The sequence below is a fragment of the Vipera ursinii genome (assembly GCF_947247035.1).
Source record: "Vipera ursinii genome assembly, chromosome: 1".
Taxonomy (NCBI): domain Eukaryota; kingdom Metazoa; phylum Chordata; class Lepidosauria; order Squamata; family Viperidae; genus Vipera; species Vipera ursinii.
Genome location: NC_139512.1, coordinates 8,257,965 through 8,481,636, shown reverse-complemented (window position 1 = coordinate 8,481,636; position 223,672 = coordinate 8,257,965). Strand labels below are relative to the sequence as shown.

The window sequence follows — 223,672 nt, the reverse complement described above, 5'->3', positions numbered from 1 at the left end:
TTTTCTTTGAAGACGTTTCACTTCTCATTCAAGAAGCTTCTGAAGAAGCTGAAGAAGCTTCTTGGATGAGAAGGGAAATGTCTTCAAAGAAAAACAAAGTCCAGTTGCCTCGTGAAAAAGCAGCTTTGGGAGAACTATGTCCTGGATGACTGAGAATCTCCATAGACCAAGGGGTAAGCAACCTCGGCTCTTTTATGACTGGTGGATTTCAACTCCCAGAATTCCTGAGTCAGCGTAGCTGACTCAGGAATTCTGGGAGTTGAAGTCCACCAGTCATAAAAGAGCCAAGTTTGCCTACCCCTGCCATAGATGGTTGGTTGAGAGACTTTGCAGCAACTAGTAAATTCCAAACAATGTGCGGTTCTGCTTCTGCAAAAGTCAGGGCCTTCACAGAGATGACAGAACAAGAGACTCGGTTATTGTCTCACTGGACATCACAATCCTGTGAAAAGCATGTAAAAATTGGGATGTACGTGGGCAAAACACTAGGACATCAACCCTTCACCGGGGCTAATGGGATGGCCTTCTCACTTCATAAAAGGCGCCTTGTTACACATTTGGAAGTCAGTGTCTCATGCGGTCACAAATAGTCACAAATAGCCGCATCAGCCCCCACAAGGCAACGACACTAAGACTGCAGGGCATTCTGGACTTCCACCTTGTGAAACGCCAGTTCTGGCGGCTGCACATGAAAAGAGACATTGAGAGCTGTGTGACCAGCTGTGCTTCCTTTCTTTTTCTTTGCTAGATGACTGAGTGGGATGGTTGACACGGTGACCTCTCTTGAGAAACAGGTTGGTGTTCCTTTCACCTACCTACCCTAAGAAAGAAGTGGGTTAAAATCTTCTTCTTAAATTACAACTCTCTTTTAGAATTAATTTGCTTGCGTGAAAAGCATCTATTATTAACAGATCACCGATGCTCCAGTCTGGATGACGATTGCCTTCAGTGCAACAACGTGAACTGCCAGGAGACCTATTTTTGGTTTGAGCATTGCCTCGCTTTCTAACGATAAGCACTAATAACACAATATTTCCAAATGAAATGTTGCCGGGAATTCAAGGGCTAGGCTGTAGTTCAAGTCCGTTGTTTCACGTTGGGCTTAAACTTCAAACACGGACTTGAGACATTCAAACTCAAGAGGGTGGGAAAAACAATTTCTGTTCTCCCCCCCCCCCAAAAAAAAAACCAGATGTAAAGAGACTGTGATGCTGCCATCGATCTTGAAATATTTATCCACGTGCTGCTGGATGAACTGGAGAACCATGGAAAGCAATATACATTTTACGATACTCGGTTATACTGTAAGCAGATGTTTGAATGGGAAATTGAAAACAAGCGAACAATGGAAGGCAGGTGGGTGGGGACCCAATAAGTGTATTGATCAAACTTGGTTCATGTCCAGATGGTTAACTGGGATGCCACAAGAAATGTGATATGGTGAACAAGGTAAAATATTAGATTGGATCTAGGGAACTCTATACAGGTAGTCCTCAACTTATGACTACAGTTAGCAACCACAGTCTGTTGCTAAGGAGTATCATTGTTAAGAGAGCCATGCCTGATTTCTAACCTTTTTCACGGTCATTAAGCAAGGATTTGGCTTGTTGGAAGCCTGAGAGGGTTGCAAACGGCAGTGTAAACGCATGGCAGTTGTTAAGCAACTGAGTTTTGATCATGTGACCACAGGTATGCAGCAATGGCCATAAGGGTGAGGACTGGTCATAAGTAACTTTTTCCAATGCCATCATAATTTTGAATGGCTGTGAAACGAATAGCCATAAGTTGAGGCCTACTTGTGTTTACCTTTCAGCTCAAGGCTCACCTAGTGGAGATTAGGCCAGGCACTCTCACCCGTACCGCTGCAGAAGCTTTGTTTAAACCTGGGTAATGACTGGAAGAGAAGTGTGGTTATAAATGTCGTAAATGATTTCTGACATGCTGTTAACATGGGTTAATAAAAAGTTGGGGAAATGCATCTCTGAAAAAAAATGTATGCTTCCTATGAAGACCATAAACCTAAAGGGCTTGTGAATACAATTACGTTTTCAATTAACCAAGACGCTGTTTCATGTTACATGTTAAAAATAAATACATTAATCCAAGAAACCCTATGGGATTAAAATTGTGGACGTGATTTAAGGAAACCAAGTAGGTTTGTGTTGTGCTTTTTGTTAAATTGTTGTTGTTGTTGTCGTTGATTTGCTTCTTTTGGAGTAGACATAGCTGGGAGAATAGTGTCTGGTTAACCTGGACAAAAATATTTCTGATCCAGCATGGGCACTGTTCTGGAACTGTTAACTAAAATGCTTTATAGTCCCGATCCAGACACTATAAATCACCGAAAATGATTTTAAAACAAATATTTATTGCCCAAGAATTCTAAGCAAAGACTTACGTTTGCAGTAGATACGTCTGATCATAGCAACATATTCATGCCCATACTTGTACATTCTCGTAGTGTAAAAAAGGAGTAACTTCTCCATCTCAGCTAAGCATTGTTACGGATGCTAATTGATGCCTGCACGATGGTGGATTAAAACAAAGGGCTTTTACAACCTGGCACGTAGCCAGGATGTCCTGCAATAAACTTTGAAGCTCCTCCCACTGGCTAGATAAGATATAGGACTGACTAACAACTGGACTACATTTCCCAGAAACCATCTCCTTAAGGAAACAGCGTTTAACCCTTTAAATGCTAAATGTTCTTACATACAATTCTCTTAAGCAGGGCTTTTCAACCAGTGGTACGGGTACCACCTGTGGTACATTGGCACCTGGCAGGTGGTACGCGACCATCCTAGAAAAGTGGTAGCGGGGGAAGAGGATGAGCAGAACCAGTGGCAGCACTGCACAAGCCTGAGCGATAGATGGGTGGAGCTGCAGGGGTGTCAGGGCTCAGCGGAAGTGCCAGGATCAGCGCTTCTTCGGGGCTGCAGGGCTCAGCGGAAGCGCCAGGATCAGCGCCAGGCTCCAGCTGGAGCTCGGCGCTGATCCTGGTGCTTCTGAGCCCAGAAGAAGTGCCGATCAGCTGGAATGTTGCAGCATTTCCAGGTTCTTGTGATTTACATTCAGATGCTTGGCAACTGATTCATATTTATGATGGTCACAGTGTCCCAGGGTCATGTGAAGTGACCAAAACCTGCTGCAACCACTCAGCAGACAGGAATAAAAACCAAACACCCCCACCCTTCACCCCCACTGCCAATCCTCAACAGAAATACTCACAACAATGAAAACCTCAGACAGGAGGAAGAGCGCCACCGGGCGGGCAGGCAGGTGTCTTGCTTAGCTGTGGCTTGGGGGGGCACTTTTTTCAGTGTCATTGTAACTTTGAACAGTCACTAAGCGAACTGTTGTAAGTCGAGGACTACCTGTACTTCATCACTTTTTTTCCTTTGGAGGGGGTCATCAAGTTTTTGACACCTTGCAACTGGTGGTACTCGGAGGTTGCCAGATCCTAAAAGTGGTACAATGGGTGAAAAGCTTGAAAAGCCCTGCTCTTAAGGATACAGCATTAACCCTTTAAATGCTAAATGTTCTAACACAGTTCTTAATTCCTAAGCTAACTATGTACACCGGCCCAGCACAGGCACCCTTGACATGCAAGGAGCTTCAGATCCAACCATGTCACACGTGGGTGTCATTCCTTTTAATGGCAGGAGAGCACACCAGACTCTTTCCTTTTACATTTTCCTTAGTCCAGGGGTGGCGAACCTGGGCTCTTTTATGACTTGTGGACTTCAACTCCCAGAATTCCTGAGCCAGCGCTGCTGGGAGTTGGAGTCCACAAGTCATAAAAGAGCCCAGTTTCCCCACCCCTGCCTTCGTCTCTCTTTTGGAACCTTCCTCTTCATAGGGGAGAAATTGGATCTGACCACCAGTGACTGTCCTTCCAGAGCGATGGGAATCCGCCCTTACTTCCTTTTCACAGGCTAAATACGATCTGTCCAGCGTTTACAGTTAATGGCCACGATTCAGCCCAACATTTCTGTTGCTAAGCGAGACAGCTAAGTCGGCTTTGCCCCATTTTACAACCTTTCCTGCCGCAGATGTTAAGTGAATCACTGCAGTTCTTAAGTTAGCAACACAGTTGTAAAGCGACCCCGGGACACTGCGACCGTCATAAGTACGAACCCGTTGCCAAGCATCCAAATTCTGATTATGTGACCATGGGGATGCTGCAAATGTCATTAAGTGTGGAAAAACAGTCATATGTCACTTATTTCAGTGCTGTGTAACTTCAAGTAGCCACTCAATGAATGGTTATGTCTCATTCCATCCTGCCACTTATCAGAATAACAGGAAAACCTATGATTGTGTACCATCAAGTCAATGTGTAATGACCACATAGATGGATCCATGATCACCTGGTTTACCAGATCTTAAAATAGTGCCTCCATTGCCACTGTAACTGAATATATCCACCTTGATGCTGGTCATCATCTTCTCTTTCCTTCCAGTTTTCCCAGCATCATAGATTTCTCCAGAAAAGAGAGTCTTTGCACTGATTGACCGATTAACTGATTGTTTATTTGTGCCAGAACTATCACAATTAAAATAAGGCATATTATTCATTGATTGATTACATGCCATTTCTGAGGGAGAGGGGTAGTTAAGAAATATGATAGATAGATAGATAGATAGATAGATAGATAGATAGATAGATAGATAGATAGATAGATAGATAGATAGTCCTCGACTTACAACAATTTGTTTAGGGACCGAAGTTACAACAGCACAGAAAAAAGTGAGTTGTGACCATTTTTCATATGACCATTGCAGCATCTCTAGGGTCACATGATCAAAATTCAGACCCTTGGCAACTGATTCGTATTTATGACGATTGCAGTGTCCCAGGGTCACATTATCTCGTTTGCGACCTTCTGACATGCAAAGTCAATGGGGAAGCCAAATTCATTTAACAATCCTGTTACTAACCTAACTATGGCAAGAAAAGTTGTAAATTGGGGCACTTACCTAATTGTCTCACTTAGCAACAGAAATTTGGGCTTGGATGTTGTCATAAGCCCAGGGCTACAGATAGATAGATAGATAGATAGATAGATAGATAGATAGATAGATAGATAGATAGATAGACAGACAGACAGACAGACAGACAGACAGACAGACAGACAGACAGACAGACAGACAGACAGACATTTTTGATCCTAATGACCACGTAGTTAGATTTTCTGCAGGAGGGCTTGTCCCTCACCTGGTCCTTTAAAGGTGCCTCCATCACCACTGTGACCGAGTCCTTCCTCCTTACTGCTGGTCATCCTCTTCTTCTCTTTCCATCCACCTTTCCCAGCACAAGAGCCTTCTCCAGGGAGTGGGGTCTTCACATAACAATAATCTGCAACATTACCAGGTATTTAATTAAGCAATCAGCAACCTCCACTTTCTTAAATTGCAGGGTTCGTTCCTGTTTCCTAATTACTACTATTTCTTTTCCTACCATTTGCTTGTTCAATTTAGCCTGATAGAGGGTTCTGGAGAATTCAAAAATCTTGTTCTTTCTTGGGTTATATTTTGGTTGATCTTTAAAATAGCATGGCTTACCCTTTAATTTTAGATTCATTTTTTTCTTTACGAACCACCGTGGCTATCTTTATTATCTAGGCTAATCAAAAACAAAGTAGAAACATTAATTAGAATCCCAAATGATTGCCGTGCGTGTGTGTGTGTGTGTGTGTGTGTGTGTGTGAGAGAGAGAGAGAAAGAGAGAGAGAGAGAGAGAGTGTTACTGGAGGAGTTCACAGGGGAGAAAAAAAATAGGAAGGATTGTTTTGAACTACAGGTAGTCCTGGACTTACAACCATTCATTTGGTTTTTGACATTACAACAGACCTGAAAAAAGTGACTTAAGTGATTGTTTTTCATGCTTATGACTGTTGCAGCATCCCCAGGATCACATGATCAAAATTCAGACGCTTGGCAACTGGTTCATATTTATGACGGTGGCAGGGTCCTGGGATCATCTGATTACCCTTTTGTGACTTTCTGACGAGCAAAGACAATGGGGAAGCCAGATGCACTTAACAACTGTATTGCTAGTTTAACAACTGCAATGATTCACTTAACAACTGTGGTAAGAAAGGTGGTAAAGTGGGGCAAAACTCATTTAATAGCTGTCTGTCTTGGCAACAAAAAAATTGGGTTTAATTGTGATTGCAAGTCGAGGACTACCTGTATTTAGAACTAGGACTAAAGCTTCCTTCTAAGACTTGAGCTGTCAAGATTGAGTTGCTAAGATGCTTGCTAACCTCTGTCGCTACTTAATTTGCCATAGAAACATGGGGGAGGGGAAACTTGGGAAAGAAACGGCAGTTTCAAAAAGCTGTCCATGGACCCTGAAAACCAAGGTCACAAAAACAGGTGTCTGACGGAGAAGTGGACCGTTCTCATAGCAAACCAAAGAAGTGTGATTGGCCAACGTGAACACTTGGTGGGTGGGTTTTTTGGAAAACTACTGTTAACTAATCAGATTTTCACACAGGAAAACCAGAATTGATTTAGCTTCTTCAGTACCGAGATGTGTATTCAATAAAGTTTGCCTTTTATGGCAGGGGGTCCCCAACCCCAGATCCGGGGACCAGCACTGGGCCGTGGGATGCCAGCAGCTGATCCACACAAACAAGCAAAGCCCCATCCGTGGGATTCAGGCAGCACACAAAAACACACACCCTCCAGTCCATGGAAAAACCTCTCTCCATGGAACCGGTCCCTGGTGCCCAAAAGGTTGGGGACCTCTAAGCTGTAAAGTTTCCTCAATGTTGAATTCGCTAGTCGGACAGTTGACATAAGCCAACATTCTTAATAGGCAGTAAGCCCTATTCAATACACCTCTTTTACCTTCCTAAATACAGATAGCCCTTGATTTACGATTACAATTGAGCCCAAATTTTGTGTTGCTAAGGGAAACAGCTGTTAAGTCAGTCGTAACTGATTTTGTGACAGTTGTTACAGAAATCACTGCTGTTGTGAAATGAATCATATGTCAAGTTTCCGACTATGGGCTTTTCAAGTGACTCTGAGGCTTTGTTTACCTTAAAAGTCCTTTATTAGCCTAATACACGGGTAAATGCTTGCTCGTAGGAAGCTTGAATCTGAAACCTCCGCCCCTTGCACAATATATTAAAACACAATTCTCCACCTTTCTAATTTTGTCATTAATCTGTCGCAGAATAATTAACATTCCGACCAGAGGAGGATGGACCATGGCTCATTTGCATGGTGAATATCAAAGAAAGAAAATCCGAGGCATGTTATATTGTAAAACTTTTAATGAGAAAACAAAAGACCTAAACTGACTACATTCTCTCATCAGGCAGAAGAGAGAAGTAAGAAGAAACTGTGAGAAACTTCTTCTAGGCATGCGCACAAAACAGTCTAAAACCATAACATAGCTGGACATATGAGATTCACTATGGTTACATGATAAGATAATAACACAGGTGCAGAGAGCGGAGGAAAAAATGTACAGACAGAAACGAGCTGCTGACAAAATTAGAATAAAACGGCAGTGACATAATCATATTCTCCAATTACTTTAAAGAATCAGTTTCCCTTCCGTTAGAAGAACTGCCAAAGCCTTATCTTCTTTAGAGAGACAAATGGCCTTGAAAGTGCATTCCTACTCTTCCCTCCTCCCAACTTTAAACTAAAGCAATACACAAGTCTTAAAGCAATACACAAGTTTAACATATGAAATAGCTACTTCTTCATCTCTTGTCAAGCAATAACATTAGATGTTAGCAGCGTTGACATCAGAGTCATTAGGCAAATCTGGATTCCCTCATTGACTGCTTGCCGGAGATCCAGCTGGAAGATAGCAAATGGCGATCATATGACCTGGGATACTGCAACTGCTGTAAATGCATGCCAGTTGCCAAGCAACAAAGTTTTGATCCCGTGACTGTGGGGATGTTGCAACAGTCATAAGTCCCATGTTATTACTTTTTTTTGCTATGGCTGTTAGGTGAATCACTGCAATTAAGTTAGTAACATGGTTGTTAAGTGAATCTGGCTTCCCCTTTGCTTGTCAGGTGGCGGCAAAAGAGGATCACATGACCCCAGGACACTCCAACCATCATAAATATGAACCAGTTACCAACTGTCTGAAATTTGATCATGTGACCATAGGTGTGCTTGCAATGGTCATAAGTGTGAAAAACACTCACAAGTCAGCTTTTTCAGTGCCGTTGTAACTGAATGGTCAATAAATGAATGGTTATAACTCAGCTATCTGTATTGAGGCCAAAATGTGGGGTTGGCTTCCTACAAAGGAAAAAAAAAACATAAAGTACCAATAAAAGAGAATGTTTGAAGCTCAGGGTTGACATGAGGCGTCGTTGGTACTCTCTGAGCTTGCTTGTTTTCTTGCAGATGTTTCATTACCCAAGCTAGATAACATCATGAGTGCTAGTAAGGCAGGGGTCTTCAAACTAGGCCCTTTTATGACTTGTGGACTTCAACTCCCAGGCATGCTGGCTGAGGAATTCTGGGAGTTGAAGTCCACAAGTCATAAAAGGGCCAAGTTTGAAGACCCCTGTAGTAAGGACTGCGGTGGCTTGTCTGGTGGCTTGTCCTGTCAGTGTTGGTGGGGGTAGTCTTAAGACAGGGGTTTTCAAACTTTGCCCTTTTATGACTTGTGGACTTCAACTCCCAGAATTCCTCAGCCAAGCATACTGGCTGAGGAATTCTGGGAGTTGAAGTCCACAAGTCATAAAAGGGCCATGTTTGGAGACCCCTGTCTCTGGAGATTCTTTGGTTGGCTTGTTTACTGTTGGCTCTTTAGCAGTTTCTCGATTGTTCAGTGTATTGTTTACTTGATTGTTGATATGAAGTTAACGTTGGAGTTAATCTATGCTGACCTGGATTCCAATTACTGGTGGGGAGGTGCTTGGGTCTTTTTGTTCCTTTTGTGGTGGGGGGGACAACGGGGTGATTCTCTCATTTACATAGTCTATAGATGTTGTTCATGTCTATGTGTCTATTGATAGCCGGTTTGTCAGAGTGCCAGGCTTCTAGAAACTCCCTGACATTTTGGAGTTTCCATAAGTCCAAAAATGCCCGATCTGGGACATTACAATAACTTTACATAAAGTTATTGTAATGTGCACATAAAGTTATTGTAATGTGTATTGCTGCATTGCAGCAACTCTGCTTTTAATTGTCCTTTCATTGTGTTGCATGAACCTCAACACTGGCCTCAGGCCCCAAAGTTCACTTTTAAGGAAATAAACAGGATAAGGAAGGAGAAAAAAAGAAAGAAAAAAAAGTAGGGCGGGAATAAAGCGGGTGTGATGGATGGAGCGTCCATTCAGGAGGCAACGCATAACCAGAGGTCTTTTGTGATTGGCTGCTTGGTCTCGAGCCGCCTCCGCAAAGAGCGCGTAACAGCTGTGTCTCGCGCAAAGGGCCAGAGGGCCAGCCGTCCTTACAGAAGCGGAGGGAAGGAAAACTGAGCCCAAGATTGACGTTTCGCTTTTCATTCTGATTGGTGGTAAGGAAAAGGAAGGAAGGACAGTCTCCTTTTGGATTGATTTGTCTCTCTCTTGTCAAACGCGCAGGTACATTTTGTCCCCTCAAACGTGCCATGTGCTGTGTCTATCGCTAGCCCCGCCCCTTGCGTTGTATCTGACTTGTTACCAAGCGTTTGGGGGGAGGGAAAAGAGAAGGGAGGGATACCAATCCTTCGAGACGATTGGCCCAGCTCGGATAAGAGGGCGGAGACTCCAGCCACAAATGAGGAAAAAGCGGAAGAATCCGGAAGCGCCAGAGCTGGAAGGCAAAGGGCGGGATACCCGTACCCAATGCAGAGCCTGAGTGAGGTTCACAGAGGCGTGGCCCAACTGGAGAAGGCGGAGGGGCGTGCCCAGCCTCAGTTCTCGGCCTCAACAGTCTGGAGGAGGGGGCGGGGCAGAGAGGAAAGGGCGGAGCTATGTGTTACAGTTTTCAAATGCGACCGAGAAGAGAAGGACGAAGCTTTGGGTGTGGTAAGTTCGAGTCCCGCTCTCCCCATTTTGGTAGTCGGGGAAAAAAAGGAAGGAAAAAAAAGAAGGGCTGCGGTGACTGCCCTGGGGAGGGGGCTGCTTCCATGGGTAGAGAGGACGACTCCTGCTCCCTAATATGGCTAACCTGTGGCTATTTCCCTTTCCTGCTCCACTCATGGGGGTGGATTGCCTTACCTCAGGTTCTCCAGCCTTCCGCAGTAACTTGGGTAGTTTCTTTTTGGTCCTTAAGAGAGGGGAAAATCCAAAAATGGAGGGTTGCTCCTGTGGTTAAAGCAGGGATAGGGCTCTATGGCCCTTTTATGACTTGTGAACTTCAACTCCCAGAATTCCTCAGCCAGCACTGCTGGCTGAGGAATTCTGGGAGTTGAAGTCCACAAGTCATAAAGGGCCATAGTTTCCCACCTCTGGGTTAAGGGGTATCTTGGCCTCATCTTTGGGGTGGGGGGACAGTCCCTTTGAACTCACTTTACAGTGATTCTCAACCTGGGGAATTGTGGAAGTTGAAGTCCACACCTCTTTAAATGGCCAAGGTAGAGGAACACTGGTGGATCTTTCTCTCAGCTTCCTTTGATGTGGGAGTGCATAGCCCTTCTGGCTGGGAAGAACGATATTTAAACAAAAACTAAAGCATTTTTTAAATGCACAACAGCTTCCTTGTCTCAGTACAACATACTGTACCTCTTTCACCGGCTCATGGAAACTAGTGCAGATCGTCCTTGTTTAGTGACTGCCTCAGACACAGCCAGTTACGACAGGGATGTCAAAGTGCCACCAGTCCTCGCCTTTATGACTTTTGCAGGGATGTACAGCAAAGGAAAATCATGGGCACAGTTGTGGTTTCACTTAGTGGCTGCTCAGCTCCCCTACCAAATTGCCAGTTCCAATGCTGGTCGCTAAAACAAGGGCTATATTTATATGTTTATATTGCATAATAGGGGACGCGGTGGCTCAGTGGGTTAGGACACTGAGCTTGTCGATCAGAAGATCGGCAGTTTGGCGGGTCGAATCCCGAGTGCCGCGTAACAGAGTGAGCGCCTGTTACTCGTCCCAGCTTCTGCCAACCTAGCAGTTCAAAAGCACGTAAAAATGCAAGTAGAAAAATAGGGACCACTATGGTGGGAAGGTAACAGTGTTCTGTGCGCCTTTGGCATCTAGTCACGCCAGCCACATGACCACGGAGACGTCCTCGGACAAACACTGGCTCTTCGGCTTTGAAATGGAGATGAGCACCGGCCCCTAGAGTTGGAAACGACTAGCACGCATGTGTAGGCGAACCTTTACCTTTATTGCATAATACAGTTGAAAAGTGAATGAGATTATTTTAAAGTGCTCTGTTGCTTCTCTATTTTTTAACACACGAACTGGCCTTCCCAGTGTAAATTTTCTTTACCCCAGTGGCATATTCTCTTCTTATTTATTTGGTAAATTTATATAGCTGCCCATCTCATGTATTTGTTTCTGATATAATGCTCAGTGGGGACTCCGGAGTGGACGTGCTGCTTTCCAAAGGAAGAGCAATGTGTGCAATTGGTGGGTGCCCTTCCACTTACATCAATTAGTACATTTAGCCAGCATGAAACTGTGCAAATGTCTATCCGTTTGGCTTTGTGAAAGTTTTAGATTTTTATCTTGCTTTTTTCTTCATAACTCAAGGCAAACATATAGATTCTCCTTCCTCCTCTTAAGTTTCTAATTTTTTCTCGGAGGAAAAAATATTAGGTATCTTTGCTACCTTGTGTTATTTATAAAAATAATAAAGGTGAGACTAAAAAAAAAATCAAAGGTTATATCTCTGCATAGTACCTGGGGTTCCTGCTGGACATGTAAACTTTAATGAAATTGGCTCTTTCATGACTCGTGGACTTCAACTCCCAGAATTCCTGAGGCAGCATGGCTCAGCTTGGAAACCTCTCTCTTTTCCCTCAGTGTGGCTGGCTCAGGAATTCTGGGAGTTGGAAGTCTACACAGTCATAAAAGAGCCAAGGTTGCCTACCCCTGGTTTAGAACATCTTCTCTAATCAAAGATCCTGCAGGGCAACTTGGCCAAACATATTACAGTTAATAGGTTTGGGCCAATCACTTCTATTCCAGCCTAACCTTTGCTAGTCTGTGGTGCAAATCAAAGAGAAGGACTAGGGGGTAACATGATAGCTGTCATCCAGTACTTGAAGAGCTGTCACAGAGAAAAGAGGGTCAACCCATTCTCCAAACCACTAGAGCAGAGGTCCCCAACCTTTTGAGCACCAGAGACCGGTTACGTGGAGAGAGGTTTTTCCACGGACCGGAGAGTGCGTGGTTTTGTGTGCTGCCTGCATCTCACGGATGGGGCTTTGCTTGTTTCTGCAGCCCGGTTGTCGCCATGCTGCGGCCCAGTACTGGTCCACGGCCCGGGGCTTGGGGACCCCTGCACTAGAGGGTAGGACAAGAAGCAATGGGTAGAAACCCCTTAAAGAAAGATTGAACTTGAAACTAAGGAGAAATTTAAGAAATGAACAAATAACCCACTATAGCCATGAAAGCCCGCTGGCTGAGTGGGCCAGTCATTCTCTCTCTCTCAGCCTAATACACACAGGGTTGCTGTTAGGAAAATAGGAGGAAGGTGGTGTATTGGCTATGTGCATCGTTTTCAGTTATTTGTAAAAAATATTAAGGGCAGGATATAAATAAATAATGGAACAGCTTGCCTATTGGAGTGCTGGGTGCTTCATTACTGGAGATTTTCAAGAGTAGACTGGGCAACCATTTCATCAGAATGGTATAAAGTCTGCCTTGAGCGTGGGGTTGGACTAGAAAACCACGTTCCCTTCCAACCCTGCGATTCTAAATATTCTAAATATTTTCTGGGATATCATTCTGAGCAAATAAATATTTTTCTTAGTGGAATTCCTTGGACTGGATCTAGAAAAAAGGTGGAATAAAAATTATTGTGGATAGTATAAATGCTGAACGTTTTATGGAATGGAGCACAAGTAGTCCACGACATACAACACAGTTGAGCCCAAAATTTCTGTCGCTAAGCGAGACAGTTGTAAAGTGAGTTTTGCCCCATATTATGACCTTTCTTGCCACAGCTGTGAAGTGAATCATAGCAGTTAAGTTAATAACACGGTTGTGAAGTGAATCTGGCTTCCCCATTGACTTTGCTTGTCAGAAGGTCGCAAAAGGGGATCACCTGACCCTGGGACGTTGCAACCGTCATAAATATGAGTCAGTTGCCAAGCGTCTGAATTTTGGTCATGTGCCCACAGGGATGCTGCAGCGGTCGTAAATGTGAAAAATAGTCATAACTCACTTTTTTTAGTGCCATTGTAACTTTGAACAGTCACTAAAAGAACCACTGTAAGTCAAGGACTACCTGTACAATGATTTATCCTTTTGTTACTGAAACCTAGAACGTCCTTGCTAGCAAGCCTTTAATCTGGATCCCTGACTGACATCCAACAAGGATGATGATGAGTGAAGGAGAATATGTCTTTTGCAAGTGGAAAAAGCGGCTATGGCCAGCACAGGTATGTAATGGGCCAACCCTGATTATTTCTGATTTGGGGAAAAAACATATCCAGATGGGCTAAAAATACCATGTCGGTTTGAGCTGAGGTGGCAGTTCAACTGTATTTGGTTTTGGAGGGGTTTTTTGCTCTGTTTGCAAACTATATTTAACCCCAGTTTGGCAAAAGGTCACCCTGTTATTTATTTATTTATTTATTTATTTGATTTGTATACCGCCCTTCTCCCTAAGGGCGGTGAACAGTGACATAAATAATAGAATGTACAAATAAAGATATTGAAAATAAATTAAACCCTAATTTAGCCCAAATGTAGAAGATAGTTACCTTAAGATAATAATTACAAAAGAACCCATCAGACCAGACCGGATTGCTTAAACAGATGTGTTTTTAGGTCGCGTCGAAAGGAGCAAAGGTCGGGAGCCATCCGGAGCTCAACCGGTAAACGGTTCCATAGTTCAGGCGCGCCCACAGAGAACGTCCTCCCCCTGGGAGCCACCAGACGGCATTCTCTGAACGGCGGCACCCTGAGGAGGCCCTCTCTGTGGGAGCGCACTGGACGGAGGGACGTTGACGCTGGCAGCAGGTGATTCCTAAGGTACTCCGGACCCATGCCATGTAGGGCCTTGAAAACCATTACCAGCACCTTGAATCTTACCCGGAGGATAACTGGGAGCCAATGCAGCTCACGGAGTAGAGGTGTAACATGGGAGTATCAGGAGACTCCCAACACAACTCTTGCGGCTGCATTCTGTACCAGTTGGAGCCTCCGAGTGGTTTTCAAGGGTAGCCTCATGTAAAGAGCATTGCACCCATGCACTCGTGACGAGAGGTCACGAGTGCATGGGTGACCGTACGTAGGGCATCTCGGTCTAGATAGTGCCGTAATTGGCGCACCAGGCGAACCTGGGCAAAGGTTCACCTAGTCACAGATGTTATGTTATATTAAAAGCAGGGGTCTTCAAACTTGGCCCTTTTATGACTTGTGGACTTCAATTCCTCAGCCAGCATGCCTGGCTGAGGAATTCTGGGAGTTGAAGTCCATAAGTCATAAAAGGGCCAAGTCTGAAGACCCCTGGTTAAAAGGCTTTCTCCCATTAGAAGGGTTTCATTTCCAACCCAGTTGTCTATAATTTGGGAATAGTATATAACATTGGGATGTAGGAGACATGCAATGGATTCTTCTGCAAATATCCCACATAGTGTGCAATCATGGTTTGTGATAGCTTACTATAAAGAAAAAAAATTCCCTTGAGTCAGATGTGATTCTTGGTTGCAATCATACAGTTGGCTCTGCTTTCTAGGACACATTTTCATTGTATTTATGTACTTATATATTTGTATGGCTTCCAAGTCCAGACTGGTCTTAGGATTTCACAGTGGTCTCCCATCTCAAGTATGAACCAGGCCTCACCCTGCTTAGACTTCTGCAAAGGCCAACCAGCTGTGCCACTGACCAAGGTGTGGGGGTTGTAGCAAGCCACTGTGTTTATTTATTCGACTTTTATCCCGCTTTTATTACTTTGTAAGTAACCCAAGGCAGAGAATACATCCAATATTCCTTCCTCATCTTATTTTCTCCACAACAATGACAACCCACCTCACTCTGAGAGAGTGTGACTGGCCCAAAGTCACCCAGCCAGTTTTGTTGCGTAAGGCACAGTGGTGGGATTCAAATATGTGAACAACCTGTGTGGATGCCGCTTCCGGAAGTCCATTCTCAGCCTGGACAACAACAAATTTGCCACCGGTCCTGCTGAAGTGGTGCGAACTGGCTGAATCCCAGCACTGCTAAGGCAGCAATAGTACTTGGTGATTGGCTCAAGGTTACCCAGCTGGCTTTTCTACCTGAAACGGGACTAGAACTCATAGTCCCCTGTCTTCTCGCCTGGTAAATTAACCACTAGACCAGACTGACTCTTGTATTGCTCATGTTGCTGCCAAGAAAATTATGTGTATACACACAGAGTCCCCCCGGTGAATTTTCTTGTCTTCTACATTTTCACTCCTGTTGGAATGTCAGTGGTAATTCAGAATCTGATTAAAGTATCACATCCTCTTCCCCACTTTTTGTTTATTTTCTCATGATAGACCTGGGGTAGGCAACCTCGGCTCTTTTATGACTCATGGACGTCAACTCCCAGAATTCCTGAGTCAGCATAGCTGACTCAGGAATTCTGGGAGTTGACGTCCACGAGTCATAAAAGAGCCGAGGTTGCCTACCCCTGTGATAGACTGTCAATTTTCAGGGGTGGTTTTTGCATTGGAAGGGAGAATTTCTGGCTTTGAGAGTTCTGAAGAACTTAAAAAAAAAACACAACCCTCAACTTCAGGGCTCTATCTTGTGCAGAGGTAGGCAACCTTGGCTCCCTCATGACTCGTGGATTTTAACTCCCAGAATTCCTGAGCCAGCACAGCTCAGCTTGGAAACCTCTCCCTTTCCCCTCAGCATGGCTGGCTCAGGAATTCTGGGAGTTGAAGTCCACGAGTCAAAAAAGAGCCAAGGTTTGCCTACCCCTGAATTCTTGCGCATTTCTCACAATAGAAATACGTTTCTGTTTCTCTGTTGCAGTTTTGTGGGTTTTCTGTTTCTCAGAATTTGGATGTCCACCTTTTAAAAAAAAAATCCATATTTTTTCTTCTGCCTTCCAGATCTTGTGTAGAAGCCAGAGTTCCAGAGGGCGACTGCTTCCTGAGAAGCTCGGTTCCATTCGGCTCAAAATTATTGCTGAGAATAAACAGTTAGGTTTCTGTGGATTTGCAGCCTCTTAGCACTGCTTTTTTATATGTCTAGTTCACCAGTAGGTTTGATTTTGATTTGCAAAATAAATCCAGTAAAGCTCCCAGGTCCTAATCTCCCTTCTGGGTTGTTTTTTTTAAATAAATAAATTCCTTTTGGGATGTTATTTGGGATAAACAGGAATAGTCATAGCTGGCAAAATGTTGACAAGCAACCTTAGAGTTGTAATCCTATCAAAGAAAATGCTAGGTTAGGGAAGGTGCTGGTGTCGGCTTGCTCAAGAGGGTTAGGCTTAGAAGTCTAATTTATTTAAAAATATCACAGCTGTTGAACCAAAGCATTCTTGACCACACAAAGCCAAAAGTTTAATGCTGTTCTTTCTCTCTTTTTCAAGGGTTACCATGCGTGTTGCCCATATTGTGCCTCTGACAGTACAAAGCATTGAAGATATCGCAGATAAATTGGGTATGTTTTTCTTTTATTTGTTCAGCTGTGTCCATGAAATCCTGTATGTTGGCTATTTTCCTAAGTTATCTTCTAGATAACGAGGGGCACAAAAATCTCGAGCTAGACTTAAGGAGCTGAAGACAGGCAAACTCTGTTAAAAACAGTTTTCTTCATTCCGTTGTGTTTAGGTGTCGTCTTTGCCAAACCTCTCACTATAGTTTTTGTTTTATAACACTGATATGCATCCGTAAAAGATCTAATTCTAAAGAGAAGGAATAAGGGGTTGGGAACATACTCGGGGATGAAATTATATCATCGTTCCTAACGGACTGGGGTAGATTTTTTTTTTACTCTTTTGTTATAGCACTTTTTGTCTGTATGTCCCTCCCCCTTCTCTTTGAAAATGTAAGAATGGATTAAACTTAAGGACACCTCCTAGAAATGAATTTGTTGTTGTTAGTTGCGAAGTCGTGTCCGACCCATCGCGACCCTATGGACAATGTTCCTCCAGGCTTTCCTGTCCTCTACCATCTTCTGGAGTCCATTTAAGCTCACGCCTACTGCTTCAGTGACTCCATCCAGCCACCTCATTCTCTGTCGTCCCCTTCTTCTATTGCCCTCAAACTTTCCCAGCATTAGGCTCTTCTCCAGTGAGTCCTTCCTCCTCATTAGGTGGCCAAAGTATTTGAGTTTTAGCTTCAGGATCTGGCCTTCTAAAGAGCAGTCAGGGTTGATCTCCTCTAGGACTGACCGGTTTGATTGCCTTGCAGTCCAAGGGACTCGCAGGAGTCTTCTCCAGCACCAGAGTTCAAAGGCCTCAATTCTTTTGCGCTCAGCCTTTCTCATGGTCCAACTTTCACTGCCATACATTGCAACTGGGAAGACCATAGCCTTGACTATACACACTTTTGTTGACAGGGTGATGTCTCTGCTCTTTAGTGTGCTGTCTAGATTTGCCATGGCTTTCCTCCCGAGGAGCAAGCGTCTTTTAATTTCTTGACTACAGTCCCCATCTGCAGTGATCTTGGAGCCCAGGAAAATAAAATCTGTCACTACCTCCATTTCTTCCCCATCTATTTGCCAGGAATTGAGAGGGCCGGATGCCATGATCTTGGTTTTCTTAATGTTTAGTTTCAACCCAACTTTTGCACTCTCCTTCTTCACTCGCAACAAGAGACTCTTCGGTTCCTCTTCACTTTCTGCCATTAGAGTGGTATCATCTGCATATCTTAGGTTGTTGATATTTCTTCCGGCAATCTTAATTCCAACTTTTGACTCCTCTAGCCCTGCCTTTCTCATGATGTGCTCTGCATATAAGTTAAATAGGCAAGGCGACAGTATACAGCCTTGCCGGACACCTTTCCCAATTTGGAACCAATCAGTGGTTCCGTGTCCAGTTCTCACTGTTGCTTCTTGGCCCGCATATAGGTTTCTCAAGAGACAAATAAGATGTTCTGGTACTCCCATCTCTTTAAGAACTTGCCACAGTTTGGCTTCCGGTGGCTCCGCGGCAACGGAGACAGCCTTCCTGGGCTGCCCGCGGCTCAGCTGTTGTTTTTTCGCCCGAAACAGCGCCGATCAGCTGTTCGGGCGAATTTGAAGCCCCCTCCTCGGGAGAAGAGGAGGGGGCGAGCTCCCAGGTAGGGGTAGAGTTCTCCAGGGCCGCCTGAGCTTATGGCTTGGGCGGCTGAAGGATTGAACTCCCCCGTAGCCTGGGCTGCTCCCAGCTGGCCGGCGCCTCTGCTCCTGATTTCTTGGAGCAGAGCCAGGCGTCTGCGACCACCCCTGCCTGAAGGAATGACTATGGATTAAAGGAGCAGGCAGAGCGATACAAGAGGAAAAGGTGAAGAGGATTATTATATTTTACTCTCCAGCTTGATGGACTTTTTTGGATTATAAATCTGAAGTGAAAGTGCGTCACATTTGGTAAAAGATGGCGGCTAAACCACCCCCTAAAACTCTTCGGAGTGCTGGAACTTCTCCTGTGCAACAATCATTACTGCAGGCGCTGCATCCTCCTGATGTATTGACATCAAAGGACTTACAAGATGCTCTTGAAAAACACACCCAGGTAATTTTGGAATCAATTAATGATAGATTTGTACAGATGGAGGAGAAATTGGAGAAATTGGAGGAGAGAATGTAGGAGAGGATGGAACAGAAGTTTAGAGTGATGAAGGCAGACATCTTGTCTTCAGTGTGTAAAGTGGCTCGCTGTGTGGAAGAATTGGAGGAAAAGCTAGAAGATTTGACTCAAAAGAATGCTATATTAGAAGCAAAAGTATTGGAGAATGAAGATAAAGTGGAAAAGGAACTGAGTCTTGCTCAATATTACCAGATGCAGTTTGCCATTAGAGTTAGAGGCTTAAAGGAGAATACCAAGGAAGATCTAAAGCAGCTGGTTTCTGAGGCTTTTGAAGTAGTGTTGAAACAGCCAGCATCTGAAATAAAAGGAGGCATGGATAAAGTGTTTCGTGTGAATTCATGGATTGCTAGACAGAGAAAGTTGCCTAGAGATGTGGTGGTATATTTTGCAAAAAGGGAAACTAGAGATGAAGTTATACGAGCTGCTTATGATACTAAAGTTGTGATTGCTAATCAAGAAGTTTTGGTCTTAAAAGAAATTCCTCCAAAGATTTTAAGGAGAAGGAAGGATTTTACATTTCTTGTGCAAGAGCTCAAGCAACGAGATATAAGGTTTAGATGGGAGATCACAGCTGGGTTGATGGTGACGCACGAAGGTAAAAGGTACCGTCTGGTTACTGTGATGCAAGCACGTGATTTCTATAATAATGTTTTAAATGCAACGCCATTAACACTTCTGGAAGCTGAAAAGGGATCTGGAGAAGGAGTGCATCAAGAGGTCGAAGGTGGTCAGATAGAAGACAACGGTGTTGGAGGAGATCAAGATACAACTTCGTCGGATGATTCTATAGAACAGAGGGTGACGCGTGCTGCTGCAAAACGATCTAAGAAGAGAAAATAGCAGGATTTGCAGAAGTCTATGGAATTTCTACGACGTATTCATAGTCAAATATGGGAGGTGGGAAAAGATTTGGGTGTAGACGCAATATATTTTTTATATGTGGTGGTTTTGTGGAAAGGGTGAGTTTTTTTGGATTAAAGTTTGGTGGAATATATAGAAGATTTCCAAATGGAGGTTAAAGTTTTGTTCGCAATCTTTTTTATTGTTTGGAATAATTATAGATGTGCTGGAAGAGGAACGGCCGATTACAGAAGAGTGGACTTTAAAGTTTTCTGATTTGGTTGAGGTGGTGAAGATTTTGGTTAATTTGAAAGATTATTTGTAAGAACGTTATATTATGGAATGGACAAAATGGATGGAGTCTATTTAGGACAAGTATAGGTTGAGAAGTATTATATAGTATTTGAATAATTCTTTTTTCCTTTTTTTTCTGTTTTTTTTTCTCTTTCTATTTTGGGGTTTTTTTTCTTGTTTTTAATGTATATTTAATATTATTAAGGTTTGTTTTATTCTATATAAGCTAGAAAGTGTTTCTTTTTTATTTTAGTTTTTTATATATATTTAATATTGCCAAGGTTTGTTTTATCCTATATAAGCTAGAGAGTGATGGATTTTAGAATTTATAGTTGTTAGTACATGGTTGCTTATGTTTGCCTTTCTTTTTTTTCTTTTTATATATATACCTTGTATTCAGCTCTGGGAAGTCGGGGGGGGAGGGGGGGAGGGGGGGAGGCAGGGGGGGGAGGAGGGAGGGAGGGAGGGGGGGAGATAGGGGGGAGGAGGGAGGGGGAAGGGGTTTTTTTTAAAGGAAAATTGTATTTTAAAACTTTTCAATAAAAAAAAAAGAACTTGCCACAGTTTGTTATGATCCACACAATCAAAGGCTTTAGCATAGTCAATGAAGCAGAAGTAGATGTTTTTCTGGAACTCTCTAGCTTTCTCCATGATCCAGCGTATGTTGGCTATTTGATCTCTAGTTCCTCTGCCTCTTCGAAATCCTGCCTGTACTTCTGGTAGTTCTCGATCCACATACTGCTGGAGTCTAGCTTGTAGGATTTTAAGCATAACTTTACTAGCATGAGAAATGAGTGCAATGGTGTGATAGTTTGAACATTCTTTGGCACTGCCTTTCTTTGGAATTGGAATGTAAACTGATCTTTTCCAATCCTGTGGCCACTGTTGAGTTTTCCAAATTTGCTGGCAAATTGAGTGTAGCACTTTTACTGCATCGCCTTTTAAGATTTTGAATAGCTCAGCTGGAATACTGTCACCTCCACTAGCTTTGTTGTTGCTCAGCTTTTCTAAGGCCCACTTCACTTCACATTCTAGGATGTCTGGCTCGAGGTCAGTGACCACCTCATTCTGATTATCAGGGACGTTAAGCTCATTCTTGTATAGTTCTTCTGTGTAATTTTGCCATCTCTTCTTAATCTCTTCTGCCTCTGTTAGGTCCCTGCCGTTTTGGTCCTTTATCATGCCCATTTTTGCATTGAACGTTCCCTTCATTTCTCCAATTTTCTTGAAAAGATCTCTGGTCCTCCCTATTCTATTGTTTTCTTCTATTTCTTTGCACTGTTCATTTAAGAAGGCATTCTTATCTCTTCTAGCTATTCTCTGGAATTCTGCATTCAATTGGGCGTATCTTTCTATTTCTCCCTTGCCTTTTGCTTCCCTCCTTTCCTCAGCTATTTGCAAAGCTTCCTCAGACAGTTATTTTGCTTTCTTGCATTTCTTTTTCTTTGGGATGGTTTTGGTTGCTACCTCTTGTACAATGTTGCGAACCTCTGTCCATAGTTCTTCAGGCACCCTTTCTATCAGATCTAATTCCTTAAATCTACCGGTATTTGTCACCTCTACTGTATATTCAACGGGGATATGATTTAATTCATACCTGACTGGCCTGGTGCTTTTCCCTACTTTCTTCAATTTAAGCCTAAACTTTGCAACAAGAAGCTCATGGTCTGAGCCACAGTCAGCTCCTGGTCTTGTTTTTACTGACTGTATAGAGCTTTTCCATCTTTGGCTGCAGAGCATATAGTCAATCTGATTTCTGTGTTGACCGTCTGGTGATGTCCATGTGTAGAGCCGTCTCTTGGGTTGTTGGAAAAGAGTGTTTGCTATGACCATCGTATTCTCTTGACAAAATTCTATCAGCCTGTGCCCTGTTTCATTTTGTACTCCAAGGCCAAACTTGCCTGTTATTCCGGTTATCTTTTGGCTTCCTACTTTAGCATTCCAATCCCCCATGATGATAAGGACATCATTTTTTGGTGTTAGTTCTATAAGGTGCTGTAGGGCTTCATAGAACCGGTCAATTTCATCCTCTTCAGCACCGGTGGTTGGGGCATAGACTTGGACTACTGTGATATTGAATGGTTTGCCTTGGATTCGAACTGAGATCATTCTGTCATTTTGAGGATTGTATCCCAGTATTGCTTTTCCTACTCTTTTATTGACTATGAAGGCTACTCCATTTCTTCTGAGGGATTCTTGCCCGCAGTAGTATACCTGATGGTCATCTGAATTAAATTCACCCATTCCTGTCCATTTTAGTTCGCTGATACCTAAGATGTCGATGTTCAGTCTTGTCATCTCTTGTTTGACCACATCCAGCTTGCCTTGATTCATGGATCTTACATTCCAGGTTCCTATGGAGAAAAAATCTTTACAGCATCGGACTTTCCTTTCACCACCAGACATATCCACAGCTGAGCGTCCTTTCGGCTTTGGCCCAATCGCTTCATTCTTTCTGGCGCTACTAGTACTAGCCCTCTGCTCTTCCCCAGTAGCATATTGGACGCCTTCCGACCTGAGGGGCTCATCTTCCAGCGTCATATCGTTTTGCCTTTTGGTACTGTCCATAGGGTTTTCATGGCAAAGATACTGGAGTGGGTTGCCATTTCCTTCTCCAGTGGATCACGTTTTGTCAGAACTCTCTGCTATGACCTGTCCGTCTTGGGTGGCCCTGCACGGCATAGCTCATAGCTTCATTGAATTACGCAAGCCCCTTCGCCACGACAAGGCAGTAATCCATGAAGGGGAGAAATGAATAGGCTGTCTATTACGAAAAATGACAGACAATGTTCCCCTTCCAAGATAGATAGATAGATAGATAGATAGATAGATAGATAGATAGATAGATAGATAGACAGACAGACAGACAGACAGACAGACAGACAGACAGACAGACAGAAAGATAGAAAAGAGAGAGAGGGATGGAGACAGAAAGAGACACGGATGGATGGATATACAGAGAGAGAGATGGATGGAGACAGGCATGGATGGATCAAGGATGAATAGATGGATACTGTAGGTGGATGGATAGATGATTAGATAGATAGATGATGGATAGATGATGGATAGATAGATAGTAAGATACAAGATTCAAAATGGTGACAAAAGATTATTCAATAAGGTTAAGATGACACAGCAGGAAATATATTTCTTCAAATAAAAAAAAGGTAAAGGTTCCTCCGCACATGCATGCTAGTCGTTTCCGACTACGTCTCTGTAAAATGCTGGAGGTTTTTACACTTTCCTAAAGATGGAGGTTTAACCAGTGGTTGGGGGGGAAAAAAACCAAGTGAGTACTAACTTGCCCTTCAGAGGCAGGGAATTCCACAGATTAACTATAAAGCCTTTCCCCTTTTCCCCCAGTTGCTCTCTGCTTCCCATTTGGGAACTTAAGGGAAAGCCTTACAAGGATGGGGGTTAGGCTGGTGTATAAGGAAACTGTGAATTACCCTGCAGTTGACCCCAGGAAACATTTTATGACATTTTATATTTTGTCATAAAATGTGGTGTGATAGTTTTTATGCCATCGAATGTTTCATAAAATTGGCCCTATTTCAAGTCCATGGAAGTCATGGCTTCCAGATTTTGGACTCATTCTGTAAGTTAGCCCATTTGAGGTACGTACTTTGGTTCAAAAATTGTTGACCTATGGTGCAGCCTCCCCTTCCTGGATCAGGAGTTTGAGCGCTCAGTCACTCAAACCCGGATCATCTCTCTTCTGGACTATGGCAACATGCTCTGCGTGGGGCTACCCTTGAAGAGTATTCAGAAACTACAACTGGTGCAGAACGCAGCCACATGGACAGTCCCTGGGGCCTGTAAGGTGTCCCTGTTACACCGATGTTTCACAAACTGGCTCTTGCTGCCAGTTTGCTTCCGGGTGCAATTCAACATGTTTGTTGAGGGGTCCTTGGTGCTCTCTGAGCTTGCTTGTTTTCTTGCAGACGTTTCATTACCCTAACTAGGTAACATCATCAGTGCTAGTAAGGAGTGCTGTTTGCTGTCAGTTTATGTTCTGGTGTCTTGCCTGTCTGGGTGGGTGGGTGGGTGGGGGCGGTCTTAGGCAGTGCTTTTTTTGTAAAAGAAAAAGGTGCCGGAACTCACACATGTCATACAACCTGCCTTGCCTATCCTACAAGCTTCCATCCAAAAAAGGTGCCGGAACTCCGTTCTGAGCGTTCTATGACAAAAAAAGCCCTGGTCTTAGGAGATTCTTCGATAGGGCTGTTTAACTAATAGCTCTTTGGCAGTTTCTTGATTGGGGTATTGCTTACTTGATTGTTGGTCTGAAGGTGACCTGGGAGTTAATCTATGCTGATTTGGCTGCTGATTGCTGGTGGAGAGGTGCAGGGGTCTTCAGACTCGGCCCTTTTATGACTTGTGGACTTCAACTCCCAGAATGCCTGGCTGAGGAATTCTGGGAGTTGAAGTCCACAAGCCATAAAAGGGCCAAGTTTGAAGACCCCTGCTCTTCTGCATAATCTATAGATGTTGTTCATGCCTGTGTGTCTATTGATGGCTAATTGGTCAGAGTGCCAGGCTTCTAGAAATTCCCAGGCATTTTTTGGGACTTGGTCTGGTCTAGGACTGTCACATTTTCCCAATTGAAACTATGGTTAAATCTATGAAACTATTGAAACCATGGTTAATCAGATTTAACCACCAATAGACAATAGATAAATAATAGATTACACCCCCTCGGTGATCACCACTGACTCCCTTCCCAGGTCCAAGCAATGAAACCCAGAAGGTTGTAGAAGAGTTGACTTATCGCCGAGCCTTGCGAGAATCGCTGGAGATCATGAGGGAACAGGCAGCTCCTAAAGGCCCTGATTCTTTTTGGCAAAGGCGTGAAGAGGCGTCAAGCGGGAAAGGACAGCAAGAACCATCCTCAGCCTCCCAGGGACCACTTTCTCCCCGAAGAAGTCCCCGTGGGACAAAGAGGGTGGAGGCAAGCGGGACCCTTCCGGATTCTCCAGCCACATCATTGAGACCTTTCAAGTCGAGGACCAAGAACCCGTCTACCTGCAAACCTCCCTCATCTGCATCGGAGGACCTTCCAGGTGTCAGGACGCCAGCCTGGGAGGCTGACAGAGTTTTGGAAGCCCCAAAGCCAAACATCTCGCAAAGTCTTGCAGCGCCACTCCAACTCACCCAGAGGTCTTCCCTGGCCTCCAAGGCGCATCAACAAGTTGGTGGTCCATCTGGCAAGAAGGCGCCTTCAAACCGGCCGGCGAGAACCAGCACCCCGGACTCTGCTTCTCGTGAGCGCTGCCCCAGGTCCCCGCCAGCAGAGGGAAGAGACGAGGCCGCCATGAGACTGCGGAGGCGTTTGCTGGGGCCCGCCGTCGAAGGGTTTTCATCCCGGCCAGCAGATGCGCTCCTGGCCAGGCTAGAGGCGTTGAAACGGAAGAAATGGCAGCTGCCCTCCAGCGGCACCAGGCACTCCTTGCGCTTGGAAGCCGCCGGCTCAAAGCAAATCCTGGCGACTCAGGAACCCTCCTTGGAAAGGACACAGTGCATGGGTGAGAGAGCGCCCGGAGACTACAGAGAACCTTCTCCGGACTCTGCCCCGTGGGAATTGAAAAGAGAGCTTGACCCATACGGAGCTGGAGATGAAGGAGGCCGTCTTCCAGAAGTTGCGGATAAGGAAGGTAAGATGATGTCAATCTGCAAAAGACATGCTGGGGCGTGGGGGGGGGGAAGCTGTGAGTGTTGGGGAGAGCTAGTAATGAAGGGAAGGTTTCATGTGCTGTCTTTAAGTGCAGTGAACTGGTATTGCCAAGCGCCAGGGAAATCCTGAGGTCCAGGCAGTTCAAATAGATATATATTTATAGATATATTTAATGAGGTTGCCACCCACCTCACTGTCCAAGGTGACTTTGGAGCAGTTTATAGCTGAATCTGATGCATGAACATATCGTTGTGGTTCTAGTTTTCAATACATAATTGAAACCCAGCCCAGCATGGTGCAATGGCTAAATGCAGGCGGGCTTCATCCAGTTTTCTTTTTTTAAACTTTATATCCCACGGAAGGCTCACAGTGGCCTATAAGGGGAACTCACTGCATCCTCCCCCTGCAACAACAACCCTGTGAGGCAGGTTGACTGAAAGTGACTGACTTCATGTCTGAGGAGGAATTTGAGCCTGGATGTTTTGTACAGCTGGTCCTCAACATACAACCGTAATGGAGCCTGCCCATTACGGACATATACTGTAAGTCGTGATGGTCATAAAGCAGGTCACCTACATGACTGTCCTGATTGTATTACCTTATTTGAGTGGGTCTTTAAGGAAACTCATTGTTTGCTATGGTGCGGTTTTGCTGAAAAGCAGAAGTAAACGCTGGTTATTGGCAAAAACGTACATCGTAGTCTGGTGACTGTGGGATGCCATAAACAGTCATAAATGTGGGCCAGTTGCCGAGTGTTCAAAATGAGCAGCCATCAAAACTTTGGAACCAGGTCATAAGTACCTTTGGAAGGGTCTGTTATAACTTTGGACAGTCACTAAGCAACCGGTCGTAAGCTGAGTACGTACAGTTGCCAAATGCTCAGATCGCCATTACGTGACTGTAGCGGGTGCTGGGATGATCTGAACTTTGAGGACCAGGTATAACTACCACCTGTTCAGCGCTGTTGTGACTTTGTACAGTTGCTGAACTGGTGGCCGTTAACTCAAGGATTACCTGCGTACCAAATTTAGAAGCAGCGTTTGATTTGGAATAATCCTATATGCGATGGCCCATGGCACAGCACAGAGCCAATGCAGTCAGCTGGCAATTCAAACAGTTCTTTTATTGCTCCCAATTTTCCCCAAATGCTCCCACATTTGCTGGCAAGCCTCCAACAAAAGGATCACACACACACACACACACACACACACACACAGAGACAGACACACACATACACACACACACACACACACACACATCCCTTCAGCTGAAAGCAGGTTCAAACACAGGCTGACTAGCATAAGAAATGTGAGCAGCTCTCACGAGAGATCGATGGGTCATTAAGGTGCTTCCAAGTAAAAGAGGCAGGATGCAGAGATGCAATCATTATGAAGCTTTATTCATCGATAGATTATATAGAAAGAGCTATATGGCATGGAGGCATCCATGCTTGCATGATAGAGAGAGAGCAGCCCCTGAGCAGAGGTATTTATGGGGGGTCTCAGCCCCTCCCTAACCATAAAACACTCTCGCCAATGGGGCTGCAGGGGCCGGGGGACCCCTGACCCATCAGTGGAAGCAAAGAAGCCTCTTTGCTCCCATCTGATGACCTTTTTGGGGAACTGCCAATGGCTGGCACAAAACATCTAATGAGAAAGTACTCAAGGCCATAGAAATAACGAGGAAGAAAACGTAAAATAAACTTAAGGAGTCTGTTTGAATCCTAGCTTGCCTGAGCAGTTTTCAAAAGAGAGAATCCGAAATACAGTCCGAAGTCTTTAAACAGTCAAGCACCGTGGTCAGTCAGTCCAATAGTCAGGGTTTCCAGGTTTCCAAACAAGAGATTAGCAACAACACACAACACTCCCAAGCAGTGCTTTTTTTTTGTGAAAGAAAAAGGTGCCGGAACTCACACACGTCATACAACCCGCCTTGCCTACCCTACAAGGTTCCATCCAAAAAAGGTGCCGGAACTCCGTTCTGAGCGTTCTATGAGAAAAAAAGCCCTGGGTCTCCCAAGATTCAGAGTTTGTTCCCGACAAATGCCCCTCCCCATAGCGTCTCCTTAAATCTCAATCCCCAGGTGTGCCTTGTGGAGTGGGGCAGGACGCTCTCCTCCCGAGTAACTGAGAATTGCCCTCCTTCTCTCCACTCTCCATGCTCTAGGACAGACATGTCAAACACAAGGCCCGGGGCCCGGATCCGGCCCGCGAAGTGGTTTCATGCGGCCTGCGAAGCCATCTTGGAAACACTGAGGGAATGGCCCCCACTGCCTTGGCCCTGGCCCAGAGACCCTCCTTCTGCCAGAGACCCTCAGATCTGCCCCACTCCTGCCCAGGCCCCCATAGGCACCCTTGATGCGAATGATGTAGAGCTGGCCACGCCCACCCAGTAGGCCATACGTACTCTAGCCACGCCCACCCAGTAGGCCACGCCCACCCCGGCCACACCCACCCCGGCCCCCTGAGTGCAACCGCAATGCTGATGCGGCCCTCAATGAAATTGAGTTTGACACCCCTGCTCTAGGATCAGTTGGGGGTGGGCCTTGCTCATCACCTGAACTCTGTTCATCCTGTCCCAATCCTTAAGAGCCCTGGCCTGCCTCAGCCTGCTCTTCCCCACAGTTCTCTGCAACCTGCTGCAACCACCCAGCAGAGGGAGGGGGGAGGAGGAGGAGGAATTAAAAACCAAACAGGCAGGTGTCTTGTCCTGGCTCCAGAGGACTTTTCAAATTTTTCACCCATTGTACCACTTTTAGGATATGGCAACCTCCGAGTACCACCAGTCGCTTAGCTAGGTGTCAAAAACTTGATGACCAAAAAAAAAAAAGGAAAAAAAGTCATGAAGTAGAGGTAGTCCTCTACCTACAACAATTCGTTTAGTGACTGTTCAAAATTACAATGGCACTGAAAAAAGTGCCCCCCAAGCCACAGCCAAGCAAGACGCCTGCCTGCCTGCTTGGCGACGCTCTTCCTCCTGTCCGAGGTTTTCATTGTTGTGAGCATTTCTGTTGAGGATTGGCAGCGGGGGTGGGGTGGGGGTGTGTTTGGTTTTTATTCCCCCCGTTTGCTGGGTGGTTTCAGCAGGTTTTGGTCACTTCACATGACCCTGGGACACTGTGACCGTCATAAATGTGAATCGGTTGCCAAGCATCTGAACGTAAATCGTAAGACCCTGGAGATGCTGCAACATTCCAGCTGATCGGCGCTTCTTCTGGGCTCAGCAGAAGCACCAGGATCAGTGCCGAGCTCCAGCTGGAGCCTGGCGCTGATCCTGGCGCTTCCGCTGAGCCCTGACAGACCTGCAGCTCCAGCCGTTTCTCGCTCAGGCTTGTGCGGTGCTGCCACCGGTTCAGCCCATTCCCCTCCCCGGCTACCACTTCTCTAGGATGGTCGTGTACCACCTGCCAGGTGCCAATGTAGCACAGGTGGTACCCGTACCACTCGTTGGAAAGCCCTGCTCTGAAGCCACAGACACCTCTCCCTCATCCTCCACAGGGTCCTGTTCCAGTTCATGTTCCTCCTCAGATTCAGGCTCAGAGGGAGGCATGACACCGTGCAAAAATATTGTAAAAATTGGGGAGAATATCAGGGTTGTAAATGAAATCTACAGTCTAATGGCAGAAAGTGAAGAGGAACTAAAGAGCCTCTTGATGCGGGTGAAGAAGGAGAGTGCAAAAGTGGGCTTGAAACTCAACATTAAGAAAACCAAGATCATGGCATCCGGCCCTCTCAATTCCTGGCAAATAGATGGGGAAGAAGTGGAGGTAGTGACAGATTTTATTTTCCTGGGCTCCAAGATCACCGCAGACGGGGACTGCAGCCAAGAAATTAAAAGACGCTTGCTCCTCGGAAGGAAAGCCATGGCAAATCTAGACAGCACACTAAAAAGCAGAGACATCACCCTGCCAACAAAAGTGCGAATAGTCAAGGCCATGGTCTTCCCAGTTGCAATGTAAAATGTGAAAGTTGGACCATAAGAAAGGCTGAGCGCCAAAGAATTGAGGCCTTTGAACTATGGTGCTGGAGAAGACTCCTGCGAGTCCCTTGGACTGCAAGGCGATCAAACCGGTCAGTCCTAGAGGAGATCAACCCTGACTGCTCTTTAGAAGGCCAGATCCTGAAGCTAAAACTCAAATCCTTTGGCCACCTAATGAGAAGGAAGGACTCACTGGAGAAGAGCCTAACGCTGGGAAAGGTAGAGGGCAAGAGAAGAAGGGGATGACAGAGAATGAGGTGGCTGGATGGAGTCACTGAAGCAATAGGCGTGAGCTTCAATGGACTCCAGAAGATGGTAGAGGACAGGAAGGCCTGGAGGAACGTCGTCCATGGGGTCGCGATGGGTCGGACATGACTTCGCAGCTAACAACAACAACAAAATGAAATCCTCGTTGGATAGCAAAGCAACTACTGGAGCGTATAACACCGGACACGTCACAGGAAGGCGAAAATCGCAAAACTGCATCTCACTTATTTTGGCCATGTCACGTGGGGGGAATTCACTGGAAAAAGCAATTATGCATGGAAAAGTTAGCAGTAAAAGGAAACGCAAAAGAACCACGGTGGCCGAACGCCATCAAAGCTGACCCCAGCCAGAGCATAGAAAAACTTAAAGAAATAGTGCAAGATCGGAAGACGTGGGGAGAGAGCTGACCCATACAATCGCCAGTAGTCAGACACGACTGAATGGATAACATCCTCATCAAATAAAAACCATGAACTGATGTTGATTTACCAAATAAGTACCATATGTAAGTGTACCCATGAACTGGAAATGGATTCTATTGGGGGGAAAGCAAAAATATGGTATTTTTTTAACCATACGAGCTTCCAGGGACATGCGATCACCTTTTGTAACTTCTGACAAAGCAAAGCCAGATTCACTTAGCAAATGCAGTGATTCACTTAACAACTATGGCGAGAAAGGTCGTAAAATGGGGCAAACTTCGCTTTAACTGTCTTGCTTAGCAAGGTGAATTTTGGGCTCACTTTTGGCCATAAGTCAAGGACTAACTCTATTGGGAGAGGCGTGTGTGGTGGGGGAGCATGCCCTCCCCCCCAAATCCCTTTTGCCTGGGACATTTGTGCTGGCTTGTCTCGAACCAATGAAAGAGAATTTTCTCTGCCCAAGACTCTCCCTGTATATTGTGGGAGCAAGCGGAACAAAACCCAAACAGATACGAAATGTCTGGTTTAAAAGCTAAAACTTGATTACAGACCTATGACCGGTGGCTCTGCAACTGTTTGAAGTTGCAATGGATCTCCCCAGGGTTGCTCAGAACCTGGATTGACGTCCCAAGGTCCTCTTTCTTCTTTGGGTCTACAGTCACTTGATCCTATTTTGAGCACTTGGCAACCTGCCCGCATTTACAGCCATTTGCGGTGTCCCAGGGTTACGTGAATGTGAATTTACGATGTGTGTTTTTTTTGCAAGGTGTTTACTTTCAGTTTCTGGCCAAAAAAAAAAGACAATTGCAGACAATGGAATCGCTTAACGATCACCATGAAAAAGTTGGTATAATTTGGCACAGTCACGTGGTGGCCCAGTGGTTAGAATGCAATACTGCAGGCTACATCTGCTGACTGCCAGCTGCCAGCAGTTCGATCCTGACCACCTCAAGGTTGACTCAGCCTTCCATCCTTCCGAGGTCAGTAAAACAAGGACCCAGATTGTTGGCGGGGGGAGTTGTAATAGGCTGACTTTGTAAACCGCTTAGAGAGGGCTGTACAGCACTGTGAAGTGGTATATAAATCTAAGTGCTATTGCTATTAACAATCAGCATGATTTAGACCGCAACTCTGGGCTCCATCATAATCATAAGTCGAAGACTGCCTGCATGTCCTCATTGTGCTGTATCTCCCAGCCCATCTTTGAGATTTGTCAGTGCAAATTCCAATGCTGTATGTGTAAAACTGAAATCAGCACGGTATTCCTTCATTAGCAGATCAGGCATCTGATCTTTCACTGCAGCTGAGTCCTGTAAGAAAAGTGAATCCAAGCCCAGAGTCAAAGGATGAAGAGGAGGAGGAGGAATTGCCCAGCATCTTCTTGCATCAAGGTAGTTACTACTTTTGCCCTGCTGCTCTCTTCAACATATTGTATCTCCAAACCCAACATAGCTGATAAGCAGTGGCTGAACCAAATCTCATAATATCTGGTAGGGATCATACTATCTTGGATTGGTGGGCGAGGGCGAATCTCCACAAAGATGGTTCACCAAGGCTCGGGGCCACTTCAAGAAGGCCTTGTGTCTTCTGCTTGCTTGCTCAGCCGGAAGGGTGTTGCAGCATAAATAAAAAAGGGACGTCACTTCGATCACGGTTGCCCTTATGGCTCATTTAAGCCTCCTGTGGACACCCATCCTCAGTCACATAGAGCGACAGTAAGATAAGCAGGATTTCAGCCTTCTGAAATGGGCAGTTGCTTGGCTTCATAAGCCCTGGGCTCCTTTACATCAATGATTCTCAACCTGAGGGGCCGCAGCGTCGTCGTAGGGGTTGGCGAAGGCGTGAAAAACCATGTTGTGATTTCAACTTGAATTAAGTCCTGGGGGGGGGGGTTTCCATGGACATGGTCTGTGGCCACAAAAGGTTATTTAAAGGGGGTCTGTGGTGAAGGAAAGGTTGAGAAACCCCACTTTACATCCGTAGTCCTGGAATTGCAACTTTTGGGGGAACTGCTGGAAACATGACCTGTTTTGAAACCCAAGAGCCAGTTTGGCATAGTGGTGAAGGCACCAGGCTAGAAACTGGGAAACTCTGAGTTCTAGTCCTGCCTTAGCCACCAAGCCAGCTGGGGAAGAGTTTGGACCAGGGGTAGGCAACCTTGGCTCTTTTATGACTCGTGGACTTCAACTCCCAGAATTCCTGAGCCAGCCATGCTGAGGGGAAAGGGAAAGATTTCCAAGCTGAGCCATGCTGGCTCAGGAATTCTGGGAGTTGGAGTCCACGAGCCATAAAAGAGCCAAGGTTGCCTACCCCTGCTCTATACAATTCTCTGATGTAAGGCCGAACAACAGTACAGCAGAAGTTTCACTACGAATTCCTTGCGAGAGTGTTATTCCAGTTTTAATCCTTTCTCCAAACTCTATGCATTGTAGAGCCTTGTTGTTTTGAAGCGGGGATGATGGTTTGGTGCAAGCTACCAAGATATCCCTACTGGCCAGCTGTGGTAAGAGTATTAATTAATTATTTATTTACTTATAGAAGCAGTTTATATAGTTGTCCATCTTGCAGCTGTGACTCTAGGAAGTGCACAGAGTAACAACATGACCCCTTGCATTTACCAAATAATCATCCAAAATAATAATGGTACAACAATTACACCCAGAATCTAAAAACTGTTCCATTTTAATCAACAACAAAAAAATGGTCAAGACCAAGTCCTAAAGTGCTTTTTCAAAAGGCAAGACTTTATTTTTTGAAGAGAATTAGAATTAGAATTAGAATTGGGAATAGAATAGAATAGAATAGAATAGAATAGAATAGAATAGAATAGAATAGAATAGAATAGAATAGAATAGAATAGAATAGAATAGGATCTTGGAGGTCTTCAGGCAGGAAACCCTATACCATTTCAGACAAATGGCTGTCCAGTCTCTTCTTAAAAACTTCCAGTGTTGGAGCATTCATCGCTTCTGGAGTCACGTTGTTCCACTGATTAATTTTTCTAAGTGTTAGGTAGTTTCTCCTTAGTTCTAGGTTGCTTCTCTCCTTGACTAGTTTCCATCCATTGCTTCTTGTCCTGCCTTCGGGCGCTTTGGAGAATAGCTTGACTCCCTCTTCTTTGGGGCAGCCCCTGAGATACTGGAAGACTGCTATCCTGTCAATTATACATAGTCCTCAACGTATGACCACAATTGGATCAGGATTTCCATTCCTAAGCATGGCATGGAAGACAGCTGGGAAGGTTGCAAATGGTGATCTCATGATCCCGGGACACTGCAACTGTGGTAAATATATTTTTTTATTTTTTTTTATTTTAATTCCATTTATATCCCGCCCTTCTCCGAAGACTCAGGGCGGCTTACAAGCTTAGCAGTAAATATATGCCGGTTGCCCAGCACCTATATTTGGATCACGGGACCATGGGGATGCTGCCACAGTTGTAATCGCAAGGGTCACTCATAAATCACTTTTTGCAGTATCAGTAATGAAGAATATTTGCAGCTTGGTTGAAATGAGGAGTCCTTGGTGCACCCTGAGCTTGGTTGTTTTCTTGCAGATGTTTTTTTTTTTACCCAAACTAGGAACATCCTCATCAGTGCTAGTAAGACTGAAGGATAAATTGAGAGCAAGTCTTACTAAGCACTAATAATAATAATAATAAGTTGGAAGGGACCTTGGAGGTCATCTAGTCCAACCCCCTGCTCAGGCAGGAGACCCTATACCATTTCAGACAAGTGGCTGGCCGGTCTCTTCTTAAAAACCTCCAGTGTTGGAGCATTCACCACTTCTGGAGGCAGGTTGTTCCACTGGTTAATTGTTCTAACTGTCAGGAAGTTTCTCCTTGCTTCTCTCCTTGGTTAGTTTCCATCCATTGCTTCTTGTCCTGCTTTCAGGTGCTTTGGAGAATAGCTTGACTCCCTCTTCTTTGTGGCAGCCCCTGAGATATTGGAACACTGCTATCATGTCACCCCTCGTCCTTCTCTTCGTTAAACTACACATACCCAATTCCAGCAACCGTTCCCCATATGTTTTAGCCTCCAGTCCCCCAATCATCTTTGTTGCTCTTCTCTGTACTCTTTCTAGAGTCTCGACATCTTTTTTACATCGTGGTGACCAAAACTGGATGCAGTATTCCAGGTGTGGCCTTACCAAGGCATTGTAAAGTGGTATTAGTACTTCAGTGATGTTACCTAGTTGGGTAATGAAATGTCTGAAAGAAAACAAATAAGCTCAGAGAACACCCAGGACCCTTCCCTTTTTCCAATGCCATTGTATCCTGGAATGATCACTTGAGGGCTGCCTATACTTGCTGTTTAATTACTTTTTAATTTTTGTACCTTGTTTTTTATTATGTATTGCCCTGTTCACCGCCCTGAGTCCTTTGGGAGAAGGGCGGTATACAAATCAAATAAATAATAAATAAATAGATAGATAGATAGATAGATAGATAGATAGATAGATAGATAGATAGATAGATTGTTTCTGTGCCTTTGAGTCATTTTCAACTCCTAGCAACCACAAAACAGCCACAATTTTATTGCATCTTCCTTTTCCTCAAAGTAACATTGGGGACAAATGTCCACAGAGCCGGGAATTGTCCAGAATTCCCCGACCGGTCCTATAGTTCGTAGACATCAACTCCCAGAATTCATGCTAGATGAGAAATTCTGGGAGTTGACGTCTACACCTCTTAAAATTGTTTAAGTTGAAAAAAAACTGCCCTGGAGCACCTTTGGGGTAGAAAGTTGGGATTTAAAAAAAAATCAAAGTGACAACAGTAGAACTGTTGGTCTCCTTTTAATTATTTTTATTTTTAGCATATTTTATTGATTTTTTTAGAATAACAATCTTTAGTGCTTAGTAAACAACATGTTGTCTGGGTTCATATATTTAACAACAGTCAATAGTAGTTAATTTCTATACTTTCATAATCAACATATTAACTAGAAATACTTTTCCTTGGTCCTCTCTTCTTCCAATGGTGTTCTCCTTTTACCAACATTAAGCAAATATCGTTCTTAATACTACCAACACACACAAATTTAAATATAAACTTTTTCCCCTAATATTTCACAATAACATCAGTATGTAACGTCTTTTCTAGTCAGCTTATTTTACAGTTGCATTTGCAAAAAAAATCATCTTATGTAAATCACTGTCGGTCCTGTTTTCAGAACTCTTATTTAAGCTTAGTTTCCCCTCAGTAATCAAGACATTTCTTGTCAGTTATGGTTTTCTCAAAATTGATTACATTTAAATATCCAAAATATTTCATATGTTTAAATCATCCCAATATTTTTACATTTCCCATATCATAAAAAGGAAAGAAAAAAGAAAGAAAATTCTATACTACTTATAAATCACATTTTTCTTACTGCAAAACCTCTTCATTTCCAAAATTTAACCATTCTTTTAACCATATTTAGACAAATACTTGGTCATATGATACTCCACCTGGTATGCCAAGTCATCTCTCTTAACTCTGGTTCTCGCCTGTTCTTATTTAAACTTAGGTTCCCCCTCAGTATTCAAAACATTTCTTATCAGTTATAATTTTCTCCAGGTTGATTATATTTGAATATCCAATCTCATTTTTAATATTTCCCATATCATAAAGCAATACTATACTACTTATAAGTCACTTCTCTCTTACTATAGAACCAATTCGTATCCAAAATTTAACTATTCTTTTAACCATATTCAAACAAGTGTTTTTGTCATGTAGTACTCCATCTGATAAGTCAAATCATCTCTCTTGAATCTGGCTCTCACCTTCTTCTGTTGCCTAGCAGCTTTCCAAGTCAGTGTATTCAGCTTACCATATGATTCTTCCTGTATTTTTATATGTTTGTTAGGAATGGGAAAAACAAATTGAATAAGGTGCCGCTGAGGGGGAGTTTCACCCATCTATACTTGTTAAGAAGCCTCCACTTTCCTTCTCCCTCAATTTCTCCTTCCATTTTTTGTCTCCCAGACTCTAGTAGTTGCCGTGATAGGTCTGTTGTCCATTTTATCAAATCTTCTTTCTTGTCTTCAGGTTTATTTTGCTCTGAAAAATGAAATACGTCTTCCAATATTATAGCAAAATCTTGTACAATTTACTTTGTGTTAAGTTGTGGTTTTCTTTATTTGTAGCCTCCATTTTTGAATCACTTTCCTCTGATTTTTGTTCTGTTTTCTGATTTGTTTGTTCATTCTTTATCACTATTTTCTGAGAATTTTTTTAATTGTAAGCTTAGGTCAAAAATGTGTTCATTTATATCATCAAAGTTATTTTTATTCTCATTAATATTTAAAGCCATTGTCATTTGAATTAGTTGCAACATAGTGTACATTTCCTCCAGGAAAATCTTTGTCTTATCTTGAAGTATTTCTCCTGCAGATCTCTCATGTTCCAGTCTGGGGATTTTAGAAAATAATATTGCATGTGGTTTCTTACCAGTTTTAGTTGTATATGCAACCTCTATTTTCATCAAACCAACAAGTATAGTCTTTTATATTTCTTATCTTTATAAACAATCCAAAATGTTCAATCATTTAAAAACAATCCAGTAATTTCCCCCCTAGAAGAATAGCCAAAAGGTCAAAGTTTTTCTTTCTCTGCAGACTATTCTTAAATTTAAATATCCCAGCTCAGTAAGTATTTATAATCCAAGAAGGTCAGCAGTTTTTATAAACAATTGTATTTTTCATTCTGCAATAGATAGCCCAGTGTGTTTTCTTTCTTCTATTCCCAGCTGTTCTGTTTAGCTAGCAGTCCTTGAGGATCAAAGGGATAAAAGCACTGTTTCTGGGCGTCTTGCCAATTTCTGAGGCAAGACAGCTATAGTTCTATACTCTGTTCTACCACTAGATGTCAGTGTCTGTTTATTTTCCAGCTTTTAAAATGAAAAGATTATTTTCTTGTAATTCTGTCAATATTGTTTTAAATAGAAAATCTTAATAGTTTCCATAGTTTTCAGTTTTATCTAAATCAGGGGTGTCAAACTCAATTTCATTGAGGGCCGCATCAGCATTGCAGTTGCCCTCAGGGCTGGGTGGGTGTGGCCAGGGTGGGCGTGGCCTACTGGGTGGGCGTGGCTGGAGTGCATATGGCCTACTGGGCGGGCGTGGCCAGCTCTACATCGTTCGCATCAAGGGTGCCTATGGGGGCCTGGGCAGGAGTGGGACAGATCTGAGGGTCTCTGGCGGAAGGAGGGTCTCTGGGCCAGGGCCAAGGCAGTGGGGGCCATTCCCCTCACTGTTTCCAGGATGGCTTTGCGGGCCACATGAAACCACTTCGCGGGCCGGATCCGGCCCCTGGGCCTTGTGTTTGACATGTCTGATCTAAATTATAGCTTTACATTACAAGTAATCCGAGTTATGAGTGTTCACTTAATGCTTGTTCAAAGTTACATGATGAGCACCCCCTAGTACTTATGAGCAAGTCCCGAAATTATGAATATTGCAGCACCACAGTAGTCGTTCACCCTTACGAGTGACCGCAATGGCTCTGCAAAATTCACCCTGGTTATTCCCTCCTTCCCCACCCCCGCCCGGTTCTCCCTAGGCACCAGGCCTTCAGTAATCACCCTGCAAAGATCAGGATCCTTCGCTTTCTTGACTGCTCCAGGCCTTCAGTGCGTTCATAGAGAATGGAAGCCTAAAGTAACGCAAGATCACATGAGATCAGTGGGGCGAGATCTCATGCTACTGGTCTTACGTGATCTCATGGTACTTTAGGCCTATGTTCTCTGCAACGGAGAATGGAACTGAAGCTGGGGGATGCTTCCCTGTGTCTCTGGAGGCTGGATTAGGGCTCCGGAGGCCTTTTCCAGGATGCTGCAGTCCAGATTTGAGGCTGGTGAACGCTTCCGCAACCCCCCCACAGCTCGATCGGGCCTGGAAAAGGCCTCCGGAGCCAGGATCGGGCATTGGGGAGGTCGCGGAAGCGTTCCCCAGCCTCATATCTGGGCCACAGCAGCCTGGAAAAGGCCTCCAGAGCCTGGATCGGGCCGCAGGGTGTCGCAGAAGCATTCCCCAGCCTCAAATCCAGGCAGCAGCAGGAACCGCGGCAGACAGGAGACAGATCTTTTCCAGGTGAGTCTGGCGCGGCAGGAAGGGAGGGGGAAGCATGTGGTATTTTAGTGGGTCACAGATGCCTTGGGGGCCTGTTCCAGCACTAGGCCCTCCATGGCCTTCCCCATCCTGAGATACCTCATGTTTGCTTAACTAGCCATGTGTGTTTTAACGAGCAAGGGAGTGATCTCGTACTTCAAATGAGATTCACTCTACAAGTTTTCGAGTTATGAGTGGAATGGGCAGGCTCTGTTACACTCGTAACTCGAAGACTATCTGTAGTCCATTTCAATGTATTTCAGTTCCCCATAAAAATTAAATCACTGCTTCAGTCTATGGAAGGGTGGGTTTATAGTCCCTTCTCACTTTCAGAAGATTTTTTGCTTCTTGGGGATCTTTTCCAGGAAATCAGTTTCAAAGTAAAGAAAAGAAGATCTATATTCTCACCCAGCTCCAACATGCTGTTCACAGTTATTCTTAGTTGGTGCTTTTGGACTTCTGTTGCCAGTAGCTTGGGCTACTCACCGGAGTGCAGCTAGCCTTTTTCCTGTCAGGTTGGAGAGCTTCCCCCGGATCAAACGGATTGACCACCATTGTTCCGCGATCATCGGGGTGCCTCTCCTTCTTCATCCCCTCTCCAGGGCGACTTTTGACCCATTTAGGGTCTCCAGGCAGGACGAAACCAGCCGTGGAATACGGAGCTCCGCAATCCCTCGGCTACATCGCTACGATGCAAAACTGGAAGCCCTGGTCTCCTTTTAATTAATTTTGCTCACATGATCTAGCTCAAGGGTAGGTAACTACGACCCCTTTACCACCTGTGGACTTCAACTGCCAGAATTTCATGCTGGTTCAGGAATTCTGGGAGTTGAAGAGCATAGGTAGTAAAGGGGCCATAGTTGCTGGCCCTGATCTAGCTCAAAATGTGCTGCAAAGGTCCAGCTGCAGAGATGTAGCCAGGCCAACAAATCTGTGTACTTGTCCCTTTGAATAGATACATTGATTGCAAAGCTGTGGCCCTCCGAGCTGTTCAGCTGTTCTGCTTGTCTCCTGGCAGGTGAAAAAGGTAAATCGGAAAGCTAAGAAAGCCAATGTCGTCCTCATAGAGAAATGCATGGATGCCACGAAAACCAAGGGGTAAATAAAGCTATTTTAATTCCCTGGTGTTGAGCTCCTCTGCCGTTCCCTTTTGATTTTATTTCTTGATGTGAGCCCTTTTCTGCCGCCTCCTCCTGATGGCTGAGTCACAGGTAGTCCTTGACGGATGGCCACAGTTGAGTCCCAAATTTTCCACTGCTAATCGAGACAGCAGCTAGGTGAGTTTTCCCCCATTTTACAACCTCCTTGGCGCAGTTGTTCAGCGAATCACCACAGTGGTTAAGTTAGCAACCCGGGTTGTTAAGCAAATCTGGCTCCCCCATTGACTTTGCTTGTCAGCAGGTCACAAAAGGGTGGTCACGTGACCCCAAAACCATGCCGTAAAAACGCGCCAGTTGCCAAGCATCCGAATTTTGATCATGTGACATGGGGAAAACTGCAATGGTCATAAGTGTGGAAATCAGTCTTAAGTCACGTTTGTAACTTCAAATTGTCACTAAACGAATGTTTGTAAGTCGAGGACTACCTGTATTTCCTTGTTCTAAACGAGGCTCCCTGCTTCTTCTGCAGAAAATGGTCTCCCCCCCACCCCCCACCAATAGATGAGCCAAAAAAAGGCTCCGCCCATTTGGCCTGTGTAGAAATGGATTGGAAGGTCTAGTTTTGTAGTATCCGTGTGCAAACCAGACTCATCCATGTTCTGGAACATTCCCGTATTGTCTCCAAAAGTGAATGTTCCAGTCAGGTTGGTCTTCCTGGAAGTAAATCCAAGTTTGAGCAGGATGAGGCCTTTGAAACATTTCAGGATCCTGACTTGGAATGAATCTTCCTGGCCAACTCTAGGCTTCTGTGTACATTATGGTAATATCTTGAGTACCTAGGAAATTGTACTAAATTGTACAATTATTTTTTTAAAAAATAATTGTGTGTGATTTTATACCAGAAGGAAATAGGCAATCCTCCCTATATTCATAAACATGGGGTTAAAACTGTGGTTGCCTACAGCATCCTCTTGCCCACAGGTCCTGCATCCCCACGGACTAAACATCCCTACTTCAGGTTTGCAGTAGATTTGATTTTGAATGCAAGATCAGGATTTCTATCTATCTAGTCACTAGCGCTGATGATGTTTACCTAGTTTGGGTAATGAAATGTCTGCAAGAAAACAGCCAGGCTCAGAGAGCGCCAAGGACCCCTCATTTCAATCCTGAGCTACAAATATTCTCCCTTTTATCTATCTGTCCATCTCTTGTCTATCCATTCATATCTGTCTAGCCACTCAAATCTATCCATATAGACATATATCCATTCATATCTATCCATTATCTGCCATTTTGTCTGTCTGGCTGTCTCTGTCTTTCTATTATTCTCTATTCATATCTATCTATCCATATCTATCTATATCCATTCATGTCTATTATCTAGCTATCCATCCATTATCTATCCTTCCATATCCACCTGTCCATATCTAGCTATTTCAATCTCTCTCCCCTCCCTTCTTCCCTTTCCCCTCCCTCCCTCTCTCCATACCTCCCTCTCTCTCCATATGTATCTACCTATCTTCGTACCTACCTAGGTTAGGCATCTGGGAATATCTCTTTGAGGACTGGTTGGCATGTGTGCATTGCCACCTTCAGTTTTATCATAGTTGTCAGTTTTGCAAGGTAGTTGGGACATGAAGCACATGTCCTAGCTCTCGACTTCATTGTAAGGTTAGAGTAACACCGCCAAGATCACCGGGTCAAAAGGTCGGTGATGCAGAAAGGCTTGATATGACTTCGGCAACAGCTGCTATAAGGATGCTATCAGTCTCTAGGGCTGAAATGACCTTAAAAGATATCAAAACAGAACAAAACAGCAACATAAAGCATTAATTTCCATTGGGATCTCACACACACACACAGACATGCTCCAAATTCTAGCACCAAAGGAGAAGGAACTGAGCTGACAAATTCCAGAATTTCCCAACTGGAAGACTGCCTTATAAACCAGTGCCTCTCAACCTTGGCCATCTTAAGAAGCGTGGACTTCAACTCCCAGAATTCCCCAACTTCCAGCATTCTGGAAGTCCAGGCTTCTTAAGACGGTTAAAGTCGAAGAGGCACTGGTCTGGAATGATATCGGAGGGCCCCCCGAAAAAAACCATTTTTCTGGCAGGCTAAGATGTCGCTTTCTCTCCCTTCTCCATGCAGGTTCTCTACTTCCCTCAGAAACCTAAAGCACTTTGACTGCCAAGAGAAACAGGCGCTGATAGTGAGTAAAGCCTCCAGGAAGAAATTCCTCTGGGAAGCCCGCATGGCCCTTATCCTCTGAGCAGAGCCTGTTTGCCTAACTCAAGTGATGGCGAACCTTTTAGAAACCGAGTGCCCAAATTGCAACCCAAAACCCACTTATGTATCGTCGGGTGCCGGGTGGGCGTGGCCCATTGGGTGGGCGTGGCCCATTGGGTGGGCGTGGCCCATTGGGTGGGCGTGGCCCATTGGGTGGGCGTGGCTGCGGTGGTAATGGCAGACTGGGTGGGCCTAAAAAGTTCAATCAATTCCAACTTTGCGAGATCTTTTTTTTCCCCGCGAGGTTGAAATTGATTGATTGATTGAACCTTTTTTTTTTTGCCCATGGCGGCAGAGGCCTAAAGCGAAAAGGTTTTATAAAACCCAGCTGAAGGGCTAGAACTGGGGCGATGGTGCGCGTGCCCACAGAGAGGGCTCTACGTGCCACTTGTGGCACGCGTGCCATAGGTTCGCCACCACGGGCCTAACTTGTTCTTCTTCGCAGGAGAAAGCCAGGGCGAACTATAGCCACGAACTCAACTGGTGCATCAGCTTGATTGCGGATTACAGAATCAGAGTAGGTAAGACGCAAAGGCCCAAGGAGCTTTCTTATTTCCCATCCTAGATTTATGAGTGGGTGGTCTTTTTGCAGCTTGGTTGACTTCTTTCCTGCATTTTTCAGCTGGAGATTCTGCTGCAGTGCTCCAACTACCTTTAACGGGTAGCCCTCGACATACAGCCATTCGTTTAGCGACTGAAGTTACAACGCTTAACAACCGGTGCAGCATCCCCATGGTCAAGGGATCAGAATTCGGGCGCTTGGCAACTGACGTGTATTTATGACAGTTGCACTGTCCCGGGGTCATTTGATCCCTGTTTGTAACCAGCTGGCTTTCAACAACCAAAGTCAATGGGGGAAGCCAGATTCACTTAACGACCTAACATTTGCAGTGGTTTGCTTAATGACGGTGGCAAAAAAGGTTGTAAAATGGGGCATTTGACAACTGCCTTGCTTAGCAATGGAAATTTTGGGGCTCAATTGTAGCCGTACGTTTCTTCTGTTAGCCTCACATCGTCTCCTTTAACTCTTCTTGGTAGACCTGCAGATTGTCCTCGACGTATGACTGTAATACAGGCTGCCCATTGAGGTCCTAAAGCAGGTCGGTCACATGACTGACACAATTTCACAAGCGTTTTTGTAGTGGTCATTAAGCAAACCAATGGGTTGCTATAGGCATGGTTTTGCTGAAAAGTGGAATTAAAACACCAGTTGAGGGTAAATGTATCGTAAAATCCAGTCACATGGGTGCTGCAAACAGCCATAAACCTGGCCTGGTTGCCCAATGCCCAAAGTGTGGTTGCATGGCTGCAGTGGGAGATGCCATTGGAATTTTGTATCTGGGCCATAAATAAGCAGGTAGGTCCCTCCAGAACTTTGAACGGTCACTAAGCAACTGGTCATAAGTCAATGGTCCATGTTGCAGAGATGGAAAAAAATGATGAATGAAGTTAGGGAACTTCCAGGTCAGAAACTGCGGGATGACTTCCCTGCCTGTACTGAAAGCCAGAGGAATCGGTCTGCATTTTCCTACCTTCGGGACCACGTTGCAGCAGATGTGGGCAATTTTGCTATTTGTGGCCTGAATTTCAGTTTAACAAAAAAATTGATTCTCAGGTAATCTGGGGACATTTGCAGAAGACGCTGACCCAAGTTTCCAGATCACTTTTTCAGGCAGTTGCTTTGAAGGGGATCAAGTACAGGTAGTCTTCAACTTACAGCCCCAATTGGGATCAGAATGTTCGTTGCTAAGCATGGTGGTGGTGAAGTGAATCACACCTGATTTTATGAAAAAAAAAATTTTTTGCCTCGATTGTTAAGTGAATCACACAACCATTCAACGAATCTGGCTTCCCCCACTGACATTGCTTGTCACAAGCTGATTGTAAATACAGGCCGGTTGTCAAGCAACCACAGTTTGATCAGATGACTGTAGGGATGCTGCAATGCTGCAATGCTGCAAGTGCGAGGACTGGTCATAAGTTACGTTTTTCAGCACTGTTGTAACTTCAAGCTGTCACTGAACAAATAATTGTAAGTCAAGAACTACCTGTGTCAACACTGAGCAAATGTTCAGATATTTTGAGCTGATAAGATTAAGATAGGATATAAATCTAATAATAACATAGTAAGTCTTATTTGACCAGTAGGGGACGTGGTGGCTCAGTGGGTTAGGATGCTGAGCTTGTCGATCAGAAGGTCGGCAGTTTGGCGGGTCGAATCCCGAGTGCCACGTAGCAGAGTGAGCACCTGTTACTCGTCCCAGCTTCTGCCAACCTAGCAGTTCGAAAGCTCGTAAAAATGCAAGTAGAAAAATAGGGACCACTACAGTTGGAAGGTAACAGCGTTCCGTGCGCCTTTGGCATCTAGTCATGCCGGCCACATGACCACGGAGACGTCCTCGGACAAGCGCTGGCTCTTCGGCTTTGAAACGGAGATGAGCACCGGCCCCTAGAGTTGGAAACGACTAGCACACATGTGTGTGGGAACCTTTACCTTTACCTAAGTCTTATTTGATTTGCATTTTAATTGAACTTAAGTGATATTGTGTCAGAGTGTGCACAGTCTTATTGCGCTAAGATAACCCAGGAGTAAACACAGTAAACAGTGGTTTGTATTAAATGGTGGTTTATCTTACACTATCTACAATATCATACACCAGGAACAATATACATACATGAGATAATACATCAGGACCAACAAACCACAGTTACAGCAGGAAACGGAAGAGAGAGAACACATCAGCAGAGCCTTCCCTTTATATAAATGCTCTTAAACAGACACAGACCCTGCTGAGTCATTGCCACCATTACATTACATCTTACATTACATAAGCTGGTTAGCTGTTAAATCAATACCTTGACATATTGTCCAGCCCTGTAGTCAATCATTTTCTCTTTGGGTGATAGTAAATAAAATTATAGTTTGATCGTCAGTTTTAGAATGTCGGGCTGCCTCTGCACACAGTCATCCATCCCCAATTTGAGCATTTTTCATCCTCTTTGTCACTGGGGGTGGGGGGAATCACAAAACATTTCACCTATTTTGGCCATGTCATATGGGGGAGTTAATGGGGAGAAAGCAATTATGTTTGGAAGAGTTAGCAGCAAAAGGCAACCAGGCCGTCAAAGAACACTGTGCTTGGACAGCATCAAAGCTGACATCAGCCAGAGCATAGAAAAACTCAAACTGTGCAAGATCTGAAACTATGGGGAGACCTAAACCACAGAATCGGCAAGAGTCAGACGTGACGGAATGGATAACATCATCATCCTGTATTCTTAGGTTGCCATTCTTTTGTGGGATCCTTCCTGGAATACTGTGCTGATGATATGAGTGAGTAAGCTTCATTTTGTATCTTAAGAAGCTCCAATCTTTGGAAGAGGGCTGTCTACATTAGATAACAAAATTAAAGCAGCTTAATGAGAACAGGGCCAGCTTAGAATTCCTTCTCTTGTAAAACTGCTCTGATGTTGCTAATGGCGCTCAGCCCTTCTGCACTTCCATGTATTGGCAGTCTTTGAACTTCTGATGCTCACCATCCTGAGAATGTTATCTGTGTGCTATGTTACAGATGGTCCTTGACTTACGACCATCATTGACCCCGGAATTATGATCCTAAGTTGTTGCAGTCGTAAGTTGAGGTATCACATGATCGGACCCAATTTTTTTACACTTTTTATGGTGGCAAACATTAAGGTCTTCGAATGGATGCCACAGTCGTTGATGGAACCAGTTTTCCCCAGTGGGTGTGCTTTTGCTGAAAACTGGCAAAAAAGTATCAGAAATCCTTGTTACTTGACCATAGGACCCTGCGAATAGCCATAAAAGATGGGTGAGTTACCAAATGCACAAAATTACAGCCATTTGTCTGACATGGTATAGGGCAGGGGTAGGCAACCTTGGCTCTTTTATGACTCGTGGACTTCAGCTCCCAGAATTCCTGAGCCAGCATGGCTCAGCTTGGAAACCTCTCCCTTTCCCCTCAGCATGGCTGGCTCAGGAATTCTGGGAGTTGAAGTCCACGAGTCATAAAAGAGCCAAGGTTGCCTACCCCTGGACAGGGCTTCCTGCCCGAGCAGTGGGTTGGACTAAATGACCTCCAAGGTCCCTTCCAATTTTACTATTATTGTTATTATTCTTATTATTAAAATTCTGCAGGATGTATGTTTTGTGTGCAGCTGTCATAACTTGAAATGTCATGTGTAATTTGGGGAGGGGGGATGTGTCTGTCGTAACTTTGAACAGTCGTTAAGTGACAGGTTATAAGACGAGGATTGCCTGTGATTGTGTGACAGGAAGAGAAATAGGGATTAGCAACTTTTTAGACCAGGATCTCCAAACTTGGCAATTTTAAGACTTGCGGACTTCAACCCCCAGAACTCCCCGGCCAGTCATGAATTCTGGGAGCTGAAGTCCACAAGCCTGAAAGCTGCCAAGTTGGGAGACTCCTATTTTAGATGTTGATCCAACTCTGAGCAGAGACCCTGGCTTCTCTTTTCCAAGGCTCTCCGATCCGAAAAGAATCCTTCCATACTTTATCCCAGATGAGCTTCCCTGAGATGGAGGTGCTGGACAATGGGGAGCTTCTCGCTGAGATAACCCCCCCAAAGCAAATTAAGAAAATTCTTCCTGACCGGACGCGAGCCGCCCGAGACAGAGCCAACAATCGGATCGTGGAGTTCATCGTAAAAGCCAAAGGAGCTGACGAGCACCTTCGCTCCATCCTAAAGAGCCAAAAACAGTCGCGCTGGCTGAGGAAATCCCTTAAAACGCCCCAGTATTTGATCCTGGAGACCTACCTGGAGGATGATTATCAGCAAGACCTTGTGCTCAACTACTTAAAGAAAGTTTATCGGGAAGTTGGAGCCAAGAAGCTGCCGGTTAAAAATAGAGACAGTGCCAAATTTGTCCTTGAAGTCCTTTTTCCAGAAGTAAGTGAAGTGTGGAGGATGTGGAAGATAAGCAGAGACTATGTACTGATTCATTCCCCCGTGTGAAGGTCAATCCCTCTGGTTGTATTTGACTAGATTGGCATGTTGCAGCTCTCCAAGGATTCAGGTAGAAATTTTTCGTAGCCATCCTTGGAGACACCGAAATATGAATTGAGTGTTTTTTCTTCTGCAACTAAGTTGCAGCCTTCTCCTCCTCTTCCTCCTCCTCCTCCTCCTCCTCCTCCTCCTCCTTCTCCTTCCTCCCCCTCCTCCTTTTTCAGAACATGCTGACCAAATGGCCTCTAAACCAATGTTTTTCAGCCTTGGCCACTTTAAGAGGTGTGGAATTCTGGGAACTGAAGTCCATACATCTTAAAAAGGCCAAGGTTGAAAAACACTGCTTCTAAAACCAGGGGTCTCCAACCTTGGCAACGTTTAAGACTTGTGGACTTCAACTCTCAGAATTCCTCAGCCAGCAAAGCTGGCTGAGGAATTCTGGGAGTTGAAGTCCACAGGTCTTTAAGTTGCCAAGCATGAGGACCCCTGCTCTAAACTCTGCCCTTTTCTTTTCGTCTCCAGGCCATCATTTATGCAATTTCTGCTGTGGATCAGATTGACTACAAGACAGCAGAAGAAAAATACATCAACGGACCTCCAGTGAGCAAAAGGTATATCTGCTCAGACCTCCATCCCATATATAAGTCTGCCTACCTCATACAATCAGTCTGCTTACCTCACATAGTCTCTTGTGTGCCTGTCACGTTCTGCAGTGGTGACATTGTTTTCCCGTTATCCCACACCTGGTACTTCTAGACGTGTTGGGATTGCCATTCCCAGAATTTCCAAACAGTACGAAGATGGTTGCCAGGAATTCTGGAATTATGTCTTTGTGTGTTTGTGTTTGTGAATCTTCCTTCCTTCTTTCTTTCCTTCCTTCCTTCCTTCCTTCCTTCCTTCCTTCCTTCCTTCCTTTCATCTCAGGTTTGCCATTGCTTGCTCTTAGGTCTGACATTGGCCAAAATGTCCCCCAGCTGTCTTTGTACCTAAGGCAGAATTAGAACTCTTTGCTTCTGAGTTTCTAGACTGCTTCCTTAACCACTGCACCAAACTGCCTCTCCTAGATATATATTTTTATGCATCTCACCCACGTCAGTAGATTCTGGACATATATGAAGTGCAATGGCGCTATCTAACAATGAAATTCAGTGGTGAAAAAAGTAAGGTTCTACATTTAGGCAAGAAAAAACACATGCCCAGGTACAGTGTAGGTGGTACCTTGCTCAACAGCCGTAACTGTGAGAGGGATCTCGGAGTCCTAGTAGACAATCACTTAAATAGGAGCCAGCTGTATGCTGCAGCTGCCAAAAAAGCCAACACAGTGCTAGGCTGCATTAACAGAGGGATAGAATCAAGATCAAGTGAAGTACTAATACCACTTTACAACGCCTTGGGAATGCGACACTTAGAATACTGCATCCAGTTTTGGTTACCATGGTGTAAAAAAGATGTTGAGACTCTAGAAAGAGTCCAGAGAAGAGCAAAAAAGATGATTAGGGGGCTGGAGGCTAAACCATATAAGGAATGGTTGCTGGAATTGGGTCTGTCTAGTTTAATGAAGAGAAGGACGAGGGGGGACATGATAGCAGTCTTCTAGTATCTCAGGGGCTGACCCAAAGAAGAGGGAGTCAAGCTATTCTCCAAAGCACCTGAAGGCAGGACAAGAAGCAACGGATGGAAATTAACCAAAGAGAAGCAACCTAGAACTAAGGAGAAACTTCCTGACAGTTAGAACAATTAACCAGTGGAACAACCTGCCTCCAGAAGCTGTGAATGCTCCAACACTGGAAGTTTTTAAGAAGAGACTGGGCAGCCATTTATCTGAAAAGGTATAGGGTTTCCTGCCTGAGTAGGGGGTTGGACTAGATGACCTCCAAGGTCCCTTCCAACTATTATTATTATTATTATTATTATTATTATTATTATTATTATTATTACTACTACTAATACTACTATTATTTTTATTATCCACCCACAAATCTCAGACTCACAAAAAATGCCAATCAAACCCAGCCTTCCCGCTAAGATTTCAAAAACAAACTTGGTCCAACCATCTAGCGCAGGGGTCCTCAACCATGGCAGCTTCAAGACTTGTAGACTTCAGCTCCCAGAATTCCTCAGCCAGCAAAGCTGAGGAATTCTGGGAGTTGAAGTCCACAAGTCTTAAAGTTGCCACGGTTGAGGACTCCTGATCTAGCGAAGGGCCAACAGTAATTAGAGAGGCCGCCTCTTTGAGAGCAAAGGCTGCCACCAAAAAGGAGTGCCTCCAAGCCAGTACACTACAGGTAGTCCTCAACTTACAACAGTTCATTTAGTGACCTTCAAAAGTTACAACAGGACTGAAAAAAAGTGACCTATGGCCATTTTTCATACTTAATGACCACTGTGGCATCCCCGTGGTCACGTGATTAAAATTCTAGACCCTTGGCAAACTGGCTCATATTTATGACAGTAGCATGTCCCGGGATCGTGTGATCGCCTTTTGCGACCTTCTGACAAGCAAAGTCAATGGGGGAAGCCGGATTTATCGCACCGATTTAATAAACTGCCGTAAGAAGCTACCCTGCTGCATAAAAAAAAAATATTTGGCCATTTCAGAAACATATTTGGAACAAGAATAAAACTACAGGTTTTATTTGCTTGCAACTATTTGGTTCGTGACTGTTTGAAGTTACAGTGCCACTGAAAAAAACATCGGCTTACAACCAGTTCTCCCACTTATGACCAGCGCACCATCTACTGCTAAGCTTGTAAGCCGCCCTGAGTCTTCGGAGAAGGGCGGGATATAAATGGAATTAAAATAAAAAATAAAAAAAAAATCTCTATGGTAACTTGATCCAAATTCAAGCACTTGGCAACTGGCATGTATTCACGGTGGCTGCAACGTCCTGAGGCCACGTGGCTGCCATTTTTAACCTCCCAGATCGCTTCTGACAAGCAGTCGTTGGGGGGGGGGAAAGCCGGATTCGTTTAATGACCACATGATTCGCTTTAACAACTGCAGGCGGTTTCCTTCACAGCAGTGGCAAAAAGGTTGCGAAATTGGGCGTGACTCATTTAATAACCACTCTGAACAGCAACAGATATTCTGGTCCCAAATGCGGTCGTAAGTTGAGGACTTCTTGTATCATATTGTTGACAATGTACAGTGGGGGGGGGATGTATTTGATCCCCTGCTGATTTTGTACGTTTGCTCATTGACAAAGAAATGATCAGTCTAAAATTTTAAGTACTAAGGTTTACTTTAACAGTGAGAGACAGAATAACAACCACAAAAAAAAAAAGAATCCAGAAAAACCCATTTCAAAAAAGTTATAAATTGATTTGCATTTTAATGAGTGAAATAAGTATTCGATCCCCTATCAGTCGGTAAGATTTCTGGCTCCCAGGTGTCTTTTATTATTATTATTATTTTTTATTTATTATATTTTTTATACCGCCCTTCTCCCGAAGGACTCAGGGCGGTGTACAGGGCAATAAATATAAGAACGGAATACAAAAGTTAAAAAGCAATTAAATATTATGCCCAAGTTTAAAACAGTAATTAAAAGACATATTAAACCCCCAACCCTAACCCATCAAACCAGGTCAGATTGCTCGAATAAATAAGTTTTTAGATTGCGCCAGAAGGAGCGAAGGTCGGGGGCCATCCGGAGCTCAACCGGCAAGCGGTTCCATAGGTCTGGCGCGCCCACAGAGAAGGCCCTCCCCCTAGGGCCCACCAATCGACATTCGGCCCTCCCCATAGGGCCCACCAATCGGAGGCACCCTGAGGAGGCCCTCTCTGTGGGAGCGCACTGGATGGAGGGAAGTTGACGCCGGCCGCAGGTGTTGCCGTAGGTAATCTGGACCCATGCCATGTAGGGCTTTGTAAGTCATTACCAACACCTTGAATCTCACCCGGAGGACAACCGGCAGCCAATGCAGCTCGCGGAGCAAAGGTGTAACATGGGAGTATCGGGAGACTCCCAGCACAACTCGCGCGGCTGCATTCTGCACCAGTTGGAGCCTCCGAGTGGTCTTCAAGGGCAGCCCCATGTAGAGAGCATTACAGTAGTCTAGACGAGAGGTCACGAGCGCATGAGTGACTGTACGCAAGGCATCCCGGTCCAGATAGGGTCGCAACTGGCGCACCAGGTGACAAGCTGAGATTAGGAGCACTCTTTTAAAAGGAGTGCTCCTAATCTCAGTTTGTTACTTGTATAAGAGACACCGGTCCACAGAAGCAATCAATCAATCAGATTCCAAACTCTCCACCATGGCCAAGACCAAAGAGCTATCCAAGGATGTCAGGGACAAGATTGTAGACCTACACAAGGCTGGAAAGGGCTACAAGACTATCGCCAAGCAGCTGGGTGAGAAGATGACAGCAGTTGGTGCGATTATTCGCCAATAGAAGAAACACAAAATAACTGTCAATCTCCCTCGGCCTGGGGCTCCATGCAAGATCTCACCTCGTGGAGTTGCAGTGATCATGAGAACGGTGAGGAATCAGCCCAGAACTACATGGGAGGATCTTGTCAATGATTTCAGGGCAGCTGGGACCAAAGTCGCCAAGAAAACAATTGGTAACACACTCCGCCGTGAAGGACTGAAATCCTGCAGCGCCCACAAGGTCCCCCTGCTCAAGAAAGCACATGCACAGGCCCGTCTGAAGTTTGCTAATGAACATCTGAATGATTCAGAGGAGAACTGGGTGAAAGTGTTGTGGTCAGAGGAGGCCAAAATCTAGCTCTTTGGCATCAACTCGCCGTGTTAGGAGGAGGAGGAATGGTGCCTGTGACCCCAAGAATGCCATCTCCATCGTCAAACATGGAGGTGGAAACATTATGCTTTGGGGGTGTTTTTTCTGCTAAGGGGACAGGACAACTTCACCGCGTCAAAGGGACGGTGGATGGGGCCAGGTACCGTCAAATCTTGGGCGAGAACCTCCTTCCCTCAGCCAGGGCATTGAAAATGGATCGTGGATGGCAATAACCCAAAACACATGGCCAAGGCAACAAAGGAGTGGCTCAAGAAGAAGCACATTAAGGTCCTGGAGTGATCTAGCCAGTCTCCAGACCTTAATCCCATAGAACAGGGGTGTCAAACTCAATTTCATTGAGGGCCGCATCGGCATTGAGGTTGCCCTCAAGGGGCCGGGTGGGTATGGCCAGGGTGGGCGTGGCCTACTGGGTGGGCGTGGCTAGAGTGCGTATGGCTTACTGGGTGGGCGTGGCCAGCTCTACATCGTTCGCCTCAAGGGTGCATGGGGACCTGGGCAGGAGTGGGGACAGATCTGAGGGTCTCTGGCAGGAGGAGGGTCTCTGGGCCAGGGCCAAGGCAGTGGGGGCCGTTCCCTCACTGTTTCCAGGATGGCTTCGCGGGCCGCATGAAACCACTTCGCGGGCCGGATCCGGCCCCCGGGCCTTGTGTTTGACATGTCTGCCATAGAAAATCTGTGGAGGGAGCTGAAGGTTCGAGCTGCCAAACGTCAGCCTCGAAACCTTAATGACTTGGAGAGGATCTGCAAAGAGGAGTGGGACAAAATCCCTCCTGAGTTGTGTGCAAACCTGGTGGCCAACTACAAGAAACGGCTGACCTCTGTGATTGCCCGCAAGGGTTTTACCATCAAGTACTAAGTCATGTTTTGCGAAGGGCTCACATACTTAATTCACTCATTAAAATGCAAATCAATTTATAACTCTCTTGAAATGCGTTTTTCTGGATTATTATTATTTTTGTGGTTGTTATTCTGTCTCTCACTGTTAAAGTAAACCTACCATTAAAATTGGTAGACTGATCATTTCTCTGTCAGTGAGCAAACATACAAAATCAGCAGGGGATCAAATACTTTTTCCCCCCTCACTGTAACAAATAAAATGTGAAGTTCAGCATTTATGGCTGAAGGGAACACAGTTGGTCTTGAGTTCTATTCTTTAAAAAGAAAAAAGGAACAAAATCTCAGGGTTTCAGCCTCCCCATTGCTAGAGGTTTGTTTTGTTTGCTTGCAACTTTTTTTTAAATCCTTCAGGGAAAGAGAAGAATTTGAAAAAGAAATTCAAGAGGAGAAGCAAAATTGTGCCAAGAAAGCAAGAAGCCATCTGTAGAAAATAAACTCTGAAGCTCTTTTTCCATCCATTTATGTACCGGGTCCTGTAAGGGAGATTAAATTCCGTGGTTTTGTACAGAATATTAAATTTATTTTTTTATATAGATGTATATGAAAGAGATATCTATGAAATGGGAGGAATAGGTAGGTATGCCTGCTGTTTCCTCCGTCTCCATTCATTTAGAAGAAAATGAATTTTGTTTGGTCTCTCGAAACAAATCTCAGCTACATAAGAAGAAGCTGCCTCCGATTTAAAACACATCTTAAAATTATATTAATAAGTATCAGCTCCTTATAGACTCGATTGTGATTTGAGCCCACTGTTGACTCCGGACAATGTTTGAAATGGCTCTCATACCTATTTAGCCAGAAGCAACATGCATGTATGTATTGCAAACTCTTCTCTCTTCTGTTCTTAAGTAATTGGGGGGGATGGTTGAGATTCATTCAGTCTGTGCTGATGCTAAGTTGTAGGGCCGGACACACTTCCAGACTTATTCAGAAGTGCTTTGCAACATGGGCGAGGGCAGCCACTCTTTACTACTCATTAAAGCAGCTGCATCCTTTTTAAAGCCGCCTACAGAAGCCTGAAAAAGATAGGTTTCCTTTTATGAGTTGGTTCATTAAATCAGCCACACTGTAACGCAACTCTTAAAAGATGTCATGTGTTTCAGGCTTGGGTGGGGTGGGGAATGTGTTGCTTTAATGAGCAGCAGGAAGTTGCTGCATTCAACCACCTCTGAGGACCTTACGATTCATTTTTGAAGCATGGAGAAAACAACTTAGACAATGTTTTCAATTCAAATGTTTTCGAGCCTAGAACGCTCAGTTTTAAGTTATGAAAACCTTATTTTGAGCTCAGAATAGCTGTTTCGCCATAGAACACTTGTTCTGATAATTTTCTGACCTCAGAAAACCTCATTTCAAGCTTGGAGTATTGAGTAATGGTTGGAGTGGCCTTTTCTGATTTTATATGTTTTGCATAATTCCTAATTCTGAATTGCACATTTTAAAAATACAATATTGTTTACCAGATGTGGGGAACTATGCCTCTTTTATGACTTGTGGACTTCAACTCCCAGAGTTCCTGAGCCAGCATGGCTCAGCATGGAAACCTCTCCCTTTCTCCTCATCATGGCTGGCTCAGGAATCCTGGGAGTTTAAGTCCACAAGTCATAAACGGGCCATATTTCCCCAACCCTGTTTTAAACAATACTGTTGTCTAAAATCAATTGCTTTTCATTTTTATAAATCTGCTTACATCATCAGCCAAGACATTCTGCAATACTACACTTATCCTACCGTACAGTATTTTGTAATTCTGGATCGCTTTTGGAGCGGGCGGGAGAGGGGGAGAAGATAAATGCAGATGACATTCAATAGTCTCCATTTTTATTGACTGTACAGACATTCCTTATGACATCCCTACTCTGCAACTTTCATGTTTTATAATTTTGGAAAAAAAATGAAAATAAAAATAGCTTTCAGTGCTTCGCATTGTAGTGTCGTGTCTTCTCAGGCCTCAGAAGTACTGATAGGCCTCGACTTATAATTCATTTAACGACTGTTCAAAATTACAACCATGCTGGGGAAATTTAAAAAAGGGACTTAACAATTGGCCCTTGCACTTAGGACAGGGGACCCCAACCCCTGGTCCACGGCCCACTACTGGGCCGTGACCTATTTGGAATTGGGCTGTGTGAGTGGCTGGCTGGAGTGCGCACGTGCGGAGACACAGCTCAGCTTGCGCAAGCAGCAGGCTGGTGCGCACCAGCCCGCTGCTTGTACAGGTCCAGCTGTGTACATGTGCGTGCTGGCCCACTACATGTGTGGCCCAATTCCCCTCCACCCCACCCCGCTCATCAGGGCCACCAAGCCACAAAGGGTGGGGATTACTGACTTAGGACAGCTGCAGAATTCCCACGGTCACATGTTCAAAATTCAGGCGCTTGGCAACAGACATGTATTTATAACGGTTGTGGCAGCATCCTGAAGTCATAAGATCGCCATTTGTGACTTTCCCAACCGGTTTCTGACAAGCAAAATCACTATTGGAAGCCAGATTTGCTTAACAACCACACGGTTCAGTTAACAACCGCAGCTGCACTTAACCAGGGGAGAAAAGTAAAAAGATCAGTTATGACTCATTTTAACCACCTTGCTTAGCGCCCCCCCCCCCCAACATACTGGTCCCAACTGTGGTCATAAGTTGAACCAAAAAATTTTCTCTTAATAATTAGCTGGGAATTGGTTGACGGAGTCGGCTTCTGTTGTAAAGGTCTGTGGGAACGACCTTGGAAAGAGGAGGAAGAGCCGCAGAGGAGGCATCTGTCATAATAGCCTTAACCCTAACGGAAGGGTAGGCAACCTTGGCTCTTCTATGACTCGTGGACTTCAACTCCCAGAATTCCTGAGCCAGCATGGCTCAGCTTGGAAACCTCTCCCTTTCCCCTCAGCACGGCTGGCTCAGGAATTCTGGGAGTTGAAGTCCACGAGTCATAAAAGGGCTGAGGTTGCCTACCCCTCCTGGGGGAAGTCCAAACAGAGTTCAACAGTGACTCAAAGCTTCCCCCCCACACTAAACGGTTAGACCTCTCCGCCCCGAAAACCAATTGAAACTAACACTGGACAAAGGACGGGGGGTGGGGGGAGAGAACCAGTACAGGCCCATTCCTCCCACTGACCTGTGGCAGATGGTATCAAAGACCCACCAAGAGGCCCAGAAGGACCAGGATGGATGCATTTCACATCCCAGACCTGCCAAAGGTAATTTAACAAAGCTGTTCTTCATACTATCACCTGTTAGGAATTGCAATCCAGGTACAGGAGCTCTTCGACCTACAACACTTTGTTTAGTGACTGAAGTTACAACCGCACTGAAAGAAGTGACTTTTTTTTGACCATTTTCCACACTTAAAACCTTGCACCCTCCCCATGGTCGCCGGATCCAAATTCAGGCGCATGGCACCTGGTTCATATTTATGACAGTTGCAGTGTCCTGGGGTCGTGAGATCCCCTTCTGACGAGCAAAGTCAATGGGGGAAGCCAGATTCGCTTAACTAACTGAACGACTGGCAAAAAGGCTATAAAAGAGAGGCAAAAGTCACTTAACTGTCTCTCAGCAACAGAAATTTGGGCTCAATTGTGGTTGTAAGTCAAGGACTACTCCATTTTCTCCAGGACCTTTAAAGTTGCAAACCAACACCTTTTTCAACTTTCCCTAAAAAGGACAATTGTGCGATTCATTTGGACTCAGTGAAGGCTTCCTGAGGAGGGAATGGACCACTCTTAATTTCGGAGGTGGTAAAACCACTTTTTAAAGGATACACATAATACTTAATCGATCCACCTTTTCACTCAACTCCTTGTAGGCCAAAATGTGTGTGTTTTTCTGTGTGTTTGCTCCGACAGTTCCAAGAATCTCTCCACTTCCTCAAGACCAACAAGCTCCAAGTCCTCCCAAGATAACATCACAAGACCTGCTGTTTCTCAACCTCTCTATAACTTTTAAGATACATCGACTTCAACTCACAGAGTTCTCCAGCCAGCCTGCTAGGTTGACACCCATTCTGGGAATTGAAGTTCACACATGTTACAAGTTGCTGAGATTTGGAAAGGCTGTTTTAGTCTGCTCCAGGGGTCTTCAAACTTGGCCCTTTTAGGACTTGTGGACTTCAACTCCCAGAATTCCTCAGCCGCTGGCTGAGGAATTCTGGGAGTTGAAGTCCACAAGTCCTAAAAGGGTCAAGTTTGAAGACCCCTGGTTTACTCTGTAGGACCAGCCCGACTGGAGTCCAACTCGGACCCAATGGCTGTTCAAAGAAATGACTGGAAACTTCTTAAACCAGAGGCCACGTATCCATTTTGGGGGCAGCACAAAGCCTGATCACTGCACATTATTATAATTATTATTATTATTATTATTATTATTATTATTATTATTATTATTATTATTATTATTATTATTAGTAGTAGTAGTAGTAGTAGTAGTACTATTAACGGTTGAAATCCCAGAGATTCACCCTACCCTACCTCAAAGGATTGTTGTGGAGATCCCCTTGTAAGTTGCTTTAAAGATATGCCAGAGATATATTTAGCAAATAAATGACAAAGTTCTCAGCAACTATTTTAATGTTAGTTCTCTTGTTCTTAATTCTGGTTGTTTTTATGAGTTTTTATTCTAACTGTAAGCTGCCCAGAGTCATGTACATGAGATAGGAAGGGGGTGAGGAGGGAGGAAGGAAGGAAGATGTCCTAAAGGCACACTTTATTTTTCTATTCCTCTATCTTTGCATTCTTGTTCAGCGTCTAATATTGCATCTTCCTCCTTAAGAGACGTGGCAGAAGGCTTAAGAGAAGCTTGGTCTCTGTGGCGCAATCGGTTAGCGCGTTCGGCTGTTAACCGAAAGGTTGGTGGTTCGAGCCCACCCAGGGACGCAAGCGTTTCTCTTTTAGTTTTTCCCCTGTTCATTTTTAAAATGCCCCGCAAACTTGTAGATTTTTTCCTTTCCGGGGACTGCAACCACTTTTCTGGGCAAAAATGAAAGAGAAAAGAAACGAACGGGTTTAAGCAGGGATGCTGGGAGGGCAACAAGGTTTCTGCCCCTAGCCAAGATGGCCGCAATGGCGTCACATGAGGAGCAAGGATAGAAGAGAAAAATCCATTATCCTGACAGCTGGTCATTTGCATTTCTAAAAAAAAATTTTTTTTAGAAAATTGCTGGTCATTTAGTTTCTAAAAGAATGCAAATGACCAGCTGTCTGCCAGGAATACAAATCCTTCCATTCCCCGCCACCCAGTCAGAGCCGAAGACGCTTCTGGGAAGAGAAGCGAAACGTCTTCAAAGGAAAAACAAGAAAGTCCAGTTGTCTGGTGAAAAAGCGCCTTCGGGACAAGAGCATTAGAGCAGGAGTCTTCAAACTTGGCCCTTTTATGACTTGTGGACTTCAACTCCCAGAATTCCTCAGCCAGGCATGCCTGGCTGAGGAATTCTGGGAGTTGAAGTCCACAAGTCATAAAAGGGCCAAGTTTTGAAGACCCCCCTGCGATTAGAGGCACGCGGAGAATGTTCTCTTCGCAACCGCCAGGGGGCGCGGCGGAGTAAGCTCTCTGCTCTTGCAGGAACGCGAAGCAAGTCGGCTCCGGTTGCAACCCGGAGCGGCAGGGAGGGTGCACCGCCTGTCCTTGTCCGCAGCTAGCAAAGGTGGCTCGAAGGGCTGCGGGGGAGGGGAGGGAGACGCGGCGATGGCTGCGCTGCCCGGTGAGTGGGAGCTGGGGGGGGGAGGCTGCTTTTTGGTGGTGGGGGGGGAGGAGGCTTCCAGGACAACAGGAACTAGCCGCCGCCGGGAGAGGGGATGTTCAGCGTGGATAGTGGAGAACATTTGTGGTGGTGGGGGGGCGTTCCATCCACCCACTTTGGCGGGCACTTAAAGGTCCTCTAGTCCAACCCTGTTCAGAGCAGGGATCCTCTAAAGCAGGGGTCTTCAAACTTGGCCCTTTTATGACTCGTGGACTTCAACTCCCAGAATTCCTCAGCCAGCAAAGCTGGCTGAGGAATTCTGGGAGTTGAAGTCCACGAGTCATAAAAGGGCCAAGTTTGAAGACCCCTGCTCTAAAGTCTAAACCAGGGGTAGGCAACCTCGGCTCTTTTATGACTCATGGACTTCAACTCCCAGAATTCCTGAGTCAGCACAGCTGACTCAGGAATTCTGGGAGTTGAAGTCCATGAGTCATAAAAGAGCCGAGGTTGCCTACCCCTGGTCTAAACCCATGCTTTTTAATTTGGCCACTTGCAAAGCATGCGGGCTTCAACTCCCAGACTTCTGGGAGTTGAAGTCCGCAGGTCTTCAAGTGGCGAACATTGAGAGACATCCCTTCTTAGCCCCCCCGCCCCTGAAAACCACTCCCCAAAATTTTAGGAGCTCCCCACGTCTCAACTTCCCTTCTTGAATCATCCTCAATTCTCCTCTTTGGCTGGAGAATAAAGCCCAGCAGGTTAATGGGGTTTAGTTTAATCAATTAGAATAGAGCTGGGAGGGACTTTGGAGATCTTCTAGTCCAACCCCCTGCTCAAGCAGGCGACCCTATACCCTTTCAGAAAGGTGGCCGTTCATGCATTTCTTGAAAACCTCCAGTGACGAAGCACCCACAACTTCTGGAGGCAAGCTGTTCCACTGGTTAATTGTCCTGATTGTTAGGAAGCTGCTCCTTAGTTCCAGGTTGCTTCTCTCCTTGATTAGTTTCCATCCATTGTTTCTTGCCTTGCCTTCTGGTGCTTTGGCAAATAGGTTGACTCCGTCTTCTTTGTGGCAGCCCCTCAAATACTGGAATTCTGTTATCATGTCCCCACTAGTTCTTCTTTTCTCTAGACTAGGTAAAGGTAAAGGTTCCCCCGCACATGCGTGCTAGTCGTTTCCGACTCTAGGGGCTGGTGCTCAACTCCGTTTCAAAGCCGAAGAGCCAGCGCTTGTCCGAGGACGTCTCCGTGGTCATGTGGCCGGCATGACTAGACGCCAAAGGTGCACGGAACGCTGTTACCTTCTCACCGTAGTGGTCCCTATTTTTCTACTTGCATTTTTACGTGCTTTCGAACTGCTAGGTTGGCAGAAGCTGGGATGAGTAACAGGCGCTCACTCTGTTACGCGGCACTCGGGATTCGACCCGCCAAACTGCCAACCTTCTGATCAACAAGCTCAGCGTCCTAACCCACTGAGCCACCACGTCCCTTTTCTCTAGACTAGACATACCTAATTCCTGCAATCGTTCGTTCTTCATATGTTTTTATCTCCAGCCCTTAATAATCTTAGTTGCTCTTCTTTGCTCTTTTTACAAAGTCTCAACATCTTTTTTGTTGTTGTTGTTGTTGTTAGCTGCGAAGTCATGTCCGACCCATCGCGACCCTATGGACAACGTTCCTCCAGGCCTTCCTGTCCTCTACCATCTTCTGGAGTCCATTTAAGCTCACGCCTCCTGCTTCAGTGACTCCATCCAGCCACCTCATTCTCTGTCGTCCCCTTCTTCTCTTGCCCTCAACCTTTCCCAGCATTAGGCTCTTCTCCAGTGAGTCCTTCCTCCTCATTAGGTGGCCAAAGTATTTGAGTTTTAGCTTCAGGATCTGGCCTTCTAAAGAGCAGTCAGGGTTGATCTCCTCTAGGACTGACCGGTTTGATCGCCTTGCAGTCCAAGGGACTCGCAGGAGTCTTCTCCAGCACCATAGTTCAAAGGCCTCAATTCTTTTGCGCTCAGTCTTTCTTATGGTCCAACTTTCACTGCCGTACATTGCAACTGGGAAGACCATAGCCTTGACTATACGCGCTTTTGTTGACAGGGTGATGTCTCTGCTTTTTAGTGTGCTGTCTAGATTTGCCATGGCTTTCCTCCCGAGGAGCAAGCGTCTTTTAATTTCTTGACTACAGTCCCCATCTGCAGTGATCTTGGAGCCCAGGAAAATAAAATCTGTCACTACCTCCATTTCTTCCCCATCTATTTGCCAGGAATTGAGAGGGCCGGATGCCATGATCTTGGTTTTCTTAATGTTTAGTTTCAACCCAACTTTTGCACTCTCCTTCTTCACTCGCAACAAGAGACTCTTCAGTTCCTCTTCACTTTCTGCCATTAGAGTGGTATCATCTGCATATCTTAGGTTGTTGATATTTCTTCCAGCAATCTTAATTCCAACTTTTGATTCATCTAACCCTGCCTTTCTCATGATGTGCTCTGCATATAAGTTAAATAGGCAAGGCGACAGTATACAGCCTTGCCGGACTCCTTTCCCAATTTTGAACCAATCAGTGGTTCCGTGTCCAGTTCTCACTGTTGCTTCTTGGCCCGCATATAGGTTTCTCAAGAGACAAATAAGATGGTCTGGTATGCCCATCTCTTTAAGAACTTGCCACAGTTTGTTATGATCCACACAATCAAAGGCTTTAGCATAGTCAATGAAGCAGAAGTAGATGTTTTTCTGGAACTCCCTAGCTTTCTCCATGATCCAGCGTATGTTGGCAATTTGATCTCTAGTTCCTCTGCCTCTTCGAAATCCTGCCTGTACTTCTGGTAGTTCTCGATCCACATACTGCTGGAGTCTAGCTTGTAGGATTTTAAGCATAACTTTACTAGCATGAGAAATGAGTGCAATGGTGCGATAGTTTGAACATTCTTTGGCACTGCCTTTCTTTGGAATTGGAATGTAAACTGATCTTTTCCAATCCTGTGGCCACTGTTGAGTTTTCCAAATTTGCTGGCAAATTGAGTGTAGCACTTTTACTGCGTGTTTTAAGATTTTGAATAACTCAGCTGGTATACTGTCACCTCCACTAGCTTTGTTGTTGCTCAGCTTTTCTAAGGCCCACTTCACTTCACATTCTAGGATGTCTGGCTCGAGGTCAGTGACCACCTCATTGTGATTATCAGGGACGTTAAGCTCATTCTTGTATAGTTCTTCTGTGTAATTTTGCCACCTCTTCTTAATCTCTTCTGCCTCTGTTAGGTCCCTGCCATTTTGGTCCTTTATCATGCCCATTTTTGCATTGAACGTTCCCTTCATCTCTCCAATTTTCTTGAAAAGATCTCTGGTCCTCCCTATTCTATTGTTTTCTTCTATTTCTTTGCACTGTTCATTTAAGAAGGCATTCTTATCTCTTCTAGCTATTCTCTGGAATTCTGCATTCAATTGGGCGTATCTTTCTTTTTCTCCCTTGCCTTTTGCTTCCCTCCTTTCCTCAGCTATTTGCAAAGCTTCCTCAGACAGCCATTTTGCTTTCTTGCATTTCTTTTTCTTTGGGATGGTTTTGGTTGCTACCTCTTGTACAATGTTGCGAACCTCTGTCCATAGTTCTTCAGGCACCCTGTCTATCAGATCTAATTCCTTAAATCTATTTGTCACCTCTACTGTATATTCAACAGGGATATGATTTAATTCATACCTGACTGGCCTAGTGCTTTTCCCTACTTTCTTCAGTTTAAGCCTAAACTTTGCAACAAGAAGCTCATGGTCTGAGCCACAATCAGCTCCTGGTCTTGTTTTTACTGACTGTATAGAGCTTCTCCATCTTTGGCTGCAGAGCATATAGTCAATCTGATTTCTGTGTTGACCATCTGGTGATGTCCATGTGTAGAGCCGTCTCTTGGGTTGTTGGAAAAGAGTGTTTGCTATGACCATCGTATTCTCTTGACAAAATTCTATCAGCCTGTGCCCTGCTTCATTTTGTACTCCAAGGCCAAACTTGCCTGTTATTCCGGTTATCTTTTGGCTTCCTACTTTAGCATTCCAATCCCCCATGATGATAAGGACATCATTTTTTGGTGTTAGTTCTATAAGGTGCTGTAGGGCTTCATAGAACCGGTCAATTTCATCCTCTTCAGCACCGGTGGTTGGGGCATAGACTTGGACTACTGTGATATTGAATGGTTTGCCTTGGATTCGAACTGAGATCATTCTGTCATTTTGAGGATTGTATCCCAGTATTGCTTTTCCTACTCTTTTATTGACTATGAAGGCTACTCCATTTCTTCTGAGGGATTCTTGCCCACAGTAGTATACCTGATGGTCATCTGAATTAAATTCACCCATTCCTGTCCATTTTAGTTCGCTGATACCTAAGATGTCGATGTTCAGTCTTGTCATCTCTTGTTTGACCACGTCTAGCTTGCCTTGATTCATGGATCTTACATTCCAGGTTCCTATGGAGAAAAAATCTTTACAGCATCGGACTTTCCTTTCACCACCAGACATATCCACAGCTGAGCGTCCTTTCGGCTTTGGCCCAGTCGCTTCATTCCTTCTGGCGCTACTAGTACTAGCCCTCTGCTCTTCCCCAGTAGCATATTGGACGCCTTCCGACCTGAGGGGCTCATCTTCCAGCGTCATATCGTTTTGCCTTTTGGTACTGTCCATAGGGTTTTCATGGCAAAGATACTGGAGTGGGTTGCCATTTCCTTCCTTTTTTGTAATGTAACCAAAACTGGATGCAGTATTCCAGGTGTGGTCTTACTAAGGCTTTATAAAGTGGTACTAATATGCCATGCGATTTTAATTCTATGCCTGTGTTTATACAAGCAAGGATTGTATTAGCTCTTTTGCCTCACACTGCTGGCTGATGTTTAAGTGATCATCCACTAGGACTACAAGGTCCCTCTCACAGTTACTGTGTTTGAGCCATGTTTCACCTAATCTGTACTTGTACCTTTGGTTTTTCCTGCCTAGGTGTAAAAACTTGCTTTTCTCCACATTAAATTTCATGTTGTTGGATAGGGCCCATTGTTCAAGTCTGTCCAGATCTTTTTGGATCCTGAGCTTGTCTTCTGGGGTGTTGTCTATTCCTGCCAGCTTAGTGTCATCTGCAAATTTGATGAGTTCCCCTTCTATTCTCTCATATAAGTCATTTATGAAGATATTGAAGAGTACTGGGCCTAGGATGGAACCTTATGGTATCCCACTGCTTCCTTCCTTCCATGTAGATGTAGTATCATTAAGGACTGCTTGTTGAGTACAGTTTGTCAGCCAGTTACAAATGGTGGTGATGCTGTCTATCCCACATTTTTCTAGTTTACCAAGACGTAGGTTGTGATTTACTTTGTCAAAAGCCTTGCTGAAGTCTAAGTATGCTATGTCCACAGCATTTCATTGATCTACTAATTTAGACACTCTGTCAACAAATGAAATAAGATTGGTTTGGCATGATCTGTTTTTAACAAGCCTGTGCCAACTACTAGTTATAACTTTATTTGTTTCTAGATGTTCACAGATCTGTGTTTTGATTATTTTTCCCCAGTATCTTCCCAGGTATTGATGTTAGGCTGATTGGTGTGTAGTTTCCTGGGTCTGGTTTTTTCCCCTCCTTTTTTGAAGATGAGAATCACTCAGTTCTTTTCCAATTCTCTGGTAGCTCCCCAGCACTCCCAAATTTTTAAAAGATATGATACAATGGTTGTGAGATAACATCTGCCAGCTCCTTCAGAACTCTGGGATGTAATCCATCAGGTCTGATGATTTATATTCAGATGATTTATATTTATATTATATTTATGATCAGACACCAGTTCTCTTGCCATTTTCTTGCTTATTTTAATTTTTATTTCTGTCTTTTACTGTGAACGTTTTTGGTAGGTCGGGCTATAGTTTTTTTTTTGCGTGAAGACGGATGCAAAGAATGAGTTAAGCAGCGCTGCTTTCTCCCTACTGCCTGTTACTTCCTTGCCATCTTCTCTCTCTAGTGGGCAGACTGTTTCCTTGACTTTTATTTTGTGATTTATATGTTGAAAGAAACTTTTTTAAAAATTATCTTTGCCTTTTGTACCAAGTCTTTGTTTAATCCGAGTCTTTGCTTTCCTGACTTTGTCTTTTGCCGATTTGGGTTATCTGCTGATAATTCTGCCTTAGTTATGTGTCTTTGCATTTTTTGTACTTATTTTTTTTTTGGGTCTTTCAGTTTATTAGCGAGATCTTTGTGCAGCCATGCTGGTTTCTTCTTGGATTCCTTGTCCCTCTCTCCCCACCCCACCCCCTGCTCCAGTGTTATTGTGTTGGACTGGGCTTTTTTGATCAGTCCAACACAGGGGTAGGCAACCTCGGCTCTTTTATGACTCATGGACTTCAACTCCCAGAATTCCTGAGTCAGCATAGCTGACTCAGGAATTCTGGGAGTTGAAGTCCATGAGTCATAAAAGAGCCGAGGTTGCCTACCCCTGGTCCAACACAATACCACTGATAAAGAAAAGCAAGTTTCCAGCTTATTTCCTGTTTTATTCATGTTGGCTTCAATTGATATCCCCTCTTCTATTCAGGAGCTCAAGGCAGTGCACCTCATACTCCCGGTTCCCACTTTTTGCCCACAATGACAACTAAAAGCTGCTGTTGTTGTTGTTTAGTTGCTAAGTCATGTCCGACTCTTTGTGACCCCATGGGCCACAGCACACCAGGCCGCCTGTCCTCTACTGCAGGGGCCTCCAACCTTGGCAGCTTGAAGACCTGTGGACTTCAACTCCCAGAATTGCCTGGCTGAGGAACTCTGGGAGTTGAAGTCCACAAGTCATAAAAGGGCCAAGTTTGAAGATCCCCTGCATTGGAGAGGGGAAAAAAGGCTTCAAAAACATTTGTCTCCACAAATCTTCAGTGGTTGGAAAGAACCTGTCAGAAGGGGGTGGGGGGGACTATCTACCAGTCTGAGCTCCGAATTAGGAAAGTGGAGATGGCTGCTTCCTTGGACAGGGGAAACAAGGCCAGATACACAAGCACAGAACCAGTTTGGCAACAAACTACAACTCTTATACCAACCTCCTTTTTGCGATTGGCAGGACCTTGTTGGTAAACTAATTCCTCCTTGAACATAAGAAAATTAGTGTGTCCAGTATCCTTGGTTTGTTGCCTCTCTCCCTTCTACTAGAACAGGGGTCCCCAAGCCCCCAGTCCGTGGACCGGTACCAGGCCACGGCATGCCAGCAACTGGGCCACACAAACAAGCAAAGCCCCATCCACAGGATGCAGGCAGCACACAAAACCACGTGCCCTCCGGTCTGTGAAAAAACCTCTCTCCTCGTAACCGGCTCCTGGTGCCCAAAAGCTTGGGGATCTCTGGACTAGAAGACCCTTGAGGTTTCCACCAACAAAAAAAAATCCTCAAACAATATTAAAATCCCTATTAATACACTGAAGTTTTAAAAGAGGAAGGTGGGGGGGGAAAGAGCACACCCCGTAGCTAGGGAAAATTGCAAGAAAAGCTCCTCATCTAGCAAAGAGAAAGTGGGGGTAAATTTAAGAAGTGTCTCCTGTTGATGGTTGGGCCAGCATCTTACAAGAAAGAGAATTCCTCTTTTGAAAGTAGAGCTCTTTTTCAGCAAAAATGTTGTGCTCTTAAAGACTTGGCCAATGTCTTATTTTTTTAAAAAAAAATCAGAGATGGGTTTTCCACTCTGAATTGCTCTCTCTTCCAGGGCTTTTCAATCAGTGGTACGGGTACCACCTGTGGTACATTGGCACCTGGAAGGCGGTACGTGACCATCCTAGAAAAGTGGTAGCGGGGGAGGGGAATGAGCTGAACCGGTGGCAGCACTGCACAAGCCTGAGCGAGAGACGGCTGGAGCTGCAGGGCTGTCAGGGCTCAGCGGAAGCGCCAGGATCAGCGCTTCTTCGGGGCTGTCAGGGCTCAGCAGAAGTGCCAGGATCAGCGCCAGGCTCCAGCTGGAGCTCAGCGCTGATCCTGGCGCTTCTGAGCCCAGAAGAAGCACCGATCAGCTGGAATGTTGCAGCATCTCCAGGGTCTTGTGATTTACATTCAGATGCTTGGCAACCGATTCACATTTATGACGGTCACAGTGTCCCAGGGTCATGTGAAGTGACCAAAACCTGCTGCAACCACCCAGCAGAAGGGGGGGAAATAAAAACCAAACACCCCCCCCACCCCCGCTGCCAATCCTCAACAGAAATGCTCACAAGAATGAAAACCTCGGACAGGAGGAAGAGCGCCACTGGGTGGGCAGGTGTCTTGCTCGGCTGTGGCTTGAGGGGCACTTTTTTCAGTGCCATTGTAACTTTGAACAGTCACTAAGCGAACTGTTGTAAGTCGAGGACTACCTGTACTTCACTTTTTTCCTTTTTTTTTTTTTGGTCATCAAGTTTTTGACACCTTGCTAGGCGACTGGTGGTACTCGGATGTTGCCATATCCTAAAAGTGGTACAATGGGGGGAAAGATTGAAAAGCCCTGTTCTATTCTATAAAACTAGTCCAGGGGTAGGCAACCTCGGCTCTTTTATGCTGACTCAGGAATTCTGGGAGTTGAAGTCCATGAGTCATAAAAGAGCCGAGGTTGCCTACCCCTGAACTAGTCATAAGAAACCTGCAGGAGGGATCCTTCTTATGCAGGCAGTCCTTGACTCATGACAATAATTGGGACCAGAATTTCTGTTGCTAAGCAGTTGTTAAATGAACTGCGCCCAATTGTACGACCTTTTATGCTGTTATGCTCACTAAGTGAACTGTGTGGTTGCTAAGTGGATTCAGCTTCCCTCACTGATTTTGCTTGTCAGAAGCAGTCTGCAGAGGTTGCCAGTGGCGATCATGTGATCACACCGCAAACATCTTGCTGGATTCTTGCAACACACTACATTAAAACCTGGTTAGCTAGTTTGAAAGCCAGACTATCGTGCAAATGTGACTGCTGTTTGGATGCTGAATGCTTTGAGAAGTTATCAAAATTGCTGCATTAAGGATGGGTTCCTAAGTTTTCAAAAACAAGTCTATCCCTCCAGGAATGGTTCCTCAATTTATAGAACTGTAGAATTAACAGAATTGGAAAGGGGACCTTGGAGGTCTTCTAGTCCAACCCCCTGCTCAGGCAGGAAACCCTGTATCATTTTAGACAAATGGCTGTCCAATCTCTTCTTTAAAACCTCCCTGCTCTGGCCTGCAAAATCCTGGTGACCTCTGGGTGGCAGCAACAAGTCACAATTTGTATGCACCTTTCCAGTGCAGGAGTCTTCAAGCTTGGCCCTTTTATGACTTAGCTGAGGAATTCTGGGATTTGAAGTCCACAAGTCATAAAAGGGCCAAGTTTGAAGACCCCTGTTCTAGTGCAATGTTTCTCAACCTCGGCAGCTTTAAGTGGTGTGGACTCCAACTTCCAGAATTCCCCAACCAATCCTGCTTTTGATTTGCTAATTGCTTCATGGTGATTGAATTGCATCCTTGAGTCAAGGCAAAGGTTGGAAATGGCTCCATGGCCGCCTCTGGAGTTCTCCCAAAGCCTTTCTTGTCACTCAAATTGAGGAGGAGGGAGTAAAAATGCCATTGGCTGAGTCAGCAGTGGGAGGAGCTCATATCATTGGCCCTTTGGGCATCCTTTCTCTGGATAAAGCCTTGTTGCTAACCATGTGTTAATTCCTGACGCTTCTTTCTCCCGTAATATTTTGGCCCATATTTTCACGTCAGCCTTTTATTTCTTTTTCAGTTTCTTGCATGGTCCCACGTGGCTTGCTCCTTTTGAGGTAAGTCTGCCTAAAGTCAGCTCTGCAAAGAACTTTTTCCCAAAGCTGAATTGACAGAAGCAGGATACTGGAGTCCCATAGGAATGTTTTAAGTGTGTTTTCCAATTGCCTTAAATTACTGGTGGATCCAGTAATTACTGGTGGATCCATGGTCATCCCTACAGCTGTCTACATACTGTATGTTTTCAACATAGGCTCCCTATCCTGTAGGGCTGTTGTGCAATCCCTCTTTTAAGACTCTCTCTAACTCAGGGGTCTTCAAACTCGGCCCTTTTGTGACTTATGGACTTCAACTCCCAGAATTCCTCAGCCAGGCACGCTGGCTGAGGAATTCTGGGAGTTGAAGTCCATAAGTCACGAAAGGGCCGAGTTTGAAGACCCCTAATCTAACTGTTGGCTGTTCTTTCAACAGGCCCATTGTGGGTTCCACCAGTTCTGCCCGCTTGCTGCATCAGACATCTTCAACCGAGAGCGCAGACAGGTATTCTCTGCTCCTGGAATTACCTGATAATTAACTCTTTCATTGATTTATTTACTCCAATTCTTAGGCTGATCCATTCAGAAGACTTTGCTTATAGAAAGGGTCAATTCTTCTATGCAGGGGATGTTTGGGGGGGAGGGCATTATCAACAGGCTGGAGAATGGTGTCATTCGCTCAGCAGGGATATTTAGACAACCTTACAGTACACAGAAGTTTATGCACAAGCTTATTTAATTTTTACTTAATCTCTGTTGAGGTGGAAAAAAAGTCATTCAGACTGGGGTATAATTGGGGTTGAATTTCGAGCAACTTAAATATGCTACAGGTGGTCCTTGTTCAGTGACCACAATTGGGACTGGCAACACTCTCATTAAGTGAAACGGTTGCTAAGCGAAACCAGAACTTACTCCAGCTTTCCTTGACTGTATGGCCTCTGCGAAGGTCATAAATGGCGAGGACTGGCTGTAAAGTTTCCTTCCCATTGTCATCACGGTTGTGAAGGGTTGCTAAATGAGGCAGTGGCTAAATAAGGTCTACCTGTACTAGCATTTAAATCAATACAGCATGTTTTTAGAAGGGGAATAAATATAGCAGGTATCAAATACGGACCTTTTTATAAGCGTAATGTTCTCCTTATGTTTTACTCGTAGACATAAGAGTATTGTATAACAAAATTGTAACTAGTGTAAGAACCAAGGTTTTTGAAATAAGATGATAAGAATTGGCAGGCTGGGGAACTGGAGGGAGAGCCTGCATTTCAAACTAACTGGAGAATGTGATTTATGACTGTAAATTAGAGGAGGGAATTGTGCTTTGATACTATGTGCTCAGGGGAGGGGAATTCAGATTTTGGCTTCAACCATGTACGTGCCGATGCCATGCTACTCGAATAAAGATTCTTTAAGGTAAACAATGCTTCAAAGTTCTTGGAAGAGTTTCATCTGTCGGAACCATGACACCTAAACAATTCTACTTGCTAATTCCCCGTCTGCATTGTTAGGCATATGGTGTTAGCCTACAATGTTGGGTTGAAAATATATTAACCATAATGCTATGTCTTTAAGAAGTTAATTGGCCAATGGGTGTGTAAGTGTTCTCATGGCCATAAGAGGAAGCTAGGAACGTAGCTTCTCTCTCTCTCTCTGAATTCACTGATCTCTATTGTTACTGTTTTTGCTCTGCTGTTGGTTTACTACTGTTGTAAGCCTGAACTGTGTATTGACCTCTGGACTGGTAAAAAGACTTTGTAGTTTGGATTACTCTTTGGACTGTTGCTTATGACCTGGACTGTTTATTTTTGACTCTGCATTTTTGTTCTTACACCACCTCAAAGTAAAATACTTTTTGTTTTTATAACTCAGTGTACTCTTACTGTGTGACTCTTGCTGCTCTCAGTACCCTTCCTTGTCTGTGCAACTCTTTGGTAGCACAAGGAGACCTCTACTCAACTAAATTCCTTAACACTGGTTATGGGCCCAGGCCTGTACTGAGAGTTAGTACACACAGCTGAGTTTGTGTTAGCTAATTGGTGTAAAATGGCACAAGAACTGTTGTCAGGCATCTCCTGGATAACCCGGTTGGATGGGACAAACTATGTTTCCTGGTCCACAAAATGCTGCTTGCTTTTGCGCAAGGAAGGACTATGGACTGTTGTAAATAACCCACCAGATACTACTGCTTGGGATCCAGATGACGAAGAGGATGCAAAAAAAGTTAGACGACTTTAAACGAAGCAACGAGAAAGCTTTTTGCATTATTGGACTAACACTGAATGACCAGCAGCTTGTCCATATTCGTGGTGAGGAGTCTGCTGCTAGGTGTTGGGGCGTTTTGCGAAGGCTTTATGTTCGAGACAGTGTGGGTGCACATATACACCTTACACGTAAGCTGTTTAGGGCTCGTCTGCAGGAGAATGGAGATATGCTGACCCATTTAAACTACATGAAGGCAACTTTTCAAGAGCTTCATGAAAAGGAGCTGATTTTTTCAGAGTTGCATCAGGTCTACATCATTAGGTCATCTTTGGATGAGAGTTATGATGGGTATGTTTCTTCTTTGGAAGTCCTGACCAGAGAGGAACTGACATTGACTAACATTACTGGGAGACTGCTGGAAGAGTCCAGAAGGAGGCGTGACAGAGACCAGCTGAGAGAGACACAGCCACAAGAGGAGCAGCCATTTACCACTGCTTACAACGTCAAGAAATGTTATTCTTGTGGGGCTAAAGGACATGTAGCCAAATTCTGTAGGAAGGGTAGAAAACAGAATGTGAATAGCAGTGGGAAGGCTAAGAAGAGCATTGGTTTGGCTATTTCTGGTGAATCAACATCCAGAAATAATGAATTGTGGGTTGTTGATAGTGGGGCTTCACAATGCATTACTAAAGTGAAAGAGAGGTTTATTAATATGAAAAACAGCACCCAGTATGTTTCACTAGCCAACGGTTGGAGGATGAAGGCCTCTGGTGAAGGTAATTCCTATTGTCCATGCATTGATGAACAGTTACCTATGTTATATATACCTAAACTAAGATTCAACCTGTTATCTGTAAGGGAATTGGTTAAGGTTGGGTTTGTGGTAACATTCAGAGGGGAGCAATGCACTATTGAAAGGAACAGAACCTGTGTAACCGCTAATTTGAAAAATGGTTTATTTGTTCTCACAAGTAACCAGGTTAGTACAGTTAAAGCTAACTCAATATGTGAGAACAAGAAGCCACATGACGAGTGTATACATTTATTGCATAGGCGGTTAGGGCATGTAAACTTTAACTCACTACGTAAAACAGTTGAGTTAGTAGAAGGAATTAAACTGAAGCCATGTAGTAAGTATTTGAATTGCAATGCCTGTAATCAGGAAAAGAGTAAGGCAACTCCTGCAAACAGGTTAAACAGCTTCAAAACAACTGTACCTTTGGAAGTTGTGTTTGCTGATTTAATTGGACCCATGAAACCAAGTTTAGGAGGATCATGTTATATTTTAAGTATCCTTGACCACTACTCTAGATATGGTTTTTGTTATCTGCTTAAGTCAAAGGCAGACACTTTCCAACAATTTGCAAACTGGCTGAAGTTCGTGGAGAGAAAAACAAAGAGAAAGGTTCAGTGTATAATTACTGATAATGGCACTGAATTTACAAACAAGCGTTTTGTTGATATGTTAGAATCTGCTGGCATTGAGCATAAACGTTCAGCCCCTTATAGGCCTCAACATAATGCATATGTTGAGAGACGTGGGCAAATGTTACAAGCCATGATGAGAACCATGTTACAAGATTCTGGCTTAACAGATAGACTGTGGGGGGAGGCAGCAAAATGTGCAAACCATGTTCTGAATATAGTTGTTAATACTTCTACTGGTAAAATACCATATACTATATGGCATGGTAGAAGACCACACCTTAATTACCTGCACACGTTTGGCACCCCAGCTTGGGTCCACATTCCTGCACAACTCAGGAGTAAAGGCCAACATAGGGCTAGGCAATTATATTTTGTAGGTTACGAAGGTAACCACAGATCCTATCGTTTCTGGGAACGAGGCACAACTAATGTATATAACAGTGCGAGTGCAAAATTCCTTGAGCACGTTGGTTGGGATAGGTTAGAGCAAGAAACTGTTAATACTGATCCTCTAGTGTTTGAGGACTCCTCTGATAACGTAACTAGTAATGATAATACATCTCCTGTAAATATAAAAGATGAAAAGGAGATAGGGGAGATAGAAGAGGAATCAGAGGAAGGAAAGGAGTCAGAAACTCAAAGCCCTGTAATTCCTTGGCGTTCAACGCGCATCAGACATCCACCTGATCGCTATGAAGCTAGTTTAATATGTCAAGTTAGTTCAGTGCCATCTAACTCTGATGAGATCAGGATGTATCCTGAAAAGGAACAGGCATCATGTAAAGCTGCAATGAACAGGGAGTTGAAGTCTTTGCAGGATCTTAAGGTTTATGAGAAAGCAAAACTGCCACCTGGTGAGCAAGCTATAGGTTGCAAATGGATATATAAAATAAAGAAGGGTGTAGATGGAACTATAACCCATAAGGAACGTTTGGTTGCACAAGGTTTTGCCCAAACTACTGAGGATTATGACGAGGTGTTTGCACCCAGTCTGAGGGCAACTACTTTAAGAGCAGCTTTGGTGTGGGCAGCTAAAAAGCAATATATGATTAACCATGTAGATGTTGAAACTGCAAATTTACATGCTCCATTGCAACATACTATTTATTTAAGAATACCACCAGGATTGACCAGTGATAGAGACCATGATTGTTGGGAGTTAAAGAAAAGCCTCTATGGATTGAAACAATCAGGCTATGAGTGGAACAAATGTATAGTTAATGAGTTAAGTGCAATAGGTTTTGTAGCCAGTAATGCTGATCCTTGTTTGTTTAGAAGAGAACACAACTGAGCATTATCTTTTCTCTTATTATTCACAGATGATATTGCAATAATAACAAAAACTGAGTTAGAAGCACAAACTATCATTTCAAGATTGCAAAATAAATTCACAATTAGAAATCTTGGGAAAATAAGCCACTATTTGGGGTTAGATATTGTGAAAGAATGTGCATAAGATTGTAAGAGTTATATATTATTCTACCCAAAGGGGAGAATGTTAGGCATATGGTGTTAGCCTACAATGTTGGGTTGAAAATATATTAACCATAATGCTATGTCTTTAAGCAGTTAATTGGCCCATGGGTGTGTAAGTGTTCTCATGGCCATAAGAGGAAGCTAGGAACGTAGCTTCTCTCTCTCTCTCTGAATTCACTGATCTCTATTGTTACTGTTTTTGCTCTGCTGTTGGTTTACTACTGTTGTAAGCCTGAACTGTGTATTGACCTCTAGACTGGTAAGAAGACTTTGTAGTTTGGATTACTCTTTGGACTGTTGCTTATGACCTGGACTGTTTATTTTTGACTGTGCATTTTTGTTCTTACACCACCTCAAAGTAAAATACTTTTTGTTTTTATAACTCAGTGTACTCTTACTGTGTGACTCTTGCTGCTCTCAGTACCCTTCCTTGTCTGTGCAACTCTTTGGTAGCACAAGGAGACCTCTACTCAACTAAATTCCTTAACATGCATATTTATTCATCCAGCCTTACACCTTCTCACCTCACCTCAAAGTGGGTGAGAAGCAAGACAGAGAAGACAAATTTGCGTGCACGTTTACACATGATTGAAGGGGTGGGCGGTCTCCTCGTTTCTTCCATAGAGCAGATGTTTCCCAATCTTGGAAGCTCTTAAGGTGTGTGGACTTCAACTCCCAGAATTCAACAGTCAACCAGCATCTTCAGTGCTAGTATGGAGTGAGAGAGAGAGAGAGAGGAAAAAAAAAACCCCTCCCTTCTAGCACTGATGATGTTACCTAGTTCGGTAATGAAATGTCTGCAGGAAAACAACCCAGCTCAGAGAGCACCCAAGGACCCCACAGCTCATCCCTGAGCTACAGAATATTCTCTTCTGCCGCTAAGCGTGAAACCTGATCGTCCCGTTGTTGATGCTTCCATTCAGACAACGTCAGAGGCAGGATGTTGAACTTTGGGGGGGGTGTCCCTGGGCACGGAACTCAGAAGTTGCTTTTATCAATTCCAGGACTGGAAGTTGACCTCAGGGAAGGTGTTGTGCTTTGTTTCAGAACCATACATTTCTTTTCTTCTTGTAGTTCTGTCCAGGTTCAGGAGAAGAGCAGTGCCGTTGTTCAGAGGAAGCCGCCGCTTCCCAGCAGTCGAGGAGAATATGTGGTCACCAAGCTAGATGATTTGGTCAACTGGATCCGTCGAGTAAGTAGGAGCGCCTCCCAGCTGAATTTTATCCTGTTTGAAGTAGGTTCCCACCAGTGGTGGGATTCAAATATCTGAACAACCAGTTCTCTGCGTGGATGCAGGCCTGGGTTTCCGAGGCCTAGAACGGACTTCCAGAGGTGACATCCACACACTTCCTGTGGGCTGTTCAAGGCCTGGGAGGCCTCCTCCAGGCCTCTGAGGCCTAGAACGGACTTCCGGAAGTGACATCCACGCACTTCCTGTGGGCTGTTCAAGGCCTGGGAGGCCACCTCCAGGCCTCCGAGGCCTAGACCGGATTTCCGGAAGTGACATCAAGCACTTCCGGTGGGCTGTTCTAGGCCTGGGAGACCTCCTCCAGGCTTTCGAGGCCTAGAACAGACTTCCGGAAGCAGTGTGCGTTCAGCCGGTTCTCCGAACGCAACAAAATTTAGCTACCGGTTCTACCGAATCGGTGCGAACCGGCTGAATCCCCCCCCCGGTTCCCACTAAAAGCATCTCTTTGTTTGAAATTCATTAGATACCAGTTATGCCTCTATTCTAAATGACAGCCTTGCATCCTGCTTTTCAATGAATTAGAGAAGGGGTCCTCAACCCCTGGGCCGTAGACCAGCACTGGTCCGTGGCATGCCAGCAACCGGTCTGCACAAACAGGCAAAGCCCCATCCGTGGGATGCAGGCAGCATATGAAACCACACACCCCCTCTGGTCCACGGTAAACCTCTTTCCATGGAACTGGTCCCTGGTGCCCGAAAGGTTGGTGTGTGTGTGTGTGTGTGTGTGTGTGTGTGTGTGTGTGTGTGTGTGCTGAACTAGAGGAGGCATGACTATAAATCAACATTGGTCCCTTCCTCTCACTACAGTTAGTCCTCGACTTACAACAGTGACCATTTGAAGTTACAGTGGCACTGAAAAAAAGGGACTTATGACCCTTTTTCACATGTAATGACCGTTGCAGCATCTCCGTGATCGTCTGATCAAAATTCAGATACTTAGCAGCTGGTTCATATTTATGACGGTTGCCATGTCCTGGGCTGGTGGGCTCCCCTTTTACAACCTTCTGACAGGCAGTGGGGATGCCAGATTCGCTCAACAGCCATGTCACTGCAGTGATTCCCTTAACAACTGTGGCAAGAAAGGTCATAAAATGGGCCAAAGCTCACTTAACAACAGAAATTTTAGGCTCAATTGTCGTACGTCGAGGACTACCTGTAACTTATTACCAGTATCTTCTGCAGTCATGTGATCAAAATTTGGGCGCTTGGCAACCAGGATGTCATAACCGCGGCGCCCTGGCCTCGTGTGATCTCCCTTTGTGACCTTCCCAGACCAACGGAGTCAATGTTCGAAGCCGCATTCACTTACTGACTGCACGATTCATTTAACAACTGCAGTGATTTGCTTAACAACCACGGCAAAAAAAGTCATAAAAGTGGGCACAGCTCACTGAATAACCATCATAGTTAGCAACAGACATTCCAGTCTGATTATGGTTATAAACCGAGGACCTGTCTATATTTCCCCACCCTTGTGGCTCTTCATTCCTAGTCCGGAGCTTCTCAAACCTGGCAAGCGTGGTTGGCTGGGGAATTCTGGGAGCTGAAGTCCACCTATCTTCAAGTTGCCAAGATTGAGAAATACTGTCCACGCCAAAGAGGAATTCTGCTCTTCTCTGCAAACTTTGGATTATCGGTCGATGTGCTATCGCTGGCCATCCTCTTTCTGCTGCAGTTAGAATGTCTGTCGATGTTCCTCAGCATCCAGCACTCTGCCAGTGCATAAAGATGCTTCAGCAATGCCGCATTTTAATTTGGCTTACATCACAAGTGCCTAGTCCTCATGGGCGTGAAGAAGATACTGATTTATTTAGAACAAATCTTGGGCTGTCCTAAGCGGTAACTTAGGCAAGAGTGGAAGAGCGATTGCTGCGCCACACGGTCATGTTGTAGACTTAGAGGCAGCAAAGATCATCCTTTGTTTATAGCTCAGGATCACTAAGTGCATATTTGGGATTGCAGTAGCGTCTTTGATTGATTTGTAAAAAAGTTTAAAAGTATATCTGTGTTAAAACCTAAATAAATTAAAGCCAGAAATCAAGGACACGTGGGGAGGGTGGGGGCGCAGTGGGGAAGAGGTGGGATCTGTTATTACTCAAATCAACCACCTCCGTTGTGCTGTTCCCCCAGTGGGGTCTCAAGCTAAGATCTTTAGGCCTTTATGAAAGAATAGGTGGGTGGGGGCCAACCTCACAACGGGGGGGGTGTCAAACAAGATGTTCCAGAGGGCAGGACCCACAGCATGCCTCCTCTGCCTGTACGAGTGGTACGGGCCAATCCCAGTGGGGTGAGACGGTCCCTCAAGTAACATGGACCCACGATAGGGTACAACAGTGAGGGCCAAGCAATGCTAGCCTGCAATCGTGGTCAGGGCTGTTTGGCATAAGAGGGATGCAGGGTGACCACTGTGCCGTACATTCACCTCCTTCCCCTTTCCTTCCTTCAGAGCTCCTTGTGGCCAATGACCTTCGGCTTGGCGTGTTGTGCCGTCGAGATGATGCACATGGCCTCTCCCCGCTATGACATGGACCGTTTTGGGGTGGTTTTCCGGGCCAGTCCCCGGCAAGCCGACGTCATGATTGTGGCCGGCACTTTGACCAACAAGATGGCCCCAGCTCTCCGGAAGGTACAACTATGGCCTTTACTCAGCCCTTCAGGGAGGGAACCGCGTGGCCTTTTGTCCGCTCACACCAGAGGTAAAGGTTTGTAGAACTAGTAGGGAGCAGCAGTGCAAGGGGCTGGATCAGGTTTCATCTCTCTGAACCGATCCTCCATTGCATTTTTGTTCTTCCCAACCTCCTGGAATATCCGAAAGGAATTAGGCAGAGTGGCAGAAAAGCAAGCAGACAGACGGACAGGGCCCTGAGCCCTTTGGCTGCCCCGTTGCTGAACGCAGTGCGATCAAACTTGCTATAGAGCAGACATGTCAAACACAAGGCCCGAGGGCCGGATCCGGCCTGCGAAGTGGTTTCATGCGGCCCGTGAAGCCATGCTGGAAACAGTGAGGGAATGGCCCCCACTGCCTTGGCCCTGGCCCAGAGACCCTCCTTCTGCCAGAGACCCTCAGATCTGTCCCACTTCTGCCCAGGCCCCCATAGGCCCCCTTGATGCAAACGAGGTACAGCTGGCCACGCCCACCCAGTAGGCCACGCCCACCCTGGCCACACCCACCCGGCCCCCTGAGGGCAACCGCAATGCTGATGCGGCCCTCAAAGCTTGTAAGCCGCCCTGAGTCTTCGGAGAAGGGCGGGATATAAATGGAATTAAAATAAATAAAATAAAATAAATGAAATTGAGTTTGACACCTCTGCTATAGAGGGAAAAACCAGCCAAAAAAAAAAAGAGAGAGATGACGACTTCAGAACGGGACAGATCTGTCTTGGGGCTGCAGAGAAAAAAAAAAGTCTGGAATAAATCACCCCTATGATCCTTTGAGAGAGAAAAATCCAGTAGCAACTCATAATGTTGGCCCCTGCTGCATTCTAAGCCAGACATTGGAGAAATTGTAGCTTTTCAACCTTATTAGGGTCCTAGCACTCCATGGTCTAAAGTAGGCATGCATTGATTTGTGCTTAGAGTCTAAGCCGCCCTGAGTCTTCCGAGAAGGGCGGGATATAAATGGGATTAAAATAAATAAATAAATAAATCGAATGCAAATCTTCACACTTCTTTCTTCGCAGGTTTATGATCAGATGCCCGAGCCACGTTATGTGGTGTCCATGGGGAGGTAAGTTCTCACGCAGTATTTTATTATCCTCAGGACTGGCTCCCATCCCTTTTTCGTTTTCTCATTTTTTGTGTGTTTGTTTGTTTGTTCTCAGCACTGCAGCTGCATTTATACAACACAACTGCCCAGGTCATCGTTCTCCATAGGTGTCTCGACTTAGCCTTATTTCCTTACAGTGCAGAATTTCTGGTCATTTGGGAATAACAAGATTACAAGTCTTCCCAGCCATTGCAAAGGAGACTGTTTGGGGGCTTTTGTGTGTGTGGGGGGGAGCGGGTTAGAGTTAGAGGCCAAAAATAGCAGGTGAGGGGGGTATGTGCTACTGCAGAGAGATTTGGAGGGTTGACTGAAAAGGACACTTTTGAGTGTCTAGAATTTAGATCACATCAATTTTCTTAGAATTTATCCCACATCTGAGAAGGTTGGCTTATTCCAAATCCGTGTGTTTGTGTACATTAGTTTAAATCAGTTACTTGGAGCTAAAACTAGACCCTTCAATCTTGGTTCAGTTACATGCGTTGTGCGAACCGTGTTTCACTGTTCATTGCATCTTTGCACTTTTCTTTTTTATAATTTTTTTTAATTGATTTTTCCAACACGACCCCGTCCTCTTCACGACCTGTTTTCCTTGTTACCTTCTGGGCGGAGGGGGCTCTGTGGTATCTGAAGCAGAACCCCCGGATTCAGTCATGGTTTCATTCCACTCTCAAGTTTCTTCTTTCCGCTATGTATTCAAAATGGACAGTGATTAATATTTATACTTATATCCAAGTAATTTTTAGTATATTTAGTATATTTATCAACTTCCCTCCACCCTGTGCGTTCCCATCAACTTCCCTGCGCCCTGTGCGTTCCCACAGAGAGGGCCTCCTCAGGGTGCCACCGATCAGAGAATGTCGATTGGTGGCCCCCAGGGGGAGGTCCTTCTCTGTGGGCGCCCCGGATTTATGGAATCGATTGCCGGTTGAGCTCCGGATGGCGCCCGACCTCCGCTCCTTCCGACGCGATCTAAAGACATTCTTATTCGAACAAGCCGGCCTGGCCTGATAGGGGGTGGGTTGGGTTTTTTATTGCTCTTAATATTTGTATTTATCGTTTTTACTTGGGCATTATGTTTAATTCCTTTTAACTTTTGTATTTTTTGTATTTTATACATCTGCCCTGTTCACCGCCCTGAGTCCTTCGGGAGAAGGGCGGTATATAAATAAAATTAATAATAATAATAATGTATCCAAGTATATCCAAGAATTTCATTAAAAATGAAAATAAAAATGAAATTCTGTTGCCTGCTCTCAAAAGAATGTGTGTGTGTGTGTGTAGATGTGTATATGTATGATATGGAGATATAACACACACACACACACACACACACACACATACACACTTTTGAGAGCAGGCAACAGAATTTAATTTTTAATGTGGGCCAGTATGCTCATAGTAAAAAATAACAATAAATCTCATCTCATCTCATCTTATCTTTGCAATAGTGGTGAATATCTTTAGCTCAGATGTAGGATGAGGGTGAAGGTTCATTCTCCGAGCTTCTGGGTTGGTCTCCGAACCAGGCTAGGTAACATCTTTCAGTGTTGGTGTTCTTCTGTTTATAAGGGTTTCCGATGTGGGTGTGTCGAGTGAGGGTCTTGAGATGGGTCAAAAGAGCACTGGCACAAACATCCCCTAAACGCGGCTGAAGATGTTACCTAGCCTGGCCACAAAACATTCGGACGCCAACCCACGTGCTCGGAAACCGAGCCCCCACCCTTATCTTATCGTGGACTGTCGTCCAGAAGGAAACAGGCTTCCACGATTGCAAAGGGTTGCTTTTCCAATGATCCCAACACTGTTCCTCTTGTTTTCTTCAGCTGTGCCAATGGTGGAGGTTACTATCACTATTCGTATTCCGTGGTGCGGGGCTGTGACCGGATTGTGCCCGTGGACATCTATGTGCCAGGTAAAGGAAAGGCATCAAGAGCTCTTTTCCTAGTTTGTCTTCCCCAAACTGAACAAGGGATGGTCATTTGTGTGTCCAGATAAAACTCTTAGAATCCAGACAGTGGTGGGATTCAAATAACTGAACAACTGGTTCTCTTATTAGATGCATGGCCTGGGCCTCCGAGGCCTAGAACGGACTTCCGGAAGTGGCATCCATGCACTTCCGGTGGGCTGTTCTAGGCCTGGACGGCCTCCTCCCAGCCTCCGAGGCCTACAACGGACTTCCAGAAGTGGCATCCATACACTTCCGGCGGGCTGTTCTAGGCCTGGACAGCCTCCTCCCAGCCTCCGAGGCCTAGAACTCTGCATTCAGCCAGTTCTCTGAACTCAGCAGAATTTAACTACCACTTCTGCGGAACCGGTAGAATTCTACCACTGAATCCAGACCTCACTTCAATACTTGACAAGGAATTCCAGAAAGCATGTTGGAAGCAATAATACAGGTGGCCCTCGACTTGCAGCCACAATGGAGCCCAAAACCTCTGTTGTTAAGTGAGACATTGGTTAAGTGGGGTTTGTCCCATTTGACGACCTTTCTTGCCCCAGTTGTTAAGTGAATCGCTGCGGTTGGTAAGTGAATAACCTGGTTGTTGAGTGAATCTGGCTTCCCCCATTGACTTTGTTGGTCAGAAGGTTGCAAAAGGGGATCGCGTGACCCCTGCGACACAGCAACAGTCACAAGCATGAACCAGTCGCCAAGCGCCGGAATTTTGATCGCAGGGTTGTGGGGACGTTGCAAAGGTTGTAGCTCTGAAAAATGGTCATAGGTCACCTATTTCAGTGCCGTTGTAACTTTGAAGAGTCAGTAAATGAACTATTGTAAGATGAGGACTACCTGTATAGAGTATGTGACTCTTCTGCTTAGTATATATCAGGGTTTCTCAGCCGTGGCAACTTTAAGATGTCTGGGCTTCAGTTCCCAGAATTCCCCAGCCAGCATTGCTGGCTGGGGAATTCTGGGAGTTGAAGTCCAGACATCTTAAAGTTGCTAAGGCTGAGAACTACTGTTATAGGAAGCAAGTAAGTTGTCAGGAACCTTTGTTACAACCATTTTTTAAAAATGCAGACTGATAGGGGGTCTTTAACGCCCCACTTTTCCCTTGCCCAAGGAGTTTAGAAAATGTTAACCTTTGCTCTCCTGCCCCAAGATTCAGACAACCAGGAGGAGGAAGCAAAGAGCTGGGATTGGCTGTGTGCTGTGATTATGTACAAGTCACAGGGAATACAATTTACAACCGGTCAAAGTTACAATAGCGCTGAAAAAAGCGACCTTTGATCCGTCCTCACACAACCATTGCAGCATCCAAGCAACCAAAATTTAACGGGCTGAGAAACCGGCCTCTATTTTACCATTTGTGACCTTCCCAACCCGCTTTGACAAGCAAAGTCAGCGGGGGGGGGGGGGGGGAGAAGCCAGCTTCGCTTAATGACTGCACGATTCGCTTGACAGTGATCTGTTTAACAACCATGGTAAAAAACAAGATTGTAAAACCAGGTGCTGCCCACTTAACCACTGTCTTGCTCATTAGCAACGGAAGTTTTGGTCTCAATTTTGGTCATAAGTCGAGGACTACTGATATTGCAGACCTACAGGTAGCCCTTGACTTAACACCACTCAGATCAGAATTTCCCTTGTTAAGAAATATGCCCGATTTTATAGCCCTTTTTTTTGCCCTGGTCGTTAAGCGAGTCACTGCAGTTGATAAGTGAAACATACTGTTAGGCAAATCTGGCCTCCCCCACTGATGTCGTTTGCTGGAAGCCAGTTGGGAAGGTCGCAAATAACGATCATGTGAATAAATACCCCATAAATACATGGCCAGTTGTGCCAAGCACCCAAATTTTGATCGGGGAGATGCTATGATAGTCGTAAATGCCAGGACTAGTTGCACGTCCCTTTTTTCCAGGGCTGTTGTAGCTTTGGTCGCTAAACAAATGGTTGTGATGAGGGATTCTTGGTGCTCCCTGAGTTTGGTTGTTTCCTTGCAGACCTTTCATGACCCAAATTGGGCAACATCATCAGTGCTAGAAGGGAGCAGGGTTTGCTCTGAGCACTCCTTGCTAGCACTGATCATGTTGCCTACTTTGGTCATGAAATGTCTGCAAGAAAACGACCAAGCTCAGTGAGCACCAAGGACCCCTCATTTCAACACTGAACTACAAATAATTATATTCTTCTGTATTGGGAATGGTTGTAAGTCGAGAGCTACCTATATCAGTGGTGGCGAACCTATGGCACCCGTGCCAAAGTGTGCACTCGGGGCCCTCTCTGTGGGCACGCGCACCTCACTCTTTGGCTAAGTTTTCGCAGGAAAAAGCCATTTCTCAAGCCCCTTCCTAGCCAAAGCAAGCTTCCGGAGCGAGCACGCTGTTTTCAGCTTTGAATCATATCAAATCTGACACCAGAAACAGACTAATAGATGACCTGAGTGCTGCACGTGTTGCTCTCAAACTTACAAAGTATGAGCCAAGGTTAGACAAATTATCAGCATGCATACAGCAGCAAAAAAAATCACATTAATTGTTCAAAAGCATGCCAAAGGCAAACTTTTACCTTTCATTAAAAAAGTTGTTTGTATCATTAAAAGCTTTGTTATGGTGTTTGTCTTTTAAGACAAAAGATGTTAATGTATGAGGTTTTTTTTTCTAAACTAAAACCTCAGTATTCAGATTAAATTGCCGTGTTGGCACTTTGTGATAAATAAGTGGGTTTTGGGTTGCAGTTTGAGCACTTGGTCTCTAAAAGGTTCACCATCACTGACCGATATAGTTGCCAACTCTAGAGCAGGGCTTTTCAGACTTTTCACCCATTGTACCACTTTTAGAATATGGCAACATCCAAGTACCACCAGTCGCCTAGCAAGGTGTCAAAAACTTGACAAAAAAAAGTGATGAAGTACATGTAGTCCTCGACTTACAACAGTTCGCTTAGTGACTGTTCGAAGCTACAATGGCACTGAAAAAAGTGCCCCCCAAGCCACAGCCGAGCAAGACACCTGCCTGCCTGCCCGGTGGCGCTCTTCCTCCTGTCCAAGGTTTTCATTGTTGTGAGCATTTCTGTTGAGGATTGGCAGCGGGGGGGTGGGGGATGGGAGGGTGTTTGGTTTTTATTTTCCCCCCTCTGCTGGGTGGTTGCAGCAGGTTTTGGTCACTTCGCATGATCCTGGGACGCTGTGACCGTCATAAAAATGAATCAGTTGCCAAGCATCTGAATGTAAATCACAAGACCCTGGAGATGCTGCAACATTCCAGCTGATCGGCGCTTCTTCTGGGCTCAGAAGCGCCAGGATCAGTGCTGAGCTCCAGCTGGAGCCTGGTGCGGATCCTGGCGCTTCCGCTGATCACTGACAGCCCTGCAGCTCCAGCCGTCTCTCGCTCAGGCTTGTGCAGTGCTGCCACCGGTTCAGCTCATTCCCCTCCCCCGCTACCACTTTTCTAGGATAGTCGCGTACCACCTGCCAGGTGTCAATGTACCACAAGTGGTACCCGTACCACTGGTTGAAAAACCCTGCTCAAGAGGCTTTTCTACGTCTCTGAGCAATTTACAGTATGATGGAGAGCTGGATAAAGGGAGACCCCTTTCCTGTGGCCTGGGGATTTTAAGATCTTTCCCCCCCTCCCTCCACCTTTCTGAGATCCTCTAAAGTTTTGCCTCTTGCAGGCTGCCCTCCTACTGCTGAGGCCCTCCTGTACGGGATCCTGCAGCTCCAGAGGAAGATTAAACGAGCCAAAGCTCTCCAGATCTGGTATAGGAAGTAACGGGTTTTTTTTGCAAGCTGCCATGATAAAAAATGGCCGCCCTAACTGTAGCTGTAGCGCACATGTTAAAACTGCTGTGTATAAACTTTGTCAATAAACTTATAATGATTGTATGTGGAGAAACGAGTTTGGTGCTTTGAGTGGTCTCCCCTTTCCATTTCTTTCCTTGGGAAATATTGAGCACAGTATGGAAGTGGGTGGGAGGAGGAGGAAGAGGAGTATACGCTTTAAAAAACCGATGATGCACAAGTAGCACTTGTGACTTTCTGGGCTCAATTGCTAGGAGGGGTTTTTTTTTTTCAAATGCTAAACCTAAGACAGTTGGAAAGCTAAATGCAAACTGAATCTTAATCTGACTAGGTTCATTTCTCATGCCAAATCATGATTTATTTTTTGGGAGCAATTTACAAGGGACTAGCTTGCAGTAGATATAATCCAAAAGAATAAAACATGATTAGAAAGCCAGTTTGGTCTAGTGCAGGGGTAGGCAACCTCGGCTCTTTTATGACTCATGGACTTCAACTCCCAGAATTCCTGAGTCAGCATAGCTGACTCAGGAATTCTGGGAGTTGAAGTCCATGAGTCATAAAAGAGCCGAGGTTGCCTACCCCTGGTCTAGTGGTTAAGGCACCAGGCGAAAAAGCCAGGGACGGTAGCCATGAAAGCCAGTTGGAAAAACTTGGGCCAATCATCAGGGGACTTTGAGTTCTAATCCCACTTTAGGCATGAGAGCTGGCTGGGTGACTTTGGGCCAATCAGCAAGAGATCTGGAGTTCTAGTCCCGCCTTAGCCATGAAAGCCACCTGGGAGACTTTGAGCCAGTCATTCTCTCAGCCCAACCCACCTCACAGGGTAGTTGTTGAGGAACTAGGAGAAGCCAGATAAATTTGATATATTCGCTGCCTGGAGTTATTTGTAAAAATAATAAAGGCAGAATAGAAATGACGGACTGACTGATGAATGAATGAATGAAATGATTACTAACCCACCAGGCTGGGTTCACATGTAAGACAGTTTTCCTCAAGTCAAGGTTGAGTCCTGGGAACACATGGACATACTCAGACTACATTTTAGTTAACATAACACACAGTAGCAGGGGTTACCTATTGCCTTCTTCGGAGATGGATTTTTATTTACTTCCCAGCCTACCCTGCCCTTCTGGGATTTCCTAGTGGTCTCCCTTTTACAAACTTAAGAAAGCCTAGCCTTTGTTGAAAAGATCAGCTTGGTTCAGCCACTTTTCTCTATAATACTAATTCCAAAGCAAGAAGCCAAGCTTTGTATTATTGTACAGGTGCTCCTCGACTTACAACTGGTCACTTAGCAACCATTCAAAGTTACAATGAACCTCCCCAAAGGTGGGTACAATATGGTTCCAAGGGTTCTCCCATCCCACGGTCACGTGACTTCGTTTCGGGCGCTCAGCTAGTGAGATGCGTTTTATGGCCATTCGCAGCATCCTGCAACGTTTTTGTTGAACGCTGCCGTTTCGCTTCCCTTTTTCGACAAAAGCGCCCCGCAGCAAGCAACGGGCTGACTTAACGACGGCTGCAAAAAATAAAGATCATAAAAGTCGCATGGGTGAACCCACTGTGCGACCGTCGTGACTTACAGGCACAATGGGCAAGCTTCATTATTACCGTTGTAAGCTGAGGACTGCCTGTAATGTGATTTCTTTTTCCGAGAACTCATGATTGAAGACAGCATCTGCTTTTCCCCCAAATGATTAGGGTCATAAAACTAGGATTGGCGAATATACACTTCCCAGGATAATGCTTCAGGATCCAATCTGGGTCAATCATCAGGACCAGAGGTTTTGTCTTCCAAGCTTTCGGACTACTGCTGGAGCCCATCCTGTGGGAACATCTCTCTAGCAGTGTGTGTGCTGTTAAGCATCAACACCCTAATCAACATCTAAAAAGCCACATCCAAGAGGCATCATATAAATACCACACAGAGAACAGCCTAAAGCAGTGGTGGCGAACCTTTTAGAGTGCCCAAACTGCAACCCAAAACCCACTTATGTATCATCGGGTGCTGGGTGGGCGTGGCCCATTGGGTGGGTGTGGCCCATTGAGTGGGCGTGGCTCCAGTGTAATAGCAGACTGGGTGGGACTAAAAAGTTCAATCAATTCCAACTTTGCGAGTTCTTTTTTTTTTCCCCACAAGAAGTTAAAATTGATTGAACTTTTTTTTTTTTGCACACGGCGGTGGAGGCCTAAAGCGAAAAGGTTTTATAAAACCCAGCTGAAGGCCTAGGGCTGGCGCGATGGCATGCGTGCCCACAGAGAGGGTTCTGCGTGCCACCTGTGGCCACACGTGCCATAGGTTCGCCACTACGGGCCTAAAGTCTACTTTAATGAAGTCTAGTGTAATGAAGTCTCGTGTAATGACATCTAGTTTAATGACATCTCGTTTAATGAAAACAACAGTTTAATGAAAGGAAGTCTAGTTTAATGAAGAGAAGGACTAGGGGGGACATGACGGCAGCCTTCCAATATCTCAGGGGCTGCCCCAAAGAAGAGGGAGTCAAGCTATTCTCCAAAGCACCTGAAGGCAGGACAAGAAGCAATGAATGGAAATTCTAATCAAGGAGAAAAGCAACCTCGAACGAAGGAGAAATTTTCTGACAGTGGGAACAATTAATCAGTGGAACAACTTGCCTCCGGAAGTTGTAAATGCTCTAACACTGGAAATTTTTAAGAAGCGATTAGACAACCAGTTGTCTGAAATGGTATAGGGTTTCCTGCCTGAGCAGGGGGTTGGAACAGAAGACCTCCAAGGTCCCTTCCAAATTCAATTCAATTCAATTCTATTCCTATTCCTATTCTCACACTCTGCTAGAGAGAAGTTCCCTGAAGATAGGCTCCGGTACGAGTTCGCAAGCTTGGAAGATAAAATGTTGGGTCCCACTGACTGACCCAGATTGGATCCTGCAAATCAAGGATTGCCTATCATCCACCTGGTTTGTCTCATTCCCAGCCAGTTTCCATTATATTCAGAATCGCAAGGACTAAAATCTTTCTGGTTTTTCAGGAAAGGTTTGATTCTATGACACGCGTACAGATGGTTAGGCTCACCCCATCTCATCTCTAGATGAGGCACTTGTGAAAGCTCAGATGTTCAGATGTTGATTGCAGACCTATTTGGAGGGACAAGGCTGAGAGAGAAAGACACAAAGTGTCAAGGTAATAATTTAAAGGCTAACCAGCTGGTGTAATATAATGTGGATGATGCAATAGGAATGACTAAGCAAATGTGTGTATCCCTTTAAGAGTCCGAGTAAAAGGGAACTTTTTTGCTGGAGTCTTTCTGGTCTGTTTGATTGCTGTAATTGCTGTGTATTGGAGTTTGCTGTTTCACCACATGTATTTTATTTCCAGTGTATATTTGTCGATATAGTGTAATATAAACCACCATTTAATTACAAACCGCTGTTTACTGTATTTACTCCTGGGTTACCTCAGCGCAATAAGACTGTGCATGCTCTGACACAAAAGTTTTGAAAATGCTGGTTAAAATAAATTCTTAGCAAGGGAAAACTCTTATCTAAAGTGGTTCTTTCACACATTATTAGTTTTCACCTCTCCCATCTGGCACGAGAGAACAACATTTCCTGTGACTGGTGGCGTCTCTTGCCAACACAGCGATCTCTTGTTTGATCCTGAGAGATCTTTCTCCCTGGGAGATCTATTTGAGGATGGCAGGCACAATCATCTTGGGGAAGGCGTAGTATCTACAATCAGCTGGAGGAATCAGGTCCATAACGGTAGTGTGGATGTTCTTAGACTCAAAGCCAGCCTCAACCAAGTGGGTAACTTGTGTTTCCTAAGGAAAAAATATCAAAGGGAGATTTACTCTGTGTTCACGCAACACGCTAAGCCACAGTTTAAATAAACCATAACTGGCTGGGTCTGCATGACCTGTCAAGGCAAGGAGAGTCTACTTTTTCTCAAGCTAGTAGCATTCTCACAAGCGCAGTCCAAAAGAGAAGGGAGAAGGCCCCAGAAGTGGACAGAACGTCTCATGTTTCTCCTTCAAGCAAGCCACCGCACATTCGGCAGGTTTTCTTGCAAGCCACATGGCAGCACAGGGTAATTGTGCATTGTGGTAGTGAAGGTGCTGGACTAGGGATGGGTTGTCCATTCAGTGAAGTCTCCTGCACTGCAGCCTTTCCCGGCGCTCACCTGAAACATCCTTTCAATGTCCGAATACTTGCTCTTCAACAGGTCCCCCCAGGAAGTCAGGTTGCAGTAGGTGAAGACCCCACCTGGCTTCAGGAGGCGATGGGCGTGAGCCTACGGGGAGAAAAGGAGGAGTGGCATTTTGGGGGGGACAGCGTTAGGCGTGAAGAATAAGGACCACACATTAAACTCCAGTGAAGTAGATTTATTGTTCATGCTTGTACGCAAGAATCTGGTCAACTAACGGTCAGCGCTAAATTGGTGCTAGATCAGAGTCAACGGAATTCAAGAGGGGTTGGATTTAGACCGCTTGTGGGAATGTAATAACTCCAGGCTGATTCCTCTCTTGATTGCACCCCCAGGCTCTACCTGTCCTTTTCCTATAGATAGGGAATGCCCCAGAATCTGTTGCTTGGTGTGGTGGAATGTAGTCTGGATTCCCAGAGGGAGGGACTGCATTCCGGAGGAGCAAGAGACAGTTCAGATAGTTTATGTGGGAGAAAGAGGGTGAAGACGACACCTCCCTAACGGTTCCCCAGCATAAATTGGTGCTAGATAAGAGTCAATGGTACTATCCTTGGGATTGAAACTAAACATTAAGTTGAAACTTAACATTAAGAAAACCAAGATCATGGCATCCAGCCCTCTCAATTCCTGGCAAATAGATGGAGAAGAAATAGAGGTAGTGACAGATTGTATTTTCCTGGGCTCCAAGATCACCCCAGATGGGGACTTTAGCCAAGAAATTAAGACGCTTGCTCCTGGGGAGGAAAGCCGTGGCAAATCTAGACAGCACACTAAAAAGCAGAGATCACCCTGCCAACAAAAGTGTGAATAGTCAAGGCTATGGTCTTCCCAGTTGCAGTGTATGGCTGTGAAAGTTGGACCATAAGAAAGGCTAAGCATCAAAGAATTGAAGCCTTTGAACTATGGTGCTGGAGAAGACTCCTGCGAGTCCCTCCGACTGCAAGGCGATCAAACCGGTCAGTCCTAGAGGAGATCAACCCTGACTGCTCTTTAGAAGGCCAGATCCTGAAGTTGAAACTCAAATCCTTTGGCCACCTAATGAGAAGGAAGGACTCACTGGAGAAGAGCCTAATGCTGGGAAAGATCGAGGGCAAGAGAAGAAGGGGACGACAGAGAATGAGGTGGCTGGATGGAGTCACTGAAGCAGGAGGCGTGAGCTTAAATGGACTCCAGAAGATGGTAGAGGACAGGAAAGCCTGGAGGAACGTTGTCCATAGGGTCACGATGGGTCGGACACGACTTCGCAACTAACAACAACAAAGAGTCAATGGAATTCAAGGTGTTTGCTTTTGTTTGGCAAAATTTCTGTGCATAGACAGGAACCATAAAGGAAGCTGCTGAAAAGAATCTCAACATGTCTTTCTTGGTTTGGGGAGCTGCCTGACCCTTGGAAAGTGGGGTTCTGCTCCCGAACCAGATTGGCCTTTCAATCATATTCTCAGGATTGCCATTTTGACTTTGTTGACCCCATCTTTTTTTTTTTTGACCCAAAGGTCAAAAAAGTCAAGATTGCAACTACAATCATGTAATCATGACACACGTAAAAAAAAGGGTAAGGCACCAATGACACAGCCGCCGTTGCCATTGTGACTTATTTGATTGCACCTTTTTTCCTAGCCAAGCGTTCAAAGGCATCAAAAAAAGTCAAAATGGTGCCACAACTCTGCAATTACAGTGCACATTAAAAACTACGGTTGATCACATGTTTGTGATTGCCAGCTTGACTTTGCTCAGTGCAGGTAAAAAAAAGAACAGCTTTTATCCCACAGTTGTGGCCGCCATCCTGGCTTCTGTCATGCAGGTACCCCTGGCCACATCTGGAGATACAGAGCAGTTTGAAGGAGAAGTTGGGATATGGGTGACCCCAGAGGGCAAAATACAGGTACGGCAAGGAGGTACAATCAATGGCAAACTGACTGCCCTGAATGAGGAGGGGGCTGAAAAAAAAATTACATCGTGGCAAGCAGGAGAGAATCAGCCGGGTCTCCTATGGAGCTGATGGACTGCAGTGCCCATGGCACTTTGACTTTGGCCAGCCTAAGTGGGATTTATGGGAGGGCACAGTGCCAAGCGTCATGCCTCCGGATCAGTTGATCATACCCAGCCTTCCTCAATCTTTTGGAAGACCAGTGGGAGAACCCTTGAAATGATTTACAAATTTCAGGAAAATCCCCCAAATAAAACTCACAAAACACACAAGTTTCCCTGTGTGACTCACTTCTAACCTACGCCATCCTTTTTTTTTTTCCCCACCCAACCCCAGCCAAGTCGTGACACGTCAACAGGCCCACTGCTGCCCGCCTCATTATCGCAAACTCTGAAAATCCGTTTTATTTCCGAATGCAGTACTACAGGCTTACTTTGGCTGCCTGCCGGCTGCCGGCAATTTGACAATTCAGTCCTGACCGGCTCAAGGTTGACTCAGTCTTCCATCCTTCCAGGGTCGGTAAAATGAGGATCCAGATTGTTTGGGTGTGTGTTTGTGTGAATATGCTGACTCTGTAAACCGCTTCGAGAGGGCTGTAAAAAGCCCTGTGAAGCGGTAATAAGTCTTAAGTGCGATTGCTGTTGCAATAACAATAACAACCTCTTGCGAACCCATACAGAAAGGCTGTTCTAGCTCCTTTCTTGGCCCAAAAGAGACCCATATTCCTCGTCTTCCTCAAAGCAGGAGCAGGGACACTCCCAGTCAGCCTCGGCAAATGAGAGCCAGGACCGAGCAAGGACAGCCTTCAGGTAGGCCCGAGCGACAAGGTGCAGCTGGCTGAACTCAAGTGGTCAGGCGCACCGCATTCCTTCCTTTGGACAAAGGTTAGGCCACGTCCTCCAGGAGAGGCAAACAGGTTTGACCATTTGCTCCTTGGTACACAACTGCTGTCATAAACCTGAAACAGGCCCTGTTGCTGTTTCCTTAACTAGGAGTGGGGGGGGGGAAACCTCCCAAGCTGAAAAACAGATAAAAACTCAATCCAGGTGAGCTCACCTTTGGATCTTTGCTGCTCTCTAAGCTTAGTGGTTTTCTTGCAAATGTTTCATTAGCAAGCTAGGTGACCCCAGGTATCCCGGAAAAATAGCACTGCTTAACAGATGGGATCCAGAGCGTGTCCACTCTAGCTGGCCCAACTTTCTAAATTGTTCTTTTTCTACCTTGAATGGAGCTTTCAACCCTTAAAAGCAGCTTTCCCCATCAGACCTCACCCCAGGTATGTTGCACGGCGACAATCCCCAGCGTTCTCAGTCAGATGAACAGGGGTAAATTTTCAGTGGTGCCGATCTCACCTTGATGAAGTCAAACTGATGGGTGTGCCAGGTATCTTCTGACAAGGGGTACGTATCGTAGAGAATTCCTGCATGTGAGAAACAGATCTTTGGATCTCAAGAAAGAAATGCATTATGGTATCATGATCGTTTTTCACCGTCTGGGAATGGGGTGCTCCCCAAATGAACTTCTGGAGGTTTTCCTCCAACCCATGAGCCCCAGCCACCGTGGCCAAAACTCAGGAACATGGGAGGAGCCTTCTTTGTCTTCAGTCCAGTTTGCCTGTGTCAATGCGCTGTCATAGACTGCCTTCAGATGTTGTTGATGCTTCATCACTGGAGGCTTTCAAGAGACTGGACTGCCATCTGTCAGAAATGGTGTAGGGCGGGGATAGGCAAACTTGGCTCTTTTATGACTCGTGGTCTTCAACTCCCAGAATTCCTGAGCCGGCATGGCTCAGCATGGAAACCTCTCCCTTTCTCCTCAGCATGGCTGGCTGAGGAATTCTGGGAATTGAAGCCCACGAGTCATTAAAGAGCCAAGGTTGCCTACCCCTGGTGTAGGGACTCCTGCTTGGGCAGGGGGTTGGACTAGATGACCCACACAAGGTCCCTTCCAACTCTGCTATTCCATTCCATTCCATTCCATTCCATTCCATTCCATTCTATTCTATTCTATTCTATTCTATTCTATTCTATTCTATTCTATTCTATTCTATTCTATTCTATTCTATTCTTTTCTATTCTATTCTATTCTATTCTATCCTATCTTTTATCAGCTAGATGAGGCCTTTTCAACCAATAGTATGGGTACCACCTGTGGTACATTGGCACCTGGCAGGTGGTACACGGCCATCCTAGAAAAGTGGTAACGGGGGAGGGGAATGAGCTGAACCGGTGGTAGCACCGCACAAGCCTGAGCGAGAGATGACTGGAACTGCAGGGCTGTCAGGGCTCAGTGGAAGCGCCAGTCTCCAGCTGGAGCTCGGCGCTGATCCTGTCGCTTCTGCTGACCCCGGAAGAAGCGCTGATCAGCTGGAATGTTGCAGCATCTCCAGGGTCTTGTGATTTACATTCAGATGCTTGGCAACTGATTCATATTTATGACGGTCACAGTGTCCCAGGGTCATGTGAAGTGACCAAAACCTGCTGCCACCACCCAGCAGACGGGAGGAATAAAAACCAAATACCCCCCACCCCACCCCCGCTGCCAATCCTCAACAGAAATGTTCACAACAATGAAAACCTCGGACAGGAAGAAGAGTGCCGCTGGGTGGGCAGGCAGGTGTCTTGCTCGGCTGTGGCTTGAGGGGCACTTTTTTCAGTGCCATTGTAACTTTGAACAGTCACTAAGCAAACTGTTGTAAGTCGAGGACTACCTGTACTTCATCACTTTTTTCCTTTTTTGGAGGGTGGGGGTCATCAAGTTTTTGACCCCTTGCTTAGGCGAAGTGGTACTCTGATGTTGCCATATCCTAAAAGTGGCACAATGGGTGAAAAGGTTGAAAAGCCCTGGGTTAGATCAAGAGCTCAAAAGCACTTGTAATCCATGGGTGGGCAACTTTGGCAACTTTATGACCTGTGGACTTCAACTCCCAGAGTTCCTGGCTCAGGAATTCTGGGAGTTGAAGTCCACAGGTCATAAAGTTGCCACGTTTGCCCACCCCTGCTGTAAACCCAGGGATTCTGGGAGTTGAAGTCCACAGGTCGTAAAATCGCTAAAGTTGGGAAACAATTACCCAGAGTAATGGAGGCAACCCTGTTGCTTACCGTTAAAATGTTCATCCGGCAAGGTTGGTGCGACGTCTTCCCACAACCCTTTCAATGGGACAACCTGGGGGTGGGGGTGGGGGGAGAGTCAAGGAGGAGATGGAGTGCAATCAATGGAGAGGCAAGCTGTGATGCCGGAAAAACATGCTCGTATTGTAAGGGCAACAGTGTCTTCGTAAAAATAAAAATAAAAATATTTGCAATGCAAGTAAATGAGGGGAAAAAAAGAAAACACAAAATATAGCCTTCAGATCATGGCTCTCAGCAATCCAGACTCAGACCTGAGTCCTCCCTGGCAGAAACACCATTCCTTCAGGGCTTGAAGTCGCCCACTGTTAGCCCTGTGAGGTAGACCAGCCAAGAATCACCACCAGGAGTTCTAACTTTTTATTTATTGTAAGGTTGCATTAAAAGAATTTGGCAAGACTGAAAGTATTTTTATTTATTAGATTTTTATCCTATTACTTTCTAAGCAACTCGAGGCAGCGAACAGCATACCTAGTACTCCTTCCTCCAATTTCCTCACAACAACCCTGTGAGGTGGGTTGAGCTGAGAGAGAGAAAGATTGACCCAAAGTCACTCAACCATCCTTCATGCCTAAGGCAGGACTTGAACTCACAGTCTCCTGCTGATTGACCCAGTTATCCAGCTGTCTTTCATGCCTAAAGCGGGACTAGAACTCACAATCTCCTGCTGATTGACCCAGTTATCCAGCTGTCTTTCATGCCTAAGGCGGGACTAGAACTCACAATCTCCTGCTGATTGACCCAGTTATCCAGCTGTCTTTCATGCCTAAGGCGGGACTAGAACTCACAATCTCCTGCTGATTGACCCAGTTATCCAGCTGTCTTTCATGCCTAAGGCGGGACTAGAACTCACAGTCTCCTGGTTTCTAGGCTGACACTTTAACAAACTGTCTCTCCCCTCCTTTACTTTTACTCTCTGGAAAACTAAGGAGAATCCCTTCTAAAATGCTTCCCATGCCCTCCCCTCCGCCTGTTCACACTGCCCAGCTTGGGACCACCAACGTATGGACATGGTTACCTCACTTCCCTTCCCCATTCACTGCTCTTGGGCCCCTGCTTGGGTCCCATCATGCATTCGGATAGAACCCTGGAAATAACCTGCATGATGTCATCTACATGATTTGCACGATGACATCATAGCAGGTGGGCGGTGCTTCCTTTCCTGCTGGTCATTCGTGCCCTCTCTCTCGCCAGGCCCCTCTGCCCCAACCTTGTGAGGCTGTGTTTTCGCCCATTCCTGCAGCCTCTGGAAGACTCCTTCGTTGCATTCAATGATCCAATGCTCCTTGATGTCAAACTCTTCGATTTTGCTGGCAGCGATGGCCAGGCCAAAGCCGACCTCCAGCACCCGGCCTCCTGAAAGGAAGATATGATTGAATGATTGATTGATTGATTGAATGACTGATTGAATTTATATGCTGCCCATCTCGCTATCTAAAGAGGCCCTGAGCGGTTTACATCTGGTTAGCTAGACCACAGAGATGATCTTGGAGAAACTACGTCCCCGAAAATTTACAAATACGTGATTTCTCTCAAGAAAAGGTTAGAAAGAAACTCAAGATGGTCCAGCCTTGACTCTCTTGGGCATAAAAGAAAGAAAACAAGAAAATTCAGTCTCTTTCAGAATTGGATTACTGGAGCCCCTGTTCATAAAGCAGAATTTCTATCTTTCTTGAATCTGTTTCTTATCCTAAAAAAACCCAAAAACGTAAGAAAGGTCAGATCAGGTTAATTCTTGGAAAGGAACCAGAGAACTGCAGCCTAGTCTGGCAGAAAGAGACAAATGAAGTAACTTATCCGAGTTCAGCTTGGAGGAGACTTTACAAAGCTTAGTTAGCAGCACCTTGCCAGCCATGCTGGGTTATTTAAAAACAAAAGCAGGGCTTAATGTGCAAGGGCTGTGTGAAAAACGGTCATCAGTCACTTGCCGTTGTAACTTAGAACAGTCATTAAATGAGAAGTTGTAAGCCTGTAGTCCTAAAAATCTGGCATCCAAGACTGACGACCATTTTTCACACAACCCTTGCAGCGTCCCTAGAGTCACATGATCAAAATTCAGATGCTTGGCAACTGACTCATATTTATGATGGTTGCTGGGTCCCGGGGTGTGTGTCATGTGATCCCCTTTTGCGGCCTTCTGGCAAGCAAAGTCCATGGGGAAATCCAGATTCACTTCACAACTGTGGTGTTAGCAGCTGCAGTGATTTACGTCACAACTGTGGCAAGGAAGGTCATAAAATGTGGCGAAACCCACTGAACAACTTTCTACCTTAGCAACAGAAATGTTGGCCTCAGTTGTGCTCATAAGTCGAGGACCACCTGTACTGGGTGTCAGGCTCAGCTCCTGGTGACTTGGTGGATACAACTGTGTAGTTCTCTTGGTGCAAAAGTGGTTTGCGCATCCAGCCACTTCTGGACTTCCCACTCCGTGTGCAAGCCAGATTTAGCCCTGTTTTTGTTTTGAAATAACCCAGCATGGCTGGCGAGGTGCTGCTAACTAAGCTTTGTAAAGTATCTTCCAAGCTGAACGCAAAGTCAGATACGTTACTGTCATGGCCCTGTTCACGTCCACCTACATCAGGGGTGGGGAATAATAGCCTTTTTATGATTTGGGGATCGAACTGCTGGCAGATGGCAGTCAGCGGAAGTAGCCTGCAGTACTGCACTCTTAACCACTGTGCCACCACTTACGACCATGGTCATAAGTCAGTTTTTTCAGTGGCGTTGTAACTTTAAATGATCACTAAATGAATGGATGTTAAGTTGAGAATTACCTGTAGATGACTTAGATGAGGGAACAGAAGGGGAACTCATCAAATTTGCAGATGACGCTAAATGGATCTTGACAGACTTGAACAATAGGCCCTATCCAACAAAATGGTATTTAATGTGGAGAAAAGCAAGATTTTACGCCTGGGCAGGAAAAAAAACCAAAGGTTTAAGTACAGATTTGGTGAAACCTGGCTCAAAAACAGTAACTGTGAGAGGGACCTTGGAGTCCTAGTGGACGATCATTTAAACATGAGCCAGTGGTGTGCGGCAGCAGTCAAAAAAGCTAATACAATCCTTGGTTGTATACAGAGAGGCATAGAATCAAAATCACATGAAGTATTAGTACCTCTTTATAAAGCCTTAGTAAGGCCACACCTGGAATACTGCATCCCGTTTTGGTCACCACATTACAAAGAAGAATGGACTCTAAAAGTTTCCAACCTGGCAGAAATGGCAAAGATTTTGGCGTATTTGAAGGACCATTCGCAACAGAGATATATTGTGGAGTGGAAAAAATGGATTGATTACATCCAGAATAAATATGGGACTAAAAAGTTTCATTTAGCATTTGAATAAGTATTGATGTGATATTTATATTGCTTGTAGTCATTTTACAAGAGTTAAAGTGCGATAGACTTAATAACTCATTGTTGTTAGCATATGGTAGATTATGATTGTTTTTACTTTTATACCTTGTATTTAGCTCTGGGAAGTCGGGGAGGGGGGAAGGGGAGGGGGGGAGGGTTGGGCTGGGTTGGGAAGGGGATGGGTGGGTTGGGAGGGGTTGTTTTGTTAAAGATAAAATGTATTGAAAAACTTTTCAATAAAAAAAAGATGTCGAGACTTTGGAAAAAGTGCAAAGAAGAGCAACTATGATGATTAAAGGCCCGGAGACTAAAACATATGAAGAACGCTTGCAGTACTGGGCATGGCTAGTGTAGGGAAAAGAAAAACTAGGGGTGACATGATAGCAACATTTCGCTATTTGAGAGATTGCCACAAAGAGGAAGGACAAGAAACAATGGATGGAAACTAATCAAGGAGAGAAGCAACCTGGAATTAAGGGAGGACAATTAACCAGTGGAACGACTTGCAACCCAGGAGGAAAATTTTATTCTAACCGGAAGGTAATCCAATTGCCGATCCTGGTGCAATAAATCCGGTAAAAGGAAACTCTACCTACGTTCTTGCTTTCTGCAGCATAAGCTCCTATTCTGAACCAGGGGCTGAACCCTTTTCTCCATTACTCCATTACAGGTAAGTCCTTGACTTACGACCACAACTGAGCCCAAACGTTATGCTGCTAAGCGAGACCTTTGTTAACCGCGCTTTGCCCCATTTTACGACCTTTCTTGCCGCGGTAGGTGAGGGAATCGAGGCAGTTGTTAAGTTAGTTACACAGTTGTTAAGTGAATCGGGCTTCCCCACCGACTTCGCTGGACACAAAAGGGGATCACATGACCCCGGGACACTGCGACTGTCATAAATATGAGCCAGTTGCCAAGCGTCTGAAATTTTAATCACGTGACCCTGGGGGAATGCTGCAACAGTCCTAAGTGTGAAAACTGGCCATCAGTCACTTTTCTTCAGTGATGTAACTTTGAACGGTCACTAAACAAGCTGCTGTAAGTTGAGGACTACATATACCTCTCTCTATCTCTATCTCTCTCTCTCTCTCTCACACACACACACACACACACACACACACAACACACACACAACACACACACAGACATTTTCTGCAATTCCTATGGAACCGTCTCCTCCTCAGGCTGCTGTGTATGCTTAAGCCCGGTCGCCATTTTGCAGAAAGCCGGTGTCTTAAGAGGTTGGAAGAGACCTTTGCCTCAGCAAGGCAGCAGCCCTTATCTTGAGCCTCAGCCTGCAGCTGTCAGCAAAGGGCGAGACCCCTGAAACACCCACCCATTCCCCAGCCTTTCTGGAGAGACTTTTCACCACAGAGCTATTCTTATCTCGGTTGCAGGGCAGAGAACGGGAAGGCTGCTCAGGCCAGGAACTTGACTCCGATGGGTGTCAGCATCCATGGTTATGGGGGTGGGTGGTGGGGAACTTGTTTGACCAAATAGGGGTGACATAATAACAGTTTTCCAGTACCTGAGGGGCTGCCACAAGGAAGAGGAGGTCAAATTTCATTTCATTTCATTTTATTAAATTTGTATACCGCCCTTCTCCCGAAGGACTCAGGGCGGTGAACAGGGCATATATAAATAGCAAATACAAAAATTAAAAGGGAATTAAACAAGTGCCCAGATAAAAAACAATAACAATATAAGAAACCCATTAAAAAACCCTAACGTCCCCCATCAGGCCAGACCAGCTTGTTCAAAGAAATGGGTCTTCAGACCGCGCCGGAAGGAGCGAAGGTCCGGTGCCATCCGGAGCTCAACCGGCAGTTGGTTCCATAGAGCCGGGGCGCCCACAGAGAAGGCCCTCCTCCTGGGGGCCACCAGTCGACATTCTCTGACCGGAGGCACCCTGAGGAGGCCCTCTCTGTGGGCACGCACAGGGCGGAGGGAAGTTGACGCCGGCAGCAGGTGGTCCCCGAGGTACCCCGGACCCATGCCATGTAAGGACTTGAAGATCATAACCAAAACCTTGAATCTCACCCGGAAGACAACTGGTAACCAATGTAGCTCGCGGAGCAAAGGTGTAACATGGGAGTACCGGGAAACTCCCAAGACAACTCTCGCGGCCGCATTCTGTACCAGTTGGAGCCTCCGAGTGGTCTTCAAGGGAAGCCCCATGTAAAGAGCATTGCAGTAGTCCAGGCGAGAGGTCACGAGCGCATTATTATTCTCCAAAGCACCGGAGGGCAGGACAAGAAGCAACGGATGGAAACTGACCAAAGAGAGAAGCAACCTGGAATTAAGGAGAAAGTTCCTAACAGTGAGGACAATTAACCAGTGGAACAGCTTGCCTCCAGACACCGTGGGCGCTCCATCACTGGAGGTTTTTAAGAAGAGACTGGACTTGTCTGAGATGGTGTAGGTTCTCCTGCTTGAGCGGAGGGCTGGACTAGAAGACCTCCAAGGTCCCTTCCAGCTCTATTCTATTCTAAGAGCAAAAGACCCCAAGAATATCTCTATGTCCCTACCAATCACCCTATTCCCTATCAGGTTAAGGAATGTCATGCAAACTGCAGAAAAGGGGTAGGATGTAGCAAGCCCAGGAAATTAAGCGCCAGGAGCTAAGACAAAGATGAGGTGATCCAGGTAAATCCTCGACTTACAACAGTTCATTTAGTGATTACAAATTACAATGGCACTGGAAAAAAAGTGACATATGGCCGTTTTTCACACTTACGACCGCTGCAGCATCCCCCTGGTTACTTGATCAAAAATTCAGATGCTTAGCAACTGGCATGTATTTATGACGGTTGCAGGGCCCCGGGGTCATGTGATCACGTTTTGCGACCTTCTGGCCTGCAAAGTCAATGGGGAAGCCCGATTCACTTTAACAGCCCTGTGGGTAACTTAACAACTGCAGTGATTCACTTAACAACTGTGGCACGAAAGGTCGTAAAATGGGGCAAATCACTTTGCAAATGTTTCTCTTAGTCACAGAAATTCTGGGCTCCATTCTGGCCATAAGCTGAGGACCATCTGTAATAAATCTGCTTTCAGCAAACACATAGACAGACAAACTGAGCAAGGATGACAATGTGTGTCAAAGTGGAGTGTGTAAAAAAAATAATGGTGTGCTGGCTGCATTTGTTACATATTCAGCAGAAGTTTGTTTATTTATCTATCCAATTTCTACACCACCCATCTCACTTGAGTGACTAGTTGATTAATAATAATAATAATAATAATAATAATAATAATAATAATAATAATAATAATAATAATAATAATAATAATAAAAGTTGGGAAGGACCTTGGAGGTCATCTAGTCCAACCCCCTGCTCAGGCAGGAAACCCCATACCATTTCAGACAAATGGCCGTCCAGTCTCTCTTAAAAACTTCCACTGTTGGAGCATGCACAACTTCTGGAGGCAGGTTGTTCCACTGGTTAATTGTTCTGTCAGGAAGTTTCTCCTTAGTTCTAGGTTGCTTCTCTCCTTTATTAGTTTCCATCCGTTGCTTCTTGTTCTGCCTTCAGGCCCTTTGGAGAATAGCTTGACTGCTTCTTCTTTGGGGCAGCCCCTGAGATATTGGAACACTGCTATCATGTCACCCCTCGTCCTTCTCTTCATTAAACTAGGTAAAGGTAAAGGTTCCCCCGCACATGCGTGCTAGTCGTTTCCAACTCTAGGGGCCGGTGCTCATCTCCGTTTCAAAGCCGAAGAGCCAGCGCTTGTCCGAGGACGTCTCCGTGGTCATGTGGCCGGCATGACTAGACGCCAAAGGCGCACGGAACGCTGTTACCTTCCCACCGTAGTGGTCCCTATTTTTCTACTTGCATTTTTACGTGCTTTCGAACTGCTAGGTTGGCAGAAGCTGGGACGAGTAACAGGCGCTCACTGCTACGCGGCACTCAGGATTCGACCCGCCAAACTGCCGACCTTCTGATCGACAAGCTCAGCGTCCTAACCCACTGAGCCACCGTGTCCCTATCTTCATTAAACTAGACATACCCAATTCCAGCAATATATACAGACCTAGACCCAACCGCGGACATTTTTGTCAATGATGGGGAAAAGATCACCGTGCTTTCCAAAATTCCACGTTAATACTTTTTTAAAACTACAACATTAGAACTTTATTAGCCAGGCAAAGGTGCTGATACCTAATTCCTTCTGTGGCTACCTAACAACTGCGGCAAGGAAGGTCATAAAACGGCTGGAAACTCACTTGGCAAATGTTTTGCTTAGCCACAGAAATTTTGCTCTCAGTTGTTTTGGTCGTGAGCCGAGGCCTACCTGTATGGAGGCTGCAGAAGACCTTCCGGGGGTTGAGCTTACCTTGTGAAGCAGCCACGCTGGCCAAGGCATGCATGTAGGGGCTTTCCCAGCGCTCCATTACCGGCTTTCCCATGATTTCCAAGTGAGTGTCTGCTGGATTGTAGCCCGCAGCGGCTGCCTCCCAAGAAGCCTTACAGGTTTCCCCTTCCAAAAAGATGGGACAAGCCATGCCGGAAGGTCTAAGCCAGGGCTGGAAGGGGAGAGAAGGGTGGGAAGAGGCTGGAGCTGCTGGGCTTCTGTTTAGCTTGAAATAGCTCAGGGGGTGGAGCGGGAGAGGGGGGAGCTGAGAGAGCAAAGGGGAGTTAACAGGGGAAGGAGGGGAGTTTGCAATTCCCACTTGGAAGTGGGGCAGGAGAAGGGGACATCTTCTGGGGAAACAGAACAATTGCAGATCGTCAATAGCTTGAGTGGCTATTGCTATTGGCTGGGATAAAGCAGAAAAACAGAAGAACAAGAGTTGGAAGGGACCTTGGAGGTCTTCTAGTCCAACCCCCTGTTCAAGCAGGAGACCCTATTATACCATTTCAGACAAATGAAATCGGCTGCATTCACAGAGGGGTAGAATCAAGGTCACGTGAGGTGTTAATATAACTTTACAATGCCTTGGGAAGGCCACACTTGGAATACGGCATCCAGTTTTGGTCACCACAATGTAAAAAAGATGTCGAGACTCTAGAAAGGGTACAGAGAAGAGCAACAAAGATGATTAGGGGGCTGGAGGCTAAAACATATAGGGAACGGTTGCTGGAATTGGGTATGTGTAGTTTAACGAAGAGAAGGGTGAGGGGTGACATGATAGCAGTGTTCCAATATCTCAGGGGCTACCACAAAGAAGAGGGAGTCAAGCTATTCTCCAAAGCGCCTGAAGGCAGGACAAGAAGCAATGGATGGAAACTAGTCAAGGAGAGAAGCAACCTAGAACTAAGGAGAAACTTCCTGACAGTTAGAACAACTAACCAGTGGAACAACCTGCCTCCAGAAGCGGTGAATGCTCCAACACTGGAAGTTTTTAAGAAGAGACTGGACAGTCATTTGTCTGAAATTGTATAGGGTTTCCTGCCTTAGCAGGGGGTTGGACTAGATGACCTCCAAGGTCCCTTCCAAATTATTATTATTATTATTATTATTATTATTATTATTATTATTATTATTATTATTATTATTATTATTATTATTATTATTATCCAAAGCACCTGAAGGCAAGACAAGAAGCAACGGATGGAAACTAATCAAGGAGAGAAGCAACCTAGAACTAAGGAGAAACTTCCTGACAGTGAGAACAATTAATCAGTGGAACAACCTGCCTCCAGAAGCAGTGAATGCTCCAACACTGGAAGTTTTTAAGAAGAGACTGGACAGCCATTTGTCTGAAATGGTATGGGGTTTCCTGCCTGAGCAGGGGGTTGGACTAGATGACCCCATTTTGCGACTTCCTGACAAGCAGAGTCAACAGGGGAAGCCCGATTCACTTAAGAACTATGTTACTAACTTAACAACGGCAGTGATTCACTTAATGACAGTGGCAGGAAAGGTCATACTATGGAGCAAAACTCACTCAGCAACTGTCCTGCTTTACAACAGAGATTTCGTGCTCAGTTATGGTCATAGCTCAAGGATGACCTGTAGGAGGAGGAAAGAGCATCATGTATGTTCACCACCCTAAATTATTTACAAAGTAAGGTCGTTAAGCGCACCAGGTTACAAACTGGGACAGCATGAATTCTAGTTCTGTCTTAAGCATGAAGGTAGCTGGGGCATTTGGGGGCTAGTACCTTTTGTTCAGTTCTGGGGAAAAAGAGGAAATGGCAAACTACTTCCCAAAAACGAGATTGCAGGGATTTGTCCAGGCAGTTGCCATGTGTGAAGACTGACTCAAAGGCACGTATACACACCCACCCATAAAGACAACCTAATGTAGTGTTTAAGGCTCTAGACTAGAAACAGGGAAACGTCTTGTTCTGCCTTAGGCATGAAAGCTGGCTGGTTGACTTTGGGCCAGTCCCTTTCTCTTAGCCCCAGAAAGAAGGTGACAAGGAGAAACCACATCTGAAAATCCTGCCAAGAAATCTCCAAGGATTCATCCAGGTGCTTTAGGAGTCAAGACTGATTTAAAATGGACACCTAACATCAAAAACGTCATCAAAAAAGTGCAACAAAGGTTTTTCCTGCGCCAACTGAGAAAGCTCAGACTGCCCAAGGATATCAGACTGCTGATATAGTTCTACAAAGGAATTTGGCACAGCAACCAAACAAGACAAGACACAGATTTCAACGGATAGTTAGAACTGCAGAAAAAAGAATTGCAACCATTTGCCTTCCATTGAGGACTTGTATAATGCCACTCATCTTATACCTAAAATATTAGCTGAATTTAATTTCATTATTCTACATGAATCTCATAAGCCAACAAGTTAAGAATTAGCACGTTAGCTTGAAAACTGCTGCTGTGTTAATAGCATGACAATATTTTGTTGTTCTTTCCGTAACTTTGTATGTACCGTAAACAATACATTGCTGTTTTGTTTTTTATCACGTTGACGGGTGTCACAGCTAGAACAACCTACTCATTAATCAATATTTTTTCCCCTCTAATAAATAAATTCCTCGTGTGTCCAATCACACTTTGCCAATCAATCAATCAGAATAGAGCTGGAAGGGACCTTGGAGGTCTTCTAGTCCAGCCCCCTGCTCAAGCAGGAGTCCCTGTATCATTATATCAATAAAGAATTCTATGTTCTTATGTCTATGTTAAATCATTTCTTCTCAGTTCTACAGATTCCAACCCACATACAGGTGCTTCCATTCCCTTCCTCCTTCTCCTTCGTCCTCTTAAACCAGCGTCTCCCCACCTTTCCTATACCCCGCACCCCTAGATCGCTTCTGATGTATCAGGGGTCTTCAAATTTGGCCCTTTTATGACATGTGGACTTCAACTCCCAGAATTCCTCAGGCAGCATGCTTGGCTTGAGGATTTCTGGGAGCTGAAGTCCACAACTAATAAAAGGGCCAAGTTTCAAGACCCCTGTGGTACATTTCTCGCACCCCTTAACAAAAGCTCGAAATAACGGCAATGAATTTATGCATATACACTATAATTTTGAAAACCCAAATTTTCGCGCCCCCTGGAATATCGTCTCGCACCCCCCCCGGTTGGGAACCCCTGTCTTAAACCAAATACAGAGACGCGGAATGAAAACCATAATTTCCTTCTTCAACGGACTACACTTCCCAAATGGCCCAAGACAAACTTCCGGAGCTGAACAAACTCGAGTGGTCCGCTTCCTTAAAAAAAAGAAAGAAAGAAAGGAAGGAAGGAAGGAAGGAAGGAAGGAAGGAAGGAAGGAAGGAAGGAAGGAAGGAAGGAAGGAAGGAAGGAAGGAAGGAAAGAAAGAAAGAAAGAAGAAAGAAAGAAAGAAAGAAAGAAAGAAAGAAAGAAAGAAAGAAAGAAAGAAGGAAGGAAGGAAGGAAGGAAGGAAGGAAGAAAGAAAGAAAGAAAGAAAGAAAGAAAGAAAGAAAGAAAGAAAGAAAGAAAGAAAGAAAGAAAGAAAGAAAGAAAAGTACAGTAACTACATTCCCCATCATGCTCCTTGTTCTTTAAAACGGAAGTTAGACCGCGTGCACCACTGTACCCGCTCCTAACAAAGCGTCTAGTCCAGGGGTAGGCAACCTCGGCTCTTTTATGACTCATGGACTTCAACTCCCAGAATTCCTGAGCCAGCCAAGCTGGCTCAGGAATTCTGGGAGTTGAAGTCCATGAGTCATAAAAGAGCCGAGGTTGCCTACCCCTGGTCTAGTCCTCCAGACGATCTGTGCGTGGGCTTCCCTCCTGCCCCGCCTCCTCCTATCCTCCCGCCCGCCTCTGCACTACCGGAAACCCCGTAGCAGCCAATGATATTCTTAGCGGCTGCTGAGAGGGAGAAAGGAAAAGAAGCGGGGGGGGGAGGGGGGAGGGAAAGGGTCTCGCGGCCCTACTACGCAGGCGTATTACCCGGCTTCTCCTTGTAGCGGCGGTTGGTAGCGGCAAGAGTCTGGGAAGGAGATTGGGCGCGAGTGGTGGTGGGGGGGGGGAGAGAGGACGCAAGGCGGCGCGCGCGTGTGCGCTTGCGCAGGCGCGCGACGGCGGCGGCGGCGGCTAGCTGCCTGACTGTCGCCGGGCCCCTCTAGTGTGAGGTAAAGCTGAAGGCGGCGGCGAGGACGGCGGCGGCGGCGCCTGGAGCTCCTAGGGCGCCTGTGGCAGGCGGTGGACCCCAGGAGAAGAAGCGGACGGGAGGAAAGCGGCGTTAGGATCCGCCACCGCCTCTCACCGCAGCGCCGCCGGAGGAGGAGGAGGAGGAGGAGGAAGAAGAGCGGAGGGGCAGCTAGCCGGGCCTACCCCCAGGCCATTCTGCCCCCGTCGCCGCCATGAATAGCGTCGGGGGCGCCGACGAGATCGGGTGAGGAGGCCCTGAAGGCCAACGAGCTCTGCCGCGCGCGCGGGGGGGGGAGTGGCACGTGAGGGAAAGCGAGAGGCGACCGCGGCGGGGGGGGGAGGGTCACGTGGTTAGCGAAGGTTTTTTTTTTTCCCCATCTCACGTGGAGCCCCCCCCCCCCCACAGAGAGAGTCTCCGTCGAAGGGGCGAGGGGTGTGTGAGAGAAGTGATTCCCTTTCTCGGGGCACGGAGCATCCGAGGAGTGGGAGGAAGGGCCCCCTTGCTCGCTGTCTTTCGACTCAAAAGGGGAAAAGCCGGGAAAGCGGAAGACGCGAAGACGCGCGATCGCCTCAAGAGAAGCTAACCGCCCCCTTTTTTTGTGGGGCATCGCTAGAGGCGTCCCCAAGGAGAGCCACAATTCACCTCGCCTCCGCACCGCCCAGCCAGGTGAATTGGTGAGGCCTTGCTGGGAATTGTGCAGCCTCCCTATTAGTTAGGAGAGCCTGGTATAAAACACCTACCTCTCTGCTCAGAGAGATCGAGAGAGAGAGAGAGAGATGGGATCGCCAAGTGCCCTGGCTCTTTTTCTCTTTCCCGGGTTAACCCTGACCTCTTTCGGCCTCCCCGTGTACCAGAGGACAGCGTCCTGTAGAGAGAGAAGGAAGTTGAGAAGATGGCTACTGCATTTTTAAAAAAAGTCCTCCTTTTACAGGTAGTCCTCGACTTACGTCCACAATTGAGCCCCAAAATTTCTGTGGCTAAGTGAAACGTTTGTTAAGTAAATTTTGCCCCCATTTTTTTACCGTTCTGGCCACAGTTGTAAAGTGAATCACTGCAGTTGTTAGTAATACCAGTGGTTAAGTGAATCTGGCTTCCCCACTGACTCTGCTTGTAAGAGGATTGCAATATGCGATCACATGACCCTGGGGCGCTGCAAGCATCCGTAAATACATGCCAGTTGCCAAGCATCTGAATTTTGATCACATGACCCTGGGATACTGCAACTGTCATAAATATGAGCCAGTTGCCAAGGCGCCCGCCCCCCCCCCCACTTTGACCACATGACTATAGGGATGGTTGTAAGTGTGAAAAATGGTTGTAAGTGTGAAAAATCACTTTTTCAGCACCGTTGTAACTTTGGTCACTAAATGAACTGTTGTAACCTGAGGACTACCTGTAGTCTCCTTTCTGATAATTGAGGTCCAAACGCCTTGAGATCAAGATGGAAGAGTTGTGTGGGGACCTGGCATCTAAGGACCTGCTTCTTTCTTTCACTTTTTCAAGATGAGCAGGGGCGGATGTAAAAAGGGAGGGTATAATAGAAATGCTCTGTAAAATTATACATGCTGTATAAAGTGAGATTGGGTAGAAATGATTTTCCCAAAGGTATTTTTTCCAAAAGGCAGCTGGACTTTCTTGAAACTTCTAAGGTCCAGTTCCCTTTTCGGAAAACCATGACCTGGTTGATTGAGAATCTCCATAGAGATTGAGAAATGATCTTGTTCATAATAGAGCTATTATCCTGTAAGATTAGGGGGTTGGAAATCTAAAAGGAAATGTGTTGGATTCATGAAAGATTAAGACAATTATATCTATTAGGGATGGCTATACAACAAAGCATTTAGTGATGGTGAGATAAAACTGGCAATATGAGGAAGCCATATGGGGTGTTTGGCAGCAAGAATAGTGGGGGTGTTTGTTCCCTAAGGTCATGAAGCAACATCCTTGACTAAATGTGACAGATTTTAAAAAATAGAGCTGTTTTTGAGGGAAATCACTATCTTCAGGGCAGAAACAATACTGGATCATTTAAAGAAATAATGGAGCTGATGTTTGCCTTTTAGTTTAAGCTCTCATTAGTTGGAAGAGTTTGGAAGAGTTTTGTGGTCCTACTGAGATAAATTTTCTTTTCCACATTTGACATGAAGAGACAAAGGATGCCAAAGGAACGGTGGTATCAGGCTCTTTGAGTTGTGTGGTGACATGAGATCATATGCTTTGACTTGTTTGAGCCTGATTCTAGGATCCATCTCTTTTGCCACATATATGAAAAGTTAAACCACCCAGGATCTTTGTATATGTTTATGCCTTTGTGTAGTACTGAAAGGTTGTTTGAAACATTTTTCTGTGCTCTCTATTTACTGCTTTGTAATCAACACATAGACTAATTACGTGTTTAGTTATGTAGTCTATTTGTGACTGTGTACATAATGGAGTTTTCTGTTACAAATGTTGAAACCCAGTCTGCTTCTGGATGCTAGGTTTCTAACTCACTTGGCATCTCAGTGTTAAGACTAGAAAGTTGCTTTGTTTCGGCCTGCCATGGCTGAGTCTCAAGGTCATAAGGTGATGTCTCACAGGGGAGAATCTGCAACTGTTCTTTTGTCTTCCTTGTGTTCTATAGAAATGCAGAATTCATCTAATTCTCTGGTTTCTTTTTTTTTTTAATCCCATTTATATCCCGCCCTTCTCCGAGACTCAGGGCGGCTTACAATTTAAAGCACAAATCAATGTGCTTAGCAATAGCCTTCATTCTATGTATATGCCTGCTTATTAGGGCTTTCGCCCCCCACCCCCAAGCGGCATTAATACAAAGTCAGCTTATTGCCCCCAACAATCTGGGTCCTCATTTTACCTACCTGGGAAGGATGGAAGGCTGAGTCAACCTTGAGCCTGGTGGGATGCGAACCTGCACTAATTGCAGGCAGCTGGTATTACTTAAGGAGGCATTAGCCCACTGCTCCACCAAGGCTCCTTTGCATTTTTAAGGGAGATATTGGCCAAATAAGCAATGACTTTCACCTCTTTTTAAACACAAATCCTTCATAATACTGGGACTTTTGCTCCTGATACACTGTTATGTATCCTGTTGACAACCTGTATAGGACAGAACATTGTCCAACATTCCTCTTGACTACCAAAAGCATGAGTGGCTTTGGAGATCTGTATAAGAAGCTTGGAAATTAATATAAGCTTTTCTTTTGGATCTTCTTTTGATTTTTCTGCTTGCTCTTTTGGATGTCCATGATTTTTGTTCTTGGACAGATATCCACATAATAGTTTCTACTCTGAGAATGTCTGAATTTACAAAAGGTGAGGAGCCATGAATTCTGTTTCATAAACATCTTTCAACAGATTTTATATTTTTATTTTATAATCCTAGTATAGCTCATCACTTGGGTCACTTTGTATGTTCTCCTTCGTCACCCTTCTCCAAATATTGTGCAGGATGTCTGCAGTGTATAGGAAGAGAGCTAGAGGAATACTTTAAATTAGCATTGATTCTGATATTATCATAACTTAATGATGTGGCTTGATCATAACAGTTATATTATCATCAAAAGATATTTAATTTTGAGCATTCAAACACTATAGATATTGTATCAAACTAAATAAGCACTAACAAAATTAAGTACATTATCCCAGGGCAGGAAATAGAGATGCTGCAAGTAGTTATGAGGCTTTGTACTTGGAATCATATACTGCTTTTTAAAAAAGGACTATAGAACTCCTTTAAAAGAGAACATATACAAAATACCTCTGTATGGATCATTAAAGCAGCCACATTTCCCCCCAGTTTATTACAGTTGTTTTAGAAAGCTGCTTTCTGCTGCTTTCACATGTGTTGTGTGCATGCACAGTTATGTTGCTTCTGTGTGAAGAATATGAAGGAAAGCAGTTGCAAACAAAGATGGCAGAGAACAGCTTCCAGAGCAAACAACCAAACTTGGAAGAAGATATGGCCCAGTGTTCAGAAGAGGTGCTTTGGAAATGGTCCCACATGATCTAAAGCTCCTTTATTAAATCAAAACAGTCAAAGCCTAGTTTTTTCTTGTAGCTTAGCTTTTGGCTCTCAACTGATGACAGCAAGTGACATTTGTCATTTTGACTTTTACTGTTTGTTTCTCTTAAGTCTGTAGATTTACATTTTAAAGTTCAAGTGCGTTGGTACAGATATATTCCTTTATAGGCCATGCTAGATATGATGCCAATACCGTACAATCTCAGACTTAAAAGTACAAGACTGTCATTTCAGCTCAGGGGCCTAAATTTGCAGATGTCTTTTAAGATATTTTATACATTATGATAAATATACATGTTCAGAAAGATAGCATTTCTAGCAACCTTTCTGTCAGTTGTGACATCATTCTGAATGTTAAAATTTTTAAATGCCTATTTTGGGGTTGTGAAATTAATTGTATTGGAGTGATCATATCTTACGTTTTGTATATATTTGCATATAAAATAGGCAGCGTATAAATTTAATAAAAAACAGATTATTTTGTTAAATGTCTTAGTATGTAGTGTTTATTTTACATTTCTGTGTATATAAAACACATAAAAACACTTCCCAATATACAAAATTTTAAGCATAATATATAGTATATAATAATAGTAATAATATAGCATAATCCAGTCTAAACTCTGGCTGACTACGTGACCAACCATAATAACAATAAAAGAAACACTTTGAAAAATAGTTTAGATAAAGAAATCATGATTAAAGCTTAACAGTAGATGCCTATTGTTGAAGGTGTTGAGCCTGATGCTAGAAAGTCAAGATTTGAACCTATTGCTGGAGGGGCAGGTTAACTAATGGTGTCAGTTTTTTGAAGTAGGTATCAAAGGAGGTTGGACACAGCTTTTTGCCTCATCATAAATGGCCTTGTAGCAGCTCAAGCCCTCTGTAATTGTTTGTTAAACTTTGTGATTTGCTCTATATTAGGATCTTGCTCCTTTAAGTTTGCCATCCCTGCTTCAATGAGACAAAAGTCTTCAGTTAGGTCTTTTGTCAAACCCTTTTTCCAGTTCTGGATCTGTATGCCCCAGTCGTCTTCCTCAAATGCTATCAACTGCTGCTTTAAATCCATAAGATCTTCATGGGTCAGTTCTTCGGCAGGGGAGTCCAGTAACTGTATGACATCTTTTGCACTGATACCTAACTGCAGTTGATTGCCAATGTCAACTGCAGCTTGCCTGGCTTCTGCAGTGTAGTGAGCTGTAAACTCCTGAGAAGCATGAACAAATTGAGGGCACAATTTGTTCCACACTCTTTTCATATTTGACTGCTTCATTTCATCCCAAGAATCAGCAATATTTTTGATTGCATCACAGATGTTGTAATTCCTTCAGAACTCCCTTAAGCTCGTCACTTCATGTTGAGTAGCCTTGACTGCTTGTGAGGTCTGCCGTAAATAGTAGCCCAACTCCCTACTCTATTGGTTGAAGTAGCAATGTGGTGTTGGAGGATAAAAATACCATATTTACATTGGGGTGAAGGTTATCTAAAGTGTCTGGATGTCCATCACCAGTGCATTGTCAAGCACAAGGAGAAACTTAAAAGGAATTTGCTGGGCCAAGCAATAGCATTCAGTAACACGGACCAAATGTTTTAAGAACCATTCTTGAAAAATGGCAGTTATAGCCCAGGCCTTTGCATTTGCCTTCCAAATAATAATAAGAAAAGATGCTTTAATGATATGGTAAAGTGTTCTCGGATTTAGGCAGTCATAAACAAGCAAAGGCTTGAACTTGAAATTGCTTGATGCGTCACCCCAAGCATTAACAGTAGCCTATCCTTTGATGCCATACACCCTGGTGCACTTGTTTCCTTCCTTTATAATGTAGGTCCTTTCAGGTGTCCCCCCCCCCCCACAAAGCCACTCTTCTACGTTAAATATTTGGTTTAGCAAATAACTTCTTTCCTCAATAATAATCTTAAACATGTCAGGAAAATCACGTGTAGTGCTTACATCAGCATTTACTGTTTCTCCTTGCACTTTAATATTATGTAAATTTGCCCTCATTTTGAAAGATTGAACCTTCTCCCAAAATACTCTTTATTTGCTGCCCCTGCAACTTTGAGCCTTTTCTTGCAGGAAATTAAGGCTAATGGGCATTTGAAGCTGATTTTTGGTTCTCTAGCCCAGGGCTTTTCAACCTTTCCACCCTTTGTACAACTTTTAGGATATGGCAACATCCGAGTACCACCAGTCGCCTAGTAAGGTGTCAAAAACTTGATGACCAAAAGAAAAAAAGTGGTGAAGTACAGGTAGTCCTCGACTTAGAACAGTTCGCTTAGTGACTGTTCGAAGTTACAATGGCACTGAAAAAAGTGCCCCCCAAGCCACAGCCAAGCAAGACACCTGCCTGCCCGCCCAGTGGCGCTCTTCCTCCGGTCCAAGGTTTTCATTGTTGTGAGCATTTCTGTTGAGGATTGGCAGCGGGGGTGGGGTGGGGGGGAGTTTGTTTTTTATTCCCCCCCCCTCTGCTGGGTGGTTGCAGCAGGTTTTGGTCACTTCACATGACCCTGGGACACTGTGACCATCATAAATATGAATCAGTTGCCCAGCATCTGAATGTAAATCACAAGACCGTGGAGATGCTGCAACATTCCAGCTGATCGGCGCTTCTTCTGGGCTCAGCAGAAACACCAGGATCAGCGCCGAGCTCCAGCTGGAGCCTGGCACTGATCCTGGTGCTTCCGCTCAGCCCTGACAGCCCTGCAGCTCCAGCCGTCTCTCGCTCAGGCTTGTGTGGTGCTGCCACTGGTTCAGCTCATTCCCCTCCCCCGCCACCACTTTTCTAGGATGGTCGCGTACCACCTGCCAGGTGCCAATGTACCACAGGTGGTACCCGAACCACTGGTTGGAAAGCCCTGGTGTAGCCGCATTATCAATAGCCTTTCTGCTTCAGTGATTAAACCACTGCATGGCTTAGTAATAATTGTAGCTTCCACCAGGGCAGGTTCTTACATGCTCCATTGTTCTTTTATCTGTTAAAATTGTTCCGATTATTGACTGGCTGTAGCCTAATGCTTTTTCAAATCTGATGGCATTTCACCTTTTTTGGGGATGCTTTGTTATTTCGTCTTTATTTTCAGTACTGATCATTTTCTTTGTTGCAGTTTTGCTTTGGAGGCATGGTAAATAGAGAAAAAACTGGAACATGATGTTACTCAAAATGGCAGGCAACTTTCTTTTACCATGATCCTATGGATGTTTTTTTTAAAAAAAAAAATATATGGTCACTCTGAAAGTTCAAAGCTTATCTCTATGAGTTTTAAATGCAGACTTTTCTTCAAACCAAAACGTAATCATTATTTTTTTTCTGGGTTGAGTTCTAACTTGCTTGGCAGCTATTTCTGGCTATAATCTAGCTGCCGGTATCAAACTGGAATTGCAGACCCTAGAACAGGGGTCTTCAAACTTGGCCCTTTTATGACTTGTGGACTTCAACTCCCAGAATTCCTCAGCCAGCTGGCTGAGGAATTCTGGGAGTTGAAGTCCACAAGTCATAAAAGGGCCAAGTTTGAAGACCCCTGCCCTAGAAGGAGAGAACGTGGATCAAGTATAGAGCTCCCCATTTGAATACAGATAGTCCTTGACTTACAACCATTTCTTTAATGAGCAAAGTTATGTCAGCGCTGAAAAAAATGGTTTATGACCATTAGAGCATCTCCGCCGTCACATCAATATTTGGATGCTTGGAACTGACATGTGTTTCCAAAGGATTCAGTGTGCTGGAAAAACATGATCACCATTTGTGATCTTCACAGGGAGTTCTGTCAAGCAAAGTTAATAGGGAAAGCTGGATTCACTGAATGATCACAGCGAAAAAGATCATAAAAATCAAGCACAACTCACAACAACCACGTTTCGGTCCCAGTTGTGGTTGTAAATCAAGGACTACCTGTAATTCCGGAAGAAATAACCTGTCTGTATTTTAAGCAAGAGTCAAGATTGACGGCCTGTAAGTCCTTGTGGTAAAGTTCAACTAAAATTCAATCAGGTGTTCAGTCACTGGAATTCAGTTTCCATAATTTATCTCACGCTGTCTTGAATTTCTCACATGTTACATGTGAAGTGCAAAAAGAGTTCTTAGATTGCATTGCCCTTTCTGCACTGAAAAGCCTTTTAAAGCATTGACGGTTATTTAAAGCATTTAAATTCATCTAACGTGAATCCCTTACATGAGAAGCAGCAAGTATAAAAAAATATCAGATGAGATTTACTTTGGATCATACAGATAGATTGTTTTAGGAATTATAGACTAGGATTGTAAGATTTGTTTCAGCTGAAAAATATGGAGGAAACCAACTTCCAGCAAGGAAAGCCCAATTCAGAAGAACCCACTAGAACTCAGTTCACATGGAGCAATTTACCTCTCACTATCCTGAAGGTAGCGAAATGTTCTGGCTAAGTACCCATAATCAAACTCAAAATGGTGGACACTCTCCTTCTTCAAGTCAACAAATGCTGAAACTGTGCAAGACTTTCATGAACCATTGAAACAGTGTATTAAAAACACACACTACTTTGTGATGCTCATGAAAGCATTGCATAGTGTTAGTGGTTGTTGGAGGACACCATCTGCCATTTTTAGTCAGATCATGTTGCTGGTCAGCTGTCCTCCATTTTAAGTACAGTGCTATAATGGGCAGCTTGTTTGAAACTGTGTTAAATCAGTTGTTCTTAATCCATGGACTAACTGTATTTTAATTATTTAAACTTATTAAAGCTTAATGATAATGTTAGAAGTTTGTAATTGATCACATCTGCTTGGCTTCCTTTTACGATTTCAGTTTGGTAGCTTTAAGCTAGTTTTGTTAAAAAAATATTTAAAGCAAATATAACAAAAAGACCATCAACATAAAACTTTATTGTAGCTATAAAGCCACCAGTCAGATACAGATTAAAAACTACGATTTTTTTTAGTACAAATAAATGAGCAGGAGCTATAAAGATACATATTGAACAGCCCATATCAGAGGGATCTATATTAACCTAAAAAATCTTGAAAAAAAGTTCATTTTTGGCAGAATACACAATCAGTGTGTGAGTTATTAAATGGAACAATTTGGCATGTATAATAAGCAAAGGAACCCCTCACCCCAAAACAAAAAAAAAACAGCTCAGGAAAATTCAGCAGTCCTACCTGTATAATGTCTTGATATAATTATCAAATCAGTTGTGTCCTTTGATTACTTTGAAAGCTTTTTCTTTGCCCATCCAGATTTTTATTTTTTTACCCACTTTCTTCAGGCTCTTTGGCATTGGTTAATCTACATTTATTCAGTATACCAGAATTCATCACAAAGTCAAATACCAGAACTCTCTTAGCTTGTGGTAATCTATTGAGTCAGGTATAAATAGCAGGAACATTGTCCATGGGGTCGCAATGGGTTGGACACGACTTTGCAGCTAACAACAACAAATAAATAGCAGCACTGAGTTTATATACAGCTTCCCTGTTTGACCTCAGAAAACCTTGCCTTTTTTTGTCTGAATATTCATCAAGGTGTCCATAAATAATTTCAAGTAGAGCTGAGAGACTGCAATGGCCAGTGAGAAAGGAAAATCTGCATTCAACCTCCTATTTAATGTGTCAGAAATGGTTGCACGTAAGCAGTCAAATACACAACAGCTAGTGCACCAGTATGAATGTGTGACGTTGCAGTACATCAACGCCATTTATTTTATGTAGCTTTTAGTCCAAGATAATATAAAAGTACATAAAATCAGTCTCTAGTAAATATGTAAAGTGGCTTAAGACTATACACTGTATTTCTGGTGCCTCCTTTGATATACTTGAGTTTTAGCAAATGTGCATTTCTTTTCTGTAATCAAGGGGGTGGGATTGCTTTTAGTCCCTTTAAAGCAGGAAGAATAAATAAGCTATCAAAATAAAAATAAAACAATAGAAAAGATGCCTGCGGAAAATCAGGAAAGAAAATTCAGTTCCAGTTTTAGAATTCTTTTCACTTTGTAATTTCCACTCATCAGTTAGTTTGCCATTTGGATAACCTTGCGCAGTTTATAATCTCATAGCTCAGTTTTATATAAAATGGAAATATTTATTTTCTGTCATTCTTCTTAGCAAGGATTAGTAGGCAACTCAAAAGCCTTAGCCAGAAATGTTGGAAGTTGTAATCTAATAGTAGCAGTCGTATAAGTATACTGCATCAACAGACATCTTGACATGGCTATTTGAAATTAGTAAATAATTGTGACTGCCTAACTCTGTTGCAGAAAATTGTGTTTTCTATTTGGAGCTCTCTTTAATGGAGATTGTATTCTCTTTAATGGAATATTAAGGTCTACCTGGAGTCAAATTTGTGATGATTTATGTGTTAGTTTTGTGCTTTTGGGAATGATAATACAGTACTAACTTCCTTTTCTTTGCTTTATTGATGGAAGATTGCATGAGATGAAGAGTTCCAAATCACTACGGCTGTTATTCATGTTCTTGCACTAAAATCTGTGCTCTGAAATTTGAGAGTATAGAAAAGGAAATAGTTTTTTTTAAATCACATTACAGTTTTGCCTATGAAAGAATTAGTTAGTTTGGAAGCACCTAGAAATGACTCTATCAGGAAAGACATCTCATATTCTCTTGATATAATGATCTGTGTCATCGGATTTATTGCATTTCAGAGGCTGAAAAAGAAGCATTTGTCTCCTAGATTCATGCTTTTTTGAACAAGCCATCCAGATACTTTCTATATAAGTATTTTTTTTCTTTTTAAGAGAATTATTTTGCAGTTCTTGAGTTTATCATTATGAAGTAGCTTGTGTATTTATATCTCACCTTTCTTTTCTATAACTGAAGGTGCCATGTACAAAGCTCCCATCTCTTATTTTCATTAGTTGCTGGACAGTATCGACTGTGATGTGTTATGCTGCCTTTTGCCCTGACATCTGCGCTTTCATTAGTTTATCTGTCACTTTTATCCCTTTATTCCAACTAGGCCACGGGTCGGCAACCCGCGGCTCCAGAGCCGCATGCGACTCTTTAAGCCGTCTCCTGCAAGCACACCTCTCCAAACCTCCACCGTCTTGTTTTCACAGCTGCCACGTTCGTTCATGTTTGACGAACGCGGCAGATCTCCAAATGGGCGGTGGCGGTTTGGAGAGGTGCACGCGCACCTCTCCAAACCTCCACCGTCCCGTTTGCTCAGCTGCCGCGTTTGTCCATGTTTGATGAACGTGGCAGATCTCCAAACAGGCGGCGGCAGTTTGGAGAGGTGCACGCGCACTCTCCAAACCACCACCGTCCCGTTTGCACAGCTGCTGCGTTCGTCCATGTTTCAAACGCGGAGGAACACAGCAGCTCTGCAAACGGGGCGGCGGTGGTTTGGAGAGCTGCGCAGCTCTCCAAACCTCCGCCTCCCCATTTGGAGAGCTGCTGCGTTCATCAAACGCAGAGGTTTGGAGGTCCCGAGGGGAGGGGCAGGGTGCTCGGGTGGCTCCGGCGCCGCCCGGGCTGAAGGCGCCGCCGCAACTCACCGCCCGTCGCTGCCGCCACGCAGGTGCCTCCCAGCTCGGGGGAACCGCACTACAGGAGACACTCGCGAGGCTTCCTTCGGCCGAGGAAGGGCCCGTTGCCTCCGAGCGGGGCCGGGAGGGATCCTCTGATCCTCCTTCCTCGTCTTCGTGTGGCCCTCTGCAGTCGTCTCGGCCTGTGAGTCCGTTCCCCCCCCCCGTAAGCTGGCGGCACTGGGCAGCGACAGGTGCGTGCGGCTCAGGATGCGGCGCAGGTGTCAGGGTGGTGCATGTTTTCGCTTGTTCTGCGCATGCGTGCACGCATGCGCGCGCACATTTTGCGGCTCCTACTTTTTTGTGTGTGTGATGGAACCGGTTCCGAGTGGTTCTTTTGCTGTTTCAGGTTGCTGACCCCTGAACTAGGCTTAGGATTCACTTTACCCCAAGTCAATTTTCTGGTACTTCGGTTCAAATAGCTTTCTTTCAACAGAGCACTATCTTATTTAAACTGGATATATAGCATAAAAGCTGTCCCTTTGCCCTTTTTCTTTTCTGGCGATATCCATTTACGACAATATCACTCTTGCTCCTATTACTTCTGTAGTTATTTACACTTGCGTCCTAGCTGTGTTACGCGACAGGGTGAGCTCCAATTGTCTCCCCAACTCCCGCCAACCTAGCAGTTCGAAAGGATGCAAATGTGAGTAGACAAATAGGTACCTGCCACTTTGGTGGGAAGGTGACACTGCTCTGTAATGTCATGCTGGCCACATGACCACAGAAACGTCTTCAGACGGCACTGCCTCAATGGCCTTGAAACGGGGATGAGCACTGCCCCATATAATTGGCAACGACAAGCGGAGTAAAATCCTTGGGGACTCTTTTACCTTTTTTTTAATCTAGCTATCTAATGGCAGCCATTGCCAGCATATGGCTCATTTGTTCTATAGATCCGGTGCATCAGGATGGGTCGAGACAAAGGCATTAATAATTAGAGCAGTTGGGGTTTTTTTCTCTTGGTGGCTGAAAAAAATAGGAAACATGCTTTTTTGTGCACTAGGTCTAGGAGGTGTCTTTTGTTAAACATTTTTATTGGTATTAGAAAACGGGAGTAGAGTATGACCTACCATGAATGACTTAGCCACTACTTAAAGCTGCAATATTATGACCTCATTACCACTGTTGTGTGGCACATATTAGAATGAAGAGAAAGCAGCCATTGTTCATTAATACTTATAATTTATGAATCCTTGAGAGAAGGAACAGTAACTTTTTTTCAAGTTTCCTAGATGTCCTTTTCCCAGTTTGATTAACAGTTATACCGATGATTGTCAGCACAGATAGAAGATTAACTTCTTAGACAGAACTGGACTTCTTTGTCCTTCTCTCAGATTTATAGAAGCATGATACCTGCTACTAATAAAATACTCATCCTTTTCAGTTGGGCGGCTTTAGATTGCCCTACATGGTTTCCCATTTCATCTTGTGAATTAGTCAAATTGATTTAGTTCTGTTATTCTTTATTGATACATTCATCTCCAGCCACTACATTATCGCTTGCCAAAACTTTATAAATGTTTGCTTAAGAACAGGGATAGCCTGTTGTGTGATCCTTAGACGTATTTGGCTGAATCTTCCATCAGCTTCCTACATTAGTTACGCTTACTGAGACTGCTCGGAATTGAATTTAACTGTTGGAATATGACATGTTTCTCATTCCTGGTACAGGTAGTCCAAAATTTCTGTTGCTAAATGAGACATTTTTAAAGTGAGTTTTGTCCCATTTTATGACCTTTCTTGACACAGTTGTTAATTGAATCACTGCAGTCATTAAGCTAGTAACACAGCTGTTAAGTGAATTTGGCTTCGCCATTGACTTTGCTTGTCAGAAGGTTGCAAAAGCTGATCAAGTGATCCTAGGACTTTGCAACCGTCATAAATATGAATCGGTTCCCAAGCATCTGAATTTTGATCATGGGGAGGCTGTAGGGAGAAGGGCGGCATATAAATTTAATCAAATCAAATCAAGTGTGAATAATGGTCATAAATCACTTTTTCCAGTGCTATTGTAACTTTGAACGAACTGTTGTAAGTTGAGGACTACCTGTATTAAAAATACAATCTTTTAGATTTTTTTTTTACTATTTGCTTTATTTTAATGCCGCCTTCATTATTTTTACAAATAACTCAAGCTGGCGAACATATCCAACATACCAGTCTCCTCCTATTTTATCCATAAGTACCCTGTGAGGTAAGGTAGACTAAAAGAAACAGTAATTGGCCCAAGGTCACTTAGCTGGTTTTCATGACCTAGATAGAATTCAGAGTCTCCTGCTTTCTAGGCCAGCACTTTAACCACTACACCAAACTGCCTCTACAGTATATATATTACAGGGAGTGCAGAATTATTAGGCAAGTTGTATTTTTGAGGATTAATTTTATTATTGAACAACAACCATGTTCTCAATGAACCCAAAAAACTCATATCAAAGCTGAATATTTTTGGAAGTAGTTTTTAGTTTGTTTTTAGTTATAGCTATTTTAGGGGGATATCTGTGTGTGCAGGTGACTATTACTGTGCATAATTATTAGGCAACTTAACAAAAAACAAATATATACCCATTTCAATTATTTATTTTTACCAGTGAAACCAATATAACATCTCAACATTCACAAATATACATTTCTGACATTCAAAAACATAACAAAAACAAATCAGTGACCAATATAGCCACCTTTCTTTGCAAGGACACTCAAAAGCCTGCCATCCATGGATTCTGTCAGTGTTTTGATCTGTTCACCATCAACATTGCGTGCAGCAGCAACCACAGCCTCCCAGACACTGTTCAGAGAGGTGTACTGTTTTCCCTCCTTGTAAATCTCACATTTGATGATGGACCACAGGTTCTCAATGGGGTTCCAATCAGGTGAACAAGGAGGCCATGTCATTAGATTTCCTTCTTTTATACCCTTTCTTGCCAGCCACGCTGTGGAGTACTTGGACGCGTGTGATGGAGCATTGTCCTGCATGAAAATCATGTTTTTCTTGAAGGATGCAGACTTCTTCCTGTACCACTGCTTGAAGAAGGTGTCTTCCAGAAACTGGCAGTAGGACTGGGAGTTGAGCTTGACTCCATCCTCAACCCGAAAAGGCCCCACAAGCTCATCTTTGATGATACCAGCCCAAACCAGTACTCCACCTCCACCTTGCTGGCGTCTGAGTCGGACTGGAGCTCTCTGCCCTTTACCAATCCAGCCACGGGCCCATCCATCTGGCCCATCAAGACTCACTCTCATTTCATCAGTCCATCAAACCTTAGAAAAATCAGTCTTGAGATATTTCTTGGCCCAGTCTTGACGTTTCAGCTTGTGTGTCTTGTTCAGTGGTGGTCGTCTTTCAGCCTTTCTTACCTTGGCCATGTCTCTGAGTATTGCACACCTTGTGCTTTTGGGCACTCCAGTGATGTTGCAGCTCTGAAATATGGCCAAACTGGTGGCAAGTGGCATCTTGGCAGCTGCACGCTTGACTTTTCTCAGTTCATGGGCAGTTATTTTGCGCCTTGGTTTCTCCACACGCTTCTTGCGACCCTGTTGACTATTTTGAATGAAACGCTTGATTGTTCGATGATCACGCTTCAGAAGCTTTGCAATTTTAAGAGTGCTGCATCCCTCTGCAAGATATCTCACTATTTTTGACTTTTCTGAGCCTGTCAAGTCCTTCTTTTGACCCATTTTGCCAAAGGAAAGGAAGTTGCCTAATAATTATGCACACCTGATACAGGGTGTTGATGTCATTAGACCACACCCCTTCTCATTACAGAGATGCACATCACCTAATATGCTTAATTGGTAGTAGGCTTTCGAGCCTATACAGCTTGGAGTAAGACAACATGCATAAAGAGGATGATGTGGTCAAAATACTCATTTGCCTAATAATTCTGCACTCCCTGTATAGTACTAAGATTTTTTTTGTTACGATCTTTTACTGGGCAAAATGGCTAATCATAGGGCAACAATTTTTGAACAACAAGGTACCTCAAATGGACTGACTTCCAGAATGTGTCCAAATTCCATTGTTTCCGATACTTTCTGAAGATTCCTATAAGGAAGATCAATGGGGAAGCCAGCAGGAAGTCAGAAGTCATTCCTGTTCTCCCTGCTTTTTACCCACTCTTGGTCATTCTATTTCCCTGGGTAAGGAGTTATCTCTGAAACAATGACCCAATGGGCCATGGGTTGCTAAAATTGATTCTAATTCATGGATACAATCACACTAAGTCAGACATGTCAAACACAAGGCCCGGGGGCCAGATCCGGCCCGCGAAGTGGTTTCATGTGGCCCGCGAAGCCATCCTGGAAACAGTGAGGGAACGGTCCCCACTGCCTTGGCCCTGGCCCAGAGACCCTCCTTCTACCAGAGACCCTCAGATCTGTCCCACTCCTGCCCAGGCCCCCATAGGCACCCTTGATGCAAACGATGTAGAGCTGGCCATGCCCACCCAGTAGGCCATACACACTCTAACCACACCCACCCAGTAGGCCATGCCCACCCAGGCCACACCCACCCGGCCCCCTGAGGGCAACCGCAATGCTGATGCGGCCCTCAGTGAAATTGAATTTGACACCCCTGCACTAAGTGGTAGAGCAAAAAGACCCTAGATCAGGGCTTTTCAACCTTTTCACCCACTGTACCACTTTTAGGAGATGGCAACATCCGAGTACCACCAGTCGCCTAGCAAGGTGTCAAAAACTTGATGACCAAAAAAAAGGAAAAAAGTGATAAAGTACAGGTAGTCTTACAACAGTTTGCTTAGTGACTGTTTGAAGTTACAATGGCACTGAAAAAAGTGTCCCCCAAGCCACAGCTGAGCAAGACACCTGCCTGCCCGCCCGGCGGCACACTTCCTCCTGTCCAAGGTTTTCATTGTGAGCATTTCTGTTGAGGACTGGCAGCGGGGGTGGGGTGGGGGGGAGTTTGGTTTTTATTTCCCCCCCCTCTGCTGGGTGGTTGCAGCAGGCTTTGGTCACTTCACATGACCCTGGGACACTGTGACCGTCATAAATATGAATCAGTTGCCCAGCATCTGAATGTAAATCACAAGACCGTGGGGATGCTGCAACATTCCAGCTGATCGGCGCTTCTTCTGGGCTCAGCAGAAGCACCAGGATCAGCGCCGAATTCCAGCTGAAGCCTGGCACTGATCCTGGCGCTTCCGCTGAACCCTGACAGCCCCAAAGAAGCGCCAATCAGCTGGAAAGCAGCACTGATCCTGGCGCTTCCGCTGAGCCCTGATAGCCGTGCAGCTCCAGCCATCTCTCACTCAGGCTTGTGCGGTGCTGCCACCGGTTCAGCTCTTTCGCCTCCCCCACTACCACTTTTCTAGGATGGTTGCGTACCACCTGCCAGGTACCAATGTACCACAGGTGGTACCCGTACCACTAGTTAAAAAGCCCTGTCCTAGATCACGGGTGTCAAACTCGTCACATGACGTACCACAACTTCTTTTTGCATTGCCAGAGCTGAGGTGGGCGCAGCCTCTGTATGATGCAACTGGTCTGCGGGCCAGCAGTTTGACACCCCTGCCCTAGATCAATGACAGAAAAACAATCTCTAATTTGAAACCACCAGTTTCCTGGTTTCTTGTGCTCAGATTGAATATGAAGTTAATTTTAATGTGTTTAACAAGCAAATGAATCCAAACACCCCATCAAGTGGGGGCTTGGCAACTAATTTGCCCCCAACCCCTGGGAGAATAGTCAGGGTATTGAGTTAAATTCGTTTTGAATAATCTTCCCTAAAAAACACACAATTAGGTATTCTAGTATTTAAATTTCTTTTCAGAAGCTACTGAAAGACACCTGGCATCCTCACCTGTGGGATTATGATATCATTGTTTTATAGGGATTCTCTTTTGGCTTATGTGGCTGGCTTTGAGGTCTATTCTGAATTTATCTTGCCTTGCTGTAGTGCTCATGAGACTTATTTTGCCAGATTATGGGGACTAGAACTGTCATCCTAGTATTTGAAAAGCTTGAGGCTGCACTTGCTATGATCTATATTTGCCATGCTCAATTACATTTTTTTTAACATTGTGAAGCTCTGTCAAATGAATCCTTGACAGTGAGGTTCTTACTGCTGATTTTTCCCAAAGGTGCTTTTTCAAAAGGCAACTAGACTTCGTTTTTCCTTGAAGATGTTTCGCTTCTCATCCAAGAAGCTTCTTCAGTTCTGCCACGGAAAAGGCATATTTCCTAGGTATCATAAGATGGCAACATCTTACGGAAAGCACTAGCAGCATGCTTACCCTGTCTAGTCTGGTAGAATGACCGATGTTCTTTGGGAGAGGCTACCTGCAAATAACTTGATCCTGTGCCATTTGGGATTTAAAATTAATAACCAGCACCCAGAAACTGGGAGTCAGTGCAGTTTGCGCAACAGGGGTATGAGCTGGGTAAACTTGGGGTGGGGGGCAACACTGCATTCCATTGTAACTTTGGGATGGTCTTCAAGGGCAGCCCCAAATAGATCATATTTCAGTAATTCTGTTATTAGTCTGCTGCGAATTCAATTTCTTACTGAAACATTGGTAAAATCCTGGTTTTCTTTTTATTTGTATACTTGAAAAAGATTTAGAATGCCATTCATTGCAAATTTGACTCTCCCAGCAGTGCCATGACTCCTTGAAATATATGAGGAGAGGGGGAGGATTTTCTGGATCAGATCTGGGGAAGCTGCAAGGGAGAAAGATGAACGGAAAACTACTCTTTATTACGCTTGAATTCACCATATACAAACCCACAGCTCTTGTATCTGAGGAAAGCCTGTTAGTTTTGAAACATGATAGTTATTCTTTAACTTTTGGGGGGGGGGCGGTGATCAAAAAATACAAGTTTGGAAGATGTTGGTCCCATGTGGCCAGGGCAGGGGAAAAAAGGATGCATTCAGAGTAAAAATCACATCATCAAATCCCATTTACCTTTTTACCAGTTGATCCAGTCCCAAAATACTATTTTTCTCTTTCTTTGAAGCTAAAACTACTGAACATGGGTATGATACAAAAGGACATTTGGTTGTGCTCCACCCTTTAGAATAGAGATAGCAATCATAACACTACGATGACTTCAGCCCCCCCCCCTTGTGTAAAATTGTGTTGCTTAATTTAAGTGGCAGGCCATCAAGAAATTGATTTAGTGCTGTTGTGCAAAGAAAGCAAGGAACAAATGTGCAACTTTTTTCCTTTAACATATTGTACTTAGAAAATAAATCCATAATGTATTTCCCTCCCTGCTGGAAAGCAGTTTGATATCACTAGGCCTGCAGTTTGTTCTTTATATAGGAAATTCCTACAGAAAGAGAGAAATAGTCCCGACCTTATTAGATAATACACTGTCAGCATTTGAGGTTGTATATAAATAACAATGACTTACTTTATTAAGTAAAATAGAAATTCTGAAGGATGTCAATAAAAGAATCCCGCACATTTTTGTCAGGAGAGTGTAAGTGATTTATAATAGGCCATTTTGAGTGGAGTAAAACTGCTCAGTGCTTTTTTAAAAAACTTCCTGTGAAGGCTTTTTACCATTCCAGTCATATTAGCAATCCTTGCTCTTAGTTGGCATGCATGCATACATGCACTACCACTATCCCTGCTTATTCTTACAGATCTAAATATATGGCACTTGTTTATTTTTTTACCCAACTCACAAAAGAATCATAATGAAGAGAGGAAAACTACATTGATTACATGGTTTATGTATGCTCTTCCCAATAGTTATTTATCACAAGCTTCTCCTGCTTTTTCTCCAAGGAATACAGCGAATTGTTGTTGTTCTCTCCCCCCCCCCCCCCCCCGTCACCTGTTATGTACACCAACAATCTATTATCTTAGACTAGGCCACGTTGATGTCCTAGAAACACCTCAGCTTCATAGATGAATGTGGGTTTGAACCTGATATTCCCCAGGCCTTGTATATTTAATCTATAACTCTGTATTTAATCTATAACTTTCTGTATTGGGCCAATAAGTTGTGTATAAAAAGTCTTAAGTCTGACAAGTACTGTGTGCAATGGGACAAATGTTTAGCATTAAAGGAGTGCATTTTCTATTTCCACAGGATCTCAGGCATGAGGGTTCAAACCCCAAACCAGGGCTAATACATTAAGGTTGAAAAGATGTATCTTTACCATAAAAACAGACAGTCTGTTGTCACATTAAGATTTGGGGGCTGTGTATGTTGGGCGGTCTTGCAGAATGGGTTGTGTTATAGCATGAAAGATTGTGAGGTTTCCAGTTTTTATGGAGAAGCAGATTCAGATTTTGTAGGGGGAAAAGAACTCAATGCCTTTAGCAGATGAATGACATCCAGCTCCAAAATGCCTACTCACTATTCCCAGTATCTTCATGTATATTTCAATAATACTGAAGGTAAAATAACGCCTTTTACTGCCTTCTGTTGCAGCTGCCGGCCTACACGGTAGCACAGTCACTTGATACAGATAGTCCTCGACTTAAACAATTCATTTAGTTCAAAGTTACAACAGCACTGGGAGGAAAAATGACTTCTGACTATTTTTCACACTTAGAACCATTGCAGCATCCTCATAGTCCAATGATCAAGATTCAGACGCTTGGCAACTAATTCATATTTATTACGTTTGCATTATCCCGGGGTCATGTGATCATTTTTTGCAACCTTTTAACAAGCAAAGTCAATGGAGAAGCCAGACTCACTTAACAACTGTGTTGCTAACTTAACAATTGCAGCGATTCACTTAACAACTGTGGAAAGAAAAGTCGCAAAATGGGACAAAATTAAGCTTAAGAAATGTTTCAGCAACAGAAATTTTGGGCTTCACTGCGGTCATAAGTCGAGGACTACCTGTACTACTTTCTGATACCATCCCTGCAAGTAAGATCAGAACCTTACTACATTAGAGTGCCTCTAATTTACATCATTGACCAGGAGGAGCCCTGGGTGGCAGTATCAAGAGATTGAAGAAAGCTCAAGTAGTTTCAAAAGAATTGCACTTCCTTAAGGGGTCATCTGTTGGGACGATCAGGGCAGTCTGAAACCAGAGCCTAGACCTGTGATGGCAAACCTATGGCATGGGTGCCACAGGTGGCACGCAGAGCCCTCTCTGTGGGCATGCGCGCCGTCGCCCAGTCCTAGGCCTTCAGCTGGGTTTTATAAAAAAAATTCGCTTTAGGCCTCTGCCGCCGTGTGTAAAAAAAAAAGGTTCAATCAACCAATTTCAACTTCTCTCAGGGAAAAAAAAAAGATCTCGCAAAGTTGGAATTGATTGATTGAACTTTTTAGTCCCACCCAGTCTGCCGTTACTACCGCAGCCATGCCCACCCAATGGGCCATGCCCACCCGGCACCCGATGATACATAAGTGAGTTTTGATTGCAGTTTGGGCACTCGGCCTCTAAAAGGCTCGCCATCGCTGGCCTAGACTGAAAAGTTCAGCATATCCAAGTACATCTGCAGCTGCACAGACATCACTCTCTTAAAGACTTTGTTTAAAGGGCATTGTTAATAGAGGAACAGTTGGCAAAATTCCCTGCCACTGGGGAAGCCGCCTTCAGGAGCCGATAGAACATTGCCTTCTTTAAGATCAATGGTACCATCCCATCATGTGCCCCTGTATTTATTTTCTTGATTTACCCAGTCATTCCTTTTGGCAAGTACAAGTGAGCTCAGATGATGGGCCATAGAGCTACAAATGTCCTTGTCTTTGAACTAAAAGTGACCCCGCAGATTTAGGCTAGATCAGGGGTAGGCAACCTTGGCTCTTTTATGATTGGTGGACTTCAACTCTCAGAATTCCTGAGCCAGCATGGCTCAGCTTGGAAACCTCTCCCTTTCCCCTCAGCATGACTTGCTCAGGAATTCTGGGAGTTGAAGTCCACGAGTCATAAAAGAGCCAAGGTTGCCTACCCCTGGGCTAGATAGTGCCCAGGACATTTTATAGCAAACTATAAAGAACTGATGTCAGGTTAGCGTGAAGATAAAGGATTTCATTCTCAAAACGCCTCACAAATCTGTTTAGTTCTGGCATTAAAATTTTTGGAGGAGAGGGCAATAAGCTTGCCGTCATCTCTAACGAATCCGAGAATGGAAAGGATCTTGGAGATCTTCTTGTATACTCTTTTACAACCTTAGCAAATTTCAGATGAAAAGCATTGATCTTCTCTGCCACATATACTTGTGGCACTTGTACCACAGTATATTGGTACTGTATACATTGAGGTGTGAATGGTCATATTGAAGACCTTACATTTGTGCTCTACTTATTTATGTATTTGTATCCCACCTTTATTATAAAGCAGCATACGTACCTAATATTTCTTCCTCTTCCTATTTTCCCCCCACAACAACCCTATGAGATGGGTTGAGCTGAGAGAGAGAGAGAACCACTGACCCAAAGTCACCCATCTGGCTTTCATATCTCAGGTAGAACTAGAACTCACAATCTCCTGGTAACTGGGCCTAGCCTTCTATTCTGTATAGGCCAGGGGTCGGCAACCTGAATGGGTCAAAGAGCCAGTCGGAACTGGTTCTTTCACAAAAGCAAAAAAATGGAAGCCATAAAAAGCATGCCTGCGCACTCGCGCATGCGCACAACAGGGGACTTAATTGAAGAGTGAAAGAAGCAAAGATTGGGAACCGCTGTGCTTGCCATCTTTGGCAGCAGGAGCAGCGGTGTGTCCGGGTAGCACCGCCTGCCTGCCAGGGAGTAACAACAAGAAGGTGGCGGCGGCGGCTACAGTTGGGGCGGCCTAGTACCCTCATCGAGAGACACTGCAGGTGCACCAGGCCCGGTGTGGGAGCAGCCGCGCTTGCCGTCTTTGGCAGCTGTGACAGCAGGAGCAGCGGTGTGTCCGGGCAGCACCGCCTGGTACGAGGAGCTGCCAGCACATCACCCACGTCCGCTTGCCGAGTACTGCCTGCTGGGCACAGCGAGGGCACTAGGCCGCCCCAACCTGGGACTTGACGGGAGACTGGACTCGTCACTCTGCCTTCTGGGCTGGGAGGGCAAAGACTCTGAGGAGAGGCTTTAGCCTGTGAAGCTCAGCCAAGGAAAGGCGTGGGCGCAAGAAGAGCCCTTCGTCCAGGACCGTGCACCGCACTTGCTCAGCCGGCATCAGCTTACACATCTCTCGCACCACGGCTCCCGGCTCCGCCAGTCCTGCCGCAAACTCCCAGGCCGAGTGGGAACTGCATGGCACAGCCAGCAACTTTCCCTGCCCCCTGCTTCTATCCCTCCCAGCTTGCCTAGCCCAGCGTCCGCCACAGGAGAAGCCAATGGCAGGCGTGGCCTTCCTTTACTTTTTTACTTCGCGAGGAAGCGGCAGGTGGGACTGGTAGCACCGTGCTTGCACGCTATTATGTCCAACTGCCAAGGGATCACGGAATACGGGAACCCCCCAGCGGGGAGCCACCACGCTTGCCATCTTTGGCGACTGTGGCAGCAGGAGCAGCGGTATGTCCGGGCAAAGTAAACAAAATTCTGAGGGCATCCCGGAGCTGGCCTAGCCTCAGCCGTTGGGCCACAGTCCGCTCATCGGGCAGCCCGGCTTCCTGGCGGCACGTCCCGCAGGGGAGGTCTGCTAGGGAGGCGGCGGTCCGGCGTTGTTTACCTCCCGTGTGTGTGTGTGTGTGTGTGTGTGTGTGTGTGTGTCAGACCCGCGGGGAACAGCTGGTAGAGGCAGCAGCAGTCCAGTGTTTATGTCTCTCAGTATGTCGAGCTCCGTGGGCCCAACACACACACAGGAGGGGGGGGGGAATGCCGGACCACCACCTCTCTACCAGCCATTCCCCGCAGGTCCCACACACACACACACACACACACACACACACACGAGAGGGAGAAAAAAATGCCAGACTGCCGCCTCCCTACCAGCCGTTCTCTGCAGGACACACACACACGGGGGGGGGAGGGGAAACGCTGGACTGCTGCCTCCCTACCAGCCATTCCCCGTGGGTCCAACACACACACACACACACACAAACAAGGGGGAGGAACGCCGGACTGCCTCCTCCCTACCAACAGTTCTCCGCGGGTCCGACACACACAAACGAGAGGGGAAAAAAAGGCCAGACTGCTGCCTCCCTACCAGCAGTTACACACACACACACACACACACAGAGAGAGAGAGAGAGAGAGAGAGAGAGAGAGAGAGAGAGAGAGAGAGAGAGAGAGAGAGACCACCACCACCGACCCGCTCACCTTTCCAGCAGTCCTCCCGTCTCTTCCTCCGCTGCCGCCATGTGCAGTCCAAAGAAGAAAAGGTTTGTGGGCAGTCCCACAAACCAAAGAACTTCAACCAATCAATTCAAACTGCACAAGTTTTTTCTTTTCCGTGAGAAGTTTGAATTGATTGGTTGAACTTTTCTAGTCCCACTTTTTTTTCTCTTTTTTTTTTTTTTTTGGACTGCACATGGCGGAGGACTGGGAGCCGCAGGAGACGGCTGAAAGAGCCGCATGCGGCTCCGGAGCCAGGGGTTGCCGACCCATGGTATAGGCTGACAAGGATACTGACAGTATCTCTACTATGACTTCTGTAAAATCTTCCAGAAGTTTCAAGAAATCAACAGATTCTATAAGTGTCTGAGATGGACCATCCTAATGTATTTCTTACTCTTTCAGGTAGGCAATGAGGCGACAAAGCCCCAAGTCTCCAGAAGCTGGCTTCTTCATTGCCCAAATGGTTCACCTGTTGTTCTTATGCAAAAATTAGATCGAGTGTGTGCAACTACTTATACATTGGCCTGATTGTGGCCAAATGGAGAATCTCCATTTGGCCTTATTTGTGCAACCTTAGGTAAATGTTGTGATCCCCAGGGGCTACTGAACTGAATTTCTGTATCACACCGGAGACCACAGCAGTTTGGTCATAAATGGTAATGGAGAAGGGCAGCACTGGCAATGCATCTTACCAATCAGAATTAGAATCTTGGAAACATTTTCTAGTGCAGGGCTTTTCAACCAGTGGTACGGGTACCACCTGTGGTACATTGGCACCTGGCAGGTGCTACGCGACCATCCAAGATCTCCGGGGTCTTGTGATTTACATTCAGATGCTTGGCAACTGATTCATTTTTATGACGGTCACAGCGTCCCAGGGTCATGTGAAGCAACCAAAACCTGCTGCAACCATCCAGCAGGTGGGGGGAATAAAAACCAAACACCCACCCCACCCCACCCCCGCTGCCAGTCCTCAACAGAAATGCTCACAACAATGAAAACCTCGGACAGGAGGAAGAGCGCCACTGAGCGGGCAGGCAGGTGTCTTGCTCAGCTGTGACTTGGGGGGCACTTTTTTCAGTGCCATTGTAACTTTGAACAGTCACTAAGCGAACTGTTGTAAGTCGAGGACTACCTGTACTTCATCACTTTTTTTTTTGGTCATCAAGTTTTTGACACCTTGCTAGGTGACTGGTGGTACTCGGATGTTGCCATATCCTAAAAGTGGTAGAATGGGTGAAAAGGTTGAAAAGCCCTGGTGTAGTGGGTAGGGTAGTATTCCTGCCCCTCTGTCCTCAAATTTAGTTGCTTGGACCAGGGCTGCATTTAGAAACAGGTGGATAAATCTGGATCAAATCTCTAGGATTTAGCTTGCCCTTCCACGGGAAAGTAATATCCATGAGATGGATTTCTTGTACAATTATTGTGAACAAAGTCTCATAAATAAAGCTGCCCAGCTAAAACGAAAAATGCCATTTTGTGCAGATTGACAATTGGGATGCTGTTATTTCTCTTCTCTTCTCTTCTCTTCTCTCTCTCTCTCTCTCTCTCTCTCTCTCTCTCTCTCTCTCTCTCTCTCTCCCCCCTCTCTCTCTGTCACACACACACACACACACACACACACACACATGGTGTTACTGCTAGTTGCGGTTCCCGTGTTTAAAGAACACATAGTAAAATTGATGGGCAGATACTGCATTTAGGAATCCAGCTTATCCTTCAGAAGGAGCGGTAATTTTGAAATAAACTTGTCTACTACTTCTTCCTTTGTTACCATAAGGCTACTATATCAAAGCCATCATGTTGCCATTTCTGTTGTTTTGTTTAGGATGGTTTTACCCATCCCACCCAGCCACTGTAGTATGCAAACCATAGTTTAGATCGATAATAATCTGTGATGTGTGGCAGTACTCTTATAAAAACAAATGACAAAGGAAGCAGAACTACTTAGCTTCTCTTCTGGCTCAGTTCCCTTTATGAAGTGGATAATTGATTGGTATAAAGTGGGAGCAGTTTATATTAAAACTTCTGGCATATTCCTTCTTCTGAAGCTTCCTCAGTAAAGGCGTTGTTTGTTTATATTTTAAATGGACACAGCTACACAACTCACCGCATTTCTCAGCAATATACCCATTAATATAACAAAACCTGAAAGGTTAAACCAGTTTTTTTTAAGGTAATCATAGCTAGGGAGTACATTCATACTACAAACCATATTCAGTATAATTCAGATCAGGTGGACATAGATGCTAATCTAACCCAAAACCTGTGGGAAAAGTCAGGTCTTTAAGACTCATTTGAACAATAGCAAGATTGTGGTTTTCCAAACCCCCAGGGTTTGTTGGATATTATGGGATGGGCAGAAACAGGGGGAAAGGCAACTTCTCAGCCAGTTCCTAGGCATGAAGGGTTTTGTATACGATAGCTACCTATAAGCTGATAGCATAAAATGCTTATAATAAGCAACCACAAATTGGACTGTATCTCCTGCCACTCCCTAATCTGTGCAGATAGAAAGTTTTTACCTCACCTATCAAGGATTTGTCCCTTGACTCCTAAGAAAAAGTACGTGTCTAAAGATCTTTATCCCCAGTGCTGAGAAATTCAGAATTTAAGAAACCACTTGCCAGTTCTGACGCACAAAGGAAGGCTGTGTAACCCTGCTGACTTGCATAGAGGGAAGGTTTCAATTAAAAATGGCTTATTAAATATTGAGGCTAAATCTCCAGTTATATAAAGGGAGTTTATTGGGAAAAGGCAAATGTAAGAAACACAAGGGAAGGCAACACCCAGCTTTCTGATTAAAATCAATGCAGTCAGCCTAGCTAAATTAGTTTCTCAATGCCTCTTTAAGCTCTTGGATTTCAGCATATTTTCAGAGGTCATTACAGAAACATTGGTAGAGGGCTCCTGCTTGGGTTTTATTTTTTAATGTTCTATCCTTTGGTGTGGAAGATAATTGAAAGGCAATTTCATTTAGGGAGATAGATTGCCTCTTTGTCCACTCAAGAAAAAAATTGTATCTCTGATGTCCAAAGACTAGCTGGCAAATCCTAAATTATATAGTCACTAAACTCTCCTAACTTGGTTGAATTATAAAATGAGAGCCAGTTTGTTCTGGTAATTGAGGCATCAGTCTAGAAATGAGGACTGTGAGTTCTAGGTCTGCCTTAGGCATGAAAGCCAGCTGGGTACATGGGGCCAGTCACTCACTCTCAGCCGAGTTCATCTGACAGGGTAGTGGTTTTATGGAAAGTAAGAGGAAGGATATTGGATATGTTCACCACCTTGAGTTATTTATAAAAATAATAAAGGGATAAAAATATTTTTTTAAAGGGTGCAGCCTTGCTTTCACCAGTTGTGCCATTATATTAATGAGACTACATGGAGAGGCTTTTTTGGGAAAACAAAAGCTGAGTTTCATTCATTCACATATCTCAGAATGGGATCAAGGCTTTAGGAAACCTTGTTGCATCATACTACAAGCTAGGGACTTATTATAATGCTTCAGCTGTTGTGAAAGGATTCGACAAAACATTCCATCACAATCAAATTAATAGATTAGTTAAATATCGATACTTGTCTATTAGGTGATCCAGTGCTAAAAACCATAGCCAGAGAGGAATGATCTATGGTTCCTTATAAAACTAGACTGAAGTTCCAATAGAAGAGAAAATGTGTAACTCAGAGATGAAGTGTGAAGTTCTTAGTGCTCTCCAAGCTTGGTTGTTTGCTTGTAGTCTTTTCATTACTCAAATATCATCAGTGGCATTGAGTATGGGGTTTGCTGCCTGCTTATATATATATACCGTGTTTCCACGAAAATAAGACTTACCCTGAAAATAAGCCCTGGCTTGATTTTTACGGGTGCACCCAATATATGTCCTGCCCCCAAAATAAGGCCTACTTAAGACCCCGCCCACTCCATTGCACCTGGTTGCACGAGGTGGGGCGAGGTGCACGGGTAAAAATCAAGCTTAGGGGAGGTGGAGCTGCCCTACGCGCCCTGCACCCACTTACCTTAGGACTCTTGCAGCCAGGCCTCCTATGCCCTGACACCTGTCTTGCCGGCCCCACTTCTCCCGCCTCTCACCCCCCCCCCCCCCGCCTCCGTTTTGCTGTCATAGGCCTCTGCAGCCAAGAAACGAGCTCAGGATTGATGCACACAGCGCCCTCCTGGCTTCTGTTTTGCTATCAGAGGGAAGCGGGTAAGGCATCCCCCGAAAATAAGACCTGGTGCCTCTTTTGGAGGCAAAAGGAAACATAAGATTGGTCTTATTTTCGAGCAAATAGGGTAGTTGCTTGTTGTACCAGTATTGTTGGAGCTGTGGTTTCCTTTATTCTGCCTGATTGTTGTCCGGTGTTGATCTTGCTTATCTGAGCGGTAGCTGCTGGAGGGGATGTGTTCGAGTCCTTTTATTTTTCTTTCTAGGTTGTTATTGCCCCTTTTGAATTGGGTGTAAATATGGTTTATCTGTGTGGTTAGATTACAGGTAGTCCCGGACCTACAACTATAATTGAGCCCAAAATTTCGTTTGCTAAGTGAAACCATTGTTAAGTTGAGTTTTGCCCCATTTGTTGCCACAGTTGTAAAGTGAATCGCTGCAGTTGTTAAGTTGGTAATATGGTGGTTAAGTGAATCTGGCTTGCTTCCCCATTGACCTTGCTTGTCAGAAGGTCACAAAGGCCGATCACGTTAACCCCATGAGACTGCAACCGTCATATATACATGCCAGTTGCCAAGCATCTGAATTTTGATCGCATGACCATGGGGATGCTCCAACGGCTGTAAGTTTGAAAAAGAGACATAAGCCATAAGTTTTTTCAGTGCTGTTGTAACTTGTGACTGGTTGCTAAGTGAACGTTTGCAAGTCAAGGACTACCTGTAATTGTCATAAATTACAAGGGAACAGATGGAAAGGTTGTTTTTTTTCTAACATTCAGCGTATTGTGTTCTGAGAGTGGAACCGACACCAAGATTATTAATTGTGTTGGAGAGCTTACTTTACAGCACACGTTGAAGCAGAGGCTAGGAACCATCTGCCTGCCATCCGATAGGTTGGATTTCTGCAGCGAACAGGATTGGGCTTGCTGTCCTGAACTTCCCATTGTAAATCCCAGAGGTGTTTTTTTCAAAAGGCAGCTGGACTTTCTTTGTTTTTCCTCGAAGAAGCTTGCTTCTCCTCCAAGAAGCTTCTTCAGTTCAGAACTGAAAAGGCTTCTTGAAAGAAAAGCAAAACATCTTCAAGGAAAGGCAAAGGAAGTCCACTTGCCTTTTGATAAAGCGCCAGTGGGACAACCATGACCTGGATGATTGAGAATCTCCATAGCCCAGTGATGGCGAACCTTTTAGAGAGCGAGTGCCCCAAACCCACCTCCCTGCCCCGCTCCCCGTCCCCATTCTGCCCCCACCCCCAGTGTGTTCCTGCCCTACTCCACCCCCACTGTGCCCCTGCCCTGCCCTCCTACAGAGCCACCCAACGCCTCTACGGCCCGCCGCAACAGATCGTCCAGGTGGCCCAGTAGTGCCATGGTGCCCACGCCCTCTGCCCGTGCCCCGCAGCATCATCTGCGCATGACGGGGCGCGAGGGCCGAGTCTTGTCCCTGCTGCCTGGATGCCATGTCGTTGGCTCCGCTGCTCCACGGGGGCCGCTCCGGGGCAGGAGCTGGTGAGGAGGGGGCCATGGGGGTGGGTGGGGCTGGGGTGACGGCGTGCGTGCCCACAGAGAGGGCTCTGAGTGGCGCCTCTGGCACGTGTGCCGTAGGTTCGCCATCACTGCCATAGCCATTCCCATTGCAGAGGTTTTGTGAACTTGGTCAGAACTTGGTCATGTCTTCCTTTAGCAGCTTTAATCAGCTGCTATCAGGCAAAATGCTATTAGGTAAGAAGCTGATTCCTGATTCCTCTGGAAACCTGTCGATCTTTTCAAGAGTGAAGAACTTGGATTCCATTTGATTAAATATGACTTTGTTGCATCCCTTTAGTTTCCAGAGTTTTCTCGGACTGTAATTTAAAATCAGTACAGGCAACCCTCAACTTACAACAGTTCCTTTAGCGACTGTTTGAAGTTACAGAGGCACTGAAACAAGTGACTTATGGCCGTTTTTCACACAGCCGTTGCAGCCGTGATCAAAATACAGATGCTTGGCAACTGTCTCGTGTTTATAATGGTTACAGTGTCCCGGGATTGTTTGATCACCTTTTGCGACCATCTGACAAGCAAGGTCAATGGGGAAGCCAGATTCACTTAACAACCATGATAACAACTGCGGTAATTCAGTTAACAACTGAGGCCAGACAGGTCATAAAATGGGGCAAGGCTAATTTAACCACTCTCTCGCTTGACAACAGAAACAGTTGTTGTTGTTGTTGTTGTTGTTGTTGTTGTTGTTGTTGTTGTTATTATTATTATTATTATTATTATTATTATTATTATTATTATTATTATTATTTAGATTTATATACCGCCCTTTCCCGAAGGACTCAGGGCGGTTTACAGGATATTTAAAAGAAAATCAATACAAAAGTTAAAACAAATTTAAAAAGATTAAATGAAACCCTGAGAGAAAATAAAAGCCCAGTTAAAATTAAAAATTAAAAATTCTCAGCCTGGGCCAGAGAGCTCGAAGAGCCAGGTCTTCAGGTCGCGGCGGAATGAACGGAGGTCGGGGGCGGTCCTCAGCTCCGCGGGCAGCTGGTTCCAGAGGGCAGGCGCACCCACTGAGAAGGCCCTACCCCTGGGTGTTACCCGCCGGCAATCTTTTACCGGCGGCACCCTGAGAAGACCCTCCCTGTGGGAGCGCACTGGACGAAGGGAGCTTGATGCTGGCAGCAGGTGTTCCCTCAAGTATCCCGGACTCTCGCCATTTAGGGCTTTATAGGTCATCACCAGCACCAGCACTTGTGGTCATAAGTTGAGGACTAGCTGTAAAAGTAATTTCTCCTTCCATAAGGAGGAGTTACTAAAAGAGGAGGGGGAAGGGAAGAGGCAGCAGGGGCAAGTAAGGGATCAGCGGGGGGGGGGAATGGGGATGTGAGGCAAAATTGTGGGTAGAGATGCTATGCTGGGTTATCGGAAGAGGCAAGATTCTTGGGAGGATGGGGTGGGTAGACAAACTGGAGGCAGGAGGAGAGGATCATGCATATCAACTTTGCTGCCCTTGGACCTTAAAACCACTCTGGGACCCCTCTAGATTTTATGTTTTCTGAACAACCAACCCGTTTTTGGTTTTTAACGTCAACTTAGCCAGGGCTCGTGTGAAATAGTTTGGCAGAACTTTCAGATCTGAAGCGAAGTGTAATTTTCTTACTGAAGATGCTTTGCTTCACAGCATAGTAAATAAAATTTTGTATATTTATGGAAAAAAACGCTAGGAGGAAGAAGAATGCATTTCTAACTGGGCGGCCGAGAAGGAAATTGCCTAAGAGGATAATTGCCTCCTATGGCATGTTGTTGATGATGTAGTGAATGGCTGCTGTTAATTGGCTGTAATTGTTCCATTGATATAGCAACCATACCGAGTCACAGCTTTTGTGTTCCCGTGATCATATGTCAGCAGTGTTCAAGTTATGCTGTTGTGTTACTGTGCAACTGAGGTTTTAATGCAATAGAATAGGTAAAGAACTGACCTCCACCATCTGGGGCTCTCCAGAACTACAGTTCTTCTCTTCATTCATCCCATGAGGATAGAAGGAATTACAAAAGAAACGCGAAGAGACAGCAGCAGGTTGAGTTTTTGAAAATGCCCAAAATATGCCACAAAAATTGTGCAATCTTCCCTCAGTATTTAAGAAATCCAAAGATAAACTCGCAAGTAGTTTGCTGGTAAATGACAAGTTACCAGCATATGGTTCAAATCCCAAGGCTCAGATGCTTTATGAAACACTTGCAGGAAAACATTTAATTTGCCAAAATGGTTTTCCAAAACATTCATTGACAAGAGATCAAACTTCAGCCTTACTGAGAGCTTTTTGATTGAAATGACATATTACTACCTTTCTTGGGGGGGGGGACAGAGTGAATTATTTTTAATGTCTGTTAACTCAAAATGCATTATTTCATGTATGTTATATTTTCTCAATGAAATCTTACAGCAGATATTGGCTACAGTAATTCCATGCATGTTTACTGGCTTGCCATATTTTTTAAGAATGCTTCATGATATAAACAAAAGTAGAGAGGAAGGTTTCCCTGGCCAATGACTTCAGGATCTGTAAAGTATATAAATGAATACTGATTTTCTTTAATCACACCGTAGTAACTTTTAGAACAGGCTCCTGAATTGTTTTGTTTCCCTGGTGCCTTTTTTTCTTTTTCTTTGTTAGCTGTTTCTTTAGAAATTTTTGCTTGCTTGTTTGTTTGTAATTTAGGGGGCTGCCTAACTCCAAATGGCTTTGGGTGGTTTGCATTTTAAAAGCAAGAACAATAAAAATATAAACAGCAAAACGAGAACAACCAAAAAAAACCTATAAAGGTTTGGTGACTGCCTGGGAAAACACCCAGGTTTTCAAAGACTTTTGAAACATCAGTAAGGTGAAAGCCGAATGAATCTCTGGGGAGATATTATTCCAGAGGGCAACAGAAAAGCCATTTAATCTTAAGAGCAACAGTTACCATCCTGCTGATTGTTACAAACTACTCAGGCAGTCTTTTGGGATAATGAGTACTGAAAGTGCTTTGCTGTTGAGAATCTTTTTATGTTTGGAATGGGAAATAATTAACTTATTCTTTGCATTTCAGGAAACTATTTGTAGGAGGCCTAGATTGGAGCACCACACAAGGTAAATTAATCTGCCTCCTAGATTGAACATCTGACTTAAAACTATCTCAAAATCATACTTAAAAAGTATTACTTTCTCCCTTTTGAAGGCAGGACTGCAACTTACATAATCCCAAGAAGGACTTGTTTTAAAACATTTTTGGTGGGGGGGGGGTTTTCTTTCTGAATGGCACAACCCCAAAAATCCATTCCGTAAAGTACAGAAAGAAGCGATAGGTAGGCTGGTCTTCCTAGGGCTCAAATAGGAATCTTCAGAATTCTCTCCCTGGCCTAGATCAATAATAATAATAATAATAATAATAATAATAATAATAATAATAATAATAATAATAATAATAATAATAGAAGAAGAAGAAAAAGAAGAAGAAGAAGAAGAAGAAGAAGAAGAAGAAGAAGAAGAAGAAGAAGAAGAAGAACGAAAAGAAGAAAAAGAACGAAAAGAAGAAGAAAAGTTGGAAGGGACCTTGGAGGTCATCTAATCCAACCCCCTGCTCAGGCAGGAAACCCTATACTATTTCAGGCAAATGACTGTCCAGTCTTCTCTTAAAAACTTCCAGTGTTGCAGCATTCACCACTTCTGGAGGCAGGTTGTTCCACTGGTTGATTGTTCTAACTGTCAGGAAGTTTCTCCTTAGTTCTAGGTTGCTTCTCTCCTTGACTAATTTCCATCCATTGCTTCTTGTCCTGCTTTCAGGTACTTTGGAGAATAGCTTGACTCCCTCTTCTTTGTGGCAGCCCCTGAGATATTGGAACACTGCTATCATGTCTCCCCTCGCCCTTCTCTTCGTTAAACTGCACATACCCAATTCCAGCAACCGTTCCCTATATGTTTTAGCCTCCAGTCCCCCAATCATCTTTGTTGCTCTTCTCTGTACCCTTTCTAGAGTCTCGACATCTTTTTTACATTGTGGTGACCAAAACTGGATGCAGTATTCCAGGTGTGGCCTTACCAAGGCACCGTACAGTGGTATTACTACCTCACGTGATCTTGATTCTATCCCTCTGTTAATGCAGGCTAGCACTGTGTTGGCTTTTTTGACAGCTGCAGCACACTGCTGGCTCATATTTAAGTGATTGTCTACTAAGACTCCGAGATCCCTCTCACAGTTACTACTATTGAGCAAGGTACCCCCTATACTATACCTGTGCATTTGATTTTTCCTGCCTAAATGTAGAACCTTACTTTTTTCACCATTGAATTTCATTTTGTTAGATAGCGCCCAGTGTTCGAGTCTGTCCAGATCCTCCTGTATCTTAAGCCTATCTTCTGGAGTATTGGCTATTCCTGCCAGCTTGGTGTCGTCTGCAAATTTGATGAGTTCCCTATTTATCCCTTTGTCCAAATCATTGATGAAGATGTTGAAGAGCACTGGGCCCAGAACAGAGCCCTGGGGCACCCCACTACACACTTCCTTCCATGTAGATGCAGTTCCATTGAGGACCACACGCTGAGTACAGCCTGTCAGCCAGCTACGAATCCATCTGGTGGTAATGCTCTCTAACCCACATTTTTCTATCTTATCAAGTAGTAGGTTGTGATCTACTTTATCAAATGCCTTACTGAAATCCAAGTAAATTATCTACATCATTCCTCTGGTCCACTAATTTTGTCACTTGGTCAAAGAATGCAATAAGATTTGTCTGGCATGATCTGTTTTTGACAAACCCATGTTGACTTTTAGTGATGACTTTGTTTGCCTCTAGGTGTTTGCTGATTTGTTGTTTGATTATCTTTTCCAGAATCTTCCCAGGTATTGAGGTTAGGCTGATAGGTCTGTAATTTCCTGGATCCATTTTTTTTCCTTTTTTGAAGATGGGAACTACATCAGCTCTCTTCCAGTCCTCTGGTAGTTCCCCAGTGCTCCAGGATCTTTGAAAAATATAGTTCGGTGGTTCTGAGATCACGTCTGCCAGTTCCTTGAGAACTTTGGGGTGTAATCCATCTGGTCCTGGTGATTTGAACTCATCTAGGCTGGACAGGTGCTCACTTACCATTTTCTTGCCTATCTTAACTTGGGTTTCTATTCTGTTTTTTATGGCACTGGTTTGGGTAGGTTGGACTGTTTTTTCCCTTTGTGTAAAGACAGATGCAAAAAACGAATTAAATAGTTCTGCTTTCTCCCTATTGCTTGTCACCTTCTTGCCACTTTCCCCCACTAATGGACCAATCATTTCCTTAACTTTTTTCTTGTTTTTTATATGTTGAAAGAAGCTTTTTTTGTTATTTTTGACTTTGGTCGCAAGCCTTAGTTCATTTTGAGCCTTAGCTTTCCTCACTTCATCTTTGCAGGCATGGGCTATTTGCTGATACTCTGACTTAGTTATGTGCCCCTCTTTCCAATTCTTATACTTGTCCTTTTTATCTTTCAATTTATCAGAGAGTTCTTTATGCAGCCATGCTGGTTTCTTTTGAGAGCTGTTATTTTTCTTCTTTGTTGGTATTGTACTAGACTGGGCCTTTATTATCTCACTTTTCAAAATTTCCCAAGCTTCTTGAGTTGTTTTCCCCTTTAGGATTCTCATCCATGGAATTCTTCCCAAGGTCTCTCTAAGTTTATTGAAATTAGCTCTTTTAAAGTCCAAGAATCTAGTTTGGCTGTGTTCTATTGCTTGTGCTTCCAGAATGTTGAATTCCAATATTGCATGTTCACTTCCCCCCAAGGTTCCTGTGGCTTCGACACTTTCTATCATTTCATCTGTTAGTGAGAATTAAATCCAATATGGCTAATCCCCTAGTTCCCTTCTCTACTTTTTGGGAGAGAAAGCTGTCTGCTAGGTTTGTCAGGAATCTGATCTTCCACTTGGTGCAGAGTTTGTCTCCCAGTTGATATCAGGGTAATTAAAGTCCCCCATTACTATTGCGATGTGCTTCCTAAATACCTTAGTTAGCTGACTAGCAAAAAGTTCATCTATTTTCTCTGCTTGGTTGGGTGGCCTGTAGTATACACCTATGGCAATGTCATTTTTTTCACCTTTTATATTGACCCAAATGCATTCAAGTTTACAGTTTTCATCATTGTTGTGCTCTATTTCTGTAGAGATAAAGTTATTTCTTATATATAGAGCAACTGCACCTCCTCTTTTGTTTAGTCTGTTTCTTTTAAATAATTTAAGTCGTGCTTGGGTATATTGGCCCCTTGACCACCAACACCACCATCAAACACCCCCTTCAGTTGACCTTGTTAGTTTGTTCTGAACAGAGCTCCGCTACCTCTCAGCCCCGAATGGTTGGAAACCCATTTCAAGGTAATAGTATTTTATACATTGCTCTCCTTGTCCTAAAGAAAGGGCTTATAACTCTGGTTGACTCAAGTCGTTCTGGGCTTATTGCCGTGTGTCGAACACCATACTCGTGAATGATGCATGACAGGAAGGTTGAAATTTGCCAAAGCGTTTTTAGCTTACAAGATGGGGAGTGGGAGAAGAAAGAGCCGAATATTTGTTCCAAACCTTGGAGGGCTCCGGAACTACAAAAGAAGTACTGGAGGGTCACAATACTGTATTTTTGCATCTCCAGAAGTATGTCTTCACTTACACCTGAGAATACCCTCCTATAAAATTGCAAACTATCTTTATTCCTGGAGTGCATTTCTTTCCCTATTGGCCCCTCTTCTATTTTTGACAAACTGATCTCAACAAAGTATGTTTTCCTTTAACAGAAACTCTTCGTAGCTATTTTTCCCAGTATGGGGAAGTTGTCGACTGTGTAATAATGAAAGATAAGACCACAAATCAGTCACGAGGATTTGGATTTGTCAAGTTCAAAGATCCCAACTGTGTGGGAACTGTCCTGGCCAGCAGACCCCATACGTTAGATGGCCGAAATGTAAGTTATTCCACTTGGGTGGAGCAATACAACTGAGTGTAAATTGACTCTTAAAATGAATATGATTAAATAATGCCTTTTAAGTGATAATCTCTTTGCTGAATCCTGACTGTACTGGAGACTCAGCTTTATTTTACATGGTGCCCCTATTATTTGAATATAATCTGCTCCCAGGTCCTGGACATTAGATGGAGAGCTTTTTGTTGATAATTTTATTTGAGCTTATCCTTAGTGACCACTGTAGGTTTTTATTCTTTGCTAACATTTTTATCGTCTTAATGTGCTATTGGTGTCCAGAGTTTCTTTCACCAATTGGGTGTTCATATAAATTGAATTAATAAGTGTATATAAGAAGTCACTTCTTTATTACCACAATTATTGTCCTTTCCCCCCCTTATTTTGGGAGTTACTGCAACATTCTAAATTCCCGAGTTAGCCATCATCAAAGTAAATATGATTGTAGAGTTTGGATCCACCAATGTTACTAAACTTTAACAGTGATTGTGTACTGCATTGTCATATACCATTTAAGGCCCAATAACTTACAAAAAGAGAGAGTTTTTCTTTTGGTTTATAATTTCATCTCTACTTGGTCACCTCCAGTTTTTCCTAATTTTCTCTGGCATGTGACCTTTCCGAGGTGACATTTTAACAAATTATTTTTTTTTTAATAAAGCCTTCCTTTAATTCAGGGTTCTTTTTTTTCTGTCACAGTTCTCTAGTTTTCTCTAGGAGAATATAACTTTGCTGGGTTGCACACGCCTCTACCTCTGTTGATCCATGTTCTTTCCATGAATTCATCATATGAACGTCTTAATATGCAATTTTATTCCACCATCTTGCAAATGAGGTGGCAGGAATTATTATCATGTGCTAGCTTATTTCTCAAATGCTGGTACCAGTCAGCCCTCTTCACTTTTGCTCTCATTTGACAGATTGATCCTAAACCCTGTACACCTCGGGGAATGCAGCCTGAGAGAACACGACCAAAGGAAGGATGGGTAAGGAGGTGTCTTCATGTTGCTCCATATTATTCCTCTTCTTGGGGTCTTCGTTGAAATGTGGTGTTTTTTTGTCTCCAAGACCAAGAAGCTTTGTTGTAAGCAGGCGTATCAGATGCAGAGGTGCCAACCAAAAATAAACAAGAGTTTTCAGGAGTAAGCCTAGTGCTTCCAGCAGATTCTAAAAAATGACACCTGGAATTTCAGCTGCATTTTGTGGATACATGCTGTCCTTCTGCTGTGTGAGACATTTAATGTCAGGTGGGCGTGAAATCTCCCATTTAGAAATTACTCTTAAACTTGCTCAAAACAAAAGTAGAAAACGCACAGGAAACTACAGTTGGATCAGCAGTTACTGTTGTTTTTTTTTTACACCTGTTACAGTAGTGGATTCCAGCAAAAATGAATGAATATTCACAGACCAGGCAAGGCATTGACCAAAATAATAAATAAATTCTTGAATAAAAATTTCTAAACTTCCTGCTGACTGCTTTTAGGTTATATAACCTGTTGGGCTTCCCTTTGATCTACCAAACCATAATAGAAGTTGCCACTAATAACTAGTTTGCAAAAAAAAAAATTGTTTGGTAAAGCAGATGATATCCTCCGAAGAGCAAGAGCTGTACTATAGGAGAATTCACGTTTATGTTAGGCTTCACGTCCATGTCATGAAGAGGTGTGTAACTTTCGTTAAGTCAGGCAGGGTAAGTCAACTGCAGGCGTTTTATCCAAGTGTTCTCACTTCAAATCATTTTTATTTATTTATTTTATTTATTTGCCGCCCATCTCAAAAGTTCAAAGCCATTCTGAACTGTACTTCTTGCCTCCCTTAATTCTCCTTTGTTCTCCTTCAGCCCATTGGTTTTAATCTTCTTTTCTTCTCCCAATTGTGCTGCCGTTATTTTTACAACATGTGGTCCTCTTGCCCTATGAATCCCTGCTTTCCTGTGCATAAGCGATTATAGCGGAGTTCTTTCCTTCTCTTGTCTTTGTTCTTTGTATGTATTACATGTGGTTATTTTCAGTTCAGAAACCTCGAGGGGGTAAGTAAGCAAGTAAACACTTAACGCTTTGACACTTCAATTTATTTGTTTATGCAATCAGTCGATCAATTGGTTGGCTTTACATTTTTCAGAGCCGTCAGCTCCACTAGCGTGAGATGAAATATTCTTGCCGACTTCCATATGTCAGGAAATAAATAATTTTACTTTTTTTTTGTTTGATAGAGGAAACCCTTGTTTCAATACAACCCTCCCTTTTCTGTTGGTAGAAAGGATCCAGGAGTGATAGCAAGTCTCATAAAATTTTTGTTGGTGGGATCCCTCACAACTGTGGCGAAACGGAGCTCAGGGAATACTTCAAGAAGTTTGGAGTGGTGAGTTATTGTGATGGAATACATTGTTTCATGAAGGGGTGTTTTTTCCTTCACCTTCTAATTCTTTAAAATATTACTTTTTTCATTTGGTGGGATAAATAAGTATGGGATACAGTCCAAAACTCTGAAGGAAACCAGGTTTTATATGTCAATATAAAATAGTATGGGAGGAGTCACAATCTCTAAAATACTGTCTTGCTTCTCCACTCCAGTCCCACAGTGCTAATCTACTATTTCTGCTGAATTATACCTATCAGCTTTCATTATAGGATTCTATTAAATCAACAAAGCCTATCAAAACCATTATGGCAAGTAATGATAAAAAGATTAACAGTATGTACTCTGTAAAATTTTCTGTAGCTTGACTTCTTATCAAAAAGCTTCACTTAATGAGAGGCATGGTTTGTACACTACACCAGGGCTTTTCAACCTTTTCACCCATTGTACCGCTTTTAGGATATGGCAACATCCAAGTACCACCAGTCGCCTAGCAAGGTGTCAAAAACTTGATGACCAAAAAAAGAGAGGAAAAAAGCGATAAAGTACAGGTAGTCCTCGACTTACAACAGTTTGCTTAGTGACTGTTTGAAGTTACAATGGCACTGAAAAAAGTGCCCCCCCCTGAGCAAGACACCTGCCTCCCCGCCCGGCGGCGCTCTTCTTCCTGTCCGAGGTTTTCATTCTTGTGAGCATTTCTGCTGAGGATTGGCAGCGGGGGTGGGGGGAGGTATTTGGTTTTTATTCCCCCCATCTGCTGGGTGGTTGGAGATGCTGCAACATTCCAGCTGATCGGTGCTTCTGTGCTCAGCAGAAGCACCAGGATCAGTACCAAGCTCCAGCTGGAGCCTGGCACTGATCCTGGCGCTTCCGCTGAGCCCTGACAGCCCCGAAGAAGCGTTGATCCTGGCGCTTCCTCTGAGCCCTGACAGCCCTGCAGCTCCAGCCATCTCTCGCTCAGGCTTGTGCGGTGCTGCCACCGGTTCAGCTCATTCCCCTCCCCCGCTACCACTTTTCTAGGATGGTCGCGTACCACCTGCCAGGTGCCAATGTACCACAGGTGGTGCCCATACCACTGGTTGAAAAGCCCTGCCCTACTCCATTGTCAGCCATCTGGTGGTTTATTATATTTTGCTTAACATGTCAACCATGGTAATCCCATCCTATTCATGACATCATAGCTGTAGTTCAAACATGGCTTATTCCACAATATGGGCTACTGTTAGAGCATGTCAGCAATGAGTCCAGAATAGCAAGTACTCCAGCATTTTAGAAAACTAAATTTTTATGTGACTGACAGAAAAATGCTTGATGAAACTAGGGCTATCACTATGTTTTTTGTTTCCTCTTTAAGAAATACTTTTATTTTCATAATTTGAGGTGATCAAATCTCCTCGGGGATGCTGCCTCAAGAGGGAAGAGCGTCGGGCGGGAGCCGGCAGGGCAGTCCTGCACACACGCGCACTCCCCGGCTGCTAAGGAGCGCTCCTTAGCAGCCAGGGAGTGCGCGCGTGTGCAGGACTGCCCTGCCGGCTCCCGCCCGACACCGGACGGCTCCACCGATGCTGCCTCAAGAGGGAAGAGTGTGAGGCGCCTGCCATGGCTCCCCGAGGACTCCTTAGGAGCCGGGGAACGCGCGCATGTGCAGGACTGCCCTGCCGGCTCCTGCCAGACGCCAGCCTGCCCTGCTTCCTCCACAATGAGAGGGGAGGGCGTGCCTTCCCAGGCTCGCTGACTTGCAGCCAAGCCGGAGCTGAAAGGGGCTTTACCTTCCACCCACGCTTTGGAATAGACGCAAGAGCTCCCGGGGTCTGGCGTTTGCAAGGGGGAGGGGAAGGGGCTGAGAGGCTCTTGGGGGTGGGAAGGGAGAGTAACGTTGGAGGGGGGACTGGACTAAGGAGGCTTGAAGTTGCTTTGCAAGAACGGGGGGCGCTCGATTGATTTATGTACTATTTTCCGGCGTATAAGACGACTGGGCGTATAAGACGACCCCCCAACGTTTGAGATGATTTTCATGGGTTAAAAAGTCGTCTTATACGCCAGAAAATACGGTAACTCTCCCAAAAAGCATGCGTAGCACACACACAGCTTCAGCATAAGGGATGGAAGGTGAATAGTGATACTTTAGAGAAGCGCTAAAATTTCCCCTCTTTGGAATTACATTTGCAGCCTAAAATGTAGAACTGTTCCTAACCTCTTGCTATACAGTATTACTGGTACATTTTTAAAAAGGTAATGTGGGAGAAATTAGCAGTGTAGGTTTATTGGAAAACTTTCTTGAAAATAACTAGGAAGCCAGTGCATGTGGAAGAAGACTAATGTAATATAGTGGGTAAATACAGCTGCCTCATGTAGCTGTATTTTAAAATAGCGTATATGGCAAAAAGACCATTTACATCTTGCCAGCCTGGAACTATACTTATTTTTGTTTGTAGTAAGCTTAACTATTTTTAAGAGGGGTTAAGCTTATGAACGCTTTCTAGAGCAAGGGTCCACAACCCCTGGTCCGTGGACCGGTACCGGGCCACGGCATGCCAGCAACTGGGCCGCACGAACAAGCAAAGCCCCATCCGTGGGATGCAGGCAGCGCACAAAACCACGCACTCTCCAGTCCATGGAAAAACCTCTCTCCACGGAACTGGTCCCTGGTGCCCAAAAGGTTGGGGACCTCTGTTCTAGAGAATCCTGGCAGATGTGGATCGAGTTATTTCACTAAGCTTTATGTGATACGTCGTAAGAGCTTTCAGCAGTTTGCAAAATAAAGCGGCCCATGTACCAAAAGTGCTTTTTAAAAAGGCAACCGGACTTTCTTTGTTTTCTTTGAAGACATTTCACTTCTCATCCAAGAAGCTTCTTCAGTTCTGACTGAAGAAGTCAGAACTGTCAGAATTGGAGAAGCTTCTTGGATGAGAAGCGAAACGCCTTCAAGGAAAACAAAAGAGAGTCCAGTTGCCTTTTGAAAAAGCACCTTTGGGACAACCATGACCTGAACGACTGACAGTCTCCACAGACAAACAGCCAGTGTACTATAGTGGTTAGGGTGCTGAGCTTGAAGGGACCTGGATTCAAATATGCACTTGATTGTGGAACTTCTTGAATAACTTCAATCCATTGATTTTCTTTCTCTGCCTAACCGGCTTCACACAAAGTACAGTAATTGGTACTACCATGTTTTCCCGAAAAGAAGACCCAACCAGAAAATAAGTGGGTTAGGACGCAGAGCTTGTCGATCAGAAGGTCGGCAGTTTGGCGGGTCGAATCCCGAGTGCCGCGTAACACAGTGAGCGCCTGTTACTCGTCCCAGCTTCTGCCAACCTAGCAGTTCTAAAGCACGTAAAAAATGCAAGTAGAAAAATAGGGACCGCTACGGTGGGAAGGTAACAGCGTTCCGTGCGCCTTTGGTGTCTAGTCATGCCGGCCACATGACCACGGAGACGTCCTCGGACAAGCGCTGGCTCTTCGGCTTTGAAACAGAGATGAGCACCGGCCCCTAGAGTCGGAAACGACTAGCACGCATGTGCGGGGGAACCTTTACCTTTACCTATGATTTTTCAGGATGCTCCTCATATAAACACCACCTCAAAAAGAAGCCCCAGTTAAGATTGTCAGCCAGACAGATGCATTTAGTACTGTATTTCCCCTAAAATAAGCCCTAATGCGTCTTTTGGAGCAAAAATTACAATAAGCCCCGGTGTTATTTTCAGGGAAACACGGTAGATGTAAAATTAGGGTAGACCTTAGGTAAATTGTCTTGGGACTCACAGAAAAGGCAAAATACAAATACAAGGGAATCAAGAGGTGTTTTTAACTTGACTATTTTGACCAGCTGAATCAGAAACTTGACATTCCTTTTGGGAGAGGACAGTTGTCAAGGCATAATTGGGTAGGCCCCCAAAGGGAATTAATTCACAATAGGATTTCCATTTGGTAATTTGAACCTAGGCAACTAAACAGTCTTCAGATTAACCCTAAAACCTCACCGCGCATATTCCTTTTCATTATGTAGTTGTCCTCTGGGTTGAAAAGGCCTCCCTAGGGAGAAATTGGCAGCTTTTAGGACAAATGTTCCTTAAAAGCCTTTGAATGATCAATATGTTCCCTTCTTTCCAATTATCCTTTTGCTCTGCTGTTCTTCCAGCAGCATAGCCTCAGCCTCCCCTGGTGTAAAAGTAGCTTCTTGGTGCTCAACAAAAGAGCCTCTATATATGAGAAAAGTCCTTTTGCTGTAGCAGATACTGGTTGAAATGCAGAGACTTGACTGACTTCTTTTATCTGAGATTGGTGTGTTCATTTTTTTTTACTGAAGCTCTTTGTTTTCTTTTTCTAATTACGGGGGGGAAAATATCCCTCTAGTGTTTACAGATTAACCCTAATTCTTTTTTTCTGATTTAAAGAATCACAGATAAACTCAAGTATAAAGTTGGGACACAGTGATGGCTCTTCCACACACTGTTCAGCATCTTTTATAGGGGGTGAAAGAAAGAGGGCTGCTTGGGAAATGGGGTTGAAAGTTGAGGGAAGCACACTGTTTCGAGGTAAAAGAAAGTCTGATCAGGAGCTCTGTATTTTTTTTTCCCTGCCCTCCATCACACTGTAGCAGTCTCAAAATTGCCTCTTGAATACATATGCAAATCAAAGGTGAGTAAAGATAGTTATTGCGTGACAGCTACTTAGGCTAACAGGCTCTGTCACCTTAGGGAGTTGAATTACCTGTTTAAAATAATTACAAAGGCATATTGTAAAGTGTACTGTACCCAGTGCTCCTTGTTTTGTTCGTCTGATTAAGGCATCAGTCCTCATTCCCCAGAGCTACCTGCTTTTCTTCCTTTTTTTAATAAGATGTTTTTCTGCTGCTTCAGCACAATTAACCATGGCCACATCTGTTGAATGCTTTCAAAGGGCTCAGAGTAGTAGATTATGTATCGCAGATTCTCAAGAGGGGCCTTGCCTTGTCCCGTTGGCATTTAAATTACTGATTATTCATAATTATTCAGTACCAGTAATAATAGTAATGGCTGCATACTCCTGCTGTTAAAAGTGAGAAGATTCAAATGCAGGGGGACTGGCCTCGGTCTGTAAGACATATGCTGGAGGAGAAAGAAAGAAGTTTCGTTTCCTTTCGATTTCCTTCCTGTTGGGAAGAAATTATAATGGCAGCTCCAGTGCTAGTATCCTATGTTTGGAGGCAGCAATGGGAAGATTGTGGGTTTCGCCAATCTTAGTCATCTTAATATACCCACAATACTGCTACTTATTTGTGGCTTTGAACCTATATTGGCAGGAGTTCCTCTGAAGCCAAGGTACTTTTCCCTCACTTGATAAAAGGACAACCAAAGTAGCCAGGCTGGGCAATCTGTATTGTATTTTGTTAATACATAAGGAGGCAAGTCATGAAAAGTTCCTCCATATCAAAGCCCCATTTGAAGAAGGGAGCCTGATTTGTTGGAGGTTTATGCAGTTAGCCACTTAGCATGGAGCTTGGTTATTTTCCTGCAGACATTTCATGACCAAACTAGGTGACATCAGTGCTGCACTGCCCTGCATCAGCACTGATAATGTCACCTAGTTTGGTCATGAATCGTCTGCAAGGAAACAAACCCGGAGAGCACCAAGGATCCCACAGCAAAGGTTCAATTATATATATATTTTATTTCACTTCATCCTGCTGATGAAGGTTCATCCGATAAGATTAGATTCGTCTAATAAAACCATTAGTAGAATTTCCTTTTGATCTTTTTCAGGTTACCGAAGTGGTAATGATCTATGACGCCGAGAAACAGCGACCCCGAGGTAAAGAAGAATCTAGTTAACCTTTGAAATTTCTTTATCCTCTTTCCTATGTCAGATGGCAAACTTACACAACATCCACATATATATGTATGGACATGCGTGCTCATATATGTATATATGTCTTTTTGTAAGCTGCCTCAGGAATTTATTTCACTGAGCAGACTTTCACAGAGGCTTTTCATGCTATTTCATCTTGTATTATGTTTTAGAAGTCAGATACTACATTGCCATGTTGTTCACTTATACCACTCTGAAAAGGTGTTTTCCTTAACAAAGGCCTGGCACCTGTACTGATCTGCTCCTTTCAAATAACTGAGTGCAAAGCCGTGAGATGGAGCAACTGGATATACCTTTGATTTTTCCACCTTTAAAAGTAGGTAGGCACCATTAGAACCAAGGGCCTATTGTTGGTTTTAGGACAGGAATTGTTGTGAGGTGCCAGACTGGAACAGATATCATGCTTGCTACATTTCTCACATTTTCTTTCTTTAAGTGGCTACAGCTGAAATTTGGAGACAAAAGCCATTTGTTGCTTGAAAGACTCTGTGGATGGGAATAAATGTGGCACTTTTAATTTTACGATGCCGCTTGTATGTTGGAAAAAGCAACTCCCTTAGTTCGGCAGACCTGAGCCACTTAACCTAATTCGTTTTTGGTCCCAGCAGAAAGTGGCCATTGTGTTCCCCAGCTGTTCATCGCACCAGTCACCTTTCAGTATTATTATTTTTTTTTAGAAGCAATGCTTTTAAAACATCATCAGTGTGAGTTGCATTTCAACCACACAATAGCATGTGAAACGTGCTGGAAAATAGTTTGCCATCTGGACTTTCCACTTCTCCTTCTTGTTTCTGTTATTTAAAGAAATATATATATATATATAAAATATATAAATTCTTCACTTCATATTTATTAAGTGTTAAGTATTAGTTTTATCTTTAATTTAGACACATCTTTAGTGACATATATAAGTGTTTCATAGTAAAAGTACAGTAAACATTAAGTTCTTTCTTTCCCTCTCTTTTTTCTCTCTCTGTAAACTGATTTTTGATTAATATCTCTTTAGATTTCTTCTCTCTAGGTGATAGATTATCACAGAGGTACAGGCCATTTCCACAAACGGAGGAGGGACCGGGCTTTGTCTTTAATGGAGTGTAAATAAAAGTTTTCACTACGTGGTGTGGGAGGAGCTATGAGGGGCAGTTGCTCTAATTTGTTTTGTGACAGCTTTGCACTATTTCAACAGAAAAATTCACCGACACAGCAAAGAGCAGCAGCATCTTTATGTACATACCTCTGTGTGTACTTACATGCTTAAGCTAGTAGAAGAAATCGACTGTAGGAATTCTGCCTACCCGGTCCATCATTTTGTTCCCTCGTTGCAAAAAAAAAAACAACCCAAAACAAACCCCGACATAGGAATCTTGGAAGCAAGACACACGAGCAAAGGATCTTGTTGTATTTTGCATCAGTCCACCCCACCCCCCATATTCTGAGTGAATAAAATGTAAACCTAACGCATTTCTGATGGATGGCCCTGAAACTCTTGACCTGCCCACATACTATCACAGAGATGCTTTTAACTGACCTATAAAGTCCTTTATAAAACACCTGCTGTCTAACGTCCAGTTCTTTCCCTTTTCCAAGCTGCAAGCCTATGGCTGCCAAGTGTGCTGCCCCGCCAAAAGACTTTGAGCTGGAGGAAATCGGCCCACTTGACAGCAGCTCTCCGTGCGGGCACAATATTGAGGATTGCCGAAGAAGGGTAGGGCCACGAAAATGCTGCCTTTGCAACTCGGCTCACTTTGTTCAGTGTTCAGCTAGTTCATCTATAATTCAGTGGTTGAATCTTATATTCCAGGTACAAGTGACCTCCTTTGAGCACGTGGCTTACAGTACCTGCTTTTACCTGTACTTACTGTTCCCATTACGGTCTTATGCCCCTTCTCCTTTGAATAAGCGTGATCAGCAAAATCAAGACAGCAGGCCAGTAAAAAGGGAAATATTTGACGCTGTGATAACCCACAAAGGCTAACTAGGAGAACTTCTTTATTTCCAAGTAAAACTCTTAAGCCTTATTTTTTGAAGATCCTATGTTTCTTGTATTATTTTTTTCAAGAGTTGTCTGAATCTTACATGCCCTCTCGCTTTTAATTATGCTTTGTTCATAGCGAAATCAGCCAGTGGTTTCAGGTCCGAGCTGCAATGCTTAAACACAATTTTTCTCCAAGACTAATAACCTTCCCAATTGGGTTGCACTAGGTCTGGTTGCAAGACCTGTTGGTGAACAGCTAAGTTCCTTGAAGCGACAAAGTCATCTCAAAATAAGAATGGCTCTCTAGCCCTGGAATACAGCATTGTCACCCTCATAAATCATCTTTATGAACCTGACGTTTAATATGTCTTTACATGAGATTTTGTTTCCAAAATCTGAATAATCAAGCTGAAAAAATAGCCAGTTTAATTGTGTTACTAGAGAGAATATAGATAATTTACACGGCATAATTGAAGATTTTTTTTTAACCAGTGTGAGAATTGCATATACCATAGTTAAAAGAAATTTAATTATGCCTAAGCACAATTGTCAACCAAGCTAAAGGGCCTAATCTCCTTTGAATTATAACAATTTGGAGTTGGCTTTACAGACTGGTATCTTGCAGAATTCCGCTCGCTCTCTCTTTATCTACTCTCCCAGAGAAATGTGCGACTTGGTTCTAGGTATTCAAAAAGCATGCATACATTGACTGGACCCATCGTCTCGCATCTCATCTGAGCTGTTGAGGAACCCGATGGACTTCCTTTGCCTCAAGTGTCATCACTGGACAGTTGGACCGAATTGAAAAGAAGCAGAGAATATCTCTCCATTGAAGTACCTGGCTGATTACGGCAGGGACAGGCAAACTGGTGCCCTCCAGTTAGAATTCCCCTATGCTGTTACCAAGATAACAAGTTGTGATCAAACATTTAGGTTCTTAACAACCAAAACATCTGGTTGGCATGACTTTGCCTATTTGGGCCTTGCAACAATTTGAAGGATGCTATATGCTTCTCGGACTCTAATCTTGGGAACAGATTGTTTTTAGGATGTGAGAAAAAAATGCCTCTGTTCCTTTTTTTTCCTCTTTCCCCCTAGACTTTGCTATGAAGAATCAAGAAAAACCTCTAGGAAAGAAATTAAGGCACATATGTTCTCAGCGTCCTTTTTTTTTTTTTTACCCATTTTGCTGCTGGTCGGAGTCTAACTCTGCCTCTCTTAATGTATTTAAATCTTCAGAATCAGGTTCAGGATCCTATCTTCAGATCATTTCATCAGTATTCTTCTTTCCGGTTTCTAAAGGCATTTCCAAGGAGCACATCTCTCTCTACCTTGCTCTGAATATGAAGTACAGTGCAGTGCACCATTTGTTCATCCAGCCTCTTAGTTACTCTGTTTGGTTCTCCAGGTTGTTCCCCTTCACTTCACAAACTTGTCTGTGATGACATCTCTGTCCAAGGCACCCAAGTACCATCTCTGCTTTTGGCTATCCCATAAACACAGTCATCAAGTCTGGCTCAAATTCTTCAGGTGTTGCTGTGTCTTCTCGTTTTAATGCTGCAGTCCTGTTTCCCCCCCCCCCCTTAGTTTGGTTCCAAGGCCTTTTTCTTTTCTCCTAACCTCAAGCAAGGAAAACAACCCACTGTTCTGTTTCCCCTCTAAAATCAATATTTAAATCTTTATGTTGTGTATCGTTGGAATGCAGAAACGTCCCTTTTTGTAGTCTTAAAAAAACAACCCCTCCCAGACTCATATTTTGGCTTTTAAAACAGTTCCTTGCTCTTTAAAGGCTCACGTGTCACTACTTCAGCTCCCATTTGGTCACAATGCAAACACTTGCCTGCAGAAGATGCTTTAAAAGTTGCCTCCTCCACCTCCCCAGATCCCATTTATTTCTTAATTTGTTTCTTGTTCTTGTTGCTGGCAGCAGAATTTTGACCTGCTGCAACCGATCTTGGCCTGTATCTTTGTGTCTTATTAAGCATAAATCTCTACAATAAGGCTCTACGAGTTTACCCAACTACGTTGGATAAGCTTAGAGAGACACTAACTGTTACAGAGACTGTATCTGTTTTTCTGTTGAACGCTTTAGAGCAATAAATGGCTGCTGTCAGCACTAGCTGCAAAGCAAAATGAAACCAAGGGGGAAATCTCAGGTTTCGGGGAGGAGGGAGGGAACCAATCAAACAACCCATCCCAAAATGTTTTGTCCAGTACCGTTCTCTCTTTTTCACTTTTATGCTATGGCTCAGTCGCTTTCCAAATTTGCCAAATGGCATTTAAACAAATTATGAATATCATGTAATGGCGGTTTATGAATTGACTTGGCCATAGTAACTCGATGCAGGTGTTCTGCACAGAACTAAGTTGGATTCCCCCCCCCAGTATTTGTTAGTAGGGAAAAAAAAGAAAAGAAAGGGAGGCGGCATATCTGTGGGCACTAAGCCATGTTTTCTGCCTCAGTAAATTTTGCATGGAGCGCTGAGCTAACCACTTTATTCTCCTGATCCAAGATGGTCTGGTAATTGCAAGCTAGCACTGAGCTCCCCGCAGCCCAAGCCCACCTGAAGCCCTGGTTTGAACCCTTGGTCCGCCCCTAATACTGTTCATCATCCTGTTTTGTGTCACAACACCCTGCTACCTTGATTCACTCTTCGTCGTTGGCTAGGTTTTGGATTTATTACTTTCGAGGACGAACAATCAGTGGACCAGGCTGTCAACATGCATTTTCACGACATCATGGGCAAAAAAGTGTGTAGTTGTAGTTTTATTTTACCTTAAGACAAAGCTGAGTCTTGAGGCAACTAGCAATTTGGCTGGCGAATGGAAACTGGGTGGTAGAGTAGAGGGGATTAAAAAAAAATAATTTGGGTAAAATCACATTCAGAAGCTCATTTTATAAGTTACTTTATTTTGGATTTTTTAAAAAGTGTGCTTCAGCTGCCAATAGATTCCTTTGGAATGTTTTGCTTAAGAAGAATCATGGCAGACCCAACTTCCATAAAAGCTAATATTTGAGTTCAGGCATCATGAACTTAGTCCAATAAATCAGGGTTTATGGGTCAGAAAAAGAAACACTGTCTACTCATTTACTTCTCTCTCTCATCTTCACACAAGACTTTCAGGGTTGATATCAAGATGTGTGTGAGAGAAAACAGAAGCCAAATATGCAGCTAAATGGCTTATTGAATTGAAATGACCTCATTTGATCTGACCCAGCTTGCTCATCATACCGTGCAGTGCCAATAAAGGAGAATATTTGTAGCTCAGTATTGAAATGAGGGGGTCTTTGGTGCTCTCAGAGCTTGGTTGTTTTCTTGTGGACATTTCATTGCCCAAACTTGGTAACCTCATCACCGCTAGCACTGATGGCGTTACCTAGTTTGGCAATGAAACGTCTGCAAGAAAACAACCAAGCTTGGAGAGCACCAAAGACTCCTCATAGCGTGCAACGCTTAGAGTTACATATTCTTCATATTCCGAGTGCAGAATAGGAGATACTGAAAAACAGACATGCTTTGTCTGTTTGAAGTAAACACTTCGAATACGTTGACGTGGAGAAAAGCTATGTCTCTGAAAACTTTTCCTTTAATAGTTAAGAGCACTTTATTGAGTTACAGAATGCACTAGTTTTAGAGTCCTAATATGTTGAAGGCCATTGCATTTGCTTGTCTAAATTCTAAGTTGTACTGTCATTACTGTTCACACGTATTTTGTGCCTTGAAAATTACAGAATACAAAAAAAAGGGAATGAACGGAAGACAACCTTTACTTTCTGTTTGAAACAGCAGTGAAATCTCTATGTTGCCAAAGGCTCAGCTTCCCATTACTATTCCTTCAGATGTGTGTTCTTTGTTTCACATTCAAACTTGGGGTGGAGGGATTTGGGGTGGAGGAAGAGGAAGGGGACTAAACTTAAGCAGCCAATTGACAGAGCATCGTGAAGGAATGGTTAAAATTTTTTTAAAAAATGGGTCACTTACTGTGAGACTTTGAAATGAATCCACGTATTCTTTTTAATAGTACTTTTTAACCACAATACAGTTAAGTGACCTTTTGATTGTTGTTATCTTCATACTGTGTTGTCGGCACTTCTAAGAGGTTTGACGGGTGAAAAGGTTTCTTGCCTTCTTACTCTGATTGAAGGAGCTCGCCTTTGAGCATGGCTTCGCTTTAGGAACCAAGCCAGAGGAAGAGTAACTTAAGAACTACAGGGTGCAGCTTTGACCTTTGTAGGAAAAGTCTGCTCAAAAGGGAACTTCGAAGGCTCTTATGCCAAACATAAATTATAAGCTGCTCAAAGTCTCCAGAAATGAAGCAGCAGCAGGTAGTTTGTAGTGATAAATATATGCAGCACTTGCCGTTTTGCTGGATTGTGTCACCAAATACAACAAAGCCTTCAACTGGAATAACTTTTCCGAAAATATTTACTTATTGAAAAACAAGGTATCCTATCCTCTTGATGCATTCCGGTTTATGTTTTACAGCTATTTGATGTGTTTCCCCCCCCCCCCCCAGTTTAAATTACTTCTTGTCAAAACCCATTAAATTTTTCTGGACCCTGGAAGCGTATTCTAGGATATCCTTGCTAAATGCACATGCAATCTGTGCCATTTAAACAATTAGTGAGGTTTATTTCTAAGCAAGACCTGGAACAACTACTACTACTTTGGTTTGGTGCTGATTAAATCCAGGAGTTGCTAACACTGGTCCAGTGAAGCCAGTAGAGCAGGGGTCCCCAACCCCCGGTCGGTGGACCGGCACCGGTGCACAGCGTGTCAGCAAGCACAAACAAGCAAAGCTCCATCCTCGGGATGCGGGCATTATTCAAAACCACCACCCCCTCGTCTGCGGGGAAAATCCTTTCTCCGTGGCACCGGTCCCTGCTGCCCAAAAGGTTTGGGACCTCTGCAGTAGAGCAACTCTTCGAAATGTCAGAGCTGCTCAGGCAAACCTCCAGGGCCTCCTGGACCAGTTCCAAAAGTAGCATCCTTCATGGTCCCTCCTGGAGAAGCATCCTTACAAACGAGACAAAATCTCAAGTGGACCAGACCAAAAGCACAGGGACAGACATTTAAGAATGCATGTGAAACAAAGCAAAATAAAAGTTCAGACGTCAAGGTTTTTGTTGGCTAGTGCAATGCAAATTGCTGACTTCTTGAGAAATCCCACACTCATTTTCCTCAGTCTTGAAATATTATTATTGGGGAAACGTGTCCTAAAATCTTACTAGGAAAATTTTTTTTAAATGATAAAACTTATCTACAGGCAGTGAGCCCAAAACTTCTGTTGCTAAGTGAGACAGTGAATTTTGCCCTATTTTACAACCTTTCTTGCCGCAAGTTGTTAAGTGAATCACTGCAACTGCTAAATTAGTAATACGCTTGTTAGGTGAATCTGGTTTTCCCTCTGACTTTGCTCGTCAGAGGGTTGCAAATGTTGATTACATGACCCTGGGGACAGTGCAACCATCATATGAGAAGGTTACCAAGTGTCTGAATTTTGGTCATGTGACCACGGGGATGCTGCAACAGTTGTAAATGTGGGAAAAAAGGGTCCTAAGTGACTTTTTTCAAGTGCTGTTGTAATTTTGAACAGTCACCAAGTGAATTGTTGTAAGTTGAAAACTCGTGAAAGCCAGCCCCCTGCCCCCACCTTCTTATACAGAAGGGAACCAAGTTGTTTTTGGAATATCTTAACCATGGGAAGATTCAGGACATTTGAAGGCAGGATTGATCCTGCTCAGCATAGAAGGGCAGTCTAGAACACTAGATGCGGTTGTATTTCAGTTCTGCCATTCATGCGCCAGGTTAATTCGGAAGAAAATGTGAAGGATTCTTGATTGTCTCCCCACAATAAGGCCCACTTAGCTTTAAGGAAGGCCCTGTGCCCATTTACCTAAACTCTTGGAAAGTTAAAAAAAAAAAGTGCCTGAAATGTAGCTAGAGAGAACCAGGACACTCTAAGCCTGCTCTGTTTTTCAGGTTCACTCAGCGACGCAGAGCTAAATTCCCCCCATTAAATCTTTGCAATTAGCTTTGCTGAGTGTGTTTGGATGAACCCCAGACAATTCTTCAGGACCTCTGCATTCAGCAGGGAAGTCATTTTATTTTGCATAGGCCAAGCCTATTTTTAAGGCCCCACCGCACAGGGCTGCCTTCCTTTTGGTCTTTCCCCCACCCCCCCTTCTTTGCAAGGAATGTTTTTCCATGACTGACTGAACACAGTATGAAGGTTTTGCTTCTTATTGACTCAACTGTCCATTTTTTATTACCTGCATGTTTGTTTACTTTTTTTTTGTTAGATGTAATGTAAGGTTCTCTTATCACATCCATTCCTTCTGACATTGTTTGAGTTAATTGAGGTTCTTTAAGCGTTAGCCTGGGGAAGGTAAGTCTCTATCTTCCATTAGACTTTTAAATAATAATAATAATAATAATAATAGTAATAAAAAAATCTTAAGATAAAAAGGATTTGAAACCGACAGACAAAATGAATACAATGCGTGTTTCTCAGGTATGACCGAAACTGAACAGCAGTTTTAATTGCAATAGATCTTAGCTATCAATTTAACTTCTTTTTTTTTCAACATTGCCCAGAACAATCCCTCCCCAAGGCCTGGCTAAAGCTTTAGTACCTCCTCCAGAATGTTCTCTTCACCCTTGTTTATAACAAACCGTTTTTGGCCTATCTTACTATCAAGATTTATACACGGGGAGTGAAAGCCCACTGAGGAGATGGTACTGCTGCTTTAAAATGAGGAAGAAAGTAACCAACAGAAGAGAAATCACCAATAGGCATAATTTATCCCAGCACGGTATATGAACTTAAGAATGCCTTATTCTGTTATTACCCATTGTACCTGAGAAACATTGATTAAATTAGCAGCCTTAAAAATATTAAGCTTGCTATACTTTTTAAGTACTTAGCAATAAGTCATAACCTGCTAAGATAAAGTGTTTTTTTTTTAAGTGTAAAGATAAGGGTGTGTGTGATGGGTAAAGGGGGGCAAGCTGCCTTTCGGCCTCCTAGGTCTGAACGTTTGTCCCCCTTTGTTTAGGTGGAGGTGAAGCGGGCCGAACCTCGGGATAGTAAGAGCCAGACTCCAGGGCCAACAGGCACCAGCCAGTGGGGAAGCCGGATCATGCCAAGTGCTGCCAATGGCTGGGCAGGACAGCCCCCACCTACCTGGCAACAAGGATACGGACCTCAAGGTACCAGCTTTCCATTTGGGTTTGGGGATCCCGAATGACTTCAGTCTGCCTTGACGCAGACCCATTTGTGGGTTCACTCAAATCAGGTGTCAAGTTTCCAACGTATGGGCTTTTCAAGTGACTCTGAGGCATGGTTTACCTTAAAAGTCCTTTATTTAGCCTAATACACCGGCAAATACTTGCTGGAAGGAAGCTGGAATCTGAAATCTCCACACACACACCCCTTGCACAATATATTAAAACACAATTCTCCACCTTTCTAATTTTGTCATTAATCATATTCTCCAATTAATTTAAAGAATCAGTTTCCCTTCTATTAGAAAACCCGCCAAGGTCTTATCTTTTTTAGTTAGAGATGGCCTTGAAGGTCCAATCCTCCTCCTTCCCCCCTCCCAACCTTAACTCAATCTCTTAAAGCAATCCACAAGTTTAACATATGAAATGGCTACTTCTTCATCTCTTGTCAAGCAATAACATTCAATGTTAGCAGCGTTGACATCAGGATCAGGCCTACTTGAGGCCAGGCCCTGAATAAAAATCTTATGTTCCCGTCAGGATTATATATATATATATATGGCTTCTTGTACCACTTGATTATGCTATAATGCAAGACTTCTGTGATGCTGGTGGGCAGCACAAATTCCTTACCAAGTATAGAAAGTCCTTGATTTATGTCTAGTCACTTAGCAATCATTTGAATTCACAAACCTGAAAGACCTGAAAATGGAGAGTTATGGCCCGGATCTGTAGTTCCGATGGGTGGGGGGCCCTCCAGGGTCACATGACTGAACTTCAGGTGCCCAACAACACAGCCACATTTACAGTTTGCAGCATTCTTAAGGTCACATTTGTGAGAGTTTTGTTGAAAATCTGTTTAACCATTGGTTTGCTTAATGACTGTTGCACAAAATGTTATAAAATTGGATTGGTCATGAGACTGACCCACATTATGACCATCACAACATACAACTGCAGTGGGCAAACTCCCATGTTGAGAACTATGTATATTGGAAAACGTATGCTGCTGGTGTGAGACCATACCAAGCTCTGCCTTTTCATTTGTTCCAAGGAAATTAAATCTTACTTTCTGAAAATGGACATCAGCTCAATAAAAGAGTCTCTCTTTGAATTTTGCACGAGGTGGGAAGATTAAATCTCATTTTTATCCAAATCCAGTTTCATTACTCCACTGTGGACTTCTTAGTTTTGGGCATCTCCATTAGGGCTGCATCTTGGATTCCCTGTAACATTTTCCCCACTTTGATGTCCAAACATCTTCAGAGTAATTGTGTGTAATATTAGTAACTTTCCTAATAGAGAGCGTTAAACTTTGCAGAATGATAAAGTTATATAATACCGACAATGAATTGATGAAACAGTTGTGGTAACTTGTTCTTGTTTTCTGTGTGTGTGTGTGTGTGTGTGTGTGTGTGTGTGTGTGTGTTGTGTTTTTTCCTACTTCTCCTCCATCTGCCTTAGGTATGTGGGTACCAGCTGGACAAGCACTTGGTAAGTATGTACTGAGAGTTTTAAAAATGTGCATAGTCAGTATTGAAATTGTAATTATTCAGGTTCAGATTTTTAGCAAAATCTTAACTCTGTGTACATTGTTTGCCTTTGTTCTCCAATGATCTTTTTGCATCTGTTGTTTTGAAGCATTTGGGCCCTTTGAACAAGAATTCATAGGTTTCTTGAGCTGGGAGACAATAATTGTACCTTAGAACTTCTCATAGATAATCAAAGCTTGTGTGAGTGTGTTTGTATGTGTGTACATTTAATCATTTGTCAGATACTGGGAAGATCTGGAGGAGACAGGGAATCACCCTTTCCTAGTGGCCTAGTCCTTTTTCTTCCCACACGGTCTGTTTGTGCACAAAGAGGCTGTTCTCCTAATATCAAAAAAGATAAGAATTTAGTATGGCCATGTGAAAAATAGCTTCAACATCACAGTAGCCCTGCATAGAAGTTGTTCCATGTATGGAGAAAGAAACAGGACAATAGAGGCTTAATCTTACCCCAGTTTCCTTGTGCACGGGGTTTGTGCATTGATATATTTTGTACTTAGAAATAAAATCTCCAGTTACAGATTCTCCATGTGTAGGCTGTAATTCATCTCCACATAATTAGATTACTGGAATGTGCTCTACATGGGGCTGCCTTTGAAAATGACCTGGAAACTACAATTGGCACAAAATTCAGTGGCCAGGATGCTAGCAGGTGCGAGTCCCTACTGCAATGGAATTCCTCTGCTCCAGTTGCTCCCTTGGTTACCACTACATTTAATGATACAAAGTGCTGCATGGCTGCAAAGCCCCGCATGGCGTGGCCGCTAGATACCTGCCGGAGGAAGTGGAATCTGCCCTAGCCCAGGTGTGCATGTGGGATGGGAAAGTTTAGCGCCCCGTCCCTGCATCAAATCAGGGGGATATAATACCAAGAGATGATATTGATATTCCCTCAAGCTTTGGATCAGGCTGCTTTTGGAGCTGCACCTTGCACCCTTCCTGTAGCTATTTCACAAGGCATCAAGAGCACGAGAGCCAGTTTGGTCTAGTGCAGGGGTAGGCAACTTTGGCTCTTTTATGATTCGTGGACTTCAACTCCCAGAATTCCTGAGCCACCTGGCTCAGGAATTCTGGGAGTTGAAGTCCACGAGTCATAAAAGAGCCAAGGTTGCCTACCCCTGGTCTATTGGTTAAGGCTCCAGGCTAGAAACCAAGAGACTGTGAGTTCTAGTCCCGCCTTAGGCGTGAACGTTGGCTGGGTGACTTTGGGCCAGTCACTCTCTCAGCCCAACACACCTCACAGGGTAGCTGCTGTGGGGATAATAGGAGGAAGAAGGAGCATTAGACACGTTTTGCCACCTTGAGTTAGTTATAAAAAATAATAAAGGCAAGATAAATAAATATTGCTTAACTGGCCATTTGGTGTATGATTTGTCTTGACACATTATGGATGGGCTGCTCTGTTACTGTTGTTTGTGTTTATTGCTGATCTGAGGCTTAACTAATTACTGTATTTCTAATCTTAGTATAACAGACCAGTTCATATGAGCTTGATGGTATATTAGTAGGGTAAAATAATTAAGAATTGAATAATTAAGAATCGCCTTTTCTTCTGGTGACCCTTACTACCAGCCTGAAGTTGGATATGACCTTCACATATATATTTTTTTCTCCATTTTCAAAGCAAATAGAATTGTATCTATGGCAGTTTTTAAAAATGGAGGCATTCTTTATCTAAGGTTGCTTTTTCAAAAATAGTTTAAAAAGGAGTGTGGCGGACCATTCGGTGGTCTGGCATTGGAATGTTTTGGAAATCACTGGAATGATCTTTTACCAGACTACAAATTTTTGCCTGCAGTTACCTTTAAGACATCAGAGTGACCTGTTACCTATTTTCAAAGAGCTGAAGTGCATGTAATTAGAGCTTAATCAACTATGATTAAAGCTAGAGAAGAGAATAGGGGTCCTTGTGAAATATTTTGTGAGAATACCTGCTGCCCATTGAACTCCTGAATACCAAAAAGCCAGAAGAGGATTTCTCCCCACAGTAGATCATTCTGGCTTCTTCAGTATTGAAAAACACCAAAAAGTTTTGAGAGTGTGGTTTTTCAGTTTGAATGTAAGAAATGGCAGTTGGAAAGAGACCATTTTAAATACTAATAAAGTGTACTAGAACAGAGGTCCCCAAACCTTTTGGGCACCAGGGACCTGTTCCGTGGAGAAAGGTTTTTCCACGAAACAGAAAGTGTGTGGTTTCGTGTGCTGCCTGCATCCCACAGATGGGGCTGTGCTTGTTTGTGCGGACCGATTGCTGGCATGCCACGGCCCGGTACCGGTCCACGAACCAGGGGTTGGGGGACCCCTGTACTGGAACACACAAGTGCTACAGCACCAATTCCTAAAAGAGGAAGAAAGAAATCTTCACGCAGAAGCTAGTTATTCATGTCAGGAAAAGGATTTAAAATGGATTCTTTCCACAGTCTCTCAATAGCTTGGAATGCCTAATTCCACCAATTCCTCTTGACTTTAGAGCCTCCATGTTTTGGAGAAAGGTGATGCCTAGTGCAATAGATTGGGAACACCCTTTTTTGGGGGGGAGGTTTGGCTCATCTGTTAAATGCCTTTAATTTTCTCAACACCCTTCTTGCTGGCTCCAGGTGGGTATGGTCCCCCTCCACCAGGTAGAGGAGCGCCACCTCCACCGCCGCCTTTTACCTCGTACATTGTTTCGACACCTCCAGGAGGATTCCCACCCCCGCAGGGTTTCGCACAGGGCTATGGCACCCCTCCGCCCTTCAGTAAGTACTGCTTCCAGCTACACTTGTGTGTAACATTTTTAATCCCGGCTTTTAAAAAAAGAGCTCGTGGCACATATCTGGCACACCCCCACCTGTGAGGTAGGATAGGCTGAGAGCATGCAGACGTTGCGGGTGCTTCATCACTTGAGGTTTTTAAGAAGAGACTGGACACTCACTTGTCTGAAATGATATAGGGACCTCCTGCTTGAGCAGGGGGCTGGACTAGGAGACCTCCAAGGTCCCTTCCAGCTCTATTCTGATTGATTGATTGAATTGAACCCAAGCTTGGACTTGAGCCTAAGGCTTCACGTTTTAGACCGATTCTGTGTCCACTCATTGCAAATTCTATCAGACGTTACGTTCCCAAGCTTTATTTCTTGATTTGAATTTGGATGAGCAGTGTCGTAGCCTAGAGGTAGAGGTGGAGCTGTCGCCTCACAATCATGAGGCTGTGAGTTCAAATCTAGGTAGCGACAGATATATCTCCCTGGGCACAAAAAGAAAATATTTGCTGTGAACTCCATGTAGGCGTCGGGAAGGGCATCCCGCCAGTAAACTCTCATTCAGTCGCCCTGATTCCACCTCGATGCAAGGGATTACAGAGTTATTAAAAGGAAGGGGGAAAAAATCCTTGATTTTAATATGAGGGGTGTGTGTCTTTGAATTTTTATTTATTTATTTTGCCAGATGGCATTTCCCTTTGTTTTCCTAGCCCAGGGGTAGGCAACCTTGGCTCAGGAATTCTGGGAGTTGAAGTCCATGAGTCATAAAAGAGCCAAGGTTGCCTACCCCTGTCCTAGCCTTTACATCAAGTGAGTAAAAGTGGAGAACTTTTTAACGCGAGTTTTACAGTTAAAAACTTAACCTGGTTTCTATTCCTCCCTTTAGGTTTTGGGTATGGTGCCCCACCTCCTCCACCTGACCAGTTTGCTCCTCCCGGTGTTCCTCCACCACCTGCCACCCCTGGGGCAACACCACTTGCTTTCCCTCCGCCTCCCCCGCCATCTCAGCCTACTCAGGACATGAACAAGCCTCCAGCTGCCCAACCAGATTTCCCCTATACCCAGTTTGGTAAGTGAACGTTTCAAGAGCTGGGGCTCTTCCTCCGGGCTCCAGCTTTTTCCCTGCTGCTTGTCTTTCTTTGCGCTACCTTTCATTTTGTTTGCAATAATATCGCTGGAAAATAGAACTAGGGGGGCTGTATGTGCGCAACGTTGGCAAAGGATCTCCATATACCTTTTGTCACGGTGATACAACAATTTTTGAAAGTTTGCCAGCTTTAGGAACTTTAGGATCATCGTTTGCCAAGATAAATGATCTCTGGGATCCAGAGAGGATAATCATATCCTGTGAAAATGCCATCCATTCATGGGAAGGGACTAGTAGAGAATAGTATTTGCGATTTAAAGTTGTAGCTGTTGTTGCTGCCTTGAGGAATAATGGTCTAGTATGGTGGCAGGATAACAGAGTTGCAATGGACCTTGGAGGTCTTCTAGTCCAACCGCCTGCACAGGTCCAGCGGCAGTGGTTTTGAATCTAGGCCAGGGGTAGGCAACCTCAGCTCTTTTATGACTCATGGACTTCAACTCCCAGAATTCCTGAGTTCAGCTATGCTGTGCTATGTTGACTCAGGAATTCTGGGAGTTGAAGTCCATGAGTCATAAAAGAGCTGAGGTTGTCTACCCCTGATCTAGGCCAATGTGAATTTGTCTCTTAAGTAACAAGTCCCATCTTTCCTGGCTGGCCTAAGGGGTACTTTAAAAATCATCAGCAAGAAACTGAATTTGGAAAAATAAGTTGTACAATGCATAAGTATATAATTATTTATGGAAATGTTTAGCTGCAAAGTTGTATTTTATATACATGAATACACAATCTTTTCAGGAAGATACTTGCAATGTTCAACAGTCAAAACTGGATGAAGCTACACATGTTATATTTGAAATTAAATTGTACAGTTTCACCACTGTTCGGAGTTATTCTTGTTTAGTAACCTTAGCGCTGTTTTTTAGTTAATTAATTTTAACAAGTCCTAATATTTTAACAGATATTCCATAAAGATTCTTCTCTTGCCTTCTTAGATCCAGGCTGACTTCCTTCTGGGATTGCAGGGATTCCATCTACTTACGAAAAAAATAAAATCTGCCCATCTAGCAAAGATTATTTTATAATAAAGGCTAAGGCTATGTTAGAAGCAAGATACACATAGTCCTCGATTTACGACAGCATTTGGGACCAGAATTTCTGTTGCTAAGCAATGCAGTCATAAAGTGCAATCACTTAGCAACAGCAATCCCTGCAGTCCCAGTTGCCATCATTAACTGAATCCCACAGTTGTTAGGTGAGGCAATTTCCTGATAGTTTCTCACAACCAAGCCAGCAGGAATTTGCAAGTCCCAGGCGACTTGCAGACAGGTGAACAGATGCTGCTGAGTTGGGAAGAGTGTCAGGGGATGCATGAAGGAAGTGCAATGAGGGTGCACAGGGATGTGAGGTATGGTGAGGGGGCGTGGATGAGGGAAGGAGGGGCAGTGGGTTACGAGGTAGGTGCAGCAGAGCTTGGGGAGCGGAATGGGACAACTCTCCACCGTCAACTCTCCATGGCCAACTTGCTTCGGCCAACTCATCCAGGGGACAACACAATGGGACAACTCAGCACAGGACAATTCAATACTTTGATTTAATTATTTAAAATAATTTTATTTTTTCCAATTTTTGTCATTCACATTTTATTTTGTCCCTTCTTTTGCATCCTTCCTTGAATGATTTGATTAATAATAATGATGATGATGATGTTGGAAGGGACCTTGGAGGTCATCTAGTCCAACCCCCTGCTCATGCAGGAAACCCTATACCATTTCAGACAAATGGTTGTCCAGTCTCTTCTTAAAAACTTCCAGTGTTGGAGCATTCACAGCTTCTGGAGGCAGGTTGTTCCACTGGTTAATTGTTCTGACTGTCAGGAAGTTTCTCCTTAGTTCCAGGTTGCTTCTCTCCTTGATTAGTTTCCATCCGTTGCTTCTTGTCCTGCCTTCGGGTGCTTTGGAGAATAGCTTGACTCCCTCTTCTTTGTGGCAGCCCCTGAGATATTGGAACACTGCCATCCTGTCCCCCCTCGTCCTTCTCTTCATTAAACTAGACATACCCAATTCCAGCAACCGTTCCTCATATGTTTTAGCCTCCAGCCCCCTGATCGTCTTAGTTGCTCTTCTCTGTACTTGAACATTTTTTTACAAAGTGGTGACCAGAACTGGATGCAGTATTCTAAGTGTGGCCTTACCAAGGCCTTGTAAAGTGGTATTAATACTTCATGTGATCTCGATTCTATCCCTCTGTTAATGCAGCCTAAAACTCTGTTGGCTTTTTTGGCAGCTGCAGCACACTGCTGGCTCATATCTAAGTGATTGGTCCACTAGGACTCCGTGATCCCTCTCACAGTTACTACTATTGAGCAAGGTACCACCTATACTATACCTGTACATTTGGTTTTTCCTGCCTAAATGTAGAACTTTGCTTTTTTCACTACTGAATTTCATTTTGTTAGATAGCACCCAGTGTTCCAGTTTGTTCAGATCCTCCTGTATCTTAAGCCTATCTTCTGGAGTGTTGACTATTCTTGCCAGCTTGATGTCCTCTGCAAATTTGATGGGTTCCCCATCTATCCCCTCGTCCAAATCGTTGATGAAGATGTTGAAGAGCACTGGGCCCAGAACAGAGCCCTGGGGCACCCCACTACACACTTCCCTCCATGTAGATGCAGTTCCATTGAGGACCACACGCTGAGTACACCCAGTCAGCCAGCTACAAATCCATCTGGTAGTGATGCTGTCTAACCCACATTTTTCTATCTTATCAAGTAGTAGGTTGTGATCTACTTTATCAAACGCCTTACTGAAGGTCAAGTAAATTATATCTACAGCATTCTTCTGGTCCACTAATTTTGTCACTTGGTCAAAGAATGCAATAAGATTTGTCTGGCGTGATCTGTTTTTGACAAACCCATGTTGGCTTTTAGTAATGACTTTGTTTGCCTCTAGGTGCTTGCTGATTTGTTGTTTGATTATCTTTTCCAGAATCTTCCCAGGTATTGAGGTTAGGCTGATAGGTCTGTAATTTCCTGGATCCATTTTTTTCCCTTTTTTGAAGATGGGAACTACATCAGCTCTTTTCCAATCCTCTGGTAGTTCCTCGGTGCTCCAGGATCTTTGAAAAATATAGTTCAGCGGTTCTAAGATCACATCTGCCAGTTCCTTGAGAACCTTGGGGTGTAATCCATCTGGTCCTTGTGATTTGAACTCATCTAGGTTGGATAGGTGCTCACTTACCATTTTCTTGCCTATCTTAACTTGAGTTTCTAATCTATTTTTTGTGGTACTGTTTTTGATAGGTTGGTCTGTTTTTTTTCCCTTTGTGTAAAGACAGAGGCAAAAAAATGAGTTAAATAGTTCTGCTTTCTCCCTGTTGTTTGTCACCTTCTTGCCACTTTCCCCGACTAATGGACCAATCATTTCCTTAACTTTTTTCTTGTTGAAAGAAGCTTTTGTTTTGTTATTTTTGACATTGGTCACAAGCCTTATTTCATCTTGAGCCTTAGCTTTCCTCACTTCATCTTTGCGTGCTCGGACTATTTGCTGATATTCTGCTTTAGTTACGAGCCCCTCTTTCCACTTTTTATACTTTTCCTTTTTATTTTTCAATCCATCATTTCTTTGATATTAGTGTAACTCTTGTCCTTCGGCCAGTTGTCCCTTGACACGTTGGCTGCGGCAAATTGGCCATGGCAAGTTGTCATAGATCTCTCCAGTGTTCAGGAATGCACAAGTACCAGGGGGCAAGTGCAGAAGGGCTGAGGAAGGGTGCGTGTGTGGGGAAGACCTACCCCATTGTCTTGTGAACTTCTGTGCCAGTGTCCCCATTGACTTTCTGGGGAGGCCAGAAAGGGTCGCAAACGGTGATCATGCGATCATGGGGTGCTACAACTGTTTGTAAATGCAGTCTGGTTGCCAGGTGCCTAGATTGCAATCATGTAAGTGCAGGGGTGCTTGGAGGATTGAAACACAGAGGTCCCGTCATAACAACCATTCCTTTAGTGCCGTTATAATTTCAAACAGTCACTGAACAAATAGTCGTAACTTGAGGACTATCTGTAAAGCTTTTATTAGCTGGATGTGAAATATTCATCACTGTATCTGCATAGGTCAGCTAATTACAATTGAACTAATCCAGCCCTGAATGTAATTCCCTCCTCTTCTCCCCCCCCCCCCCCCGCGCTACAGTCTTGTAATCTTAAATGGGCAGATCCTCGAGAGCTCATTTTCTTGATGAACCACAGTTTTTCTTTTCTTTTTTTTTTTGCCTTGACACAATTGAAAGACATGCTGCTCCCCATTCTTATGTTTCTGGGGGGAATCAAGAAAACTCCTGCAATAATTGTGATTTCTCTTCTTTTTCCCCCCTTCCCCAAGCATTCTTACTGAATATTATTTCCATATTCCTCAACATTGGCATTTCTAATATAAGGATTCCTAAAATCTCCCTTAACTTTACCGTAACACAGAAAACCATGTCGTCCAAACTTCCGATCATGCTCTTCCAATTCTAAAATTCTTTTATTTCTCAGCAAAACCTACTCTTTCACCTAAACTAAGCTGTAGGGTGTGAAATAAAATTTTGAATCAGGCAATCCCAGTCCTCCTTGTTCCTTTGCATCCTGAAGTATTTCATATTTAATTCATTTTTATCCTCTTGCCATACAAATTTAAAAATATCTTTCTGCCTTTGTTTAAACGGTACCTCGGATTTCAGGATATAGCTTGGGGGGAAAAAATCATCCTTAGCAAAATATTCACCCCCAATGACAATTTCTCCCACCTTAATATGTCCTTCTAAATTTTACTCCACCTTGTCACATAATTCTGATATAACATAAATTTCAGATTAGTCATAGTGATAGCCAAGTTTTCCAGTTTTTTCCCTCAATCTTAAAACCATTTTCCCCCATCATTCCCATTTGCTTTTGGATGCTTATATTCGTTAATATCTTCATCTTTTGTTCTAATTTTAAAGGTAGCTATTGAAGTTAAAGAGAGTGTGTTATTGTGCTGTTTGAAGAGATTTTTTTTTCTTTTTATCAGATGGCTTCAAAATCTTTTGACTTTGAGTAGAGAGAGGCAAAGATGAATGGATGTTTGGAATAAAAAAAAGAAAAGCTGAAGCGTTCTTCATTTGAGCATTGTCTGGAAGTGCCTTATTGAAATTGTCTGCACATAACAGATGGTGCATGTGGAATTCCTATTTTGACATCTAGTTTTATGTCAGATCAAAGCAGTAAAAATATACGCTACTTAAATATTCTACTGGGCAAATCCTTATATTAGGGAAATTATCAAGTGTTTTTCAGTTACATCAGGGGTCCCTAACCCTCAGTCTGTGGATCGGCAGCGGTCGACAGGCTGTTGGTAACCGGTCTACACAAGCAGAGGGCGAGTACACAAAGCTTCATTTGTGCCTGCACAGGATCTAAGTGTGCCTGCACAGGATCTAGGTTGCACGCATGAAACCACCCATCCCCCTCCCTCCACCACCAGTCCATGGAGCCAGAAAGGTCGGGAACCATTGAAGTGACACTCAAGGCATATTGTTGAGGGGCAGATGGCTAACTGAATAGTTTTGATAACCACACTTAATATCTCAAGTTATGTTGCATAATCCTTAGGTTATCCTTGCCAGAATTAAATTTTAAGAGGACAGAATTTAAAAAGTCAAGACTAAGGCAGTTGATATTTGTCCTATTCTAACAAGTTCATATTAACAACACAGCCACACCTTTTATAACTATGTGGAAGACTTCCTTAATATTTTGACATGAGTTTTGCATAAAATCTTATCATCCGAGTAAGTCACTAATTTTTCAAGAGAGGGACCTGAGAGAATGAAAGATAGGGAGAAATAAAGGGAGATTATGAATCATGTTATATAATTTAATATAACACTGGTATACCTCCTCCAACCAAAAAAAAAAATTATAGACCTCAGTATAGCAAAGTATCCTATGAAATACATGTATCCAGAACTTGATAAGACCACTACCGAACTTAACCGCTCAGTAAAAGTTATGCATTTAAGACTAAATAATACAGTTTTTACAAAGTTCTTTTTTCATGTATATGTCTACACAAATACTTAAGCAATATAACCAAGGGTTTTTTTTCCTGTTTTGCATGTTATCATTTAAAATACATAGCTGTTTCTAAGATACTTGCAGCAGTGGTGGTGGGGGGTCTGTAGTTACGGCTAAAAACAGACTCTGGCACTAGACTTTTCAGCACAAATCTCAAATGCAAGAGTGATCCTAAGCTTGCATTATGGGTAAGTCTTCCTTGCCACTTTCCAAGAGAATTGTAGCTTTTGTGCAGGGCTCTCTTGGGGGTTTAGTCACCCTGGTTTCCATTTTTTACCAGGGCTGGGTACCTATTCTCAAGAACCTTCAGGCTTCGGGCCAATACTTTGTTTTCACACTTATGGTCAGGCTGAGAAGTGAGTTACCGTAGGTAGGTGGAGCCTATTTACACCAAATCCTCTTACTTGTAATCTCTTGTGGGGAAGCGGCGGTGGGGGGTGGGGGGTGGGAGACAGATTAACCTTTTTTTTTCATTGCAGGGGTGTAATCTCTTTCAATGTATGGAGAGGGTAAGGCATTCTTTCCACTGAAGGATTCTTTCAAGGAGTCCCTGATCTCGCCCAAGCTTCTTTTGCAACCATAAATAGTTTGCTGAATTACTTAACCTAATATCAAAAAAATCTACTGTGTTTCACACAGCGTTGTGCACCTCTGCTCTGGGGGGTTTGGGGTGGTAACCTTCTGCTCTTGTTATGTACACTTCTTAAAATTGGCTAAAGAGGATTTTCTCCTGTGGGGTGGGTGGGTGAAATACCAAGGTTTGTGGCTAGAAGAGAACACCTCAATTTTAGAAAAAACCTATCGGTGATAATGAGTTGGATCACAAGATTTGCCAATTTGGATGTTTGTGTGTGTGTGTGTGTGTGTGTGTGTTTGTGTAAGGAACAACCGTAGACATTCACTCTTCCTACTGCAAGGGGGGAAAAAAGTTTATTTAAAATAATTATTTGCTTTTAAATGACCTGTAATATAATCTCATCTTCATTTTGGGGCACAGTCCAGATTTTTCCTTAGAATAAACAGGCCCAATTTAATATGCAAGAAATTAACGATAAAAGTGCAGTGAAAAACCTGTACCTGATTTAGAGTTACGAGTATCAATAAATTAGGCTTGTGGGGTTAGCACGAAATTTGCAAACTTGATTGAGCCAAAAACATGCTGAAGATGAAGAGAAAAATAGCAGAAGAGGGAGAAGTAATACGGGTAGTTTTTGACTTACAATGGTTCACTTAGTGACCGTTAGAAGTTACAACAGCACTGAATAAAGTGACGTGTGACCATTTTGCACATTTATGACCATTGCAGCATCCCATGATCATGGGATGATGCATTTGGATGCTTGTCAAGTGACATGACTGTTGCTGTGTCCCGGGGTCATGTGATCCCCTTTTGCGACCTTCTGACAAAGAAGGTCAATGGGGAAGCCAGATTCCCTAAACAACTGTGTTACTAATTTAAGAACTGCAGTGATTCACTTAACAACTGTGACAAAGGTGAAATGGGGCAAAATTCACTTAACAAATGTCTCACTTAGCAACAGAAATTTTGGGCTCCATTGTGGTTGTAAGTCGAGGACTACCTGTAATCACCAGAAATTGTTTTGCAAAAGCCTAAAGAGGTACTTTTAACATTCTGACAAATTAAACTTTTATTTTAAAAGATTAAACTTTAATTTTTTTCTTACCCCCTGGCAAAGTCAGTTACTCAAGGCTCACATTAACAAACCTGTTTGGTGCAGTAAAGGGATCAAGTTACATATCAAGAGACAATGAGTTCTAAGTCCTACCTTAAGTACAAGGACAGCTGGTTGACTTTGGCTGATCCTCTCAGCCCTAGCAGGAAAAAGTCAAGGAAAAAAAACCTTCCCCAAAACCTTGCCATGAAAAAAAAAAAACTTCAGGAATTTGTTCAGGCAGTCACCAGGAACCAAAAACTGATTTGAAGACACCCAAAAGGTGGGGGGGGGGAAGTCTCACAATAACTAGCGGAAATTCTAAATACCTTTTTCATTGGCAATCATGCACTGAAAAAATGAGATTTTTCTAGAAATAGACACATCTTCGACCTTAAATATCAGGGATACCTCAGTCTATTAGTTTACCATTAGTAAATTGCCAGTGCCTCAAACAAGAGGGTAGGTTTCAGATCAGGGGTCTTCAAACTTGGCCCTTTTATGACTTGTGGACTTCAACTCCCAGAATTCCTCAGCCAGGCACGTTGGGTGAGGAATTCTGGGAGTTGAAGTCCACAAGTCATAAAAGGGCCAAGTTTGAAGAGCCCTCTTTTAGATCCTCTTCTTTCTCTTCCCCCCCTCCCAATTTTAATTTTTGCTAGCCTTCGTTAAACAGGTTTCTCCCACCTGAGAAACCAAGCTGAGTACAATCAAGTCAGTCACCTGAGTGACCCAATTTATGACTGTCAAGGACATATGACCGTGATAAGCAGGCTGCATTAAGTGAAGTGAAGGACTACGTGTAATGTGTAACTGGAGAAGTGAACCGCATTATAAAATCGGTGCATCTTTCAATTAATGAAAATAGTTCTTTAAATGACGGAGAGATTTAAAGGGTTTTTATTCTGAAATGATCAGATGAAAAGTTTTTGAGAGATATTCGGTAGGTTTGAAGGCTATTTGCATTCAAGAAGGAACATTGTGCAAATATAAAACTACAAGAAAATATCTTGGCTCCTGTACCCTAATATTGCTCCCTCTTTGATGATGATAAAAGAGGATTTGATAGTTTAGAGAAGGAGCTACAGTGATACTCTTGTTTTATTTCAAGATAGTTTCCTCCTCTTCCATGCCTCTTTTCTCTGAACTTTCTTAGTCGTGGAGGCAAATTACAAATTTCAGTTTGCAAGGAGTCCTCTTCAGGTAGGAATATTTGAAAGAAAGAAAGGAAAAAAAAAAAGCAAAGTCTGAAAAGGTTATTTCAGTTGTGTCGCTTGCACATAAACCATCTGTTTGCTTTAACATTAGAAAGGTGCACAAAAACACACTCCTCCCCTACATCAAACAAGAAAATTGATATTCATGGATTAGAGTAGAAAGAAAGGCACTGGAAAAAAATCTGTGCAATTGACAATCTGTGCAATCTGAGCAATTGTGGAAGTAGGATGCTAATAGCTGCAGTAGGACCATACCGTTAGTATGATACTTACATCCAGAAGGCCCCAAGATCAGCCCCCAGCTCCTCCTGTTGAGCAGTATCGGAAAGGAAATGAGGAGAAAGACGTTCCTGAAATTCCAAAGGCCGAATCCCAGCAGCAGCAGGAATAGACTGGAGGGGGCTGGATGGACCAATGTTCAGATTTGGTACAAGTAATCCTCGACTTACAACAGTTTGTTCAGTGACTGCTTGAAGTTACAACAGTGCTGAAAAAAGTGACTTATGACCATTTTTCACACCGTTGGAGCATCCCCATGGTCATGTGATTTACATTCGGATGCTGGAAAACCTGAATCACCTTTTATGACAGCTGCAGTATCCCAAAGTTGTGTGATCCCCTTTTGCGACCTTCTGACAAGCAAAGTCAGTGGGAAAACCCGATTCACTTAACAACTGTGTTACTAATTTAACAACTGCAATCATTCACTTGACAAAAAGGTCATAAAATGGGGGAAAACTCACTTAACAAATTTCTCACTTGTCAACATAAATTTTGGGCTCAAGCGCGGTTGTAAGTCGAGGAGTGCCTGTATCATGCAACTCCCTATATTGGAATTTGCATCCCTGCTTGCTCCTCAATTTCTTCTCTTATATACAACCAGCCCAATTTCTATTTCTGTTTTAACAGATTAGGTCAGAACAGTTTTGTCTAGAAGTCTATTTGCAAAGTAAATCAAGCTACACGTGCGCTAACATCTTGGGGTGATTTGCTGGGTTTTTTCCCCACTTACAAAGAACCTTGGAATAGGAATAGGCCAGGGGTAGGCAACCTCGGCTCTTTTATGACTCATGGACTTCAACTCCCAGAATTCCTGACTCATGAAGTCCATGAGTCATAAAAGAGCCGAGGTTGCCTACCCCTGGACTAGGCAGTTACCCAGACGTGACCAAGAGGTAACTTGGCTGTAGAAAGTGCAAAATTGGTGGGAGAGTGTTCCTTTTCCATCCCATTTTCCCTACTCTTCCAATACTAAAGAACTGATCTATTCACAGACCCCAAACTGCAAAGTACTATTAATTAATTAACACAGTGCTATTATTAGGTGAATTATTATAGATTGGTGTCTTACTTTGGTGATCTTTAAATACACGCTGGGCTTTTAAAAATGTCATGTATATTATATGCGGTTATAGAAAGATGAGTGGCCCCATAAATTGTATACAGGTAGTCCTCGACTTACGATCATTTGTGTAGTGACTGTTTAAGGTTACAATGGCACTGACAAGAGTGGCTTATGGCCGTTGTTCACACTTACGACTGTTACAGCACCCCCGCATGGTCACATGGTCAGAGTTCAGACACTATTTGTGACGGTTGCAGCGTCCTAGGGGTGGGGTGTCATGCGATTCCCTTTTGCGACCTTCTGGCAAGCAAATCCAGATTCACCTAACAACCGTGCTACTGACTTAACAGCTGCAGTGATTCACTTAACAGTTCTGGCAAGAAAGGTGGTCAAATGGGGCAAAACGCACTTAAGCACTGTCTCACTTAGCAACAGAAACGTTGGGTTCAGTTGTGATCGTAAGTCGAGGAGCACCTGTAAAATAAAACTGGAGGAGGTCGTTCTGCAAGGCCAGCGCCACCCAACCCTGTTAGTATGACTGGCAGTTAGAAGAGTTGGTGGGAGCTATAATCTGGAGCTCACCAGGTGTGGTGCCTTCCTTTGGCCTAGAGCAGGGGGTAGGCAATCTTGGCTCTTTTATGACTGGTGGACTTCAACTCCCAGAATTCCTGAGCCAGCCGTGCTGAGGGGAAAGGGAGAGGTTTCCAAGCTGAGCCACGCTGGCTCAGGAATTCTGGGAGTTGAAGTCCACGAGTCATGAGGGGGAGCCAAGGTTGCCTACCCCTGCTCTAGGCGTAGGCCGCTTTATGACTGGTGGACTTCAACTCCCAGAATTCCTGAGCCAGCCGTGCTGAGGGGAAAGGGAGAGGCTTCCAAGCTGAGCCACGCTGGCTCAGGAATTCTGGGAGTTGAAGTCCACGAGTCATGAGGGGGAGCCAAGGTTGCCTACCCCTGCTCTAGGCGTAGGCCGCTTTATGACTGGTGGACTTCAACTCCCAGAATTCCTGAGCCAGCCGTGCTGAGGGGAAAGGGAGAGGTTTCCAAGCTGAGCCACGCTGGCTCAGGAATTCTGGGAGTTGAAGTCCACGAGTCATGAGGGGGAGCCAAGGTTGCCTACCCCTGCTCTAGGCGTAGGCCGCTTTATGACTGGTGGACTTCAACTCCCAGAATTCCTGAGCCAGCCGTGCTGAGGGGAAAGGGAGAGGTTTCCAAGCTGAGCCACGCTGGCTCAGGAAATCTGGGAGTTGAAGTCCACGTGTTATAAAAGAGCCAAGGTTGCCTACCTCTGGGCCCTAGAGTTTATTACTCTGGTCTCTCTAGGGTTCAATTGCTGACTGTTAGTAGGGTTCCATCTCTTGTGTTTTCATCAACCCTCTCCTTTTATTTTCTTCCTTCCTTCCAGGATATGGACAAGACTTGAGTGGCTTTGGACAAGGCTTTGCCGACCCCAGCCAACAGCCCCCCTCCTATGGAGGCCCTTCAGTGCCACCCTCAAGTGGGCCGCCCGCAGGGGGCAGTGGTTTTGGCCGTGGACAGAACCATAACGTTCAAGGTTTTCACCCCTACCGACGCTAGCGTGCCCACCTAGAAATCAGGGAATTCTGTCCAGAGCAGGATATCTGGTATCAGCTGAAACCCAGGAAGCCCAGACTTATGAACTTGTGACAATCACCTACTTTACCAGAGGGGGGAGGGGGGGGAAAGCCACAAATGTAACATCTTTTGGAGGGGTGTTGGGGGAGGAAGAGGAGGCAGCTTTTGAAAGCAAAGTTGTCAGTGGTGTTTGGACTGCATTTTTTTTAAAAAAAAAATCTTTTCTTTAACCCATCAGCACAAATAAAGAGTGTCACTGGTTCAAACTACAGGGTTTTAAAAATGTCTTCAGCTTTAATTAAAAAAAAAACCTTCAGGTTTCTTTATTTTTGTTGAAAATTTATTTTTTTTCCTGAGCCTTTTGTTTTACCGTATATTGTAAACTTTTATGTTCAGAGAAGAAGAAAAAAATATATACATTTACAGATTGTGAGATTTTTAAGAGAAATTTTCTACTATGTATGCGGGCTTATTTTTTAATTTAAAAGGAAAAAAAACAGGGTTTCCATTAGCACTGCTTAAGAGGGTGGAGTTTTGAACCTCCTTTTGTTAATATGGTTGGTCCAGAAACTGGGAGTTATTTAAAAAAAGAAAAGTGGGAGGTGGAAATAGGAAAGGAATTTAAGTATGTCCGTTTGTCATTTTGTTACTGGTTTTGGATCTGATAACAGTCCAGGAACAGAGTTGTTTGAAAAGGGGCACCGTTTCACTTCTTGAAGCACAGCATTTCAATTGAGGCTTCATGTTCTTACAAAAAAAAAAAATCTTTGGGGATATGAATTTCTTTAAGGGGGTTAATGGAAGCCTTGCAAAGATGTAGATTTCCCTCAGGCAAAAAAAAATAAAATATGGGGGTGCATTTTGCACTAACTAGCGATTACCCCTGGTTTGAATAAAGAAAAGTACATTTGGATTAGAAATGCAAACTTGTCTCCACTTTTTCTTTTTTTAAAAAATGCTTGAATTTCTCGTAGGACCTTCTAAGCTACAAGTTACTTTTGGGGTTGAACAGGTAGTCCTTAACTTACAACAGTTCATTTAGTGACTGTTCAAAGTTACAACGGCACTGAAAAACGTGACCTATGACCGTTTTTTCACAGTTACGACCCGTGATGATGTGATCAAAATTCAGTTGCTTGGCAACTGGTTCATATTTATGACTGGTCATGTGGTCCCCTGTTTGTGACCTCTTGACAAACAAAGTCAGTGAGGAAGGCAGATTCATTTAACAACCGTGTTACTGACTTAGCTGCAGTGATTTGCTTTACAACTGTGGCAAGCTTGTAAAATGGGGCAAAACTCACTTAAATGTCTCACTTAGCAGCAGAAATTTTGGGCTCAATTGTGGTCGTAAGTCGAGGACTACCTGGTATTGGTGGCCAAGAGCCATTTTCCTATTTCTCTGTTCTGCCACTTGATAGATTGTGCTGTATGATTCTTTGAAGCTCACGTGCCTGTCAGCTACTTACCCAAAATGATTCCTGCTTAGTGCCTACACACACAGTACAAAACACAACCAGAGAAATGTGGGATCAGAAAAGGGTATTTCTGATATCCCCAAAGTTCTTCAGTCTTGAGGCCATATAACAACTTTTAAATCCACCAATTCTTAACTTTTTTTAAAAATGCAGCCACTTCTCCCTTAAGTATGAAATGGCCCCTCATTGCTGACTCCATCTTGTTTCTGATGAAACACAAAAGAGAGTGCTCGGATTCCCCTTTTCATGCAGTCATAGCATGTCAATAACCAGGACATAACTGGCTTGTGTTGCAATGTTAAAATGATTTGTTGTAAGGAAGAAAATTCCAAATTTATCAATAGGATCTGCAGGTAGATAGGCTGCTGTCTGTCTGCGCAAACTTAATGGGTTATTTATTATTTGTATATTGCCCAATTACAAGAACTCCCAGGAAATTTACATTTGTCAAAATATCAATTACTCCAAAGGGACAAAGCCACCAACCTTATCTAGTGTCCCTAATCCAAAGTATCTGTTATTACAGATTTTAAAAAATCTGTGAAGCAGCCTTATCTTAAACCATCTACTAACCACTAGGGAGGGAAGCATCATCAGAACCTCAGCTATTCCAAAAGGATTGTCTCTAGCTATTCCCCTAGGCCTGGAAGTCAAGCTATAAAGGGACCCCTTGTGTTGTTATCACCCGTTGGCAGTCAGTGCAGTCCTCACACAACTAGAGTTGGGGTTTTTTTTACCCTCCAGCACGTAGCAGCTGCATTTTGTTCCGTTTGCAGTTTCTGGATAGTAGCTCTATCCCAGAATAGCACTGAAGGTTTCGTCTCTTTTTGCCCAGGTGTCTCATTCCAGGAAGAGCTCCACCTGCCCACCTACCTACCCACAACACCTGTGAAAGTAGACCTTCCAAGCCACACCGTTTAGATCAGGGATCTTCAAACTTGGCCCTTTTATGATTTGTGGACTTCAACTCCCAGAATTCTTCAGCCAGCATGCTGAAGTCCACAAGTCATAAAAGAGCCAAGTTTGAAGACCTCTGGTTTAGATAGTCCTCGACTTATAGCAGTTCGTTTAGTGACTGTTCAAAGATGCAAGCACTGAAAAAAAAGCGACTTGAGACCATTTTCACACGATCATTGCAGCATCCCCATGGTCACATGATCAAAATTCAGATGGTGAGCAACTGATTCGTGTTTATGATGGCTGCAGTGTCCCGGGGTCGCGTGATCCCCTTTTGCGTCCTTCTGACAAGCAAAGTCAACAGGGGAAGCCTGATTCACTTAGCAACCATGTTACCAGCTTTAGCAATTGCTGCGATTCATTTAATAACTGTGGCAGGAAAGGTCGTAAAATTAGGCAAAACCCATACTTAACCACTCTTGCTTAGCAACTGAAATTTTGGACTCAGTTATGGTCGTAAGCTGAGGACTGCTCGTATTCCTCCAGGGAGGGTGCCACCCCATTCAGAGTCACAACTGGAGCCGAGAGAGTGAATTCAGCCACTTCTTCCTAATCCAATGCGTTGACAGAACTTCCGTTGCATCAGTAACTCAACGTAGGGTGGAGCTATATGAACGTCAGCAATACACCAAGATCATATCCTAAATCATCAGTCGGACTGGTTTTATGCAGATGTTGAAATACTAGGGAAAATAAACTATGCAACTATCTGGTTGATTTTTTTTTCCCCTTCCACCCATCCAAGGCAACTTCCGTTTCAGGAAGTGGAAATGCTGTAGCATATTCTCAACCTTTACAAGCAGCCCAGAAGAATACATTGAACGATGGAATTAAAAGCTAAAAACTCAAAAGTGGCAATGCTCAGGCTTCTACTGAACTTCCGAAATGGACCCTATTGTAAGATGTTGGGTGAGTCATCAGATCCCGCCTTGGGCAAATTTGAACGACACCATCTGCTCAAAAGAAGTCCACAGAACGATATTCCTGCTGATCCTTTTCCAAAAGAGAGCAAGCAGCTCTAAACTAGGTTTCTGGGGCATAATCTCCCGAAGTAATCAAGAGGGAGAAATCTTGATTCTTGCTACTCTTACACTCTTACTGCCATGGTGTAGGTTCAGTCATGAGCTTCTATCCACATTTGGTCAAGTTCGTTTCTAACTTCTCTCAACTAGTGCTCCATCTGCTGCTGTATTTTCGGGAGCTCCTTGGTAAACCAAGGCTTGGTGAACAGAGAAGTCACCAATAAAGGAGAATATTTGTAGCTCGGTTGAAATGAGTCCTTGATGCTCTCTGAGCTTGGTGGTTCTCTTGCAGATGTTGCATTACGCAAACTAGGTAACATCATCAGTGCTAGTCCAAGTCTTATGTGGACTAGAAAGTGATCTAAGTATGGCAATGGATGAATGACAGCGCCCTCCATCATCAGATCAAATGCCATTCACTCAGATTAAAAATTGGCTTTGGTGTACTCATCTAGTTGCTGCTAGCCATCCTGCTGAATTGTAAACAAGATGTCACTTTTTCACACCAAAGGTCTGTCTAATCCCACATCCTAGAGAGGTTTTCAAATATAGATTGGACAACCATTTGACTGGGATGATATACGGTCTGCCTTGAGCAGGGGGTTGGACTAGAAGACCTCTGAGATCCCTTCCAATCCTGTTATTGTATGTTCCTTCTCTCTGTGCTTTATTCTATGTTTTAAGACTTATACAGGAAAACAAGAAGAAACCTGATTAGTTACATATAGGGAACGGTTGCTGGAATTGGGTATGTGTAGTTTAATGAAGAGAAGGGTGAGAGGTGACATGATAGCAGTGTTCCAATATCTCAGGGGCTGCCACAAAGAAGAGGGAGTCAAGCTATTCTCCAAAGCATCTGAAAGCAGGACAAGAAGCAACGGATGGAAACTAGTCAAGGAGAGAAGCAACCTAGAACTAATGAGAAACTTCCTGACAGAACAATTAACCAGTGGAACAACCTGCCTCCAGAGGTGGTGAATGCTCCAACACTGGAGGTTTTTAAGAAGAGAGTGGACAGCCATTTGCCTGAAATGGTATAGGGTTTCCTGCCTAAGCAGGGGGTTGGACTAGATGACCTCCAAGGTCCCTTCCAACATTATTATTATTATTACACCCTTCTATTAGCTGCCTAGAAAATAATTTTCCAAGTTACTCTGTCTTTGAATCTGGAGGTACCATAAATATTTTGCAAGATTGCCATAATTTGTCCAGTTGAACCTGCATGAAAACGCAGATGATCTGTATTTTTTTTCTGCCCTTTTTTTTTTACTCCGTGTTCATGGCATATAGATGCAGAGATCAGTTTCTAGTGGATGAAATACCCCTGGGGATTATTGCAAATGATATAGAGCAAGTTATTTTGATCTGATCCAAGTGGAAATTTACAGGCAGCAACAGGGTATAAGGCTTCCTTAATTCTCAAGGAGCCATTATGATAATTTATGAGCCAAAGACACCAAGGAAGCTATTAAAAATAAGTAGGTCTAGAACTATTGTCATATGCTCCATATATAGGGAGGATATCAAAGGAGGATGCCTTTGATAGGTTTAGGTTTTATTAAATTTTTATACCGCCCTTCTCCCGAAGGTGAACAGGGCATATCATAAAACTACAAAAATACAAAAGTTAAAAAAGAATTAAATTATTGCCCACAGTAAAAACAATAGAAAATATATATAAATATTAAAACCCTAAGTAACTCCCCATCAAGCCAAGCCGGCTTGTTCAAATAAATGGGTCTTTAACCCGCGCTGGAAGGAGCGGAGATCCGGTGCCATCCGGAGCTCAACCGGCAGCTGATTCCACAAAGCCGGAGCGCCCACAGAGAAGGCCCTCCCCCTGGGGGCCACCAGCCGACATTCTCTGACTGGAGGCACCCTGAGGAGGCCCTCTCTGTGGGAACGCACAGGGCGGAGGGGAGTCGACGCCGGCAGCAGGTGGTCCCCGAGGTATTCCGGACCCATGCCATGTAAGGACTTAAAAACCATCACTAAGACCTTGAACCTCACCCGGAAGACAACTGGTAAGCAATGCAGCTCGCGGAGCAAAGGTGTAACATGGGAGTACCGGGAAACTCCCAAGACAACTCTCGCGGCCGCATTCTGTACCAGTTGGAGCCTCCGAGTGGTCTTCAAGGGAAGCCCCATGTAGAGAGCATTGCAATAGTCAAGACGAGAGGTCACGAGCGCATGAGTGACCGTACACAGGGCATCCCAGTCTAGATAGGGCCGCAACTGACGCACCAGGCGAACCTGTGCGAAAGCCCCCCTAGTCACGGCTACTACATGATCTTCTAAGGTAAGCCGTGAATCTAGGAGGACTCCCAAATTGCGAGCCCTATCTACGGGGGGTAAAGACTCACCCCCCATAGAAAGTGATGGAACATATCCTGATACTTAGATGCTTTAAGCTTGTAATCAGCCATATACGGTACATCTAATACATAAATCTTAGAAGATAACAGAAGTGATTTTGCACTATAAAAGACAAGACACGAAAAAGGGCTGGGTGACTTTGGGCCAGTCACTCTTCTCAGCCCATCCCACCTCATTTGTTATGCGGGGAGGGGGATAGATTATATATATTAAAAGTTGAGATCTTATATATTATTTAAACCAGCGGTCTTCAAACTTGGCCCTTTGATGACTTGTGGACTTCAACTCCCAGAATTCCTCAGCCAGCAGGCCCGGCTGAGGAATTTTGGGAGTTGAGGTCCACAAGTCGGCCAAGTTTCAAGACCCCTGCAATACATAAATATATAAATAAACCTGCCACCCTTGCATGAATGCAAAAACTCTAATTAGAGTCTAATTGGTTTCTGTCATTTGGGCCTCAGAAAGACCACAGCTGAATCCAGCTTCCAAGTTGTTTTTAAAAATCCCGGTAATAGCGCCCTGAATCTTTTCCAGAATTAGCATTTCGGTGCTTGAGATTATACAAACGGTCAATAAAAAAAAATTCCTTATCCCATTTGTTATGATTACTTATGGACCATACAAATGGTCAATTTAAAAAAAATCCTTATCCCATTCGTTATTACTTTGGACCATACAAATGGTCAATTAAAAAAAATATCCTTATCCCATTCGTTATGATTACTTTTCCATTAAGATAATATTGTCTTAAAGAAGAATCGCAGTGGTTAAAAAAAACAACACAACTCAATACCGCCAAACAGTAACTCTACCTAAACTTCTTTGGCGAGGTCCCGCATGCGCATCACGTCCTTTCCTAACTGTGGGCGGAAGTGATCGCTTCGAAGCTCGAGGGAGGGAGGGAGGGAGGGGAGGGGGAAAAAAAACACAGGGAAAAATCGTCATTCTCGTGCGGCCGGAACTGGCGGTTCTCGCGATATCAAGAGCCGGTCGCGCGAGAGTTCGGCCTTTTCTCGGAGAAGACTGCGGCTAAGATGGTGCGTATAATTTTTGAGAGGGTTTCGCTCGGGCTTTGCAATCTGCATCCATCCGACGGCAGAGAGAGGAAGGGCGGCCTTTGGGTCGCTTTAGGTCGTGAGAAAGGGATGAGAAGGGACGGGAAGGAAGGAGAAGTGGGGGATAAAATGAGAGATTAGCCAAAAGCCGAAGGAATGGCTGGCGAGCACTACCTGGGGCCTAGAACTAGCATCTCCTGCCAGAAACGCCCTTTGCCTTTGCGGCTGTCGTAAAAAGCCTCAGAACAGGATGTCCTTCCAAAAAAACTCGCTCCCTGTTATAGGGGGAATCTGGAAAAAGCGTAAAAAAAGAAAAAAGCAGTGCCTCTGAGCGTTATCAGAGTTTTCCCAAAGCCAGAAAGGAAGGTGAAGGTTGCCCTAAATAAAGAAATAAATAAATGCTCCCAACGCACGCAGTTTGGATTTGATTCCTTGGGGGCATTTTAATAGCATTTTTTTATTACTTGAATTCGCCTCTCGCCGACGGCCCACAGAGAAGGGGGGAAGGGAAGGTGTAGCAAGGGTGTGTGTGTGTGTGTGTGTGTGTGTGTAATATAATAATGATAATAAAGTTGGAAGGGACCTTGGAGGTCATCTAGTCCAACCCCCTGCTCAGGCAGGAAACCCTATACCAGGGGTAGGCAACCTCGGCTCTTTTATGACTCATGGACTTCAACTCCCAGAATTCCTGAGCCAGCTTGGCTGGCTCAGGAATTCTGGGAGTTGAAGTCCATGAGTCATAAAAGAGCCGAGGTTGCCTACCCCTGCCTATACCATTTCAGACAAATGGGTGTCCAGTCTCTTCTTAAAAACCTCCAGTGTTGGAGCATTCACCACCTCTGGAGGCAGGTTGTTCCACTGGTTAATTGTTCTAACTGTCAGGAAGTTTCTCCTTAGTTCTAGGTTGTGTGTGTGTTTGTGTGAGTCTGCCTGGCCGCGCCTTCTGAATTTCTTCCTTTTGGGGTATCCGCCCCACGTCGTAGCCCTCTGCATTTTGAGGGCAGTCCCACGTGTTTTGTGGATTTCCTTCCCGATTGGAAATCATAAAACGGGTTCTGAAACGCGCAGGCATTTGTGGAAGGGGAGATAGGAGGGGGGAAATAGCATTCACGGTGGTGGTTTTTTTGGGAAGCGGGTGGGAGTGGTGCAAGAATGTGGATCCATTGGAGTGATGGGAGAGCACGGCCTGTGTGCTTTTGGAGGGCAGAAGGATAAAAGTGGGCAGTTTCATGGCTGAGGATCTGAACGCCTGTAGGATCTCCTTATCCCAGGGGTCTTCAAACTCGGCCCTTTTATGACTCATGGACTTCAACTCCCAGAATTCCTCAGCCAGCATGCCTGGCTGAGAAATTCTGGGAGTTGAAGTCCATGAGTCATAAAAGGGCTGGGTTTGAAGACCTCTGCCTTATCCCAATAACATTTGTACATGTGTGGGTACACACAAACCCAACATTAAGTGGGCCCATTTCATGCTCCCTCTCAAGGACCACCAATTTCAGGAATCTTCTCAATTGCAGAATACCAGAGTTGGAAGGGACCTTGGAGGTCTCCTAGTCCAACCCCCTGCTCAAGTAAGGTAAAGGTTCCCCCGCACATGCGTGCTAGTCGCTTCCGACTCTAGGGGCCGGTGCTCATCTCCGTTTCAAAGCCGAAGAGCCAGCGCTTGTCCAAGGACATCTCCGTGGTCAAGTGGCCGGCATGACTAGACACCAAAGGTGCACGGAATGCTCAAGTAGGACCCCCTATGCCAGGGGTCTTCAAACTTGACCCTTTTATGACTTGTGGACTTCAGCATGCTGGCTGAGGAATTCTGGGAGTTGAAGTCCACAAGCCATTAAAGGGCCAAGTTTGAAGACCCCTGCCCTATACCATTCCAGACAAATGGCTGTCCAATTTCTGTTTAAAAACCTCCTTACAACTTCTGGTGGCAGGCCGTTCCGTTGATTAATTGTTCTCACTGACTGGAAATTTCTCCCTAGTTGTAAATTGCATCTCTCTTGGATAATCTTCCACCCATCACTTCTTCTCCTGCCCTCAAGTGCTTTGGAGAATAAGGTGACCCACCTTCTCTCTATGACAGCCCTTCAAATATCGGAAGAGTCTTACCATGTTATCCCTAGCTCTTCCCTTCATTAGGCCAGACATACCCAGTTCTTGCAACTGTTCTTCATATGTTTTAGCCTTCAGACCATAGTCATTTTGTTGTTGTTCTCTGCACTCTCTCTAGAATATTACAATATTCTTTTCTTACAGGATTCTTTGTCAAATTGTATGCTGCCTTAAGAGCAGAGTGACTCTAGGTAACTTACAAGTAGGCATTTATACAAAGTAGTTTGCCCTTAGAGATCAGAATGGCCTTCCCTTCCTGGCTTGTAGGAAGTCCGTTAAAAGAACTCTTCCATCAGCCCCAGAGGCCACAATGTTATCACTGCTCCCTCTGATGAAGAATAGTACTTTAATTTTGGGTCCACTTAGTACTGCAGAGGTCTTCAAACTTGGCCCTTTTATGACTTGTGCACTTCAACTCCCAGAATCCCTCAGCCAGCATGCCTGTAGTAGTGTGTAAGTATCTTTTTCTCCCCACCCCTCCCTTTCCCCCCCTTACTGTTTTATTCTTTATTATTATTTATGCGGCGTTGTTTATCTGAATTTACAATAAATGGGAATTATGTGCCACTGATACCTTTCCAGGTTTGGAGAGATTAATTATCTGTAAATAAATAGGATCGTGGCTGTTAGGCACCAATGGTTTAAGAAAAAAAGTGTTCTTTTCATGTTTTGTAATGTTACTGTCTGCAATCAACAGTAAACTGAACTGAAATTGAATGGGGAAAGTACACAATAGCTTTGCCATTGCTAATCTGAGCACCAGAGTTGCACAGGCATAACAGCTAATCAGAAAATAATATGGAAGTTGATTACATAGGTAGCCATGAAAGTGGCTATTTAGTTGAGGAATAGCAAAGGATGACAGAGATGAGGGATATAGAATTATGAGCACAGTTGGGACCAGAACTTAACATTGCTATGTGATAGGACAGGGGTCTTCAACCTAGGTCCTTTTATGACTTGTGGACTTCAACTCCCAGAATTCCTCAGCCAGCGTGCCCTGTGATAGGACATCAAGTGAGTCATGCCTGATTTTTATTGCCACAGTCGTTAAGTAGATCATGCAGTCTATAAGCAAAGCCAGTTTCCTCCATTGACTTTTTTGTTAAAAACCCCCAAGAACTGGGTGATCGTGTTAACATAGAACGCTGCCTGCAATCATTGTAAATACATGCTAGTTGCCCAGTGTCCAAATTTGGTTCATGTGACCAGAGGGATGCTGTGGCAGATGTAGGTATGAGGGCCAGTCATAAGTCACTTTTTTCAGCACTGTCATAACAAGTAGTTAAATGGTTGTAAATCAGGATTATCTGTGGACAGGTTGGTAGTGAGGTGCAGGTAGGGAAGGCTGATGGCCAGATAATGGGCTCACAGAATTAGAGAATAACAGTTTGAAGGGACCTTGGTATTCTAGCCCAGGGGTCCCCAACCCCCGGTCCATGGACCAATACTGGGCCGTGACATGCCAGCAGCCGGGCCGCACAAACAAGCAAACCCCCATCTGCGGGATGCAGGCAACACAGAAAATCATGCACCCTCCGGTCCGCGGAAAAACACTCTATGGAACCAGTCGCTGGTGCCCAAAAGATTGAGGACCTGTGTTCTAGCCCAACCCCCTACTCAAGCAGGAAGCCTTATACTATTTCAGACATGACTGTCCAGTCTCTTCTTTAAATCCTCCAGTATTGGAGCATTCACTACTTCTGGAGGCAGGTTGTTCCACTGGTTAATTGTTCTCCCTGTCAGGAAGTTTCTCCTTAGTTCCAGGATGCTTCTCTCTTTGGTTAGTTTCCATCCGATGCTTCTTGACCTGCCTTCGGGCGCTCTGGAGAATAGCTTGACTCCCTCTTCTTTGGGGCAGCCCCTGAGATACTGGAAGACTGCTATCCTGTCCCCCCTGGTCCTTCTCTTCATTAAACTAGACATCCCCAATTCCTGCAACCGTTCTTCGTATGTTTTAGCCTCCAATCCCACGAAGCGTGATTAGCCATGATTTCTTACTCTGAATACCTTTCTAGTTTGAATAAATCGCACTTGGCTGAAGTCAGAGAATTTATTAAATCATAAGTCCCATAAATAATAAGCTGGCGTTAAAAACAAAGAGGTCCAGTTCACCTTACTGCTTCGCCGTATCTCAAGACGTGATTGTCCTGTGTTGTTTCTCTTTCTGCAACAGGCGGAAGTGGAGCAGAAAAAGAAGCGAACCTTCAGGAAATTCACCTACCGAGGTGTCGACCTGGACCAGCTCCTTGACATGTCTTAGTAAGATCTCTCTTCTCTCGTTTAACCGCCTCTGTTCCTTTGCTTCAGATTCGGCAGCCGGCAGAATGAAGGTTCAGTCTGAACCTGTTTAGCGATAGGATTGGGGCTTTAAAAGGTGGACCTGTTCCAGAAGTAGAACTCTGGAGCACAATCTGGATAAAACCCTTTCTGAAAATCTTGAATCGGAAGTCGATTGGGGTGTCTGGATTGGAGAGAAAGATGCTCGTTGCGTTATTGATGGCGTTTTTTTTTAAAGTCTCACAGACAATTTAGGATGAATGGTAGCTCTCCATGTAAAGAGTGGGAAGCATTGACGCTGATCAGGACCATATGTTAAGTTGTGTGTTGCTATATAAGCCTTATACGCAAGAATCTGGTGGGCTAAAGTTAAAATCTGCATTGGCACTAGATAAGGGTGAAGGCCACAGGGTAAGCAACCTCGGCTCTTTTATGACTCGTGGACTTCAACTCCCAGAATTTCTGAGCCAACCATGCTGAGGGGAAAGGGAGAGGTTTCCAAGCTGAACCATGCTGGCTCAGGAATTCTGGGAGTTGAAGTCCACGAGTCATAAAAGAGCTGAGGTTGCTTACCCCTGGTCAAGGGAATTCAAGGGGGCAGCTGGACTCGGATTGCTTGTGGCAATGTAAGGACTCTTAAGCTGATGACAACGCCATCCCCAGCTGTGCCTGCTCTGCTCCTACAGATCCCTCCCCTTCTAGGATTTGGATCTCCTTCCGAGATCCACCCAATTTCCAATGGGAAACCCTTTTCGCCTTCCCGCAGGGACCCTTGACTCATTCACCTTGGGTTGCAGGCGTCACTTTTGACCTGATCGGACCTCTCTCCTCCTTTCCAGCGAGCAGCTGATGCAGTTGTATAGCGCCCGCCAGCGCCGGAGGCTGAATCGCGGCCTGCGCCGCAAGCAGCACTCGCTGCTGAAGCGTCTCCGCAAGGCCAAGAAGGATGCGCCACCCATGGAAAAGCCGGAAGTGGTGAAGACCCACTTGCGCGACATGATCATTCTTCCGGAGATGGTGGGCAGCATGGTGGGCGTGTACAACGGGAAGACCTTCAACCAAGTGGAGATAAAGGTGAGGAATTGGGCTGGGAGGGCAGGGAGAGATCCATTTTCGATGCCCCAAGTGACCACGTTTCTGCAGATAAGACCGTGGTGGAGAACCTATGGCACACGTGGCCACAGGTGGCACGCAGAGCCTTCTCTCTGGGCACGAGCGCCGTCGCCCCAGTCCTAGGCCTTCAGCTGGGTTTTATAAACCCTTTTCGCTTTAGGGCTCTGCCGCCATGTGCAGGGAAAAAAAATTGTTCGGTCAAATCAATTTCAACTTCTCGCAGGGGAAAAAAAAGATCTCGCACAGTTTGAATTGATTGATTGAACTTTTTAGTCCCACCCACTCTGCCATTACCACTGCAGCCGCGCCCACCTAATGGGCCACGCCCACCCAGCACCCGACAATACATAAGTGGGTTTTGGGTTGCAGTTTGGGCACTCGGTCTCTAAAAGGTTCGCCATCGCTGAGATAAGACAAGCAGTTGATCAAAGAACACAATTCCTTAACCCCTCTTGGAAGTGGGACATCAGTTGTGGCTGGGATTAGACCACCGTGGCCAACCTGGCAACTTTTAAGTCTTGCAGGCTACAGCTCCCAGAAATCGCAAGCCAGGATGGCAGGTTGGGGAATTCCGAAGTCCACAGCTCTTAAAAACTTGCCAGATTTGGACATCCCAGATTAGACCTTGAACCTTTATACGAGCAAGGAAAAGGGAGAAGTTACGTTAAGTCAAAATTCGGTTTGAAATTATCTGGCAGCTGCACCAAATCCTGAAAGGACAGGATGCCTGATTTAATCCATTTTTGTTCAACATGGATTGCTTCAGTTGTCAACTGAGCGTCTTACAATCCCACTATATATAAACAAGAATAAGGAGTACATCAGCAAGATTTAACTATTTTGCTGTATTATTGCAACTGTTGAAATGTATCCATCAGATCATAAGAGCAAATAAGAAATTCATAGTTTGTCATATTTGAATGCCATAATTTCCCTCCAAATTCATCACCTGTGTTGCAAAACCACCTTTGCCAATAAATCTTGGGAATATTGTGAGGCAGTTTCTCTTTTTATATAAAGGTAGTCCTCAATTTACGACAATTCGGCTCAAACTTTCTGTTGCTAAGCAAGACGGTTGTTGGGTTTTGCCCCATTTTGCAACTTTTCTTGCCACAGTTGTTAAGTAAATTACTGCATTTGTTAATAACACAGTTGTTAAGTAACAGATTATGTCACTTAATGATTATTAAGTGAATTTGGCTTCCCCATTGACTTTGCTTGTCAAAAAGTCTCAAAAAGTGACCATGGGACAGTGCAACCGTCATTAATATGAACCAGTTGCCAATCATCTGAATTTTGATCAGGTGACCATGGGGATGCTGCAGCAGTTATGAAAACTGGTCATAAGTTGCTTTTTTCAGTGCCGTTATAACTTTGGACACTAAATAAATGATTGTAAGTTGAGGATTGTCTGTGCATTAACAGAAAAAAGTGCTTTGGCCTTCCTTTTGTATCCCTAATGCAAATTTGCTACCTGATTTATAAAACTGCTTTTCTCCATCTTATTGAAAGACTCACCTTTCCATTATATGTTTCTTGGAAACAAAATGTGCTTTTTTTCCACCCTCTTTCAGCCTGAAATGATCGGCCACTATCTGGGAGAATTTTCCATCACATACAAGCCTGTGAAACATGGTCGACCTGGGATCGGGGCCACCCACTCATCTCGGTTCATTCCTCTAAAATAAGAGCGTTTGGGGGAAGGGTATTTTTATGTGTAAATAAAAACATTTCCCAAACAGCTGGCTGGTCTATATCTTCACCTCAGTCATGCTTTTGAGTTTGTGGGATTTACAGTTCGTTATGTAGCAGGTAAGAGGACGAGAACCATAATATAACTTGATTTTTTTTCTCCATGGGGGAAGGAATGTAGTCAAATAAGACTTAATTTTCCTTCTACAAGCAGAGAAGGCTGCCTGTTTGTCTACTCAGTAGCAGCTTCATGAGAAGGAGGGCTGTTTGTACAGCTGTTTGGTCACGCTTATATGTGGGCTTGTGCTACCAAAGTTCAGACCTATGGATAGCCCTTGATTTTTGACTGATTAGACCCTGGCATTTCCATCTTAAGTCATGACAGTTGTAGACTGAAGCGCCCACGTGACTGGCCCTGATTTTACAATTTTTTTTTAACATTTAAGTCAGGGGTCTTCAAACTTGGCCCTTTTATGAGTTGTGGACTTCAACTCCCAGACTTGTCTGGCTGAGGAATTCTGGGAGTTGAAGTCCACAAGTCATAAAAGGGCCCAAGTTTGAAGACCCCTGGCATAAATCATGGTCACATGACTGGAACCTTGCAATACACCATAAGATTTGTATGAACTGAACACCAAATTCCTCATCTGGATCTGGTTGGATTAGCAACAGATTTGCAGGGACTTCTTGACAAGTGGGACCAGAATTTTCTTTTCCTAAGCAAGACTGTTAGACGCAAATAGGGTGTGTGAGTTACATCCCATTTTATGACTTTTTTGTCATTGTTAAGCAAATCACTGCATTTGTTTAGTGAATCGTGCAGTCATTAAAATAAGGTTTTCCACCATTGACTTTTCTTGTTGAAAGCTGGCTGGGAAGGTCACAAACTGTGATCACATGATCGTGGGGACGCTGCAACCACCGAAATACATGCCTGAACTTTGATCATGTGAAGGGATGCTGAAATAGTTTAAACGTGAGGATCTATTTATGAGACCATTTTTTCAGCACCCTTGTAATTTTGAATGGTTACTAAGCAAATGATTGCAATTCAAGGATTACCTATAATGCAGATTTCTGGCAGAGTTTGGGCAGAAGTGAAGCTTCTTGGATGAGAAGCAAAACAGCTTGAAAGAAAAACTCTGTTTTTTGACAAAGGACCTTTGGGACAACCATGGCCTGGATGACTGAGAATCTCCATAGACCCTAAGCCAGGATCTGATTTTCTCTGCACGAACCCAGCTGTCCATTTTAGGGCAAAGCCTTTGTTAAGTTTTATTAAGTGTGCTCCAGCTGCCTAAAAAGCCAATGCAGTGTTAGGCTGCAGAGGGATAGAATCAAGGTTACGTGAATTATTAATACCACTTTACAATGCCTTGGGAAGGCCACACTTGGAATACTGCATCCAGTTTTGGTCACCATGATGTAAAAAAGATGTTGAGACTAGAAAGAGTGCAGAGAAGAGCAACAAAGATGATCGGGACTGGAGGCTAAAACATAAGGAACGGTTGCTGGAATTCGGTATGTCTAATGAAAAAAAGGACAAGGGGTCGCCACAGAAGAGGGAGTCAAGCTATTCTCCAAAGCCCCTGAAGGCAGGACAAGAAGCAACAGATGGAAACTAATCAAGGAGAGAAGCAACCTAGAACTAAGGAGAAACTTCCTAACAGAACAATTAACCAGTGGAGCAACCTGTCTCCAGAAGCAGTGAATGCTCCAACACTGGAAGTTTTTAAGAAGAGACTGGACAGCCATTTGTCTGAAATGGTATAGGTGCAGGGTCTCCTGCCTGAGCAGAGGGTTGGACTAGATTAGTCATCTGGACAGGGCATTTAAAATCCTGCCTGGGTAAAGCCACAGGCACTTTGATGGGGACGAAACACCACAAAGTCCTGGTCTTTCAACACGTTCTGCAACTTCCCTCGCAAGGCACCTTGTGCAGATAGTCCTCAACTTAACAACCATTCTTTTCTACCAACCGTTAACGGTGGCTCTGACAAAAGTGACTTAAGAACTGTACTTCTGCCCACTGCAGCTTCCCCCCACCCCATGGCCACCATCAGATTTCAGACTCTGACAACCGGCGTGTATTTAGCATGCAGCATCCTGGGGTCCGGTGGTCATCATTTGAGCTCTTCCTTTCCGGCTTCCGACGAGCAAAATCAATGGGGGAAGCTGGATTCACTTAACAACCACAGCAAAAAAAAGTTGTAAAATGGAGCACGACCAGTGGTGGGATTAAAATATGTGAACAACCATTCTGGGCCTGGGCAACAAAAAATGAACACTCGGTTGTGCCAAAGTGGTGCGAACTAGCTGAATCTCACCACTGGATGGATGGATACATACATACAGTGATGGGATTCAAATATGTAAACCACTGGTTCTCTGTGTGGATGCCACTTCTGGAAGTCCGTTCTGGGCCTGGGCAACGAAACATTAACTACCGGTTCGGCTGAATCCCACCACTGGATGGATTGATAGATAGATACAGTGATGGGGTTCAAATATGTGAACCACTGGTTCTCTGTGTGGATGCCACTTCCGGAAGTCCATTCTGGGCCTGGGCAACAAAAAATTAGCCACCAGTTCTGCCGAAGTGATGCGAACTGGCTGAATCCCACCACTGAGCACGACTCACTTAACTGCAGTGCTAAAAAACCAAATTCTGGTCCCAGTCCTGGTTGTAAGTTGAGGACTACTTGTAGATGATCTCCAGACCGGACGTAGAGGTGAAGATGAAGACTCCCAAATAATCAGACCCCCCTTAAACTGGAACCCTGTTGTAAGATCTCTTCCACGTAAGGTCACCTTTGAAGGGCGGCGAGCACATTGAACTAAGAAGAGGCTTTCCCATTAGCGGCATTTTGCAGGACGAGAAGGTGGTTTGAAGCATTTCCCTGATGGCAAGACATACGGCAATGGCAGCCACTGAGATAGAAGCCCAGGATGTGCCAGCTATCAAGAGGCCGAATGCCTCCATTCGGCTGGCCTCCTGGATCGTACACCACGTGGCTTCAGGACAAGACACAGAAGGGGGGAAATTGAGCGTCTCTGGATAGTGGCCGTAGAGGCTGTGGAAGGTCATCACGAAGAGGCCCTCCAGGAGAGTCTTGGCCAAGAGGTTGGCCAAATGCAACCTGAGCTTTAGGCCAGGGCTCCAGGGCTGACTCTGCCCACCGAGGCCCTTGCCCTGGACGTCCCAGGCGGGAAACAGGAACACACAAGCTAAGCCGTGGGTGAGGAGACTGGCTGTCTGCAACAGGAAGAGGTTGAGAGGAGAGATGGGAAAGGCTTCATCCCAACAAGCAAGCAGGCAGCTCGGCTGGGTAGAATTGCACAGCAGGTCAGCCGACTCGTCCCGCCAAACCGTTGCAGCTCCTAAGATCAGGAATCCCAGACGGAAAACGGCGAGACCGGCCAGGCTGGCTCGGCACAGCCCTGGTGCTTGATCGCCGGTGCCACTAAGCAGAGTGGTGATTGCTTCTTTCTCCATCATGGCTTTTGGCTGCAATAAAATGTTGCATACTGTGATTGCTCACATTCCTTTTAAGATTCATAGAGGTTGGTCCCCAGATGGGCCCAGTATGTAATCTGGGGGATTCTCCTGGACTTGAGACTGCTGCTTGAGAAGCAGCTGGCAGTGGTGGTCAGGAGAGCCTTTACGCAACTGTGGCTTGTGCATCAGTTACACCCTGCTCACAGTCGTCCACGCCCCAGTCACCTCGTCTCAGCTACCATAAACACACTCCATATGGGGCTGCCTTCGAAAAATATCCAGTAGCTTCAATTGATTCAAGGTGCAGTGGGCTGCATGATGTTGCACAAGTCTAGATTTGCACATGTGAGGGAGCTGCATTGGTTGCACACATGCTTCCAGTCCAGTTCCAGGTGCTGGTTGTCACCTGTAAAGCCCTATATATCAGGGGTAGGCAACCTTGGCTCTTTTATGACTCGTGAACTTCAACTCCCAGAATTCCTGAGCCAACATGGCTCAACTTGGAAACCCCCTTTCCCCTCAGCCTGGCTGGCTCAGGAATTCTGGGAGTTGAAGTCCACGAGTCATAAAAGAGCTAAGGTTGCCTACCCCTGCCCTATGTGGCCAGGGCCGAGATTATTTGAAGGACCATCTTTTCCCAGTGATATCTACCCGACCCACCTGAGCAAGGAAGCATGATATGTTACGGCAGGGGTGTCAAACTCAAATTTCATTGAGGGCCGCATCAGCATTGCGGTTGCCCTCAGGGGGCCGGGTGGGTATGGCCAGGGTGGGTGTGGCCTACTGGGTGGGCGTGGCTAGTGCATATGGCCTACTGGGTGGGCGTGGCCAGCTCTACATCGTTCACATCAAGGGTGCCTATGGGGGCCTGGGCAGGAGTGAGACAGATCTGAGGGTCTCTGGCAGAAGGAGGGTCTCTGGGCCAGGGCCAAGGCAGTGGGGGCCGTTCCCTCACTGTTTCCAGGATGGCTTTGCGGGCCACATGAAACCACTTCGCGGGCCGGATCCGGCCCCCGGGCCTTGTGTTTGACATGTCTGTGTTACGGGTCCCTACCCTAAGGAGGGTGTACAGGGGTCTTCAAACCTGGCCCTTTTATGACTTGTGGACTTCAACTCCCAGAATTCTGGCTGAGGAATTCTGGGAGTTGAAGTCCACAAGTCATAAAAGGGCCAAGTTTGAAGACCCCTGATCTAGTAGGACCAAGAAGGGTCTTCTCATGGCTGACTCGCCACGCGCCCCTGCTCGCAACCAAACAATAGAAAGGGGGGGGAGAGGGAAAATATTGGAATGCAAGGGGGGCTTGGGAGGGAGTTGAGGAATTCAAGTGAGCCGGAAGCAGCCCAGGACAGTCCCAACACCCCAACACTGAAGAAACCCCTCGAACTGCTCAGAACATTCCCAAAACAAAATGAATGCTATTGACTGGTGAACAATGAACTGTGGGGCACTCCAGGACAAAAAGGGGATTTTGCCTCTGCTGGTTTTTATGCAAAAACTTTAGAACCGGCTCTGCTACTTCTGTGCCTATGTGGAATTATCAATAAAGTTACATTCTTGGCAAAAACACCGTCCCAGGAGTTTCTTTTGCTGCATTTACCAGCGGAATGGTTGACAGGTCTTCTGTGCTGGCTCCATCCCTGTGGAACATTTTCCTACGAAGATAAGGTTGACTTCAACCTTGACACTCTTTCTAAATGCCCTGAAGACCTGGTTTTGTCAGCAGGCCTGGGAACACCAGGTTGATAGGGAACCCATCAAGTGGTGGGTTTGATGGCAATTTGGGGGGGGGGTTGTTGGGGGTCTTGCATTTGGTTATTTTATTTCTGTAGGCCTCCCAGAGTCACCATGAGTGACTTGGGCAGCCCATATAAAAGCCCTAATAAGCAGGCATATACATAGAATGAAGGCTATTGCTAAGCACATTGGTTTGTGCTTAAATTGTAAGCCGCCCTGAGTCTTTGGAGAAGGGCGGGATATAAATGGGATTAAAATAAAAAATAAAAAATATAAATTTTCAGAATGAATAAAAAGTTGCTCTCGGCTGCCTTTTAAAGTAAAGTAGACTCCAGGCTTAATGTTAGTTAGCCAGGAGCTTAAAATGCTGTCAAAAATATCCTTGAGTTGATCCAATTCACTTTTAGACCTTGATGTCTAGGTAGATTCTCAACCCTACAAGTCACGGTTGTCCCAAAGATGCTTCTCCAAAAGGCAGCTGAACTTGCTTGGTTTTTCCTTTGAAAACATTTCACTTCCCATCCAAGAAGCTTCTTCAGTTCATTCAACTGAAGAAGCTTCTTGGATGAGAAGTGAAACGTTTTCAAAGGAAAAACTAAGCAAGTTCAGCTGCCTTTTGGAGAAGCACCTTCGGGATCGCCTTTTTTGACTTCTGGGAAGGCACCTTTGGGAGTTTCAGACCATGAGCGCATGAACACACCACACTAGCTGGCCGTGTTTAGTTGATCTTGGATAATCTCTCCATGTTTAGTTTAATGAAGAGAAGGACGAGGAGGGACATGATAGCAGTGTTCCAATATCTCGGGCTGTCCCAAAAAAGAGGGAGTCAAGCTATTCTCCACAGCGCCTGACGGCAGGACAAGAAGCAATGAATGGAAACTTATCAAGGAGAGAAACAACCTAGAACTAAGGAGAAACATCCTGACAGTTAGAACAATTAACCAGTGGAACTACCTGCCTCCAGAAGTGGTGAATGCTCCAACACTGGAGGTTTTTAAGAAGAGACTGGACAGCCACTTGTCTGAAATGGTATAGGGTTTCCTGCCTGAGCAGGGGGTTGGACTAGATGACCTCCAAGGTCCCTTCCAACTTTATTATTATTATTATTATTATTATTAGTAGTAGTAGTAGTAGTAGTAGTAGTAGTAGTAGTAGTTAAGCCAAGCTGGATCTGGTTAATCTGTAGATGGTGGAGCAGCGGACTAGCTAAGAAGCCGAAAAACATTCTTGAAGAAGGCCAAGGCAAACCACTTCTGTGCTGTTGGCATGGGAACTGCAGTGTAATGAGCAGGAGTTAAGCTTGGCTCAAGGGACAGAGTTATATTCAGACATCACACTAAGGTATTGTTCACCGAATAAGCCACAATTGACTGGGTTCACACAATGCAAGGCTGAGGATGGGTGGTCTGTGAACTTCTTCCTGCTTTATTTCCAGAGCTCCTGGAGGGCTCTGAAAGATCAGATCTTCTGGGATGTATTCACTCAAACCTGTTGAAAGCCATTACGTGATAAATCTCCTGTAAGACTGTAACATTGCAACATCTTAATTTTGAATTTGAAATGGAAACCCTTCCAAAACATTTGCCACCCCAGTGCTGTGCTGTGAACCCAATGCTGCATTTGGTTAACACAGCCCAAATAATAAAAGAAAAAAAATGTTGCTTTAGCACCATGTGGGAATTGATTCTGAAAATACAGTAGTAACACACCAGTAAGGCAACACTGCCAAAAAGTAAGAAGAGTCTAAGAATTATATGTCTGATGGATTTGTGTGTCTCAATCCTGTAAGCTGTTCAGACTCACTCATGTGAAATGGGTTACTATATATCACACATATGTATGTGTGTGTGTTTGTGTGTGTGTGTATACAGGTAGTGCTCAACTTAAGACCACAATTGAGCCCAAAATTTCTGTCCCTAACTGAGACATCTGTTGAGTTTTGCCCCATTTTATCTTTCTTGCCAGAATTGTTAAGTGAATCACTGCAGCTGCCAAAAAAGCCAACACAATGCTAGCCTGCATTAATAGAGGGATAGAATCAAGATCATGTGAAGTTTAATACTACTTTACAATGCCTTGGTAAGGCCACACTTGGAATACTGCATCCAGCTTTGGTCGCCACGATGTAAAAAAGATGGTGAAATTCTAGAAAGAGTACAGAGAAGAGCAACAAAGATGATCAGGGGACTGGAAGCTAAAACACATAGGGAACAGTTGCTGGGATTGGGTATGTGTAGTTTAACGAAGAAAAGGGTGAGGGGTGACATGATAGCAGTGTTCCAATATCTCAGGGGCTGCCCCAAAGAAGAGGGAGTCAAGCTATTCTCCAAAGCACCTGAAAGCAGGACAAGAAGCAACGGATGGAAACTAGTCAAGGAGAGAAGCAACCTAGAACTAAGGAGAAACTTCCTGACAGTTAGAACAATTAACCAGTGGAACAACCTGCCTCCAGAAGCTGTGAATGCTCCAACACTGGATGTTTTTAAGAAGAGACTGGACAGCCATTTGTCTCAAATGGAATAACGGGGTTGGACTAGAAGCCCTCAAAGTTCCCTTCAACTCTATTAATCTGTTATTCTATAATTGTTAAGTTAGTAACCTGGTTGCAACAGTCATAAATATAAATTGGTTGCCAAGTGTCTGAATTGTGATCACATGACCAGGGGAATGCCACAATGATTGCAAGTGTGAAAACTGGTCATAAGTCACTTTTTTCAATGGCATTGTAACTTCGAACAGTCACTAAACTGTTGTAAGTCGAGGACTACCTTTACACGCATCATGCATATGCACATGTACACATAGATCCATATAAGTAGCCCCTGATTTGCAATCATTCATTTATTGACTCTTCAAAGTTAGGACACTGTTCGAAAGAGTGACTTACGCCTGGTCCTCAGACAACCGTTGCAGAGTTCCCACAGTCGCGTGGTCAAATTTGTGACGCTTGGCTACCAGCATGTATTTACAACAGTTGCAGCCTCCCGGGGTTATGTGACTGCCCTGTGTGACCTTCCCAGGCAGCTTCTGACCAGTGAAGTCAATGGGGGAAGCTAGATTTGCTTAATGTCCGCATGATTCACTTAACAACCGTAGTGATTCACCTAACAATTGTGGCAAAGAAGGTCATAAAATAGGGTGTGACTTCGCTGTCTCAACAACAGGAGTTCCAGTCTTAATTGTGGTCATAAATTGAGAACTAGCTGTATACACACCCAAACTCTACCTTCAGTTGTTTAGATGCCTTTCAGTCTTGGTCACCCCTGAACTTGCTTATCCTGACAGTGAAGACAATCAACCAGTGGAATGGCTTGCCTCCAGAAATTGTGGGCGCTCCATCAATGGAGATTTTTAAGGAGAGACTGCACAGTCACTTTTCTGAGATGGTATAGGTTCTCCTGCTTGGGCAGGGGGCTGGACTTGAAGACCTCTAAGGTCCCTTCCAGCTCCATTCTATTCTATTCTGTTCTGTTCTGTTCTAGTCCAGTCCAGTCCAGTCCAGTCCATATTTTCTATTCTACTATACTCCTTTTCTGTTCCGTTCCATGTATTCTATTCTATTCTATTCTATTCTATTCTATTCTATTCTATTCTATTCTATTCTAGTCTAGTCTAGTCTAGTCTAGTCTAGTCTAGTCTAGTCTAGTCTAGTCTAGTCCAGTCCAGTCCAGTCCAGTCCATATTTTCTATTCTACTATACTCCTGTTCTGTTCCGTTCCATATATTCTATTCTATTCTATTCTATTCTATTCTATTCTATTCTATTCTATTCTATTCTATTCTATTCTATTCTATTCTATTCTATTCTATTCTATTCTATTCTATTCTAGTCCAGTCCAGTCCAGTCAAGTCCAGTCCATATTTTCTATTCTACTATACTCCTATTCTGTTCCGTTCCATGTATTCTATTCTATTCTGTTCTGTTCTGTTCTATTCTATTCTATTCTATTCTATTCTGTTCTGTTCTGTTCCGTTCCGTTCCGTTCCGTTCCGTTCCGTTCCGTTCCGTTCCATTCCATTCCATTCCATTCCATTCCATTCCATTCCATTCCATTCCATTCCATTCCATTCCATTCTATTCTATTCTATTCTATTCTATTCTATTCTATTCTATTCTATGCTTATCAAATTAGCCAGGTGAGTTTTTATGAAACAGTACCTAAATCATGGTTTAGAGAGTGAAAGGAACTCTTACAGCTTTAGGGACATTCTGAATTTTATAAACACTTCTGGAAGCTCTTTAGGAGTGGGTGGTGAACAACAAGCCGAGATAGAATTCCACCTAATAAATGGTGATTAACAGTTGGAATTGAGGTAGTCACATCCGTATTAAAAGGACAAATTATAATAACAGTTGCTAAAAATATTTTCTCAAGAGAGTTGATATATTTAAATGCGCAGTGGGCTGTAATTGTGATATTCATAAGTTTCAATGACATTTTCCACGCCATCCCATAATTTAAATCCACCTGTTTCAATCTGGTAACCTCAGAGGTATGCAAATCCTAAATTAAGCAAGTAACCTTAATCCTAAATTAAGCAAATCCTAATTTGGATGGGATTCGGGACTATTAGTCTGGTTCCAGGCTGAAGAAATTTGATCTACATAACATTGAGGGAATTACTTTCCTTGGTTATACTCTGAGATGGGTTGGCAATGCCTGGTTTTAATTTACTTCAAGATCCCAGGGCCTCCTTTTGAGCACAATCCTTTGGCAGGACTAGAAGCTTCAAACTAGAGTATTAATCACAACTTCCAAGAAGCAAGCTGGAGCCAACTGTATTAACTGACAGAAGGAATTTCCTTCATCGCCCTATTTTTAACAAAAGAGTTAACTCTTTTCCTAAGTTTCAAGACGCAGAAACCAACTGTTGCTCTAAGGCAGGGGTGTCCAACCTTGGTGACTTTAAGACCTGTGGACTTCAGCTCCCAGAATTCCCCAGCCAGCATGGCTGGCTGGGGAATTCTGGGAGTTGAAGTCCACAGGTTTTGTAGGTAAGACAAAAGGATAGGGAACTTGCATTTTTATTGCAAGAAATGAAGAGTCTTCTAGGCAAATTTTATCAACAGCATTATTATTTTTATCCCTCTCCCTGGACGACCCCCACCCCCCACCCCAAAAAAGCAGGATTGAGGTGGCTTTCAGATCCCTACCAAAAAAAAAAAGTCTGCATGCCTCAGCCGAATCCCAAACCATGCAACATGAGACTGCATTTCCAGCACACTCACCTCGCCCAGGTATAATCTCCAGGTCTGTTCTTATAGATGTCAGATTTGGGGGTGGGTGGGGGGAGGAATGATCCAGATCTCCTGAACAAATGGGTGCCTGTCAAGATCCTTCCTCTTCTGAAGGACAGCAAGAAGAACGAACAGGAAGTGCTTTCCTTCTGGGGTATATTTTGATATAAATAAAGCTCAGGGCAGAGATTCCAGTTTGGATCAAGTTGGAGCAGGTCACACCAGGAAAGGGAGGAAAAGGGGGGGGAAGGAAAGGGGGGGAATTTAAAGCACCCCATGATGCAAGGTATGAATTGGGTTATCTGGATAGCTCCATTCACCTTCCGGGTGAAATTCAAGGTGCTAGTGATGACATACAAACCCCTACATGGCATGGGTCCGGATTACCTACGGGAGCACCTACTGCCGGCGTCAACTTCCCTCCGTCCTGTACGCTCCCACAGAGAGGGCCTCCTCAGGGTGCCACCGGTCAGAGAATGTCGGCTGGTGACCCCCAGGGGGAGAGCATTCTCGGTGGGTGCGCCAATCCTTTGGAACCGCTTACCAGCTGAAATCCGGATGGCCCCCGACCTTCGCTCCTTCCGGCGTGATCTAAAAACTTATCTATTCCAACAAGCCAGCCTGGCCTGATGGATTTGGGTTTTACAATTTTCTTACTCTGTTGCTTTATTGTATTTTCTTACTTTATTGCTCTGTACACCGCCCTGAGTCCTCCGGGAGAAGGGCGGTATATGAAACAAACAAACAAACAAATAAATAAATAAATAAATTTGATTTCTAATGTCTATTATCTGTAGCTATCTTGGCCTAGAATTTGAAGATTATTTACTTATTACTGAGTTTATCGTCCGGGGTTCAGTTTATACAAACCCTCAAGGCAGCTTTAAAAAAAAATTAAAAGTCCAGCCCATCTTCTTTTCGTCTCATTAACCTGCAGAGCAAGAAAGGAAAAAGAAAGAGAGAGTCAGAGAGAGAGAAAGAAGAAAGAAAAAGAAGGAAAGAAGAGGGAGAAAGGAAAGGAGGAGGGGACCTCATCGAAGTAAAACAAATAACACTAAAAATGCCAACATTAAATCATTTTTTTAATAAAAAAAATTGCATCACAAACAATCTAAAAGACACCCATACCCAAGAAGAGATCATCATTTATTTATTTATTTATTTTAACTTAATTTAAAAGGCTGGGAAGCAGCAGATGATGAGTTCAAGTCCCACCTTAACCATGAAAGCCGGTTGTGTGAGTTTGCGCCAGTCCCTCCCTCTCTCTCCCTGCACAACCCACCTCACAGGGTTGTTGTTACTGTGGGGAAAACAAGGAGGAAGAAAGTGCGTTGGATATGTTCGCCCACCTTGAATTCTTTGTCAAAATAATAAAGGCAGGATGCGAATCAATCAATCAATCAATAAAACACAGGTACAGCCACCCATTTTTAAACCACAGGGCGGCTCCCAACAGCAGAAGCTCATCTGGCTGAGGGACTAAAAATTGCTGTTGAGAGGACCAAGAGCTTCAGAACTGGGGTGCTGCCTTGAAGTGGCCTTAAAGCTGCCACTGCTCCCCACTTCCCAATAAGCCCCCAACACACCCTTCCTTCCCCCTTCAAGAAGAGACTAGGCAATCACCTGTCTGAGATGGTATGGGTCCTCCTGCTTGAGCAGGGGGCTGGACTAGAAGACCTCCAGGGTCCCTTCCAGCTCCTATTCTATTTTTTCATTCCAATTTCTATTCTATTCTATTCTATTCTATTCTATTCTATTCTATTCTATTCTATTCTATTCTATTCTATTCTATTCTATTCTTTCATTCCAATTTCTATTCTATTCTATTCTATTCTATTCTATTCTATTCTATTCTATTCTATTCTATTCTATTCTATTCTATTTTCTATTCTATTCTATTCTTTCATTCCAATTTCTATTCTATTCTATTCTATTCTATTCTATTCTATTCTATTCTATTCTAATCATTCCAATTTCTATTCTATTCTATTCTATTCTATTCTATTCTATTCTATTCTATTCTATTATTCTATATTCCATTCCATATTCCATTCTTCTAATTCTATTCTATTCTATTCTATTCTATTCTATTCTATTCTATTCTATTCTTTCATTCCAATTTCTATTCTATTCTATTCTATTCTATTCTATTCTATTCTATTCTATTCTATTCTATTCTATTCTATTCTATTCTATTCTATTCTATTCTATTCTTTCATTCCAAATTCTATTCTATTCTATTCTATTCTATTCTATTCTATTCTATTCTATTCTATTCTATTCTATTCTATTCTATTCTATTCTATTCTATTCTATTCTATTCTATTCTATTCTATTCTATTCCCCGATTTTAGGGCCACAGATGGGTAGGTTTAGGAGTATTTGTGTGTTGGGGGGGGGACCCTGTCTTCAAAATACTCATCTCCTGGCTCTTTCATTGTGAATACAGCTCTCCAGCTTCAAACTCCATATTTCTGGGGTTCCCGATGCAAACCGCCCCACCCCGCAAAGAAGACCAGGCACACCTACAAAGTGTAAAAGATTATGTCAGCTCCTTTCTATTCGATCAGATTGGCCCAGTTGAGCCCTACCCCGCCCCCCCACTCAGTGTGGCATCTCTCTCTCCCCTCCTCCGAGCAACCCGCCAGGTGCTCCCCACTGCCCCCTGGCGCTCCCAGTCCTGCACTGCAACGTTTTTCCTCCCTCTCCGGAAAGCCAAGCCCATCTCAGCAAGACAGGCAGAGACAGGAGAAGGATGCGGTGGACTACATGGGTCTGCTCTGGCTCCTCTCCTTTCTGCATTCCACCTTCTTCGGAGATGAGGTAAGACCCTCTCTGGACTTTGATATATATATGTATAGATATATATAGATAGATAGATATATTAGGGGGGGGCTTTTGCAGACTGGAGACAATGCAGCAGGCTGGGGGGGGGAAGGAGAGAAAAACAGATGCAGAATGGAAGGGGCTGCTTTTCCAGCCTTGCCCCCAACCCCCATGCCAGCCAGTGCCAACCTGAGCAGCATATTAAAAAAGAGACTGACGACTCACTCCAGGGCTGGATGTGACATGACAGGGACCCAGAGGGGGGAGGGGGTGCCAGAGAATAAATTAGGAAGGGGGAGGGGGGTGTCAATCAATCCTGGGGAAAACCAGACTGGCGTTCCCTTTTTAAAGGTCCACGTTGCGGTTTCGAAGAGCCACGGCTGGGCAAATAGCGTTGTCTCTTCCTCTTGTTGCATTGATGGTGCTATCGAATCTCTCTCTGCGTTGTGTGCTCTGTGTCTGTGTGTGCTCTGTGCAGGGGTGTCCGTTCTCCCCCCTCCCCCCGGTTGCGAGCGAGGGTCGCACACCATTTCGGCTCTGGCTGGCCAGCGATGGGAAGGATTGCCAAGGGTGTGTAGTTCAATATTCAGTGTTGCCGTTGGCAGTGGTCTGTCCGGCAGAGAGGGGGACGCGCTGTATGGATCCAGTCCCAAAGGGTGCCATCTTCCCCATCCCCACCCCATCCTCACCTCCCCAAAGCTTAACTGGCTGGCAAAGGTTCATGGGAGATGCCACCTAGACGGGCAAATGCCGCCCTTCAGCGGGGCCTATTAGGAGGTGGGTTGGCCAAATGCTGCCCAAACAGGGGAAACGATGCCGTCTTCTCGGATTGCAAGCAAAACAGGTCATCTCTCTCCGTCCCGATGGCTGGCAGCCAGGTGGTTTGGAAGGAGTGTGCCAAGCCGAGCCGAAAGAAGGCGGTGACCTTCCCTTGTCATTTGCTCCATTCTCCAGCATTCCGAGGTAGACTGCCTCTCGCTTTGGAGGGTCCATTTAATTTCCCGGATGAACTTCCCATTTTGGACCTGGGTAACTGCTTAAAAAAGGAAGGGTAACGGGCCTTTTGCCCTCAGTGGCACGCTGCTTCAGCTGGAGAACAAGAAGGTCGTTCAGGTGTATTTTATCAAAAACATCCCAACGTCATGCGGTCATTTCCACGGGGTCTGCCTTTTTCTTTGTCCTGCCTTGGCAAAGTAAGAGGCCAAAAGTAGACAGGCTGTGCTTCTCCTTGGCTCAGGGTGCCAACTGGCTGCCAAGTGCTTTCTGAGAAACCCCGTGCGCTGCACTGGATGCTGTGTTATGGTCTGGACGCTAAGAAATTTATGTTGCATCTTCAGAGTAGTAAGGTTACTCAAGCTGCGCCAGGCTTTTGGGCACAAGATATGCCAGGCATCAGTTTCCTAGGAGAAAATATTGGCAGTGTCCCATTTCTGAGCAGCAAAAGGGTTCTGACGCTGCTGTGTCGTTCCCGTCTTCTGGAACAGCCTCTCCGAAAGTGGAGTCCTCTCCATCATTAATAGCCTTCCAAAGAGTACAGGCAGTCCTCGACTTACAACATTTCACTTAGTGACCAAAGTCACAACATCACTGAAAACGGTGACTTATGACTTTTGCGCTTTTTCACCATTGCAGCATTCCCCGTGGTCACGTGCTCAAAATTTAGATGCTTGGCGACAGATTCGTATTTATGACGGTTGCAATATTCCTGGGGTCATGGGATCCCCTTTATGCACCTTCTGACAAACAAAGTCAATGGGGAAGCCAGATTCACTTAATAACCAAGTTACTAACTTGACAACTGCAGTGATTCACTTAACAACAGTGGCAAGGAAGGTCGTAAAATGGGACAAAACTCATTTAACAAATTTCTCACGTAGCCACATAAACTTTGGGCTCAATTGTGGTCGTAGGTTGGGGACTACGAGTTAAAAAAGAGCTACAGGTAGCCCTTGACTTTCAATGCTTCGTTTAGTGACTGTTCTAAATTACAGCTGCGCTGAAAAAAGTGACTGATAACCAGTTTTCATACTTAAATGGCCACTGCAGCATTGCACGGTCGAGCGTTCAAAATTCAGATGCTTGGCAACCGACTCATATTTATGACGGTTGCAGTGATCCCCTTTTGCGGCCTTTTGGCAAGCAAAGTCAATAGGGAAGCCGGATTCACTTACCAACTGTGTTACTAGCTTCACAACTGCAGGGCTTCACTTAACAACTGAGGCAAGAAAGGTTATAAAACAAAACTCACTTAAACAACTGTCTTGCTTAGCAACAGAACTTTTGGGCTCAGGTATGATTGTAAGTTGAAGACTGCCTGTGGTGCAAAGGGCTTGAGAGTAAACGAAAGGATTGTGTGGTGTGTTTTTTCATCTTTAAGTTATTTAATGTTTAACTTGCTGGGAATTGATTATTATATTGTCTTTTGTAATGGCTGAGAGAATTTAATATTAAGAGAGTAAGTTATAAATTTAGTACTACCAAGTGTTCAATATAGTTTTCAGCCATTATGTAACAATATCAATACACTGTGTAGTAGGCCAGATTCATTACACACCTACACGCCTACTTGGTGTGTGTATGGGGGGGGGGGAACTGAGATGAAGAGAATTGTGTGATCTGAAGGGAGATCTGAAATGGGGGGGGGGATTTCTTGGCTGGTGATATTCCTGGGTGCCAAATTAAAGATGCTTTCCCCCTGCATTGTATTTGCAGTATGGCCTAAATCAGGGGTCTTCACACTTGGCCCTTTGATGACTTGTGGACTTCAACTCCCAGAATTCCTCAGCCAGGCATGCTGGCTGAGGAATTCTGGCAGTTGAAGTCCACAAGTCATAAAAGGGCCAAGTTTGAAGACCCCTGGCTTAAATCAATGTTTTTTCAAACTTGCCAACTTCCACCTGGATGGACTTCAACTCCCAGAATTCCCCAGGGCTAGAAGTTGAAGTCCACCTGTCTTAAAGTTGCCAAGGTTGAAACGCACTGGCCTGAATGTATTTCTTTGTAAATTCTGCAAACTGCTGTGCATAGAAAAAAGAATAGAAAATTCTTCCTCTTGTGATTATGTCTGGATGTTCTTCGGCATGGATGAAGCTGTTGTGAAGATTCTCCAGCTACAAGGAGTTATTGGGTTGTTGAGATGTTTGTACATGTCCTTAATTTTCCAATTTTGTGGAAATTGCATTTGCCCCAATCTTTTTGGGTTTAAATGTTTTGTAAACTTGTAGTCTCTCCTTGGTAACTGTGAATTAGGCATCCAGTTTTGTGTGACTTTTCATTTATGCTTTAGCTTAATGCAGGGATAGGCAACCTTGGCTCTTTTATGACTCATGGACTTCAACTCCCAGAATTCCTGAGCCAGCATGGCTAAGCATGGAAACATCTCCCTTTCCCCTCAGCATGGCTGGCTCAGGAATTCTGGGAGTTGAAGTTCACGAGTCATAAAAGAGCCAAGGTTGCCTATCCTTGGCTTAGTGCCTTCTTTCAGCATATCTACTTAACTTTTGGGGTCTCTAATGAATGTAACTTTCCAGTTTAGCCCATAGCTAAAGTGGCTAGTCTCCCATCCAATTATTGATGAGTTGTGTGCTTAACTTCCAAATTCGGATGCTGTCACTGTTGTGACTAGGTATCAAGCGAGTAGGTATCTGAATAAATCTTAATATTTACACAACAATACAGGCCTCTTTCTTAATCTTCATGGGATGAATATGTGGTCCCATTGTGATTCTGATTTGTGACTTTCTAATGAACAGCTCAGTCCTTTAGCTATGTGCTGTATCAGATCACTTTGGAAAGTGCTATTTAGAGCCAGTTTGGTCTAGTGGTGAAGGCACTAGGCTAGAAACCAGGAGATGGTGAGTTCTAGTCCCGCCTTAGGCATGAGAGTTGGCTGGGTGACTTTGGGCCAATTACCAGGAGACTTTGAGTTCTAGTCCCGCCTCAGGCATGACAACTAGCTGGATGACTTTGGGCCAATCACCAGGGGACTGAGAGTTCTAATCCCACCTTAGACATGAAAGCCAGCTGGGTGACGTTTGGCCAATCATTCTCTCTTAGCCTAATCCACCTCACAGGGTTGTTGTTGGGATATAGGAGGAGGAAAGGATTATTAGGTATGTTCACCACCTCAAGTTATTTATAAAAATATTAAAGGTGGGATATAAATAAAATAAATAAGTAGTGAACTTGGTTCCCCCCCGCATTTACTCAAATAGCTGTTCAGTAATTTGCAACTAGCCTTTGCACTTATTGCACATGGTTTCTACACACTTTGGACCTGAAATTCATCCAGCTCTTACTAAAGAGAAAAGAGTCACCAGGATTGATAAAAATGTTATAAAAAGATTTGTCAAAACAGGCAGGCCTTCAATTGTAGATTATTTTTTTTTACCATACCCTGCAATACCCCTCTCCCTTTCAGCTGCTTTTGATTTTTTTTTATTGAAAAGTTTTACAATACATTTTTTTAAAAAGACAAAACCCCTCCCAACCCCCTCCCCTCTCCCCAACCCTCCCCAACACCTCCCTCCCTTCCCCCTCCCCCCTCCCCGACTTCCCAGAGCTCAATACAGGGTATAAAAATACAAGCAATCATAGTCTACCTTATGCAAACAACAATAAAATATTAAATCTATCGCACTTTAACTCTTATAAAATAACTACAAGCAATATAAATATCACATCAGTACTTATTCAAATGCTAGATGAAACTTTTTAGTCCCATATTTATTCTGGATATAATCAATCCATCTTCTCCACTCCACAATGTATCTCTGTTGCGAATGGTCTTTCAAGTACGCTGAGATCTTTGCCATTTCCGCCAGATTTTAAACTTTTAGAGTCCATTCTTCTATAGTCGGCAGTTCTTCCTTCTTCCAATATTGCCCTACTAAAAGTCTCGCTGCCGTAATTAAATTCAACATCAGCTTAGTGTCCACAACGGTAGTATTTGATTAACAGTAGCTTTTGATTAATTTTGTTTCTACTGCTGCAGCCACGGCCTCTTCAGGGGGCTAAAAACCGATCCGTTGGAAGAAGTGACACGGCTGTTTTTCCCCACTTACGACCATTGCAGCATCCCCATGATTGTGCGATCAAAATTCAGAGACTTGGCAACTGACTCGTATTTATGACAGTTTCAGCATCCATTGTGACCTCCTGACAAGCAAAGTCAATGGGGGAAGCCAGATTCACTTAGCAACCGTGTTACCAACTTAACCGTTGCAGTGATTCACTTAACGATTAAGTGATAAGTGACGTCATGAAGTGGGGCAAATTTTACTTAACAAATGTTTCGCTTAGCAACAGAAACGTTGGGTTCCATTGTAGTCGTAAGTCAAGGATGACCTGTTAAAAAAGCTTGCCAGGTAGCTCTGCTGATTTATTTATTTTTTCCTTTTCTTATTGTCTTTCCTTTTCCCAGATATTGACAGATCGATGTTCATACTAGTGTATTTGGCTCTTGTCTTTATCATCTCTATTCACCCTCTGCAGGTTTTCCTGAATCCCATCTGGCAGCACAGAAAAAGCTAAGCTAGGGATAAACCCGGGGTAGCAGTCAGTCGGGTTGCCATGGTGACCCTGCTCTCTCTTGATTGGCCGACGGGGCATCTTTGCCGTTCAGCATCTTCCTTTGATGTAGACCCGTGTGTGAAGAGCATTGCTGGGAGGGAAAGGCTATAGATTTCTCTGGTGTCCAGAATTTTATTGACCTTAGTTGGAAAAAGTCAAACTGAGATATTTTATTTATGTATTTATGCATTTGTTCATTTTGTTTATTGCCAAATCAATATGGTGGGATTAACAAAAGCCCAACAAAAACATCCCTGAAGAGATAAAATGTCCACAAAAAGACAAATCACATAAAAGAAATTACTCATCGAAATGCAAAAATGCAACAGTCACAGAGTTGAGTTTTAAGATGAGAGGGCGGCCGTAGAAATATTTTAAATAAATAAAATTAAGCAATGCAATACAACTCGGCCTACAACCATTTGTTCAGTGACTGTTCAAAGTTATAACGGCCCTGAAAAAAGTGACTTACAGCCAGTTCTCACGCGCACAACCAATGCAGCATCTCCACGGTCATGTGATCCCCATTTGCAATCTTCTCAGTGGCCTTCCAGCAAGCAAAGTCAACAGAGGAAGCTGGATCCATGTAATGATTGCATGATTCACTTGCCACGGTAGTGATTCCTTAACAATCGCGGCAACAAAGGTTATGAAATTGGGTTCAACCGTGTCGCTTAACAACAGAAATTATGGTCTCAGTTGTGGCTGGAAATTGAGGGCCTATCTGTCATGATGAATGAAATTAAGAATAATAATAAGGAAAAGTACAGGCACTCCTCAATTTACAACTTTCATTGAGCTTGGCAATTATAATTGTAAGTTGTGATGGTTCGTAAAGCAGGTCCTCGTGTGACCAACCCAATTTTACCACCTTTTCTTGCATCAGTGAAGACCACCGTCCAACAAAGATGTTGGGAATCAGAGTCAAACGATGGTGGGATGCTGCAAACAGCCTTAAATGTGGGCTGTCTGCTGAATGCCCAAAATATGATCACGTGACCAGGAGGGGCGGGCAGCAGCCATGGGAACTTCAGCACCAGGTAAATACTGTTGTGGTGGTGCAGGGGGTTAGAAGGAAGTATTGCGGGCTAATTCTTCCCACAGTCTGGAGTTCGATCCTGACCGACTCAAGGTTGACTCAGCCTTCCATCCTTCCGAGGTCGGTAAAATGAGGACCCAGATTGTTGGGGTTGGGGGGGCGGTCAATAGGCTGACACTGTAAAACTGCTTAGAGAGGGCTGTAAAGCACCACGAAGCGGTATATAAGTCTAAGTGCTGTCGCTCCCTTTTGTAAGGTCTGTTGGATCTTCAAACGGTTGCTAAGCAACGGGTCGTAACTTGAGGACTACCTGCTGCTGAGGTAAAAACCACAGCCGAGCCCCATATTAAAATGGGAATAAACACAGATCGTTAAGTCCCCTGTAAGTAAAATCGAAGTAAAGTCTGAAAAGTAAAGCAAGGTTTGAAAGGGTCCGTCACCCACCGCGGATAACACCCAACCCCACCCGAGGACACCTGGGGGGGGTGGAGCCCCATCTCATCCCCGGAGACCCTCCCTTTGAGCGGCCCTCAGTTTGGCAGGAGCTCAGGTGGCCTTCAGGAAAGCGGAAGGGAGGCCGGAGTGGGGCATGAGGGGGGAAGGGGGGGGCGTCTAGGGGCTCCTTTGTTTGGGCTGGTTGGGTTTTCTCTTTCCCGTTCTCCTTTCATCTCCCCCCCCCCAACTCGGATGAAATTTCAGTCAGCAGAGAAAGAGTCAAGAAGAGCTTGTTTGCTTAATAGCCTTTGGGGGCCGCAGGCGGGAGGCTGGGAAGCCAAACACTAGTCTAGCGGCCCTTTCTTTCTTCTCTCTCTCCCCAATTCCCTTTTCTGCTCAGGTTTCTTCCCTTTCTTTTTCTCTCCTTCTTTTCTTTCTCCTTCCTTCCTTCCTTTGTCTTCCCTCCCTTTCTTCCTTTCTCTTTTCTTTCTTTTTCTTCCTTCCTTTCTCCTCCCTCACTTCTTTCCCTCCCTCTTCTTTCTTTCCTTCCTTCATTTCTTTTCTCTTTCTTTCTTTCTTTCTTTCTTTTTTTCTTCCTTCCTTCCTTTCTCCTCCCTCCTTTCCCTCCGTCTTCTTTCTTTCCTTCCTTTCTTCTTTTCTCTCTTTCTTTCTTTTTTCTTCCTTCCTTCCTTTCTCCTCCCTTCATTCTTTCCCTCCCTCTTCTTTCCTTCCTTCCTTCCTTCCTTCCTTCCTTCCTTCCTTCCTTCCTTCCTTCCTTCCTTCCTTCCTTCCTTTTCTCTTCTTTCTTTCTTTTTTCTTCCTTCCTTCCTTCTTTCCCTCCTCTTCTTTCTTTCCTTCCTTCCTTCCTTTCTCTTCTTTCTTTTTTCTTCCTTCCTTCCTTTCTCCTCCCTTCATTCTTTCCCTCCCTTTTTTCCTTCCTTCCTTCCTTCCTTCCTTTTTTCTTTCTTTCTCTTTCTTTCTTTCTTTCTTCCCTTCCCTTCCTTTTTCCTTTCTCTCTTTTTTCTTTTTTCCTCCATCCCTCCTTCTCTTCATTCCTCTTTCCGATCCTCCTTTCCTCCCTCTTTTCTCTCTTTCTCTTTCTCCTTCTTTCTCCTTTTCTCCTTTTTTTAAAAAAAAACATACAGCCTCTCCTTTCTTACTTCGATATTATCAGTATTTCGGTTTATCCCTCTTCTGCTTTAGATTTCTCTTTTTCCTTCATCTGATGTATTAGATTTCCACTACCTGCATCCTTTCCATTTAATGTGAAAAGGAGTAGCTTTTCTTTAATTTCATCGTTGTGAGCTTTGCCTCATTAATCCACTTTTAATTAAATCAATTATATCCTTTTGTACTTTTTATAAACTCAGCATCCAACAATTAATGGTTGTAATTGCATTATTTCCTTATTTTATTATTGTAAACCACCTAGAATTAGGATCAAAAATTAAAATAATTCAACAACTAAATAAGGTAGTAGGTTGTAAAATTAAAAACCGGCTAACAAAAATTAGCCAGATCCTAAATTGATTATTTATTCAATCTGCCTTCTATAGTCATGGATAATTTTGTTGTACATTACCACAGAACTAACAAAATGACTCACTGTAGGTCAGCTTAAAAATCAAGAAATTTACTGAGCAGAGGGCTTTCAAGAAATACACCGAGCTGCTATAGTCTAGAAGAGCTTTTGGGTGATAACTGGACCAGTTTGGTCTCGTTTGGTTTAGAGGTTAAGGCCCCTGGCTAGAAAGTAGGAGGTGGTGAGTTCTAGTCCTGCCTTAGACGTGAAAGCTATCTGGGTGACCTGTGGGCTAGGCCCTCTCTCTCTCTGTTCAACCTGCCTCACAGGGTTGTTGTGAAGAACGTAGGAGGAAGGTGTGTTGGATATGTTGGCTGCCTTGAATTACTTGTAAAAATAATAAAGGCAAGATACAAATAAAGATAGATAGATAGATAGATATGCTTTTGTCTTTAAGGTGCCCTAAGAGCTTCTTTGTTTTTTTCCCCAAGAAGCCTTTTCTCTGCCTCTCTAGGACAAAGAAACATGGTGAGCAATAAAAAAATAGAAATGATTGTTCTTCCAGATCAGCAATCCCTCAAAAAATCTGGGCTGATATCTAAAACCTATTTAACCTGCTCAGCGGACCGGCTTTCCAACTAGGAATTTCATTCTCATTTCTAATCTCAGCAGGGGGAATTGGAAACACAGATGCCCCCATTGCTGGCAGCAAAGACAGAGAAGAAATGTGAGATTTAGTTGTAATGTGGATGACTCTCCAAGCCTGGATGCTTGTTCAGATATGATTTTAATTGTTTGCAAATAAGCAACTGAGCTGCACCATCTGATTCCTAGGAAGACCTTCTGGTGAGACACATTAAAGGCCACCTAGCTCAGAGTTTTCTCTCTCCATGTGTGTATTTACAAGGGCTTTGAGTGTGCCAAGGGAATCCATGTGTAAAACTGTGACTCATAGCAGGTGGAACTGTCTTAATCCCACAGTGGGGATATTTAAATGCAATCTCCATACTTGTATTCTAATACAGGGGTCCTCAACCTTGGCAGCTTTAAGACCTGGGGACTTCAACTCCCAGGATTCCTCAGCCAAGTCTTAAAATTGCCAAGGTTGAGGTTGTTGTTGTTAGTTGCGAAGTCGTGTCCGACCCATCGCGACCCCATGGACAACGTTCCTCCAGGCCTTCCTGTCCTCTGCCATCTCCTGGAGTCCATTTAAGAAGATTGAGGACCATTAGAACTAGAAATGCTGGTGAGCACCACAATATCCGGACTTGAGACCGCCGCTGTCCCAGGTGCTGAAATGGCAGCCGAGACCTTTTGAAATCTAGGACGAGCTCAGGGGCCGTTCCCAATTCTTTTTTTATAAGCTCAAAGGTACATCAACATTACAAATCTTAACCGAAGCAGGTGAGATTTCCAAAACTCTCAACTGCTCACTCTGAGGACTAGATGCAGCTGAGCCTATACAATTCACCTTCCTCTCCAGATTTGTGAATTTGATTGAAATTTGAGTTCCTTCACAGCGTCCTTGCTAGCCAAGACGTTAGACAGAACCCACAAAAACCAAGTAAGATTGGATGGAGAATTCAAGTTAGGCTCAAAGATCAAAACACTTTCCACATGGAATCTTGGTGGGAGTGATTTTATGTGTCCTTCCTTCCATCTATCCTCCCTCCCTCCCTTCCTCTCTCTCTCTCCCTCCCTCCCCCTCTTTACCTCCCTCCTTTCTTCCTTCCCTCCTTCCCCTCCCTTCCTTCCTCCCTCGTTCCCCCTTGGTCTCTTGTTTGTTCCCTTCCTTCCCTCCTCCCTCCCTCCCTCCCTCTCTCTCCCTCCCCTCCCTTCCTCCCTCATTCCCCCTTCCTCTCGTTTCCTTCCTCTTGTTTCCTTCCTTCCTTCCTTCCTTCCTTCCTTCCTTCCTTCCTTCCTTCCTTCCTTCCTTTCTTTCTTTCTCCCTCCCTCCCTCCCTCCCTCCCTCCCTCCCTCCCTCCCTCCCTCCATTCTTCCTTCCTAAAATGAGTCTCAGCATAAATGAAACCTGCTCAACCTTGTCAGGTCTGGGAAGCTAAGCAGGGTTGTGCCTGGCTACCATTTGTATGAGAGATGTCCATGGAATATCAGGGCTGTAAGTTAGACAAGGATGCCCAAGTCACTCCTCCTGCAAGAGGCAAAGCGGGGCACACATCCCATCCAAACAGTTCCCAAGAAAACTTCATGCCAGAATCGTTCATTCATTCATTCGTATGAATCGGTTCAAAAGCACCTTTTCAGATTCAAAGGTACAAGTTGCTAAGCATATCCTTAGGGTTGTGTACTGGGTTTCTTGCAAGCAGGAGGCGAGATGAGAGGGTTCAAACAGGAACATTGCTTTATTGTAGAACAGCTACGCAGCTACTTATACTGCTGGCCACTAGGCGGCGGCCAACAGGTTTGAAAGAGCCTATTGCCACCCCAGAGCCAACCAATGGTCGTCCTGGAGACTGCATGTCTGGGAAGCCAGCGACCATTACACAGACTCCCTGATTAAGCAATCTCAAGCAGCATTCAAAAACAGTTGGAACTGGAACAACTGGAAACAGTTCAAGTAAATGGGCCCAATACATTACACTTAGCATCCATTGAAATCCCATTAAAGTAAGGCCACCTTTTCTAGGACCGCACAGCAGCAGTGAAAGGGGCTTGCACTATCCCAGAAAAATAAGCAACCGATTTAAAGAGTTGCACACAAGGGTTTCGTGAATGTAGTAGTAGACTTTATTGTCATTTCAACAATATACAGTACAGGACACAGTGAAACGAAACGACGTTTCCCCAGGACCAAGGTGTTATATCAGACGACACGAATCAAAAAAGAACAGAACACAAACTACACATAACTCTAAACTAAAAACTTTTTTTTAAAAAAAATACAAATACAAGTATTTATAGTTCCAGTTTCTTCGTGTTGAGAATTCTAATGGCTTGTAGGAAGAAACTGTTACACAATCTGTATGGCCGAGCCCGAATACTCCTGTACCTCTTTCCAGAGGGCGAAAGAGTAAAAAGTGTGTATGAGGGGTGTGTGTAATCAATGTTTCTGGCTTTACGGATGGATGCAACGTGTGATGTAAATATCCATGACAGAGGGAAGAGCAACCCCGATGATCTTCTCTGCCATCCTCACTATTCGCTAGTAGGGTTTTGCGATCCGAAATGGTGCAGTTTCCAAACCAGGCAGTAATGCAACTACTCAGGGTGCTCTCAATAGTCCCTCTGTAGAAGATTGTGAGGATGTGTGGTGGAAGCTGTGACTTCCTCAGTTTCCTCAGAAAGTTAAGTCCTTGTTTTTGTAAGCATCCTTTTGCTCTTGAAATCCCAAAAGTCAGACAAACTTTGCGTCCTAAAGCTTTAGGAGCTGTGGGGGGGGGGGGAAGGCTACAGATTCAAATCCCAACTGACAAATAAACCGAAGCTCAGTATTTGCAAAGTACTTTATTGCACCAGTTTCGTCTACCATGAGGTAGAATCCTTCAGGCATGGCTTTGTTTATACTGCCCAAAGATTTAATTGCATGTTTTTTTTAAAAAAATACTGCTATTTCCTCCTGCTTTAAAAAAAAAGTGAAATTTTCAGGTGATCTGGAAAAAAAGTTCCTGTTAGACGCAGGGGTGTCAAACTCAATTTCATTGAGGGCCACATCAGCATTGCGGTTGCCCTCAGGGGGCCGGGTGGGCATGGCCAGGGTGGGCGTGGCTTACTGGGTAGGCGTGGCTAGAGTGCGTATGGCCTACTGGGTGGGCGTGGCCAGCTCTACGTCGTTCGCATCAAGGGTGCCTATGGGGGCCTGGGCAGGAGTGGGACAGATCTGAGGGTCTCTGGCAGGAGGAGGGTGTCTGGGCCAGGGTCAAGGCAGTGGGGACCGTTCCCTCACTGTTTCCAGGATGGCTTTGCGGGCCACATGAAACCACTTCGTGGGCCGGATCCGGCCCCCGGGCCTTGTGTTTGACATGTCTGTGTTAGAGGTTTGGAGTGGGAAGTGGATTAGGCCAAATGTTTCAGCCTCCCCCAGCTTGCTTTCATTCTCTAGGGCCTAATTAAAGTCTGATTACTTTAAATACTTCCAGTAATTCTATACTGCTTTTCAACTGAAAATCTACAGGGAGTCCTTGAGGTACAACTGTTTGTTTAGTGACCATTTCAAGTTACAATGGCACTGGAAAAAGTGTCATATGACTATTTTTCACATGACTGTTGCAGCACCCCATGGTCACATGATCAAAATTCAAATGCTTGGCAACTCGTCTTTATGACGGTCGCCGTGTCCTGGGGTCATGTGATCCCCTTTTAAGACCTACTGACAAGCAAAGTCAACGGGGAAGCCAGATTCACTTAACAACCGTGTTACTAGCTTAACTGCAGTGATTCACTTAACAGTTGTGACAAGAAAGGTCATAAAAATGGAGCAAAGCTCACTTAACAACTGTGTTGCTTAGCAACAGAAATGTTGGGCTCAGTTGTGGTCCTAGGCCACAGGTCTTCAACCCGTGGCTCCGGAGCCGCATGAGGCTCTTTCAGCCGTCTCCTTCGGCTCCCAGTCCTCTGCCATGTGTAGTCCAAAAATAAAAATAAATGTGGGACTAAAAAAGTTCAACCAATCAATTCAAATATGCAGGGTAGGTGCATATCTCGTCTTGGCTCCACTCTTCAGTCAAACCCTGTTCTGTGCATGCGCGCATGAACGCACATGTGCACACATTTTTTGCGGCTCCCAGTTTTTCCTTTTGTGAGGGAACCGGTTCTGAGTGGCTCTTTCACTGTTTCAGGTTGCTGACCCTTGTCCTAGGCCAAAGCCTACCTTGAATGTTAATATATTGTTTGTATTTTAATATTTTGTTCTACACTGTCAGAATCCCTCTGAGGGAGATGGACAGTTCAGAAATGGGGGAAAATACAGGAAATAAAAATTTGAAAATGTAACAGTAGACCTCAGCAGGATAATATATCTGAAAATAAAATAGCAGTCCTCAGCAGAATCAAATATTTGAACGAGAGACGGCTGGAGCTGCAGGGCTGTCAGGGCTCAGCGAAAGCGCCAGGGTCCACGCTTCTTCAGGGCTGTCAGGGCTCAGCCAAAGTGCCAGGATCAGGGTCAGGCTCCAGCTGGAGCTCGGCGCTGATTCTGGTGCTTCTGAGCCCAGAAGAAGCACCGATCAGCTGGAATGTTGCAGCATCTCCAGGGTCTTGTGATTTACATTCAGATTCTTGGCAACCGATTCATATTTATGACGGTCTCAGGGTCCCAGGGTCATGTGAAGTGACCAAAGCCTGTGTTGCAACCACCCAGCAGAGTAGGGGAATAAAAACCAAATACACCCCCCACCCCCACTGCTGATCCTCAACCGAAATGCTCACAACAATGAAAACCTCAGACAGGAGGAGGAGCGCCGCCAGGTGGGCAGGCAGGTGTCTTGCTCGGCTGTGGCTTGGGGGGCACTTTTTTCAGTGTCATTGTAACTTCAAACCGTCTCTAAGCGAACTGTTGTAAGTCGAGGACTTCCTGAGCTTCGTCACTTTTTTCCTTTTTTTTTTTTGGTCATCAAGTTTTTGACACCTTGCTAGGTGACTGGTGGTACCAGTTGCCAGATCCTAAAAGTGGTACAATGGGTGAAAAGGTTGAAAAGCCCTTCATTAATCTATGGAGATCTCTAAGGATTTTCAGGTGTATCTGGCAAAAAAACACAAAAAACCCCACCCATTGCAGACAATGGATTTGCTTAACAATCATAACTTTCACTTAGCAATTAGGGCATTCATTTAACAACCATGGTGTTTGCTTAATGACCATGGTGTTCACTTTATGACCCCAGCATTTGCTTAACGATCACTGCAAAAGAGGTTGTAAAATTGGGTGTGGTCACACAGTGACCCGCTTAACAACTCTAATTCCAGGCTCAGTTATGATCGTACTGTAAGTCGAGCACTATCGGTAGACATGTCCATGGAGATTCTCAGTCATCCAGGTCAAGAGGCAGCTGGACTTTCTTTGTTTTTCTTTGAAGACGTAGATAAATCCTTCCATTCCCCACCATCCAGGCAGAGCTGAAGAAGCTTCTTGGAGGAGAAGCAAAATGCCTTCAAATAAAAGTTTCGGTTTGAACGGCGATTGTGCCGAGGGCTGGTGTAGTGTGTAGTTTTCTAGTGTGTATAATAAAAGTTCTGTATCTGTGAGTGTCAGTCATTGATAACCAAATGGAGGTTATAAACATATAAATAATGGTTGCTGGAATTGGGTATGTCCAGTTTAATGAAGAGAAGGATGAGGGGGGACATGCTGGTACTTAACTTTAAAGCCCTACATGGCTTAGGCCCGGGATATTTGCAGGACCGGCTGCTACCGGGGACGATTTCCCATCGCCCAGTGCGCTCACACAGAGAGGGCCTCCTCAGGGTGCCGTCGGCCAGACAATGTCGGCTGGCGACCCCCAAGGGGAGGGCCTTCTCTGTGGGAGCACCAGCCCTTTGGAACCAACTCCCCCTTGAGCTTCGGATGGTCACGGACCTCCGGTCCTTTCGCCGCAACCTCGAAACTTTTTTCTTCCATCAGGCTGACCTGGATTGATGATGGGTTTTTAAATATGTTTGAATTTTTAATTTTTTAACTGTGTAGTTAATTTATTTTGGGGCTATTTAATTCTTTTTTAATTTTTGTATTGTTGTTTTTTATTGTTGTTAGCCGCCCTGAGTCCTTCGGGAGATAGGGCGGCATATAAGTCCCAAAAATAAATAAATAAATAAATGATAGCAGTCTTCCAATATCTCAGGGGCTGCCCCAAAGAGGGAATCAAGCTATTCTCTTTTTTTTTTATTGAAAAGTTTTAAAAATACAGTTTTCCTTTAAAAAAACCCCTTCCCCCTCCCTCCTCCCCTCCCTACCTCCCCCCTTCCCCCCCCTCCCCCCCTCCCTCCTCCCCCCCCAACTCCCCCCAACCCCCCTCCCCCCCCGGACTTCCCAGAGCTAAATACAAGGTATATATATATAAAAAAGCAATCATAAACAACCATATACTAACAACTATAAATTCTAAAATCCATCACTCTCTAACTTATATAGGATCAAACAAAACTTAGCATTATTAAATATATATAGAAGACAAAATAGAAAAAGAAAAAAGAAAACGAAAGAAGACTCATTCAAATGCTAGATAAAACTTCTTAACCCTATACTTATTCTGGATAAACTCAATCCATTTTCTCCATTCCATAATATAATGTTCTTGCGAGTAATCTTTCAAATAGGCCGAAATCTTCGCCATCTCTGCCAAGTCGGAAACCTTTAAAATCCACTCTTGTATAGTCGGCAGTTCCTCTTTCTTCCAATATTGACCTATCAAAAGTCTTGCTGCCGTAACTAAATTCAACATCAACTTAGAGTCCATAACTGTAGCGTCAACAATTATTCCCAACAAAAAAAATTGCGGACAAAACTTTATCCTCCGTTTAAAAATCTTCTGCATATTCCACCAGACTTTTATCCAAAAAGCCTTGACCTTTTTACATGTCCACCATATGTGAAAATATGTTGCCTCCTCATCACCACACCTCCAACATTTAGGCTGATAATTCGGATACATACTTGCAAGCTTTTTAGGATCTAGATGCCATCTATAAAACATTTTGTAAAAGTTCTCTCTTAGACTTTGAGCTTGAGTGAATTTTACATTCCTCACCCAGATCTTTTCCCACGTATCCATTGTAATAACTTCCTGAATGTTTTGGGCCCATTTTATCATACAATCCTTAACAAGCTCTGTTTCTGAATCGATCTCTATCAATGCAAGATATATCCGTTTAATATGTGCTGGTCCTTGATTTCTAATTTGCTTTATCAAATTTTCATCAGTCGTTGCAAATCCATTTTTTTGGTCTTCTTTCCACCTGGCCTGTAACTGAATATATTGAAACCAAGTCTGAACAACCTTCTCTTCTCGCAAGAAGCTATATGATTTCAAGCACCAAATATTCCTTTCCAAACTTAAAATTTCCTTGTAAGTAGTCTCATCATGTTTGAAACCAGCATGTATATTTTCTATTGCGTGTTTTGGGATTGCCCACAATGGTATCTTGCTGCTTAACTTATGTCTATACTTCTTCCAGACTCTCAGCAATGCCTGTCTTAAAATATGCATCCTAAACACAGTATCTACCTTCTTATCATAAAACAAATATGCATGCCAGCCAAACAACAAATCATGGCCCTCAAGATTTAATAACCTCGATTGTGTCAAATTAATCCAATCACTTATTCCTACTAGTGCAGCAGCTTCATAATATAATTTAAAATTAGGCATTTTAAGGCCACCTCTCTCACGAGTATCCTGCATAATCTTAAGTTTAACTCGTGGCTTTTTCCCTGCCCACACATATTTATTGATACCACGCTGCCATTCCTCCAAGTTAGAGTCTTTCTTAAGAATCGGTATCATTTGAAATAAGAATAAAAATTTGGGCAGGACATTCATTTTCACTGCTGCAATCCGTCCCAACAAAGACAATTGCAATTTTTCCCAACTCTCCAGTTCTTTTTGAATTTTCCCCCATAACTTTTCATAATTATTTTTATATAGCTTTGTATTAGAGGGCGACAAAATCACCCCCAAATATTTAACCCTTTTAACAATCTCAAATCCAGTTAATCCTTCTAGGAGAGCCTTCTGCGAAACTGTCATATTTCTAGCCAAAATTTTAGTTTTCTGTATATTTACTTTAAATCCAGAAACCTTCCCATATTGTGTTATTATCTCCATCAGGTCCACAACAGAGTTCTCTGGCTGGGTCACTGTAACAACCAGATCATCTGCAAATGCTCTCAATCTGTAATCCTGATCTCCAACTTGTATCCCCTTAATTTTTTCCGAATTCCGAATCTTAACCAATAATATCTCTAATGTTAACACAAATAACAAGGGCGATAGCGGACACCCTTGCCTTGTGCCCTTCTCAATATTACATACTGTTGTCAAACTATTGTTAACTATAATTCGGGCAGTTTGTTTTTGGTATAATGCCCTAATCGGTTGTAAAAATTTTTCCCCAAAATCCATTTTGTCTAAAACTTTCAACAAAAATTGCCAGTTCAATTGATCAAAAGCCTTTTTAGCATCTAAAAAGATTAGCGCAGCAGAGATCTGGTTGTGCCTTTCCAAAAACTCTAACACATCAACTATATGTCTCACATTAGTTTTCATTTGTCTTCCACTAATAAACCCCGTTTGGTCCCCATGAATCACCTGTTGCAGAACCCTCATCAGTCTATTAGCCAAAACCTTAGCAAATATCTTATAATCTGTATTTAAAAGCGATATCGGTCTGTAATTTTTAACTAAAGTAGCATCCTGGTCTTCCTTCGGAATCAAAGAGATAAAAGCTGTTCTCCAAGACGGGGGCACCTTTCCCCCCCTCTGGATTGTCTGGAACAGTTCCTTTAACGGTTTTATCATCTCTAATTGCAAGTTTTTATAATAGGCCGCAGTCAAGCCATCAGTGCCTGGTGCTTTATCCACCTTCAGTTCCTTAATAGCTGTAAAAATTTCTTCTTCTGTAATCAGTTGGTTAATCCCCTCTTTTTGTACTTGCGTAAGAACCGGGATGCTAGCCTTCTCCAAATACGTATCAATATCTTTTGCATTAATGTCCTCTTTAGTATATAATTTCGAATAAAAATCCACAAAGGCATCCTTAATAAGCTTCTGTTGATACACAACCCTTCCTTTATACTCAATCTTATCTATATTAGATGCCCTTTGTTTTTTCCTCAGTCTATAAGCTAACCATCTGCCTGGTTTATTAGCATTGCAAAAAGTATTATGCCTAGCAAACCGCAGATTGGTCGCCACTTGATCAGCCATTAATTTATCAAATTGTCCTCTTAACAGTCTAATAGCCTCCTTGATCTTCACCTCCTCTGGGTTCAAAATCAAAGCCTTTTCTTTTTCCTTTATTTCATTCTCCAGTTCTTTCCTTCTAGTTTCCACTGCACGTCTATGTCTATTATTCATATATATCAACACCCCTCTCATATAGGCCTTGCTAGCATCCCAAACCATATCCATAGAGGTACCCTTATTCATATTCATCTCAAAAAAATCCTTCATCCGCTGTTTGCATTCTTCCACATTTCTCTGATTTCTAAACAAATTCTCATTTACGCGCCATGAGCGTCTATCTCTTTCCTTATCAATCTCCAACCACACTGGACTGTGATCAGAGATAATTCTTGCGCAGATTTTCACCTTTTTAGTTCTCAAAAGAAAATCATTAGTCAACAAAATAAAATCAATCCTCGAAAAAGATTGGTGTCTATCAGAATAAAATGTATAATCCTTCTCCTGCAAATGTCTCTCACGCCAAATATCTCGCAATTCCAGGTCATCCTTCATTTCAAAAAAAGATTTAGGCAGTCTAGCGTGACTTGGAATGCGCTTAAAGGCTCCAGCCTTATCCAACTGTACATCCATAACTCCATTCCAGTCCCCCATAAAAATAAAGGATTTATAATCCAACTGGGTAAGCTTTGTATGAAGTAAACTAAAAAAGTCAGCTTGTTGTTGATTTGGTGCATATAATCCAACTAAAAGCGTCTTTTTACCTTCAAACAACAGCTCGATCATAACATATCTTCCATGCTTATCTGCTTCAATTAGGTCCGCTGTTAAGGCACTTTTAACATAAACAACCACTCCATTTTTCTTATTCTCTGCAGAAGCAACAAATTGCGTACCCAGCCTCGAGTTCAATAAATACTTTTGATCCAAAACTCTAATATGCGTTTCTTGCAGGCATATAACATCTATCTTAAATTGTTTTAAATATTGAAAAACTTTCTTCCTCTTCTGCGGTGAGTTTAGTCCATTAACATTCCAGGTTAAAAATTTAGTTGCCATGTATATCCCCGAAAAGCTCTTGGACCACAGCTTTGATAGGACTGGTTACTTTAGGCCGTGCTCCTCCCACAGCTTGGCTATGAATGCGTTGTGAAGAATCTGAAGACTTTTGCTGATCTTGTTCTTTTATTTTCTTTGCTCGTTTTAAAGCAGCACGCGTCACTCTTTGCTCTCTAGGATCATCCAAAGAGATTGTAGCTTGATCTCCTCCAGCACCATTTTCCTCTGTTTCCTCCTCTTGTTGTTCTTCTTCTCCAGATCCCTTTCCAGCTTCCAGGAGCGTTAATGGGGTTGCTTTTAAGACATTATTGTAGAAATCACGTGCTTGTTTCACAGTAATCAGCCTATACCTTTTATCTTCATACATCACCATCAGCCCATCTGGAATCTCCCATCTGAACCTTATATCTCTTTGCTTGAGCTCTTGCACAAGAAATGTATAGTCCTTTCTTCCCCTTAAAATCCTTGGAGGAATTTCTTTTAAAACCAAGACTTCTTGTTCAGCAATCACAACCTTAGCATCATAGGCAGCTTGTATAACTTGATCTCTAATTTCTCTTTTTGCAAAATAAACCACCACATCTCTAGGCAACTTTCTCTGTCTGGCAATCCATGAATTCACCCGAAACACTTTATCCATAGCTGCTCTTATTTCAGATGCTGGCTGGTTCAATACCCCTTTGAGAGCCTCAGAGATCAGCTGCTTTAAATCTTCTTTAACATTCTCTTTTAAGCCTCTAATTCTGACAGCAAACTGCATCTGGTAATATTGGGCATGGCTTAACTCCCTTTCCAACTTGCCTCTTTCAATTTCATTCTCCCGCGCTTTTACTTCTAGTATAGCATTCCTTTGAGCCAAATCATCCACTTTTTCATCTAAATCTTCCACACATTCCGCCACTTTATGCAC

General features: G+C 44.1%; 5 protein-coding genes across 12 annotated transcripts; 4 read left to right on the top strand and 1 right to left on the bottom strand.

Annotated features, from left to right (window-relative positions):
* The first annotated feature begins 9,535 nt into the window (after positions 1-9,535).
* PWWP3A (PWWP domain containing 3A, DNA repair factor) lies at positions 9,536-54,386 on the top strand. The gene is made up of 14 exons (XM_083363477.1): positions 9,536-10,004; positions 13,415-13,531; positions 16,181-16,269; positions 16,663-16,733; positions 24,723-25,649; positions 31,614-31,727; positions 32,769-32,839; positions 39,452-39,531; positions 41,685-41,745; positions 42,268-42,343; positions 45,106-45,156; positions 46,327-46,754; positions 47,334-47,422; positions 52,825-54,386. The coding sequence occupies exons 2-14, from the start codon at positions 13,469-13,471 to the stop codon at positions 52,898-52,900; spliced, it is 2,196 nt and encodes a 731-aa protein (XP_083219603.1). The 5' UTR covers positions 9,536-10,004; positions 13,415-13,468; the 3' UTR covers positions 52,901-54,386.
* A 3,654-nt stretch (positions 54,387-58,040) lies between these two features.
* On the top strand, positions 58,041-83,836 carry NDUFS7 (NADH:ubiquinone oxidoreductase core subunit S7). Its single transcript, XM_083364887.1, has 8 exons — positions 58,041-58,163; positions 67,844-67,880; positions 68,293-68,361; positions 74,034-74,151; positions 76,654-76,833; positions 77,888-77,934; positions 79,797-79,885; positions 83,588-83,836. The coding sequence occupies exons 1-8, from the start codon at positions 58,148-58,150 to the stop codon at positions 83,683-83,685; spliced, it is 654 nt and encodes a 217-aa protein (XP_083221013.1). The 5' UTR covers positions 58,041-58,147; the 3' UTR covers positions 83,686-83,836.
* On the bottom strand, positions 77,955-101,295 carry GAMT (guanidinoacetate N-methyltransferase). 4 transcript variants are annotated; one of them, XM_083364789.1, is made up of 7 exons: positions 100,649-101,283; positions 94,162-94,307; positions 92,925-92,988; positions 91,176-91,243; positions 87,873-87,983; positions 86,766-87,513; positions 77,955-78,658 (listed from the first exon to the last, which is right to left on the bottom strand). In XM_083364789.1, exons 1-6 carry the CDS (start codon positions 100,815-100,817, stop codon positions 87,376-87,378), a joined length of 696 nt encoding a protein of 231 aa, XP_083220915.1. In that variant the 5' UTR covers positions 100,818-101,283; the 3' UTR covers positions 77,955-78,658; positions 86,766-87,375. The 4 variants fall into 4 exon arrangements, with proteins under 4 accessions (XP_083220915.1, XP_083220914.1, XP_083220916.1 ...); XM_083364788.1 differs by lacking the exon at positions 77,955-78,658 and adding an exon at positions 84,698-84,723; XM_083364791.1 differs by lacking the exon at positions 77,955-78,658 and adding an exon at positions 90,257-90,428 and having other exon boundaries at positions 87,491-87,513; positions 100,649-101,295.
* A 3,409-nt stretch (positions 101,296-104,704) lies between these two features.
* DAZAP1 (DAZ associated protein 1) lies at positions 104,705-176,827 on the top strand. 4 transcript variants are annotated; one of them, XM_083364192.1, is made up of 14 exons: positions 104,705-105,081; positions 137,316-137,356; positions 141,015-141,181; positions 142,117-142,182; positions 143,453-143,557; positions 149,296-149,344; positions 154,045-154,127; positions 158,437-158,590; positions 160,070-160,099; positions 162,753-162,893; positions 163,782-163,964; positions 170,354-170,443; positions 170,553-170,582; positions 175,711-175,850. In XM_083364192.1, exons 1-12 carry the CDS (start codon positions 105,050-105,052, stop codon positions 170,431-170,433), a joined length of 1,131 nt encoding a protein of 376 aa, XP_083220318.1. In that variant the 5' UTR covers positions 104,705-105,049; the 3' UTR covers positions 170,434-170,443; positions 170,553-170,582; positions 175,711-175,850. The 4 variants fall into 4 exon arrangements, with proteins under 4 accessions (XP_083220318.1, XP_083220317.1, XP_083220316.1 ...); XM_083364191.1 differs by lacking the exon at positions 170,553-170,582 and having other exon boundaries at positions 104,706-105,081; positions 175,711-176,827; XM_083364190.1 differs by lacking the exons at positions 170,354-170,443; positions 170,553-170,582 and having other exon boundaries at positions 104,716-105,081; positions 175,711-176,827.
* A 5,868-nt stretch (positions 176,828-182,695) lies between these two features.
* RPS15 (ribosomal protein S15) lies at positions 182,696-190,032 on the top strand. Of its 2 annotated transcripts, none has more exons than XM_083364954.1 (4): positions 182,696-182,771; positions 187,075-187,160; positions 188,018-188,252; positions 189,866-190,032. In XM_083364954.1, the coding sequence occupies exons 1-4, from the start codon at positions 182,769-182,771 to the stop codon at positions 189,977-189,979; spliced, it is 438 nt and encodes a 145-aa protein (XP_083221080.1). In that variant the 5' UTR covers positions 182,696-182,768; the 3' UTR covers positions 189,980-190,032. The 2 variants fall into 2 exon arrangements, with proteins under 2 accessions (XP_083221080.1, XP_083221079.1); XM_083364953.1 differs by lacking the exon at positions 182,696-182,771 and adding an exon at positions 185,281-185,349.
* The last annotated feature ends 33,640 nt before the right edge of the window (positions 190,033-223,672 follow it).

Coding starts and splice junctions, on each gene's coding strand:
- GAMT (XM_083364789.1), bottom strand. CDS start 100,817: ATGGCTTGTCCCATCTTTTTGGAAGGGGAAACCTGTAAGGCTTCTTGG. Junction 92,989..94,161: donor CGAAAACACAGCCTCACAAG/GTTGGGGCAGAG, acceptor CCCCACCCCCAG/GTTGTCCCATTGAAAGGGTT. Junction 91,244..92,924: donor GCCGGATGAACATTTTAACG/GTAAGCAACAGG, acceptor TCTCACATGCAG/GAATTCTCTACGATACGTAC.
- RPS15 (XM_083364953.1), top strand. CDS start 185,296: ATGACTTGTGCACTTCAACTCCCAGAATCCCTCAGCCAGCATGCCTGT. Junction 185,350..187,074: donor GCCAGCATGCCTGTAGTAGT/GTGTAAGTATCT, acceptor TTTCTGCAACAG/GCGGAAGTGGAGCAGAAAAA. Junction 187,161..188,017: donor CAGCTCCTTGACATGTCTTA/GTAAGATCTCTC, acceptor CCTCCTTTCCAG/CGAGCAGCTGATGCAGTTGT.
- NDUFS7 (XM_083364887.1), top strand. Junction 74,152..76,653: donor TGGTCAACTGGATCCGTCGA/GTAAGTAGGAGC, acceptor TCCTTCCTTCAG/AGCTCCTTGTGGCCAATGAC. Junction 76,834..77,887: donor TGGCCCCAGCTCTCCGGAAG/GTACAACTATGG, acceptor CTTTCTTCGCAG/GTTTATGATCAGATGCCCGA.
- PWWP3A (XM_083363477.1), top strand. CDS start 13,469: ATGATGATGAGTGAAGGAGAATATGTCTTTTGCAAGTGGAAAAAGCGG. Junction 16,270..16,662: donor ATTATTGCTGAGAATAAACA/GTTAGGTTTCTG, acceptor CTCTTTTTCAAG/GGTTACCATGCGTGTTGCCC. Junction 47,423..52,824: donor GGACCTCCAGTGAGCAAAAG/GTATATCTGCTC, acceptor TAAATCCTTCAG/GGAAAGAGAAGAATTTGAAA.
- DAZAP1 (XM_083364190.1), top strand. CDS start 105,050: ATGAATAGCGTCGGGGGCGCCGACGAGATCGG. Junction 158,591..160,069: donor ACAAGGATACGGACCTCAAG/GTACCAGCTTTC, acceptor CATCTGCCTTAG/GTATGTGGGTACCAGCTGGA. Junction 160,100..162,752: donor ACCAGCTGGACAAGCACTTG/GTAAGTATGTAC, acceptor TGCTGGCTCCAG/GTGGGTATGGTCCCCCTCCA.